Raw genomic sequence first — 269,928 nt, 5'->3', positions numbered from 1 at the left:
ATACGTGTTAGCGTAATCTACGCTGACCAGATGGCTGTAGAATTTCAGCTTTAACACAACACCTGTGTTTTGTGATATTGTGTTATATTGTTGCTATTTAAACATTAAACTGACAGCTTTAAGTGGTGTTTCAGCTGGACTGTGGATACTTGAAGCAGCTTGAGCTTCATTTGAAACGAAACGCATGTTTCCAGTGTTGTGCTTTGGATTATTGTCTTTAATAGTTTTTGATATGAGACTACTATTAATTATGCTACTGTTGAAGCCAATATCCTAAAGCATTGTCTAGGGTCATAGGCTAGGCCTCGCAGGCACAAAGTGAGTCAGGCCTTCAACTTCACCAACGGCCAAAGTGTTCAGATGAGATGACATGCAACTTTCTTAGTCCTGTGTCATCACCATTTAGAGAGTATTTTTGTATCTGTTTGAGGGCACTTTGCTCATGTCTATGATGCTCAATCCGAGGAATGGTGAAATTTTCATTTCAATGTCACCTTATGCCCTTCAGTTTTACTATCCACAAGATGATATTTGACATGAAGGAAGTGTCGTCACATCCATTGGAAACCTAACTACAGGTTTAGTAATATTCCATTCAGGTGAAGTAGAAATTTTGAATTAGTTAGACAAGACTGGATGTAATCATGCGAACATAGACCTTTTCATTGACGACTTATTAGCATCTGTTATTCTCCTTGAAGTTTCTATCAAACAGTCCTTCAGGCAGTCGTAACATCTTCACAGTTGTGAGGCATTTCAGTAAGGTTAAGGTCACCCTAAGGCTACATGTAGGCCTCGATGTCTGCTGCTGGCAGTTGCACTTAGCTGTTTTTGTGTTTTGTACTTTTTTTAGTTTTTGTGGTTTATTCTTTCCATAACCATCACCCAAAGCTCAGCCATTTACGGAGAGAGAAAAAAAGTGCCACCAAACCCTGTATCTGTGAGCTACAGTTGGCTACATTAAAATATCCGCAAGTTTGAACAGACTACAAGTTGCTTTCACTCGATGTGGAAAATTTTCAAAAAAGTTAACCTTATCGCTTGATTGATCCCAATCTGATGATGTACAGTCTTATTACTACCTTCCCAAGTAATGACCGATGATTAGAGCCATGATAGCTACTCCCACCTGACACCATTCTATTCAAACTTGTACCCCTGATAATCATGTTTGAAGGATAAATAATGTTAGCAGGGTACACGGTCTCCAGATCTGACATTTGATTACCAACACTGTTTTTCAGGCTTCAGTGTTCTGTTTGACACATTATTCCAATTTTTTTCTGGAATATAATACTTTGAATACTAGCAGGACCAATTTGTGCCTGCTCTCAATGATCCACAGATTGTACTGTTACACTTCCTCATGAATATGAAATATATCATATTTAATCTTATTGAAGTGAACACGAAACTTTCTGACTTTGTCACCGCAGATTTTAGAACCTAATAGACTCATCAATCTGTTCTATACACTCAAAAAATTAATCTGTTCAGTTAAACAGAAAGTATGTTTTGATGCTAGAATGTATTCTGTTATTGTTACATAATGTTCTTTTATTATGACAATATTGTGTCATATTGAACATAATATCCTGTTAATGTAATAGAATCTTTATGCTGAATTAATAGAATATGTGTGTTTTATTTAACAGAACAATCTGCTGCAATAACAGAATACATCCTGGCATCACTCAGACAACAAGGTTAATAAGGTTAATTTTTTAGGTGTAGGTTTTCAGAATTAGATATGGAAAAGTTATTTTTAAAGAGGCTTCATACGGAATTAATGCATATATATATATATTTACATGTAGATTGTCGCATACGATGTCCCCAAATTAATACTACCAAACACGATGGCAGTCAATATGGTTAGCTTCGAGCGTGTTACCGGTGAATTCGGGCTGGCGCTAAGCAGCCAGTGAAATGATTCGTGAGGGGGGTTGAATGGTTAAGCTGTACTTTCTTGCGAACTGTTTCTGACTGTATATTCGACGTTTGTGTTCTTCTGCGCAGCCACAGTTGTTCATCCGCCAAGTAAATCTCCAATGTATCTCGTACTCCTCTTCGTGGATCCAGCATGACAGCCCGATTTAGCGCAACATGTTGGCATCTGTATTAAATGTCCATTACTGTGCAACGTAGTGAAGGTCAGCATTTGAACAGTAATCAAAGTGTTGTGTTATATATCACATTGACTATTAGCATGCTATTATGTCCAGCGGGTGTATATACATTTGTAAATTTATTGTATAGCTCGGGATTTCCTCTGTAAATATCTTTGTATAAATTTGGTGCTCTTGATGTTTATATATATTAATAATAATAATAATAATAATATTACATTAAATATGTACATGTGACGTGTATTTTCCGCATGTTTGTGTGGTATGGTCTCGCCAATATTTAATAGTTGTATGTGACTACCTGCCATTTATCAACCCGGTTGCCGCTTTGGTTTGACCTGGGGTTTATGGTTACAGAAATTTCTTATTATTTACATGTGTGTAGTAAATTTGTTAACTTCGACCTGAAAAATGTATGTCCCCTAACTTTAGCGTGGCACCATGCCATACGACCACATGCAGCTTGCATTTTCTCTACAACATATCAAAAAATCAACCTAGCATGACCACCATTGATCGTAGTGAAGACAAAATTTTGTCACCTTGGTAACCTCCGGGGGGGGGGTAGTAACATTCGCCAAAAAGTTTTCAGTTTAAAAACTGGCAAAATATGAAATATTTTCAGTCTAAAATAGCAGTACAGAAATTTATAGTGTATCAACAACCTAAACTGTCTGTGGTAGTATTGTCCAATCAGTGCTCCTTCAGGTCGAAGGCAAATTATGTCTTGAATCCAATTGCACGAATTGAGCGTGTGTAACCTTATGCCAGTGGTAAGTCTTCTGTCTATATCCGGACAGATTTCTGAAGCGAAACTTTGTCTTTTCGAATTGGTACGCAACAATTAAATAGAACCCCAGTTATACTGTGTAGCTAAAACCCCGAATTGCCACAAGACGAGGAATGATTAGGTAGTGCACGTGTATTGCTAGAAGTCAGTGTCTACCTTACAAGTCTAATCGCTTGCGGCGGAGATTAGTTAGTACACGTGTATTACTAGAAACCAATGTCATCTTTAGTGGTCTAGTTGCATTGGGCCGAAATTGGGTAGTGCATGCGTATCTCAAGAAATCAATGTCAACCTTACAGGTCTTGTCACATGAGGCGGAGATTAGGTAGTACACGTGTATCACTAGAAATCAGTGTCAACTTGAGTGGTCTAGTCGCATGGGGCGGATGTTAGGTAGTACTCAATGTCATTCTTAGTGGTCTAGTGGCATGAGAAGGAATTTGGGTAGTAGACGTTATCGTTAGAATCCGTGCCATCCTTACAGGTCTAGTCACATGGTGCGGGGATTAGTTAGTGCACATGTACCGCTAGTAATCAGTGTCAACCTTGCGGGTATAGTCGCATGAGGCGGAGATTAGGTAGTATACGTGTATCGCTAGTAATCAGTGTCAACCTTGCGGGTATAGTCGCATGAGGCGGAGATTAGGTAGTATACGTGTATCGCTAGTAATCAGTGTCAACCTTGCGGGTATAGTCGCATGAGGCGGAGATTAGGTAGTATACGTGTATCGCTAGTAATCAGTGCCTTGCAGGTACAGTCGCATGAGGCGGAGATTAGGTGGTGGTATGTGTATCGCTAGAAATACTGTCAACCTTACAGGTCTAGTCGCATTAGAGGGAGAGTATATAGTACACATTAGTGGACAGAAATCAATGTCAACATTCCAGGTCTAGTCGCATGAGGCAGAGATTATTTAATACACTTGTATCGCTAGAGACCAATGTCACCCTCACTGGTCTGGTCGCACGAGACGGATATTAGCTAATAAACGTGTATTGTTAGAAATCAAATGAATGTAAGCCTCACTGGTCTAATTAGGTAGTTCATGTGTATCGCGAAAAATTAGTGTCAGCCTTACTCTTTGTGAGGGGTCCTAAGTATAGAGAAAAGACAAATGTCAACATTCGATCAAACAGAAAAAATATCATCTCGGCACTTGAGAAGTATGTTAAAAAATGGTCAAAACGGGAGAAAGTGGATTCTTCGGTACTTAACGATTGGCTCGAGATTGTCAAAAAGAAGGTTAGTTTAACTATACACCGTTTGTACATTGATGCCCTACCTAAAGTTAAACAGGTTCTGAAGGATCCCACTGTGCAAGAAACACTCGCTGACCTTCATAGTAAATTTGTCATCACTGTAGCAGACAGGGCTCCTAATAATGTCATCTTTATTTGCAAGAATTATTATTATCAAATTCTTGTTCAAGAGCTATGAAATCTACAAAGACATCCACGTATTCTGCTACTACATGTACTCTGGAGGAACTATTTAACAAACCCAAAACCTTTCTTAGAGAAAGGCGCATAAATATACCTACCCGTCATACACAAATACCACAACTTAACTGGATTCCTAAAATGCATAAATCCCCATGCAAGGCTCGATTTATTTTCAAGAAGCTGTACCACCAACCTCTTGTCAACCTTACTTACGAGAGCGTTACAGAAGTAAAGTCATTTTGGAATAAGTATTGTGCCATAACAAAAAATTCAGGTGTTAACTGCATGTGAATTCTTAACAACTCCAAACGTCTTACAGAAGAACTTGATGCTCATATGCATATACCGTTCAAAGACGTATACACATGGGATTTCTCTACTCTCTATACTACGATTACTCACAAAGATCTTATTGAAAGAATATCGTCGTTAATTGTCTCAGTATTTACTAAAACAGGTCACCGTTACATTAACGTCAGAAGCAATAAGGCTTTCTTTAGTTCTACTCTTTATAAAAGTTACCACTCCTGGGATGTTACATTATTTATTGAATTACTTGAATTTCTCATTGATAACATCTATCTGAAATTCGGAGATACCAACAGTGCATAGGTATTCCAATGGGTACCAATTGTGCGCCTCTTTTGGCAGACCATACCTGTTTTCATATGAATACGACTATATGCAGAAATTACTTAAAAGTAATATCTTTAAAGCTCGATCCTTTTCATTTACCAAGCGGTATATTGATGATCTACTGGCGTTAAATATTGCTGAAACAGTGAAGGAAATGTATCCGCCTTCATTGGATTTAAAGGAGACAACAGATAGTCCTGATGGTACATCTTATTTGGATCTATATTTGCAGTCCGCTTCGGGACCGGTAGATCCAGGATCAATCCTTGATCGAGTCACACCTAAGACTTTAAGAGAGGAAGTTGTAACTTCCTCGCTTGGCGTTCAGCATGAAGGAGAAAATGCAACGACTGGTTGACCCGTATCAGTATAATGGCTCGGGCGGGGCGGCTTACTTGCCTTCGGTAAGTCGTCGCAGTGAAGCAGCACTAAATAAAAGAGCGGTGGAAATCCGTCCTGCAACAAGGAGGTACATTACACGTACATGCACCCTAATGATTCCTTCGTCGTCACATGACTGAAAAATTGTTGAGTACGATGTTAAACCCCAAGCACTCACTCACTCTATATTTGCACAAAGACAAACAAGGACTCTTTTTCACGCCGCCTTTACGACAAAAGGGATCATTTCAATTTTGATATTGTAAATTATCCTTATTTAGATAGCAATATACCAAAGAGTCCTGCATATGGCGTATAGGGGGCCTACCCCGTACATATCTCGCCTTGTATTATTTGTCAGATCTTGCGTTAATTGTGATGACTTTAATCTGCGTCACAAGTCGCTAGTTCAAAAACTAGTTTGTCAAGGGTACTCCATCAAACGCCTTCTTTCTAAGTTTCTCAAATTTTACAATGAGTATAACACTCTCGTTGGCAGGTTGACAGAGCGTTCGGAATCTCTGGCGATCTGCATTGTGAACAACCACATAGACGGCGCTGTTATCCCTATGTACGTGTCTGTCACGTACATGGTATTTGACAACATAGATGGCGCTGGTTCCCAGTGTAACCGTCTATCTTGCATGTCGTGTAACATCTTGGATGGCGCCTCTTGTAGCATGAGATCTTTACATATTAACGGGAAAGACGTAATCGTCCGTTACTTTTGAATCACAATCTGATCGGTTAGGGTCTGTAACGCTCGTCATTTTCAAACTGTATCTAATACCGCTTAACCAGGGGCTAGGGGCCGTAAAGGTAGCCATGCTCATTACATCAGCATGATGGCTTTATGAACAGTTGCAATTAAAGCGCGACTGAGATACTTGTTTAATTGTTATTTGACCTGGAACTCATTCACGGACTACGAATTTGAACTTTGATATTGAATTCATGCCTGGAATATTCAGTGTCTGCCCGGTATAATTGAAAACTGATGACCGCTTCTCTCTTGTGTGTTACCGGCTTTATTTCTTATTTGTATAATTTCTTACATACCTTTGTCTTTGGGAGTTAGCGTTAAACGTTGTTTTGGAAATGGATCTTGCGATTATCGACTTGGAACGCCTTTTACGGACTACGAATGGTATATGAATGTCGGACTTGACGCTTATATTTACTGGTCTAGTCGCATGAGGTAGTAATTGTTAGGGATTACAAACTGAATGCCAGGTAGTAATGTAAGAGCGTGTCGTGCCGCCAACTTCGCATATCTAGTTTTATGTTCCAACAACTCCTAGACTTGTTCGTAAATAGGAAGTTAGATCCACATCATTTCATTTTTTTCAATCGTATTAAACATCAGTGTCTCGTAAATTGCAATCATTTATACGATGGCAGATTAGGTTTCAATTCTCAGTCAAGGTCTTGGCGGTGCGGCTGTGGGTAGCTTTTAGTCATAAGGTGTGTCAGATTTGCGTTTGGCAGTCAGATTTCCTCCAGTCTTCAACTTGACCACCTTCGTATATATTAAGTGAAACTTCTGAAACTGAGTATGACAATCAATTACCGGTCGGACTGACTCTTTATTGCAGAACTATGTACCAACCGCAATTTGTCCTTTCCTGTTGTGAGTTCGTCTTCTAACTTCTAACTTATGACATAAGAAAACACGAGCCCAATGTGTCTGAAGGAGCCCTCATGCACTGGCTCACTTCTCTAAAGCATCTACCCCTTACGGCCTCTGGCCAATAACGTCACATGCTCTCAAGGGTTTGGCTGTGGCTTGTAATCAGGAGGTTCACCGGGTGGCTGCAAAGGTCGATGGTTTCCATCTGGCACTGCCTGGTTTCTTTCACCCATCAGACCGCCATTTATAAGTGAAATATTCTTGATTAGAACATAAAACTCCAATCAAGTAAACAATATTCTTCGGAATCGACCAGCTGTGATTACCAGATAGCTGGAATATGTTGTTTTGTTTGGGGTTTTTTTTTGGGGGGGGGGGGGGTTGATGAAGGACAGTTTTTTTTCAGCTCAAGCGTCCTGGCATGTAACTTCTTCCATAACTAGTGTTCAAACTGAATGAAATCGTCCTTTGCGCACTTGTTTTACTGTAGTCACGATGTTTTTTCTCAGTTTTCTCTGCGGAGAGAGCCACGTATTTCAATTTGGTTCTCATTATCATATTTTTGAAAGTCTTATTTCTATTCGTGTACTTTTATTCCCAAGATATGTGACTTTCATTAAAATAAACGTAGCCTCCTGGCAAAGAATTCCAAGACGAGTTAAAACGGAACAGCGAATTATTCAGTCCAACAGTGAACCGTTGCATGCATTGGTTCTGTTTTAAGGAAATAAGAAAAGAAATACGAGCAAAGTATCGTGTGTTGCATAGAAATGGCTTCTTTTATTCCTGACTGGTCTTCCATTCAACATGGCCTTGGTATGTTTGAACCTTAAAGCACAGCAGAAACAATCCCGGTGCATGGATTTAACACTAAAGAATCGGTTTCCGCGGCGCTGTCCAATGAGGGATCTGGTACAAGGCAATTCTCTGATACACAATAAATACGAGTCAGCCCAAAAGGGGCTACAAAATAACGTATACTTATTTAAATTACAGTTCACAATATAACAACCTACGCCTCTCGGTATGTATCAAGAAGACGAAATGATATAAACTTTTGCACATAGTATAAGTTATAGATTGCATCATATTAGCACACTTCCAGCGGGAAAACATCGTGCGGCATTCCCGATATATGGCAATGTTCCTCTTGTTCTCCAATGGTTGCCAGAGCCTGAGGTTGGCTCTGATTGGTTCCGCCTTGCCATGACGTCATAAACAACACTGAATCACATACCACTCGAAACTTAAGACATGATCACCAATATTACACATTGACAAACATAATTACAGTTTTATTTCTCTCCTAGTTGTTCCTTTCCACGTTACATACCGAAGGTTTCTGATATTTTTCAATGAAAACGCATTTCAAGAAAACAAAAATCCATGAAAATGTAACAAGGTTTTTTTTTCAGTTCAACGGTGTGTGAAGAAACAATAGTTAACACAGAAGTAGTTCGCCATCTTGAAGATTCCTAAACAAAAAGGGTAAACGTCTAAGAAGCTAGAAGTAGCAAACATCACACCACCACCCGAGTTCTGGTAGGTTTGGGTTTCAGTATTCCTCCTCTCCCCCATTGGACGAGGTGGAGCGGAAAGATGAATTCAAGCCAGATCCTGATCCATAGTTATACGCCGTGTAACTTCCTGCGCGTTGAAACGATCGATCCTGAAACATGTATATCCGGTAGCAAAAGATGAATGACGGCACAACATATCGTGTCCTAGTTTCATTCCGTTTTAAATATTTGAAAATGAACGCATCTGAGTCAATCCTGTCTCAGTCTTGTTTTCATTTCAGCCAAAATTCCAACTCATTCACATGAAATTTCTTTCAAGTGTTTGCATTTCCTTATTCTGGATGGCACGATATATATTGCATCATCAACTTTCGTATTCCACTTGTATTAGGTCTTACATATTCGTATTTTACTTATATTACGTCTTCAACTTACGTATTCTAATTATATAAAGTCTTCAACGTTCATATTCTTTTTTTTTCTTTTATTCGCCTTGTTTAATTAGGCATTGTTACTGAAGGCAACATTGGTAATAACGCCCCCAAGTTAGGAATGTAATTATCACACATGTAGTTATAATTTTTCAGTTTTACCTCAACGTGTTTATATGTATAAATATTGTGTGTTTTATAGTTGTATATAACTCTGCATTAGTAAATTACAATCAAATTACAAGCAAATAATTAGGTCATGTAGAATGATGAAAACGATCATAAAACGAAGCACTCTTCTCGTGTGATAGAGTTTTATGGGGACTTCGTATTCAATAACGAGGAAAAGAATAATGCAGTGCAAACCAATATGAAGATATTGTTAAATGACATTAGTGTGGGAAATGGTGTGTATATTGTATCATTAATGTCAATGCCAGTATCTCGAAAATGTCAGTAATGAATTTAGCCAACAAAACGACTAAATGATTTGATCAAAGTTTAGATGTAATAGCTTTTTAATGGAAAATACCCGTCGACAAAACAAATATTCACACAATTTAATATTCAATACACGGATTTTCAAATACTTTCATGACAACAGCCGTTCACATTAAATTGTTGTTAATGAGCAGCGTCTTGAATGAGGATTATTTTATAATGTGAATGGCGAGGAATGATACAATGATGGCGATTTGTGATGAGAGCAATGGCTTTAAAACAAAAACACCAAGAAAAACACAAAATCCTGAAACATGAAAGCAAAAACACCAATAGTAACAATTAAAGTACAAGATAAACAATATCCATGCTCAAATAACAGTACTGGAAGTCATGTGGATTTTGATCATTCCGGAAGCCATGCAAGGGTTTTACACACTTACACTCCTACTCGGCAGCTTCCGTAAAACTCTCAGTTACCCTAGTCCGGGTTTGGAATCCAGCAGGCTAAACGTGGCAGAGGAATTGGAAATAACAGAGGTCAGGACAGTGTTGGAACAAGGTGAATCTCAACGGTCAACACACTAAACTGGGGTTTCTATTTCTAACAGCAAATCTTTGAAAAGTGTGACAGAATTGTTCAGGCGACTGGAGAACGGGGTCGACTAAAACTACACAGCTTTATCGCTGGAAGTGGGAAAAGCGAGTGGGTGTGCTAAAAGGTGGATCTAGAAACTGTCCGAAGATAACCACAGCAGTAAGCCACTCCTAAACACGCCATCAGAGGTGGCCAGGTTACCTCGAGGATTATGACGCTTGCTGTGAGCCAGCTCTTTCACGGCTCATTGCTCGTGGCACAGCGGAACTGGTAGACTGTTAAAATTCAATGGTATATTCACTCAAAGGGCTTGGAGGTTTGACATTCAGGCCACCCCCTTACAGTACCGATAACCAAATTCAGCCCAATCACAACAACATTATACTTAGCTTCTATGCTAGCAACATGGCGTCGCCATGATACTGAAGTCCCGTTTTATGGCAGTTTAAAGTAATAATAATTTTTACGATGCCAAAAACGCACTTCAGAAAATCCCATTTACTGGATTGCTAGTTAGCTTCTTTTTGTATATGATAAAATTTACCAAACATTTAATGTGTAGCTGTCTCGAATAAGGTATACTTACACCAGGGCTAGCACTAGACACGCGGGCGCTTGACACAGAGCTACGGTTCTTGGCGCGCAGTTTCTGCAGAGACGTCTCAGCCTGATCGGCTCGCTCCTCTGCGTCTTCCAACTCATGTTGAACTTTGCGGAATTTGGCCAGGTTAACGGCAGCAATTTCCTCCTGTGGAACAAGAACAATTAAATGACGTTTAGGAGTTGCGTAGAGTAATGCAGAGACACATTTCTTACAGATGACAACTTTTTGGTTCATCATAACTAAACATCAACGTTTGGAAAGCAAAGTGGCAGCAAAATTAATTGAATTGCCAGACCTGATACTAAGGCAACTGTTTCTATCATCAAACTCCGTTCTGTGTAAAAGACCGGAAAAAAGTTATAAATAATGCTGACTTTTACTGAACAATTAAGGTACTCGAGAAATTAACTACATCACAACCGTGAGATTGACTTACAGCCTCCTCGACTTGGCGTTTGTATGTCTTGATCTTCTGTTGTAGTTTGTCGATAAGGTCCTGTGTTCGCTCCTGGTTCTTCCTGTCTTCGTCAGACTGGAAGGCCAGTTCCTTCAGGCGACGGTCAGCCTTGCGCATGTTCTTCTGGGTGTCAGCATGGCGACGCTGTTCTGAATCCAGCTCAGACTCCAATTCACGAACCTAAAATATTAAAAAAAAAAATGACAGAGTAACAATTCATCAACCCATCTGTAAGCCAAAAAGAAATGTTGTAAATAATGACTAATCTATCAATAAAAGAGAATTACTTGGAGATGTTGTGTCACATATATATTTATTGGAATTGTTATAGCCTATAACTAGTTGATGTCGGTTGCTCAAAAGTGTATTAAAAATTAAGTCAGGCTTAAATATTAATACCAGTGTTGACAATATACAAAACCAAGAAGTCCAGCCTAAGGTTAATATCGGGCTTAACTGCGAATACACTTTTGAAGAACAGGGGCCAGAAGCTCAACTTACTCTCTGTTCCAGCTTGGCAATAATCTTGGCGCCTCCCTTAAGGGCCTGTGCCTCGGCCTCGTCTAACCTGACCTGCAGTTCCTTGACCTGGCTTTCCAGACCCTTGCGCATTTTCTCAATGGACAAGGCGTGGTCCTGTTCCTGGCGGAGTTCATCAGCCAAACGTGCAGCATCGGCCATGGCTTTCTTGGCACGGTCATCAGCGTTCCTGGCCTCATTGGACAGTTCATCCAGATCAGACTGAAGAAGGATCAACAGTTCTGGGTTATACATACCTGTGTATTGGTTAATTAATTGTTGCTTTCTGAAATATTTACACTTCTGAGAGAAAAAAACATTTCCCTTGATGACTCTTTATAGGAAAGAAATGGACAAAGACAGACACTACAAAAGTATGAAGTCTGAAAAGTCACAAACTAGTCCTATTATAAATCGTATTAACGATTTTGTTTAGGATGAAATAGGCGATTTACCTGCATAGCTGTAACATCTCCCTCCAACTTCCTCTTCTGACCAGACAGAGATGTGGTCTGGGCTTGGAGTTCGTTCACTCTGTCATTGGCCTCGGACAATTCCATCTCAGCGGCCTTTCTGGCTCTATCTGCAGATTCGAGCTGTGTCCTTAACTCCTCTACTTCACCAGCGATCATGTTGCAGCGTCTCTCGGCCATATTATACTGTTCACGAGCATCATCGCGCTGGCGCTGTTCATCCTCGATCTGAGATTGTTGCTCCTGTGCAAAGAATCCAGTGGTTATAGAGTAATCAAGCGCTTATGGAGTAAACCTTCCATAACCAGTACATAACTACATCTACAGTTTTCAAGAAGTTGACTTTTAAAAAAAGACGCTGTAGAACACCGTTTCGTTAAGCAGAATAATGTCAAAATATCAAATTTTGAATCCTTACCCTGATTTGTTGCTGGAATTTCTTGATGTTCTTGTCAAGTTCAGCCTTGCCTCTGTTGGCGGCATCCAGAGCGATTTCCAGCTCGTTTATGTCCTGTTCAAGCTTCTTCTTCACCTTCATGGCATCGATCTTACCCTTGGATTCGGCCTCCAAGCTAGCCTGCATGGATTCCATGGCACGTGCATGGTTGCGACTGAAAACAAGAACCGCAAGATTTCCCTAAAATATACGGTTAAACAACGATGAAACTGTGGCCACTGTTGTGGGACTCACTTAATTTTACGCTGGTTTGTTTCTTAGTGGGTTTATATGAACACTGTCCTGGTGTTGTTAACAATGCTTCACTCACCGAGTGTTTTCGAATTCCTCTTCCTTCTCCTGCAGTCTCCTGTCGATATCGGAACGGATCTGGGAGATCTCCAGCTGAGCTCTCATCACCTTGGCTTCCTCCTGTTCGAGAGCAGCCTCGGCCTCCTCGAGGGCGGACTGAAGCTCCTCTTTCTCCAGCTCAAGGCGTTTGCGGGCCTTCTCCACCTCATGTACGCTGCGACCACCTTCGCTGAGCTGCTCTGTGAGATCGTGGATTTCCTCGGACAGGTTCTTGTTCTCCCTTCTCAGGGCCTCAATGGTATCGTGAGACTCGTCGAACTGACCCTTCATACGGAAGAGTTCAGCGGAGTAGCTACGGGCCTCCTTCTGGGCGTTTTCCAATTCGCTTTGTAAGTCGTTGACCTTGGACTGCCACTCCTGGATCGTCTTATCGAAAGAGCGCTGTTTCTTTTCAAGAGCATTGGCGTTAGCATTTGCCCTCTCCACGTCAATGGTAGCATCCTCGAGTTCGCCTTGCAGACGAGCCTTGGCCTTCTCCAAGCCGCTCACCTTGGCATTGGCTGCCTCGACAAGTTGCTCCATCTCGCTGACACGGTTCTGAAGTTTGCGTCTGTAATATAAGAGATTTATTCATCAACAAATAGCCTTCTACTTCACAACTATGTTACTGAAAAGATTTTGGAAAAAAATTTCATGAATTAGTTAATGACAAACTTCAAAATTCTTTGGGAAATTGGTCTTGCGGTGTTTGACATGGAATGTCCGTTATGGTTGACGACTTGTATACAAATGTCTGTCTCCACGTCTTGGTTACTTACTTGGCCTCCTCAAGCTCTTCGGCTCTTGCAGTACCCTCGCCCTCGAACTTGGTCCTCCAGATCTGGACTTCGCTGTTGGCCTTGGAGAGTTGACGTTGAAGATCGGACTTGCCCTCCTGTTCTTCCTCAAGCTGCTCGCGTAGGGACTCGATGTCAGAGTTCAAGTTACGGATCTCACTCTGGGCCTTGCTTCTTGCCTGAGGGTCAACAAAGTAAAAAAATACCAATGTCAGTTTGTTGATTGATTTTTTTTTTATTGATTGGTGTTTTACGCCGTACTCAAGAATATTTCACTTATACGACGGCGGCCAGCATTATGGTGGGTGGAAACCGGGCACAGCTCGGGGGAAACCCACGACCATCCGCAGGTTGCTGAAAGACCTTCCCACTTACGGCCGGAGAGGAAGCCAGCATGAGCTGGACTTGAACTCGCAGAGACCGCATTGGTGAAAGGCTCCTGGGTCATTACGCTGCGCTAGCGTGCTAACCGACTGAGCCACGGAGGCCCCCAGTTTGTTGATATTGGGGAATCTGTGCTCCATTCATCATTTGCCTTCTATTTCCTCTTTTCTGTCGAGTTTTCACGGTGCATATTGTCAGACCAAACCAGAAACATCTCATATATCGTTGCAATCGAATGAGCATTGACAATGAACAGTTAGAATAAAGCTCTAAATGAGGTAAATTGAGAAGAGACCGGATTTTCCAGTTGCGTGTGACCTCTACGTAGTGTCCTACTGTCGTTACAGGTCTGGTTTACTGTTCATACTGTAGTTTTCTGTATTAGAATGCCATGTTAACATCTGAGATAGGTTCAACTTACTCTTGTCTCGTCCTCAAGACTGCGCTTAGCCTCTTCCAGTTGGTTCTGGATTTGTTGCCTCTGCTTCTGGAGCTGACCGATCTGGTGCTCAGCCTCCTCCAGCTGGCGGGACAAATCAGCAGCCTCGTTCTGGAGCTTGCCCTTCTGGTTGTTCAGGTCACTGATTGTCCTCTGCTGTTCTTCAATCTTGGCATTCAGTTCTGACATCTGACCCTCAACCTGTTTGCTCATTTTCTCAGACATACCCTAATTAGATGAAAAAAGAACCGTTGAAACAATTAATTACATAAATCTACGAAAAGATTAAAATTTGACATATACTTTGTGTATCACATGATTTAGAAGGTAGTTTCAACACAATTTGTGTAAACGGATTTGTAATCTCGGAAAGTAAATATATGAAGGCAGTTTTAATCACCGCAAATTGTTACGATAATTAATGTTTCAAATTTCACAAATATTTTATTCCTCATACTGCTTTATTGTCTTTTATAACAGAAGTTTATCACATAATGGAACAAAAGCATGCCGTATCTGCAAGAACGATCACGCCATACTGACGATAAACGAACACTTTGAAAAAACTCAAGAAAAACAATGAATGTTGCATGCATTACCCTCTGTTGTTCTAGAATTTCAAACTGATTCATTAACTCATCCATGTCAGCCTCTAACTCATAACGATCTCTCTCTAACCTGAAAAAATGCAGTCAAACATGCACAATGTAAACTCAAAGTATGATGTTAAAACCGTAATTTGTCCACAACCGGGGGTCAACGTCCTTCTGCACGCCTGCAATCACCTACCTATACATTAGGTACATAAACAACATGCGGTTTGTTAGGGTTCATATCTTTTTGTGAGTATTAATGGCCTGGTATTTTTTCTGAGCATATTTTTGCTTTCTTCGTGTAAAATTGTTCACATCAGGCAAACATGCATTACATACTTTTTAATCTATACCCTCAAAATGCTGACATTACAAATTTTGTATTATTTATGTCTGGAGTCAGACAACGGGGAGGAATTTCACATCAACCACAATAAAAAAAACCATGTCATAAAAACACAATAAAACATTCACAGAAAACGAAACTGAAATCACCACAATGGTAAAGTCAAACTGAAATTGTAACTGAGGTATGTACCCTGTTCTTTGAAACATGTTCAACCTGGGCGTGGAGGTCATCGACCTCAGCCTTCAGCTGAGATTTCTCCTTCTCCAACCTGTAGGTAAAATTGGCGTTCACGTTAACTGCAGAACTCGTTTTGGTTTATCTGTTTTTTATGACAGCATCTGCTTCAATTTAAATCCTTCAAAACATAAATGCTTCAGAAAAGCTCTTAACACTTTTTTATCAACAAATAAAAATTTTGCCAGTTCTGGAAATTTCATAGAGTTTACCAGAAAAGCAGAGAAAGTGATAATATTTTGTCCTAATTTCGTACTTCAAATACTTTCTTGTTCTTTGATGTTTGGGTATCGGCCTTGGGTTGACGGCTGGTAACCGAATGTCTGTTTCGACCCATGAATTCACCCATAACATGTGTCTTGTACAAGACTTATCCAGGAGTATATAGTATATGACTTTGCGAAACCTACCTGGATTTCACCTTCTGAAGCTGATCGATTTGGTCGGACATCTCGTTCTGAGCATCGGTCTGCTTCTTGCGCAGAGCGGCGACCTGGGCCTCATGCTGCAGTGTGCTCTCCTCCAAATCACGACGCAGTTTCAACAGTTCCTGTTCGCGTTTCTTGTTCAGATCCATCTATAAAGCAGATAGCATGAATTTCTAGACTCTAGGTCTTATTTCAGACTACTATTAATCTACTACAAGAAGGGAAAACATTTTGTGTAGTGGCATAATTGTTCAGGACCTGTATCATTTTAAACGCCATCAATTCTGTTGAAGCTGTTATGAGTGAAAATATTCCTTGACGAGTACAATGCGATATCGGTTGTTTTCTTTTCTTCAAGAAATATTTAATTACATAATAAGTGGGAAAGCGAAGAATAAATATATCAGCCGAAACAACTTTATATTCCTCTTTTAATCTTTGGAAGAATCATGCTTGCTTGTGTCTTTAACCCCCTACTTGGGGGAGTGTGAGCTGGTAAGACATGAGATCATACCTGAGCTGCAGTAGCACCGCCGGCCTCATCCAAGCGTTCGCCGAGCTCCTCCAGTTCACGGTTGGCTTCAGCTCGCTGTTTCTCAACCTACATTGTAAATAACAAAACAACCCATACAGAAACTGTGTGAGGCCTGTTCTCGTAGGTGTTAACAGTGTTAAGACAGTACAACAGAAAGGATAATTCACTAGGTATATGTTCAACATGCTCTATTGTTACTTGTATTCAGATAGAAAATACTTGGTTATGGCACTATTTATAAGTTACACGTGACCTAAAAAAACTTGTGACCAACGGTTCATAATGTAACTATCAACACATGTGGATATCCTAAAGAACTTTAATAAGAACAAAGGGATACAGGTACACGTATTGGCTTTGTCTCAAATCGTGACAGTATTTTGTGTCTAAATTCGCAGCCCAGCTTTTTGTAGACTAACGCGTAACGCAGTCTGACGCAATACATTCCCATTAATTCTTTGTGATAATAAAAACAACGAAAATTTCAATTCTTTCGTTAAACAAAAACTGAAGAAGAAAAAATGCTGACGTAGGCAGATATGGTACTGCTTAATGTGAGTAGTTAAACTGTACCGCGTTACGTTTATTTTAAGACACTTTTTTACATCACTTCTCCAGATGTCTACCCGTACAAGTAATGATTTAAAAATAACCAGCATGGGCACGTGGCGTACAACGAAAGACATACATGAGATAACGGTGCATATGTTGTCTGTCTTCAGGGCCATGTGTCATTTATCTACGAATGTGCCTGTCACTTCTGTCTGGTATACACCTCTCCTCTATGCCTCTACAGGCCGACCACAATTACCTAACTCACGAATGTTAGCAAACATGTAGTGGAAAGATAGATCTGGAAAAATGTGCTATCTCGTGTTTCATGTGTAAAAGCTGGAAACTGCACACATTACTGATTAGAATGCTTTCTGAATTTATTTCGTATTTATTCCCATAATAAACACCTCATGATCATATTTTATCTTATATTAATATATTACGTTATTGTAGTTTGTAAAATGAGATTTTATACTTCTATTTTATAGCATAGCACCTTGATATTGTGTAAAGCTATCTACCATACATAGTCTTTACGCTTTTAGGTTAACGGCAAGAACAGCCGAATGGCATTCGCCGTCTGCTAAAAGTTATGGTTTTGAAGCTGTCTATTTCTGGACACTGAAACCTGATCCGCCCCGGCTTCACGAAAATACTCGAGGCGCGTGCCAGAAAAACTGCCGGCTTAGTATGCAAAAAAGTCCACTCATGCAGCAAAATTCCACGAGGTAAATCACAGGGCCAGCATAAAGCCATTTTGCAGGCTCATCAAGGAAGTCCTGATAAATGACGAATCACAGTCGGGCACCACAAAATTACTTTTAAAGAGAATTTCGGTGTGTTTTTTTCACACATATTCCAGCTTTAAGGCATTCCAAGATTTGCCTCGTTTTATTTTTAAGCTGTTTGGAAATTTGGTTTGCCGATATAAATAGAAGCATTGTTTACATGAGTTTTCTAAAACAATGAGTTTGCATTTCAACCAGAAACCTACTAGTACATCTTACCTTTGATCTGGCAGCTCGCTCGGCTTCCAATTCCTCTTCAAGTTCTTCGATTCTGGCCTAATTATGAAAAATACACATATTAAAATTCAGCAACGGTACCGGTCCATACATTAAGGTATAATCCATTTAGGGGTAAATCCATAGAAAATTGATACCAGATCGGTCAAAGATCTTATCAAACACAGGTAACTTTAATCCATTGTTCTTGAAACTTTAAATCCATCCATTTGTAAGAAGAAGAAAAAAAGAAAATAAATGACAAGAACACATAAAATGATGAAATGCATGAACCATACTTCTAACAGAGCTCGTAATCCGGGTGAAGATGCCGTCATGTCCTGGGAATCTCTTATAACTTTCCGACTCCTGGCACTCATCTTACCGGAGAATTTAGTAGGCTGAAATCTCTGACTAAACAAAAGAGGGTGGGAGAGAATCCCCTCCACGACAGGGCTTCGACCCCGCGAGGATCGGTCATCGAAAGGGTCGCTGAGGTAATCCTTTTTGTAACTCCGAGATGTGTATGATGAATCTCCAGTCCGGCTGCTAGATGTTTTCGATGAACTCTTAGATGAAGTAGACTTGCTCGAACTAGTTTTTGTAGAAGATGAAGTCTTAGATGGCTTTGGTTCTGCTTTTTTCGCACTAGTTTTCGTTGTTGTTGTCGTTGTCTTGCTCGGTTCTTTCTTCGCTTCTTTCTTCACGGTAACCGTGGATTTGACCTGTGTCACCTGCTCCGATGGAGCTGGGGCCGAAACGGTCGGGGGTGCAGGGTTAACACTCACTGTCGGTGGAGGGGCAGGGCTTGGAGCTGGCTCCTGGGTGGGGACCGATTCACCGTCTGTCGCCATGGTAACACCGTATCAATAATTTAAAGTTATAATTTTGATATGCAGATAATATCCGGCGCCTCTACGCAGCGAGCCCAGCTCTCCACAAGTAGAATCCAGGAGGTGAACCAAGTCAAACCGATATTCCAAATGACTTCAAGCCCAGGCCTGCTAGGCTTTATAAAGAGGAGGAGTGTTCTACCAAGTATGTCCGAAGTGTAAAACTTAGTAAAACCCCTCCGCTTTGTCGAGGCTGACGAAAAGGAACTGACATCCGGGGACGAGGGCTTTGCCTTTAAAGCTCAGCTACTAGTCGAAAAGCAAGGCTTGTCTGACCCGAGAGCTTCTCTGAAGAGGTATGCTAATGATGTACTACAACACATCCCGGAGCCAACCAAAAGCCTTTCTTTCTGCCAAGAAAGTCCGCTGAGTCAACTGGCTGACATTCAACACCGGCCGTACCCTGCTTTCTCTTCACACTGTTTCAATGATAAATCACTTCAAGAGTACTATTTTTTCACTGCTGCTGAAGAGCAAATATGCGTGTGCCAGGGCACAAAACTGCACTTTATATTTAGACAAGCAGTGGGCCTGTGACGGCCCAAAGTATCGGTTGCTTTTGCTTAAATATTTTGGTTTGGATTTGCCAGACGCCATTGTGAGATGTGCCAGTGTTCTTGGAAGACATGTCCGTTAACTTGTTCCTGGAAGACGTGTGACCTGTAGCTGATCCTCTATACGTTCAAAAGCATATCATATCTACGAGGTCGTGAAGAATTTTCGAAAAATGTGATCAAAACTTGAAGAAACTCGATCGCATGCTAGACCGCGCCTTTTTAGAAACAGCAACGGAAGAGGATGTTCCGTAATTCCAAGGCTGCACTGGCAGTGCATTGGTGGTAGGCTGGTGTGTCTTGGGCAGGAAATTTAGTATGGAATGTTATTGTCAATAGGTTGATGGTTTGTATAGTCAGCTCTGGGCTATAAAGTCGATTAGTTAACAGCTTAACCTTTCTGTTCTCAGCTTTTATCCAAAGTTTAAATGGCCAGGGTATATTTCGGGTTGAACAGCAGCTGGCTTAGTGACTCAATGCCTAGATTCTTCCAGCAAGCTAAATACTGACTGCAGATATCCAAGACTTTGCCAAATTTAGTTAGAGACGAAACTTGATACTGTACTCTGCTGGAGAGCATGCATATGGATACTTCATTCGGCAGCTGTCTGGGCATTTTGCTGTGGTTTGCCGGTTTACCTTAAACTTTACCAGCGAGATGTACAGGCATTGTAGGTACAGAGAGTCATAGTAAAATCAGTAAGGTGTATCTTACCAACAGACAGGCTCTTGTTAACTAGCATCTTTGAGAGAAGTGGCAAAAAGGAAAAGGGTTACGGGTCAAACGTACAGCATGCCAGTTGCTTCGCCGTGTGGTACATAAAGACGACAAATGACGGATGATTTTGTTTTTTCAACAAAACAACTGTATATCCTCCTACAAGATCTATACACTGGATACCCCCCTCCCCCTCCACACACACACACACACAGAGAGACTTCTGGTCACTGTATGTATCCAACATACATAACATATAATATATAATAACATGTATAAATCGCAATAAATCAAGCTGTATCAGCGGATACGGGCAGAATTTTACGCTTAAGGATCGCTTAGTTTCACTTGATCCTAATTAGTTTATGAGCTTATGAAAATGCGATATTGAAATATTTTAAAACAAAATTACTTTGACACTAAACTTACCAACAATCTTTCCTCAGACATGGTGCTTCTTCCTCAATTATACATCAGTCTTATATCTGAAGCCGGTCAACGCCACTTTAAATTCACCACAAAGTCTAAAATATCGAATATTCTGCAGGAATGAAGGTGAACCATTACCGAAGTGAACCCTCTGCAGCGCTTGGAACTCATATCAACTCGTGCTAATTTCATCCATTCTACCCTCCGTTGGTAAATAGAACAAAAGCTTCCTTTGGTTCCTAAAATCTAATTGGCTGGTCCATTTTTAACATTTATGATGTCACTGAATCACGCGCTTCTTTGGAAAGAAGCCGATGGAAGGCTTCTAATAGGAATTCTCCTGGCAATTCCTAGTTCTTTTTCCAATCGCCACATCTGATTTTGCTGATAAAACCTGGTTGCACAGTCTGGTTTTCAACTATGTTTCATGTGAATAAACAATTTAATAGAACTGATGACTCTGATAGGTTTTACAGGAATACCAAAATAATATTTTTGATGATGAGATGATGACGGCGATGATGATGATAACAAACACGGTTCAGTATATGATATGGGGAGCTGGCTAAACAGTTACATGCATAAATTGACTTTATTTGGGAGAATGGTGTTTGCATTGTGAAGTTGAGAGAAAAGACTGAGCTGATTAATTTAACACGTTTATATTTTGCGGAATTATCTAAATAGGCCTGGATGATTTACTATAAACGGTACTCTAAACAGTATTCTTCCTTATACCGTTGGGTTTCTGGTATGTCCATGTAAAGAAATCTGCCCAGATTATTAGGAAATCTACCACACTTCTGTTAAATATAAATATGAGTCACTTCTGTTTATTGTCTAACAAAGTGTATAAAAATGAATCTCAGAGTTAACACATGATAGTATGATTAATCGCTGGACACAAGTGCACTTTTAGGTATCTCATGGTTACCAGCATGGAAGGCGTCTACTGTGGATTGAAGTGTTTATTTTGGAACATCAGTTGATGTTTGTACCGCTGTTGATATCTACATAAAATTCCTACCGTAAATAGAACCACATTTTACTGGTGTTGAAAACCAACATTGGTTCTACCGTGACATACACTGTTTCTGAACGAATGCACAGTACCGGCTGGAATCATCGCCGTAAAGTTCGTGTATCATCATTACTTGTATCAATATACAACTGAGCTCTGCTTAAAGAGATTCGTGTTTCAATCTTATAAACACAATATGTTCAGAATGGGACTATTGTTGAATTCAGTGCATAATGTTTTAACTGAACTATAAAAAACGACGCGTCGTAGGTGAATTTAAATTAATTTTCCTCTCTTTATCTGTGTTTATTCTTTCGCATATAAAATTGTATTGAAAAGTGTTTTTAACTTTCAGTTTGTTTAAGCTTTCAAGCCGGAACTAAATCCATAATCGACTGCCATTTTTAATAATCTGACAGACGTGAGATTAGAAATGTACACATATCCATTTTATGTTCTATTTTTATTCATTAATCCAGAAACTTACTACCGTATAATGTATCGTGGATTTAAGTTTCTATGACTAATACTTCACTCTAGAAAAAAAAGATCAGATCACAGGAAGACAAACAATGGTAAGGAGTTGCTGCATAACATTGGGGGTCACGCATCTGCTGAGATACACACTCTATCATATACACATATATGTACGTTCTAGAGGGTATTCTGTTCTGGGTTCTTGTTAGAAAAGGTGAAATAATGTGAAGGAAAACAAACACCACACACCAGATATGATTAAGTTTTATTCACTCCATTCTTTTACCTGTAACATCTCGCACCAGTTCTCAGCACGCCGTCTGTCGGTTATTTTGTTTCTTGGTCGCACAAGCGCGTAGCTTTCCAGCTATAGATGCCTTGAGTCAACCGGATAATGAGCTAGTCAAAAGTATGATTCAACATTTATCACAAGCATTTTTGATCGTGTCTATTCAATTCACTCCAAATTAGCCTTACCTGGAGCTCCTTGATCTTTCTCTGAAGTTGCGCAACAAGGTTCTGTTCATCTTCAAGTTTGGACTGGAGACCGTTGATTTCCATACCTTTCCTGTAAGAAACCAATCAAATATACAGTAACTTTTCGTTCGTTTTCTTTTTCTACTTCATATTACATTTACTGGTACAGAAAATAGTTGATTTTAATATAAAGTGAGGAACAACGCAAAAATTACACGCAAATTTCTTTCCAGTCCATGTTTTAAATCTTTTTGAATGAATGAATTATAAAGGCTTAACGCCACATCGGCAACTTACCAGCCATATCGTGGCGATAAATCTTTTTGTTCACTTCGAATGAGGATACATTTGCTTTTTGATTGCCATAGTATATCCCAAAAGAAATGCTATATTTGCCAGTAATGTGCGTTTCAGAACATGAATAAGTGTTGTACAAAAGAGCATACCTTCTGTTGTTCTCCTCTAGCTCACGCTTGGCTCTTTCCAAATCTTCAACATTTTCCTGAGTAGCTTTAAGGTCCTGTTCCAGCTTACGTTTAGCCTTCTCGACATCTCCTCTAACCTTCTTCTCTCTTTCTAAGTTATCTTCCAGCTGAAAGAGGAAAAACAATTCTGTCCATATAAAACTTAACACAATGGCCACAACCATTATTCGGAGAGATAGGCGAAAAGAAACAGTTTCTGGACACAGTTCATCAGTGTATAAGTGGTACAACACACAAAAGCCACCTACCTCATCAAGAGTCTGTTCAAGTTTATTTTTGAGTTTGTTTAAGTGGTTAACTTTGTCTTCCTCCGCCTGAAGATCGTCAAGAGTTTTCTTCTGGGCCTCCTCAAGTGCCTTCTTGTCTTTGGATAGTTTGGAGATTTGCTCATCTTGCTGTGCCATCTCATCTTGAAGAGTTTTGATTTGGTTATCTTTTGTAGTTTTCTCTTGTTCAGCCTGTATAATGAAAACATGAAAAGAAATTTACAACAAAGCCTCTGTACAACCGTTTCTTTGGTTAATTTTACAACCAGTTGTTATTTGGGTTCGTTATAGAAATCCGTTTGAACAATGAGTACGTTAAGAATCATTATCGACTTGGCAAAATTTCTTTACGTTCTACGGGCGGTATACTTACTTAGTACGAGCTTACCTTAGCAAGAGAAGATTCTAAGTCTTCAACGTCTTTCTTCAATTCGCTGTTCTCTGTTTCCATCTTCTTTTTAACTGCCTCCAATTCAGCCGTAGCATCTTCCTCGTCCATCAGACGTTCCTCCATCTCCTTCAACTGCTGCTCGAAGTCCGCCTTCTGTTTGATGAGTTTTTCAATCTTCTCTTCATGGTCGCCCAAGTTATCCAGCTCTGCCTGGAGCTGCAGGAAAAGATCGTTCTTCTGTTGCAGAAGGGTGACGTTCTGTTCCTCCAATTCTTTCTTCATCTTCTCGGATTTCTCCAGCTCTTCCTTAGTCTTGGCCAACTCCTCTTCCTTCTTCTTCATCTCATCTTCAGCACGAGCGATGTTCAACAAAGGCTTGACCTGTGAAACAATAATCTCCTCGTTAGCAATAAGTAATTTCACACAGTGGACAATCAGGGAGGGTGACATTCAAGAAAGCCTTCGTTTTGTTGCGGGAAAATCGTTAGACTAACACTCTTGACATGGCAAACAAGATATTCAACATACAAATTGGTATTTCTTGTAATGGGGGGCATGGACACTATACTTTCATATGCATCTTTTGCTTTCTGTTACGCTTTACAAGCATCTGCTGGGGATCACTTTCCACCCAACCAAGTCGGATTACAAGCAATGTAAAACACACCGTTCTCAGCTGTTCCGTTTCAGTGTTTGTGGACCATCTCTCTGCTTTACAAGCAGAACTGTACAGAAACAGTGTCATATTACAGAAAAAAATAACTAAAGGGTACTACGATTTGGTCACCGTAAGCGGGCAATGTTCTCATTAAAGTGATCAATGCATATTTAAGAACGCACCTTTGTGTACAGCCTCCACCAAAGCCAGTTGCGGAGTTGCAGCCATTTTCTGATGTTACGCTGAATAATGGACAGGCCAACTCTGTAAGGTAAGACATGTCACAGGTTGTCAGAATCGACAAAATAGAGTCAACCAGTTCATGACATTTCAACTGTATGCCTAATACTCGCAAAAGGGACTAAATAGCTTTACTTTGTAAGATTTGTATAAACGTATCGACCTCATGATCCCCAAGACGAAAGATTCACAACAGTCTAAAAAAACAGTGTATTTTTTAAGCACTGTTGTAACACCTGGTTTACAATATATACACTCAAAAAATTAATCTGTTAAATTTAACAGAAAGTCTGTTATCTGAGTAATGCTAGAATGTATTATGTTATTGAAGCAGATTATCTTGTTACAGATAACAGACATATTCTATTAATTCAAGATAAAGATTCTCTTAGACTAACATGATATTATGTTGAATAAGACACAATATTGTGTTATAATAACAGAATACCTTCTTAGCATCACTCAGATTTTCTGGGTTTTTTGTTTTGTTTTTTTTTTTTTTTTTTGAGTGTACAAGCAGTCTTACCTCTGGTCCTGGAGTTTCTTGTAGTTTCTCCTCATGATGTAACCACGGATCTGAGCCTGGAACATGGAGATAATTTTACCAAGACGTTCGTCACGCATATCCTCAAGCATACCCAGGACACCAGCCTTAAAGAAGACCTTGGTGATACCCAGACGGTATTCATTTTCGTCCATCTGAAGAGCCTCCAGAATCTTACCGGTCACAACTTTGCCATCGACGAATCCTTCCGGAATAGCATTGGGGGCCAAGATGGAGTATCTGTAAAGTAAGAACCATCAACATATTTACTCGGTTGTAAGATATAAAAGATATTAAGTTGTGTCAATACCGCCAAAGTATAAAGTAGGTTTTTAGTTTTAACATGTATTAATGGCGTCACATCTAAAATACTGAAAAGGTCAAACCTTTTGCAGTCTGCCTAAACCGTTAGCCAAATCGTTTCTTCAATGTCCATTAGATCTACCTCATCCACTGTTTGCACATATGACTATATACTTCTCCAGCACCTTATTCATCAATTAAATATTTTGCAAACAATAAATAGTTGTACCTCTGCTTGAACTCAGAGTAGATGATTCTGTTGGGGAATCCTTTACGACAGATACGGATACCTTCCAGTACACCGTTACAACGCAGCTGGTGCATAACCAAGTGGGCATCAATCTCCCCTGTGAAAGTCAAGTAAAGTTTGATATCACTATTAATCAATTCAAGTTTCCTTGCGGTTCCCTCTTTTTTTTCTTCTTCTTCTTCTTCTTTTTTTTTTTTTTTTTTGACTGACATTTTGCAACACTATGGGCAGGTACATGGATTATTGGAACCAGTCAAAAGCCTAGAACAAAATCACTAAACCTTAATATGTGCCAAAACAAATTTCCAGAGATATATCGTCGTGATCAAAAGATGTGACAAATTTCCATAGATATATCGTCGTGATCATAAGATGTGACAAATTTCCAAAGATATATCGTCGTGATCATAAGGTGTGACGTAATGACCGTGACAGGGACAACACGCTATAAAATCAACAACACTTGACGCACAGTCATCTGTATTTTTAAGTCTACACTGTAAAAGTAAAAATTAAAAGAATTTATGTTTCATTCTAAACAAAATATGCCTTCCCTCTTACAAAAATGACAATAAAAGAAATGCTGACGATAAACAAACGTAATGTAACTGTTAAAGAAATAAATACGACAGTCATATATTATTCCCACGAGTAGACACGAGCAGTCAGGAAAACGTTGAACGACAAGGTAAACATGGAGCCCGGATCATCCGGGGACACACATGCTTACCTGCCCTTTTGTTGTAATTGGGGTTGATGCAACGTATGAAGTGGGGGTTGGTCACACCAAGAGTTTTCGTCAGCTTGTTCAGAGACTCCTGAAGGGGGTATACAAGAGGCTGAGCAGTGACAAGCAGAGGATGAGAGGCAGGGAGAGCAGAGACGGGGTAGAGGGAAAGAAAACGAGATGGGTAGGGGGTGGGGGAACAGAGATGGCATGTTAGTAACACCTTTCCATGAAGTGTGAAAACGTGCTGACATTTTGGTGACGCGAAGCAAAATTTCAAATCGAAACACTTCCACACTGACCAAACAAAACCAGATTTGCTCCTCAACAAACCTGGTTTTAAGAAAACTCGATGAATATTTTACATTTTGGTATGAAAGGGTCAACTGAGATAATAAATAACATTTTGCCTGAAGATTCATGAAAGTCAACGAAAGTTTCTCTGAGAGCGTCTTGTCTTCGTGAGTCCAAAACAAAACACAAAACGCCCGAAAATTTGGTCACTAATATCTCCAAACTTTCCTGTAAACGATTTCTGTGAATGCTACACCACCATATGTGACACGGCAGAGTGCAGGGAAGTCCTCTACAAAGAAGTATATAGACTTCAGGATGTCCTCCATAGGGAAGATCTACAAAACCGTCCTTATCAAACATGAGCACGAAAATATCATTGACAGAATCGAATTTTTGTAAATTTGTTATAAACCTTTCATCAGTTTTCAGCCGAAATGAATTGACAAAATATTTTTTAATGTGCAGCTGTATTTACAAGGAACCGTTTAGTTGTGGTTGTAAACTAAAGCACGCAGTGGGCGGGAAAGGAGGGTTTCCACACATGCTAAGCTCTGAAGGCGCTGATGGGTGCTCACACTCTGGAATTCAGGGTAAAGGGAGAGCACTCATAGTTACCTGGTCGTTTGAACTCATTGGGAATGATACAACGCACAAAGTGAGGATGTGTGCTGTACAGATTTTTCATAAGCCTGTTGAGTGACTCCTGCAAGTGTGGATAAAACGTTTTTATATTATAACATATAACACACATAAGTGTTTTTACATAAATAAATGAAAAAAAAAACACATAAATGTATATATCTGTAACATAAACGTCTGGTAAGGCAGTTATCCGAAAAAACGAGAAGCAAAAAAAAAAAAAAAAACATACACGTTTTAAAAACTGAAAATACATTGAACACGTAACCAAGAAAAAACAAAATCAGAGATAATTACGAGTTCAGACGCCAAACTACACCAAGGGTCATCACAAAAAGTTACAAAACGTTAGACTTTAGCTTAAACAGACAATGAGCATTTCAAAGGTTCAGGTAAAAAACTGTTTGGTTGAACAACTTACCTTGTGGGTGGATGAGATAGTCTGGAAAGAGCTACTCTTCTTCTTCTTGACTGGCACGCCGGGGGTTTCTGAAAGTAGACATGTATAGTCCAGATGAATATCTGCACAGTTCTATAATACCCAGGAGAGTGTGCCAGCCAGGGATTACGTCGGTTAGAAAACCATGTTGCTATTTACATGTAGTTACTTCTGATTTTCATGTGCAAAAATAGAATTAAACATCAGCATTTAATTCCAAAATTTGTTATATCATTATTTAAAAAACCTTTCGATCAATACAAGTGTTTGACTTTAGCATTTGGAGTTGAAGGTTTCTTTAAATCATGCTGCTTGTGATTTTTATGTTCCAAAATGATATCATTTGTTGTATTACCATTAACGTTAAAAAAATTCAGTTTATAGTCAGTACACGTGTTTTAATTTCGCATTTAGGGTAGAATTTTATTTAATTCATACTTATGTTTTAGTGTTAAATTAGTTCTAAACGCCTACCCTCTGGTGGTGAGAAGAGGTAAGAGACCAAGTGCTCCTTGGAATTCTGCAGGATCTCAATGACAGTCTCGTTCAGGGGATCCTTGTTTTTGTCCAGCCAGCCGTTAATGCTGTAAGGTACCTATTCAACAACAACAGACAGCATGAAAATAAGTAACTATAAAAATGAGTAGTCAAAAACACAGCAACAAAATTAATAAATGAATAAACAACATTTCATTATAAGGAGTGTGGGAGCTTTAATAATGAATAATAAGCAAGTAAAAGGCATGACAATTTGCCTATATCGCCGAAAGAGTTCTCTGAGGTGAAGTTCTTGTTAGCTGTTACTTACAGATCCAGCATAGTGGTGAAGCTCGAAGTGGGCCTCCGCCTTTCCTTTGCTTGGCTTGGGTTTACCAAAGTTGGGGGATTTTCCCATGTGGTTGTCGTACAGTTTGTTCTTGAAGGTCAAGTCACTGGCCTTGGGGAACATGCACTCTTCTTCCAGAATGGAAAGGATACCCATGGGCTGATGGCGTAAAACAAATACATGATTAATAGCGTTCCTTTGAGTACTACTTTAGGCTATTGATGCATCAGTTCGTCATATTTTGGTCACAAATGTTACTCGAATTCGTCGATCTGCATAATGGACTGAGTGCACTGTAGACTAGCAGCACAATTGGTTACACAATAAACCATTACTAGGTCTTACGCTCCCTTCTTAGTGAATTGCCAGCCTAAAACGACTTCTATAAAACATTAAATTGTACAACCTTTCCTAATGACATAGATCCAAATCCCCACCCAATCCCCCGTTCACAGAACCCCTTCTTAACTTGTTTCAAAGTTTCAACAATGCATGTCTTCCATTCTTACCTTTTCAATGAGATCAATGCAGGCTTGCAAATCTAGACCGAAATCAATAAAAGTCCACTGAATGCCTTCTCGCTTGTACTCTTCTTGTTCCAGAATAAACATGTGATGGTTGAAGAACTGCTGCAACCTCTCGTTAGTGTAATTAATACACAACTGTTCGAAGCTGTTGTACTGTAATAGAAAATGAGTACTATGACTTCTTCTTCTGAAAGAATTTCCCTTATGATAACTTCAACATTTGTGTAAAGATCTCTTTGGACATTGGTTACAAAACCTCTCTCTGAAACTTCTTTCAATTTATCGGTCTTCAAAAGCACTTGTAACACAACTCAACGTGAACCCTCATAATCATGTTCCATTTTACTGTTTTTAAGTTGTACATCATCGAATTGTTTCGCTGCACATAGACCTACACGTTGACATAGTGTTGAAAACTTACGTCGAAGATCTCAAATCCGGCGATATCCAGTACGCCGATAAAGAACTGCCTCTTGTTCTTGGTGTCCAGAGTCTTGTTAACTCTCATGACGAGCCACTTGAACATACGATCGTAGGTGGCCTTGGCGAGAGCGGCCACGGAGTACACAACCTGGTCCTTGGTACGCCCTTGGGTGACGTACTCATTACCGACCTTGATCTTGGGCTTCAGCAAACCCTTCAGCAAGTCGCCAGCATTCACACCCATCAAGAAGGCAACTTTCTCGGCCTCTGAAGAAGAAGGAGGATTAATTATTGATTAAAAGAGAGTAAAATATACCTATAGGCATTGCTGAAAATGCTGCAGAAAGCGTGGAGCTGTTAAACCATTTGTAGGAAAAGAAACACAAAGCATAATTGCAACTCTCACTGATTTCGTGTCTCTGTTAGACAAAATCTATACTTTTTCTGGGCAAAACTACATTAAATTCGTTGCACAGTTATCTTTTTACTACACTGACAATGTTGACTTAATAATTCAAAATGTAAATTATCAGCTGGATTTCTGAACAAAGCCGATAAACCTCTTTGAATATCTGTTGCACCAATTCCTCAGAAGGGATGAGAGATAAGCTATGTCCCTTACCCGCAGTGCCGTCAGCTTCAGCCTGCTCCTCTCTGGGCCTCTGCTTGAACTTCATCTCACCAAAGTGAACAATGGCACCGGTACATTTGTACATACTGTTCTTCTCTTCCTCGGTAAAGCCCAGAACGTCGAAGGCATTCTGCAAATAGTAATGATTTATTTATTTGCTTAGGCTTTAACGGCGTATGTACGTGAGGTGATGCAAGTCAGGGAACTGGACACCTCTCGGGGGAAACAACAAACCTTCACCAGGTTTCCCACAAACTTCCTAACTTAATCATAGAATACATGAAAGGAACTCATAACTGACTTGCCGTGCTATACCAGCAGTTACCCAATCAACCATTTTATGCCTCAGGTTGCCTTCTTAGTGGATTATGGATATGGTTTAAGGGAAATGATGGAAAGTTGTGTTGTTGTTTTTTAGTCAAATTTTAGATCTGTTAATAACCCCACTGTTTATTGATATTTTCCTTCAGTGGTCGGACACTTTTGAAAATCATATATTTTTTTAATAAATTATAAGGGCTCCCAAATTGGGTCACCACCACACCACACCCTACACAGGGAATGTTCAGACCAGGCACCAAAGCCATGCGTTGTTACAGTCAGATGTGAACAGATGATGTATTGGGAAACAGACTGGCAACGAGCTGGGCAACTTACGTCGGTAGTCTTCATTTCCTCTTTGTCGTCCATATTGTCAACGACAATGCTACCCTGGTTGATGAAGAAATAAAGAGCTGGGTCGGCGCTCATCAGGACCTTCTCTGTAAAAATGAAAAACCGTGTAAATGATAACTTTCTGATCACTGCCGGCTGTGTCATTTGTTCAACAACTGGTCAAATATACATGTTACCTCAACAGAGCATCAGAGTACATGAAGGTTTAACCCTGAAATGAAGAAAGACAGGGCGCAGCATTCCATAATGACAAACAGAATACAGGAAAATCCAGGTAGGTAGATGTCATGATGAAATAGAAATGTAATTTAAAACAGCTTGTCCCTCATCCTAGGAAATACATGTGACTTACCAACAACAGCTGGGAAATACATGTGACTTACCAACAACAGCTACGAAATACATCTGACTTACCAACAACAGCTACGAAATACATCTGACTTACCAATAACAGCTAGGAAATACATCTGATTTACCAACAACAGCTAGAAAATACATCTGACTTACCAACAACAGCTGGAATCGCATTAGACAACATCTGGTAGAAGATGTGGTAGTTCCTCTCAGCAGGCTGCTGGAAAGTCACACGGGATTTCTCCAACAGATCTTAAACATACAACGCAGTAAAAGTCAACATCTGGAAATATCACAAAAGCTTAAGTCTGTTTGGATGTTTGGATCTATGTATGGTTGTCTGATGCCAATTCGTGGTGATAAAAACAGCAGTTCAGGAATCAACTGAAATAGCAGACGACATAATGTCAGAAAACTACAGTCTTCCTTTGCTTTAGAGTGGCAGCAATCAATCACATAAATGGCACATCAATTAATGACAAGAAATATATGAAGTTATCGTTTTGTTTTCAACTGTAAAAGAAGTACGTAAAACTGATGAAAACTTACATGTCTCAATGTCGGCACCGGCTATTTTACCTTGGGTACCGAAGTGGATACGGATGAACTTACCCTACAAAGTTAAATAGCGGTTAGTTACACTGCAAACAATCAAATACCATCTTCGATGTTTTTTCTTAATTTCGAACATTTTATTCTGTGTTTTCATTTTGATAAAATAGTAACAACTCAATTATTTTATTTTTATCTTTTGATTTTTGCAGATAATATATCAGTCTTTTAGCGAAACTCACGCAACATTTACAGATAGTACACAGCAGGCATTGTTCTCAAATGTTACCGTCGTAGTCTGGCTTGACTTCTTGTTCACCTAGGTCAGATGAACCAATGACCAACCGATGTCTTCCTGGTTGACATCTCTTGGAAGAAATTGGGAGCACAAACAAATCATCCTTTTAAGGATGACACACTGAAACAACGCTATCTTCATGCCCCGACACAGGTTTGGTAAAGGGTTGTCGTGGCATCATGCATTTTGTATCATGGAGTAACACACAGATATCGAAAGACTGAATCCCATCAAGGTGTTGCCAATAGTCGTAAATTTGGAATTGTTTAACAGTGCGAAGGAAAAGGCCGAAATAAGCGTACAAACGATACCCGTATTTACTGTCCTTACATTACACGAAAGTAAAAAGGGATTTGGGTTCGACAAGGTATGGAGAAGGTGCAAATCGCCTAATGTATGGACAGTAACGGTTGCATATCAGGATATATAGCACGTTTTCCAGTTTAGCGCCCTATACCAGCGTGATACTTACAAAACGAGATGAGTTGTTATTTCTGATAGTCTTGGCATTACCATATGCTTCCAGAACAGGGTTGGCTTGGATAATCTGGTCTTCCAGAGATCCCTGTTAGGCAACACACACATAGAGGGTAACACCAAACAAAATACAGCATCTGACTGGGAGAATAGTTGGCTTCATGCAAGTCCTGTAAAGGACGGTCATTTGAGGAGAACACGTAACACACTTCCATGTTGGCTTCAGTGTTATGGGTGTGGGAGAGACTGGGTAACATTTTGCCTACTGTCTTTTGAGGGAAATGGGAAAAGGTTTTTCGGGAGGAGGTTTTGGGAAGGATTATCCGACTGGGGAAATTATATGGACGGGGTATAGTGACAGATGACTATATGACTCCTTAAAGTTGCTCTTCCTACATTGTCATATGGCCATTTGCTCCTAACGGAAAAGGGATGGTGGGGGTTGTTTTTATCAGGGCTGTATGCAGAACGGGTGTTGAGGACGTTGTACTGATCAGTGGATTCATGGGGGGGGGGGGGGACATGATTCAGGTTGGTCACAGAACGAAGGCAGCATTCAGGGACACACTCATCAGTGACTGGCCATCACTCTACTTACAAATCGCGAAGAGTTGTTGTTTCTCGTAGTTTTGGCGTTACCATAGGCCTCCAGAACCGGGTTGGCCTGGATAATTTGATCCTCCAGTGAACCCTGTTAGCCAATTATCACACAGATTGTAACAAGCAACGATTACACTCGGTAAAACAAAACGTTTACTCATAACATGCACAACCTGTCGCTGGCAGACCACGAGGTGTGGATGCGTATAAGTGTTCGGGTGGTGGGGTTTAGTTGTCTTCTTGGGGTGACAAGTAGATTGGTGTGGGTGGGGCTTAAAAGGAAGTAGTTAGAGCACCTGGGGTTCACATGGGGGTTTTCAACATGATTTAATTGGGCACATGTCCGCGGTGTTTTGGGTTGATAAACAGGTCTCTTTGGTCCTAAGGGCCGAGGGCAGTGTGCAATGGATTTGGCAGGACCCAGTGGGGGCCGGGCACTTGCCAACAACATCAAGTCTGGGAGGGGCGGGGGTAGTACTTACGAATCTGGAAGAGTTGTTGTTCCTGGTGGTTTTGGCGTTACCGTACGCTTCCAATACAGGGTTAGCTTGAACAATTTGATCTTCAAGTGTACCTTTAGACTGATTTGGGTGATAGGTTGGGTGTGTCAAATAAAATCGTGGTGGGATAGGTTATCAGGATACCAAATTGTTTGGGAAAGGGAATTATTCAAATAATGGGATATTTGGATATTGGGGGGGGGGGGGGCATATTGTTTATCGTAAGGAAAATGTTGACCATAATCCATTGCGATAAATTCAAAATAAAAGGGTGGATAGTCCGTAAGGTTTATTTACAAGGGCAGACAAATTATTCAGGATTAAATAATGGGTTTAAAAGGTTGTATGTTTGGGGCATTGAAAAGTTGGGCAAGTTATTAATCGCATGGTTTATACGATTTAAGAGTTGGTATGAAATAATTGGTGGTAAAATAATATGAGGTTCATTCGATAGTGTAATGGGTCGTTTAGAGATAACAAGAAGGGTGGAATTATAAACAAAAGGAAAGAAAAAAGAAAAGAAAATATATTCACTTTAAATATGCCATTCGCCTCCATGGGCAAGAAGAGTGTGTACATGAGTTATATTAGATGTCTTAGCCAAGGAGTCGTATGCTATGAAGCCAATATAAAACAATTATCAAATTCGAAAGAATAATAATTAACATATCCATAAAATAATAACACAACAATGCTAATATAACTAACGTCTCATAAATTATATACCAGTAAATAAATTAAAAATTTAGCGACTTACATATATATACATATATAATTTAAATAATTGAACAGGATAACAAAAAACTTTAAACATTTTTTAAATATGACAATTTTACCGTTTACCACAAAGATGATACTGCGAACAAAGATAGTGTTAATCATCAAACCACAGCAAAATTAAAATGAACCATCGGGTACACGGTAGAAGAGGGTAGAGCGTAACTCGGGGGAGGGGGGGGGGTGAAGAGTCTGGCGTCTGGCTTCATCTGCACGTCAGAAGGTGTTACAGGTCCGGGGAAAACACAGAGTTGAGGAAGGGAAACAAGCGGGATTCACGGTACTACAGGTATATTTAAGAAGTGAAAATCAACCTTTCCACTCTAGGTGAGGTAGAATGACAACTGGCTCGAGAAAACAGGACTCGAAGGGAGAAGAAGTTAGGGTTCAGGCTGGGTCTGGGTATGACATGATTAGACTGACTACAATTGCGGCAACACTGCGTTGTAATTAAAATGTATGCTTGAAACTGATCTTTCCAGGTATCGTTCGGGTTATCCACACACCATTTTCAGCACATATCTATGAATACTTTTACACTTTTGTCCCAGTTATCGTCATGATCTTACGGAAATCTTGGTTATCACACTGTTACACCACGTCTATGTAATATAAAAAGAATGACAAAATATTTGAGCTTAGCACTTCACAAGCCCTTTTATCCTTCCTGAATCAATTAATAAAACCATCCAGGTTTAGTGACTTTTCTCAATGATTAGCAGGGGCACAGGAAACACCATACCGCTCTGCCCCTTATTCTTGCTATGCTTGTTGTCATGGAACGATACAGAGTCTGTATTGACCCGGGGGTAAGGGAAAACTGGGGTAACCACACGGGGAACTGGGGTCATGCTCTGGAGGGGTCAAACATGGCTACCTTCTTGCTCTGCTCTTGCTCATCCTCCTTTTTGCCACTTGACCCGGCAGCCACGCTGGCAAAATACTGGATTACCTTCTTCGTGTTTTCAGTCTTACCTGCTCCAGATTCGCCGCTGTATTAGCGTAAAAGATCAGAATTGTCGTTTCAAATACAATTTCTTTGAATGATAATCAGCCAACAGAGGTTAAGCAACTTGTCCATGCCAGGCTTCTTTTCTTAGATGCTTAAAGCAAAGAAGAACATCACCCGAAACATTTTGTTTTGCTTGACATGGACAACACACCAATTTCAAGCCAAGGTATTGGTTCGGCCATCACGCCATTATGCAAAAAATAAAAGTGCTTGAAACTGGGGTTTGTTGCTATATACCACAGATATTCCTGAAGATGAAATTCCGTGGTTTTGTTTAATGTGGGATACGCTAATGAGGCCAAGGCCTTCACTTACAACTTTCTGTGTGGCGTCACCCCTCTTTTCTTTAGTGCCAGCGACTTGGGCCAAGTACTGAATGACCTTCTTAGTATTCTCGGTTTTACCAGCTCCTGATTCCCCGCTAGCTTGACATAAACAAGGCAATGTACGTGTAGTTTAACTTATCAACAAAGATTATAGTTATGAATGAATACAGTATGGATTGCCTCTATACATAAAATACTTAGCAATTCTTCACGAACGTGTCTCCCACGGGGAAACAAAGATACAAAGATATGCATTCTTATGACGTCAATTTCAGAAGACATACATCAAAGGCTTGCCATCTGTTATAGCTTGTTGGTGGAACTGCCGAAAGTTGTGCTGAAGAAATTAAGCCTTTGGCTTATCAAAAGCTTCTAACATACATTGTAAACGATAGTTCCAAGACAATTCTATCTTTGTAATACAGTATTAATGACTAAAAATAGCTTAGCAACAGAATAGGCCACAAAGGGTTTGAAGTGGGGATTTTAATTAATACATCCCCAAAACAAATGAAAGAAGCTTAACGCCACATTGACAATATTTCGGCCATATCGTGGCGACATCTCCAAAACATGGAGTTCCTCTTTCTTTATGTACTTAAGGTAAAACAGAAGAAAATCGATGAGCACATGACTTTAAGGAAACAGTTCGGACTGATCTGGGTTTTTTTTAGCAGTATACCAGTTAATGCAATGTTTAAAATAAAGCAACAGAATAAAGTGGCAGACCTATTTAGGGAGCATTCTTACTATACAACAAAAAGAGAAATTTGACTCACGTAATCAACATAGACTGGTTTTCACGATCTGCAAAGAGACAAACAGAACACAACTTTGTTATATGCTTAAAAGAGTTAACAAACTAATTTAATCAATACATGTATAACCAACACCTTATGTTTAAAACGTTTAAAAACGAAACGAAGTTATAGTAAAACCATTCGTTAAACTCATTGAAAGTCTGGGTGATTATTACCGTGACCAAACATTAAAAGAGAACCATATTTGACTGAGCTATTCAACCTTGTTCAGTATAGTCAGCCTTTATTTTATTCAGTCTGCCATGTCGATGCCCGTCAGACAGTACCAAAGTCATGAATGCAATCAGGATATCTCATATAAATCTTTATTATAATGTAAGGGAGCTTATTTCACGACAATATAAATCATTTCAAAATCGCCAGTGTTTGTTATAAAGTGTTTTTAGACGGTTTGGAAGGATTTAAAGTATTTTGAATCATAGTGATCGCTACATGAAACAATACATCGGCTTTCTGGAATATGTTGTAGTTTGCAATTTAGTTTTGCGCTGACATGCCAGTTAAACGTGTGTTTAGCCGGGCAGATATTCTGGTAAGACAGTGGATTTCTGGCGACTTTTTACACGTGTCTGATTTACACGTACAAAGAGTCATAGAGGTACCGCAAGAAAAACGTTTGATGTCAGCTGGGTGTAGTGTACCGCCAGTCCGCCTTATATGGTTGCAAGGTTCAGTCTACCCACTCGTTTCTGAGAAACGTAAATGCCGGGCAGTCAGCCCACTCTAGGCTCTGCCAACCTAGCAATGTGGTGCAACAGCATTATCCATGCAAGATTATCATACTGAATTAAAACGATACACACACCCAGCACACATTCAGTTGTACAGGCGACTTTGTAAGATCACTGATTGTTTAATTAATGCGAAAAGTTTTTACACCAGAAAAATGAAAATAGAAATAAATATTTAGTCTAAAAATTTTATTACTAATTATAAAATAATCACTAAGATACGAATCCTAAAGAAATATATGCTTTAATTGGTTGTGTAAATTTGTGAAATATTCATAGTGTTATGATTTGTGGGTGGTACAAAGGATCTGAGCGGGCAGTTTGCCATTTCTGTGAGAGGCATATCAGTTTATGGATGTCTCCCAGCCGCCTTATAAGGCATCAGGCTGAAACCTAACACCAGTCAGCAGCAGCCCGCTAACAGAGGCCCGGACCTGCATTGATGCCGGCCGGCCTGCTCTGCAACATGCTCAGCCCACGGCAAGAGGCTACGATATCTAACCAAAATGCTGACGTCGATGAATATACAGCTGTAGCTCGCTTCAAGAGTGAAGACGGGATGACGACTGTAAACATACACCTACACAGAAGATTGAAGATTTCGTTGCAAAAGCATATAATTTGCTAATAATTGACTCTCGTAATATTATATAAAGATTGTTAATCGACTAGAAAAGTTTGGTGTATTTAGATGAAATACCAAAAATATCCATCATTAGAAAACAATGTTTATTTGACAAGGTTGTAGCAACACAGTCTTGATTTAGCGTCAGGTCGGCATTTTGTACAAATCGGAGAATCATTAATAGATTCAATTACATAATAGCAAAACTAACGAAAGATATTATGATTTAACATTGCCATCTTACTCTGTCTTAATACTGATTTGTCATCATGCGAGTTAAAGTTTGCCAGTCGGTAGTCAAAAAGCGATGTTATATGCTAGTTATGTATTTCACTGCCTACGTCTGGTTACTGAAGCCTCCAGATATCAGAACATAGACATCAAACAACTGTAGCTTATTTTATGCCTTAATTTAAACAATGAAGCAACCTTTGCATGCACTTATAAAAGTCCTATTCGCATGTTATCGACTGTCACCATATGTGCTCTTATTATGGGCTGTTCGCCAAAAGACAATACTAATGTTACATCTGATGATGTCCCGGTATCCACTCATGACAATAAATGGTGTCTTTGTATCATTTGACTAGGTCACGCCTTTTCGTTGTTAACCTTTAGTCGTATAGATTTGGGGAACAGTTATGTTCAACACATCTTTGTGTATTTGTGATGGTCACCATTTGATTTAGTAAGGAAATACATAAAAGTTAGGGACAGGTAAATGCCTACCTTGCAACATATACTGGTAAGCATTGTCAGAAATGGAGAACAAATGCGGGGGCATCTCGTTTCTTCTTTTGCCACGGTATTTTTCCACAATGCTTTTGGTGTAAATTGGCAACCATCTGTAGGGGTTGATAGCAACACAGAAAAGACCCGAGTATGTCTGGAATGAAAAGAAATTAAATTAAGGACATTTTGCACATATTAAATGAAAATTTGCATAATTAAGTTACCAATAAAAAATTCCTTAAATTGAAATCTCATATTGATCTTTTAATTAGATGCTTGTGTTGATGTGGACAATAAACCTGAAAATGAAGTCTTTTTTTCAATGCATTCAAATATTTAATCACTCCCGTAATAAAGAATCCGGTAAATCATGAATTATCTTCATGCTGACTATATACAGACTGTAAAAAGACAAGAACAACTAACAATACGGCACTGTATAAACAACTCATACCCTTCACTTACATATGCATAAAACGTTTTTAAATGTATAAAATTAAGTTTTTGTAAATAGATCAATAATTATCCTGTACATAGCATGATCCATTTGACTAGGCCGTAGATGTACAAGTGCCTAATCATAGACAAAGTATTTCTATATGTAATGAATTACAACAGGACATTTCATTTTATTATTATTATTCCTTAAGTACTTCTATAGCTTGCAAGTGTCAAAAACGGGTAGTTTTTGGTATGTATAAAATTGTTTTTGAGACTTAGGTTTGTGACATCCCCAACCCCCCCCCCCCCCCCCTAAACCCGCCCTCCCTCACCCACTACTGCCGCCACCCCCACCACTACTTCTTCACCCCATTATGCCACCTGCGATCAGTCCCGGAGAAAGTATCAAGTAAACTGCATCATATTACGTGGGATTATCTTAAATTTATTTAATGCCAAAATACTTCAGACAAAATGTTTGGCAAGCTTCTCAAAGCTGACTTTTGCGGCTCAAGTAACTCTGACAGAAATAGAAACTACCACCTAACAGCGATCTTAAGAGGAAACAACTTCTAATGCAGGTATGGGCAAGGGCGCCTTTGTGAGTCGATGAGATTGGAGTTCAACTAGGATCGGCGTGATAACACTGTCTTGTCTCCTTGATTTCCAGATCCATTGTAGTATATACAACGATTGTTTCACATATGTGAGTATACAACGACAGATTAACTCTAGCTGGTGTCCATGACTCTACACAACAAGCAACTTATTAGAAAATACTTGCTAATTACGAAGACTGAAAAACCCACTTTGAATACATTGTTTTACAAGAATCGATGAGATATAACTAAAAATTCCGATTACCCTAATAATATAGCGCTATAATTCAATAATTTACTAGAGCAAACATGTAAAAAAGTTACAGCCTAAAAACATCAAATACAAATGGTCAAACGAAAACGAGGTAAAACTAGAACTTACATAGATGTAACCGGCTTCGTAACGTGATCTCAAGTTGTTGAGGACACTAGCCTCGTTCAAGTATGTCAAGGAAGCCATGTCTTCGATCTTCTCATATTTGGGTGGGTTCATCTGCTCAACGAGGTCCTTCTTCACTGTCCTTGTCTGCAGATAAATTATTAAAAATTACAAAATTTCGTACTGCAGCTTAAAAAATAACGACAGATTGGCGAGTGACAATGAAATTGCATGTTTTTTGTAATTGTTATTTACTTCATTTTTATAGTACGCCTGAAAAGATAAATGCCCTAAGGTAAATCCATAAAAGATCTAGTTCTCTTCTTCAGGAGACGACTAATGATCTGTGAGTAGCACTCTGAACCAATCGGACAACTGTAATACTACATTAAATTAACTGCAGCCAAAATTGCGATCTTAATGTAGCACTCTAGGCCGATCGGACACCTGCATTACTACATTAACTTAACTGCATGCAGCCAAAATTGCGATCTTAATGTAGCACTCTAAGCCGATGGGACAGTTGCATTACTACATTAACTTAACTGCATCCAGCCAAAACTGCGATGGAGGTATACGTAAACACATGGAATCTCCAAATCTGCTAGTTTATTCCATATAATGTTGGAGACAGTTCACTAGGCGCATAAGTTAATTGTTGTTTTGCAATAATAGCACATATGTAACTTCCATACTCTACACATATTTTTATGTCATATTAACTCTGTGTTTATTCAAACATTAATCACTGAACATATTTTAAAAAATTCTGACCTAAACCACCTACATTTTATGCAAATCTGTGGTAATAAAAACAACAATTCCAAAATGCGCTGGCTTTCTAAAGTGCGTGGCTAAAATTCATCTGATTTGTGTAGCGTTACACTAAGGAATAGTTTTCATCCTACTTACGTCATTGTTCTTGATAATCTTTACTGTGACCTCTTCGCCTTTGGTGCTCTGGATTTCTCCGGCTAAGTATCCCTCTTTCTCATCTGGGATCCAGCACATTTTCTTACCATCGAAGGTCTGGGTCTGCTCCTTCATCAACTTCTTGCGGTCGACCGCAAGGTACTGAAAATCGGGGTCCTCCGGATCAAACATGGTTCTGGTTTGATTTTATACCCTTTTCCAATCAGCGAAAAACTGAAGCGAAATTCAGGGAGTCCTTAAGGCAGTTGATATCACCTTGGTTGCAAGTCCCGCACTTGAGCAGAACAGCTTTAGATCCCTCCTGAAGCAAAAAAAGATAACATGACTGACACGGGTGTACCTGTAAGGGCATAGAACAAGAGGGTAAACCGCACACACGCAATCACTGGGGGAATGGGTACGGGAAGAGGTAACCACTGAGAAGGACCGGCTCATGCACACAGGCCACCGCCCAAATCGGGTCAGCAAGAAAGGATAAGGTAAAAAGGTAAAACCTGGCGTATAGGACAGGAGGGTACTACCAAGGGCTCGTGTATAATTCCAGCATTGAGCAGACTTGAGAATGACCGTTGGGCGCTGTTCACGACAGTCCAAAAAAATGCAAACTTGTGCGATCGTGTAAGGATAATCCGCTGGCAGCGCTGCAGGTCTAATTGATCAATTTTGATCACTGATAGGCCAACAAAGGGTGACGCTAAGCAGGGAAGCAAAACCGCAGTGGGCAAGAACAGCACCAAAAATCCGGGCAATCTCTCATGTCCACGGTGGTAGATAAAAACCAGTTCATCGGTGACGGATAGATAGCTGCTAGATAACTTCGTATTCCAAATCCTTTAGGTTAGATCATGCAAACACACTGACACGCAGTACTTACGGACGAAAGCTGAACTGTGAAGCACTGCCTTAAACTACCAGTTATATACGTACATATGATACAGCGGAGCGACGGCTTATTAAACGAGCCCATCTCATTGGTCTCTATTTTTATCTCCCGTGCCGGTATCTTCTCGGTAAGCTGCAGATCGAAAGCCTTCTGACCTCCACCGAGGAATTGCCGGAATGTATGGAAATGGTACTAAACCAGGGTTAGAGCTATCCGAGCAGCGTCATTGTCTATCGTGTCATTAGTGAATATGTATTACATAACATTTTATATCATTCTTTTCTATAAGTACAGAACAGTTTATAGTCTTCTCAAGTTCGAATCTGCGTTATAGAATAGAACCAAAAGCATACCTTATATGAAAGGTTTCAAGGATACAAATCTCAAAACGGGAAGTTGTTAACATTACCCATCGTTTATGTGTACCATGCGTGACGACCACATGCACAAGCACTGGTTTCTACGATAGTTTGTTTTCTAAAGTTAGTGTTTTGTTTGGGGTAGAGCGGTGGGTGTGTTCGCACTCACGGTCGCTCTAGTCATACCTTATGATTGGGGGTGTTGTCAAAAGGGTTTTCTGACATCAAACAGCAAACAACGTTGCCATGACAACCGTTTTAACTGCATCTCTCTATACAGCTGGAAAGCTCACAGCAGTGTTTGAAACTTTTCTCTTTCCATTTTTTTTCCCGACTAGTTCCATGTCAGAGTATTTTGCACTGCATGTGCACGGGGGCATGAATTATAGTTCTGTTCAGTTAACCTGGAAGATCAAGTGTCAGAGTGTTTATCAGTTAACGGTACAGGCCACATGTGTATAAAGGTTATAGGATAGCCCAGCTGTGGAGGGCCCCAGCCCACATGTCGGGGAAGCTTCAAACTGATGTACACATCCACTCCCCAGTATAATTACTGATAGACGCACAACCTCGCCGGCTCTTCTATATATGGCAAGGAGAAATCTCCATTAGTAGGCTCGTAAGCCAGTGTTACCCTAGCCTAAGCCCTACTCCGTCTGTCTGTCACTCAACAGAACATAGGTACCCACGTGTTTATCCGTTAAACATACCTTTGTGGTAGCTAGTGCATCTTTCCAGCGGACATCGTCTTAGATACACGTGTGTAAGGAGAATTACTTCGTTTCATGCCTTTGTGCAACACGTATTAACACTGCACCACAACATGCCGCCACGGGATATTTTTTAAGTGCCTCGATCTGTTTTAACTTAGCTCCGTCTACCTTATCATTAAATCTCTTATGTCTGCACATGAGAACGTCGCTCCTCGTTAAGCCATTATGCATTTAACAGTTCGTTAGAGGAATGTATATATGACGAAGAATTCATTTTTTTTTTTTTTAAATTATACTTCGTTAAAAGGTAAAGCGGATAAACCCAAATGAAAACAGTGACAACAGCTTTGTTCGGATGAATAGGTTTCACTGAAATTAATCCGGTAAACTCACTAGCATAATGCAGAGACATATTAAAATATAGGCCTGTATGTTACCAAAGCACACCTGCGGGCCTACTCTCAAGATAGTCATGATACCATCGTTCAATTAAGTTCTGACCTCTCCAGTTAAGAAAAAAGTCTTTTCTTTTCCAAATTTATGAAAATCTAAAAATAGCCCACAGTTACAGTTATCAATTCACGGGACCACAATCCCCTGATGGCTGACTTATAAGTATGCTTTTGAAACGGAGTCGTGTATGGGTACAAGTCTTCTTAGATTCAAAGCAATTTAAGACTTTAAAACTGACAGTAGCCTGGTGATGGTGGACACAGTATGTATATATGCACACGTATTTCCCGCGAGTTTTCTCTTTTGAGTAAGCCCAACTAACCATAACACGCCTATAAGGCTATAACGATTGGTGATGGCATAATGGAGGAAAGCACAGTACAACAGGTAGTTCTTGCGGTGTCAGTGTACCGCCAATCTTGCTTGTTCGTGACTTTCAACTGTTGCTCCACTGAGGCAATATCGTGTATGGTCAGTAAAACTGGGGGTTATCCCCTTACAAGAGGAACTGTCATCGGAGATATGACAGAAATACCCGTAACACGGAAAGTGACTAGAAGCAGATCTAACCAAAAGAAAGAAAAAGTCAACGCCAAGATCTGAAAACCTAATTCGCTAGGACACACGAGGTGGGGGTTCGAGCTCTGCCTTGGACTTGACATTTGTAGGGGCCTACATTTGCATTCTCCCGCCCTCACTGCTTGTGTGGCTTTTGGTACAGTGTCAGGTTTGCCGGGCCGCTTGTTTTCACCAATATGATGTGCAGATCCTTCATGTACATTAATAGGAAAGTTCATCTGTAATTTGCCAAAGGTCGGTCACTCATCAGACATACTGACCACCATCGTACATGTGGAAAACTCTTCTCTATGGCGTTAAGCAAACAATCAAATAAATAAATAAATAAATAAATACATGAGGGTTGAAAAGTACCGGTACAGGTAACATTTCCAGACCAGCCATATTGCCGCTATCTCAGTCACGAAGTTGTTTCGCATGCCAATAAAGTGACACCGTCAAGTGAGTGTCTCAAAACCGAGTGACAGCAAGGCCAGATCGAGCTTACACACCAATGAAAGTCTGTATTTATGCCAAGGCCTACCTGTGTGGAATCATACGCTACAGCCATACTCTGCAATCTTTATTTTGCGAATCTCTTTAGTCTTAATGGACCACGATATGTCGATGTGAGTAGAAGCTCTTCAGTGATGGAGGGAAATAAAAGACACGCAAACAGAGGATGCTCTAGCAGTAAGTTTATGTTTATGAATAAACTATCCTCCTTGAGAAATCCAGATAATATGTAAAGTCTTAGGCTAAGTACGAGACATTAAAACAAACATAAGTGATGCTAAACAACTGTGTGGTTGCCTCTCGGAAATATCTCTTTGCTGTTGACTTACTTTGGTGATAAATCTAGTCTGAGATTGCTTGACGTTAGCCCGGTTAGGTTTTACAAAAATTTTGACAAGCTTAACGACAGTCGACAGTGAGGAATTGCAAACTGTGGTCAATCTTAAATAAAATTTTGGTTCGTATTTTAAAAATCTGAGTGAAGATAAAAATTGCTATCAACGTAAATTTAAAACTTACCAGACACTTGAGGATTTGTGTATGAGACAGACATGGTTTGGCCTATAACTTTCAAGGGAACGGGTGCCAGTACTAATCAAAGCTTCATCTACTTCAATCAAATTAACCGCTGAGGTCTGCTGTCAACAGCTAACCTTCATCTAGCAGTTGTCATATGAATGTTATATTGAGCGCTGCACTGATTTTTTTATATATAGGTTACCATTGAAAAAATGGAAGAACTGCTAGAGTGTAAAGATCATGGGTGCCACGACCAAAGGTGGTCGCTGATTTCACCAAACCACAGAGAACCAGTTTGCATTGCCTGTCTCCTTCAACTCCTTCAACAACCTCAGTTACTGCTCCTGAAAAAGAAGATTGTTTTATCAGAGTTCCTGGGACTTCTCTGTCAACAGTCTCCAGACATCTTGTGTTTAGTACAGGGAGATCTTCCAGTACAGTCTCATATCATCTTTATACTGCTTGGTAAAGTTCTTAAAATATATGGGAGCAACCGCTCTTAATATTTTTGTGACTATCAGCATCTTCAAGCACTGATGCAAGAGAAATTAATTATTTATGAGAGACCTATGTTAAAAACAATATATTCAGCCACTACATATGTTTGGATCAACAACTAAGCCTTGTTTGTATACCAAACATAGTGTCATATTAACTTCATTCACCTTAACATAAATATTAACATTAACATAACTTATGTACATCAACTGTATATCTAACATAAAATTGGTTTTATATTCTCAGATTTGACACATGCAGAGGACCAAACCTTTGTGTCAATGGCCATGGAAGGTAAAGACATGACATAATATAATGCTGAACTCAGTTATACATGTATATTTACAATTATGTTTAATATGGTTTACATTTACACATATCATGTATGGCATTTTTTTCTGTTCTCGTTTTGCCCTAACTTTTTTTCCATGTGGAAAGACATATGGTTTATGTTTGCATATTAAATTTTATGAAATACAGAACAATAATTAGCGAGTGTGTTGATGGAACATTAAATTATGATGGTTGTCAGATAGAATACAGTATAGCTTCTAAATGGTTAATGCACTGTCATCTCCATTTGAATTGCAGCTTGCCTTAAACTGGTTTTCCAGCTGAAGTCCGAAAACTTGTTGCAGTGTATAATGGATAGGATTAGCAAAGAGGTAGGATTTCTTGGATGAAGAAGTTCCTGATGCACTATACCTCAGGCTTTGACACTCACTAAAGTGTCACTGCTTGAGAGTAAAGGGATTGGTTATGTTGTTTGATAGACCTGTCAGTATGTATACATTTTGAGTGTTGGAAGAGATCATAGATTTTACCCGCCATCACTTTAGAAGCTGCACACCAGGTGTTCAGGTAGCAATTTGTATAATGCTTACTGGCCTCTTCTCCTTTCTTGAAATTTAGATGATATCTTGAAAATGTCACTTTCACTTTCTAATTTGTTTGTATTGCTTCATGATGAAATCCCATCTAATTACACTTAACCTCCAGAAAAGTAGATGATCTGAAAAAAAAATAAAAGTACCTGGGAGGATGTTAATTAAGTGTACCTGTTTTACTGGCAGTCCTGATGTTAAAGTGACACTGAGCTACACACACAGATGATACAGCAGAAAAAAAACTTGGTGATGTTGCCATCATAGCAGAATGAGAGCCACTCTAGGGGAAGAAAAAAATTATAAGCTATTAATATTCTCTCTGCCACAGTTAGTATGTACTGCTTATAGTGGTAGAGCGTCTGTATACAAGATTGTGACCTATCTCTCTGAGAGTGCAGAACCAAGTCTAGAGTTAAGTCCACCTACAGAGACAAAGTGAAAAACACAGCATCTTTGAGCCCTTTTCTGATGATTGACTGTCCTTCTAAGTACAAGGGTACAAAAGATTCACGCTATTAGGACTCATAAGTGTTCTTTTGTCACGACTCTCTTAATTACGATGCTTTAGCAGGTTATCTTGGCCTGAAGTATTCATCTGTGTGGAGTAGCATTCACATAGCTGTCCTGTGTAATTGTATTTCATCTAAAATTTAGCTTTTTTCAAGTCACACAGTTTGGTTGTCTGGATTCTCACCTTATAGGGTCACTTTCTGTTATCAAATTTGATTAATTTCTGATCAGAGAAGCACAAGTGTTGGATTTAAAAGCATCACTTGTATATATGCTTCTGAAGGTGGATCTGTACAGGCCAAACTTTAAAGTTCAGATACTTTGAACATAGTCTAGCAAAAAGAATCAAAGGTTCTAAAGGATGTAGACTCATCTTCAATTGACTGCTGTGTAAGATAGGTAAGCCTGGTATTGATACAGCTCATACTGTCGTAATATCAGAATCCACCATGTGGGAACACAGCTGTAAGGAAGACATCAATTTAGTGTTCCTTATGGCCTCATTGTTTTTCACACAGATGATTTTTCATTCAACTTGGCCCCCCAGTGCTTCAATTACATAAAAGTTCTGGATGCAAACGAAAATATACGAAAAATGTGCAATTTTCTTGTCTGCACTGCCCATACAAGCAAGTTTTCGACATTGACTACAATCCATCTGGAGTTCTCCTTTAACTCTTTGAAGGTATGAGAAATATTACAAAGAAGTAAAGATAAAAGACATGCCAATATATTTGGCCTGCCTACTATGTGATGAGTGTGAAATAGTTTCCCTCACCAATCATTTTTTCATTGTCTACTAGATATGGAGTGTAGCCAAAAGACCCTGAAACCCTGGCTCAATTTGATGGAAAGCCAATTGCCATGTGTAATTCACAAAACTCTGCTGTGAAATATCTTACTGCAGTATTCAGTTATAGCACTAGACCCAGAATGGTTAAACAAATTAACTTTTCTTTGTGATTAGGGGTGCAAACTTTGAATTTGATTATCTGAAAAGTGACCTTCACTAGCAGAGCTCAGTGTTTGCTCCTTGGCCATTGCTGTTCACTGTGTGTACCTGGCATTTACCAGGCCTGTAGTTTTCACAGAATGCTTGCCAAAAGGCCCATCTACTTCAGCTGGAATAACAGAAAACATGCATCTGGCCAAACTATGTTCTGGAGAGATCCCTGTGCAAAAGACGCAAAAGCTAGCTGACTGCGTCTTTAGATATAACATTGCAGGATAAGATTTATCTAAGGCTATATGGTAGCAGCGAAAATATTTTTTTCGGCGAAAACACTGTCTGAGTACATCATTAGCAGAGGCTGTCTCTCTTGTTCTTGGATCTATAAAAAGCTGTTGCTATGACAGACACCCCCCCTCCTCCCCCCCTCCTTCATGGCTTATGGTTATGATATGGCATATGCTGAACAATTCTGATCTTAAATTGTGATAATGATTCAAGTATTAACAATTCACTACACATGTAAACCCGATAAAAATCTCATTCACTCTTATCATGCATAGAGAATAGAGCAGGGGGGCTACAACAGGACAAAGCCATTTAAAGGTGTAACAAAGCCAGTTCAGCCTAGCTGAGGCTCTGCCAAGGCATACATTGGACATTTATGTGCATAATGAACAATGGTCTTAGCTGGTTGAAACCCTGTGAAACCATCTACCCTAATTTTTCACTCTTTTCAACCATCACTGTGATCAATATTTTGAAACATTCTGAGAGAGCTATGGCATATTGGGAAACAATTTGCACAATTTTATGAAGCTTGCATCTTACATCTAGGTGGCAGTAAGGAGGTGACTGTGGTTGTAGGTCGGTTGAAGTGCTTTTAGTGCATGAAGTGTGTTGGAGATCACTGAATTGCCTTCCAGAAACACAGCATACAGTTTTTTCCCCGGGGATGAAAATCTGTGTCACATGTAGTTAAGTTTGTCAGTTTCTTGCCAAAGGTTAATGGTTTACTGCATTCTGGTTTCCTGCACCAGTCAAAATTACAGGCCCAGTATAAGGTGAAATGTGTTTTTTTTTTTTTTTAGTATGGAAGTAGTAAAACCAAAAGAATCAACTCCGAAACAAAAGAACCATTCTGTTTTAATAACAGTACAGTGTTTCTTTCTTAGTCGTGCAAAACCATGTTTTGCAATGCATTACTTGCCAAAATTAACATGAACAGTGGTCTTTGTAACAAGTATTTTCAGTGTTGCCAGAAGAACAAGCTAGAGCAGTGTTTGTCTGTCCTAGTCCTCTTGGGAAGGCTGCTGAATGACATCCCAGGGCTGGCTGAAGTGCTGGTTCATCAGTACAGTAAGTCTTTGTTAACATGAATCACACCACAGCCTGCATTATCATAACATAATCTGGATAGAACTTTACTGTTATAGTGTCTGTAACATGTACTAAAATGTTATATCTAAACAATTCCACAACCCTCCCAACTAAAAACATCATAAAAGAAGTAATTGAGTTTATGCAAACATACATAGGGAGGTGTGGTTATACTGTAACAGAGATGTGTGTGCCACATATATGTAAAACATTTGTGACTAATGCACTTAGTGGGTCAGATCTAAGTATCACTAGGCTTGTACTGTTTTGGTGGACTTCTGGGTATGATTTTCCCTGTACTTTTGATGATAGGAGCATTGAAACCTTTAAAACTGTACAGATCAATTTCTTTTTTATTTTTAGACCACAAATTAATAAAAGCTGTGGTGAGCATATTGTAAAATGAGAAACCCACAATGTAAAATGTTAGAATCATCATCTCAGCACAGGCGGTAAGGTTGATCATATTTCAGAATGACTTGTTAACATTCATGCAGCTGTTCAAACATTGTAGTGTATTTAATATTTGGCATCAGAAATTCCTGCTATACCTATAACTGGAAATGAAAAAGAATGGCTGATGTTGCAGATAAATTTCAGTTAAATTTATTTCTGTAATTCAATTAAATTGTGGTAAAGACCAAATCAGATATTTGGTCTACAACATTAAGAGTTGCACCTTTGCATTATCGATGTTCTTCCTTCACATTTCAGATGGCTTACTGGGGGAATTGGGCAACAGGTTGTTGTGTCCAGAAGAAGCTGTTGTCTCAGCCGTGGTGTACATCATGATATTTGTGTTTATGTTCTCCTTCCAAATTTCAGATGGCTTACTGGTGGAATTGAGCTATTGGTTGGTGTATCTTGAAGATGCTGTTGTGTCAGCCCTGGTGTACATCATGATATTTGTGTTTATGTTCTCCTTCCACATATCAGATGGCTTACTGGGGGAATTGGGCAACAGGTTGTTGTGTCCAGAAGAAGCTTTTGTCTCAGCCGTGGTGTACATCATGATATTTGTGTTTATGTTCTCCTTCCACATTTCAGATGGCTTACTGGGGGAATTGGGCAACGGGTTGTTGTGTCCAGAAGAAGTTGTCTCAGCCCTGGTGTACATCATGATGTTTGTGTTTATGTTCTCCTTCCACATTTCAGATGGCTTACTGGGGGAATTGGGCAACGGGTTGTTGTATCCAGAAGAAGCTTTTGTCTCAGCCCTGGTGTACATCATGATATTTGTGTTTATGTTCTCCTTCCACATTTCAGATGGCTTACTGCGGGAATTGGGCAACGGGTTGTTGTGTCCAGAAGAAGTTGTTGTCTCAGCCCTGGTGTACATCATGATATTTGTGTTTATGTTCTCCTTCCAAATTTCAGATGGCTTACTGGTGGAATTGAGCTATTGGTTGGTGTATCTTGAAGATGCTGTTGTGTCAGCCCTGGTGTACATCATGATATTTGTGTTTATGTTCTCCTTCTACATATCAGATGGCTTACTGCGGGAATTGGGCAATGGGTTGTTGTGTCCAGAAGAAGCTGTTGTCTCAGCCCTGGTGTACATCATGATATTTGTGTTTATGTTCTCCTTCCACATATCAGATGGCTTACTGGGGGAATTGGGCAACGGGTTGTTGTATCCAGAAGAAGCTTTTGTCTCAGCCCTGGTGTACATCATGATATTTGTGTTTATGTTCTCCTTCCACATTTCAGATGGCTTACTGGGGGAATTGGGCAATGGGTTGGTGTATCTTGAAAATGCTGTTGTGTCAGCCGTGGTGTACATCATGATGTTTGTGTTTATGTTCTCCTTCCACATTTCAGATGGCTTACTGGTGGAATTGGGCAATGGGTTGGTGTATCTTGAAAATGCTGTTGTGTCAGCCCTGGTGTACATCATGATGTTTGTGTTTATGTTCTCCTTCCACATATCAGATGGCTTACTGGGGGAATTGGGCAATGGGTTGTTGTGTCCAGAAGAAGCTGTTGTGTCAGCCCTGGTGTACATCATGATGTTTGTGTTTATGTTCTCCTTCCACATTTCAGATGGCTTACTGGGGGAATTGGGCAATGGGTTGTTGTGTCCAGAAGAAGCTGTTGTGTCAGCCCTGGTGTACATCATGATGTTTGTGTTTATGTTCTCCTTCCACATATCAGATGGCTTACTGGGGGAATTGGGCAACAGGTTGTTGTGTCCAGAAGAAGCTTTTGTCTCAGCCGTGGTGTACATCATGATATTTGTATTTATGTTCTCCTTCCACATTTCAGATGGCTTACTGGGGGAATTGGGCAACGGGTTGTTGTGTCCAGAAGAAGTTGTCTCAGCCCTGGTGTACATCATGATATTTGTGTTTATGTTCTCCTTCCACATTTCAGATGGCTTACTGGGGGAATTGGGCAATGGGTTGGTTGTTGTGTCCAGAAGAAGTTGTCTCAGCCCTGGTGTACATCATGATATTTGTATTTATGTTCTCCTTCCACATTTCAGATGGCTTACTGGGGGAATTGGGCAATGGGTTGTTGTGTCCAGAAGAAGTTGTCTCAGCCCTGGTGTACATCATGATATTTGTGTTTATGTTCTCCTTCCACATTTCAGATGGCTTACTGCGGGAATTGGGCAACGGGTTGTTGTATCCAGAAGAAGCTGTTGTCTCAGCTCTTGTATACATCATGATATTTGTGTTCAGGGAAGATCTTCAGCCTCAGCTACCCATCAAGTTATGTCACCAGGTCCACCACTGCGTCATCATTCACCTGGCCAGGACTGAGACCCAGGAGCTGCAGATTAATCTGTTAGGTGAATGCATATTGACAGCTGGAACCTCACCTATGCAATCCAAGTACTTGTGCCAAATAATCAGTGCCTCAGTTTGCCCAAAAATAATTTTAGCATGTGGTGACCTACTTTGTCCCAGATTGTCTCATAGCCAGAAATTATAGGACACCTCATTCTGCCTCGCTCTAAGCCTTCATGTACCTGGTACATGATTGGAATTGATAGATGATAAGATGCTGGATTGAAAATTGCCCAATAGGAACCTCTCAGTAAATATGTTGACTCTAACCATTTGTCTGTTTACCAAGGTGGGCAGCTGTTTATCTTTGGGGACACTTAAAAAAAAAGAATTATTTACTGATTAAAGATATAAGTATATGTAATGTGCTTATAGAAGTTTACACATTTCCATGGGCCAAAAGATATTTGAAACACAAGACAGTTGGATGTATTGTGCATTTACCTGAATTAAATTGACTGGCTAGGTGTCATCAATATAGTTATGGATGGGGATAACTACCCTTTAGGCACCAGAGTTATGAGAATTTTGAAGAGGACTGGAATTTTCACGAATGTATCGGAGCCATGATGCAAAACATTAAATCATGCAAGCTGTACTCCAAATCCAGGTGGTGCAACTGTAAGCTATACTGTGTTCCATTTTTTTTATTAAATTTTAATCTCTGAAATAAATGATTTGCTCAGGATTAAATTGGGCAATTTTTTAGTCATCCAGTTTAAGTGTCTGGAAGCAGTCTAGTACAGTAGTCATCACAGAAAACTCATTGTGCTTGATTCTGTGGAGTTTCATGTGTGATTGAACAGTGGTGAGTGAATTATGCTGCTCAATTAAAATAATAACCTGTGTTTCTGCTTATAACTCTTACAAGGCTTGTTTTCTTGAAGAAAAGCTATTCTTCTGCAACTGGTACATGTATGTACACAACACATGTAAACAAGATGTATGTGTTTAATAATGAAAAAAAGGCAGAAGAAAAATAAATTATGTCTAGCTGTATGCATGGCGTGGATCAGCATCTGTCATGTAGAATTTGTAGAGTATCAGTCCTGTTTTCAGACAGCAACATGTTGAGAATGCCTTGATAACAGTTTTGTTTTTTTTTTACCTTTTTTTTGCAGGTTTATTACAGCGCAACTTACTGAATGAAACCTTCAGGACAGCCTTGCTGGAACTGTCACTAGAGGGCAGCACCTTACTGACCTGCTTGAAGAAGCTACTGATGAGCAGTAATGATGTGCTGCAGATGTCAGCAGTCCAGAGCTGCAGTTTAATCCTGGTTAAAGGCAGTCACAAGCAGCATGGCAAGCTTGTTCTGGAGGCTGATATTGCAGGCAGGTATCATATGTCAGCTGATACAGAAATAAACCATCCTCACCCCTCTACTGATACACACAGCAGCTAATGCCCCGCTGCTCTGGCATCACATGGGGGAGGGAGGGGGCAGGGCAAGGCAGAGCTTTTTGGTGGTAGCAGGAGGGTAGGCAGTTTGAACTAGTACTCCCTGGTCAAAATAACCAGGGCTGCTGCGCCAGTATGTGGGGCAACTTGCCAGTTCTTCTGCAAATCTTAAAACTTGACGGGTTTTCATGCCAATTCTTAACCTTTCCTACAGAACAAGAAATTAATCAAGCTTTAAGTCCACAATAAATCTTTTACGGTGTATGCATGTGCCACTGTACAGTGAATGAATCAATCAGAATCAGATAAAATGTGTGAGGTGAATAAGGCTAAACTGTGGATGAAGTACAGTTCACAAGCCTTTTTGGTTTCCAGATCTGCTAGTGTGAAACTTCATCATTCATAATGGTCATAATCCGAGAACCTTGTTAGTTTGTGTAAACCAGATATATCTGGTTTACACATACCTGCTACTCATACATGTCTGAGCCTTGTTAGGAAAAGACGTTACTCACCGTTATAATTTAACCTCTCTAATCAAAGGCAGTTTTTAGTAGATAGTAAATTATAATGTCTATTTGGGGGAACTTTACATGTACCTACATGTACATGGATTTACATCAAGGTTCCAAGTGCTGTCCCCCATCCTGAGTTATAATCCCCACCTCTTCCCTTCCTCATGGGGCCAAATTGGTCTAAATCACTGGCCTGATGTCAGATAAGACTGGCCAGTGTCAGATATCATGACTGTTAACTCAGACCAGATGGCTGGAGTTGTAGGCCAGAGTGTAAGCCACACTTGAAAGTAACACATAACTGTTGTATTTGTTAGTTGGGTGAAATTGTAAATGATCTCAAAATTAAAATTTTCATGTAACTCAAACTCCCTTTATTTTCTGAGATAAGTAATCTTTAAGTTTTTCTTTTTTTCTTAAATGAAAGTAACAAACATTTTTTTGATTTTATCCAGCTTTTCAAAGACTTCAGTGGAATCATTCTATTACCCATATTCAAAAACTAGATCCGTATCTCTGTTGTGGAAACCGTACTAGGTACAGGCTGTTCAGACTTTACTCGCACAGATCAATATGTTTTAGTCGTGCGATCCATTTTAACATTATTTTAGGCTAGATTAGTGATGAGATCCATTTTCACATTATCATAAGCTACATAAGGATAAGGAAAGTTTGTACATGGTGTAGTCTTAAATTGCCAGCACTCCTGGAAATTCATTTCCTTGGTATATTCGTTGCTGAGTAGTTATATCCTTAATAATTAGCAGAACTTCACTCTTGTACTGGAATATTTAGATAGTCTAACTGAAAGTAGGTTTGTGAAGTTTTCACTGATGAGGATGGCATGTGCATGTCTATGTATAATACAAGTGTGTAAAATATAACTTGTATAGTGGAGCTATGCCTGTTGATGAACTCTGCCTTCTCTGCTTAGGCTTACTACATGTACATCAGGCCATTTTCAGAGGGTAATGTGTTCCTGTGTCTAGATCACTTACCCTTAGCATTAGAAACCAACCTATTTTTGCTGCAGAAGCTAGGGTAAAGTTTCTACTTACCCTCATTTACAAGTGTTAGCTATACCTCCTCGCAGATACAAGCAACTGTTAGCAATTAGTGACCTTTGAAGGTAACGATTACACCCATCAGGAGAGGTAAAGTACAGCTCAAACAGTGTAAGATGGAATGTATGTTGATCACCCCTTGTCTTAAATGAAGATGATGTGCAAGTATGATGGTCATATGTTAAAAACAAATTGTCCATAACTTGTCAATGGTTTAATACTGGCATATTCCTTCACTCATAAAACTGATACCCATTGTATTGATGGAAACTCATTGAGCATGGCATTAAAATCAATCAGATAAAATATAAGCCGTGCATTTGTCAAAAACATTACTAGTCCTTTAGTTGAAGATTGAAATCTTTATTTGTCATATTGGTCAGCAGCAGTGGAAAAAAGCACATGATCGTGTGGGTTTAGTTTTAATACTGTATAGGTGGTTTGCATTGACAGCCATGTCTGATGTAAGATTGAGTATTGCCCACTGGGTGTCTATTGGTAGAAATGTCATAAGCTGGGCAGAGACCCTTGGCTGTGGTAAGAGCATACAATGGGCAATATACACAAATTTACCTGAAAGATGGCTGCCATTGCCAACCATCTATGAAACATTATGTACTGGTGTCACCTGTAAGTTAGAGGTTTTCATGTCTATCTTGTACATGTGTATACATCAAAATACAAATGATTTTGAGAACAATATGTATCCGTGCAAGTAATGTCTAAAATTTCAGTTGTATTAATTTTTACTTGATGTATTTTAAACAGGTGACTGCTCCAATCCGAAGGATTGAAGCATATGAGCATTTTTATGTGATGTTTATATCATATGTTTGTATATATCTCATTGTAGAAATACTTTTTGAACAATTAAACAGAAATGACGAAAAGCAAGTTGAGTAAGTCCATCCATATGAATTCCTTAAATAAAGGAAACAGAAATAAATAATTGTTTCCTTCAAATTTTCACTGAACTGACATACTGTATTTGACCTAAAGTTTCTTCCATGATTTAGTTACCCAGGACTCATTATGCCTGATTTGGGTGATTATGTATAGATGTTTTAGGGTTTATTTAGAATGTACCTGTAGAATGATATCGTACTGAAAAAATGCAAGTTTCGGCATAAAAAGTATTATTTTAAGAACTTTATTTGTCTCTAAACATCCACATTTTGGGCGAATTTATAGATCAAATACAGTACCAGTAAGTGTAGATTTTTTTTGCTTATGAGTTATTTCTTTCATATTCCTTTTTAGGTTTTAATTGATTAATGGAGCAATTGGTACTGTGTTCTTGTTTACTTTTTTTCATATGCAAACATGTAAGTATTGAAATCTTGTGAGTCAGTATACCTAGCACTGTGAAAAAAATATCATGCTTCTGCTGAACTGGTGATTTGAGTTACTGATTCTTTTGTTGTGTTTATGACATTAATGGTTGAGTGCCTTTTTATGTGTGGAAGGTTGATGCCGCACTATCACTTCTGGCATTTGTTCCTGACGACAGAAGATTCAACTTTTATCTTTGTCTTGAGGATAACTGTGATGGTACATAGTGTGAAAAAAAAAATAAAAAAACAAAAGGCTCTATGTTTTGTCGTTACATTAACATGTACTGTTGGGACTAATTGTGGAAGTAATGCAGTGGAATTTGTGATCTCAATAGCAGTGCACACCTATTTAAAAAAAAACTGTTGAATACTAAAGCAGATATGTGAAATGAACAACGATTATCAGAAGTAGGGAGTTAAGCAGGTATTACTCAGCCCCTATCTTAATTAGCAGCCTGTTGTTAATTAGTTGATATAAGGTTCAGCTATATTGTCTCTTGTTCTAGGAGTGTGTTCAAATGCTTGGCCATGTTAGCAGACATAGAGGATTTCTTCACCAGATGCCACTCAGTGTACGGTGAGCTAATAGATAGAGGAAGCAGACTTAAGATAAGTGTAGAAAACATTTGCCTTGTGATAAATTCAAACTTCTGGGATGTCAAAAACAAACTGGTCTTCCCAGTCAGTGTACATGATGTAATGTAGGAGTAGTATACAGCACATGCTTACAAAAATGGATGTTCTGTCATCTCATGTTACACGCTTTTTTGTCTGGAGGACAGCTCGTTTTTTGTTAAGGAGTTTTACATTCCACAGTAAATGTGCCAACATAACGTGGAACATAATCTCCTCTTTTATTACATGCAATGGTAGGAAATTCTGACTTTCTCTCAACTTTGAACTTAATCTTTTCCCTTTCAGATTTAAAAACTGCACATTTAAATTGTTACTATGGTGGTACATATGAAATTAATATAACTCGCAACCAGCTAATAAGTACAAGTACGTGTGACAGTATAGCTATAATACCAGTATATTTATTGATTTATTTAATTGGTGTTTTATGCCGTACTCAAGAATATTTCACTTATATGAGGGCGGCCAGCATTATGGTGGGAGCAAACCAGGAACAGTCTGGGGGAAACCCTTGACCTTCTGCTGGCTGCTGACAGACCTTCCCACATACAGCCGGAGAGGAAGCCAGCCTGAGCTGTAATACCAGTACATGTACATATGTGTGTTATTCAGATATGTTGTATGGTTCTGTAATGGACTTTGGTATACATGTGCTTGACAGACAAGTGAAATGTTTTTGAGCTTGAATTAAGGGAATGTGTTGGTCCTTCATACATAGGAAAACATTATCAATACAGCAAATCATCTATTATTAAAGTCACCAGAAACCAACCACATACATATTTGAAGAGGAAATGCATGAAACTGTGGCTGTGCATGCAGCTATGTTCCATTACCACATGACCTTGAACTGTATGTATTTGTGACCTTGATAAGTGTATTATTCCTCAGGTACTGGTGTGTTTCAGGAATAGGTTCTGTGTTAAGGGCCATTAATTGCATGAGCACGCAAAAGAACCCAGCACCTCTGAGAGAAGGGCTGCAACTCCTGACAATCATTCTGGAACGGTACTATCTCACATCACATCACATCATAGTACTAGCTCAGTCAGCAGAAGAAGCCATGTTCACAAGAATAAATCTGATAACCCACTGTTATAGAGGGAATTTTTGTACCTAAATACTGGTGTGCTGGAGATGCGCATGTGAATGGTTTCATTTCTACTAGTAGCAAGGCTTATGTGTTTCGCGCACCTACACTGTTCCAGCATTCGAAGTAATTTTGCCTACAGAAACACTTGGTAATCTCAGCCTATCTCTGTTTTTGTAACCCAATGCCGACTGTTGAGAGAGGGTTTCCTCCCCTTGGCACAGAATATGTTTGACAGACCTTGTCTGTAATTACTGATATTTGTGTATCTTCTCTGCAGTTGTTAAGTGACAAACCTATAGCCCTGGCTTGAAAGAAAGTGACTTTTGGTAACATATTTCATTTAGGATCGCTGAATTTTTGTAATCTTTCTCGCTTAATTTTATACATTCATTCACACCCTTGTAACCCCTATTCGGTGACTATCATGATTTCTTATCAGTTTATGTTTTCAAATCATAAAACTTATTGAGGGACATATGTGTCTTGAAAGAGTAGAGATTAAAAGAAATGTATATTTTTTGATAAATCATTTTTCTTTAAGGTTTGCAAAGTTATAGTTTTATGTATATTAATATTGAGGAGACTCAGTCTGCTCTGCAGAATTAAGTGTTTTAAGTTTTGACAAGATCATACACCAATAGTCATCTTGAAATAAATATTTGTATTATTGTCAAAATTCTCTTCCATTATTGTCTGAAAACTGTCTTAGATTGGACTGTACGTAAAGCTTTATGAAACATGTTTGTCAGTGACATTTAAGCAATGCAGGTATGTGATTTGGGCAGGGGCCCAAGTATTTCGCTAGGCTGTGGGATGCCTCCAAGAGGTAACTCCAGGCTCCCATATTACTCCTTTTTCTCTCTACCCTAGACAGCCCACATCAATCCCTCTCTTCAGCAGCCAGGCGGATGTCAAATCCTGCCTGGTCACCCTAGCAACAGAGTTGGAGAAATCGGCAGGCCAGGTGGCACAGCTCTCTCTTCAGGTTTTCAAAGCCTTCCTCAGGTACCTAGGTTACCATATATCAGCTACCCCAGTACATGCCCTGCAACTATATGTATACTGTCTACATGTCCATACTACATAACCCTGTAACACATCCACCCTCAAAGCATTGCCTCAACAAACTTTATCTGAGTGTAATAATGTGGTAAATAACTGAAAAACTTACCTCCTGGAAGTTTTTTATTCAATTTACTGAATACTGTAAAGAAGTAGACTTACAGAAGTTAACAAAATACTTGTAATACACCCAACAGATGCTATTTTTTTAATGATGAACTTTGAAACAGGAGGTCATCTCTTTGCCTATGAGATCAAAGCCATCCTCAAGGTTCATGATACCTCTCAATGTATTAATGAATTAAGACTTTCATCCTACATGTAAAAGGTATACATGCATATTTAGGAATGCCACATTGTAGAAAATAATGAGGATGGGAAGGCAACCTCTTAAATTGATATGATACTCTTCCTCACCCCCCGCAGCCCCCACCAACACACACAATTTGCAAGTGGTCCCTCTGACACTGATATTCATAAATCAGAATGCAAGCTATAAGTCTGTGTTTAATATTTTCCACATACATATATACAGATGAGAATAAATGTATTAATTTTTGTGAAAAAAATGTGAATTTTCTGCACAGTTAGAAAGAATTTAGAACAATAGATAATGCAAAAAGATAAATATATAAAAATATGCGAAAATGAGTTCGGCCGATATACCTCAAATTGAGCAAACATAATATTGTCGGGTTAAGCTGGACAAATGAGGACACTGTTGTACATATGCCCAGCTATTTCCCCTGCTGCTGTTTCCATAATCTGCTTTAGACTGGGATGGTTTATGTGTCATCCCTGTCTGCGGTGTTACACAATGATGAGCAAATGGAAGCCATACCAAATTCCACACTAGACCAGGCAACCCCCTAGGTGGATGGAATGAAAAGTAAATCCTACAGGGGCAGGAGTTAAACATCTGAACTTGCCTGGTAATAAATTACATTCTACCATGTTGTTGTTACATGTACTGCTAATTAATATTGAACTTTGGATAAAATGTGAAGGAATTGTATGCCAGCTCTTTTCATTTTGAATAGGCCCATATGTTTTGTTTATTTTTTTCAAATTTGATTTTTTTCATTTCATTCTTTCATTACTGGTACTGAAAAGGTAGCACTGAGGTTTTACATGAAACAGAAACCAAACATAGACAAGGAAAGCCACAGCACCTTACATTACTTTATTTATTTATTTATTTATTTATTTGATTGGTGTTTCACGCCATACTCAAGAATATTTCACTCATATGGTGGTGGCCAGCATTATTAATAAGTATTTACCTAGATTTTAATCTACATTAGACATGAAGATTCATGCCTGCAGAACTTCACCAAAGTTAATTCTCCTATCCTGATTGTAACATTAAGTAAAGCTAGCTTTTTACAATTTAAGAGGTTATTGTGTAAAAGTATTCAAGCATGCTGTTGTGTATATACATTGTATTTAATCACAATTTGTTTCAGAATTCCAAACAGTATCAAATGCTACATGTGGTGATATTTTCTTATGCTTATTGTAGGCGCAGGCATTTTTCACCAGTTAGCTGATTCCAGACTTTTGTGTTTAAAATTAGAAATGCCAGACTTTTTTGTTTAGAATTTGAAAAACAGTGAGCACCTGATATCATGAGAACAGGTGATTGTTACTATAATTTGGAGGTAGGGTAAGCTATTTTTAGTCTTTTTTGAGGAACTTTTTGCCAACCAGCAATTCCCATCCCTGTTTTCGCTTTATAGGATCAGTCACCTAGGATCCCCTGTCCCATTTGGTGAAATCGGTAAAACATTGGAATTGGCAGGAAAGAGAACTGCAGAGATTATCCGACATGGACATGGGTGTACTGAGCTCAGGCGAGGGTCCTCCAGACTGACAGCAGCAGACAGGGTGAAGGATGACTCTGTCCCTGCCATCAACACTCTGCTCCTCTGTCTGAGCCAGGCTGTCAAGTAAGTTCAGGATTGCAGACCCTTCATAAGAACATTCAGTTGTTGGAAGCAAGAGAAATATTTATACGTTTCAGTGTTATCATTTCTGTTTTTTAAATGATTAGAATTAGTTTTTGAAGAGCCTGACTTTTTCAGGCTAAGTGTGGAATCTTGTTTACACAGTACCATATATTCATGAGAAAAAATGATCTTTTTCTCTTTTTTTAGAATAGTTTGTGGATCAGGACTTTTTCAGGTTAGGTGTGGGCTAACATTAACACAGTACCAGATGTTCAAGAAAAGTCATTCTTCAGCCTTTTTGGCCTTTTTATATTCAAAACTGTACCTGCTGTAACACATGTTATCATCTTTGCTCTATCTATGCATAAGACAAAACTGATGCAATTTTTTCCTTGTGTCTTATGCATAAATACAAATTTCAGTCAACTTTATGTTTATACGTGTGCATTTGTTTGAAATATTATGCATTAATGAAGTGGCATATTCAACTTAAATGTGCTTTTTAGAGATGCAAGTTAAATTTTAATTGAACTTTTTTCCATTTTCTTCCATTTGCATGTGTAAAGTATAAGGACATGGTAGAATAGTAGAGATGTATGTTTATATGGTTTTGAAGAGAATGTGTTTGACAATAAATTTGCGTATAACGCATTTGGATCTCTATGTATCAGGGTGGTAGAGGAGTGTGTTAGCCAGCCCTCTGCCCGTGAAGAGACCTACTGCCCCCCACACCTCACCCCTCCCTCCACAGCCCTCTCCTCCTTTGTTCTGCACATCCTCAGGTGTTGTGATGAGTTCTGTATACCTTCTGTCATGGTAAGTTCACTTTCACCGTAACAGGTTCATTGAAGTTCAGTTGTTTTTTGGGGATCAGCAGTTTTCAGCTGAGGTCACAGTAGTTTCATAGTGGTGTTGTCTCCCACCTGTATATTTTATTCATATACCCTTGAGGTTACATTTTATGACCAACTGATAAAGAGAATGAAGGAACTGTTTTAGAAGTATTTTAAATTACTCATCATGTCATATGTTGGTGACAATTTTTCATCAAGGATGTTGTAAGCTTATGGTATAGCACTTACTAAATTATCATGCCTACATGTATCTTTGGACGACAGGTCATGATTGTTTGATTGTTATTTTGTAGGTAAAATGGGAGACAATGTCAAGATCAGATGACATTTTGGTTTATTTCTCCCTTTTACATCACCTCCATTGTGTCTGTCCAGAGAAAATGCTCCCTCTCAAGTACAAACTGGTCTCAGCTGGATTCTTCTCTTCTACCTTTGATGTGAAGACTTATTTTAGGTACAACATATTTTCTCAGCTACAGCAAAGAAAAACATATCTCAGTATCAGTATTAGCATTTGTTTCCAGGTTTGTTTGTTCACCCAAAATGCAATGAATTTTAAGCTGTTAAAATGAATGGGAATAATTTTTCAGATTGGCTGAAATTGTTGATTTTTTGTTTCCATGTTTTGTTACGCGAGTTTCATTGACAGGTCTTCTGAGAGGCATCAGGGTATCTTTGATGAAGTCTTGGTGGATTTCTTGACTAGTTTATCCCTGGATATGACAAAAGCACCTGTAGCCACCAAGCTCCTCTCTAATTCTGTGAGGGATGGACTGAAGCACCTACAATGTGAGTCTCAAAAATCAAATTCCTTAACATGAGAAAACAGTACATGTAATTACTTAAAGGAAAGTTGTGTATGCAAGTTGATAAATTTCTGTTACTGTGGAAAGAAGTATAAAATTCTAAAATCACACACTGTAATTTTTAATTACAAGTAATACTTGATTAGTAGAGGAAAACAGGTGCTTGATAAAACTGGGAGCAGTCAAGAGCTGGATTTTAGTGTTCTAATCATTCCAGGGACTTTTGTCAGAAGCTGTTAGACTACTTGGCTAGTGAGGGCCTGTAATCCTAAAACATTTTTATGAATAACATTATTGGTGTCATATGTCATTAGTTTCTTTGGCAGGACTTTGATCTGTTTATTCTCCTTGTCATGTTGCCAAATTGTTTCTTTCAGGCAAATTATCAGATGTTTCCAGTCACTTGTTAGATGGTAGTTCCACTATCAGTGTCCATTATGTATGCCTGAAGATTGCTTTTCTCTGCCTGTTGAATGATGATATGTGAGTTTTTTGAAATGGTGTCCTAAACACTGTCTTAGATACTATTGAATTGATATTTGAAAATATTATAACTATTTGTGCATAAAAAATACACTCATATTATGTTATTTGATTAACAGTTTTTCAGATTTCTTCCAAATTAGACAAAGCTTTGTCTAAACTTTGGCGGCTTGTATGTCATTCACTTGGATCAGTGAAGGAAGACAAACAATTTTGTTTGTTCCATATTTTAACTCGTGAGGTCTACTGTAAGCATTTAAATGGAATTTCATATTTTGACTTAAGTCAAAAGTTGCCTTGACGAATCAGCCAGTGTGACTTCTACCCTGATATGCAGTTATAGATTTACAAAATCTGTACAGTTCTAAACTTGTTTCACATGATATTTAAAACACAATGGAAGGTACTTAACAGGAAGGTCCATCATTGGTGTGTTTCAGCTGCCTTTCTGCAGAAGATATCCAGTCTAGCATTGTATCATCCCTGTATCATTTCCCGGAAATGTCAGAGTGGCCTCCCTTGACTGCAAAGTACTTAACATTCCTAGCAGCTGTAAGTCAGATGTTTTCCTGAAGGATATATTTGCAACATTGTTTCATTGATAGATCAGTTTAGCTATTTAAAAATATCTGTTAAAAATGTACAAAAAGTAAAAAAGTGACAGTATTGTCTAATATTTCTTTTTCAGTGGTGTTACAATGCAAGAGAGTTTGACTTAAGTCAGCACTGCAAACCAGGTATGCATTTTAGATCAGATGTTGAAAAAGTGCAATGAAAGAAAGTAAACAGGCTAAATTTATAATTGTTTGCATGTAAACCTATGACTTTTGCTGATTTGTATGACAGTACACAGGCTTAATAGATTCTATAGTGCATATTAAAGTAGTGATATCTTAATATCCAGCTGAATTACAAGGTATAATCTTCAACTCTCAGGAACCAGATTAAAGATTGTCATGCTGCCTTTAATTTCAAAAGGAAATGTTTTGTTTAAATATTACAAATCATAAGTGGTCATATCTCACTTTGTTTAAAAAGCTCAAAATCCTGAAAATTCTTTTGTTGTCTATCTGTGTGTTACTTTTCTCTGTGTTAGGTTTTCAGAGTTGCCTGCAGTGGTTATCCTGTAACCCATTATCCAGCTGGTATACTGACCATCCCTTACAGTTCGCTTGGGTGTATTCTAATCCTGAGTTGTCTGAGGTCATGGGGCCAGCAGTGGTGAGTTCTGTATTAAATGCTAGTTTCTGTACTGATTATTGGTTTCATTTGAACTTCTTATAACTGTAACCAGAAGGAGGCTATTGGCAGGATTATCGTTATTAGAAAGAATTATGATATAATGATATTTTTTAACCCAGCTCATTTCATTTTACTAGTAGAATGCATTTAGCTGACCACTTTATTGCTGTTTTCTAATATGAGAGGTGATCAAATGTGGATATAAATACAGGACTGACAGTTGTTGCATAATTCACCTATTTCTTCTGTACTGTATATTTTTACATGCAAGTCATAATTTTGCAGCTATTGCAGTTTTTTCTGATCTTGAACATTATTTTTGCCAAAAATGTATATCTATGTATGTTTCGGTGTAAGTGAAAAGGGATAGATTTTGATATATAGCCAATAAATATTTGTGTTTATTCAACAGCTTGAACAGTGGCTGACCAATCTCCCATCAAGCCCCTCACAGCATAGTGACAAGGCAGCTGATAGACAGACAACCATTACAATATCACCTACCCCTGACAGCAAATCAAATCAAGCCTTGCTTATTTTCAGCAAAATGATGAACAACACACTGTTTAGGAACTCTGTAAAAGTTTGTATTTAATAGTTCTTAGTGCTATTCGTGTTTTATGTTGTACCAGAACTATCATGTTTCATCTGTATGAATACATATATGTATGACTGAAATTCACCAAGAAACAATTTTTAGTATTTTTCCAAGCCAACTATGTTTTGTGAGCAAGCACCTATGGTGTAATACTTTCGTGTCATGCACTTTTTCTGCAAATTTTTACAAAGTTTTGTACTCTCTTTGGGAAATGATTTACATGATCGGTTGTGTATTTAACAGTTTTCAAGGAGCAAATGTCAATTTGTTTTTTAGTTTCTGTTGAATTGTGTCAGTTTTGTATAGAGTACATAACCATCAATTTCAGATGTTGTTGTTGAAATGCAGCAGTCAGGAGACCCTGGAGAAGTTGGCTCACCTCATAACAGCTGTCATCTATGGGGTAAGAAAGAGTGCATGACTTGTCACTTAACACCACTTCGGCAATATTATTGTGGCAAGCTATGCAGTGAGATGTACAGCAGAGTGTTCCAGTATGAATGCTGTGATGTTACAGGATGGCTCATTTTAGTATAGGCAATTTGACAAATCTACAGGAAAGGAGTCTGCGTTGTTAATACTGAACTCTTGACAGTGGTGGCACGAAAAAGGGAAAGTTTTGCTTGTTTTTTCTTTATGTTTTTTTTTTTTTTTAAATATGATTTCTGATTAAGTTTGGCCTGTAAAAATGCACTTAAAGGTTCATAAAGGCTTTGAAATAATGCTTTTCATGCCAGCATTTAACTTTTTTGTTTAAGAAATTAATAAAATTTGATAAACACACACAAAAAAAAAGAAAACTCTTCAGTGACCCAATGTTAGAGGTGGATGAATTTATGAGAATCAAACAAAATGTGCCACTTGAAAGAAGCTAACATTAGATGAAGAACAGTATTCAGTGTATTGTTTTTAACCTGTTGAAAATACTGCAGTAGTCCTTCAGGGGAGCATTGGTATCTGTAAAGGTTTCCCATATTGTCCAAGGTTTTAGCATTACATATTAACCCTTTTATAATACCATGATTTCATCACCAAATAACTCTCTTTGTTGGCATTTTAAATATACAGGTGGGCAGGGAGAGCACGGACATTCAGCACTGGGCATCAAACTGTCTTCCCCAGTCACTGCAGTCCATCTTTCTGAACAAGGAACATGTGAATGATAGTTGTGTTATCGCACTTCTCCACATTTTACTCAGCATCAAAGATACTATTCAAACCAAAGACTGCAAAGACATGAAGATTATCTTCCATTGTAGGTTTGTTTTTATTTTTGGTATTGCCGTCTATATGATTTCATGTTAAAATGGGAGCCATTTAATTTTGTTTTAGCGTGTTGAAAGTGAAAAGAGTTGTTAAGAGCTTTATACAGAGCATAAACCTGACAGCGATTCCAGTTACATCTTTTAAAGTTAAATCCATGACAATTTTTTTCATATTCCTTACCACAGAATGACTGAAATATTGCTCAGGTGGCATCAAGTCATCATCACTCATTCATTCAGTTCATTTCTGGCCCATTCAACATTGCGGTGTACATCAGGTGAAATTCATATGCCTGGTTTTTAAGCTGGGAACTCTTTGTTTCTAGATATATCCAGTACAATAGGATTCCTGTTCATATCAGATCTAGTCCCAGAGTATTAATGTTTTCTTGTCAGTGATCAATCTGGTGACAAAGGCATTGCCTATCTCCAGTCAAGTAAGAGAGATGTGTCTACAGTACATATCCAGTTCTCTGCTGGGAAATACTGATCAACCAGAAAAGACGGGTAAGGCTGCATGCTTAATGTGTCTGTTATCAGAACTGAATTTCGGATCCTTACATGTACCTTGTAACTCTCACTCGAACAGGGCTTCATTTAGTTGATGTGCACTAAGGGGAGATAATCAAGCAAGACTTTGAGGAGAACTGCTGTGAGCATGTGGGATGTTGTTTCAAGCTCTGTAAAAAACTCAGTAAGGAGATTTTAATTATTCCGCAGTATATATTTTACAAAATGGTCATTTGTGCCGAATTGTATAGTAATTTATGAGTAATGGTGTTTTATCTTGAAGTTTCCAGCATGCTTCTTCAGAGAGGTGATTTTCTGAAGGAGATTGAGGTATGCCTAGAGGGACCAGAAAACTCAGCACTTACAGATATTTCATTGCAGATTACAGCCAACCTGGTGCTTGCTTGTAGCAAAACTGTGGTGGTATGTATCAATCTCATATGTCACCCATGACTGAAAAATTGTTACAGTGAAAGACAGCACCTGGCTAATGTTAATGTCATCTGAAAGACTACCATTACTATCTTAAACCCGGCATTAAATACGTTTTCAGATTTTCTCATCCAAGTAAAAGTGAAGTGAAACTTCTTCTTGACACAGCCTCAGCATGTCTCCATTATCGAGGGCAAGGTGACGTAATGTTTACTCTAGCTCTCTAACGTCAAAGGTGTTTTCCATATAATAGTCTGAGAGTAGCCTGTGATAGATAAAAGTTGTGGAAGGCCCAAGTGATAAATAAGATTTTCTCAGAAATTGGACATACTGGAAGAATAATTCTTCCACTGCTTGAACTGTTGATATAGCGGGCCTTGTATCATTTACAAGGAAATCCAAAGACCCTGTTTCAAAAGCCTAGCTGCAGATGCACAGCCGGGGTATTCCTGGTTCAGGTCGTAGCCTCAGGAGTGGTTGTGCTGGTGATTTTGACTCCAGTTAAATGTTTACAATAGGATTGTTGTACAACTAGATTCATGCTCTATTCTGAAACAAACAGAATAAATCTAAGTATCACTGAGGCTGATCTATTTTGTAGTGGTGGCTTGAAAGATGAAAGCTGTGCTGACATAGTTGCGCAGACGTCAGAGAAAGCACCTCGGCTTGAACACATTTTAATACAGGTTTTAATAATTTTACTGTAGTTTATAAAAGAAAAAGAAAGAAAACCATCCCTTGTATGCAAGAAAGAAGAAGGAGCAAATTTTAAATTCCTCAGTTGCAATAAATTCAGAGAAAATAAAGATTATGACATAAGATTTTTAATCAGTTTGATTGGATAAAATTCTCAAGATGGCTGCCTGGGCTCACACCAGCCATTTGTGCAGTATTGTCATTTTGTTCTACATGTTAATCAGTTAAATATCATTAAAATAATGAAGTGTGCTACTTTTTAGAAAACTTCTGTATCCTGCTTTCGATTGAAATATGTTTTAACCAGGTGCTGTCTTGTCTCTTAAGTACGATATATAAAACCAAGCATACATCACCTCTGCATCCATTCTTTTCTGTTTTAGATATATGGCCTGTATCTGATACAAACTGCAAAAATGCGACATTTTATAAATGGGAACCAATTTCTTTCTTTATCCCATGTATTAATTGTCAGCCCCAGATTAAATTTATATATTTAAGAATGCGAAAAACTAAGGCCATGGCAATGTGAAGCAGTATTTACTGTTGTCTTGTCCAGCCTGCACAGGGCATCAAAGTGAACCTGAGAAAGGTGATCAGAAGGCTGCAGACTGACAGGTCAGCAAGCAGACTAGAGGCTATAAGGCTCCTGGCTGCCTACCTCTCTCGTTCCTGTCAAAGTAAGCTGCTCATCCTACATCCTAGCACCGCCACTGACCTCCCACACGACCAACCTCTCACCTTCAGACAGCTGAGGGTGATCTGGATCTACTGTCAGCAGTCCATCCTACAGGTAAGCCTTCACCTATTACTTGCTAATCACATGATTGGGCAAGGAAATTGTTTACGAGAATAACTTGTTCTTTATCATGCACTGTTTCAATAGTTACCAAGTCATTAACTTCAGTACAGAAAGCAATTACAGTTAAAAGTATCAACAAGGTATTTAAAAAGTGGGAAAATACCGGACCCGTACTCAGGAAATTGTTATCCTTAAGTTCAGTCATACAATGCCAACTCTTATTGCTGAGAAGTGAATAAGTTTCCTTTTCTTACAGGTAAGCTATCATAAAGATAATCTGTCTCTTTGGGCTGTACGAGCAGTGGTCAACTAGTATTGCATGAGTAGTGGCCAATGGACATTGTGTAAACAGTGTGAAAATACTGCATGAATGTCATGTTTAAATAAGACTAAATTAAGAATAAATTACACTTCTGATATTCTCAGGACTGTGGTGGGCTCCGAGATGTAGCCGTCAGCTGTATGTTGTACACAGTCCGATACCTTCTTGAAGTTGACAAGGCAAAAGGTAGTCAGGGGTAACCCTTCCAAATTTAATACCAGATCTTCTTGTATGACTGTACACATCTTATTTGATAGGTGCTTTATACCTTTATCAAAAATATTTCATATACATACGGTAGTTGGAGGCCAAGCCCTGGGGAAAACCACCACACATCGCCAGGTTCTGTGTCATCAATACTTTGACAGGGATGAAAGGCCAACATTGCTATTGTAATTACAATTTTGGTAATTATTGTCACACAAGTCGAATCCAGAAAATTTGCAACAAAATAATCCAAAACCAGTTTCAGGATCATTTAAATGCAATTAGCCCTTTCAAATTCAAAGTCTTACATGTCACGGAATGCAGGAAAATTGTACATTTATGTTAATATTCCGAGCCGGTTGCTGTGAGTTCAAGTCCAGCTCATGCTGGCTTCCTTTTCGACCGTAAGTGGGAAGGTCTGGCAGCAACCTACGGATGGTCTTGGGTTTCCCCCAGGTTTTGCCTAGTTTCCTCCCACCATAATACTGGCCGCCGTCATATAAGTGAAATGTTCTTGAGTATGGCGTAAAACACCAATCAAATAAATATATATTCCAAGAACGTAGTCATTTCATAATAAATATATAAATATCATGCGGACAGCATCTGAAAATTAAATGAAAGCATTCTTCCACTGTGAAATTTTATGTGCTACTACTTCACAACATTGGATTATAAACTTTTAATTAAATTTATTTGTTATCAAAGCTAGCTGTTGACCACTTGTCCTATTTTCTTAGCTTTGAAGATCCTAAGTCAACCTTGGAACAAACTGTTGGTGAATTCATTGATGAACGAGTTTGATGGGATACATGTTGATCAGAGAACAGTGCAGTTGCTGAGCTTGGTAGGTTGCTTCTTTTAACACTGAATCATGAAGTAAAGCAGCTTCAGGATGCAACTGGTCCATCATGATACATTCTTCTATCTTGTCTTTATAAGCTGCAAAATCCCGTCTCATAGCACATAATGCAGCAAGTAATTCTAGTGGAGTAAAGCCGACCTTATTGTGTGTTTGGTCATGATTAAATGATTTGACATTCCGTCCACAATATTTCAGCTGTGTTGTGTCAACTGAAGTCATAAATATAATGTGCCTGAATTTCTAACCTTTTCGTATATGGAAGAGCAACTTTCAGTGCAATTTATGCATGTTTTTAATTTGATTTTGGAGACAAAACTACATTGGCTGGATTGACCAATTCTAAGGCTTCACAATAAAGAGTAATTTTATCAGACTACACAGAATAATGTCCTCAGAATTTGCTTGAGTAACACCTTGTGAAAAGGTTGAAAAATTACAGTAATGGTTTTCTGAGGAACAAGCAGTACCTTACCATTGTAAAGTGACAAACTCACTTGAATGAAGATGATGTTATGTAAGTACCCTGGTATCCTGTGCCAGGGAGGTGAAGTTTGTCTTGTACCTACAAGATGAATTTTTCTTGTACCCAGGAGGTGAAGTTTGCCTTGTATCCAGGTGAAGTTTGTTCCTGGGAGGTGAAGTTTGTCTTTTATCTGGGACATGAGGTTTGTTTGTACCTGAGAGGTGAAACGGTTTCCTCCTGAATCTACCAAGTTTCCCCAATCAACATAACTGACCACTGTCATATATAAAAAGTGATTTTTGAGTAAAGCCTAAACTTCCATCAAATGTATTATATATGCGAATTTCCCATATCCAGTTTCTTCAGCATCCCCCTGGCCAGGAAATTGTCAGTGAACATCATCTAAACAGACTTCATGACCATCTCAAAACTGACTCTGCCAAGAGCAAGAACTTCCAACATCTCAAGTCCTTAATTACTAAGGTATGGGCAACATCAAGCAGTTGTTATAAAGTTTAAATTGAGCTTGTCAGGTATAAAGTTGACTTTAGTTATTAAACAGAAGCTGTTAGAATGAGTCAGCGAGTGCTTGGGGTTTAACATGAAGCTGTTAGATGTCAGTGAATTGCTTCAAAGTGATTTGAAAGTGGGAGAACCTTTTAATACATTATCTGTGACAAATGAACTCAATCCAACCATCCTAAATTTATTAAATGGGTGTGGAATCAGTTGTTGGAAGTCACTGTACAAACCTTGACAATGTACAGACGCATGGTGCTCGCATTTATACTGGGGTAGAACTCTCACTCTGCAACCCTTGACCATTTTGGTGTTACATGTCAAGATGGTGACCAAAGACTAATACTAGTATCAAGTTATACTCATTTATGACGCAAGTGGAATGGACCAGTCGATTTATAATACAGGATGTTCTTTGTGTTGACAAAAATCAATGGTTATAGATGCCTCATGCCATGTGTCACACAACAATTTTATAACAAAAGCTATTGTGATGTCATGGCATCATAGAAAGGTTAAAAGCAGGTGTTTAGAAGGTGATATGTACACGTTTGGCAGCAGTGTTCATTCCCGGTGAGAAACGCATCAGTGTCAAAGTTGACAAACAGATCAGTACGTTATGAAGGTTACACTGTTAAAACAGTTTGCTGATTCATTTCCTACAGCTGGATTTTTGAGCAATTTGATACTCGTTCCCCCTCTTGTTTAGGAGCAATGGTTTCGCCTGGTATATGTGTTGTTGTTGGCCACCTGCTATTTTGAATACATATGCTCGGATTTTCCAAGCCTACTTAGTATAGGTGTGAATTTGTTGATAGGACTCGATTTTCTGTCCTATTCAAGTACTTATTACCCAAATTAAATGTACTGTGGAAAAAATGTTCCTGCTGTGAATGTTAAATGGCAATTTTTACAGTCAACAAGGTGGATGAGGTTAAAAATTTGTAATCTCTTCCACCTTATTGACTGTAAAGCTGTTGCTAGTAACCATAGCAAGAATGTATTTCTTAAATGAAATATTGGTACATTTTACCAAAACTGGGACTATTGCATTGTCATTGTATAATCTTTAAGAATATTGCCCTTAATGGAAATATTTTCTGTATGGTATTTTCAGGTTATAGCCAAGAAGTAATCCAACACAAAGCCTGTCATAGAAAGACGATGTCACCATCACTTTACTTACAGGAATAATGTCTCATTCCTTGACATTATCTGTAAATTAAGTATATTTACAATAGAACTTTTAATGTTCAACATCACTTTCTCATACCCTCCAGATTTATTCATCTGCGAAAATGATGTGTTTTCCCTGTATGACATTAGCCTGGACTCGTTCTGCTCTCTCAATCAGCTGTAAATGATGGGAAAAAAAATCAGTCAGTCAAAATGCGGCTATGCTATTCATTAAAGAAGAATTGCAAAACTTGAAACTAACTTGCTTATTTTACTGAAAAGTTCATAGAGCAAACTGTTAATATCACTGTTCTCATTTGAAAAAGAAGAGTGAAGCATAGGCATTGTGATGCAAGTTTTGTAAATGAGAAATAGCCTGTACGTTAGCTAACTTTCTTGGATCTATGAGTTGCCCATCATGCCCATAGTACATGTACATAACAGAGAATCAGTGAATACAGGAATCAAAAAAGTTCGACAAATTTCTCTGCAGGCAGAAAATGTTATAATTTGTGAGTGTGTAAACCTGTCCATTGGATGTGATTGTTTACCTTGTCTGCACCTCTCTTCTTTGTCTTATTCTGTTGGTTGAACTTGCTAAGTCTATCAGATTTCAATTTCTCCCAGTACTGTGTTTCTTCTTCACCTTAAAAACATGAAAACAAAATGATCACAACAAATTTTCATGTCCCAATAAAATATTGTCATATTTTGCCATTTTACTTGTCATAAAACTGTTGAAATTCAAAATCATTAAGCAATTACATGAACATCCAAAAGCTCTAACTCTTTATAACAGAACAAACATCATAATTTACCTCAATTGTTTATAGGCTATGTAATAATGGTGTATCAATACAAGCAATTCAATTTTTACCTTGAAGCAGTTTAAATATACATCCTTCCACAGGAGCGTCTCGTATTTTACTGGCACTTTCTGCTGATGTGCATCGGATACGCCCACAGGTCATTCCATCCTTCACATCTAAGTAAGCAATTTCTCCATACTTAGCTAGCTGATCCTATAAGTATAAGGTTGATTAAGTAATCAAATAATGGCATGGAACCCAATTTGAGAATGTCAAACAAAAACGGGTACTGTTAGCATTATGGCTATATAGCAGCACAAGGAATGCACAAAGAAACAAGTTCTACTGAACACAACATACGCCCCAACATATGCATTTGTGTGAAATGTATAAAAGAATACCAGCAGTATTGTAATGAGTATAACCCCTGAGGGGAATCTTCATGAGTGTTGACGATAGGTATGTGGCTACCATGACAACTGCACAAGTGAACAAATGTGTTCACGAATACCAACAAAATCGCTGTAACCAACGAATACCAACAAAATCGCTGTAACATAATACGCTCCACCTACTGGCGGGGGTGTATTAAAAATGATCCTAAAAATCACATGCATGTTTATTCCAATCTTCTAATATTACACTTGTGAAAAAATGTCTTGACAAAAGTGTGTACTCAAAGGACCACAGTTTAAATCTGTTCAGAGTTTCTGTTATGATTACAATTTTGGGGCCTAGACAGCATTGCAAGCTTAATTTGGTGTCTGGGGTTGTGACCTACTTGATTATTTACACTTGGTTATTTAGGCTGGTCTGAAGAATATTTCAGTAATATGAGGATGGCCAACTTAATGAATACCTGTGCAGATATACCCTGAAACTTTCTGAATTTATTTATTCATCTGATTGGTGCTTTATGCCATAGTCAAGAATATTTCACTTATACAACGGTGGCCACCTTTATGGTGGGTGGAAATAGAGCCCAGTCCAGGAAAAACCTACAACCATCTGCAAATTGCTGTCAGACCTTCCCACATGCAACTGGATAGGAGGCCAGCAACCGTATTGGTGAGAGGCTTCTGGGTCATTGCGCCACGCTGGCATGCTAACCAATGAGGCCCCTTTGTAAATTAAAGTATTTATTTATTCGATTGGTGTTTTATGCCGCACTCAAGAATATTATACTTATTCGACGACGGCCAGCATCAGGTCCAGGGGAAACCCACAACCATCTGCAGGTGCCTGAAAGACCTTCCCACGTACGGCCAAAGAGGAAGCCAGCATGAGCTGGACTTGAACTCACAGCAACCGCATTGGTGGGAAGCTCCTGAGTCATTGTGCCATGCTTGAGTGCTAACCCCTCAGCCACCTAAAATTAAAGTAGGTTGAATATCTCCAGACATACAGTCTAATATTGTCTATGACCTTCGTAATCTCCAGCATCTTGGACCATGACAGTATCCAGGTCCATCCTGAAAAAGTTCTTTGTGGGTAGGAGTTTTTTTTTTTATTCTGGCCAATGAAAATGATATGGATTTTTAAAGAAAGTTAATGAAGAACAACTCTGAGTGGAGGAAACTGGTCTGGGCATAGCCTTAGGGACCCCATATAAGCAGCCAAGACTACTTGTCATTCAATGCTCCTATTTGACACTGGTTTCGGTTCAAATGGTTTAACCACCACTATCAGAATAACAACAAACGCACACAATGACATTAGACATACTCGCAGTTTTGTTCTCTTTAGAGGGTTCTCAGACTTCACATCCAGGATCACATCAGGAACAAACACTAGCTCAGTTTTGGGGAGCTTAGTCTGCTGTTCATTCGATGATTCTGCAAAACACATTTGTTTTCTAATACTGTACACACAAACTTTGATATAGAAATATAGGTTTCTAATACTGTACACACAAACTTTTATTTAGAAATATAAATTATATGTACTATACCCACATCCCCTGATATACGAGACAGCATCATGCGTGGCTGTAGAGTTATAAGGTTGGATGGTTATGGATTCAACACCAGATGTAAGATCAAATTATACCAACTTACTATACTTACCATGCTAGTTGTACGACAAAATATGGGTACAGATACAAGGTTTACATTTAAGAATGGTGAACAAAGGAGGAAATGTGTAGACTGTTACAATTATACCTCTTGTGAAGCCCTGAAATTGGCCAATCCACACAATGTAGTTTTGTCTCCGAAATCTTATTATAAATGTGAATAAATTGCTCTGAAAGTTGCTCTTTCATACATGAAAAGGTCGAGGAATCAAGTATATCAAAGCGGAGTGATTGGTACGAACTTACTTTGCTTCTCAGCTTCTTGTTTAGCTTTCAATGACTTCAGATCCTGTTTTAGTTTAGCCATGTTTGTTTTCTGAAGGGATATGTAATCACTCCGTAGTGCCAACCATTGGTGCCTATGTTATAATAAAAGTCAAACTGAATACAGTAGTCTTGATATGCTCAGGGTCTCATCAGCTGATTTCATTAAATGTTTCACTTATAATATAGTAGCTTTCAATGAAATTAACAGAGGTTTCTAGCATAAGTGATGGACAGGGAATTTACCAATTCCTGCTCTCCCACTGCTTGTGGGGACCATGGTGACAATCAGTTGTCAACAAAATGTGTGTGCCCCTTTGCACAGTCTATCATTGATTGTGTGCCTATCTGTAAGTCACATTTGGTGTTTTGTGGTGTGGGTAAAGTAAAGCATACTTTAGCATACTTGTCTATTTGTTCCAACATCCCAAAAGGTTTTGGTGATGAGAACTTTGTAGACCTGAAACCTACACAAGAAGATATATTTTAGTCCATTAATAAATTCAGAGTAAAGTGTTTTTCAGAAGTCCTTTATGACGTAAAGCAAGGAGCATTAAAACTGTTATAATCATTCTGTAAAATTATGATAGAATGCTTCCTGTGTTTAGGGTAATACCAGGATCAGAATCTTTGTCGATGTGCCAAAATTTAAAAATGTGGATTAACTGCAGATGTGTCACACTTACTTTGGAATAACTCTTAGTTCTGGAACTTCTTTTTCTGTATTTCTTCGTTTTCTTGTTCTATTTTTTTTCTTTCTTGATTTCTTTGACTCCTCGTTTGTTAAATCTTGTCTTGATTCTTTGCATGGTGGTGGCTGATCCAAACTTGTGTCTTGTGTCTTTCTCTTCTCTGTTTTCTGTTTACCATCACCTTCAGAACCCTCTTTTACCTTAGCAGCAGCCTCTTGGCCCTCATCTGTTTCGTGACGTTTTCGTTTTGCTCTTGGTTCTTTTACCTGTTCACCTGTGTCTTTTACCTGAGTTTCCCCCTCAAGTTTCACTACTGTTTCTGGAACCTCTGTGACTTTCTGTTTTTTCTTCACAGAACAGTCTTCACTACTCTCTGTGCTACACTCACTCAATTGTCGCTGTCTTTTTCTCTGCTTTTTACTAGGTTTTACTGCTGGTGTATCTGTGGCTTTGATCTCATCTGTCTTTAGAAATTCACCCCCTGCAAAACACCAAACACAGACCCAATCAATTGTCTACACAAGGCCACATGCAGAAAACCCTGAAAATGATAAATAGCATCATATCATAGATGGAATAAACTCACAGACATTTTAAGAATGTTTATATCTAAGTGTACATCACGAGATCAGGCAGATGAGGAGGAGGAGGATTTCATCACAAAAAGTCTTGTTATGAGGAAATACTGTTTCAGAGATTTAAAAATTAGCTAACACCTAATTAAATAGTGCTCTTGCAGATACTGGTAATTGCAAAACTGTTGCAGCTGTCGGTGCAGTTTCAGTACAAGGTGCCTGTTTTACAAATCAATTTTGGGCTTAGATTTTCACAGCTGATTCTTTGCAGTGGAAGTATAAGTTTGAACATCCAAGATCAAATATTTTGTTTTGAAGTACTGTTTTAGCCCGAAATGCCTTTGTGAGACATGAAGAACAAAATGCTAACAAGAATTATCACCCTTATCCCCATAAACTCTCAAGCTCCAAGACAGGAGTCCATTTTGTATACAAAACAGTAGTCCATAGTTAGTTCATTTTTAGCTCCTAAGGCCTTAAAACCGAAATGTCACTTGAATTCCAAATAAAGCCCTAAACTGCAAATGATCTCTTGTTTTACCTTCAGTTTGCTCTGAGATTTTATCACCAGCCTGATCTTCTAACTCTGGCAGCTGTTTTTCTAAGTGTGTTAATGTTTTGCTAGTTTTAGGAAATCGCCCAGCTTGGTCTCCAGCATATGCAGGTGGGTTGTTCAGAAGCTGAAGAAGAAAATTCTTTTTAAAAATTCCATCAACCTTTTAGCCATATCAGCCAAGGCCAAAGCTTTATTTTATTACAATATACAAAAAACAAGTGGTTCAAATAGAACATGTAGCTTTGATTTTTGATGTGCATACTGCTGGGAAATTTACAACACATTTATAAATAAAATTTTACTCACTAATTTATTTGCAAAAATATACCATATCTCCCAAAATATAACTTTCTTTAAATACAAGTATTTGCAAACGATCATATACTCACACTGCAAGCTTTCTGAGCACTTTCCACCGTGTCAAACTCAACAAAGGCAAACCCTTTTGGGTCTCCCGAGGACTGATATTTAGGAAGACTAACATAAAGAACTTTTCCACAGGACGAGAACACCATCTTCAACCAGTCGTGATCAACTCCTAATGGCAAACATTCCTGTAAATATATTGCTACATAAACAACTTTTCTACAGATTCATGGCATCAAAGTTACACATGCACAATTCAGTCAATTGGGTTCAAGATTTGGAGCCTGAGTGAAGACTGAAATAACAAGTAGAAGTGAGTGAGTGAGGTAGTGAGTGAGTGCTTGGGGTTTAACGTCGCACTTAACAATATTTCAGTCATATGACGACGAGGGAGTCCTTAGAGTGTATGTAATACGCCTCCTTGTTGCAGGACGGATTTCCACCGCTCTTTTAGTGCTGCTTCACTGAGACCATTTACCGAAGGCAAGTAAGCCGCCCAGCCCGAGCCAATATACTAAAACGAGTCAACCAGCTGTTGCACTATCCCCTTAATGCTAAACAGCAAGCAAGGATGTTACAACTTCCTCTTTCTTAAGGTCTTAGGTTTGACCAAACCCAGGATTGATCCTGAATCTACCACCCCTGAAGCGGTAGATTCGATTGTGCTATCAGGGTCGGTCAAGTAGAAGTCGGCAAAGCATATGAAAAAGTTTGATTGTGAATATGTATTCATTTGAAACACAAATGAAATTTTGCTTGAGTGAAAAAAAAAAGTGTTGGAGATTTTGACTGCTCACAAACCCCCATCCCCTAACCCGAACCCATAGTCACTAGACGCCATGATCTCATTCCCGCCAGCTGTAATTTAAAAAAAATGATGGTCAACCTATACTGACATTTTGATATGCTGTACCTACAAGGACCAGCTCCATGCACAGGTAAGTCACTATTCCAGGTGAAAGTTTGACAAGCTAGTTTTTTCACTCTTAACTTGGGCAAATTACTATATAATTAATAGAGCTAACCAATGCGCTCGTAAAACCTAAAGCCATGAGAACACAATCTTTAACCAGTCATAGACCGGCCTTGATAGCACAGCTCGTAGAACATCCACTTTGGGGCGGTAGATCCAAGGTCAATTCTGGGTACACCTAAGACCTTAAAAAGAGGAAGTTGTAACTTCCTCGCTTGGCGTTCAGCATTAAGGGGAAAGTGCAATGACTGGTTGACCCGTGTCAGTATAATGGCTTGGACGAAGCAGCTTACTTGCCTATGGTGAATCATCTCGGTGAAGCAGCACTAAATAAACGAGTGGTGGAAATCCGTCCTGCAACTAGGAGGCACATTACATACACTCTAAGGACTCCCTCCTCGTCATAGGACTGAAAAATTGTTAAGTACGACGTTAAACCCGAAGCACTCAACTCACTCACTCAACCAGTCATAATCAACTCCTGTAAATACACATATGCTCTGTAACTTATTGTGTTTGATAATTTATTTGATTGAACTTTCACTCCATGCTCACTTGTTTAATGCCATACTCAAGTACTTTTCATTCATACAAAACTAGTTGGAGGAACTCCCAAGTGTATATTCCAGGTCTAAGAAACATTTTAATACAGCCTTCACAGTGTGAAGTTAACGTTAATAACATTGGTAAGGATGTCTGATTGAGTTACATGTACATGTACATCGAGCAGATAAATACAAGGCATACACTCACCACATACACAGTTCTGTCATCCACGTCTTTGGCTTCTTTGAAAGGAATAGTTCTTTTAACCTTGGTCTTTGCTTCATTTAACTGTGATGAAGACATAAAATTAAGGCATTCTGATTCCTTCTTTAAAGGCAGAGATAGCACACAGTGGCTGATCTGGCCAAAACACTAAACAAAGAAAATAACCTTCCAATAATAGAACAATCAGCTGGTACAGACCAACAAGTGGGCTGTGTTTAAACAGCAACAAATCTGACTGAAATCTGTATGCACCATTTTAACACCACCAAATTATAAAATTTTCCTGGTTTGAATGCCATTCAAAGCTTCAATCTTTGCAGTGGCACTCCTTACCAAAATTAAAAGATTAAAGCTTCTGATAGCCAATCAGAGAACCCAATGTTAATTTATTTATTGATTCATGTATTTCATTCATATAGCTGCTGTCAGACTTGTGGATCTGATGGCACAAATGGAGCTACAAGAAACCACCATGCCCTGCCAACCACATTAGAGCATTCCCAAGACCTGATCATAGTATTGTATAACCTGTCAAAAGGGTTTGGGGATCAGAGCCCACTTTCACAAAACTTAGTAATATTTCCCTTATCTTTTTTTGTAATAAATGTTGTCCAAGTCATGGTGTCATAAGCCGAAATAATATATGAGAAAAATTATGAAAAAATTGAGTTACAAAGGTTTTGTGAATGTTCTCCCAGTAGTTTGGGATCCCAAATGATAAAATGTTTATACTCTTGTGCTATTTCAGTTGCACATTATATGAAAAGGACAAAACTGACAGGTTTGCAAATCAAAAGGTTGTCACAACTATTCAGTTCAATCAATCATTTCTTCCTGACCCACAGTGGCAGCCAATCCAAAACTGGCTACAACAGAATCTGCAGCAACACTGTTCAAAGTTTGTTTTGTGAATCCTACCTGAAGAAATGTTGACTTAGACAACGCCTTACGCAGGACATCCATCTCTGTGGTCAGGGCCAAAATACGGTTGAAGGTCAGGAAGATTTCCAGATCTATAACTGCAATTTAGGCATTTGAATGTGTTCACATTTAAAAATATAAAATGTTTTAAAGTGCATGCTGGGCAGCTAATGACAGTGACCACTTTCACAAACCTTTTTTTTCATAAAATATTTTCCCCTGCAACCTATGCCACCTTATAAAGCTAAAACACATACTATACTTTTGAAGAAACAAATCTATAGACATACAAGTTTGCTGAAACTGGTCCTGAGTTATCGTCCTAACCAAATGAATGGGAAGCTCAATTAACTCAATTATAAATTTCTATAAAACACATCTGCAACATTACTGAAACGAATCACTCTTCTCAAGATTCTCCTAGTAGGACTTACGTTTGTCATCACTTTCATCCATTTTTCGCTTCAAGAACCTGTCTTTCTGCAGGTTTGCATCACTAAAATAAAACTCCATCTGAAATTTAAAAAGGGTGCAAAGGTTACTGATCTACAATGTATATTACATGTATGTAATTTTAAGTTTGAAAGCAACTGGCAACATAATACAACTATCTCTTATTTTCTTGAAAACTGCTCCACTGTTAAGTGCTATCACCTTATAAATAAAACACTGAACAAAGACGATCCATAATTCTTTACCGAGTAGCCTACCAAGTGAAGTTGTACTAAGTTGTAGTGGTCAGGCTGTCTGTGAGTAAGTGACGAAGACTGAACAAAAACGATTTCTATTGCGAATCTGTCATTAAGTCAGAAATGCTGATATAGTTTATTCACCTGTCCCCTGATTTTAGTCAGAATAGCTTTCATTCGTTTCCTTGGTTTCTTGGTATCTTGAGTTTCGTGAAGGTTTTCTGACTGTTTTGGTCCTTCCATGTTGGTGGTTGTGTTGAATAATTCCCCGCCTTTCCTGTACAATAAGCCACAGTTCATTGGCTGTTTCACCGAACGTTCCATACATTATCCAATCAAAATATATGTACCATGCGCGTACTCTCCTCGATTCGGTATTGAAAGAGTATGTGATTGAGTAGGTATGAAGATTACAACAACAACATGATGTCATCTTCAGTGATCGTCCACCGGGTAGACCTACCGTAGAGTTTCGACATAATGTCGCATAAAATTAGTGTATAATATCAAACAATGGCTGATCAGCCTCTTGAACCAAGTGTTTCTGTTGAGTACCAGTATTTACTTCAAGCCATTACAACGTGCGCCGCTCCAGTTGTCCATCAACTTGTTCGACAGTTGCCGGGTCTTGTAAATCAAAAAGGTGTGGTAGCAGCGCTTGTAAATAATTTGCAGCCAAACTGGGCTGGAAACCATTTCTGTTATAGAGTTATGATGTTGCCGGTCATGTTTTTGAAATGGAGTGTAAAGCTGTATGTAGTTATCATTTTGACATTTCATGTTAACACAGTGTAAACCAAATCCAATGTGCATGATATGACAATTAAGTCTTGACACTGTCAGAGTCAAGAGGATGTACATGTATGTTACTAGTTCGCAACACTGCCATGATCAGTCTAGGCTATGAGGTTGTAGGTAATTTGCAATTGACACAGGTATATATATTTAATTTTCCGAATCAGTATATAATGTTCATTGTTGGCAGAAAATGTGATCAAATTCGGAAATTTTCATTTTACACCAGCCAAGTCATGTACCCAAGACATTCCGTTAACTGAGATCAAGTGAGCATTGATTTCAGGATTCGTCAGATTGAAGTATGGCAATATTATGTTGTGTTAGTTGCCATGCACCCTTTTGGAGTGAAAGTGTTAACACTGAGTGTGCTTTCATAGCGATTAAATGATAAAAATAGAAGTAGTAGGTTTTTGACATTTTGATACTTTTTTGTCTTCCAGTTAATATACATTGAACTATTCTTTAAGAGTGAAAGCAACATTAGTAAGGTAACACAATCTTTTGTTCTAAATTTCATTCTGTTCCTGTTTGAGTCGTAAATTTAATTATTCACTACTTTGATCTTCCAGGGTGGAGTGGTCATACACCGTTACATAAGGCATCACTGGGAGGGGACTGGACCATCAATTATCTCTTGTTAGAAGCTGGTGCTGATCCAAACTGCTGTAATGATAACCAGGAGACTCCATTACACTATGCTTGTAAGCGAGGTGATGTGTCAGTCGTTCACCTATTCGTGCAGCACAAAGGTGACCTGACGGCATTGGATAAGCAGGGCAATGGAATGATGCACTTTGCTGCCACAACCAGTAGTGTGTGAGTTGACTTAAGTATATTGAGTAGTTCTCTAGCTGAATTTGTGTTCTTACTGTAGCACTGGGTTGATCATTTAAAACACATCCCTTCAAAAGGTACAGTACCTTAAACACCTTCAAGCAACAGGGAACCTGTCCCAGAACTAGAGCACGTTAATAGCAGTCATTACCAGCTGGCCTTGGCCCCAACCTGTCAGAGTTTTCCAGCCAATTCATTGAGGACCAAATTTGTGGACTAAATGTGCCTTTTTTTCTGCTTTCACATTTGAGTACAATACTAGCCGTATCTTTTTTTAAATCACTCTGAATCTTCTTGCTTATATTTTCTTACTTTCTTTCCCCATCACTTAGATACGTATCTGAAATTTAGTTATCATGTATTTGTGACCATTTGTTTGTCAGTTTCATAACAAGATATTACATTTTTAGTTGTATTACTAAACTGAAGAAGGTGTTTTTTGTGTATGAAAGATGTAACAAATGTGAAAAATTCCTCAATATTTATTTTTGATGTGGCATTAAACCATAATGGTTCATTCAATCATTCATTCATTCAATATATTTTTGTGACAGGTACGTTTTTCATTATCTGCACTCCATCCATGGCTTATCGTTCCGAGAACTCAACCATGATCAGCAAACACCCCTCCATATTTGCTGTGATAGTGGAAGCTCAGATATTGCTGTGAAGTATTTGTTGCGGAAGGAAGTGAGTGAATATTCCAGATAGCTTCATTTTTGATCTAAAACCAGTAACTTTTCTTGAATTGAAAACCTATTGGTAAGCAACAAAAGACGAATTTAGTTATGTACGTGTACAAGCATGGTGTCCATATTTTTGTGGTATAGTTTCTGTAATTGTTGATGATATCAGTTTGAACATAGATACTGATAATTAACTAATGTGGTAAACTTGATCCTATAGACTCATGTCTATACACACTTGATATGTGTGTATAGTACAAAATAACAAGGGTCAGACTCCAGTGGACTTGGTGCTCATAAGGAATATAGTTATAGTAATGAATATAGTTTTAAAACTATTATTTATTTACAGAGAAGTGATCTGTTGAAGAAAGATAGATCAGGTAACACCCCTCTTCACATGGCAGCCAATCAGGGCCATGCATTCTTGTCATGGCTCCTCCTACTTGCAGGAGGTTTTCAACTATTACATGTCACAAACAACAAGGGTCAGACCCCAGGTGACTTGGCACAAGCAGGATCCAAGTTTACGTAAGTTTGCACTCATAATGAATATAGTTATAGTAATGAATGTAGTTGTACACCACATGTTATTAGAAGCTATGTCTTGCACAGCTCCTATTTATTTCTTTATTTATTTGATTGGTGTTGTGTTTCACTTATACAACGTCAGCCAGCATTGTGGTGGGAGGAAACCGGGAAAAGCAGGGGAGGGGGGGGGGGGGGGGGGTGGAGGTAACACACAACCATCCTCAGGTTGCTGACAGATCTTCCCACATATGGCCATAGAAGAAGTCGGCATTCTAGCCACCTCATCCATGGAGGCCTCACAGGACAGCACAGATAATATGTTGAAAAACATTGTTGTTTTTAAAATCAAAGATGGAAATATGAAAAGTGAACAGAGAAGTGCTTGGTGTGAAGGCTGTTGAAGCAAACCCCAGTCATCAGTCAAACTTTCAAAAAATCATATTTTATCAGCCCTGAGAATAGTACCACATTGCATTCCATGGTAACAGAATGTTTTATATTGTTTCTGTCTTTTTTATTTTTCAGACATAAAAATCTTGCACCGGTGTTGGCGAAGCTTGCTAAGCAACCAAGGACGGAGTTCCCCAAAGGACCAATATTGCTCTGGTATTGGTACCTCCTAATGCCATCCATACTGTACGCAGCCACTGTTGTCATTGCTCAAATAATTGATGCCCCTTACCAGGGTTATGTGATCCTGGTAGGTCTGGGCTGTATTGTATTCATGCTACGTAGTCACAGCCACAGGATTATGCACATCAGCAGGTGAGCTCATTTGGTTTTTGAATTCATTTTCTGAAAAAAAAAAATTTCTATAAAAGTGAAGTCAGTATTTTAAAACCTGTAAATGAACTTTTTAAGTGCGTCAATATACATTTTATCTACTTATAAATCTATGTTAGAAACTACTTTGTTCGAGCATTCCATGTCTTTGTCAGGGAGTTATTCGAATACTAGACAACACGCAGTTATTTCCCCTGGGTAATGTCCGGTTGCCTCCAACAGTCACATTCATGAAAGGATGTTGTGATTATTGTGTGAAATGAAAATGAAATCATATAAGTGAAATATTATTATGTACGGCACTACCAAATTATTAATGCCAATTAATAATGGTCGTAATTATTTGAAGCGGAAATTGCTCTAGATCATATTTTGGTGTTGCTACTTTACTCTTTTGTGTAAATCCCAACGGTTTAAGTTAAAAATTTATGTAACTTTTAATGTCCACCTATTTCTCCTTTAAGGTGGCCCAATCCAGTATATGCAGGAACATTTGGAGCTGGCCTCCTTCATACCTTCATCATTTACGTCTACCAAATACTCCCAGTTATCCTTTGTTGAGCTTAAACTGCAGTATGTCTGTGCATTGTACCTTGGTAGTAGTCTTTGATAAGTCTTTAAAATCTTTAATTTCTGTCACATCTGACAAGTGTATCTGGAATATCTGGAAAGAAATGAACACTCAGCTGACCTTGGAAAATTTATGCGCTTTAATCTTGGAGATTACCATATGCATAAATGTAATAAAAACTCCTTAAAGTTAAAAAAAAATACTTTTTTTTCTCCATATTTCATGGTTTTTCAACAGATTATTCTGTCGATGCACTATATTTTCCTTAGCACTGAACCAGAAATCTACCATTACCACGTACTGACACTCGTCTCGGCAGCTTTAGCGGCTACTACTCTATATCTTTATTTTAGATTGCTTCATGATAATCCAGGTGAGTGTTGTTGTCTCGGCTGTAAGTTAGAAGTAGGCTCAAGTATCTAGAAGTATTTAAGCTCAGGTAGCAGAAAGTTGTTTTGTGTATTGATTAAAACAATGATATTTATTTCACTCTTAAAATAAACTAGGTTTGCTTAAATATTCAGTGTTTTGCTTGCCAGTATTCTCCATTGTAAATCTATCATTCTAATGATAGATTTACAGTGTTTCTCAAAACAATACAGTTCTTACATTGTGTACAAGTATGGAGTTAGAATAGATAATAATAATATTCTGTCATAACTCTATGGTAAAAGTGACTTTGAAATATATGTAGCAGAAAAACATTTTTTTGTTGTTGATCATCTTTGTGTGACAGGTGTGACAAGAACATCAGCATTTAAAGATAACAGCAGAGAGCTGATGACAATGCTAGACATTGTGGGTCCACCACCCAAGCTGGGGCTCTTCTGCCCAGACTGTGAGGTGAGATGACTGACATTGTGCAGGGGTAAAATGACTCTTCTGCAACAGTGTTACAGCAGGCAGCAAACTAGGTGTTGCCATGTGCTTCCATTAAGTTTGTAGTATACCTTCTCTTGCTGTAATTCTTTTCCTATCGTATTGAAGTGGAGGTAAAGTATTTGACTGGTGTTTCACGCTTTACTCAAGAATATTTTGCTTATATGATGGCAGCCAGCATTATGGTGGGAGGAAATCCGACAGAACCTGGGGGAAACCCATGAACATCCACAGGTGGGTGACAGACCTTCCCACATAAGCTGTCACATAATAGGGAAGTGTCAAGTTTTCAGTCTCTTTTCACTGTAGGGGAAAGATGTCATACGGTATCACGTGGCTGTTAGGCAACTATTTCTGATTACATAGGCATCTCAAGAAAATCTCACAAAAAGTTATTCAGAGTAATCAAAAGATGGAGAAAATTAAGGAGCTGAGCTGAAGGAAAGGTGTGCAATTTGTGCCTGGGAAACGTGGTGACATAGGTGATTAGTAAAGTAACAAGTCACGTGACTTAGTAGGTCTATTTTTTCTTTTAACAATAAAAGAGTTTGAAATCCAAACTCCCTTGTTGTTGAAATGTGTTGAGCAGTGGTTATACTACTTCACTGCTTAATCTGACTTCACCAGTCCACTAAACTTTATAACCATCGAATGAACAATGAAAGAAGAAAGTAAAAGAAGTGTAAGTATTTAAGGCTTCTTTACACCGATTCACACATGGTCAGCCTGTATCACAGGAAGCCTTCATTTTAACTAAGATTGTGGTCTTTATATAAATGTAGTTATTTTGGAACATCCAAAATCACATGATATTCTTGAGAGGGCGTGATCAAACACCAATCAAATAAATCAAAGTCTTTTGGGAACATCCTATGCTACATCAATGCTAAATACAAAACCATTTTTCATTCCTCTTTTTCAGATAGTCCACTCTGTGCGCACTAAACACTGTCGTCTGTGTGAGCATTGCTTTGAGGAGATGGATCATCATTGCCTGTTTCTGCTGAACTGTGTGGCTAAGAACAACCACCTGATGTTTGTCTGGTTCCTCATTGTGCTCAGTGTTAGCATGCTTGTGTTTGTCATCAATGCTGTTGTCTACTGCTCAGAAATGTACAGATCACACGTAACAACCGACCTGTTTGGCGACCTTTTTAAGGCTGATGCATGGTTGCTCAGCTTGGTCGGACTGAATGTGGTCTCATCGTTTTGGAGTATCAACTTAGTAAGGTTTCAGTTGAATCTGGTGTCTCTGGGACTAACCACTTTCCTGAGGCCCTCCAATACAGACACTGTTCTCACCAGCACAGAGAGAGTCATTAATGCCATCTACTTTCTCCAAGGCAAACCTATATTTGTGAAAGATCCTCTGTTTGATGTTTAGATTTGTACCAGAACATCATGTGACTTACAGCAAAGTCAGATATTAAAAATGCAATTATTAAATGTTTTTGAGGATTTTATTTCCTGTATGACTGTCTATATATTCCAGTCACATACGTTTACAATGTAATCAACATATTTTTCATGGTCACTTATTCCAAGCTATTGTGCCAATACCCTAAGAAATCCTTTTATGAATGAATATTTGATCCTGTTTCCGATATGATACTTACAAGTGACAGGCGTAATTTTATGTTTATATCCTCGCACCTGAGAACTGAGTGTAATAACAGTGTCAAAGTGAACTCAAACAGCCATTTTTAGTGAAACTTCATGTAATCTCATACTGGCCTCTTCTGCAAGTAGAACCACCAAATGACACAGTTATGATATTATCCAAATTATGTCTGAACGCAGCTACTTAACATCTGTGGGGTCGTACGAAGTTACAAATGTAGACTATAATAAAGTTGCAATGATTTTGGATGGATATCTTAAGAGACTGTCAGACAAATGAATTACTGGCATATGTGATCACACTTGTCACATAGCATTATAGTGCATTTTACCAAATTATTACACTGTATACTGTTTTGCTGTTTGAAATATGAAGATCTTCCAAAATATTCATGAAATGTTTTTGTAAGTTGTTTAAAACAGAGTATGACAGGCAAGAACTTAAATGTACATAAAAGTCACATATCTTGTTTTAGATTTAATGTTTTATGATTATTTTTTTTATAGTAAATCACTTAATCTGTTGGCCTACGTAGGAGTTTTTCAGGCACTGTTTTTCTCCTTCCGTATATAGGTGAAATATTCTTGATTGAGTCATTTACCCCCAATCATGTAAACATGTGGGAGAAATTCATATTCCTTACAGCGCATTTGCCTCTTTCTAGGATTGCTTTACATCACTGCCACCACTAACAAATTTTGTACAGAAATCTGGAACAGCTGGGGTCATGGTGATGAAACAGGAAATAATATCAAATGATACAAGCATCTGTCTCAAAGTTTGATTCTAATAATACTTGACACAACTGCATTCTTTTGATATAACATAATTTGAATGGATACCTGAAATAATTTTATTGATGAATGCTCATTATTAGTTCAAGTGATGGGACTAAGCCTAAACCTGCCCACGTCATGTCATGCGTCACCCAGACTCCAAATGTCAAGCTTATCTAACGGTGTTAGTGATTCAAAGCATAGAGGGGCACGGGCGCAGTATGGGATGGTCTGAGGGGAGACAACCTTTGTACAGATGTCCCCATCGGACTGGCCGAAGACTCCCTTCTTCAGACAATTGCCTTGTGTTGAATTTTTATATTCAAACCCAGTATTCTATTCATGTATAGTGTTGAAATAGTTACATATATTGTAAATTTGCTGGTAAAAGTAAATGTTATTTATTTCATTGGTGCTTTTTGATATACTCAAGAATATTTCACTTACTGTGTATGACTGTGGCCAGCAAATCTCAAACTCATAAAGCTTGCTGGGGTTTTGTTTTGTGGACATCTGAGGATGTTTAAAACTAGAACGTCAGTCTGCTTGACATTCTTCTTACAGTATGCAAGAAATTGTAATGTGATGTACAGAGGCTTAGTTGATATTCCTTCAAACCACAATAGATGGGGGTGTCTTTGTTTTCATTATGCTTGTATCCAATACATGTATATGCAAATGACAATCATGATATTGGTGAATAGATACCATGTAGTACAGAACTATCTATTGGGAGGAATCAATGTCATAATGACATTTCTTTGTAACTGGAAATCAATTTCTAGAAGTAGTGAGCGAAATCACTTTACTATGCTCCGTCAGCAAATGTGTGTTTACCTGATGAAGGTTTTATATGGTCATTCAACAGATACATCAGCTGATATGTTATGTACCAAAAGAAATGATTTTCTACCAGTTGTGTCTGACTTCTATAGGTACAAATATAACTTACCTATGTGTAGGTGTGGCCAACAAAGGAATCCAGACATATCAATTCATTGGAGGCTAGGAACATTTGTGATCCATTAAAATGCATCTATTGAACATACACAATCAATTTCAAACTTCGAAATTGTAAACTTTTCTGATACACACATAAATTTATATTATCAGGGCTAGTATTCTTGACTTCTTCTTGATTTTATGATTACATATAAATACATATGCATGCATGAGCCGTCCTGTAAGTATAATTCTCCAGCTTACATATAGGGGTATATGTACCAGTGGATGAAATAAGTTGGCTTTGATATGTATGGTCTGTGGCCATCAGTTGTGCTCTGTCTGTCTGAATTGTGGTCTGGTGGTTATTCAGACTGTTTTTCATTCAGTAGGACACAGGAGGTATTAGTTCAATCAAAGCCTAGAACAGGGAGTCTTCTTAATTGCTTCATATCCACTATTCACAGTTTTGCTGTGATGTTATAACTGCTCTGAGCCAATCCTCAGCTCATTTTTTGGTCACATGGCTAAAGTGCTAGAGGTGAAAACAAGGCAAATTTAACACAGGTTAGATAGGCACGGAAGAAGATTTTAGCATAAAAAATGAAAAATATAGCTTTCAGGTAAGAAATTCTTTGTGGAAAAGTAATTCACATGTATCTAGCCTTCAGATATGCTAGTTTCAATGTCCAGTAAAACTTTAAACTAATCTAGAAATCTGCAAAAATTAGCATTTCGGCCATTTAGTGAGAGGAACCCGGGTGCTTAGGAGTGTCAATTTAATGTTCTGATGTGATGATATGTGATTGACGGTACTCAAAGGATCAACAGTTGTCTTACATGACGTCAAGTGGAGAACACAAGCTTTCCACCAATTTTGGGTTTACTAAGGATGAAAATTTGTCACAAGTTGGAGTCTATCAGTTATATAATTGCCAAAAGCTCAACAGCCTATTTTTTCCTTGTGAAAAAAAAATTTCTGCATGAATACCAGTGAAATAAAACAATACATCGTGTTTGGTTTATTGTTAATAACAAGTCTGTAATATACAAAGGGAGGTAGTTTCTCTAGGATGCAGCCAGTTTTTTTCCTACAATTACATTATATACGTCACAAAGTTGCTACTTAAGTGTTTGGACAGGACATCAAATAATTTGTCTGTCCATAGTCACAGCCATTTCAGCTATCATTTCCAGGTAGGTGTTCTCACGTGTCATCACTAGTAAATCCAGACAAGCATGAAACTATAGTGGAAATTGGATAAATTCAACTGCCATGTTTGAATGTATACTCCTCACAGTGAGGAGAATCATGTACACAATTAATACTGCCACTATTAGACAAGCTAGACCTTTTGACACTCATTCTGGCTAATTGATTAGGATAAGTCTCACCAGTAATGACCTAGAGGGAACGAAAATTAACACTGATAAGTAAAAACATTTCTCAAATAAATTATACAAAACTGAAGAAAAGTTTAAACAAGTACAAAATATGCTAGAATTGTTCGTAGTTATCTCCCTTGTATGGGCTGTGAGGAGTATGCATTCAAACATGGCGGTTGGAGTTGAAATTTAACCAATTTCCGGTTTCATGCTTGTGTGGATTTACAAGTCATGACACATGGGAACACCTACCTGGAATTATAGCTGAGACGACTGTGACTACAGACAGACAAATTATTTGGTGCCCAGCAGTAGTATACTAAAGCAAAGTACAGAGGTGTTCAATGTCAGCTCATGGAACAAGACAGGACTGTGACAGTAGCCTATACATGATCACAGCCCTACAGAGCTTGGGTAGACCATTCTCTGCACCACAAAAGGTTTTTATGTTATTGACAACTATTCTTATATTATTGTTCTTTTGATGTTGTGCCTTGAAAATGTTGTGTTGAAATAATAAGATTATGGTAATGTACTGCAATTGCCTCCTGTCATTCTTTTATTTCTCATGAGTTTTTAAGACTATTTTGTTTTTGGTACGCTGGTAAACTTAAAGAAGTAGGTGGACACAGTGGAAAAATCCATCAGTGTTTATGAAAGGATTTTTGGTAATTATTTATTTATTTCATTGTTGTTTAATGACATACTTGAGAATTTTTCACATATATAGATTTATGGGTAGAGTTTACCAGAGTGCTCGAGGTAAGCCTATAATATACACAGCTCTGAAGATAGAATGTACCGGTACTTTAATACAGAAATACTGGTATGCCAGTAAATCAGCAAATGTGAAAATAATTGGGTTATAAGCTTAGGAATGTTACACGTTTTGCCAGAGCCAAACACTGAAACCTTTCTGGATGTGCAGTTGTCCTGATGCTCTAAAGAGAGATAAGTGATGGACAGTGATTGAATAAATGTAGACTGTGATGATGTATAGAGGATATTATTTATGTTTTGACAATATCATGATTTTAGTCTTGTATGACATTGTTTCTTAATTGTTGCATGAGGTAAGAAATGTTAAAGTTAACTGAACTTGTATTATGATGTCATTCCACTGAGCTTGGAGTTGAACATCATAAATCAACATGTTTCTCTCTAGTGTTTGTAATAACAAAAGTGATATCTAACTCTAGACAGTGATATATCACTTTTATCAGTGAAAGAATCCTGACATTTCACCTTTATATAAATAATAAGTAATTATATTTTGTGTTAATTTTCATTTTCGTGCATTCTGATCAATTTAGACTGATTAATTAAATAAACACAAATTATCAACTCGTTTTTAGACACATATATATTTCACGTTGCAAATTCCTGAAACTGTCGTCCAGCAGTTGTTAATATTTCAGCATCTAGAAATGTCTTCATCAGCTCTAACTAAGCGGCCTGGTGTAGGCAATAACAATGCTGACCCAGTAGGATTCGTCACTTTTCTGCGCACAACAAGCGTAAGAACTTGAAAAGTGAAGAAGATTGCAAACACAGCTGCGGCACATACGTCATACGAGTAAAATACCGTCTACCAGGATAACACAATAGAATAATCGAAATCGTACTGTTGATGCCTTGGTTTGTTTTCATTGATACTGTCATCGTATTTTCTCATTGACGCAAGATGTCGCGGCAAAGACTTTCAGCCAATCAGTGATTAGAATAAAACCCCAAGCCTCGCTTTGGTTGAAAACATGTCACCGGAAAAAGCACAGAGGAGAAAATCACCGGTAAGAAATGTTTTCATTTTTGCATATTATTCTCCCCCATATTAACTTATTTCCCTGTTTTAGCGAACACAAACGTATACAAGACGTGTGTGACAAGATAGTTGTTGGCGCAGCCCCAAGATCTTGACGGAATTGCTGGTTGACCCAGTGACACGATGAGTGAAATACTGGCCTGATTTCTATGATTGTTCTGTCACACAGTTCCGATCAGTGTCTGACACTGCAACCAGTGATGGGTCTGCCTTTTATTGACCACTGCTGCATTTAGCTGGTGGCGTAACGGGAAACTGCTGTCTTCTACGTTGCTATTTCAATAACAAGAATTTTGTGTCAAGTTTTGGTTTAGAGGTGAAGTATTTTATTTCTCGGTATACAATTTTAAAATACCCAGGTTACGAGGTAGGTGCTTGCAAGTTGTATGTTGTCATTCATCCATTTATTTATATGTCTAAGTCATTATTGAAAGTTAAACCCATGGCATAGCTGTTACCAGTTGTAATTCATCTGATCTGGGAAGAGCAATGGATGCACTAAGGTGCGCTATTGCATACTGCAGCGCGTCGTTCTGAACTCTCTACACACTTTACTGGTCTAATATCGCCAACAAAGACTAGATAGAAAAAACATGGTTTCTTAATTCTTGCACATAATAATATTTATTTATTTTTGGTGGTTGACCCCGAACACAAGATGTGTGAGCATTACCAACAGTGGGAAATAACTACTAGTGAATTACTAGATGAATTACTAAACTTGGAATGATATTAGCAAATAAAACTGAAGCAAGCAAGTATCTCTGAAATCAAGAGAATAAAGTTACCTAACACAACCAAGGTTAGGTTGGTTTTTTCTGCTGTTTGACACAAAACTTGTGGATTTGATGCAAATCTTGTGCTGGCTTTTCAACTTCAGTCTACAGTCAGCCCACAAAAGCCCTACAATATTATGCTACAATAGAATTGTTCTTTCTATATAATTTCTCTATAATATTTAATATTATTTCTCTGTTCTTGTTTTATTCTACTTTTTTATTTACCTATGTGTAGCTTTCACCGACTGTTGCAGTTTAATGAAAGTATTTTTACCAACTCCACCTTTATTCATGCCAACATGGTGATGTGTGGTGTACATGTAAGTACATAATACATGGAAAGGCTCTTCGTTATCAGGTTCATTATCATCCACCTCCACCGTAGAGAAACATAAGTTTGATATATACATCATAAAGAAAATCCTAGATCACAGCTGAAAAACAATTCTGGGTGATTTAAATACATACTGTTTGAAAATTGTTCGCGCATGTACTTTAACCTATTATATCAGTGGACAAAGACGTATGAGCAGGAAGTGTAGCAATGCCTTGTTCCTGAATTAATACTAGATGATCTATTGTAATTGGAATTATTGTATTTCACTTTATGTTTAGCATTTTTCAAATGACATGCTTTGCTTGATTCTGATTGAATCCTCCACCTGATAGGGCCACTTAAGATTTTTTGTGAAGTTCGATTAATTTCTTAACAGAAAAAACTGAAATGTTGGCATCAAAAATATCTGTATGCACTTCTGAAAGTGCATTTTTAGAGGCCAAACTTTAGGTGAAATACAGTAAGTACCTGTTACTTAATGTTTCTCAACCATCTTAACAGTCTGATAAGATATAAAAGGACATACATATATAACATAAATTACATGATCAAATATTGGCTGGCCATCAATTCCTTACGTGTTTTGTGGAAGAGAGCAGTTGTCAGGTAATTACATCATATTATGATATGAACTAGACAAAGTGTGCAATAAATACTTCTTGCAGTTATGCTGGTGCAATCTTATATCCTAGTTCCTTGCCCTTAGAGGCAGCCTGACTTGTTGGAGAAGAGGATATCTTTAAACTCAGAAAACTGATCAACCTTTGTATATTCCCAGTTTTGTTTCTATTTAGTCTCTTGATGCAATGCATGGGAACATGGTGAAGCATAGAAATGAGGGATGGCTGCATAGAGTTCAGGTCTGCAGTAATAAAATAGCTGTTTGTATAGCCAAGAAAGCATAAGAGAGATTCTGCCAATAACTTACTACTCTAAAGATGAAGAGATGCACTGTCAATTTTGCTAGAAAATGGGTAAGAGAACATTCCTGAAAGCATGACACATTGATGATAAACACTAACATCTTTGCTTACTCCATAATTGCACATGTATACAGCAGTGTATTTATTAGGATAATTTCATTTTCATCTTCTGACTCTTTATGAGCTTTGTCTGTCAACTACATGTATGAGATTGTTTTTATACATCATATTTATTAAAGGCTCTCTCAGTGTTATTAATGTAGAAAAAGAGCAAAGCCATTTACATGTGCCAGAGAAAATAAATTAAGTCACTTTAAATGCTTTTAAGGGCATTTTCTTCTACATTGCTTTGAGCAGAATTAATGCAACCTGAGATGTGCCAAATTAGTTTATATACAATCCCTGCAGCACATTTATTTATTTATTTATTTATTTTTTAATTAAGAGGTAATTGTGTGTGTAAAGTGGTGGAAGGTGTTACATTTGCATAATTATTGCTGATAACATTATGATTACATGTTCTGCTTGTATCTGTGATATGCCTTATTTAATATGAAAGTTGTGCGATTACAGTTGCAGAACTGAAATATATGTACAAAAATGATACCAAAAATATGATCTGGCCATTGTACTTTTCATGGTTATTAATACTTATCATCGTCAGGTGACAGTTAACTTGTGTTGAAGGTCTTGTATCTCAGTGAATGTGTAATGTTTTCATCAAACATACAACCTCTAAAACAGATACAATGTTGTATGCATATCTGAGCAGCCTTTGTCCTGTCACAAAGTATCTTTGTTTCAGTAGGCAGCAAGGTTATCCTAAACTGAGTAGGTTGGCCTCATTAGAGAAAAAGTAGGGATAACACAATTATCTACATCTACTTATAAACGTATAAATATACACTCATAAGATATGCACTAACCTAAGTGCTTTGCTCATATTATATACATGTACAATTAGTCTGTATGAGTGCAAGAGGTACAGCCATACATACATGTACATATCTCATATGTAGATGTCCCAGGCTGCCCTTGGCAATTACTCCAGTGGCCTTAGAGAAATGATGGTCATTGGGTGGCAGTGTTTTTGATGTGTTAACTTCTGGGTCATGTGTAGCAAGGGACATTTCAAAGTCTATTACAGTACATTTGGATCTGTGTGAGGAGGGCTTCAGCCAGATGGTTTGTTTGTCTTCATTCTATGTCTTACTTAGACCAACCCTTCAGACAAAAAGATAAACTACATGCTTATTAGGGGAAGTTCTCAAAATAGCACTAGGTCATCTGAGCTGGATGTGGCCAATGTGCTTTTCATATTATGTCCCTTGAGTTTAGCCACTTATTTGACAAACTGAAGTATTCTCTGGTTTCCCAGTAGTATAATTAGGCAGGATCATAAGAACCCTCACCAGCCTGGCCCCCTGCTGTCAGACCAACAGCTCTCATTCAAAAACTGCCTTGGTTTTTCAGCTGGCCGATTAGTTTTCCATAGCTTCCCAAGCCCTCCCAGATGGATAGGGCATGGTGACTCAGTCCAGGCTACACTACTCACCCTTTCGCTCTTTCCACTATTCCACTGTCTCTCTACAATAGCTAGCCTGCTGTTATTTTTTTTCATCATCACTTTCTGGATGTTATTGCAGATGAGGCAAGAGAGATGAAGAGGCTGTGTTGGAGATAATGTGAGCTAGCGTGGACCCAGCAGTTGTGCTTACCAGCTTTACATGTGGTTCAGTGTATTACCTATGCACAGGCCCTGTGGGAGCATCAGCCAGATCATTTTGCTGGGACTTATTGCAAATCAGCATGTGTCTAAAATCACCCCTCAATTACCTTCCAATAGGTGGGCAAGTGTAAAAGCTGAAGTGGTGCTGTCCTGAAGGGGTGAGCAAACAATGGAGTGATCCAGGGAAGTAACTAGCCAACAGCCCTGCCATTGATCAGCATATCACTCAATTATCATACTCATAGACCAGACGCATCACTAACACTGTAGAAATGAGGAGGATTACCAGCTACTCTGGCAGAAAAAATTGGAAATTACGCGGCACGAGGAAAAAACAAGTGAAATCTTAAGGGAGCCACTAAACTTGTTTTCCCCTGGAGATTACTAGGAAGAATAATGGCTGTATATGGGGGCAGACAGTTTCTGGTTTGTCTCCAGAAACCATCAGAATTACGCACAACAAAGGTAAGTTATCTCCAGTGTCATTCAGATTGTTCCTGTCATGAATATAAATAGTCATCAACATAACAATTTCATGTAGATTAGTGGGGTTTTTTTTGTAAATGAGTATGAATTTTTATGTTGTATTTTGCAAGATAGAAAATTTGTATAATTTATCGCTTTACCATACATGGAGATTACTGTATTTACTTTATGTATTTTATTGGTTTTTAACATTTTGTTGTGCCAGCTTTACTTATGTGATCAATAATACCTGCATTAGGTTCATTGTTTACACGTGTTGATTGTTCATATAGCATTCTGCTAAGAAAGTTATGATTAGTGTACTAATTAAGTAATTATGGAACTCAGGACAATTCTAGCACTAGTTTCACAGTATATATTATAGTATATTTTATTTACATGTGTATGTGTTTAAGTAAAGTATATGTCCACATGTAGAAGTTCTGAATGCTGCAGAGGGGATTGACTTGATGTTTGACATACAGTACATACATGTATGCCATTTAGGCTCACATTTTCGAATTTCCATGTTAGAACTTGTGTGTGTGTGCATATACAGGGACATGAACACATACGAATTATGTTTTCAGTGTGAATTTTTTTGAATTGCAGATTTTTGTAAAACTTTTTAATATTATGCATTTACATTTAATCTACATGAATTACATGCTTTAGCTTGATGTCTAGACATGCATAATATTAAAAAATGCAATGTATGGAAATCTGTTATATCTTGTAATTGTATTCATATACATCTATTTCACAAAAAGTGTTCTTGTCAAAATGCCTAATAGATCTGCATACATGTACACATGTATCATGCACTAGGCAGTGTAAATCTTCATATTACTGTAGATGGATACATATACGAAATGGAGAGTTGTACATGAATGTGAGCATTTGTATCAGTAGGTGGTACATGTATTACTAGCAAGACTGAGTAGGTCAGCTTCTGGTATTGATTACCTGAGGTGAGCTGACCCATTGATGGCGAGAAAAACGACCTTGTTATCTATTAAACTGTGCACCCAGTGACAAACCTGCCCAGGAAGTACAGGCTTCCTGTTACAAGAATACAGATGAATATATACATTATCACAACAAGAAACCGGGAGAATGAGAGACCCTTTTTTGTTACATTGTACCTCTGGGAAGGTTTCAATTACCAGACACAGTTATAATCTGTTTTATTATACATATACATGTATACCTTTAGGGTTAAAGTTGGTTAAATATGCAGAACTTGAGGCCTTCAGAGCACAGTTATGACAATAGCATGACTCATACTTAGCTTGTATTGATTGCCACATAACGTTGCCTAGGGTTAGGCTGGAGCTCTATTTTAAGTCCATGGTTAATGCAATACCTGTGTATGGCACTGCTGCTCAGAATCTGTGTACTGGTACATAGTTTTAATGTAGGTGAAGGGAAGATGGGCACTCACAACCAGGCTGCAATTATCTTCCTGTTACATAGTGTAATGTACCATGCAAGATTTCATACATGAATAGATAAGATCAAAACATAGCAATGGGTTAAAAGCCAAAGTAAATTATGTTTAAATTGCACATTTTTGCAGTCACCTTTTATGCTGTCTTTTATGGCTTATATTGACATTAAAGACAAAAAAGAAGGAGGATTTCTACTGTATACACTTTCTGGTGCTACATGACATGGATATGACTAAGGAGCATGTTGTAAGATGGTCACAGTCTTGGTACACTATACATACCCAAATTTTTTAGAACAGAATTTTTGAAATAGTAAAGACATGAATATATTGTTCATTAGATGGACTAACCATGTGAATAAAATAAACTAAATATTGTTGCTACAATTACATGTATATCTGCCAAAAGAGCAGACCAGGTGTCCTAAAAATTAGATGAATTAGGGTATATACAGACATACAGGCAAACATGACAGATACATGCACAGTAGCAGTACATGTACAATATACATGCATGTACATCAGTAACATATGAAGTCTGTTTGAGCTTGATCAGATTAAAGGACATCATGCCAAAAAGCAATAATTTCTGACCAAAGACCTTACTAGTAGGTGCAAATATGCCCATGAACTAAACAGAGAGGTGTGTGAACATTAATCTGCGTTAAATATAGAAGTGAAAACTTGGTGGGTAATGAACCCTGATTTGTTTTAATTTGTTTCAGCCCAGTATATACAGCTGCAGAGGAGCCACCTCTAGTCAATGTACTGTACAGTTAGTTTGATTAGTATTAATTTGCCTCTCAGGGGATCATATCTGATCCTCAGTAATTCATCCCACTAAATTACATGTACACGTGGAAAACAGAATATTTAATAAGATTGACTTGTTTTATTGCGGCAGCATGCATTTCACGAGTGTATTCAAATATGCCATGACACAAATATGTATTTCTTTTTTTTTTTTACAGTAAACTAGCATGATACAGTAAGAGTATAAGTGTGCATATAGACATACACGAGGTTCCTATTCAAGTATGTTCTCAAGGCATTATTCTGTGTAGACTGATAAAAGAATACTTCTTTGAAGCCCTGAAACTGGCCAACCCAAACAATGTAGTTAATGTCTCTAAAATGAAATATAAAGTGTGCATAAATTGCACTGAAAGTTGCTCTTTCGTATGTGCAAAAAGGTTGAGGAATTATATGTAGGGTAAATAAGAAAATGTTGCACCTTGTTAGTATTTATAACCGAAACCATAAAGTAACTTATATGTATGGAGGAAATGTCAGAAAGTACATGTAGATGTTTGTCAATTGCCCATTCACTTCTTCAAATAAAGTGGTCATAGTGAAGTAGTAGATCCTGTATTTCCTTGTGTGAGGACACACCTGGGCTGACTAATCACCAGCGTGTACAGGTAAATACATGTAGGCGCTCGCTGCTTTTTATACAGAGTAGACAAAGTAGACCATTTACACCTGATTTGAATATGATCGTCTTTGATCATAAATAGAATACGGACTTGAGGTTATCATAAACAATACTGATAGCTACATTTTTGTTATATTTGCATCTAGTTAATTATGAGCAGTATGAAGAGAGCACTAATGTGTAAACAAATAAACCTGTTTCCACAGAGGGTGACACGGATGTTCTACTGTCAGTGAAAGGATCTTTGGAGAACAGTCTTAATGGAATGAATCACTTAAAAACAATGTAGAAAATGTGGTTTTTCTGAGGTCCCTAGTACCAGTCCATCTGAACTCTGCTTCGGCTCACCTTGAGTTAGTTAGATATAACAAGTCGAGAGCTAGTGTACCAGTCAGTGGTAGAGTGGTAGTGTAACAAACTGGACAGGTTTGTGTACAAGAACATGTGGATTAGTATGTAAACTTACGAAGTTTGTTATGGCTGGAGATAAATGTACATGTAGCAAAGTCAGTACAAGGCTGTGGTAAGAGCAGTTTGAGAATTACTAGGTACTGCTCTGTTACAGCCTGTGTCACATCAGGTTAGACATGGCATGATTCCTTAGTACTAACAGGGACGAGGAACAAGAAGAAGAATGACACCTTTAACAAAGATGGTGAGGAGCGGACAGTGTAGGGAAACAGTATTTATCTCCATCACGTTGTCTATCCAGAGCCACTTATTGTTCAGAGTGAAACTTTCAAAAGTTTCAGCTAAATATCATTGTATTTTAAATGGATATATATGTGGTAAAGAGGAGCAAGAAGAAAAGCAGCTTTGACAAGTATGGTGAGGGACTAGAAAGAGTAGCTAGTTCATTACCTGGCCCAAGTCCTCTTTTGTGAAGAAGCATAGGGGTCATTTTTACATTGTATGTGATACATGATGGCTCAGTGTAAAGGATGGCTTTGATGGATCTTTATAATGTTAAGAGTGCTTTCATTCACAGTGTCAGATCCAGTATGAATTTAATATGTTGTAGTAAACTATGGTACTGATAGAGGTGGTTTTTAAAGGCTTTTTATTTTTGTCTTAAACATTTTTGCATGCTTATGGAAATATACAGTAATTGTATGTAATTGCTAATCATGTTTGTTAAACATGGCAAAGAACTGTCTTAAGATTCATAAGTGAAAAATATTGTGTACTGCATAAAACGCCAATCAAATAAATAAAAAGTATGGTGATATGTTATTATTATAAAATTTATGGTAATGTGCTGTAATTTCATCGCTTTATGACATGACAGGGGTGAAGATACTGGATCTTTGGAGTGATGACTTCAACAAAAATTTTGTTCATCCATTATGATTGAAATGTGTGAAATGTATTGATTCCATTTAGAAACATTGTAACTCATGTTTAGACCTGGGCTCAGTTGAAGGCCATCATGTTTATTTTCATTGCTTTTTAAAACAACGGCTAAACATTCAATACAGATTCTCTAAAGTAAATATGAATTGGGGAAATAAAAGTCATCTGTTATGGATAATATTAAGTATTCACCCACCATGCCATAAAGTAACATCATCACAATAAAAACAAACGTCGCCATGACGTGGCAAGGTCAAAACTCCCCTATTATGCTTATGACCAAATGGTAGACCTGTTACCTCTAGTCAGTGGTGATTAGGAAAGTACATATCCTATACCAGTGAGTTATCTTACCATATGATCACAAGTATTGACGTGCTAAACTTTAATCATATGCACACATGACACAGGTTAGTGAACAGCTTTATTGTTGCTAAATACAGCTCCGGTACCAGTGCCCTATGGGAATGACAAGTTTAATAGTTTGATCTGCTCTTAATCAGTGCTTATATCTTTGCAGGACCTGGATGTTCTCTTCTCTTATCTTCATGGGATGGAGGCATTGGCCTCTCTGAGAGAGCCTGCTTTACGAGCTCTCTGTAGAACAGTGCGATATGAGTATCACGAAGCCAATGACATACTGTACTGGTGAGTTCTTCCCACTTATTTTTCATTGTTTGTTTGTGAAATGGTATATTAATGCTTCTGTTCTTAACATTATAAATTCCACAAGGTGTGGATTCAAACCCAGTCTTAGACAGGAAATTTGTATATTCTTCACTCTCACTGAGGCCTTGTTGACAATAACCAGTGGACGACACTCATGTGCCTGTTCTTCCAGGAACATAGTGTGCATATCTGAATGTCACTTATGTGGAAGTTTATTTAACTTGCCATAGGTTGGTAGTTTCAACCAACAATCAAATGAATAAACTGATTTTAAAAATTCAAGCATACAGCACATGTAGATGTCATTGTCCTACCTCACCCAGATTTTATTGTCTGAGTGGCCACCAGGAAACCCAACAAATTTCCTTATCTCACAGCACACTGCTATGCTATGTGAGTACTCAGTAAAGGAGCTAAGGATAGTGACCAACAAATGTTGTCTGATGTCAACTTTTTACTATAACACCTTACGACATTAAAACTGTTACAGATATCTCTGAGCTTCTATCCTACAACTACAGGCGAACATTCAGCTATTGGTGTGCAACATCCTGGAAAATTATTTTTAAGTTGGTGAACAACTCAATTGGCAAATTTTCAAGCTACCCATGTTATTAAAAAATCTACAACAGTTTTGCCATGTACCAAACAGTTGCACCTGTCAAAATACCATGTACTGGTAGTGCAGGGCATTGTTCTTGCCTGCAGCTTCTTTCCAGGCTTGGTAACATGAGGTCAGGAAAAAAAAATCAGCTGAAAGAAAACATTTATATGGCAAATGTGGAAGTAAATGGTGCTGTTCACTCAATTTTTACAGTAGTGCGCATGTAGTTAGTGTGCAATTCATAAAATGCATCTGTGTTATTGGCTCTGGGTTTTCCCTAGGTTATTCAGTTGAACCATTGTACTTGGTGCTTCCGATCTGCCCCTCGCCACTTAGGTCACAGGTTCAAATCCATTTCTGTGTGGTTCAACTGTGATTTACACATTGAAATCCAGGGGCTTATCAAGAGTGGCCATTTAAGCCTGGCACTCCACCCATAAACTTGATGACCATTGTTTAAGTGAGATATCTTGAGTAAGGCATTAAAACCATTCAGATTAATGAATTTTATTGGCTTCTGAATGCTTCTCTGTATGTATCAAGTGGGCTTGTATCAGTCTGCATAGATTGTCCAAGTACACTGAGTCATAGTAAAATGTATGTAGTGCAAAGTTAAAAAAACTTTTCAAAGCAGTCAAAAGGAGTCATGTCAGGCATAAAAGTCCTGCCAGGCAGCAATATGAAAACATTGTTGCAATTGATCTGCTAAAAGGACATTCTTTTGGGGTACAGCCAAAAGACATGCGCCAAATTACATGTATGATGGCAAAGAGTTGTAAGCATATTCTACATTCAGGAGATACATGTACATGTATGCACCAGTAGGTGTAAAACATGCATTATTGCTACAGAGACCCACATGTTCATCACTGAGGAAGTGATGACACAGTGTAGACTTCCTTGTTACATCATCTACACATGTACTTACTCACTTCACAATGAGATACATGAGGCACAGCTCTCATTCTAGGTGCATGTAGATTTTGATGTGATAAGCTGCACGTGTAACTTCAGACACAGATACATGTACAATGTAGTTTCTTACTGATGCATAGCATGTGTATACCACATGTATTTGTAGCCTAATATACATGTATGTGTACATGTTAGCAGCTGCCGATTTGCATGTCATCTGGCCATGATTAAGTTATGTACATGCACATGTACTTATGTGTGTTACGTGTATACAGTACCATTGTACATGTACATGTAGTTAAGATGTTTATTCCAGTGTTTACACCGTGTCACGTAGGCAGTATAGGGAATCTTAAATATCACGGGTTTATTTGAGGTCAGCCAAAAATAAAGTGGCACTGACAGTGTGTGGGTTTTTTTTAGCCACTGCACTGTTTCGTGATGTATTGCTCTGCTGTGTATGCTATACACTACCACTAGATTACTAACAGACGTGCTTTTTGGGGAATCCAATTAGTAAGTTTTCACCTGTTTTTCCAATTGTCAAACAGCCTATGTACATTCCTCAGAGCAACATGAATTTTCATTTTCTGGCAGGTTCAATCAATCCAGTAAGACTAATATAGTGTGGGAGAATTGTGAGCTTGACATTATCTTCCTATTCTGAGTGATATTAAGTAGTGACCCATCTCTCTTCTCCCAAAACCACCCCCCCCCCCCCCAGTCAATGTTTTAAGGAGAAGCCCTATAATTAGTGACACCTGATATTTCTGCCTGGAGGAGTTTTATTCAGACTGCTCTCATTACTGTTTGTGTCAACTGGGGGATTGTGGGAGGGTGTCTGTGTTTACCAAGTCCATGGCTGTTATGACAGTTATACCATCCAGAGACCTCTGTTGATACTTGGCCATGTCTTTATAACCAAGAGCTGGGAGCAGGGTGGGTTGAGGGAAAGCCGAAAGGATGTTAGTCAGGTTGGCCATGCCACACTATGCTACCATCAGTACCCTTACATGAAAGATGGAATAAAAACTTGGGTGATTTTTTCAATCCTGCAAGCATTTGTATTTTTTATGTTTGAGGCACTCTAATCATCTTAACTTTACTTGTATGTAATCTTTAAAAGATTAAAGATATAATCAGTAGTAAATTACATGCACATACATGCCAGCATATTTGGCGAACTTTTTTAAAGGCACACATATACTTTTATCTATATAAATTGACATTCATGTACATGTATGTTTCACCACAAGCAAACACTGGTCTTTCTTCCATACCATTCTTAGATTTGTTGCATTCCCAAATGCTAATGTCTCATAGACCTGCAGCTGTCCTGTCCATGGATGAGTGGCAAGTTCTGGTGTGCTGATGTATAAAGTTTCAGATGGTGGTGGTCGCCTGGCCTATTGGGTTTATGATCACCCATGTAAAGGAACATAGCAATGTAAAGAAACTCAACAGTGTGGAGATTAATGAATGGAGGCTGTCAGGGATCAGATTTCAGTCTCACCACCAATTTGATTTGTGGACAGAAAAACATTCCAAAAGAAACAACTTATTTTGCTTGTTGTCATTGAAGTTGAAACATCTGTTTTAAGTTATCATAAGAAGGTGTTTGTCTGCGCCATATATACAGGGTCAACACACATCTATACTGCACAGGGTCATGGACATTTTGCTGTTAGCAGTGCACCTTATGGATATACTGAAAATGTAAATTTTTAAATCAAATGTTTTCTAAATCCATGTACATGAATATATAAAAAGAAATGGGATATTTGTACAAGTGTGTGACTTTAGGCCTAGCATGTGGACTTACATTTTATGGTAATTATGTCAGATATCATTGAAGGAACAAGCATCATAAAACTGTTTTATTGCATATTATTTCTCTGCGCCCCAAAGCTCTCTCAGAATATTTCAAAGTATTGGTTACACAGGCAGTTGTGTGTAATTGTAGTGGATTGCTAATGATTGATGTATACATGTAGGCTGTGAAGACAGGTACACGTAAATAAATAGGCAAGTCATAAGCGTCATCTAAATGCATCATCTATTCCAAATGCCTGGACAGAAGATGTGAGTAATAATGAAATATCCAAGGTTAAGTGTTAAAGACACGAGGTACATGTATAAGTGTCCACTGTCATACCAGTTGTACACATTTCAGTTGTGGATCTGACCAGCATACACATCAACCTCATGTTACAAGTACAAGTAGGAATATTCGGGTCGCCAAACTAGTAGCGAGGCTCACCACAATGACTAATGTGTATGTTGACACCATGTACATTTTGGCCTTTGATACTGTAAACAATAAACAATGCTGATTTTCAGGTTAGTTAATATTACAGCGTAAAAAAAAAAATGAAAGCCCTTTTGTTTTTCTGACGGTTACTAAAGATATGAGTATCATGAATACAGAACCAGCTGAATAAATGACAGACAGAGACAGTTCCCACTCCCTTAATAATTACTCTATCCACTGGGATGAAGCCAATTGTGCTCATTAATAGTAATCTTCCTCATTTAACTTTTTAATTCACTAGGTCGTCTTCTGATTATCGCCTTAATAGAGGATTTTAAAAAAGTTAACTACAGTATTCAAAAAGTAGGGCATCATCCAATTATGTATATATCTACTGTAGAAATAGAGTTTAATTTTATTTGATTTATTTGATTGGTGTTTTACGCTATACTCAAGGATATTTCGCTTACATGATGGACCTATGACAGACCTCCGCACATAAATAGAGTTTTAAACACCTGTAAAATCCAATTGTTTTATACAGAGGACATGCTTTCTTATATGAAGGTAATTTCATACATGTACAGTATGTATCTGTCCTATATTTCCTCACTCTTGAGAGCATATTTGTAAAGTTAATGTTACTATTTTAGTGACTATTATTAACTTGTATGTAATTGACTGTGTTACAATTAACGTGTTGAACCAAGCCAAAAAGAATGAACCTGTTAGCATGCTTGGCTTGGCTATTTGTAGGAGAGAAATATTTTAATATCTGCATTAGTAAAAAATATTGTTTCGTCATGATTCTCAGTAATTAAATGTGTGTATATTTGCTTAAACTATTAAGGTCACGGCATGGGCTGTGATAGTGTAAAACATATTTTTTCATTTACAGGTAAGCCTACATGTATTTGTGGATCTGATGATGGGATCATTAGATTTTCTTGATGTAGATACTTATTTTAGAATGCACCTGTTGATTTTTTTTAAATCAAGGTTTTGGGGGTTTTCATTATCACAGCTGTGCATAATGTTGCTGCTTGCACTTTTAAGGACAGAATAACTATTATCCTTTTTTACCTACACGTAATTACGTCACAATGCACATGACACAGATTACTGAACCAGTACAGTCCACACTAGGCACCTACACAGGAGGGACATCACAGTTATAACAAGGAGCATAAAAGTACACATTGTACAATCCTCTAGGTGTTTTTATTCCGACAAGTTGTTCCCCTTGCATTATGAATGTGCCTGATTTTAAGGGATTTTAACATTATCTGCAGCATTGGAAAACATACATGAAAGATCTACATTGGTATTTCCTATGTTGGAAACGTCAGCATGAGGCTTTGTGATCCTATTCTGTGAAGGCACAGTCTATTGAATTTATGACAATACCCTGTCATACACTTTTTGTGCCTGTGAATGTGTTGAATAGAATGGCTCAAAACTCATGGAGGCCTGTGTGTAAATGTACATGGACATGTCACAGTGAAAGCTAAATTAGCATGTGGCATGAATTATGTGCTAACTTCTATTGTGACTTGATTACTAGAATCACAGCATTTTGGCTGTTAAAAGACATGGCAATTCAAGAACAAAGAGTAATGAATCACTTAAGTGGATTAATGAGCATGAGTTTAAGTCTTTTAACAGGGTGTTTGAATCTGAAATCCTTTTAAGAAACCTAGTATTCCTGGTTAGGACCATAACATCTGCTCTCTACAGAATGAAGGTCTCGTCAATTTATTATAGGTACATGTGCATGCTTACATGTATCATAGCCAGTTTGTCCAGTACAGTATTGATACATGTAGTTTTGGTTAGTCCTTAATCTGACAGCAGTGTATGTAAATGCACCATTGAACTTGGTGCTCTTTTCCTACAATACTAACAGGCATAACCCTACCAGGAATCATTTTTCATTTCTATTTTTAGTCTTCCTAATTCTATACATTTCTTCCTTTGTTGTTTGCAGTCAGGGGGAGTTGAGTACATGCTGGTACATTCTTCTGTCAGGCTCGGTCTTCATTGAGGGATCCATGTTTTTACCAAGAAGCAGGTAAGCTTATTATTAATGCATGCACGTTGTTATTTTGTCTCCTGGTGTGCAAGGAAAATATTACCTTAATGTTAATGTAATACTTAGGCTGCTAAGTTGGGCCTCACAGATTTCTTCACTTGAACGGATGCAGGCTGTTGATGAATGAAGCGAATAATTTGTTGTTCTGTGCACACTCTAACTAGACAGTAAAGAGGCTGTACCAGAGATTTTTTGAAAAAAAATTTACTCATCAAATCAAATTTCCTGTAGTTATCAAGGATAGTTGAAATTATTGCCTTTCAGTATGTGTCAGGATCGTACATGTACCTTTGCTGTTTATAGTGTTAAAATAATGTCTCGGGTCTCAAAAAGTTACGTAAATTTTAGGAACTTAATAACAGTATGCATTATTACCGTTCAACGGTTACTTGTACACAAACAAGGTTGATATTTTGTGAAAGGTAATTATTTTGGCGATTCTACAATAACAGCATAAATTCGATCGATTTTCCACTGATTGACTTTTTTGCCAAAAAGCTCTGATATAGACTCTTAAGGAGGACAGGATACATTTGTCATTGCCTGTCGAAGTTCCCATGCCATCCTTGTGCCCAACAGAAAAACAGTACATGTTGGATATTGTTACAAGTTTGATGACAGTCTTTTTAACATACCTTACATATGTATATAGAATATATAAGTGGAGAAATTTTATCAATTGAAGAAGATTTTCCTGAAGTGTCAAGCTATTTGACCTCACAATTTAAAATGGAACTGTGTCATGTGATCTTGTATACTGTAAATAACCAATTCACAAACATCTGCATGCAATTCTACAATAGGAACATGCCAAATATTGCATCTTGATTGTATTAGAAAGGGACAATGGATTAATACTTTGTTCCATAATATCTCATATGGTGGGAACAAGTAAGTGTGTGAACGTCTTGAAAGTGAGATGTGTTTTTTAAAAAAAGACGTTTATCCAAGGGAGGTAATTGGGGAATTTATATATGTGTTGTTTACTTGTCTCCCTTGAATTACATTCGCGTTTTTATGTGCATACAGACTATTTTGCTTATTCTCTGTAAGAAAATATGACAAACAACATTTATTAAATTGATCAGCATCTAGCTCAGATTCCTTGAACAGTTTGTTTTCATTGGTATTTTGATGTCCTGACATACAACATGTAGGACGTAAAAATTTGCCAGGCTCAACATTCAAGTTATACTGATTGTTAGTTATCCATATATCTTTTGAAAGTTGTTTTGTACTTGTTACGTGTATTTGGTTTGATCTATGTAGAAGGAAGTTAATCAGTATGTCTCATTGATACGAAAGGGCTTGTAGGACATATTCTTCACTTACACACACACACGTAGAGTTGATCTTGTTGAATTGGGGTATACTTTCAAAGTGTCCGAACTACATGTATATTGTGATGAAAAAGATCATCTTTTAATAGGTAACATCTGTTTAATATTAGCCGTTGGACTTCTGAAATGCATGTATACAAAAGGTGTAGGTACAATTTAAAAATGAATTATGTTTACGTTTCAAATTTTATAATGAATTGATAGCCAATTTGAAGCTTTCAACAGTAAATTTGTTATTTTACAAAGAATAATTTACCCAAGTGGAGAGATGGAGAATTAATGTAAGGGTGTGACAGAAATAGTGTGACAGAAATGTGGTAGCATATAACAATAACTGCCTCAGTGATGAAAACTAGGCAGAATTGTACTGAGGAAACTAGTATTCAAGCCTCATTTGTTGCAGTAAACTGTAGTGCTAGATTTGAGTAATTATGAAGTAAAGCTAAGTACAAAGGGAATTATACATATTGTACTCATGTACATGTGATTATTTATTATAAACCTGTGAATGTATGTATGATATCTTAGGGTATTAGAACCACATTTAACATATAGTGAAATACTGATGTGATTCAGGACTTACCGCGATAAAAAAGAAAATAATCACATGCACATGCGACACAGAACCACTTATTGGTTGCTAAAATTAGTCTTTTCCTTTGTGAAAGAAAAGAAATGCCTCATTGTCCAAACACCTCTATAGTGCAGGAATGTAATTATCTGAATATCCGTATATTTCATTGAAGAAATAAAAACAAATAAAAAAAATGATACATTTCTACAGGTAAAAATTCATCTACTCTACAAGCATATATATACATGTATATATATGTTACTGTTATTCTATTAATATGCGTTGATGATCTTTGACATATCATATATCATCGCTATGATATACATGTATGTATATTATAGTTGTAGATGTTGATAAGAATCATACTTCCTCTGTCTGCTCAATGTGAATCTCCAATTTGAAACTGTACCCAAAGCTCTCATTCTGCTGTATACACTAGGAGCTGTGATAGAGGGTCCTACATATCTTGTGTGGAGCTGAGGACAATTGTATACCTATCACCAGACTGAATTATCAGGGACTGTTTTACTCTGGGTTGAAAAATGTTGGCAACTAGCCAAATATTCCACATAGCTGTGATATGTTAGGACTGTTTGTATTGGCTGACAACATGGCCCTGAGGCCTATCCTGCCTGCTGTGGTGTATTGTGTCAGGGCCTGTGATTGGCTGGCATGCCGTAAGTGGCTGTGGCTGTCATGGTTGACCCTGTGCTGTGATCTGTGACAGAGGACTGACTGACAGGGTGGGCCAGCTAGGTTTTTTCTCCCCTACACTCTAAACACATGGGTAAGGCTGAGTGACCAGCCAGACAGAGGACATTACCACAGGGATTTGAACTACACACTATTTATATGTGAGTATGTTGATCAAATGTCACTGTCTTAGCCCATTACCAGGCATGTTCATGTCTACATGTGTCTGAAGTAAGAAAGCCTTAATTAAGGAAGTATGTGGATTCTTGGAGTGGCACATTTAACATACTGAGCTACCTGTTTGTGTATGGACAGTTTTACTGAGCCATGCTGAAGATCAATACTTTACCTGTCCCATGTACCTGTCCTGATGGTGACAATTATGAATTCCATGTCATCTGCCAATGACTCATTTAGGTCATATCATATCATAGGAAATATGAGCCATGTTAGTATTAAATTATGTATGTGTGTAGAAGAGGGGGCAGTGTAAAAGTTAACATGCTGGAGATATTAGGTTTGGTATGTGTGTGTACTGAAGGAGAGATGCTGAGGTGATATTGGGTATTTATCTTTGTGTGTCTGATCCCTGTCCCATGGCAGCAAGCCTCCCTGGCCTTGATACAGTATGGAGCTATCCCTCTATGTTATTGATTCACCAGACGTCTCTTCTGGCCTCGGCAAGGTTTCCATATAAATACCTGGAAAAAATATCGATAAAATGATAAAAGTGACAGCTCCCCATCCATTTGCCCGATAGTGTCTGCTAGAGAAAAAGCTCATCAGATACTTTGTCTGTGGATACACCAAAAATAGCACCCTAAAATCTTAGTAATTTAATAACAACCCACTGGCCTGTTGCTTGAGGAGTTGGCGTCTGACATTTTGGTTTGGCATTTTATTAATGTCAGCTCGGCGATAAGGAGACAGGACTAGCTTAGAAACGGCGAATGATCAAGTCGAAGGCTGATGAAGAAGCCGTGTTCAGGATCTGTCATAATGCAGCATCATGTTTTGTAATCTTCTTTCCACTTTGTGGATAATGTCAAGAGGAGTGTAAAATACTGCTACTTACAAAGTTGATGACATTCCTATTTCTGTTCTTAGATATTACATGTAGGTATATAATAACTGAGATACTTACATTTTTATTGTCAGTGACAAAATGAAGAAAAAAAAAAGAAGACAAAGTGAGCTTGGTGCTGTGTTAGCTGTTTTTACTTTGTAAGTCTAGCTATTGTGTTTCTACCTAAAGTGGGTTTTGTTCAAAATGGTTATTAAGGTGGGTTTTTTTCAAGTACACATAGGAGATTTTTTCAAATCTTTATTAGAAGGCTACATGCTGTAATGACAGTTAATAATAACATGACATACACCCACCTTAGGATAAGTGTGGGTGTTGCAAGTGCATTGTGTTTTCCTGTGAGGTGGGGTTCAGTGGGCGGGCTCTACCCAACTCCTGCTCGTAATTCTGCTCGCACTACAAATCCTTGATGTTTGTGAAGAAAATGGGGCCTTTGTTTATTTGTGTGCCTATTTTAAGGCTGTGCTGCTCCAGTGCTTCTTCTCTCTGCCAGATATTTGCAGTCCCTCTTATCCCTGTATTGGAAAGCTCTGGTCTAAGAGACATTGTAATACCTAATTCTGTAGGCGCCAGGCCTGTGTTACATAATGTGCTTGCCCTCTGCCCATTGGCCTATACTTTAGATTCTCTGTAAGCCTGCAAACATCTCCCAATATTAAGGGCCCTGCCAGACGATTGCCAACATTAAATTCTTACGCGACAAGGAAGTTGTTTGTGAATCTAAGATTATTTGTTCTGAAATGTAAAACCTTTCCATGTTTTCCTTTGCACAGAAAAATGTTGATCTGTCTCATTAAAAGCATTAGCCGACACTTCATTGCGCTGATTTACACCTTGTTGTTTATGTTCGGATTTATGGGAATTTATATAGTGTATCTGGTTACTGGTATTAGGCCATGCTGGTAGTGTGAAATCTGTATACATGTATACACCATGTGTATTAGATGTAGTAATCGGCTCAAGCTTCACTTCCTGGATGTGGCAAGTACAAGTGGTATCTGTATGGATTCAGTGTTATTTATTATGTGTGTACAAACCTGTCAAACCTCACCATATGCTCCAGGTTATTCGGAATTCATTTCCTTTATCAGCTTTTTGGCCAGTGAAAAAATATTGATATTTTAAGGAAATATTGAGAGGAGTATGGGGTTGCTTTTCTGGAGGGTTGATTGGGTTGCACCCAACATATCTTTAATAATGGCCTTGCTGTTCTGTACATGTGTAAGAAACTTAATACTTGCTTTGTGTAAGTTGTATCCTAAAGATGGTTTCATAGATACCTGTGTATATGTCTCAGCATTGTTTGGTATTCTTGACTTTAAACAAAATATATGTGTGATTATTTGCTGAGTAGCAGTATGCACATGCTTAAATAATTATTTCACAGTCATATTGAAAAGACATTGTTTAAAGAGCATATACTTGGGTATGGCATAAAACAAATTAAGTAAATAAATAAATAAATTTAAAATGCATAATTTGTATGCATGTAGATCGTTTCCTGTAAGAGATAAGATGTATGTGTCACATCACATTTTTCAGTGTGGTTATTCAGAAATTAGTTTTCATAAATGTGTGACTTGCAGCTATCATGGATAGTGTGTGGATGTGAGCTGTTGTTGAGAGTAATGACACATGCAGTCGTTAATGAACCATGTTACCTGCTAGGCAATCAGTTAGTCAATTCCCAGGAGACTCTCTGCCAAGCTTGCTCTTTGACTTCCATTGATAGCTTAGGCTCAGTGACGTCATTTGTTAAATCGATACTTCTCACAAATCAGTATGCAATTCACCTTTCTGCAGTTAAAATCAAAAGCAATCTTCAATACATCAGAAATTGATTACCTTCACAACAACAGAAACTTGGACGGATCTCGAATCCTGTGAATTCTGCAGTATTTGTACATGTACATGCTAAATGTTCTAGCTATTACATTTCTGTGCCGACTAGGCTTTCATATTATTCTCTTTGGTGACCAGTTCATGTTACCTGAATCAATATTCTTAACGTGCAGATTTATGCATGGGACAACATTTCATTATGTAATAACTTGGCCTATGTCAGTAAGGTCATGGGAACGCCTGCTCAGTATAGAATTAACTACATTTATTGACATGTAGAATCAGCCCTTAAGACTAGCACTGTTCCAGCACACAACACCTACATTATTTGGTAAATGTAAGTAAAGGTTGAAAATTAGTTTATATGTAGAACAGGTATAAATGATCAACATGACACAGGCCTGGATTACATAAAGTAATTTCTGACTTAAGTCAAAATTATTATGATTTTAGAGCTTAGTTCATAGAAATTAAAATTTTTAACAACCTCTTAAATATTGTCTTAAGATAAGTGTGTCAAAATTTCCAAGACTAAAATATATACATTGTGACAATTGACAAGTCAGAAATGTATGTGTAGAATGAACCCCAGGGGAGTTGTTGGTTGTCATCTTGTTCTGTACTACATCTTACGACATGCATGTTCAAATAAAGCCTTGAAATTCTAAATCTGAATAGTACCATAATTTACCTGTCTTATTATTGGTCCCATCCAACTGAATTATGCAGGTGTCCACTGAAGTAGTAGAGCCATATTATAGACATGTTAAATGGATGAGTTCTGCTCTAGTCCAGTTAAATTTTTCTGTATATAAGTAAACAAGTAATAAACAATTGTGTCTATGTTGCAAACACCCACTCATGTAGTATTAAGTAGCAAATAAGTAAACAGACATGTAGCTAAGAGGATAACATGTCGTTATGTCATATTATACAAAATTATCAGTTGTGAAGACTTGTTCCAAAGGTCATACAGATATTTTAACTGATACATATAACTGTATCGGTGGGTGACAGGAATAAAAATTATGTTATCATCAGAAACTGAACCAAAGTCTAGAGGAAGTTGTATTGATACCTGTACATTATATGTATACACTCAGTGTAAAGGGAAAAAATACAGGTCATGAAATGATGATTGGATCTGAGCTCACAAGTTATTATGTGTCTGACTATTTCAGGGAAGCTAGTAGGTAACGACCATAGGTAGTCTGGTGTACATATACATCCCATTGTTGAGAACCTGAAGATTTGACTGAGTATTGGTAGCCTTAGGGTGCTAATTATTGTCCTTGTCAATCTCGTCATTGTCTGAGGAGTGACATGCAGTTTGTCGGCTTTAAATATCAGACCTACCTTGAGGGAGTAGAGGAGACCAGGAATTTTATGAAGGCTGATGCCTTGTAAATGGCAACTTATTTTTACTGTGACCATTTGAAGCTATGATTTGAAAAGGTCACTGGTCTGTCATCACATTCGCACGTTTTAATCAATGAGCACCTGTCTGTATTTTGCACAACTTGTGGGATAAAGTTGGGAACCAATGTAGAGATCCATTGCATGAGTTTTTACATAAGTGCGTGTCGCGTTTAAATTTACACTTCTCTATAGTGTATTACATACACTGAACCCATTGTCATTAGGTGTTACAATACTAGGAAAGATTCTGTTACTGAAGCAAACCTTTTCATGTATACATGTACATTTAGATTACAGGTCACCTAAAGCTAAATTATTGATAATAGTTACTGACTCATGGGACTGAATAGAGAGATCAATTTTTACAATTCGATGGAAAAGGAAGTGAGGCTGTCCTGTTTTGATGCATGTCTATTCAATTTAGCTGTCCAGTGTCAATCTTTGGGACCTGTTGAACTGGAGTTGTAGTCTCACATATATGTGTTTATATATGTACTTGTATACCTATAGATAATAAAAACCATATTAACATGTGTATATATATATATATATATATATATGTATATGTGTGTGTGTGTGTGTATATATATATATATATATATATATATATATATTATATCCTGTAGTTACTTGAGCACCATAGGCCCAGTGAATCACTGAATACAGGTACAGATAGCTCTGTGTGATATTAACAAAGGGAAGTATGGTAGATTGTGTTTGGGATGGCCTCTCCTCTACCCCTACACATGCATTACCTGTCACATGCATGTATCAAATAACTTCACCTGAGGGCCTGTGAATACTACATGTACTTGTCCTGCTTTACAACAAATGGCATCTACAATCCCTTCAACTGGTCTACGGGGTCATATAATAGACTCAGCGCTGCTTTCAATAGGACGTGCTGTGCTCATTGAAATGAGGTCTTCCTAGTGTGGGATTTGCTAAGCAACACCCAGAATCTTCTGTTGACTAAAGCTTTTTTCTTGAAGCATATTTTTGAGGTTGGCTACAGGCTCAGTTTACTTTGAGCTTCTTTATCTGTTATACTGACTGTAAATCTAACCTCCACACCATAGACCTCCCTGGGATCGACAGCTAAAGATTAAACGAAACTCTATTGACATTATACTCAGTCTGTTTATGTCCTTCACTAAAACCATTGTTGTGGCTTGCAGGGCTCTGTTTGAACCCAAGTTTGTAAGCCTTTTCTTTTCTCTTAGATGGCAACATTGAAACTTATAAAGATTATTTGCCCATGTATAGCAGGGTATCTAAGGCCTTGTTCCCTTGCAGATCATGAAATTCATATCTATAGTTTAGTCATATTTATAGTTTGAAAAGCAAAGGGTGTTTTTTGTACAAGTTTGACTATTGCAATGTTTTTAAACTTAGGGGTATGTTCCCAGGCACTGCATTAGACTGGAGATGTAAGTATCTCACTGAGTGGCCTAGATTTACTAATTAATGAAGTCATAATGATGACAAATAACTTCTCACCATCTTTTTTGTAGTCACTGGTAGATACAATTTTAGATTTGAAGAATGATTCTAGTCCTTATTTGTTTGTAAACTAACAACAGTTGAAGATTGCCACTTAGTTCCACTTTTTGTTTTAGACACTGCTGTATATTGGCAAATACTAGTGTTCAGACAGTACATGTACAAATGATCAGGTCATATGCTGTTCACTTAAATAGTTGCCTTAAATATAAGTAACATGTTTGGTAGTTGATGTCATCAGAGACAGGAATGTGGATTACAGCCTGTAATTTTCCATCAGAATTTATTCAAGTGAGAGAATTCATTTCTAACTGCTCTTTACTGACTTTAGGTGAGCTAAGCTCGGCGTAATCCCTATGATTTAGACTTCACACATTCCAGGCAGTGTACAGTTGTTCTGTCATGTTATTTGCACCTATTTGCCATTGAAGTCAGCTGAATTAACTGCACTGTGTTGGCCTCGTGGTAGAGGCCTGTCAAGACACTGCTAATCTGACTGTATTACAACACTCCTGTACAGGTAATAGGTCATCGTCAACTCTGTGGCAGAACTGTGTGACGTCCAATACTCAGACACACAGGTACACTCTGGATCTTGATGCATCTCTGATTGCAAAAAAAAAGAGGTACCATGTGTCAAAGTCTGGTTATCTGTGTTGTGGAAATCGGTGTAGGAAAGGTGCTTTTAAATTTTCTACAATAAAACAATCATTTGTGAATGTATAGATATAGATATGCCCTTGCTTACAGTTTTTAGTGGCACCTATGTTCAATGTTTAGTGTTTATGTACATTTTTGAGACATGATGCACATGCATTATTCTTTAAACTCACTTGAATTACATACATGTATGTCTGATATGGGTTGGCTTGACTGAAAAAGGGTGGGTGGGGGGGGGGATGCTAGCACACATATGTATTTTGTTCATCATTTTGTTTTTAGTATATACATGTACATGTAAACACAAACAGAAGAACTCCTTCATTGACGGTGTTTGTGGATGTTCCGTTAATTATGTGATTGTTATCTCAGTATTTGACTATTTTCTCTGCATCAGTCTAATCTGTTACAGAATTTTTCTCCCATATTGTCTCACCACAAGGTGGTTCATAAATAATAATAAATGTGTGGGAACTTCTTGTACACTGAGTATGTTTTTACCTCCAATGTAAACTCGTTGATAAAAACTGAAGCTGACTGTGTGACTTTGCAGGGAGTCTGCTCAATGCACATGTCACTTTGCTGTCACATGGAAACAAATATGCTGGGTATAGCTTTTGACAGAAAAGGCAGAAAGGTGATAGCTCTAAACTAAACATTAAAATTGACTTTGTGCTTTCGGGCCAGCCTGGGCGGTTTTTGCCCTTGACTGCAATCACCTGAGAAGATGGCCAAGTACCTTGGCCAGTGTTTTGCTGCTGGACGATTTTGGTTTTCGTGTATGTTTGTTATCCCAGTCACTGATGCTCTCATAATTAGCTGTCCATTTGGGGGATGCCCTCAGTAAGCAGAGTTTCGTGCCGTTTGACATGTTTGGGAAGCAATGTGGATGTGTAAGTGTTGGAATGTGGTGATCTGATGGAGCAGACACGGCCTGTCCTCTATCCCTCTCAGGGCCTGTACCTAGGTCAGTCCCCCCACTCCAGGTGGTCTGTGGACTTGGCCAACCACATCAACCAAAAACTCAACTGCAGCCACAACTATAGAGACAACCAAAACACATCTCAGTGATGAAGGTATTTCAGACATAGGGCATCAAGGTAGTCTTCGATCTACAGCATGTGTCTGTAAGGCTTTGCCTGTTTGTTAACCCAGGCTGATCTGCCTAGCTCAGTACACCTAGTCTTTGAAGACTAAGCAAATAAGCTTCAAAGCTTGTAGAGGTCAGGATTTGTGGAGAAGGAGGCTGGGATTACCTGTAATTAGGAATGGTTGGGCCTGGGTGCTGGTTCCAAGGAGGTTGAGAGGTTGTCCTATAGCTGTTTCTCTCAGGCAGTAAGGCAATACCCATGTCACCTCCAGTTTGCTGGAACCACATGTGAAAACATGGCAGATTAAATCTCATTATCGTAGCCTACCAGTTTCCTGAATGGATTTTTGCTCTGTCCAGTTGTTTATAGAAGGAATTTTGAATTTTTGAGGTGAGTTCTTTTAAGCGTAACAACTCTTTTCCAAGTTCAATTCATGTACATGTAGTAGGTCTGGAGACCTTTGTTAAGCTTAACTTATGTGATTAAAAGCGAGGAAACACACATGTACATTCTCAATGTAAACCCACAAAATCACATTTGTGTGTGTGTGTGTGTGTGTGTGTGTTTGTGTGTGTGTGTGTGTGTGTGTGTGTAATTAAGATGATCAAAATATTTGTTTTCAACAAAACATCATGGGGTGGGCCTCCGTGGCTCAGTCGGTTAGCGCGCTAGCGCAGCGTAGTTACCCAGAAGCCTCTCACCAATGCGGTCGCTGTGAGTTCAAGACCAGCTCATGCTGGCTTCCTCTCCGGCCGTACGTGGGAAGGTCTGCCAGCAACCTGCGGATGGTCGTGGGTTTCTGCCGGGCTCTGCCCGGTTTCCACCAACCATAATGCTGGCCGCCGTCGTATAAGTGAAATATTCTTGAGTACGGCGTAAAACACCAATCAAAAAAAAAAAAAAAAAATCAAAACATCATGGCCTGTTATGAATTTTTCATATGCCTGTAAAGACATTCCCTGATGCAAGCAAGGAAGTATTTTTCTACACTCACCTGACATTGAACATTGCATTTTGCAAGCCTTTTTATTGGTCAACATTTGCTCAACAAGTTTTTAATGTCAGAAGTCAACAATGGTTTAGTTGAAATAGGTGTATGACCTTCCGTATTAGAGTGCAATTTGCTATAACTATTTTGTATCAATAGGCAAAAACTGGAAGGCAAATAGAGGTGTTTATTCAGTTAGCTAATGTGTGCTGATGATCAACAGTTGGGTTCTGATGCAGAAAACCAACTCATTAGGTAAATCTAGCTGCGACTGGACAGCAGGTACATCGTTCCAGCTAGCCTGAAGCTGGAGGCACACTAGTTATGAGGAATTGAGGACCAAATTATTTGTGTCTGAAATCCTGTCAGTGTCATTTTCTGCAAACATTGATATTCGGTCAAGCCATTGCTCCATTGTAAGACAGAATCTTACAGGGTCACATTGTGATAACACATGAATGTCATAAGACATTGAGTCAGTGATGCCCCGCTGGAATGCTAGAAGATATTGCACGAGGGACTTGAAACTTCAGGAGCTGTGTATCAGGTGAAGTGTGCTTGAATTGTCATTAGAGAATTCTGTTATGTGGTCATTTGCATTGTAATCCCTGTTAAGAATGAATGTTATGTATTGTTGTGTATATTTATAGTTGAAGATACTCTAACCCATTATTTGTGTCACTGCAGGAAATGTGTTTGGTCTATTCCATTTTGTTGTTTTGATAGGTATGTGTAGTAAGCATCAAGATCACTGTTGTAACCTTTTCACCCGCAATGTGATCTGTGTTATTGACTTAATAGGGCAAGGCTATTGCCATCAAGCAGACCTATCTGGTCTGGTCGTTCCACCCCAGGGGTTTTCTCTGTGCCAACCCTCAGAGTGTGGGGTGGAGAATTTGTCATGAGTCAGTATGTAGTGTGCAGCCCTTAACAGGGTAACAATGCAGTTCGCGTTGTTAGAACTCAGCAGGCTTTGAGAAGTCATTGTGGTGAAGATTAATTTTTGTGATCACTAATTGGTGTCATTTCAAGGCCCACTTAGCGCAGCATGTCTTAATGTATTGACTGTGAGTGTGTGACTCTGTGAACACATAGAAAAACTCACAGGTAAGCCTGTGTAATGTATACATGTATGTAAATGTGGCCAGTTTATCTACTCTGGACGACAGCATTGTGACAGGCTGACATCAGACATTTGATCACCATCCAAAATTTGCATGCTTGGCAAGCTTCGATCACCTGTCATTTACATAAAGAATTTGTGTTCATGCACTTCAATATCATTCCCACATTACATTAGAAAAAATGTCGCTGAACTTTGTTGTCATCTTTCAATCTGTTGATAGATGTACATGTAGGTGGCATTCAAGACTAAAGCCAAACCAAATTTGTGCATTTCTGTTTTAAGAACACATGCATTATGTGTAAGATGCTCTTTGCCATGTGTGTGTTCAATTCATTGTTTTGTATAAGATGACATCAGCTTGTTTGAGTCTTAGTTCTTGGCCTTTATCTTTGATCTCTGGTGTCATTGGAATTTAAACCCTATCTCTTTGTGCTATGGGCATAGTTTATGTTATGTCCAAAGGTAATGTACTTTACACATATTTCTCATGGTCTGGTTACAATGTTAAACTCCATGTAGCTTTGCAAATTAGCTGTTGTCTTTTGACGTTATTGAAGAATTGAGATTGTGATGGATCTGAGACCTCTGAGATAATAATGTCTGCCAGATTCTGTAAATGACATAAGCCCATGGACTGTCTTTGAGGAAGCTATCTGTAACTTAATTTCAAAGGATTTTCCTAAATACTATTCCTTTTTGTCAGACAGTGGATCTCTAAATTACAATATGCATGTCTTTGTCTCTGTGGGTAATATAGTATCCATGCTTTAGTCTTGTGGTCAGATCAGTGAAGATGTACCTTCTAACATACCAGCTAGCTATACTTCAGATTAGAAGCAGTGTCTATGTGTTATTAATTTCATTCTGAGAAATAAAATTGGAAAAGCTGTCCATCGATGAAAGAGCTGCCAAATGTTGTTCAATGATGTTCAAATGTAAAATATCACCCCTGCAGCGATTAGGATTTTCTGTGGACTGGTCCCATTAACATGGAGCCTAGATAAATTTGTTTGATTCTGGGAGTAGCACCCATCACATATACATGGACATGTTAAGTTCTGAATGTGAATAGCACCTCGTTTTTTTGTGGTGTTTGATAGTGGTAAAAAGTTACACATAGACGGGAAACACATATGAGAAATTTTTGGACAACCCTACAAACTTTTGGGTGTTTCTTCCCATGACATAGTTTCACATCAGTTTCCACAGGGCTTGTCCCATTTGATGCTCAATCTAAATTGAAAATCTTCACCTTCCGACTCCATTTTCTGTTTTTCATTCATTTTCTGTTAATAGAGCTGTGTTTTTTTAACTGCCCTAGGCTACTGTGATAAGTCATGTTCATAAAAAGCCTGACCCTGTGTATTTTTCCATGTTAGATGTTATACGTAACCATGATGTAAAAGCATAAATGGTTGACTGCACTTCATCCTTCTGCTTGCATGAGTGTTACAAGCTACTTTAGTGCACAGGTTTTTCTGAGTAATCTAATAAAAAGCTGGACCTTGCATTTGCTCTGAAGCTGATAATTCAAGACAGGATTTAGTGAGCTCTTATTTTAGAAAGATCCTATGCTGCAGGGGAAAGTTAAAGGTGCTTTTAAGTGATTAAGCTTTGCTGTAATTCCCTGTGAGTTGACATTCCGTAAAGTTAATGATGCGTGACTGAGAAAGTGTTTGTGGGTTGGTAACTGCAATGAGTGCAATCAACCATGGTCTTGGAAATGGCTGAATCACCTCATGTTAAGAAAGATTGTTTGTTGATAAGAAACTCCCCTTGATTTATTATTCCAATGCTGTACAGTTTATTTTGATGCTTTTTGGAGATGAGAACTTGACCTGGGTGCATTTTGCACACATTGTTCCCCATGTGGTTTGAAGACATAGTTGAAAGTCTGCTAACAAGAAACATCTGTTGGTGGAGGTGGTGGTCTCTGCAATGGCTAGCAGAGTAAAGCACCACTTGTCAGTGTCACTGAACCATGTCATTGTGGCTTGTGCTTTAAATCAACTAAATGGAATTTAGCCATTGTACACTCTTGGTATGAATTGTTACATGTTTTATCCACCTTGATGGTTTTCTTGGTAAATAGTTGCCCTGTTTGTTTTGATAAATTATTTGTTGATCTTTGGTCTTTTTTTTTTTTTCTTGGTCTTTATGAGTGTGCTTTAGCATATTCAACAACAAAAAAACTTTAATCCTACAGTAATTCTGACTTCATATCGTTTAGTTATTCATGAATAATAACGACTTTAACATCACAATTAACATAGATGTGCCTGTCACATCAAAAGGAAGCCAGACTTTGCTAACTACCATTTGCGATAAAAGTTGGTTGCTCTCAGCATTATGTGGAAAAAAAGTAAATTATTTCATGCATAGTTTTAAGTGGTCTATTAAGTGATGCCTTCTTCAATTTTTGGAGGTCTTTTCCTTTAACCTGGGAACATGGCCAACAGATCTCAGAGCTAAGTTTACATGAACATTAGCGTGGTCAGCTATTGTAGGCAGACTATACCTGTAGGCTGACTGCGACACTTTTGGCTAGCCAACACCAGAAAGTCTGGTGGTAATTGGCAAGTACTGGATTACAAGTATGGCCAGACCCTTTGATGGAGAGCCTCAGGGGCAAGGCATTAAGCTAGCTTCATTCACCCAGGACAAGTGTGTGGCTGTGGCCTGGCCTGGTAAGACATACTCCCATAACTCAGCTTCATCTAGTAGTTCATTGGAACAAAACTAGGTTAGCAGCACAGAACACCTCAATCATTTCCATTGATCTAAGGGTAATTAAGCTGGCCAGTACTACGCACTCTGGCTTGTAACAATCTTAAGACCTGTCATAGTAACCACTTAATGAATCTGCAGGCCTATTGTACCTTTGTTAGATGGAGAAGATTATCAACATTTTATTTTTAGAGACTAAAGTTCTTTCGGTTGTGTGTTCGCAGAAAAGTCTGAAAGTGTGCTTGGTTTCCCTCTTGGAGAGCTTTCAGTGTAAGGAATTAGTGTAAGAAGTGTCCAAACATCCTTTCAGGCAGCACATTGGTAAACCTGTACAGTATGGGTGTAAATATTTGCCAGTAGTGAATATTATTTTCCCGAAGATAACTCATTTCAGCTCCATGGGTTCATTCTAAGTTGCTGGTTTTACTGTTATCCCTTTTGTTGAACTTTTTTTTTTTTCATAAGCAGACTAATCTCCTAGCACCTGTTTTTCATTTGTTGAGGTATGTGTTTTTTCTGGCTCCATTATTCTGGTTTGGCCAGTTTTCAGGATATGATTTCAGCCAGGTGTGCAGGACATGATTTCTGCCAGACAACCCTGGATTGCCTCCCCTTCTGTAGTTAAGAGGAGATTGTTCACATTCCATTCATGCTCCCTGAAATAAATATGCGTACTACATCCATTGTTCATCAAAATCCATATGAATTAAATTATTATCTGTAAAATACTCCAAATTCTGTTTAAAATATTTAAAGGATGTTCGCTCCAACAGTTTGTGTGAGGCCGGCAATATGAAGGTTTAGGTGTCTGCACGTAGATCAGTTTTTGTGGATGGTTGTGCAAGGAGCTGCTCTGGTCTTTTGTTCTTTGAAGTCTTGCCGAGACTTTCATTTGATGGCATGGAGTATTTTTGAAGAACTTATTAAAGATGTGGGGGTTTTGAGAAGTGTACCAGGGTGTATGTATCTGGCTCCAAGTTGACAGAGGGATGTCTTGGTGGTCAGGTTACTCCAGCTTTACATTGCTATTTCCATTATCGCAGATCATATCAGGCTTTTTCGGCATGTCACTCTTGAGTCTATACAACTTCAACAGCTGTTGGGTTTCCATGGCAATCTGAAGTCCCACACAGCTGTGAAACATAATCAGAAGGTTTAATATTTTGCAAAAATAAAAGGCAAGAAAAAAATATGTATCAAACAAAACTGGACCAAAATTCAGGTTTTTAGAATGGTGCTCTGTGTATATGAAACTCAAATATGTATGCATGTTTTTTCTGCTGTCACTGGTATTGGAGTTGTCATGTGTAAATATATCCCCACTGATGTAGTCTGTGGGGTCCAGGGCTTGCCCTTGGGCCGGTAGTATAGGAAATCCTATCCAGTCTCTTTAATCCATGTGGTGTATGGGAATAGTTGATGCCTGACTCAGCCCTAAACCTCTCCTCCAGCTGAGGGCAGCATGCTGTAGCTTCATCTATCTGCAGTACCAGGACCAGGGACAAAAACCATGAATGAATGTGCAGACCTCGTGTGAAGGACAGACACACACAGATGTGGATGTGTACATCAGTGTACAGACCAGCAGTCTGCCAGTGTACATGCATTAGAGATATACATTGCCTGGAATACCAGCAGTAACATTCTTTGAGATCATAAAGGTGTACATGTAAGTATAAGTAGTAAAAGTGAATCCTAATAGTTCAGTCAGTATTAATTTTGTAAGTCGATGACCTATTGTACTAAATCACAAAAATAAATCTGGTGTACATTTGTATTTGGTCAGCAATAATCATTGTTAGATTCTCATTACTGAGGAGAGATTTCTTAAAGTTGAGTGAACCTTGCTTTATGTTTTAAAGCACTCTTGAGCAAACTAATAGGCAATACTTCTTGATTCTCTGTGCTAGTTAAATTGAAATGCATGTGTTTAACATTTGTATACATGTACATACATGTCATCCTTGTAGAGGTCTTGATTCTTCCTTTCTCAAAATCATTTCCTTTGGATTAGAGTTCATCATTACGCTTATATTGCAAAGTCTTAGCACATATGGATTCAGTCATTCCAAGATGGACCTGTCATCCTAGCTAATCCCAGAAAATCAATGTTCTTCAGAGTGTTGGACTGTGAAATATGAATGAATTCCTGACACACTGCCCCTTGTCATACCTACTGCATAACTAAACCACGGCAGTTTGAATGTAGATTATTTTCTCCAGGAGAGGTAAACCTGTGTTTGATTGATTGGACATGTGGTTGATAATCATTCTGTCGTAGCCCTAATGAATGGTCTTAGCAGGGCTGTTTTCTGGAGAGACAATTAGCCGATCAATAGATTGGTGGTAAGAATTACTAACTAGCGTTGAAGTTTGTGCTCTGTTATACACCGGCATGCCTGGTCATAGAGTGGAATTGTATTAGGATCAATACCGTGAATTGAACATGAGCCCGTACAGTCTGGGATGGCTAAAGGTGATAACATATGGGAGTCTTGGGAATGACCTGCTCTTATAACCAGGTTTGGCAGAGAGTTGCTGGACTGTCCCCATGGGGAATTACCTCAGATTGAAGCAGAGAATGATTAGTCTGCTGGCCTCTGTCATAATGTCTCTGCTACTCATAGAGTGTGAGGAGTGGAGGAAAGCTGAAAGTACATCATGTACTTGTGTGTATGCCAGTACTGACCAGGACCTGAGCATGAGAAGTTGTGTAGCCATGTAAGGATGTGAGAACGAAAGCTTTTGTGGACGAATACTACATATGATGGCACTTTATGAAATGAAGCCACATGTGCAGTGTTAGTTCTTAGGAGGGCTTTTGTATACTGGGTACACATGAATTGGTCAACTAGTCTATATGAACAGTTTGAAGGATGAAGTGTTAACACTTGGGAAATAAAACTTTTATTGAGAAAGGTCAAGACTGGGAGAAAAACAGGGTGAGACAGAAGACCTGTGCAGCCCTGTGTGACACATCTGTGTTCTCTACATATGGAGATGATTACTCAAAGTCTCACATAGCCAGCCCATCCAGCCTGCCCTGCTCAGCCCAGGCTGTGTTCACCTCCACCCCCCCCCCCCCACCCGAGGGGGCTAAATTCTGAGGCCCAAACAAGTCTGTTCAAGGAATATCAGTTTTGTTCAAATTTCAACAAAACCATGAAGTTATGCACAGGAAAGGTATTTTTGGTGAAATGAATGTCACTTTTGCCTTGGCTAAATGATAAATTTATATATATACATTAAAATAAAATATACAAAGCACTATGCCTGGTTTCTAAGAGTTTATACCAAGGGAGATAACCATTGTAGACCATTACATGTATAAGTTGGATGATAAATGTGCATATTGGTGACATTGTGAGCTTAAAATTGACAGAAAAAAGAAGTAATTTCTTTAAGTGCTCAGACTGAGGCTCTAAAACCTTCAGGGACCGCTTAATTGACCAAGCTGACATATCCCAAGAACCTACAGCTGTTGCCATTTAACTACATGTGGAACTTTCAATACATTTTTCTGTAGTAAAAGTAACCCTGAGACATACATGTTATTTAAAGATTTATCATGAATTTGTTCAGAGGCTCAAAATTACATAAGCTTAAACAGGAATATAGTAACACTCAGCTTCCTTTTTACAGCTGTCTATGCTGAAGATCTCTTAGATGTGTAGGAATAAATATTCCTATATATTATATCTATAAATATCACTTATATATATTATATATAATAAATATCATTTTGGTAACTGTGTTACCAAAATAATTGAAAATTTTTACAGAAGAGCCTCTGCTTTTCCACTGCTGTGTTTCAGGACATTGTGAATAACAGTACTTGGCATTAATAAATGAGTTCAATTCCCTCTAAAGTTCTTAATTAATAATTTCCAAAATATATTTCTGCACTTGGTAAAGGTGTGGGTGGGGTGCAGATGTGGAAGAATGTTTGCCATAATTCCTTCTTTTAGGATCAGACAAAAGCCAATGAATGTGGTAATGAGTAATAAGTGTGTGACTCTGGTGTGATATCATCATGAATTTAGATGAACTATCTGAGGGTGTTAGACCTGTGGGTTAGTGTGCCAGTTACTAGCCAGATAGCCATGCTAAATGCCAAAGTTGAGATTATTACGACTATAAATATAGCCATGTTAAAATTTTCTAAATGTCCATGTACAAAATTGTAAGACCATTATTATTATACCAATACAGAAGCAATTAATAGTCACAGAGTAAAGCCATGCAGAGCACCCGCATGATTTAACTAATTGGTAAAGGACCCACTAGGTGTATGACGTGGAACAAGCCTGCAGGCTTTCACTCAATTAGCAAAAAGGAATGTGATTCATTTATTTCATTGTGATTTGTAAACCTGGCTTTTCTGCTTTCACCTCCCTTTTATCTGTGATATGCTGAAGTGGTTGCGTGCATGTATTTGACATTACATTGTATTGTCCCGTGCCAGAACAGCCTGAAGGGCCAAATGCTGAACGATTAATAGACAAGCTGTGGGATAAGTCAATAGAGTGTCTAATGCTGTAACTCACATATTCACAAGGGAATTTCAGGCAACATGTACTGATGAGGTTTTGTCACATCATATTTCCAAGGTTGTCATTTTTCAGTATGGGTGTTGTCACAATATCGTGTTCTGTAGCACTTCATGTTTGGTCAGACATTAAGCCATCAACTTTATCAAGACACAAGTCATTGTTTACTGTCACTCTATGTTCCTGACACCTGGGGCCATGAACTAGTGCTGATGGGATATTTGTGCTTATGCCTCTGTTCTGTGGAATGAGAACTGTATCCTAGTCCTGTCCTCTGATGTGAAGGCTAAGGTCCGGTTGTTTTAATGTTTAACCTTTGTCAGTGATGCAGGTACAGTGTACCACTATCACCCAAACCAGACATCACAGCACACTTACACATACCTGTGTAGAGAAGAAAACCTGCTATACCAAATGTGTGAGATGATTTATGATTTGACATGTGGGCTATTGTCTGCATCCCATACTTTGCATATCCAAGGTGACACTAAGGAAAAAGAAAAAAAAAGAAAAAATTTCATCCTTTATCAACACATGGTATTAAAATGTGAATGGGATTCATTGTGACCCTCTTATGATAAGGTTTTACCTTTGTGTTTACTTTTTATCTGTTTAATGTCAAAGAATTAGCCTGTTCTGTGTCGGTTACTGCCTTTTGTGTGTTATTCAGGCCTTTTAGCAGTATTGGTGCACATATGTGTATGGACAGGTACATGCATAGTGAAGCCTTAAGTGAACCTGTACATGTGCTCAGTCAACATTGCTCAGGTATGCATGGGGTTCAGGACACCAGATATGGCATAGGTATAGACTAAGGGGTTAGCAAGGAGGGGGTTGTGAATTCATTGAAGATCAGTACAAAATCCACTCACATATATAAAACCAAGTCTCAGGTGCACACGTGAGTGCCATAGTTAAGCAACTCAATTAAAACTGAATGGAGATTAAGACATCAACATCAAAGAGCATTCTGCTTTTATTCCGAAGCACTCCCATAAGCAGAGAGCCTCGGCTAGTCCTGTGCTAAATTATTCATGAGTTAATTATAAATAACCTGGTCTATCAGTTTAATGTAGATGATTAGAGATTAGTACAGGTGCGGAGTGTACATACAGAGACCGCCATAAACTAAGGTTATCTGTGTATCTCTACATTTTGGCGGATGGATAAGGGAAGTGATCATAACGTTAATAAGAAACATGTCTATGAAAAAGTTTGCACACATAGTTCGCCCCATCTGATTGTTTATCTCTGCATGTCATATCTTCTATCTCCTGACCATCAAAGAACTCTGCTTCTGTGGCATTCCAGTAGAACGCTTGAAATTTTCTGGTTTAGTTCTGAGTATCCCATATTTGTATACCCTCTCCTTTAGAACCTCATTGAGTGAACATTTAACTGTTGTTATACCTTAAGGCTTTACTTAATCTTGACACTGAAAACAGTTTTTTAACTTCTGGAAAATAAAAAGCCTTTCCTTGCCAGCTCATACATTGCACGTACAAATGAGTAAACTGTTGACTGACACCCATGTTCCCTGCTGCTGGCAGTTGGAATATAACCTTGGATGTTTTAAGACCATGTATTCTGTTCTCTAAGAATTCTAAGGCTGTATCATTTGCTGAACTGGTATTGTGTATTTTAAAGCATAAAATGCAAAGTTTGGAGAATTTTGTACTGTTGTATGTTATGTAGACATCAGGCATAAAGGCAGGGTGTCCATATTTATGATCATAGCCATTATAAGCTGGGATCCATGTCCCAGGATCACAAAGCAATCTTTGACTAAAGTCAAAATTTAAAATCATTTTATAATTGTTATTTCTTACATAACAGTGTCAAAATATTTTGGGTAAGTTATTGTGAAACAATTCTGTGTAAGTTATGGTAAAACAAATTCCCGCTAAAATAAGGAACATGCCAAGTTTAATAATTGAAGTCCCAGCCGAGTCTAAGATTGCTTTGTGATACCCTGGCCATGGCCGCCTAGGCCCCTGAAATCCTGTGTTATCGGGACAAGTCTTTTTCAGAAGACATTGGAACAGTGCTAATATCTTACTCAGTCAAAGCCTGGGGGAAGGTAGAATGTGTTTTGATGGAACATTTAGTCCATTATTTACTGTTTACCAGCTGTCAAATTGTCGCTTAGAACTAAGCTTAAGGTGAAATATTAGCCTACATGGCCATTGATAAACATCTTTCATCAGCCTCCTATAATAAGGAAAAACCGGTTTGATTGCACTAAATGTGTTTCACATTATATGGGTTAACTTTGTGAACAGCACATTTTATACATATTAATACATTGTGAACTTTAATATACACCACCAAAGATGTTGAACAGAGCCCAGATAAATTAGCATAAAAATAATTGTAGGATAATGTAATGGTTTGATAGCGGGTGTTGATAAAGGTTTGACCAGGGTCAGTGGATAAAGATAGGCAGGTGGGTCAGTGGGCTAGGGCCAGGTGATAAAGGGATGCTCATGAGGAGTGTGACCAGCACAGTCGTCTTTCCAAAGGGCATGTGGAGGAGCCTTTACCTGGGTGGATTGCTTTACACACACATCTATGGTTTTAGTTCGTCTCAGGTTCTGTTAACAGATGGCATTCGTTGGTCAGTCATGTAAAGGGACAGTACAGGTTCACCACTAGATATGGTACACCCCCGTATTCATTCTGTTGACATAGAAAAGGTTTTGAGCCTTAGGGTTCGTGTTCGTCAGTGTGACGTGTACTGTCAGGACAATGAGATGCATTTGTCGCACGCAGGTTGAGTTTTAATTGTTGTCAGGTAAAAACAAGTGTGTGTGAGTGACTCATTTTAATCAGCTTTGTCCGGGGGCTATTTATCAGATGTTGACGGTGTGTGAAGAGGCTGTAGATCTAGTCTTCGTGCAGATCTGTCTTTGTTCAGACTTAGCTCTCCTGCACTACCTGTCCCAGGTAGAAGAGATGGACTCGAGGGATATGTAACTAACATGCAGACATTGATGTCAAGTGTAATGGGGGAATATTTACCTGGGCTTCTGTCCTGGATGCTGGATTAAGTGTCCTTTGTGGAGTATTGTGGTTGATGTGATGGTGTGAGTGTGGTCAGGATCTCATCATGTTGGTGTACCTTGTGGGTAATTCACCAGGTAATCATGACCCTGACCCAGGGGGAGAGGATACCGTTTCACAGGCTTGTGCAGGCGATCAGCAGGCTGAGCAAGAACTGTCCCAAACACCTTCAGACCACCAAGAAACTGGTGATCAAAGAGTTGTTAACAGGTACATTGTACTCTTCTCGTCATTGGGTTAAGGTGTACATGTAGTAGCAAAAGAGAAGTACCTCACCTGTCATAGGTGATGTGGATTGATGCGCTTCTCAGGAACTGTTAGTCCTTAGTGTTATCTTGACTTGTAATGTCATTCTTGTCATGGGAGAAGATTCTCACCCTTACTATCTCACAGAGTTTTGACATTTGCTGTTTATAGAATAACTGAGTTTATATGTAATAAATCACTAATCAGATAATCATGAAACCTTATACTGTAACTCACAAGCTAAATACATCAGCATATTTCAGGATGAGGGGGAGGGGATTCCCTTTCTTTTTAAAAAACAGTAACGATACATGAAAATTGACCTGGTTTCAGATAATAGAGATCTGATAAATACATGTAAGCCCCAGTCATTAGTTGGTGGAGGTGGGGGACATCTAATCCTATTTTCTTCTTATTCTTGGCCAAATATAAAACCACTTATTGTGTATGTTAAATGTAATTAACATTAAATTACATGTATAGTCTAAAGACAGTTACATGTAGTTTTCAACAGTCCAAGAATATTTCACTTATACGACAGCTGCCAGATTTATGGTGTGAGGAAACAAGGCACTGAAATGTAATAAATAATACTATATGTGTGTGTTTTGCCTGATTTCCAAAGGAATGACGCCCCAAGTAACTAAATAAACTGATGAACTGATTTATGCAGAAATAGTCAAATAAATAGTTGCAAAATAAACAAAAAACATCCCCATAGCCTGATTCCACTTGTATCATATACCATCATACATGTATGTAGGACACCTGAATTTCCATGGGTGGACTATCGATGGGTATCAATATTTGATGTACCTGGCTTCAACTGTGTCAGCTGTCATTAATTAATAGTATGGTTTTATTTATCCATTTGTCTTGGCTGAATTTGCAAGTACATTTATATTTGTATGTACATGTAAGCCCCTCCAAGCTGTATGGAAATGCCTCACCTGCAGTAATTAGAGTATGACAAATTTACAATCTATCGGTATCACTACAAGATTTTCTGCTTGGCAGCTGTGTTCTGGGCCTGAGGTTAGTGTGGCCTGGAGGTGAGGTGGCCTGGGAATAAGGCACTTGGGATAGGGAATATGATATAGATAATGCCCCAGCAAAAACAGCTTGCCACCCACACTTCCTTTGAAACACATCTGGCTCATTTGCTGCCATTCACATTGATGTATTGTGTTTTATTGTTAGATCAAAATGAGGCTGACAGCATTAGGACGTGTGCTCAATAATTTGCTGGATATAGAGGAAATCTGATGCACTTGTCCTGAAACATTTTGTGTTCTTTTCATCTGTTTTGCTATAAGAGTATACAGACAAAAATCACTGCTTTTGTTTAAAGTTGGCCCTTGTATCTTGTGAACATGTAGACAAGACAGAGTAATCTAATGACTTTGTCTAGCCTCTTATATTATTAGTTGGCAGACATTTCATGTCTCAATTTTCTGCTGTAGTGATCCATTAAATGTATTATGTTCTGCTATGAGCTTTTCCTGGGAAATCCGTCCTGTTTTATCACCCATGCCCAGCCATGTGTTCAGTATCCAGACTTGGCTGATCACAAAACAGTTATCTGTGATTTTCCCACTGAATTTTTTTCTAACATGAAGAATTGATTAGTCTTCTCTTGCCCGTATTCCCGTGTTTATCTTGGCAGTGTGAATACTGCATGTATGAACATTGTACTAATTGAAGTGAAATCATTCTTCGTGACCTCTGGATTCAGTCATGTCAGTGACTTGTAAAAAGTTACTTTGATTTGTTGTTGGGTTCAGATGGTTAGTGAGCTAGCGCAACGTAATGACCCTGGAACCTCTCACCAATGCGGTTGCCGTGAGTTCAAGTCCAGCTCATGCTGGCTTCCTCTCCATCCATATGTGGGAAGGTCTACCAGCAACTTGCGGATGGTTGTGAGTTTCCTGTGCACTCTGCCCGTTTTCCTCCCACCGTAATGCCGGCCGCCATTGTATAAGTGAAATATTCTTGAGTACGGCGTAAAACGCCAATCAAATAAATAAATAAATGGATTCATTTATTTGGTAAGGAGTGTGCATTTTTTTTTTTTAACAAATGACTAGTTTTTTCCTGTCCTTATATTTTCTGTGTTCAGATATGACACAATTAGACATTACCCACGATTGATTGTATTCATTGTAGATATTTTCAGTATGTGAAGTTAACCCTTTGGCTGTTTTCTCCATCTAATGATTTTCTGCAGCCTGGTTTATCAAGAATACATACATTGCCATATCAGGAGTAATATATTGAGGGATTCGAAATAAAGTTGAGCTAAAGATATGCAGAAGATTGTGGAATGTTTGAAGAAGTGTTCCCTTATCCACTTCCCCTCTCATGTAATCATATTGCCCTCTCTGGGAAGGCTTAAATTATTGATCATGCCAGCCAGTGTTATTTGTGCCTAGCTCGTGGCCATCAGAGCTGATTTTTCGCTTGTATTCTTTAAGCTGAGATCTTCCTGCAGGAATTTATACAGACGGACAGTGCAACATAGAGATTTCTTGACTTGGCAGCTCATGTAATCATTAGTCTGTAATGACCCAACAGTCGAGGCGTAGTGCTCAGTTTCCCACTGTCTGTGCTGGCTGTCAGCAGCCCACACCATCTGAGCCCAGTCCAGAGATCGGCAGATGAACATGTTTCAGCCATGGTTATTTCTATCTATCTTTTCTTAGCTATCATGTCTTGAAAACTCATCTGCCAATCATGTTCAGATACCTTTTTTCTCGCTCACCACACTGAACTTAATGAAATGGATGTTTTGATTTTAGCCAAACACGGAGGTTAAATATGTTTTGGCCTTAGAACGCGGAACAGAAAGGGTCCTCCTCCAATATTTAGACCTCACTCCAAACAAAACCGTTAGCCAAATGTGTCGGCTGGTATTTGGTGTTGACTCTCTGTTTTTTCTCTCCCTCAGTTTTGGCAAACGAACAGCAGGATGTGCACGCCGGCCCAGCGAGTGCCTTATCCTGGAACCTTCAGAAATGATGGTGGTAAGTGGACTTGACTTTCCCTTATAAATCCAAATCAATGGGCCTTGTATGATTGTCTTAGTTTAGAGGACACTGTCATGTGAAGGGTAATCTATTGGGCCAACATCTGTATCTCGTGTCCCTCGCACATGCTGATCAAAATGTGCTCGCACAGCTTAACCCAGGGATGACTGACCACGGGAGTTTTCTGCAAGAGGCCTCTGATGTTGTCTCAGGATTTGGAAGTTAAATCTTTAGTGCATGCTTTGGTATAAATACTGGCTTACATTAATTTACTATACTTTTGATTATGTACAGTATGTCTGTGTGTACTATCTGTTCAGACTATTCCTATCTGCTGACATGGCGTCAACAGTTTTGTTTCTTTCGTGGAAGGAACTCTTCTAATATTTTAAAGGAGTACATGTAATGTCTGAAGATATCAGATCATTGATTGATCACAGAGTAAACTGATATGCTGAACTTAGGAATTGCAAAATGAAGGCTTCTTCTTAAATATCAAAGGTGGATAGCTGGGGGAAGTGCTGTGTGTGTTAAATGGTGCCAGGAGAAATGCTCCAGTTGAGGTTATATGTTCATGTATATGCACTCAGCACTTGAACCTGATTATACCTGTATGTACATGTGAATTTAACAGACCTCATCAGATACAGTTGTAGCCCGTGTATGATTTGGATGTGGACAATGGAGTAGAAGAGGACTAAATGCGGACAGGAAGAATTCTGTGTGGCAGGATTGAAACAGTCTGGTGGGGAAGGTTGTGGGGGTTTGGTACATGGTGAAAAGGAGATTGTCACCTTGGTGATAGGTGATGAGCAAATGTGGGGTGCAGAGGTGGGTAGAGCTCATCACATAAGGCAGTTTCCCTGGACAGCCTGAGACAGTTGAAATGGCCAGACAGTATATGGCTGTTCTCAGTCACCCACGCAGTTGGTTTGTCACTACCACCCCCACCTAACTCTGTGGCACACACCATGTAAGTCATGTGTTTGTCTAGAATGTGCAGAAAAGCAGGTTTTGGCACCATCAGGTCACATTTATTGTTTTGAAATGTCTAACTGTGTGTTTGTAGTTCCTGTCAATGTTGGGATAGGCGATGTGTGAACGCACAAGATGCAAACCTGCTGCTAATGGATCCTGTCAGAAAAGTTCAGATTTTAATTTAGTGCCTGTCAAACATGCCTTCAAAACACTGCCACTCTCAGAAGTGCTCTCATGCCTTTCTTCATATTCAGGAGGATTAGAGTTAAGAAAACATATGGTTTCTGACCATCCTGTTGAACTGCAGGCTGCTTCCGTGTGGATGCAGATTCCTGACCATGCTAATGCTGGATCTAACAGGCCTGGACCCTCAAGGGACAATGGCTGCCCTTACATGGAATGTTGCCCAGTAGGGATTTCTAAATCTCTGTCACAGGTGTCGGTATGTGTGTGTTGGGAGATAAACCGACTTTACAGCTATTCATGAGGATATCTGAAAGTCTCCTTTACTTTATGTGGATAACAAACAGGACCAGGGTGTGCATGAAGAAACAGGAATTCTTGTCAGAGTGTGACTTCCTGTGTCAGACAGCATTGCTGGACATGGCGTTAAGACATGCATGGTTTTTCTATTTCTTCTTCCCCTTTTAATTTTTTTTTCTACCCGGAGTTTCAATTTTAGAATTGCTTATTCCATTAATTGAAATTAAATTACCAGGTGTATATTTAACTATTCGGAACTTTGCCAGTGTGAAATTTTCTGTGATTTGTCACCCAGGGCTTGCATAAACATTTCAGCATTGCATGTGTTTTGTGAATTTCCATGTATGGAGTATTGCTTAGCAATAGCTTATACATATACCTATTTTTATGTCCTTTTTAATTGAACAAAATTTAGTTGCATTTATGTTCGTAAAAGCGCATTACCTGATGTATTGCTCTTATCATATTATTTGTAGACTTGCTGTAAGAGGCACTAACATATTTGTTTAAGCATTAAATTTCATTGAATCTTACTTATGCTTTTGGTAATTTTCGCTATTCATGATAGTATCCTTATTGCCTTTAAATATACACAAGAATAAGCTGAACATGGCCTGCTATAGATCTGATACAGTGTCAGTGTAAATGAATCACAGTGAGGATGTTCAGTGTTAATGTGGTCTAACCTTATAACCAGTTAGTTAAGTGGCCTTGTACAATAGACTTACAATCTGCTCCATTATTGGCTTGATTGATATCTCTAAACTGCCTCAGGTTCCCCACACAACCTGTGGCTATTTTCTCCTCTGAAGAGAATGCCCTAGTTAAAAACCATTGACCTGGATAAACAACTGAGCTCAGCAGAACCAAGGAAATTTTTCCTCTGCATTTTTTTAATGTTCCCTGACTGCTTAGTTTTCTCAAAGTTGATTGTTTACTTTCATACCTGTCTAATTTACCCAGGCAAATCAGACTCTGTTAGCATTTATGTACGCATTCAGTGCTAATGAAAGTCTCAGATCTGGCTGACAAGAGGTTGGTGAAAACACACAGAATAAATATAACTGTTCTTCTGTGCAGATCTAATTGACTTGCTGTGGCCATCAGACCGTGACCGACCATAAGCATGTGCAAATATTCCCCATATTTCTTACTGCTGATGATAATGTTTCAGGTAAATGAGAGTAAGCAATTACAGAATTGTTCTAACTAGTTTGACCTTCAGCCAAATTTAATCATTGCCCTGTATGTTCCAAAAATTTTTTATGTATGTCATTTTACACAAAGTTATATATGTTACCTTCTTAACCCAGCTGGTTGAGTATTCCGATACTGGTACCTAAGTGACTGAAAATTATCGAGCAATTTCCCGCATTCCTTAATGCCCCGAAATACTTGTAAATGTGTGAGGTGTTCAATTAATGTAGAATTGTGAGCTTACAGATTGCTTGTGAATTTCTACACATTTCCCTAATCCTCAGACACACATGTAAGGTACATGGTTTCTTTTATTCATGTACAATTGTGTGCTTATAGATGGCTGATAAATTTTTGCAGCGGAAATGTTTAATTATGACCATTGTCTGTTTCCTTTCTGATGTACACGTACTATATCTGGGTAATACATTTTAGTCTCTTTGTCTGTAGTCAAATTTGCTATACTTTCCATCTAAGAGAATACCTTCTGTGGTAAGGGTAGACTGTAGTTTGAACACACTATAAATATATTAGTTGGGGTGATTTATTAGTATTATTTGGTAGGACCATCCATCAAGACTGTAGGTGTAAAGCTAGAGGTGTACACTCTGAATTTGAGGTGTGATGATTGAAAATCAGGTAATCAGTTTGCACTGTCACTGGGTTTGCTCCTGCCTCAGGGGAGTCATCTAATTTTAGCCATGAATTCATATCGTCTCATCTCTAATATTTATGATCCAATTAAGGTACAAAGGCTCCGTTTCTAACTAATTTGTTTTGGATTAATTAAGTAATGCTGATTTGTTGGTCAAGTTCATTGAAAGACAGATCTGAACTTTGTGTTAAATCAAGTGTTCTTGGTCAGCTGTAAATCAATTAGGATGGATTAACCCCACCCTCTCCCTCCCTGGTCCCTCATTAACAAAAGAATTGTTACATCCAGACAAATGCACATTCCGGGTTACTTTGGGAATGGTATTTATTTGTTTACACTTAATACTTGGCATAATAGAACCATTGATAGGCATGTATGCTCGAGTGAAATACACATACATATTTGTGAGCGTCATTTTAGTATTGCCTGTGGCCCATTTTTCTTTTTCTTTCTTAACCTTTTTTCTGTTTTTGCAATTCCCTGGTGATTTGTTTTTCATAAGCTCAGTAAATGTGAATACATACATGTATGTACCTATATACATGGCATTCACGTGGTGGCTGGACAAGGGACTTTTTATGGCTGGTGTCTTAAGGTCATCATTCAGACATGAAAGCCATTATGTGGACAGTAATTCAATGCACTCTCCCTCATGAATATACAGCCATGTATTTTAAGGCCGGCTTGTCGTGGTTAAACAGTATACCATTAAAGTCTCCACCAGGTCCATCAAACATGAGTGGTCTTTGCAAAGTTGGGGTACTTCAGGGTCGAGGCAAGTAGTTTGCAGGAAACTGTCTGTGTTTTCCACTCTACTTGGGTGTCGGTCACTGCTGGTTTCCAGGGACCCTGATTCCATCAGAGTGTCGGAACTGCTGAATGATTCTGTCGGAGACAATGTTAAAAAAAAGCCCTGATTGGTTGTTATTGATCAGTGACAGGCTGAGATACTCCTGCCTGGCTGTTTTGTGTAGAGTTTAGCCAGAGTCCTTAAATCATCCACACTGAACTCTACTGAGGAATTTCTCATAAACTACATGTATATGCTGTGGTCTGAATAGTAGAGAGAATCCGCTATGAAAAAGGAGAGAAGGAAATGAAGTCAGCATCTGCCTGAGTAGAGGACAGCCCCCCTGACCTCTATCTTCCTGTTCTTGGTATATCACTGGACCAACCCAGATCAACTCATAATTCAGGCTTGGCTACATTGAACTGAATGATACAGAGAAATGAACTACAATGAGAGTGATGACAGAAAGGATATTCATGAACATGTCAAGTTCCACATCATTCTGTGACCAACAGAAAAGCCTCGGAATTACCCAGAGCTGAGCAAAAGTGACCCAACCTAGCGGCTTTCTGTTTAGTGGTAATAACTGTAAGTGGAAGTGATATTGAAGTATTGGATGTTGCTTGTTTGTCTAAAGTGCTATGCGGCAGAGTTTGTGGTGTTGTGCCAGAGAGATTGATTGTGGATTTTATTTCACCTGTTTCAGATTGATTATCCTGATGTCCATGTGATGAAATCGGGAGCACGCCATCCCAATGCGGCCACAATGGACCGGTTGATCATGCTGGAGCAGGAGGACACCAACATGCGAGTACGCAGGATGCACTCTGATGGCTGCACTGATCAACTACAGGTACGTAACACCACAGCGGACATCCGCTCAGACCCACTCCTCATCCATCCCACGATGTAGTAATAAATAGACTCATTTTTAATTTATCAACACCTTTCCTCTAATTTTGATAGATTGTGGTGTTAACAATGATACAGAACATGTACATAAGCCTTCATTCTCATGAAAGACTGGGCTCCAAGGGACACTTCTCCTTTTCTTGTAAAGTACGCTAATTTCAGTATTGTGAAAACTCAGATGACAGTCTAATTGACATATATATGTTGTCCGAGTCCCCATTTACACAAAATAAACAAATGAACATCTGGTGGGTGAAAAAGAGGAAAAAGAAGAGACCTGGCATAAAATGGTTAAGAATTACAACAGTAAAAGAAGACTGTTTTAGTGTTTGTGTGTATATCTGAACGCCTATGAACTGTGTCCTGATTCTGAAGACACTTGCGGTTTGGGGACTGGTTAATGATTTGGCAAATGTACAAGTGTTACAGGGCATCTGAGTACTACACCCTTACTGTGTCACAGCTCTCTGTAGAAATGCCTATGTTTAAACATGCGACCTTGGGTTTTATTAAAAATATGGAGCTGAGATGTCTTTTAAACCACTTGACCAGTCTGACTGTATTTTATTTAAGTAAATTATCTTGAAGCCAATTAAAAGTTGTGTACTCGTGTACATTGTGTTCTCCGTGTAATTTGTGCTCCAACTATACCTAAGCAAGTCTTCGTGTGAATCTTAAAGTTAAAACAAAATCACACGTTTGAAATTTATACAGTCATGTTAGGGAGAAATTCGACGTGATTTTTTCTTTGGAAAAGAATTGAGATACATGGACATGTAAAGAGGATCCATTTCATTAACTTTTTATGCTGTAATAAGAACGTGTTAACTGAGCTGTGCTGTTGAAAATTTTTTTTTTATTGAAGATTTTGTTGGAATTCTTGTTTACTTTCAGTACCCACAGGATGTAGCAGGGATGTTCCCTAGAGACCCTTTTTTACGAAACGAACAATATTTTAAGCGTAGTTCTCGAGCAAGTGACACTTCCAGTGCTTATTCTGGTTCTGACATGATGCAGTCTTCAATAGATGATCAAGACAATGGTGATATAGATCTCAGTGGATTGATGGAGAGTGTGGTGGACTCGGATGAAGAAGAAGGATATGCTGAATCTACAGAGGTGAGTTCTTAAGTATTGGTGATATACACACACAGAATTTTTGCCTATCTGCATCTTGTTCACAGAAGGAAATGGAACTCGTTTTTGTTAAAAACTTTCATTAAATCGATTAAACGTTGAGGTGCTAATGAATGTAACCTGTTTAATTGACCAGATTTTACACCATACATGTAAATGCCATCTCTTACACCATGGATGTTACCTCCACTCGATCTATAGCGAGTGGCACCCTATATTGAGCTTCAAAGTGATCAAACTGATAGAAGGATGGTGGAATTCTAAAATCTATATACTGTTTGGGCAGAGTCAATAGGAAAGGTTGTTCATTTCCTCTGTGCAACACATCCCATCTCAGCTATATTGACATTAGATGGTAAGACAAACAGTATCACGGGGCATAAGTACTCCCTGTCAATAGCCGTCGCCTGATCTCAGTCTGTGCAGATATCACAACTGAATTGATTAGGTGTTTAGCGATGAACTTTTATCCTGTTACACGTGAACGCTGAAATCATTAATTTTCCTGAACCATCCATGCTTAGAGGTAATTTTAAGAGTGTGAATCTGGGAAGTTAAAATTTTTTGGTGTAAAAAAAATGTAGTATTCTGACTTGTAAAATGCTTCTGCCATATGCTGTTATAATATTTGTTTTAAAGGGACGGATACACAATGTACTGTATGTTTTAGTGAGAAAGTATGATGTTGTGGAACTCATGTGTGTATATGTACAGCAGATCAGGGACCCATTGTTATTGATATTAAACCTATTAAATGTTAGCTGAAGGAATATTCTGACTATCTCTGACATCCTGTATGCTCAAGTACTCTGCCCACCCCCTAGTGAATCATGCGCTCCTGTAATACTAGAATAGCTCTCAAACATTCTACGGAGGAGGAGGAGAAAGTGTGCCTCTATTCTGTACTTTGAGCTTCCCAAGTGTATACAATTTAGCAAAACCTCACTAAAAGTGTTTCTGAAAGACAAAATTTAGTTCAAATATTTTAATTGTAATTTTCAAGGTACTGAAGATGCAATTGCATGTGTTGGAATGTTTAGGAAACCTCAGTGTAACTTAAAGTGTACTAGTGTTTCAACATGATACAGCAGTTTTATACCATTGGTTGATACTGAATAGATGTATTGTTGTTATGCTGATTATTTTTTTATATTTGTGATCTCATATATAAAGTGCATTTTAGAGGCAAATAAATGTCACCAGATATTATTTTTGGTGCTGAGACATACATTTTCCCAGAAGAATATCCTACTAAAGTTCCAAGCATCCCTCAAAACATCTTTTTCAAAATGAATCTCAGAATCAGGGGAAATGGGCAACTTAGTCATGGAAGAAATTTGTGGTCATTTAGGATCTGCTAAACCCTTGATTGCAACTACATGGGTATAACCCTACCCATTTATACAGAATGTTAATGTGTTCACCATAGTTACAGAAAAATGTCGTGGTATTAAAAGCAACTCCGTACATACCGTGCATGTACACTAACTCTTCAAGCTTTTCAGCATATGAAAGAGCAACTTTCAGTGCAATTTATGCACATTTTTAATTTTATTCTGGAGACAAAACTACATTGGTTGGATTGGCCAGTTTCAGGGCTTCACAAAAAGTATAATTTTATTATTCAGCTCAAAAAAATGCCTTCAGAATATGCTTAAACAAACACCTTGCAAACATGCAAAAATTTTGAAGAACTAAAGTAACACAGTTGCTAAGCTGATATTCTCACAATCATTAAGAGACCTTGAAGGTTTTATAGCCTGCATAATAATGCATCTTGATGTCATACCAGCAGAGCCATTTACATGCTGAGGTTTAATTGCATGCATATCTCATGTAGTTGTGTATTGATAGGTCCCAAGAAGACTGGGGATAACAAACCCAATGGATTAGTGAAAAGACACTAAATATTCATGATAAATTATGGAAAAATGCATTTATATGATTTTCACCATGTGTTGAGAATATAATTATAGTATCTGGAAACAATGCTGGTTAATACTAAAACACTTGAATCTTCAAGAGTATTGGAAAAGTCATTTGTTGTGTGTAACACAAGTAGTATTATATGCATAAAGTGACACACCCCATTGTAATGAGTGCAACGTGTTGATCATACAGATAGGGGTTGTGACATGTGGTAATTAATGCAAGCTGGGCTGCAATTTCATGTCTTACACTGCTTGATTGTTGTCTTGTTTACTTCCTATTGTCATAAACATTATAATGAGGTGAGAAAATGTGGCATCTGTTTGCGAAGTATGTTTACTTGATTGGATGTAGCTCATCCTGAAGGTTATCCCAGGATTTGTATGCAGGTCACATAGACCTGTACCTGTCCCTATAGTGACATAGTTTTATCAGACCATCAAATATGCTATGGCTAAGTTATGATGGATGAGTCATTTTGTAACAGTCCAGCGCTGTTAGCCTTGTCCATTACTGTTAGCCTTGTGTGTTTCTTGTCTCTTGGTGAGTGCATAGATGTAAAAAGGATTATTGTTGTTGAGCTTTATACACATGTGCCAGTAGTTAACTGTATATTGTACCTGTTTTTGTGTTTCAGTCTGTGCGTGATGGGGTACGAGAGTGTTTGGAGAAAGATGCAGCAGAGCGCACTGAGGATGATATCGAGATACTGCTGGAATTCATGCAACATTTTCCTGTAAGTGCCAGTCTTTGTTGGTACATGTACAGTAAGGCCAACAAACCTGTGGATTCTAGCAAATGGATAAGTAGTGTATTTGACCTAAAATTCACCCCAAAAATTACATTTCTGGAGGCAAATAAAAATTACTTTTGGAACTGTCATCTGGACATCTGTCCAGTCAGATATCATGTACGTTCCAAACTAAAGCTCATAAAACCTTTTCAAGATCGATAGATTTATTTATTATTTGATTGGTGTTTTACGCCATACTCAAGAATATTTCACTTATACAACAACCGCCAGCATTATGGTGGGTGGAAACCGGGCAGAGTCTGGCGGAAACCCACAACCATCTGCAAATTACTGACAGACCTTCCAAGACGGATAGAACTCTAAGATACAGGCAAAATGAGTAACTTCATCTTGGATGAAGTGTTGGTTGAGTAGAGTAATGATAAATGTTAATGACAGATATTTGTTTGTATGTGTTACCAGGCTTTTGCTAACATGACCCTGGCCACGCGGCGTGCCCTCTGTGCAGTGATGGTATACGCTGTCGTGGAGAAGGAGGGAACTATTGTGATGAATGATGGAGAAGAGCTGGACTCATGGTCTGTCGTTCTGAATGGTCTAGTGCAAATTACACGGCCAGACTCATCCATAGAACAGCTACATATGGGGGACAGGTAAGACCTTGGTCTTTTCAGAAAATAATAGAACTTGACATATATTCACACCTCATTAGTCAAATGTAGGCTGTTTGTTGCCAGGGTAATATACACGCCTGAAGTAAACAGAGGGGTGGCTATTACATCATCACCTTGGCAGAACAATAGCCAGTTAGCCATATTGGAATCCGGTTAACATCAGGGCTGGTATTGCCATATTACTCCAATATGGCTGTAAAAGTAGGTCATGCAACCCCTTTATGGCTGCCTTCACATATTACAGCTCGTCATATTTGATTTGACAAACAAAAAAGCAGGTCAAATGTTACTTTGTAAAATTTGTAGAAATTGACTGATAAGAGTGTTTGCCCTAGTTTAGTGGGCTTCCGGAATTAGATGAGTAAGTACAGTATGGGAGTGTGACAGCAGCGTAAGGCAAAATAGGAAATTTTGACATCGCAATATTGTCTTCAGACATCTGGTTCAAAAACATTATGAATTCATTTATTTAAGTGTTTCTTAATGCTACACTCAAAAATTTATCACTTATACTATGACAGACAGCTTTATGGATGGAAGAAACCAGAGTGCCTTTTGTAAACCACCAACCTTTGACAAGTTACTGTCAAACAAAAGCATCATTAAAGTCAAAGCTTTTAAAGTATTAAATCATGTAGCGCTTGTATAAGGTGATTGAATTGTTCAGGCTGGAACTTCCTGTACATTAATTTGAAACTTTGGTGCTTTCCTCCTCTTCCACCTAATGAGCTGTCATTGTTCGTTAACCTGTCCACCCACTCTTCCTTGTGTCTTCTGGGGACCCCTGTAGGGATGTTCAAGTCCCCATTACAAGCTCATCTTTGGATCATCAGCTTTAAGTACCTGGGAAGTCACTGCATTGTTTTTAGCCACCCCTCATTGTCAGCCATGACACATAGCCTTTTAGCACAGTGTGGTTGCAGTAGATTTGTGTCTTGATCCAGCCTGGGGTTGACAAGAGGAGTGGGGGGGGGTCTATTTACCGGTCACAAGTGGGCTGGCCTTACTGATTACTGTCCATACTGACCACAGTCTTGTCCATAATATCACTGACCTGTAACCACCCAGGTGGTCAGCTTGTCTGAAGGCTTAGCCAAAGCCAAGTGTGACCAAATATGTATTAGACTGGTGGTGCCAGGTCAGTGAATGTGTGGCACTGGGGGTATTCATGTGACTTGTAACATGTAGACCTAACCACCTGACAATCCTGTGGAGATTTACCAAAACACACCCATAAAACAGATCATAAGATGTTTGTTCATGTAACTTTATTATCCTGATATTTTCCAAACAGCCAGGTTGATGTCCTGTAATTGTTCCACAGCTCCGGAGTGGCTGTGTTATTGTGTATAGTATATTGCTGGAGTTAAGGAGTGCCATATTTTATCACCTGTGGATTTATGTTCTACGACAGCGACGGTTGGTGACTGGTTGTTTTACATCAGCAATCTGATGCTGATTGCACCCAGATACAGGTGTTTGATGACTTAACTGTGCAGTGTGCCTACTCACCTGTGCTACCATGGTGGGGAACTTCTCCCCGTTCAGTATCCACGGTGGTACATGTTCTGTTTTACCTCTGCTTTTGCCTAGTTTTGGTATCACCCCCACGATGGAGAAGCTATATCATCGGGGTGTGATGAGGACGATGGTGGACGACTGTCAGTTTGTCTGTATTGCTCAATCAGACTACTACCGCATACTTCACCAGGTAAGACTTAAACACATCTGTCTGTAGTACGTTCATGTAACCACATCTCCCATTTCAATATAAAATTTACATGATCTGTGTTTTTATTTTGTTACATCTTATTTTTTGTTTTTGCTGTTACCTTTATGTGGTAAAAGAAAACAACATTTAAATAATTACATTGTACAGTGTAATACAATGCATGTATAAATAATTATTGATAGTATATGATATACATGCACTTTTAAGTCATAGTGTCATGTTAGTCTCAAAGTGTATAATTTTTTGTGTTAGTGATTAGGTGGATGTTATTTCCTTGGTAATCTTGAAGAAACCTCCTGGAATGGTGTTAATTACAAATGCACTGGTGGTAGACTCCAGTATAAAACAGTTCAGGCTTTTTGCCTGACCACCATTTTTCAAATTGTGTGCTGATAGAGATTATCAGAAAAGAGTGCATTTTCCTACGATTGTGAAGAAAAAAGGTTCCATACTGTCAAAGTTTCATGTAGTTGATGTTTGACAAGCAAAAAACCCTTAAGGGCATGGAGAAAGTGGAAAGTTCAGTTTTCCTTGTATAAGGTGATGTTTTAATTTCCAAATGACTCGACAGAATTTTTAGCAAGTATGGCATGCTGGCACTTGTATTAATATGATTGAGAATGTATTGATTCATGAATATTCAGTGAATTTTTCCTTCAAATGGATTTATTTTATCAAAAGATCTCACTTGATGTTGAGTAAACATCCGTTTTTGTGCGTTACAAACAAATTGATTTTTCTCTCAGTGAAATTGAGAATGTTTCATGTAAACTGTTAATTTAGGCCAGTAGGTTGGTCATTCAGGATATCTTCTCAAGAATTCCCATGTGTCCTTAATTAATTAGTGATGAATAATTACTCTGTGTGGTAACATACATGCTAATATCTTAAGTGCTTTACATCCATTCATTGTGTCCAAATTAAGTGGAAAGCCGAGCCAAAAACGCCATTCAACATTATTCTGTGTTTGATGATTGATCTGCCCTTTTAATAAGCACAGGTATGTTTTTTTACCTGTGTCATTGTGCACGCAATTGTGCAATAGAAAATTCTCATTATGTTATTGCCATACAGCCAAAGAATGTTCCTGTTGATGATGATGTGAGAAAAATACCAGCCATGTTTGTCTGAACTGTCTGTGCTTGTGTATTTAATTTTTCTGTTGAATTTTGCAATGCCTATAGGGGGAAGAGAATACAAAAAAGCACGAGGAGGATGGTAAGGTTGTCATGGTAACAGAGCACAGAGTATTGGATGGAGGAAATAGGAGGGGACATATTGTTATCAGGGTAATTTTTCTGTATTGTTTCTTTTGAAAATCTCATGTAATGTGCATTCAGAACAGTTTACTGTCAGCTGATCATGCATGCATCATAAATTGTCAACAAATTGCTACATATATATCTATCTTGACATTTACATATGCCTTACCGTCACAAGTTCTAAAGTTGCTTTCATGCTAATGATTTTTGAGAAGTTTACCTTTGGAAAAGGTTTTTTAACATTAATTACATTTTTACATATGAAAAAATTTAAGTGGAAAAGAGGTTATCAGGTCAACATGGACTTGAAGATGGTGTTAGGTGTATTTAGTTTAGATCTTGGCAATATATGTTTTAGGTTTTCTATTCCACAAAATATGTAATTTTTTCTGTTCTCGAAAAAAGTGTTGTAGTTGTTACCTTAATATTTCTGTATGTTACTGAAAAATATCAGCTTCATGTCTTTATGGTAGACCATCATATTACGTGTAGTTGTCTAGACCAGATTACACTGTGTAAATAGGGCGTGCTGTTTATCTAACCCTGGTCGTCGTTGTTTTGTCTATCACAGGGCACCCCAGAGCGCTTGATGCAGCACCTAGTGGAAGACCACTCTGTGATTGACCCCACCTATGTGGAGGACTTTTTACTGTCATATCGCACATTTCTCGCCTCCCCACAGGAGCTGGCCTCAAAACTACTGCTCTGGTTCCAAGACCCCATGCTTAGATCAAAGGTAACTATTAGGGGTGCGCAGAATCAGTACACACTGTATTTGATTGTAAAATTCACCCTAACAAAATACATTTTGAGGGACAATAATTGTGGTAAAATACTTCTTTGGTCCTGAAACTTGCATATTTCTGGAAACACCCAGAATCAGGTAAAACTGAGTAGCTTAGTCATGGACACAATTGTAGGTGATATGCTTACTCTGGTACAGTCTGCTTGTCTGACATGGCTACAGCTTCACGGCCGTGGATTTGTCCAGTTTCTGGTAACACATGATTGTTTCCTCTTACCTCTGGTTCACCATCAGAAATGTTGTCTCCTGCATGTAAGTGAAACAGTCCAAAAAATACAATATTAAAATTTAAGAAACTTGCCATATTGAAACTTTACTGAACACATCCCCTGAAGGTGTTGCCTTACTCAGTTGACTTCCTAAAATCTGCTTTCACTGGAAGTGAAAAATAAATGTTTCCAAAATTATAATTTTATGTGCATCCAGCCATTAAACTGGTCACAGTGACTGACATTAAGTTAGAGTGAAAAGCTTCCTAAGGAAGATCATTTTAAACTGTCACAAACATTGGTGTTATGCAGATCTTTTGTGTAATGTTTATGCTGCGTACAAATTTACACATCTTTTTAAAATGTTTATTTCAGACAGGAATATCCTTGTTGTGCGAAGTACTATATGAATCTAGCTATGAGTCATTTGCTCTTTGCAGCTGTTAATTTTAATAACTTTCTAATGGGTATGCAAATATAAGCACAGGAAGGCAAAATTGAGACGTATGTCGAAACTCCCGGTTGCTAGATTGTATACTTTATGTACAGGACATGTGATCACAGTTTGTTTTAGTTTCATACTGAATAAAGATCACAACTTAACATGCGTCATTAATTTTAATGCAGGTATTTAATGGCCATAATAGTGGACTTATGGGTGTACATTAGCTGTGTATGTGTAAATAGATTAGTGTATTAAATGTGGATGTGCATGTACATGTGAGCTCAACCAATCAGAACTGTTCATGTGTCATTGTTACAGGTAACCCGAGTAGTATTATTGTGGGTGAACAACCACTTTAATGACTTTGAAACAGATGCTGGTATGTGTGATTTCCTGGAGAAGTTTGAAGAGCTTCTAGAAGGGGAGGTAAGCATATTTCTTGCAGAATGTTCTTTGTTCATATGCTAATTATTTTCATCTTCTGTTTTGTCTCAATTTTACTGTAGGCCAAATATAAAGTACAGGCTAATACATTAGGTATGGTAAACTTCTGATTATTATAGGAGCAGATAAATGGTCTTGAATTCATTATTAAGTGAGGGATAATGGAAAGCAATGTGTGTGCTGTTACAGAAAATGGAGCTTTTTTGAACAACTAAATGAACAAGTATCTGACAGCCAGTTGGACAATAATTTACAATAGTGAAGCATGCCTGTAGGTTGTGACTATAGGGTATGGTTAGGTAAGTATCTGTTTTACACAGAGTAACGTATTGCTGACTCAGCATTACAGTGGATTCCTGTGTATTGTTACAGAGGATGGGAGGACAGCTGAGACTGCTGAACATTGCCTGCGCTGCCAAAGCCCGCCCCAGAACAGTTACGCTTACCAGGGCCACCAGGGAGGAAATCATGCATTTCTCAATCCTGGGGGGTTTGGAGAGAGGCTGTGGAATATTTGTGACAAAGGTGGAGAGAGGATCTAAAGCGTATGAGGCTGGCCTCAAGCGGGGAGATCAGGTGAGATAGCAGAGATAGTTGTGCATAGCGTCTGGGTAGGGTTATAACAGAGGCCAGCTGTCTGAGATAAACACAGAAACAGGGTGGAGTACTCTTCATACAGGTCACCTACACCTGGCTAAACAGCCACTGGCTGCACATGGGCTGGCGGGAGCAGCTTGCCATGTGGCCCCATCCACTATTAACACTGTCTGATGTTTTGACTTAGTGATCTTCATTATAAAACTAAAAAGCATGAATGTAACAGAAAAACAATGATAAATTAAATTATCACCAGTATACTTAACTACCATACGGTCTCTGTTAATTTAAGCTACTTTATCATTTTATGATTGTGTTATCTTTTCTGAACATATATCAAGTACAGTTTAAAATATAGTAAGTAGTGTGTGATGTTCTTATGAGTTATTAATGAGACAACTTGAATTTTTCCTTTCAGATTCTAGAAGTTAATGGGGTTAATTTTGAAACAATATCACACACACGGGCACTAGAGGTGTTGAGAGGAACAACACATTTGAGTGTAACAGTGAAGTCAAACTTATTAGGTAAGTGAAAGAACTTATAGCTATCATATAATGCAATGCCAATTATCTTCAATTAAACCTCATTTACTTTTAAGATAAAGTAAGGAAGGAAGAAATCAGGACAGATATTTTTCATTGTAATAAAATAAATATATTTGAATATTTGATAATTATTTTCAGCATTTAAAGAAATGCTACAAGTCCCTGACAGATCCTCACGGAAAGGGAAGAAAGACGAGATAGCCAAGCTGCAGACAGATCCCAAACAGAGGCTTTCTGCCCCTGATCTGGAAGCAGCAGCTGTACCACCTGTCATTACCATCACCAAGGACAAGAAGTCTGACAAAAAGGACACGAAAAGCTTCATGGCTTTCGGAAACAAAACAAAGTTACGAAAAGCCCTGATGAAAATGAATATCATCCCAAGAAATATGAGCAGGTTAGGAAATTTTGCCTGAGATATGTAGTCATTTGTCATTAGGTGTCCATGTACAGACAAGCATGTTGTGATTTGATGTGAACTGATCTCTGTTACTCTTGTAAATTGTGTATGTATAACTCTTCATGTATATACTACTCTTGAGCACTGGACATGTTATGTGAGGATGTAACTTGAAATGGACATGCTGTGTGAATATGTAACTTGACATGAACATGCTGTGTGAAGATGTAATTTGAAAATGTCAGTCAAAGTTTTATCAACCTTTGGTGTCACAGTCTTGCTTTGTTAGGAGCCTTTTTTTTTTTTTTTTTTTTTTGCAGTACATGTGTTAGAAGCTGCCTTATAAAGATATTTCTGTAGATAGTTATATGAATCAGTATTTGTTGATACTCTACCTGTAAATTTGTTCTTCTGCAATGCTCTATTTATTGTTACCATCTATTATATTCAGCCAGGTATTTATACTCTTTACATTTGGTATTCATGTTTTTTTGTATAAATTCCATGCTTGAAGTTGCACTTACTCTAGTACAGTATGTAGACTCGTTAGTTACCTCTTATTTGTTGTATGATAATACACACATGTAGTTCACAGTTGTCTTGTAACAGTAGTTCTGCCATGTCACGTTTGCTGTGCTTGTGTTATACCTGGCATGTTTGTTGTTTTGTTCTGCAGTGACAGCCCACATAACAATTCTGACGAAAATTTGTATGTTCGTCCATCAAGGAAGTCGTCAACGTCATCGGCCTCGTCTGGCCAGACCATGTCCAACCATCTGAGTGCTAGTAACCCGGATTTGTCCACATCAGGTCTGGGGGTGGACGACCTCAGGTCAGAATTCCATGAGCATGTACTGAAGATTTACCGGGCTGACCAGTCATTTAAATACCTGCTGGTCCATAAGGTAAGTCAGGTTTGAAGACCCCTCACCCTCACATCCTTGTTTACCTGTATATTCTTAGAATCCGTTTCCTGTTTTAATATATCAAATGTTCAGTAGTATTTGTTAGTAACCACCGAAGGGATAAAAGGCATCTCCGACACAACACTTTCATTATGTGAACAAAAGTAAACAGGCTAGGATAAAACAAACTGAATATTAAGTAAGCAGATGTCTTTGTGACTTGAAAATAATTCATAAATGTGCATTTATGACTTTGTTTACAGGAAACAACTGCCCGGGAAGTGGTCATGTTAGCTCTGAGGGAATTTGGTATCACAGATCCAAGCAAGTGAGTTCAGTTTGTCAAATTTTAGCGCGCAAATCTCAAATAGAGTGCTCTGGATTGTTACCAATGGCCCAATTTCTATGTTTTTAATGTTTATGTGAACAGAGAAAAAGGTCTGAAGAGTCAGACCTGATTTCTGTTGTCAAGTTGGCTGTTGTAAGGGAGGCAACTTAATGCTTTATCACTTTTTTGTGTTTTAGTAACTATTCCCTGTGTGAGGTGACAGTAGAGAATGAGAGTATAATCAAACAGAAGCGACTTCCAGATCAGTTGGCCAACCTCCCTGACCGAGTCAGTCTCAATGGCAGGTATGTTCTCCTCAGTTGTAATTAAGATTATACCTGTCATTGGACAGGGATGTAAACATTTACAACTCTGTGTCAAAAGCCTTGGTATTAGTAACTGCCTCCAGTACATTTTTGGGACTTGCAGATATATGACTGAAGAAATATGCGCATTCAGTTTAATTCACTATAAGTGCTCATTTGGCTAAAATGTTTCCATAGGGTACAGGCCTGTAACTAGCTCTCCGTGAAATTCTTGTGGGTGGGGGATGGGGATGTTGGAAAGATGTTTGTGTAGAGCTGAATGTTCTCTGAGCCAATAGAAGTCTGAGCTGATAGATGTTTTTGTGTGGTTTCAGATATTGCCTGAAGAACAACATGTGTACAGAGACTCTTGTTCCAGACGAGGTGATGGGTGACCTGATCAAAGACAGTCAGATCAGCTTGTTACAGCTGAACACTGCTGAACTGGCCTCTCAGCTAACTTTAGAGGATTTCAAGGTCTTCCGAGACATAGAACAAACAGAATATATTGATGATCTGTTTGACCTCAAGTCCAAGTTTTCATGTCCCAATCTTGTCAAGTTTGCTGAGGTAAGGGAAGCAACTCTTCATGACATGTCAAATGTCTTTTCTTTTGTTTCTTTTGTATGGAATGCAAAGTCTCAAATTTGTGGTGTCTTATCCATAGAATGTTTAAATCATTTGCTGATTTAATCATGAAATTAAGTAGCAGTCATTTTGACCATTTTTTTTGTAAAAACTTTTTAAAATTCTTTAATAGATATATGCTAAATTCTTGATTTCTCATGCTCTGTATTTTTCAGTTGGTAAATAGGGAGATGTGGTGGGTGGTGACAGAGGTCTGCAATGAATCCAACATTGTCAAGCGAATGAAGCTTATTAAACATTTCATTAAAATAGCAAGTACGTATTGACTTCTTGTTGTTTGACCACTAAAAGATTGAGCTATCAGTGGGCTAATGGATCGTCAGTGATGACCAATGATCTTTGTATGTGACATTGTTTGTAAACTTCATGGCCTTATTTCATCTGTGCAGGTAACTGTAGAATTAATCCTATAATTAACACTTCTTTTTCTCCAGATATACATACCAAAAACTTGTAAAACTATGTACATAATTTGTATGATGACGTTTCTTGAATATTTTTGTCCACAGGGCATTGTAAGGACTGTAAGAACTTTAATTCCATGTTTGCCATATTGAGTGGGCTAGGGCACGGGTCTGTGTCCAGGTTACGCAATACTTGGGAGAAACTGCCGGGCAAATACATGAAAATGTTTGAGGTAAGAAACATGCCTTACTGTAACCGATGGGGATTTTGTCATGGCAATCTTTATCATCAACTGGCAAACCTAAGGTGAATACTCTTTAATATGTAAAAAAAAAGGAACACAAAAAATCCTTAAAATAGCACTTTTGATGCCAATACTTAAATTTTTTTGATAAGAAATCAGTGAAATTTCACCATAAACTCTGAAGTGGTACTATAAGGTGAATGAGTAAAGCAGAATCAAGCAAAATGTGTTCATTTTGGGTGAAATGGAGTATTTTTTTTTTTTCTTATTTGAAAGTTAAGGGCTATATTTAAGGGAATAAGTGTTCACTGTGTTGCAAAGTGGATGTAAATTTGTCATTTTGCTTAAACAGTTATGTTGTTCGTCTGATGGAATGTTGGTGATCTCAGAAGCATGATCTTCTGTTGTAGGATTTACAAGATTACATGGACCCTTCCAGAAACATGTCCAAGTACAGGAATTTAATAGCAAGTGAACACGCACAACCTCCAATGGTAAGTGCAGCAATCCCATTCACAGTCTTTGTGTTGTTAATTTTTCTCATAATTCTACATTACGTCTTCCGATATTAACTGCGCAACAAGAAGCTTAGAGAGAGGGAAAAAAAGCAGCATGTTTTATGTATCGCTCATGAGCATGGGATTAATATTTTCATATGAATTTTATCCTTTTTTTTCAGCTTCCATTTTTCCCAGTGGTTAAAAAGGATCTGACTTTCATTCACTTAGGAAATGATTCCTTTGTAGACAGTCTAGTCAACTTTGAAAAGTTACGCATGATTGCCAAGGAGATCCGACACATCTGTAATATGTGTTCTGCTAGATATGTGAGTAGTGTCCAGTTAAATAAATGAAAATTCCTTGTGCTAAATGTTTAGTACTGTGAGATACGCAGCTCGGGCTTTGTTCATTGTTTGATAATGTACAGTTTAAAGACTTGAAATAGCTAGAGTTCTGTGAAGTTTAGGAAAAGTTTGTATTTTGAAATTCCACAATTTATGGGAATGCTACCTTAAATGTTCCACACCAGCAATGTTAAATGGCAACTGTGAGGGTAATCAAGGGATATTTTTCAACAGTAAAATATTTAATCTTTATCCAGTGTTTATGATTATACCCATGGCAGAGGTCATTAGTGCATTATAGTGGATATGCGTATCATGATCATTATACATAGGTAGATGATCATTATCTTCCAAGAACTTTTTTTCTCTATTTCATCGAGGTGGAATGTGCCCCAAGAAATGTATGTGTATACTAGAATAACACCGTCAAGCTTGTAATTGATGATGATTTGGTTCTATGTCTTAGGATGTGTCCACAATGTATCTGGGTACACCTAGCTTTTATGAGAGCTCCACAGTGTCAGGGGTGGCCACTATGAAGCGCTCAAAGAACAGGCGGGGTTCCACTCTGCCGAATGCCAAGAAAATGTATGAAGAGGTAAGAGTTCATAACTTTCATCATCTTCTAAGCATTAATATGTAGTGTACTGCTAAAATACAGTGTACTACCAGGCAGCAGTTGTTATTCTATTAACAGTTTTGTTGGGAAATGAGCTCCATTCTTACATAATAATTCTTAGGAATAGCAGTGAAACCCACACCATGCTTATGAGGCACTTTCAGGTCAGATCTTTCAACTTTATCTGTGGTATTTTGCAGGCTTTGATGGTGCGACGAGTGAAGTCGTATCTCACTAACATACCAGTGATAGCTGATGAGGAGGAGCTGAAGGAAATGTCCTCCAAATGTGAACCATCAGGTAAGGATAGTGCCCAAGTGTAGTGAAGTCTGTAATGATAAAATAGAGTAACTCCAAGATTTCTGCTTACAGCCTGAATAATGTGGGTAAATTGTGAGGAACCAGCACTCTAAGATGTCAAATGGGTAATCTAGGGCTAAGAAAAAAGACCTTTAAGTGTGCTGCTTTTTGTTGTTATCTGGCTTATATTGTATACCATGCATGATCTTGAATAATACTCCCAATTCATAAAATACAGATATGGTTCCATTTTGGATATGGCTCCTTAGTGTTTGTTTCTTATATAGATGTGTGGAGAAACTTTGAAGTTATTTCCTTTCTGAATTTTCTGAATCATAAACTCTGACATGTTTATGATTTTTATTTTTGTTCATCAGCAACAAGGAAGCGTGATCCTTCACCTGTGGTGAACACCAATCACGTAGCTGAAAAGCAAACCTCCCTGGGGCCAAAGTTCGGTAAGTACTGCATGCGAAATGTTGTGCTAACTCCACCAACATATTAAACCTATAATCAATATATCACACACTGCAACATCTGTAACTTTGTATTACATGCATCCCAGTGGCTTATCAGTTAATGTAAAAAAAAAAAATGGAATAACCTTTAATGTTTTGTACTTTGCTGGTTGTGTTATGGCTTGTAAAAAATAGCATGTTGCAAGAAACTAAGCTTGTGATACAAGAATTAAGTTTTATTTTTTGTTATTTTTGTATTTCTTTTGCGGAATGCTATGAATGGCTATTCTATTGTATAATATTTGGATATCATTTTTGAGTTTTTGGAATCATTATTACATTCTCATTCTTGAGCTCGTGTAAATGCACGGTGTTCATCAGTGTTGTTATTTCTGATTTCTTTCCCCATGCTAGGTGCCGCTTCCCCTGAAGCCGTTCGAAAACTCATGTCTCTCACTGATAAAGTTCGTCCACACAACCCTAAACACCCCATGCCACCTGTTGGCAGCCCTTTCCAAGGGCGGCGACCCACCTCGCCGCGCTACAGTAATTCACGTCCGCTTGCCGTCCACCTTTCCCCCGAAAGCTCCTCTGTGGTTAGCTTGAGTAACCTGGGCTTCAGAAAACCCAGTCGAACGGGTAAGCAATCATGTGGGCATTGTCTTGTCTTTCTGGCCTGGGTGTTGGTGGATGTGGGGATCAGTTTTGTGTTGTCTCTGTGCTGTTACTTTAAACCCAAACCTCATATTTGTGCATGCAGATTTATCCACCCCTAAACCAACATATCTGTTCTCATTTAACAGTAACATTTGTTTTATGTGATAATCAGTGATATCAGATTCGTAATTGTTTTGCATATGATTAATTTTGTTTTGTGGATTATCTAATTGAAATGTCTGCATTTTGTCCGTTAAAATTTCAGTTTTGCACCTTTTTTATTTAATAATTTTAATCATCTGTGATGTGACTTGTGTGCATATTTGATGTATTGGTGTTTAGTCATATCCAGATTTTTGATAGTTTGCTGTGTGTTGTGGGCTGCATACTGGATGAACTTTGTGTTTTCTGCTTACATTTCTGTGCAGGTTTTTATGTTGTCTCTGTCCGGCTTTTTCAGCTTCCATGGGTTCGTCTGAGTCAGCCAGTCCTACGAGTAGTGTCAGTAATTATCCTCAGCATTACGAGACGGACTCGGGCCACGCTAGTATTGGCTCATCAAATTTCGACAGTCGGAGCACAAGTTCTATAGGATCAGCTAACTCTCCCCCATCATCACGTCGTCCTTACCACCCTCCTCACCCTGGTGAGTTCTCCTCAGAAGGGAGACAACTTATGAATATAGTAAATGTTTAAAGCAAGCATAGGAGCTCAAACTTGTATATACATGTATATTTCTTCAGTAGAAAGTTACACTCACACATCTGTTTGTTTTTATCATAAAATCCTTTACCACTTATTTGGCTGTATAATTTGTGAAGAACCTATCAACTCGTTCTGTAATACATTCTTTATATGTAAGTCTTGCTGCACAACTATACGTGGACATAAGTTTTCATGTCATGCACAAACACATACTTGTAGCACATTCTAACACAAGACTGGTTGATAGGTAGTAGGATGTAATGGACTGACTATTGCAGTAGTCTGTGTTTGTCTCCACACACCACACACAGGTTACTATGTGCTGCTTCCATGTTTTCTGTTTAATGACACACATGTTAGGCCATACCGACTCTTCACAAATTTGGTTCAGCACCTGCAATGAAGACCAAGGCACAGGCAAAGAGATAACAACAAGGGAACAACTCAACTCACTAACAATGCAACTCACTAGATACATTTATGTCAGTGTTAATGGGTGGAGATGGTGTGAGAACCAGCCTGGTAGTCTGGTTTGTGGAGAGCTGACCTTTGTTTTTAACCCAGATCACTCACGGCAAATTAGAAACCCTGCCACTGTTTGTAAGGAGTGGTTTGTTGGATTATCTACATGTAGTATGTGGCACAGACAGTCATACCTGTATTAACTGGTAGATTTCTACATAAATACTAGCATACTTGTTTATGTGATGTCTTTGTGACCCGTGGCCACCACTCTTACTCTGTTGCAGCATATAACAATGCGTACTGTCTCCCGGCACCACTCCCTCATCCACAAGTCCGGCCACCCTTGCCTCCGTACCATGTAGTTGTTCAAAACATGCCAGGTGAGAAAACCATCAGCACACCCCTTTATGCCCAAATCTCCGGTTAGTGCTGGAAGCAGGCTGTGCTAAAGATTTAAAATCTGGAAAACTCAAAAGTTATTAGCTACATGAAAACCTCAGTTATGTTGAACCTAATTTTATCCCGAACACAGCTTAGGTTACACTTAAGTCATGGAAATTAAGTAAGTATTAACATTGTTAAACTGAAATAATAAGTGAACCTTGCATTATTTTAAATCTGTTTAAAATCTGACACTTTTGACAATTAGGATGAAGAAAGAAATTGTTGGAAAATTCAAGTGACTAATGATAAGAACCATTCTGCATTGCTTTTGGTTCCCCTGCCATGCCTCTCACCCAAGGCTCATGATATATCAATCATATCACCTGTCACCCATGGTAGATATTACAAGAACACCAAGCACTTGTTGAACCATTCCACCTTAATGTCACATGGTTGACTTCTAATCCCCATCACCCATGACATAATTAACCCATCACACCATTAGCCATAGGCTTCTTGCGACTGGTGCTGTTGATTTCACAGACCACATGTTCATGTTTTTCACATGTCCCTCATCCCAGTCCTTCATTCCCTTCCCCTGCCTAATTGCCTAGAAGTGGCTGGTATCCACTTATCTACTTCCTCACCACGGTGTTTGGTCTCTACAATGATCTTCACACAGGCTGTATATAACACAAGGTGTATGTCTGTCTGTCTAAATATTGTATGTACAAGGCTCTTTGGGTCATGATAAGGCTACCTCTGAATACCTCACTTTTCTTTAATATGCAAGTTTCTACAGTAACACATACAGCTGTATTTAAAATTATCCTGACATTGGGGCAAAAGAAAACATGCTAGCACTTTGGCAGGGTCTTGTAGCATAGCCGTGGTACGGATAAGGAGGTGGTGCCTACGTTCAGTGTATCAGAATAGGGTAATGGTGACGCGGATTTTCACTCTTATGAACGTAGATAAACAGTATTATTACTAATTCAATCCTACATAAGTTACATGTAATTAGCTAAATGTGCTTGAGCATGCATACATCTTAACTAGCAACAAAATCTTTTTTGATAGATCTTTTCTACTGACTGCATATAAATATATAATCAGACCTGGGTTTCGTACATATCAACAGTTAACATCCTCTTGCCATGTCCGTATCCACGTTAGTGACAGTGTGTACGGAGGACTGTTATTCAGCACTTTTTATCTCTTTTTCACAAGCAGCTCATTTTGATCACACATTTTATCTCTCACACCCTGCCTTGCACCCCTCTCAATGTATCATGCATGTTTGACATCATTTTTGATTTTCCCGTATTTTCTATCTGGCATGCTGATCTTTGTCTAGAGACTCCTCTGTGATTTCCTTGAAAGTTACCGATGTCGTATATTACTGTTCCTCCCTTGACAGCTCATAGCCAGTATTCTCAGCAAGCCCATACAAACACACGGCGGCCTCCACTACCCGACTACCACTCTGCCACTCAAATGGCACAGCTGGCCAGGCAGAAACATGGCTGGCAGATGGAACGAGCCCATTCACATGAAGGGGTGATAGGTTATTACCAGGGCGTTGATGATGAGGAATACGATGTGGCTGAGGAAGATGGTATGTGGCTGAGTGTGTCCTGCTAGACGATTGCATGTGAATGATTTGTCATCTAGACCTGTGTAGTTTTGATTATGATTTAAGTGAGTTTTATTAGGAGACTTGGATCTGTGCTCAGGCCACCTTCTCCTCCCCCTGTCTCAACCCTAGTGTCACCCTGCTTCCATTCAGGCTTATTTGTTTCTATTGGATGCTCCTTGCTTCTTGCCATTGAACAGCTTGAATTAACGTCAGAAAACTCTGGAAAAAAAAAATGTTAACTTCTAATCTCGTGATGATGACTATGAATTGTTGATGAGTATATATATGGTATATGTTTTACATGTATTCTGTGTGCAGCTTAAGGCTGAGAAGACACTAATATAGAGGGTTTACTGACAGCATGTTAAACGTGCCACAGGCATGGTATGTACTGTATGAGTGCTCTGATTTAGGAACACTGTCTAATCACATCTGGTTTGTTTGCAGAGGTGGACGAGGAGCAAGTGTCTGCAGTGTGATGCCACATGGGATATAATAATGATGGACAGAGTGACTTCCCCTGACAGACATTATCAGGCTCTGTGCTCAACATTGAGCTGTGGACTGAATACTATCAGTCTGGGCCCTAGTCTGAATACTCTCAATCTGGGCTGTGGACTGAATGCTATGTGTCTGGGCTCTGGGCTGAATACTTTCAGTCTGGGCTATGAGCTGAAAACTGTCAGTCCGGGTCATGGTCTGAAATAATCAGTTTAGACTGTGGGCTGAATATTATGAAGTCAGGGCTGTGAGCTACATAGACATTCTCAACTGAGAAGGCTGTAAGCTCCATGACAAGCTTGGGCTATCCCAAGTGCAGATCCAAGAAAGACGATTCAGGGATGTGCGTGGGGAAACCCTAGGGTCTCGCCATGCCAAGGGTGTCTGATGATCATTCTGTGCAGACTATGTGCCCCTCCTTCCTCAGATGTGAAGACCCCATTACTGTGTGTGGACCCAGAGAGTTTCTCTGTGCTGCTGACTCCCTAGACATGCCCAGTCTAGTGAGACACACCGAGTAGGATACTTGCTGTGGGCAGAGTGCAGTACTTTAACTTCCGTGTACATTTGTATCATAGAAAACATGTATATCACTTGTATATTATATTATCATTATAAACACACCACCTTGCTTATTATTCAGTAAGGGAGATAAATCATGTTTACGCATACCTGGCCGGTACTGATGGTACTGGTTACAATCTGTGTGCTGTCTTACATTGTGTCGAGTTGTGGGTTTTGAACTGCATTAGCACCATATCAGATCATTAACATCGCCATCAAAAAGTCATCAGCCATTTTCGCTTTTTAACATTCAATCTCTGTCTTAAGAGAAGACAAAACTTAAATTTTAGTGCTATTATACTCTCTTAATTCTTTCAGTGTGCTTTATTTAGTTGTGGTAAAATGGTCCAATTTCATTGGTCCCATTTGGTGGAGTACTAAATAACTCAAGTTCTAGTAAACTGATCACTCTTAAGAGTGTAATGATCTGATAATGAGGTACAATACATTACCCTGCAGGAGACTTTTGAAAACAGCATTTTCTTTGTGTTTTGCTAATATGTGGGACAGTTCCTATGAGGCTGTTTCTGAAGAATTATCTGTGATTGTAAAATATGTTTCAAAATGTCTAGTCATTTAATAGAAGGAAATAAGATTCGATATTATCGATGTTGGTCACAACATTGTGTCTAAATGTTACATGAATATAAAAATACTCTGCCAGTGTCTGGCAAACAAGTCAACTGGTGATAAACTGTATTTGTCAGTCAGCTATTTAAGGTGGCTCAGTAGGTTACAAGATGTCTCTTCTATCAGTAGTTTCGCCTTCATGTTAATGTGAAGAACCATTGTAGAATTTTTGTGAAGTCTTATTTGTACAAGTTGATATTGTAAGAGGTCCTTAGTGCTATCTGGAATAGCTGGATTATTACACAGGTTTATGTTAACATTTGCCATAACTTTTGAAAGTTTATTTTGTGTCACTTGAAGAAACGAACAAAGAAATTTTCATCTTTCTTTTTTTTTTTTGTTATTTTTTGGTGGGAAAGGTGGGATTAGCACCAAACTGAGTATTCAAATTGTAAGGAATGTCAGCTGGGCTGATACTTCGATTTTGATCAGTGCTGAAGAAGATGGAATTTAACCTTCTAGTACACTTTGGAAGAGTGTGTCTTACAAGTATCTCCTCTGCCTGAAATAGGTCACAATTGCTGTCTTGCCATAGGAGAAATTTAACAGAATACTTCAGATTTCAATATCTTCTCTCTCTATGATACATTCAGGCATTAAGGAAACTTCATAAATTCTGCAATCATCAAAACATAGTCATATTTGTGCTATCATACATTTGTATTATGCCAAATTTCATGTCCCGTAAGAGTGAAATGGTTTGGTGTAGTCTTAGGGATCAAGTCTCATTACTTCATGATGACTACCGTGTGTGTATCTGTACTAAGTGTACCAGACATATCCAAGTAACCATACAGATCTCAATCGTGTTTGCCATAGGGAGAAATCACGAACAATAAAATATCAGATTTTTATTAAGTTCCACTATGCTGCCGAAAATATGACTTTCGTATGGAATATGACATCAAATTTGGATAAGCCAGTAGTGCGAATAAAGCAGCAATATTTATACAGTGGTGTATATTGTGTCCAGGGGGAGATAACTGTTTATCTCCTTACATGTGTGTACAACATGTCAGAGAAGGCAGCGACTCGGTCTGTATTTTAAATCAGTATGAAACTGCTAGGTTTTGTAAATAAGCTTTTAACAGTATAAATCTTATATGAATAAAATAACATATAAACAGTCAAGCGTTATTGTCGTGATTTTACGATCGTTTTGTCCGCATTAGAAAGCCAATCTTTATTTTTTAACGTTTTTACTTTGTGTTATTTCAATACATTACGTTGATTGCAAACACAAAAATGAACGTAAGTTTAAGCTGCAGGAAGAAAAGAGATGTTGCATTAGTGTACTGTCGAAAACATAGTCAATGGCAACTTTGTTACATAATACATAAGTTGGCGGTATCGTGTCTTGACACAAAGAGACGATGAAAGTACACGCTGTTTTACGTGGAGATTGCAGCCTTCCACCAGTACTGCATATACACATTAAGCTCGACGTCTCGCATGTCGAAATGTAAAGGCCGTTTAATAGGGTGTCCTTAATCCCGCGGGAAGGCCACGTGATCCTAAGACGAATTGACCATTATTCTTCGTTAAGGCCTTTTCTCACGATGCGATATGTAGTACCGACTTCTATTGTTGGACAAAAATCCCATGCGACTTACCTCGGACATCGCGTTTTTCTCGTTCAGCTCCGTTGCTGAGATCTAGTGTTGTTGAGGTCACATTTGTCGTGGTGAGTTCTTGGAGCGATGAAGATTTATTGAAATTAAGAATGGTGTACATACAGGTTGCGCCCCTTCAAGTAAGAAAAAACGAAAAGCTCGATTTTAGTGAGGGTCAAAACCAGTGGGGTGTTTCGGGTACTTCTCGTAGTGAAAAAATTTGAAGCGATTTGACTGGCCAGTGCACGCGATTTGTACCACGCGATAAAAATTGAAACGATTCCGGTGTTTTGATGGTTCGACTAGGTTGGATGCTACAGGTTGGTACTACAAATCGCAGCATGAGAACGAGCCTTTACCAACTTGTCCAAAAGTCATCATAGTTAAGGTTGCAATAAACAACAGGGTACGTAGCTTTGGCACGAATTTTGTAGGCGGGAAATGTTGGCTTTGGCCTACTCCGGTTTCCATCCAATAACAGTGTGAAAAAGTGAAATATTCGGAGAAGAGCGTTCAACACACATCAATCAGTTTTCAAATCAACGTAGACCTGCTTGCCGACATCCAGCCCATATTATGCCGCAGACACCAAACGTGACACCCCACCCAGTCACATTATATTGAAACCTAGTCAAGTAGTTCTATTTCCTTTCTCTAACCTCTCAGTGCTGAGCGCCAAGCGAATCAGCAACAAGTATCATTTTTGAATGGTATGGCACGACCTGGGTGTGATCGCGGGTTTCCACTAAATTTAACTACACTAAATTTAATGTTACTTTGTCAGGTACTCGCTGTCCCAACCGGTAAAACGGGTTCATCTTCCCTCGAGTCAAATTGCACTTCGCGTGTACTTTACTGGACGTTTCTTGTCCATACTAAAAGTGGAAGAAAGCTGAGAAATGAAGTGATATGAAATGAAAGCTCATTAGACAGATAGTTGATAACTTTTCATTTAGTTTCATTTATGTATTTATTTATTTATATATTTCAAGATACTGAAATGAATTCAAATGTTTCAATTCTGTGGTGTGCTTGATCAACCACACTAGTGTTTCCAAACTTTGACATCGTAGGATGTTTTTCTTACTCTAAATACAGCTTTTATTCTTTTGAATAGCTCTCATACGAGTAAAGTTTTTCTTAGATGATGTTCTCAAAACATTTCTATTTAGGTGAATATAAGGTAAAAAGATGAGGTAGGAGTGCCTGCCAATAGCAGTGAAGTCCATAAAGCCCACTTTACAATTCGAACATCTGACAGCATATAGCTCAATGAAACACGTCCGTGGGAAGGCCTTCAGCAAACTGCGGATGGTCATGGGTTTCGCCCGGGCTCAGCCCGGTTTCCTCCCACCGTAATGTTGGCCGCCGTGGTATAAATGAAATATTCTTGAATACGACATAAAACACCAGTTAAATAAATGAATTAAGAAAAAAATAGTGAATATATTTTCTAGAAACCGTTTTCAATGGCCTTTCTACAGATGCTAACTTCATTTGCATTTCCTCTAACTCTTGTCTCTGCTCTTTACGAGAAACGATCTTTAAGCTTGCCATCCCGTCCCACAGAGCCGAACGGAATGCTCAGAGTATCTACATTAATGCAACATATAGTAGTGCAACTACATGCGAAGAACTTGCTTGACGCCATGCTTAGGCACAGCATTTTGCCATCAAGGGAGTTCTCCCTTGGCTTTTGTGATGATGACGAAGTCTGTCACTCCAATTAGAGACTTTTAGTCAGTTAGAGGTACAAGTTCTAACTTGTAACTTCAGATTCGAATTAGTGTACCTATTCTAGTTACTAGCTGAACTTTTTGCTACTAACCAAAGGCCTCTACCGATGGAATATCTGTTGTGCACCGTGTTGAAGTGTTCAGTGGATCTGCGCGATACAGAACATGTATAATCACTTTACCCGATGCCTTTGTATATTCGTTCTGATCTCTTACACTATGTATTAGCAGCGTACATTATTCAGTAATATAGATAAATATAAGCTGGAAACTTTTCTTAGTTTGCACTGTGAAAGCATTTTCACACATTACCGGTACAGAATATATGAAGCCCTGGGACAATACGCTTTACGTTGAGTATTAGTATAGCTATAAACATCACTGTTACAGGGCTATATGTATAGCCATAGATTCTGCTTTGTTATTATTCCATCATATCCGTTGTAAGACATCATTGTATTGCTGTCAGTTCGGAAATACACCTACAGACAATTCTTACGTACAGAAAGTACACTTTGATGGATGGGCACTCCCTGTATAGAATCGGGTTTCGCACCGGCATTGGGTTTCACTCCTGACTTATCTGTGTAGTATTGTTGCTGAGGGTACTATAGGTGAACAGTTTAACGTGAAATGTAGAAGCACACTGTTGATGTCAGTTACCGACAGTTCTCTCTGCAAATTCCCACATGCAGATGGGCCTCAATGGACACCTAACTGCATGTAAAGAAATATTTGTAAGGCTGCATGTTCCTTATCCCCGAAGAATTTCGCATGTACATGAAATGTGGATGCATTTTTTTAATTTGTTTTTTCTTGTGAATTGGCATTACGTGTATTGACAATATGCATACTTGAATCAGTAAACGAATCACACACAGTAAGATGGAGGAATTTTCATATTTTTGTCACATTTAACCGGTTTACATACCCTATACAACATGCGTTTTGAATGTTTCTATTGCCTATGCCTAGAATAACAAAAAGATTTTAAAATTAAAAATATTGATAAAAAAATATAAATTTATAAATTAAGTGATATAACTGTTAAAGAAATAAGTTCAAGAAATTAGCAGATCATAAACGCTCGGCATGTGCCAGTTATCTAATACGTATTACATATTTACATGTATATAGAGCTGAGCTAAGCTGAGCTAAGCTGAGCTAAGCTGAGCTGATCAACGCAGCCTAGAACTCCTATATATAAAAAAAACATAAGTTTACATGGCTGAACCGTCTGTGCCTTATTGCCTCGTATGAGCTGAACATTTGAGTCATTATAATTAGCCTAAGTCCGCTCACTGAGTACGTTCGGAGAGGCTCTAATCTAACGAAGCAGTCGCCAGTTGCGCCTGATGTAACTTTCATGACAACATATATAGTAAAGAGATAGAACACTATGGAAAATGCGCTGGATGTAGTGTTGAAAAGACGGACTCCTAGATTGTTGTGCCACTTGTTTGCATGCACACGTAGATTTTATAGGCCTACACAAGATATTTTTTAGCAGGCTAGTATGTGCATGTTATCCCCCGCCCAGTGCACCATCTGTTTTCACTGTGTATAAAACTGGGTGGAGCATGTGCAGGAACTCGTGAATAAAATATTTATTTGTTCACACTGTCGAGGTCCTCTTTCACGGCAGATTTAAAAATTCAAATTTTACCAAAAGCTTTCTCCATTCTAAATATAAATACATATACCAATGTATCCCTTCTGTCTACAATGTCATTGAAGAGATACTGAAACGTTTTTCAACACTTAGACCAACGAGCACCAGTAACTGTTAACAGTTCAGACACCTAGTATTGGTGCATATGTATGTACAATGTATGCTTTATTTGATTTTAACTATAAATGTAATAGGTGTGGAAATTTATTTCCCATTTTATGTCTAGCTGCATTTGGACAGGCATCTTTCATATGTCAGAGCTTTTATACATACAATGCAAGGCAGGTTAACTTTTGAATTCGTCTGCACGCACGCTATACACGCCTATATGGGTCAGAAATACCTGTTCATATAATAGTACAAGCATTTGAAGAATACATTGAAAAGAAATCTAATGTTTCTAGTGTTCCTTCAAGTTAAAAAAAAATACATCTTCACAATATTCAAAATGGTTACACTAAACGTTATGAAAATATAACAATATATTGTAGTGTAGTACAATGTAGTAATGTAGAGAACTACGCATCAGTATTGTTAAGCTGGAGCATCGCCATTATCAGATTACCAGCTGATAAATATATCAGACTGTGTATAGGACGGAATTTTGGATCCAACAGCTGAAGATGCTTTAAAGTTTCTAAAATATTGCCCTGTTTCACTGACTAACAAACAAATTTGACCTTATATACATATATACATTTCTCCGCTAGGAATGTACTGGTTAAGAAAAACACACACGCACAAAACCTTTCATCTTAAACTGCTCCCCAGGACTTGGTCAGCCTTGTCCCCAACCTCCCAATATTAAATGATATGATGTGGTATACACAGTCTTTTATGTGTGCACTTAAAGCACAGTTGATTTGTTACCAGTACATCTGACCTATATAAATAGACCTGCACACCTATGCGAATGTGTGACTAAAATGATAAGGAGGCATAGATTGCTTATGTCATGTTTTAGACACAGTAATCAGAGATAATTTGTACTGCTTTTCTGTATACGTATATATATACTCATTGGGCATTTCGTTTAATAGCTGCATGCTCTATTACTGGTGTCATGCATAGAATGGTTAGAGTGTCAGCTTCGAGTGGCGGTAGATTCAGGGTCAGTCCTGGGTCGATTCACACCTAAGACCTTAAAAGAGGAAGTCGCTTGGCGTTCAGCATGAAGGGGATAGTGCAACGACTGTATAATAATTGTATTGCGTGTTTTATAAACTGTTTCTTAAAAAAATACTTTTTTGTATGTATGTATGTATGTATGTATGTATGTATATACACATGGTCACGAAGTTTGCCATATGGGTGTACCATGTGGACCGTGGGTACATACAGGAGGTAAACCATGAGCAGTGTTCTCGATACCACTATTGTCTCTCAGAGGTATGACGTTTTTCTGGGCACCATTTTCTGCAACATAGTAATAGGCTTTTAGAGAAACTAACTAAAATTGTTGTCAGGAAACGTTAATATAGGCATTGTTGTTTTAAATGTCATATACATGTAATAGAATTCAAAACCCTGAGCTCATTCCAGTATATATCGCCGAAGGGTGGGCGAAGGGTGTGTGGTTTTTGGCCAGTTCTTGGCGATCTGTCCTCAAACTGGAACAGTTGATCCTGTAGAGCATTCAGTTCATGATTCACCTCTGCGGCCAATTCAGATAATGGAAACTCGTTGTGAAGAATATAATATACTAAATATGAGTCACTCCAAAATTCATGCTAATATCGTAGATGGTTTTCGTGTATATCAGCGATTTGTGTCAATCTGACAACAGCTGGCAGATACAGCTGGTATCGCAAATAGAAGGTTTCGAGGTGGTGCTTGTGGTCTTTGGTGTAAAGCAATCAGAGGCAGTTTATAGGCAGACTGCATAATTATCTCTACATTGGGACGAAGTTTTTCCTCATCTGAAATCTCTGGTTGTTGTGTAACTCAGCCATAACCCTTGGCACAGGCAAGCTCAATTTCCTGCCCGATCCAGGTCTTTGGTTCTGATACACAGGTCCAGTACAGGGCGGTGGGCCTTCATCAGGGGAGAATGGAGCCTCTGTAAGGCTGATGTTGGGTAACGATGGGCGCTTCGTTGGACGGTGCCCTATTGAAGGCGGGCCGTTATCCTGAGGGTCACTGATCACGTCTTTCCGGTGTATTGTCACGGGCGGGGTACGCTTGAGTTTGCTTGGTTTAGGGAGATCCGGTGGACTGCTTGGCTGAAAATCGAGAAGTGGTTGTTAATATGTGAGAAACCATTATCGGTAAAGTTAATATATGAGAAACCAGTATTACTAAGGTTAATAAACGTTGACTAGTCACTTTTACCAACAGGCAAGGGTATATTGGTCTGGTCAGCTCAGTATTGATCAATATGAAAGGGTGTATATAAGGACTGTGTATATAAGGAACTTATTACTTTTTTCATCAATACTATTTTTATAAAAGAGAAAGAGAAAGTTTGTATGTATACATACACCGTTTGCAAAACCAACTGGCGGCAAACTGTCACCTGATGCATGAGAATCTGTAACAGAAGGCAAAAGATCAGATTCAATTAAACCTGTTTGTTCTTCCAATTCTTCTATGTTTAAGTGCAGTGCTCTCCAGGAGAGACAATATTAGGCTGATTCAGGCCTATATCATAGTTGTAACATCTAAACTATATATATATATATATATATATATATATATATATATATATATATATATATATATATATATATATATATATATATATATATATATATATATATATATATATATATATATATATATAGTGCAAAAAGGCATATTAACTCTGTAACACCGTTAAGAAAGTTAAAACGAAATAATAGTAGCAGAACCAGGGCCACCGTCATCTTACCCACAGACATACACAGTACACTATCAGTATACCAAATGTTTGAATTGATGAAATGTCAATCAGTATAGTAACGTAAATACATCAGACATTGAAACTGATGGCCTGAAAATTCAATGACGAAGTTTGCCATATGGGTGTACTATGTGGACCGTGAGGAAAATACCTCACTCTACCTCCAAATTACATTAGCAATCACCTGCTCTGACAAAATGAGCAGCTTTTGTTTTTTTTAATTCTTAAAAAAAGTCTGAAATCAGCCAGGAGGAAAATTCCCTTGTATGATACATTTAATTCAGTAAGAAGGTGCCCTCAATCGTTCTCTAGGTAGACCAATGTCTTCAGGGTGCATGTAAGATATTTTCGTATACAGTGATCATTACTACGGATACTCCGGTGTAACCCGTCATATAAAGTGATAAATTCTTGAGCACGACATTAAATACCAACCAAATAAAAAAAACCTAAACAAACATACAGTAATGATTATCTCACCGGTACTGATGTTGCTGTCCCGGGTGCCTTCAAATACTCCAGAGTCCTACAGAATAACGGAATGCGGAATTTTATGAGGAGGAAATTCAAAATCTCACCAAGCTCTTGTCAACAGATTTATTAGTAAGTGGTCTACGAGAATGATCTGTTTAACAGATCTGAGTTGGTTATTGGAGACTGTCGCGTTTCTTTGAGCGACATGTAAAGTAATCGCTTATGACGCCTCAACGGGAGTGTGCGCTGGCGTATATAACTGAGGAAATGCATGTATGGAGACGTTAGCAGAAGGCGCCAGGAAAGCATGTGTCGTGTTGCTAATTGGGTAAGGTCTATATAGTGCCACAACAATGTATTCGGTATATGTTAAGTCTAACCTCTTTGTGACTTGGCATTGAGGCATCTAGACTTGTGGAGCGTACCCTGAGTTCTGGAGATGGTTCAACTTCCTGAATGCTCTGAAGAGGACCTATACTGTTCGTCCGGGGACGTTGGGGCGGGGGTTTACTGGGAAGGCGAGGTCCCGTGGTTACTTGTCCGAGCACAGACCAGCGGTTATCTGTGGAGAAGAAGAGAGAGGTGAGGGACGGAAACCATTCTGTAATAAAGGTAACAGATGGCAGAAATGTCACTGATATAAACGAGACATATGTTTAGACTATTCAACCTCAAATATATCAGCATGATGTTTAGGGAAACCATTGCTCTGACTTACACCCTGGCAAAAACTGTAGCCCACGAAGGTGTAGAGAGTGGATTAGCCCGTTATATAAGAAATATTTATGGGACCGCAGTATATAGTGTATACCTCGACCAATACATTTATACATTTATGTTTCTCTTCTTACAATGGACAGAACACATTTCACATTTAAGACTTCGTGTTTTTATGAGAGTATAACCACAATCGCTAACAGTTGCTAAATATGCCAAGTGTCGGTTATTTTATAGTATCCATGCACTTACCATCACTTCGAACAGACTGCATGTCCATGTAGGTACCTTGAACGTCTTCTGTCTTTTCTGGAATATGTTTGAACTATTTTTCAGCATTTGTGTCGATTGTTTAACTGGCTAACATTTGTTACTCATTGGGAATTGTATTCATTAGTGACAACAAACAATTTTCAAATAGATGGAGTTGTGGTAAGAGGCATTCGTCCACTGACCATCCGGCGAGAGAAAGAATTTCTGCTTACAGTACAGACGACAACGAAAATTTCCAAAGTAATGTTTGACACAAATCGACAAAGGGATTCACTTGCTAAACTAATAACTGAAATTATCTTTATAAGTAAATTGTTTAAATGCTGCACCCTTATATTTTAATAATTCCTTGGAGATTTGGTTTTTGTTTGTAATATACTAAACGTCTGTGACAAAAAGTTCATGGCAAGATAATTTGAAAGCAGATTTTATCTGAGTGTCACATATTTTTTGAGAAGGAGAAAGTAATGGGGAACACTGACGGGCGACACAAAGGCATCCACAATGCAGGGGAAAAAACAATTTCTGCTGTAATGCTACAGTAGTGGTATACTGCCTGCAGGTAGGTGGTTTTATATGAGAACACAAACACCTCAAAGTGTAGCGTACCACAGGAAAGAACAAAAGGGTATGTATATGGGATAGAGCAAGCTCTGCGGAGCTTTATTCACGCCAATATCTACTTCTCTGTATAAGGTATACTGGTGAATGAATAAGTTAACTCTAATCAAATATGTAGCTTTGGGCCAGTCAATTGTCAATGTCGAAAAAAGAGTCTTTACCATTTCTCCAATGACAGTGGGATGATGTTTACAGATGTTAGCAGCTGAAATGCTTCAATATATCTGTATTTATTGAAACTGTTTCACAGCTCACAGCACGCACGGAGCTAATCACAGGTTCGAGCAGAGCATGTATAATGCCCACTGCATACAAATGTATTGTTCCCGTGGGTCGTATACAACCGGTTTCATGAATAGAAGTGTTTTCTTACGTGTAAAATGAGCGACTTGTAAAGCTTATAGATACGTGCATGTTTGGATTTTTCACATTTTCACATGCTGTGGCTCATGGATAGGGAAACGATGAGTCAATCACTTGATGTGAAGATTCCAGGAAGAAAGTACATCCAGGTACCACGTCAAAACACAAATGTTCATGTCACACTCTTTGTGCGAATATGTACCAACATTACTGCATGGTAGTGAGAATAAAAACATTCCCATGTTCGCTGTACAGTCGGTTACAAAAGATATCTAAGTCAGGCTAGTAATACAGATACAACTCACTCTAAAATGTATAAGCGCCACTAACTGAGCATCTTGTGACATTCTTGAATGTAGAATGCGAGAACCTCTTTATATAATCAAATTTTACAATCTGTGCAAAAAATAATCACGCGCATTGCTTGTTTAACTAATTGGATATATGTATATGGTGTCAATTAAGTTACAATTAAATGCAAATAATAGAGAAACAGTGGCCGTAAGTTACAAAGAACAGGTTCTAGAGATTTCTAAAGGGCAGTTCAAGTTACCTTCTCCGAGAACGTCCGGTACGCTTTCATAATACTCGTCATGCTCCGTCTGGAAGAAAGACCAGGATGTCAGCAGTTTGTTAGTGCAATTCTCTAACCTGTAGGTTTCACAACAGTGCAAAAGACCTATTATAAGTCTAAATTTCAAACGTCGTTTAAATACTTAATTCTGGATCTATGTATAGGTGTAGGTCATACGTGTAGATTCCTACACAAAAAGACAAAAAATTGAATTTCCAGGTTAACCATGCACTGTCTGTGAAAACGATTTCAGAGGCGACAAAACTGACTTAATATTATCGTTTCACTTTTTAGGCAATCGCTGCTCTGGAATCGACTTATTTCTCAGTTAATCCTATCACAGACGCCATAGATACTGGCTTTCTAACAGATACTGAAAACATACCAAGGAACGGAATTGTGGATACCTAAGCTTTTTATTTAAAAACTTACAGCTTTTTTGTCCATGAGTTTAAGAATCTGCTGGTGACCTTTGTTGGCGGCTATATCCCGGGGCGTCTGCCCCTCGCTGTTGACCACCATGAGTGCAGCCTTTGCCCCATAACAGTACATCAAGGTCTCAGTTAGTTTGGTAAATCCATAGTGAGCAGCAAAATGCAGGGCCGTAGGGAAACGGTCCTTTGAAGGTATCTCTAAGAAAAACACGAGTAACGGTATCCAGTTGTACAGGGATAAAATGCATCTACTTTACGAAAAGCACGTGTTTATCAAGAGAAACTAAAAGTGGTTATTTTTGTGTTAAAGTGCTTAACTTATTACTGAATGTGGATCTGAACAGTCGCTTTGCTAGTCGAAAAAATACTTAGGACTAGAGTTTAAAGAAGAAGAAAATTTAAATAACAAATACCATTCAAAAGAGTATGCATTTCCTCGCAGGTGCATGCCATAAAAAATTTTAATATGTACTTCAAGTTGATAAATTATAAATAAAGTCAGCTTCAACATCCGCTGTGGCCGACTTAGGTTCCGAGTTTACAGGGATAAGCAGGCAGTTTTACTCACTGGTTGAAAGGCAACACACCCCCAGCATAAATTACCGGGTGTGAAAGATGGAGGACGCGATGAACTCAGCCACTTATGCCAGCTTTGCCCCTTTTAGGCTTTGAGTGAATGGTGAGGAAAAATCGCAAAATTATGTAGCAGGCACCACCAGATAGAAAAAAAATTTGCTCTTTTCAGCCTATAGTGTCATTTTTTAAAAATTTTCTTCTCATTTAAACAAAAGTAGTGGATGGTCACAGTTTGTTTTTTAGGGTACGCTTCACGCTGAGCAAGTTCTCATCTTATATTGCATGTTGGAAAGAAAAGATTGAAGATGTAGTCTTAAAATGTATAGCATTGGTTTGCCGGAGTTTCTGTAGTTTTTTTTTACCCCACTACAAATGTTTAATAAAACATCATTACAAGGCTTAAATAAAACGACTCCAACAGTGAGATAAATCTGGGGGATTGGCATTGCGTTTACGAATCCACTCGGCATCCTCTTACCTGCTGATGTAGGAGTTGCTTTATCGTAACTTTTGAACAATACAGCGAGTTGATCTGCGGGAATGTTTTTGGTCACGACGTTGGCGAGATCGAGGTCCAGAAGGTTGAGATCGACTTCGGAGCCACATTTCAGCCCTAGAGCGCTTATCATCAGCTGTACTGGATCGAGGGTCTTCTCCAGCAATCTAGCTAACTGTTCACATGGCTTCTCCACACACAGCCTCTCACAGCCGATCAGCGTGTCTTGGTACTGCACATACACCATGATCTTCTCGTGCTTCAGAACTGTGGACAGACAAAGACGGAAAGCATGTATATAACAATATGAAGAAAATGAAGAGATTTCTTTGAATAACCTGGACGAACTGCGCCTGCAGAAAAAATTGCCTTGATATTTTGGTAAGGTGTCTAAAAAGCTCGTGTGGCCCGTCTGCACAATAAAACGGTCGTTGAAGACCCGCCTGTCTTCTACTAATAAGGTGTGAATATATGTGCACGTCACATGTTGGACAGTTTGTCAGTGACTTGCCAAAAGTCTGTGGTTTTCCCCGGGCATTCCACTTTCCTCCAATTATAATACTGACCGCCAAGGTGTGAGTGAAAAATTCTTGAGAATGGCGTTAAACAATTAACAATTTAAAAAATCATGATTTGGGGAAGCCAAGAAAGGTTACAACGTTATACTTGTCGATCGCATGGAAAGACCGAACCAAAGATATGACTTGTGGTACTTGTTATAAAGTGAAGATTATAATATGTTAATTACCATGTTTCGATTTAGCGACCTCACACATTTCTACCTGGTCGCAGGTTCAAAACCCGAAGTGATCCTAGCCAATTTTCATTCACGGAATCTGTATTATATATCTAAAAGGAGGTATCACAAATAGCGATAATACTGTCGCTGAGTAGGAGGGAGATTTTGAAGGGTTTGTGAAAAAAAAAACGACAACAACAACAAAAACAATTTAAAGACGGAAAAATTAGCATGCTGTAAGGACATAAACCAGCTCAACAAAAAGTGAAATCTCTTTGTTACACGATGTCACTTAATTAGGTCTTTTGATTTGTCGTTTGTAACCAATGAAATATCGATGGCTGTTTATATTTTATGAAATGATCATCTACAATCGGACTGTCAGCCTTAGGATTTATGTATTTTTTTGTTTTTAAGCTATTTGCATTTTAAAAAATCTGAAGAATTTGGCCTTGATGTCACACCAGAAGTCATGTTGAAAACCAATGATTGCTGACAGATTTGCAAATAGGGTATACTTTTGTGCTCAAATCTCGGTTACGCGTGCCCCTTTGTCATTTGCTCAGCGTCGAGTGAAATATTTATCCGGGGTCTCTTGCACAATGCAACCGTAGCTTAAGTTAATTGTAATTACCATGGCAGCATATGCTTTTAATATGTGTCGCCATGGTAGTTACCGTCAACTTAGCCAACCATCGCTTTATGCAAGTCGACCCTGGGAATGAGTCTGTGCAGGTAAGCTTTTTTTATGTACAAATGACTACCTTAGGTTTCAGATGGTAAACGAATCTTCTCTTCTTTTTCTTGAAGTTTGCCTTCTGACCACATATAGGCCTACATGTTTAAATCAGAACTTTGGACTAAGCCTAATCTATATTTTTCTGGTATCGCGTATTTGTGTATATACTCACAATCTTCAGGGATTGAAATGAGGAAGGTTCGGGAATCTTTGACCACCAGTTCTATTTTAGTCGCCTGTTGTCCCATTATTTGTAGACTCACACAGACGTCTTTCTCTTGTACCGGCTCAGATATCAATAGCAGACATTCGTTTTTGTCCTGAAAGCAAAATTCAGATCACAGTTGTGCGAAATTTATTCCTGACCTGGAGAGAATGCTTGACTTTGCATAGAAATTTGATGTGAATGGGTTTTTAATACCTTCCTAGTGCCATAATGACTAGTACCACCATTTCTTGAAGCGATCTTGTAATACACATTTTAGTTGGTTAGCGCGCTAGCGCGGCGTAATCACCTAGGAGACTCTCACCAATGCGGTCGCTGTGAGTTCAAGTCCAGCTCATACTGGCTTCCTCTCCGTCCTAAGGTGGGAATGTCTTCCAGCAACCTGCGAATGGTCATGGATTTCCCCCGGACTGTGCCCGGTTTCCTCCCACCGTATTGCTGGCAGTGAAATATTCTTGAGTACGGCGTAAAATACCAATCAAATAAATAAAATAATAATAAATAATACACATCTTATCCCCATTTAATTTTACAGGAAACTGACCATCCACGAATAATATATTATATGCCTGTTTGGCAAATAGCGCCATTCATTACATTGGCGGCTGTCATATATGTCAAACAGTTTGGAGTATTGCATTTAAACAGCGATCAAACAGAAAATAATCCAGTAAAGATTGGCTTTAAAATATGAAAGATCCGATAGAATGCAGATGCGCCCCAAGAGTATATAATTATATGGACATACTGAAGGCAACTCTTATGTTAATCAATAGTTGCATACACACTCAGTCACATACAAAGGCCTATACTCTTTGGCTTATACAACAGTGGCCAAGCGATAAAAAGTGCAGCGTTCAAAAACATTAGTTCTTCATTGACGAAATCGCCTGTTGGATGTCAAGTTTTCTAGTGATAAAAATAGTACGAGGTGAAGTGGTGCCGCCTAGACGTTTTACCCAAATATATGTGAACTAATAGACAGCCAGAGCTCCTTTTTACAAGCCGATTTTGGTGAAATAATATTGTATACTTGTATGAGTTTATGGTAACCTAAATGATGTGTACAATTGTCCATCTATAAGTAAAAAGATCTATATGTCATTAGACATTATGGCGACAAAAAGAAATTGTTATGAATTTGCTGTTTTAATGTGACGAATAAAGCCCACAGCAAGATTATTAATTTTCGTGAATAAATATCTGAAAAAAGTACACAAAGGTATATCCATGCATAGTTTGAACTTAATAAGACGCGTCGCTTTCCGCAAAACAAGAATACTTTCTTCGGATAATTTTTTTACCAAAGTGAATACAATATGCAAATATTGTAAATTCATGTTTAAGTTGGTTCGCATTTCTTTCACACCTTCATATTACATACACCTCAGTATAGTTAGATGCTTTCAGTTCGTATAAGTAACACGCTTTCGAACTTTCGAAGTTAACTTTTACTTTCCGCGCTTTTATTTGAATATATAACAAACAAACGTGTATATGAGCAGGCAAATGTTCGACCACCTCAACCCACTCGTTAATTTCACGATACCCTTTAACGGGTGAAGTTAGTTTTACTTCATATATGCGTCGTGCACTTTCTCCGCAGAATGTACCCAGTGTTATATTTGCGGTGGATGGATCTCGCCATGTTACCATTTTTGTGCTTTTTTCTGTATCGTTTCCATTACTCCTCTTGCAAAGCACACTGATAATAATATAACTAGCCATAGATTGATGGTTTGCTCTGGGCACTCCGTCATGTGCCAGTCATAATATACTGGCCGCGTCATTGTACATATGTATTTATTTATTTATTTATTTATTTGACTAGTGTTTTACGCCGTATACTCAAGAATATTTCACTTATACGACGGCGGCCAGCATTATGGTGGGAGAAAACCGGGCAGTGTCCGGGGGAAACCAACGACCATCAGCAGGTTGCTACTAGACCTTCCCCGTCATACATATAAAAACATCTTGACTATCTATATGCCGTTAAATAACTATCAAAAAGATTCATTGCATTAAGAGACTGTGCTAATCAATGAACATCCATTGTCATCAGTTATCTTCTTACACGTAATGAGAAAATAAGACGCTTCTATGCGTGTTGTTTTAGTAGATCGTGTTTCTGTGCTGCCAAAGTGTGGATTGTCTCCTCTGGGCATCAGTAGATCCACATTTCCTTTCATATTTTGCCGTGCAGTTTATATCTGTACCCAGAAGGGCCACATATCTAAACCATTCTGAAGATAACAAGTTAACCGTACAGGCATTATAGGGTCCTTGCCGCCATATAAACACTACCTATATAATATTCCATTTTGTCGGGTCGCTCATCTATTACTGTCAGCATGGGATAATTAGGTATATAGGCGGTAACAAATGGATGGTTAACAGTCAGTTATAAAAACTGGCTTCATACAATCACTGAAAGATGATACTCGGTAGACATGTATGACCCCTGGGTTTTTCGCGCAACAAATGTCATTGGTTGGTATAGACATGTTATCCTTGTACGATCCGGAAAGAGAGTTCACGCAATGGGAATTCTAGGGTAATAATAGCCTACCTTTACTTTGTTAAAGGAAGGGAAACTGTTAAAATCAAGCATTTATCAGACCCTTGACCATTAAACACTGTCCAGGAAAAAGATTTCATTTATTTTTTTAAGAATATTTCTAACCGAATACAATGCTTTTAAAACATAGGAATCTATTGTCTGTTGGGTCCAGAGAGTATCAGTGACCCCACAGCCGTGCTTTTGGCATGGAATAGTTCGTTTCGGGGAATGCATTCGTTGCGATAAATGCAGATGCATTTTGAACGATGAAATCTTGCAATCTGTGCGTGGCAAGTGGCAACGAGCTGATGTGACGTCACTGGGTCCAGTATGATCCGAAAAGGCCTTTTACCAGGTCGAAAAACTGTTTTCCTAGATAGTATTTATTGGACTTACATCTGACATATATTTCATGCTTGTGTTTTCTTTGCCTTTAAATACCTCTCTACACTTCTGTCCCTTCTCAGGGCGAATTCACATCATTAAATGTACATGACGTATGCATGGATGTAGTCGCTGTCGCATGTTGTACCTCCATGTATATGAAATACTTAATTGAATCCGTTAGCCAACCAAGGTGTGATTCAATGATTGAGTGAATACATAAATGAGTGAATCGGCCAGATTTCAAGGTTTATTCGAGATTGGTCTGTCATAAGCATTTTAATGGTTCTGTAACTGTACTTCACAGTTGTTGAGAAAAATGTCCATACACAATAAATTTAAGAATAAAAATTTATTTAAGCACCATGTTTGCATAAGAAAGTTGTTAAGACCCATTTACCCATAAACGCTGAATTTATTTGAGTGAAAGTGTAGACAAGTTAAGACGGAAGTGAACGTAGTCTTCATACTTCCTTGTCGCAGTCCATTAGTAGCCGTTAAGCACTGATCTTAAGTCTTGGATAAATAAAAGGCAGCACTATACAGTCGTCTTATCGCCATGCCACTGACACCCGAGGCGCCGATTGAATTGAAGGGAAATTGTCTCTCACAAATATGTCATTGTAGGTATATGTCAAATGTTGCCAAGTTCGCCAGTAACATGGCAAAAGTCGGTGGTTTACCCCGAGTAATTCGGTTTTCTTCATCCACAAAATTCACCGCAACCGTAAAAGTGAAGAATTCTTCAGTACCATTATAGCTTTAAGCAACAATGAAATAAATAAATAATAAATAAATAAATACACATGTAGATAAATCTGCACAGACAACTGAAATAGCGAGTAATATTTAAAATATAGTTTGGACTTATTCGTGATTATTTCAGGTTTTCAGTTTGTCTCTATGTCAGGAGAAGGATACCGACTGCCCACGAATGTGACGAACATCAATACGGAACGACGCAGTTTGTTATGCAAACGCTGGATTCGAATATGTGGCCTTACATGAGACAAATTTTAGTAGACTTTACCTTTAACTTAGGATTCACAGCGAAGGGCCATGGATTATCTTTGAACTTGCAAGGGACTGCATGGCCAAGGGAGGTTGTTAGTGGTGTTTCTACAGTCTGTGTTCATCCTAGCTCACACGTGAGTTAGTACACTCAAAAAAATAATCTGTTAATTTTAACAGAAAGTCAGTTGTCTGAATGATGCTAGAAGGTGTTCTGTTATTAAAACACAATATTCTGGCATATTTAACATAATAGTATGTTAGTCTAATAGAATCGTTATGTTGGATTAATAGAATATGCGTGTTATGTTTAACAGACTAACATACTGTAACGGCAGAATGCATTTTAGCATCACTTAAGACAACCGACATTCTGTTAAATTTTTGGGGATTGCATTGTACGAAAACTCTTCTAAATGGGTGACGCGCAGGGTGCATTTCATGTTAGTGATTAGTTAGGCGCATGACGAGGAGGAGGACGTGTCGGAATTTGAGTGACGTGCGAGATAGTGGCAGAAGTGAGCGCTATCATACTGCAGTAACAAAGGAACCGGGATGTTCGTGGGCGTTCGTGTATCCTTATTGGAGACCTTCTGTTACAAGGTACAAGTTGTAATTAGTAACTTGTAACTTCAACTTACAACAGATTTACCTATTCCAGTTTGAAGTTTTCTACTATGCTAATGTTTGAGTTCCTTGACGCTCTTTGCGTGGTTTAAATAAACACAACAATTTACAACAAGTCTGATAATTTTGCAAAAAGGAAGTTTATTTACGACACAGGTTCCGGTTATGTTATCCGGCAACCGGAACTCTGTTCAGAGAAGTTTAATTTTGACAGCACATCTGCTACTGTTCATAGCACTCATTTTTAACATGTAATGACCCAGAAAGTCTTTACACGTGTTATAGCCAAACATCGAACAGTATGCAGTCATAGACCACCATGGCTCTTAATCCGTGTAGCCTATATAATATGTTATAGCCTACGTTGTTAATTTGTGCAATTGAAAAAGACATAAATATACAACTGCCCAGTTCAAAACCGTAGAAAACCGGCGAATACGTATTTTGTATTCAAAGCCTTTAGTACATTCTTCGTTCGAAGGCTATTGAGGCTAGTCTATTACTTGCTCTCTTCTTTGTTCATAACATGGTCGAACAATTTTAACAGGCTATTAGAAATTAGGAACAGACCTATGCTGTTAGGCCTATGTGAATTTTATTCATTGTTGGATGTAAGTTTGGTCATTTAACTTGCTTTAAATATATTTAAGTACAACGTAAGCTACCTATAATGTGTGAGTTAATGAAAACTGTATTTTTTTTACAGTTCAGTGATTCAGCTCAAAACCCCATAAATTTCATAATTCAGTGGTTTGATGTACACAAGAAACAAATTTTTAATTGAAAAATCACAAAATGTACAAACTTAGTGTAAAGCTTACCATACAAATACTCTCCGGGTAAACCTGGAATGTAGGTAACATCGCCATGATAACTGAATCCGGGGAGGGAGGCAGCTGTCGTCTGCTCCTTTCAATCGTGGCTCGGTATGAGAATCTCGCGTACTTCAGCTCTTACAGTTTTTTGAAGACTGTTGGGCGGACTTCAGCTTTTGAAGCCTCTTGAAGAGCAGAAAAACATCGGAATATTGTCAAACAAACCCTGGGGTTGATGTACAACAAGATGTTAAGCCATAAATCTCAAGTTTTTGTTATTAGGAATTCATCATGTGCAGGCTAGTTCTCAGTTGGAAAACATGCGCTCGGGAAAGCGTCTGCAGTCCACTGTGGAGATGGTTAAAATGTAGGGCCTTAAAAATGCCTGTGCAAGTTGAAGACGAAAACTTCCTGGTTGGTCCCACTTCGTCACCCAAGGTAGGAAAATGACATCCAATAGTTAAACAAGAAGCACAAAAGAATCTCTTGGCCACCGAGATCACATTTCAGCCTCGACACCATTCAGGCCTGTGGTTAACATTACAGCCCGGAAAGGTCTGTGGCTGTGCTGAGATAGCAGTCATATAGGCAGGTTATGGATTAGTCTACCATAGTGTGGATGTAATAAAGACTCTCTACCTTACAAGACGGTGTCTATCTTCTTTCAAAGATGTTAGTTAGATGAAACCGTGCATGTCTCTCATTCCCAAATATTTGTACAGAGTGTCACTCGGTAGATTTTTAGAGAGGACGGGCTGTGCATATCTGGTAACCTAAATAAACGTGACATCAGACGCGTACATCGTGCAATAACTAAAGCCCAGGACCCTGGTTAAACGTGCAATCTTTGTGCAGGTTACAACAATCACAATACATATCTCAACTGGGTATTTATTTGAAACTCTTTGTATTCAACTTTGCCGTTTTATTCGATGCACATAGGCTATGGCCCCTAGTCCCAAGTTAGCAGGATAATACACACCAGAGATTCTGGACACTCCGTCCATATTTACTTACACGTACAAGAGAGCTGTACTCAGTGTAAACTAAAAACACATTGATCCGGTAATATAGCAATGCAATACAAGTCCTCATACGGTGAGATAATGGCAGAGAAAGGATCATAAATGGGATAAAATTGAAATAAAAATTGATACAGTCCCATTGGGTTCTATGCCAATTCACACGTTTCCTGAACACATAAAATGTCAAAATATATTAATTTAAGCCTATTTATTACACTAGAAAACTAATTTGCCAACTTCAGTGAAACTGGAAAGACATGAAATAAATGTTCAAAAATCCTTGTTTTCGAGTTTTTCTTTGTCTTAGTGTATGCTCATATTCGTGAATTAATCGTTTCCATGAATATTCTGATAACTTTTTCTAGAGGATATGTATACAGGACTTTGCTCTGGACAAAACTAAAGGAGAGATAACTGCGAACGAACTTCATGGATTTTTATATCAAAGAAAAAGGTTGCATATATATAAAAGTTGCACGTATACAGCATATAAACATTGTCGGCACAAACTGATTTAACATATATAAAGCCACTCTTACAACATAGTCATGCGGACGGCCTGCTTAGGATATGATGAATCTTGTTAATCGAGCTAGTGCCATGCAGTCCTCCAAATTTTCTCGCCAGTTTTAACATCTACGGTTTTCTGAAACAGCGATAGACGTGAACAAATTTCTTCAGTTATATTAGAAAAGTCAAGCTATTCAAAGGCCTGCTTATGGATATGACGGTTCATGATAAGCACGATAACAAAATCACCAGGGCTCCAAAAATTCTTCAAGTTTTAACACTTACAGTTTGTTTTCGTTTTAATTTAAAACGCCAGTACAATGGTGACTAGCAGGAGCAGAGGAGTCAGGAAGAGATGATCCCCAGCGCTGGAACTGGTCCTTAGTACAATCCGCCCACCATTCACGTAGTAAGACACCATGTTGGAGCAGTTTGCACTGATGTCGAAAGGCCCGTAATTCATGTAGGAGTGGACGAATCTCAAGCTGTAGTGTCGATGGACGTCGGGGTTAAAGGTGACTATCTGCTGTGTGCCGTCCCCAGGTTCCAAGATACACATCACGTACTCCGGTGATACGTCCTTCCTCAGGTGAATAGTGAAGGATATGAAGATTGGAAGGTTCCAAGTCTCCTGATCTAAGCCTATATCAAATCTCTTCACCATATCCTGCACCACGAAGGCTCCTTCATTCACAACCTCTTCGACAAAGCCTCGACTCCACGCCAGAACCCTGGGCCGATATACTCCTGAACCTTCATAGACCTTTGAGAACGTGACAGAGTCTTTCTCCTGTACGTTCATTTTGTGCACAGAAACGTTTGTCCCCTCGCCAAAGTCTACAACATAGTAGACCTTGTCACCGAAGGCTCCTGAAACTGTTAAGTTGAAGACATCTTCTTTGACACGTCCTACAGACCGACCTGATTCCAGTGTGAGGACTCCAATGCGTATTGGCAAAGTGACTGTTGTTTCGTGTTGGTCTGCCGAGACTTGATGAAGACTCGAACATCATATGAGCCTCGCTCTCTGAACGTGTGCTCGATTTCCCAGTCGATCGTTTCTTCATTCCTCACATCAGAGTCGGGTTCAAAGATCCAAGCAATATGGGCGTCAGAGGTGAGTAACTCTAGACCACAGATGTTATACTTAAAACGGACTGTCACGGATTGAGCGGAGGAGTTCAACGGAACTATCTTGGGATAATCAAACCGGAAACCTTCAGCATTGAACTCGCACAGGTCAACATATCGTATCTGCCGGCGTTTACTTACACGGTTCTGGCAAAGCATTGACGTATTGAAAACACCGCTCTCGTGAAATGTATGATTAATCGTTATCATGTAATTCCAGGTCAATATGTCTTTCTGGCCGTCACCGTAACACACAGTACACGTGGCATTCGTTGGCATCGGTTCATCAAGCTGGGTTTCCATCGAGTACTCCACTACACCATCAGGAATGGTGACAACATCGTCGGCAGTGAAAGTGAAAAATGGCACAGGATTTTGTGTGATGAGAGCTCCAACGATTTCCATGCTATCGACAGGTGACGCAACCACTGCCTTAATTGAGTATTCGTCTGGAATCCATAGGCTAGACGTAATCTGAATGTCGAATTCAGGCTCAAGAGACTGCATGACCCGAGAGCCTAAAACTTCACTGTCCTTGAAAAGTTGTACTGTAATGGGTCCCATGGGGAAAAATTCCCTGCCTGGGGAACGGACAACCAATTCAACATCCCCTAAGCTACTGACTACAGTGGGTTTTATATTGAGCTTAAAACCCCGGACATTATTTACCACAAATGTTACGCCCGAAGCCCTGGCTTGACTCACATCATTTGTGGCTGTTACCGTAACCGTCGTTTGTCCTGTGCGCTTGAAAGTATGAATAAAAGTCCACAGAGTGTCCTGAAGTTTGTCGACAATTTCTTTCGTAAAATCATCTCCAACCGACAATAGGTACGTAACTTGACTTCCTCTTTCTATGGAGATCTCGAAGTCGATAGCAGAATTAACCAGGGAAATTTCGGGAATGGTTAGTCTGAGTCCTTGAATGTCTACAGCGCGATCGTGGACTGTGACAAGGAAGCTGGTGGAATTAGCACTCACTGCGTTCTCACAGAACACATTTACTTTATAATGACCCACGGATTTGTAGTTGTGGGATGCGGGGAATCCAGTCGTCCAGTCAACGTTCAAAACAGGCATGGTCCCATCTCCGTAATCGATGGAACAAGAAGCTTTTGTAGGTGTCACTTCTGTCGCCTTCATTTCGAACGTGGCCCATCCGTTCGGGATTGAAATAACTGGGGAATATTGTATGTCCAAGGAGGACACAGGATGCATTATTGTTACTTGATCACGAAGAGTCTGTTCATGTACGAAGTTCCGTGCCTCGAAAACAATCATGAACGTTTTGTCTTCGGAATACGTGTGGTTGAAAACCAGAGTATCTTCAAATGTTTTGTTGAATGCGTTAGGTGGAGACACGATGCTTTCTCCGTCACCAAACTGCAAATCGTAATCGAACCCCCACCCCGCAACATTTGAGATGTTAACAATCAGAGGATGATCTGAGCGCCATAGTTGCCCTGACGTTGACATGAACCCGTTAATATGGTCCCCCACGCGAACTGTCACATGTAGATCCTGAGAGGAGTATACAGAGCCTATAATGACATTAACATCAGTAATTCCTGGTGTACTCAGGGTGGTGTTAACGAATTGGGATCCTTCAGGCTCAGTAATTAAGTTCTGGGGTTCCTGGAGCGTCTGTCCGTTTACAGTGTACAGCAGCATCAGCTCTCCCATGGGGAAGTGGCTGCTGTTTGGTGCCCGGAGTTCGAAGCGGACATCATCAGTCGTAGAAGCCGTCTTCGGACTGTTCAGAGTGAATCCTTCCACAGGGTAGACTATCTGCATTGCACTTTCTTTCTTCTTCACACTCACTGCGTTCTTGGCAGTAAGAGTCACCGTTGCGCTTCCAGCTGTTCTAAACGTGTAATTTAAAACTGGAGGATCGTCCACCATGCTGCAGTTGTCCACGCCCGGTAACACGGTTGGCTCATCCACACAGAACGTGTACTCGACGTTTGATCCTTGGCTACCACCTGTGAGTAGAACGGGTGAATTTATCAGTACCCCTTCAGGATGATTCACGTACAAGAACTTCACCGGCTCCTCCACTGTCACGTTAACTAATTTAACCTCAGACGACAGGTGGTTGTAGAATGTTATGTTAAGCTGATTCTTTCCCAGTTTGGAGATAGCAATTTGACCCGTGTTTGACGTCATGTTTACGCTGATGAGCTTCTCGTCCAGTAGTTGGTCGTTTAGGGTCGCCTTAACCATAATTGGCCATCCCGTTTCAACAGTGAAGTTCAACATGACCATACCTTTATCTTGAGCTGCAAGGACGAGATCAGTTTCCTCACCATCCATAGTGATATCTTTCAAGGGGATAACAGACGGTATCTCCCGTTCAACAACGTAAGAGTCGTTGTCACCACTACAGTTAACGACAACCGGAAAGTAGCCTTTCTCGTCGTACACCAAGGACTTGACGAAGAGGGGCTCTGACGTCACGACCCACGTGTCTTGCGCTGATCTATCGCCTGAGTGCTGGAGGTGACACACTGATTTTTGTCTCTCAGTACTGTTCACTTCAAATTTCACACATATTGACTCACCAGGCTGGACGGCTGGTTTGTCCGTGTCACTTGTGACTGTGTACGACGCAACAAGTGAAGCTGAAAAACAATGGTACAATGAATGGTGTGAACACATTACTTAATCAAGTAATGAACGAAAATAACCAAAACGAAAATAAATCTATTAAAATCTCTTTAGCAAGTTAAATTGCTTTACAAAATAAAATCGAGAGTAAGACCTGGGTTACAAGCAGGACCTTATTTTGCCTGCGGAAAGTACTGCATAAGTTGTTGGTTAAAGTGTTCATATGAAAAATAGTGATGATTTGGGATATTTTCAAGTCAGATACATACATGGATATGGCATATCCATACACACAAATATATGCAGAAAACGTGCAGAAGTTGTACAACCTCCTTCCTCTATACGACAATGTGAACTTACGCGAAAGGCAAAACAGGATTTTCCCAAGCGAGTACAAGATGGAGAGCCCCATGGTGACTCCTGTGTTCCGACGATCTTCTCTTGTATTTCTGTTTCTTATATTGGTGGCAAAACCTATGTGTATAGCCCAACGCATATATCGACCGATTATCGTACATTATAGGGCCTTCATAAATAAGTAACATCTCGTTTTGCAGCACCAGAGATAGAATGTTTGTGGATGAATTATTACTTGAAGAACTTGGCCCAGTATATAGTTTGTACCAGGCTGTCAGAGAAGACTTATGAATCAAGATGTATGCTTGTCAAATGTAGCCTTTGCAAGAGAGAGCATTACACATTAGTAAAAGGACTTTAGGCTTTCGTTAAGCTAACTTTACTTGTAATTATTCACAAGAGAACACACTGGGAGAAATTGGGATAAAGGCGTCCTTTTTGAAACCGAGAATTCCAGGTACAATCTCCTTCCTGGAAAGATGGTACGGTGGGGCTGTTATATAGGCAAAAATATCAAAGCATACTTCAGGACGTGCAAAAAAAAAAAAAATACAATTTTCTGCCAAATTCATAAATTCAAGCAACTAGCATCACAAACACTGTGATATTAACAAAACTGGCTAAATTAAATGCCAGGTTTCAAACCCGCCATTGGACAGGCAATTTGCAGATTCTCCGGTCTCAGTACTTTTGGGACCTTATTGATCGTCTATTATTCGTTGAAAACCGCTTGTCTTCAATATGGTGTTTATATCTGTACGTCATATGTGATGGGAAGTTCGTCAGTATCTGGCCAAAGGTCCCAGGTTTCCCTGAGCTCTCCGATTTCCTCCACCCCGAGGTAAATACACGTAAATAAAACCTAGTCAACTGTTTCAAAAATGTAAACAGGAACATGTTGACATCAATGAATCAAAAATTCATTTCCTCATTCAAAACAAGATGTGACTATATGGAAGATTTAAAATAATTTTTTATCGTATAGATTCATATTCATGTAAAGTGGATTTAAACCAGATTCACTCGTTGGTGACCTCTGCGATCACACTGGAAATAGATAGGGGCTCAAGCCATAAGCTTTCCCATTCATGATCTGTGCCAAAGCTGAAGATTCCGGTAGCTTGGGGACATTCTGTGAGAAACTATGGATTTAAGATGTGGCAAGATATTGAACAGAGAATTTCTACAACAATGCTGTTGTTAACTGTCTGCTGAAGTTGTCTGTATTCGTACATAGGCCGTGAATGTCTAGGTTATATTGTGTTCACATTGGCTGGATCGGGTGTAGTTGGCCGATAGTAGAAGTGAGTGTTGTGATACAGGCCTTTCATCAACTTTGATCATTCAGCGAGCTAAATGACCCCCCTCTGTATTTTCTATTTTGACATTGTCAGAAATATATGTTATGGAGGTAGTGCATTTAACGTTGTTGAATGACCGTACTTTGATGATTCAGCGAACTAAATGATCTCCCTCCTATTTTAACATTCTGACACTAACCTTGTCGGACGACCGAATGAATGTCAGAACTATAAAACATAGTGGACATTTAACGTTGTCGACTTACTACTTTGACTGAGAGGGGTGTACCATTGTGAAGCAGGATCTCAGTACACTAATATACATGCATGCGTTCTCGTCAAATTAAAATTACCTCTCCATATTTCCCCATTTTGTTTGTATAGTAATATACCACATGTATGCGTCTGAATTTTATTGGGAATAATTTGCAATATTTAATGAGCAAGTGTAAAGTTTCTTTTGCCCTTCAGCATATGTTTGACAACAGAGTAATTCACCTACATGCATAGAACTCTTGGTTTGATCTTTACGACTAAAACCCTGGATAACAGTATCCATTATGGAAAACATTTTGAACAATATATGAAGGACAATGTTAAGAATAAACATTATTGGGGAAACTGTTCTCCTGGGATTCAAACACCAGGTTCAAGCATTTAATTTATTACATTGTTAAACATGTTTAACTCTCAGAAATTCACAAGTTATTAAGGTTGCAAAAGATTACAAGTTTTGGCTATGTGGTGCAAAGGTGAAGTCTTCATTAAATTAACCTCTGGTTGGTTGCAGCTAAAAGTAACGGGATTGATTCAACAAAGTATAAAGTAACATTATTTGCGGGGTAACACGTTTTTTTCCTATTTTCTGATTTAGTATGCGTGTTTGTTTCTTTGGGGTTAACTTGGCTTTCAACATTATTCTGTTGCATGCTACATGACGGCCTTGGGTGATACGACGAAAACCATAAATTACTGAAAGGGAGGTAATTTTTTCCTCGTCTACCGCTCTAACACATACATGGTTGTCCCCCTTCGTCCTCACTGACAGTTTGCTCCGGGGTTGTTGTGTTATGTGTAAGTACAGTTCGCTGCCTGTGGTTCGCACTGCATCAACGTTCTTGACTTTGAATTTTGGTAAACCAATAGCATTTTGCGTCAATTTTTTTTTAATGTTTTGAGTGGATTAGTTCTTTATTTCGTTCTAGAGGAGTCGCATGGCAACACACTGTAATTCATCGACAGGTCACAGTTACAACAACAACAGTAACACTAGCCTTTTGTGAGTCGGTTGATAAGTGTCTCACTTATACTATTATACTTATGTATTATATTTGATCGCATCTCCAAGAGCAATTTCAGTCTTCTTAGTTCAATCCAAAAAGGCATAAAAATAACTTATATTTTTAGTACTGGAAAGTTTGGGTGCCGTGAGCACGTACCTTATTGAGATCGGCTCCATCGAGTTGGAGTGAGCAGATATGCGGCGAGTTGTTTGAGTCAGTGGACTCATAGTTACGGTGAATGTCAGAATTTTAAAATAGCACACTGAGTTCATCTAGATGGACTGAAGTTTGCCTAATGAGAAATAAACTGCTTAAAAATTGATTACAGAAGTAGCATACGCCATTTCAGATTTTTTCAGACCTATTAAGATGCTGTATGAGCCATTTTCTGTATTTGCAGTCCTTTACAGATAAACTGGAGCCGATGTCTGTGACGTATTACTTGATGTTACTCCCATCTACTCTCATTGTTACTGTCTTCTTCCTCTTCTTGGCGTGGCTTGGGCTGAAGTTTTTCCGGCATAACTGACTGTAGCGAGATCAATCCCTTCAATCTTGCTTGGTTACCAGTACACACTACAGCAGGAAAAATACAGCATGTGTTAAAATGTTGTTTAATGGCTTGTGTCATCATCTCTTTCCAAGTGGTAAAGTTCTGCACTCCTTTCCCGGCAACAAAATTAGCAGAGCTGGCAATTCTGATGATAGAAGTGGAAAGCTGTGGACTTGTTACCAGTCCCTTAAAACATTTGTGCGAAGAGCATTTTTTGGAAGAACTTTGTGGTCTATCACTCAGCACAGTATTAACAACTGACTGTTCTAATAGCATCTCACCCCAACAACTCTGTTACAAACTGATTTTGTGGTTGACCCACCTTTATTCAAACATTGTCCAGTGTTATCTGCAGGATTTAAGTCGTACTAGCCCATTAGCTAGAAGTCTGCACCTTAAAGGTGAAGGAAGAACTACAGATGATGTCACATGAAAAGTCTGAAAAGTTAATCGTAATATATTTTGTACATTTCTTTAATGAGAAAACGATATTTGAACATAATTTTTGTATGGTGGGTCTTTTGGGCTACCCCTTGGTATATATTGTCTTTGTGTAATAATGTTTTAAGTGAGGATGTAAAGTCTGTTTAATACGCTAGAATTTGGGTTTTTTTTTCAGGTAACAAATGTGTTCAGCCTGAATTTTAATCGTATGTGTATTTAAATTTTATATACATATAGGGGTATATTCATAGTATTATTATAATTCAGATTAAACGCATGAGTTTTGATATAAATAACTCAGTTATATCCAAATAATGGTATTAGACTGACATGCGTCACATTATTATTGAGAACATTATGTAAAGAAGATACATATGAAGAGGTGGTTCCAAAAACCCATCATTATGCAAAAATATTTAAATATTAAATTCCATAATTGCAGGTGACTTTTCCCACTCTTTTATCTAATATTTGGATTATTTTTATGTTGTCTCATCCTTTAAAACTTAAACCTAGCTAAATGGCTTTGGAGACAGAAACCATCTCTTAACCCTTGACCAGCTATTAGGTTACTGTGAAATGCAGAGTAATGGCCACCACTATTACACGGTTAAAATTCTAGATTTTAAAATGTTGGCTTTTTAGGCATGAAATACATGTAAAGCGAGGTTGTTCTGTAGAGCCAAATTTGCATGTTACCATGTAGACTCGCATTCAAAAGTCATTCTGAAGAAATATACAGAAGCGAGATTTCACATTACATAAACTGCAGGGCCCATTTGTTCGTAAATGTATTAGCAGTTAAGCCTTGTATTAACTTTAGTCATTAGTTTGGTATTAGGCTAAGTCTTGTATTAAGATTTAAGCCTGCCTTTACTTTTACTACACCTTTCAACAACCAACCCGTTGTTTGGATGCATCTATTTGATGGGGAAGACAATTAAGCGTCCTGGTCATGCTTGTGTGGTCACTTGGAAGTTTGTTTCCTGTATGATCATATCATACATGATAAGATGTCTTCAGGTTCCGGTTCCAAGTTAGTATTCTTTGGGGCAACATGCATGTAGTTTTTGTTGAAAAACAACTTTTAGTGAAATAGTGGGTATTGATAGATACTGATGTTACTTAAGCAAAACCAATGAAAGAATATGCATGGCTCATGTTTCTAGGAGAGAAAACAAAATGAAATTTGTTGGAACTGGTCCCTTATGCCCAGTGTCATGGTGAAATTGATATAATTGATATGTTGCTTAACTCCATCCTCAAAAATATTTTATTTATATGGTGAAAGCCATCATATGAGTGGACCTGGGTAAACCGCCAACCCTTGGCAAGTTACTGACATCTTTTCTCACATTTGATGTAGCTATATGGACACTATATTGGTGAAAGACAAGTGGTCTATAATGAACATTAGACTGTAAATGGCCAAAAGTGGGTTGCTGACCCCCACAACCAGTCTGTCCAAGGTCGGTTTTGAACCAGCTCCTCGTGTGTTCAGGTAACTGAAAGATCATAAACTTGTTCAACATACAAAGTCAAACAAACACTGTTTCCTGTGATCATCAAATCAATTTATTTTCATAATGTTGGTTAACAGTGTCACATGAAGGCAGATTGCACCAAGTATAACAAGTGAAGTGACAGCTTCTGTGTTACTCAAACAAGGTTTACATCATGACATGGCTACATGTACATGTTTTATTTAGATAAATGAATAAATTATTAAATAATAGAAGAAATGTATGACATAAATTAAATATTCCTTGCAGCAAGTTGTCGTTTCGAACTGGAATAGGCCATTCCTAATGTACAGCCATAGACACATTCACAAGCAGTTTATATTAATATACATGTAACTAATAACCAGTACCGTAGATTTTCCACAACTACCATTTATTTCATGATTTACAAAAGCTCATCTGTTTACAAGACAAGTGACAGATTTCAGCTTCCTGTCGCATCTGGACACTTGCTTCTGATTGGACTGGCTACATTAGTTTTGTATTAAAGACATTAACTATTCACTTGTTAATAAATTGGAAAACTGAATATTTTCTTGCATGAAAAAGAGATTACTTGCTATAAAATTGCCATTTACATTAATGACAATTTGTAAATAAGTGAAGTTTTTAAAGGTTTTGTGTAATTTTTTTACTTCGTAGCTTTGTCTTTTGATGATGTGTAAAACTGACAAAGCTGAATGTTACTTTAACAATCCACAACTCTACAGTGCCCATATCATCACATCCCTGATGATATCCATGGACATGATGGAAACAAGCCTGTGGCAAAACTTTCAAGTAATCTATTTCCATGCTGGCTGATAAATCTAAACCAATGGTTCACATCTGGATTTTAAATATTTTGCAAAATTTGTGTGCACAAGTCACTTGAGAAAGAGGCCTGTGGTTCCTTTCTGGTCAGTATGGAACATGGACATTAATCTGACCACAACCACGAAGTTTTGATTATGAGGCAAAATGTGTTCCACAGATGTCATTTAACTGGACGCAACACTTCAATTCTGAGCAACTTGACAGAGTTCACAAAATTTTAACAGGTCAACATTAATACAATGATGGATAATCCAAAATGTTAATAGAAATTTTGCTGCAGATGACAAGTGGACATGGAATCTGTCCAGAAATTAAATTTGTGCTCTTAGTTGAGTAAGAAAGTGTGCCTTGTTTAAAATCTTACAGCTGCTAGTGAGTGCACAACTGTGTTTTATACTGTAACTGAAGTTAGAAAATGTGTATGATAATACAAGATATACAGCAAGCGCAATACAAATACTAAAATGTACAAGTTCTTGCAAAAATCTTGGCAGAACAAGCATTAAATAAGGAAGACTGGATTGTTCTAACAATAGCTATATGTGCTTGTATCTACATGTCTAACATGTACATATATATAACTTTCTACTTAATAATATTACCACTTTAAAACACGACATTTCAAACAATGAAATTGTTTCACTGAACTACACAGCTGAAACAAACTGAGAAAAGTAACCTCATCTCATGAGATTATACAGAATACAGAATCTACTGATTTTCAGTACATGTTTTTCAAAGAAGCCGCAACTTCTATGACAACATATAGCAAGGCAGCGTTGTGAGCCCTGTGGGTAGTACATCTACTAGTATTTCTTTCATGCTGTAATGTCTAACTAGTGGTGAACAGAACATTATTTTTAAGCAATGAGACACTATAAACACAAATTCTAGAGACATAATAATAATAATAATCATAATAATACACGTATAAGATCAAAATAGAATGTCGCGGAAAAAAAATAACAGAAAAAAGTCAAAATAACACAGAAAATGCTTGTTGCAGCTTGAATATAGACAATAGCAAAATAGGTTGGCAGCTTCAACACTGCAGGGGGCCTCCGTGGCTCAGTCGGTTAAAGCGCTAGCGCAGCGTAATGACCCAGGAGTCTCTCACCAATGCGGTCGCTGTGAGTTCAAGTCCAGCTCATGCTGGCTTCCTCTCCGGCCGTACGTGAGAAGGTCTGTCAGCAACCTGCGGATGGTCGTGGGTTTCCACCGCCGTCGTATAAGTGAAATATTCTTGAGTACGGCGTAAAAACACCAATCAAAAAAAAAAAAAAAAAAAAAAATCAACACTGCAGCACAATCTACAATTTCAAGGATTAAGTTCAGTAATTGATCACTGTCAGCTCAGAAAAAAATATTTGGACCCTTTAACTAAAAATGAATTATTTTATCACAATGATTGATTTTCATGCCCTAAAATATGTTAGAGAGAGAGTATAAGACATGCATAAGAAAGCACAATGATTTTACTAATTACAGTAAAAGCAAGCATTACAAATATGCTTTAGTTATAATAACACTTAACAATTGCACATGGATGAAAAATGAAATGACTAAATTCAAATTAAAGTAAATGTACATGCAAATTAGGTTACAAATTGAACACAAACTTCTTTAGTACTATCCACACACTGTATCTTGTATTACCTAATGTATGTATATGTTACACTATAGAATAAATACTTCCAGCTAGTTCTTCGACATTTACCAGGTTATGGTGATATACAAGTTATATACCTTAACATATATTTGGATTTGGCATTATCTTTATTGGTAACATTTACATGCATTTCACAGAATAATGTACAATGTGCTTCATAGAGAGCTTCGTTTTTAACCAGGTGAAAGACAGAAGACTGTAAATTGTCAGAACGCATTCGAAAAAAGCTTACCCTTTTCATTCTATAATTTACATATGTTCATTACACATCCATACTTTGGCAGGCTTCAAAAATTTGTCACGTGCAATTACAGCTAGTACAATAAGGATAATTTTACAAGGAATCGATCGTCCTAAGTGGTGATTTCTTTAAGAAAACTACTAAAGCATCGTTGCAATGCCAGATGAGGTTCCAAACATCTGAAGGGAGAATTTAGGTCTGGCAGTCAGGAAAAAAAAAGATTTTTTTCAGAAGGATTACTCGGACTGATTTAATTGGCACGGTTTGCCCTTGTCAGCAGTATGTCAGCGTTATCACAGACTCTGTCCAATGACACGTCAGAGGAACAAAACTGAGCCTATGACAACATGCATGGCAAGACAGAGGCCCTTGTCAATAAGGCACACCTACACTAACTAGACGTCTGCTCCCAGCAGTACATGTACCCCGCTTTGTTTTATTTTTTTCCATCTCTAGAATGAATGAAAAATATGTCAGACATCTCAATTCATTTGGCATTTCACTTATGATTTGAAGGTGTTCAGTTCCATCTACTTATTGTAAGAAAGCTAATCAGGTCAGTTCTTCTGAAACAGGAGGTAGAAAAGCTTATTTTTGTTTTCTATAAATTTATAACAGTTGGTTATATGGTTATGAAACATTTTTTTGTCTATTTATGACTCTTCTGAATATACTTCTAATTCAGAAGAGCTAAAGCTCTGCAACCCGACGAAGGATATATGAAATGAGTGCCAAGACAAAGCTGACAGGTGCCATACCAAGGCTATTCACTGCAAACATATTTAGTGTTGACCTTCAGTTTCATGATTTCACTATTAGTACTATTCAAGCCTACCAATATCTACATGAACATAATTGCATCATATATTTGTGTCTTATTCAGAAATTGTTTTAAAACATAATTAATATTTTAATTTTAATGCCCATTATAATTCAGAAGTGTGTGTTTCCAACCTAATAAATGTTTGATGCAACGAAAAGTTTATAATTTAAACTACGTGATGGAACAGCTTGGATAGGTATAAATCAATAAACATGCAGTTTGCAAAATGTATTATGAATATGCAACTTTGGATGGGAGTAAAGAGCAGTGTGATATATGTAGAAAGAAGTTGATAAAATTCAAGCTTCATAGCTTAATCAACAGTTGACCATATCACATGAACCATACAACACATATCACAGCTACATGCTAAGACATGTTGCTTCTATACATTATCTGACTGGTCTGAATGACAGGATTGGGTAGACTAGTTTAGAAGATGCAGACAAGCAAATGCAATTATTAAACGGTTCCATCTGCTTATGACACACTGTATATTGGCTGAATATTTGGCACGTCTACATATTTTTTTTTTTTTTAAATTTACACAGCATTTTTACAAAACAATGATTACCTGCTATCCACTGTAAGAAGTGTTGTTTTCTTGCTAATAAATGCCCAGTAATTTATATTCTATAAATTGTTTACCTCATGGAAGGCCACTGTGATGAATATTTCTGCTTATGAGTAGTGAGTAACCAATGGAAAACAATACTGAGTTATGGCCCACCACCAAGATAGGCACAGTGCTGTTGTGATGTTATCCAAGAGAAGATAACTCAGTGATATAGCCCATTGACTTACATCACTGAGTTACCCACCCTTTTGACAACATGCAGTTGGCATTTGAATGTTTCACAGAAACAAGATTCACTGTTGTTTTGTATGGATTTTAGATTCTAAAGGTTTCACACATGCAGCTGAAAAGCTGCTACTGGTATTTATTATAGCATGTTAAGCTGAGATCAGTAGGGGACATACCACATGCTTACCAGCTATCCTACCACATCTGGAACGGGTACAACTTCAGAATTGTATTTCACCAATTTATCAATCATTAGTAATATTCACTGATTTTCCATCAAATTGTATCAAGCCTATATTTAAAGTTTAAACGTTTAGTGAAAGACCATTTCAAGTTTATATCATAGTGTAATACAATAGTGACATCTAAATCAATGAAATAATATTAAATTTCACCAAGTCTCAGCAATGTAGACGTACCTGGGACCAGATTAATACCAAAATAATGACATTCTATTGCACTCAGGTTTTTTAATATTTTACTAAGTCAACATACTACATGTATATTCTGTGGAAACTGATTATAAATAATTGAAGTGTGGCCTTAATACTGCTGTTAAATGAGGTAAGAGAAACAATACACTTACAGCTGTCAGCATTTTGAGAAAATGCCTCTTAATAACTTATATTCTTAAACTCTTGTTGGTTTTGGTGACTAATTTTTGTGCAATCCATGATGTACTGAAATGGTAAAAAACATATTTGATCCAAAAAGCATTGTGAAAATGTTTCTACTTTGAATTCTTATTTGATTATAGAAGCATTGTGAAAATGTTTCTACCTTGAATTCTATTTTCAGTTCCTACGTCTTATTATTCTTCGTGTTGTGTTACATGCAGACCTATGAACGCTGAACAGTTTACAAGGGAACAAATATATTAAAATGTAACTTGTTGAAAATCCATGAAAAACAAATCCATGTTGAGTGAATGCAGGTAAAGCTTACAGGGTACACAGATGTGCAGTGTTGTAAAAGCTAAGTGCACAGCTGTTTGTATGTGATACTGTACAATGGCTACCAGCATTACTATTACCCTACCATTCTCTTTAATATCTCTTTAACGACAATGAAAAGATTCCAACAGCTTAATTACAATGGTGTACCACACTTGTACATGAAATGTACAAATCTAAATACATTAATGCCAAAATACATAACCAATGTATACATGAAGTGTGTGGGTCTAAGTAAGTACCGGTACATGTATGTATATAGTCTAACATCAATACTGCATCAGCTTTAGCCAAAACTAATGCTAAATTGTTGTCTCCTTTCCACGAGCAATCTTAATACAGACTACATGTACATACACTTAGTGTAACAGGTAGGATCCAAAAACAGGGGAGAAAAATTCTTTGTAATAGCACCAAGAAACAAACTGTCAATAACACAGTGGGCAGGTTACACCTTTCTTTGGTCAGAATGCATGCTTTTACCATGTACGCATAACAGTACATATATTATATACAACTTCAAGTGAACTAAGTTACATTTAAGACAATACATCAATGTATTTTGTATCATGTTTATGCACTGCAACAATTCTACCCCAACAAAACATACAAGCACCGTATTATGCAGGCATTTCTGAGCAATGCTCAAAACAAGTAATCACAGAGTTCTCTCCCCTTGCCCAACCTAACTTTACCGTAATTCCTAAACCTTTTCGCATATGACAAAGCAACTTTCAATGCAATTTATACAAATGTTAAATTGACAACAATTTACCGTGCTACGAAGACATGGGGTTGGTATAAAAGACATTGCCCTATTTAATATGAATTTAAACTCCTATAACATGACTGCTTAAGCAATGACAAACTATCATGAAATGTTAATAAATATGATACCTCATGCCAGTACATGCATTTATATGTGAATGGCAGACACATCACTTACTAGTTTTGTATTACAAGTACACAGATTCCAGTCTATTAGCTTATATGTAATGGGTACACCCTGTCAAGTATCTGCACATAAATAGATGTACTTATGTGTAGGTGTTAAATTAGCCTATGCATCAGATGTACATTTCAATGACGTACTGCATATATGTTCATGAACTAATGTCTAAATATTAAAGGAATTTTGGTATGCATTTTGCTATACTGTTCGTATACATAGATATGTATACATTTACATGTATGTATGTATGTATGATATGATATATATATATATATATATATATATGGTATTAAATATGGAAAGATTGCACAAATATCTGCTCAGAAACAAAAGTATAAACATAACTAATGCACAAATATATTAATGTTGTCCAAAACTAGTATACTGGGCCATTACAGTTTTCATGCAACAAGATTTGAAGTAGAACTAAATCACATTTGTCCTTTTGTGTGATACTGACTCCCTCCACTCAATGGTATTTGATTTATTTATCTGATTGGTGTCTTACACTGTACTAAGAATATTTCACTTATACTGGGGCGGCCAGCATTATGGTGGGAGGAAACCGGGCATAGCCCGGGGTCCACTCAATGGTAAATTTGTCACACAACATCAACAATCAGGAATACACAGTGATGTAATGAACATCCATTTCACCACGGCTATTCTTCAACTGATATGGTCAGTGTAGATACCAAATGCAGGATTACATATGCGTAAGAAAATGAAAGCTTTGACATAGTTCCTAATCAATATGTAAACAAGAAAACTTCTTATCAGGCTTCATAATTATGTATGCACAATGTGTTGAAGAGAGCTCAATATTAATGACTAGGATTTACATATAAATGAATATCAATAAGTTAATAGCACTTTGAAAGAACATTGGATTAAAAATTTGCAGCAGTTCAAAATATAATAAGTCCATCTGCTCTGGAGTAAAGTATGCTCCACACAAAATGAGCAAGTCCATGTCTTAGAAAAAATTTGTCCTCATTCTCGTTTTGAAAAAATATGGAGTTTTACAAAAAACTAGAGACTGTTATTAGATAATGTTTGTGGGAATTCCGTGGTGCCCAAGAGCTCATGGAAAGCTGCCTAGGTGTGTGGTTTTAGGCAAACTCTGGTTTGAAGTATAAGTAGTGGATCATTCGGTGGGGGAGGGGTAGTTTGGGAAGGTTGGCCATCCCGAACTGCTGGAGTATGGTAATGCGACACAGATTCTGTAGCGTGTTCTCTACAGGTAGCTTGTACACCTGGACGTGGTCAAGCTGTGGAGAATCCTGGTCATTCAACACTAATGCCATCCGACTGCCACAGAAGGAAAATGCAGGCATGTAGTTACGCAGGCAAGAGTGCTGGCCGCAGATATAGCGACGAAACTGGATACAGTGCAGGGTGTCTCCTGTATCGGCGCTGAACACATAGATACTGCAGTCCAGCGGCTGCTGGCGTCGCGATTTCTTCTCACGACATTGACACGTTGCTGACTGTGAGACCAAGATGGCAAAGATAATGAATCCATCCTTAGAGTAGAACAGATCTCTGACCAGCATCTGAAGACTGGCATAACTGGACTCCACCACGCCAGGTGTAGTCGCAATGGCCTCCCAAGTGTCCGTTCTCACCAGACTTAGACTCTGCTCCTCCCCGGCTTTGTAACTCGTCACTGCCAAACGCTTGGAACTGAACCGAGGGTCAAAGGCAAAATGAGTCTCCTGATAGGCCAGATCAATTTCCCTTATCAAAGCCTTGGATTTGAGATCGTAAAGTTGGAAGACGAAAGGGTTACCACGAGACTTCAGCTGCGGAAGTTTAATCAAGCATTTTGACTCGTCTGGACTGATTTTCCCCAACAGCGCTTCATTGACGAACTCTGCAGGCTGCTTGCCAAAGATTCCCATGAACTTATTGGTCTCCAAGTTTATGACTCCAAACTGTGTCATGAGATTGCGCACAAGATGTAGCACTACAATGCTGTTATGGTAACAAAGCACACTTTTCACGTGAAAGTTTTGAATTGAGGATAACTGGGCAGGAATATGATTGTACTCAAAATGTTCTGCCATCTTGGTGAACTTGCTCTTCCTTCTGAAGCTAAACACAGAACTTGACTTGTTGATATTAATGATGCCCTGTCTAGAGGTACAAAATGCAGGGCTACAGTCTTTATAAATAATGCCATTGCAAACAGAAAAGTTCTCAGAGAATCCAGCTGCATCTGGAACATAGCAGGACAAACTTTATACATACAAAAAACCCCCCAAAAAACAGATAAATTCACATCTTTTGATCTGCATACTAAGTAAGTGAGATACAATTATTTATCTCTTATATTCTTTATTAGATGCTTTAAAAGTACAGCTAGATCTGACAGCAGAAATGGCAGAAAAAAATCAAAATGCTTGGTTGTGTACCCATCCTGATATGTACATCTCTTCTAAGGTTGTTCCTATTAAACAGATTCACTTACCTGAATGGCCAACTCTCCACTGATCAAGAGAACACTGGTGTAACAGAGACCAAGGCCTGGCCAATAAGGCTCTTCTGTTCACATTGGCGACGATTGCACTTGTTCCCATCAAACTGTAGCTGCCAGGTTTGCTCTCTTCTGCACCCATTCTTACATCAACATAAGATTTACCTGCAAGTAAAGATATACTTACATTTATTATTAATGATACATATTGCCAAATAAAGTTCATAATAGTTCAAAATATATACATTTACATTCCTATATAATGTACCTGACTAAAATCACGACAGGAATATGTGGTTGTTACCAACCATCTAAAAACAATCTTAACAAAGATAGTTTCTCAGTCTGATATTAAGAAGTGCAACAGTGTGTAAACTTTATCTTACAGACAGTTCTCCTATTACACACAAAAGCACCAAATACAAGAAAATATCTTATTTCAACACTCTTTAATACATATTTGTAGTCACATGTATGTTACATATTATTTCCTTTGACACTATTGTTCAATGTACAGAACAAACTTGCACTTTGTTTTGATTGCATATGCACGTATATTAAATGAAGATGTATGTGCGATGTGGCAGATGAAAAAGCTCAGGCTGTAACTAGAAATCCTAATACACTTTGTTTGGTGTCAATTAGCAAAAGAGTAGTCATTTATTTATTTATTTATTTGATTGGTGTTTTACGCCGTACTCAAGAATATTTCACTTATATGACGGCTGCCAGCATTATGGTGGGTGGAAAACGGGCAGAGCCCAGGGGAAACCCATGACCATCCGCAGGTTGCAGGCAGACCTTCCCACGTACGTCCAGAGAGGAAGCCAGCATGAGCTGGACTTGAACTCACACCGACCGCATTGGTGAGAGGTTCTTGGGTCATTACGCTGTGCTAGTGTGCTAACAACTGAGCCACAGAGGCCCCGAATAGTCATTTAGTTCAGGTCAGTTCAGTAGACAGAGGAGGTACATGCCATCTATCCCTTCAGTATCCGTGGAGATATAGTTTTATAGAGACATATTATGCCGACAGATGTAGTATACCAGTATATAGACTTGTATGTAAATATCACATCACAGGTATACCATAACTGTCAAGCTTGCAAAGTCATCATTTTAATTCACAGTTATATGTTGTTTGTATAGGAGTGATCCTACTGACCCTACAAGAGCAAATCTGAGGTTTGTACTCCTGGTAATGTTTCCTGGTATTTTTAATTTCAGCTTATCTTCACATCAGTTTGTAATTTAAAAAAATGCACTGTTCCTAAGCCTGCAGCCATTTTCTCTTATAACTCACCCTAAGGCTTTTATGTCATGTTACATCTTACAAAGAGTACCTTCAGGACTGTCTATTAATTGGAAATTTCGATGGGATGTTCCGAAGTTACTTCCCAGGATAAATACGGGCCAGTGGGTACAGGCTGATTAGACACATAAAATTTCTACACAACATCAGTATACTCTCAACAAAGCTTTGTTTTCATTACAGGGTAGAAATAAAAGAAAATATTTTGAATAAACACATTACTAATTAGGTTGCAGTAAATTTGGCTGTTTTAAAGAATGACTTCCCCTTCACATGGCCATGCTGTTGACACCATACAGAGAACTATAAACACTCTGTGCTCTAATTCAAAACATCAAAACCATCAAGAAAAAAAAATCATGCTTCCTGCCTGAGTCTTAAAATAATCCTGCAGCTCTATATAGTGTCCTTGAATGATTTTTCCTGATAACATTTCTGCCAGTATCAAATCAACTGAATTCTATTCATCCATACTACAGTCACAGTAAAAGTCACACAGATGAAGGAATGAGTGAGTGAGTACTTGGGATTTAACGTCGTACTTAACAATTTTTCAGTCATATGACGACGAAGGAGTCCTTAGAGTGTGTGTAATGTGCCTCCTTGCTGCAGGGCAGATTTCCACCACTCTTTTATCTAGTGCTGCTTCACTGAGACGACTTAACGAAGGCAAGTAAGCCACCCCACCCGAGCCATTATACTGATACCGGTTAACCAGTCGTCACACTATCCCCTTCATGCTGAACACCCAGCGAGGAAGCTGCAACTTCCTCTTTCAAAATCTTAGGTGTGACTCGACCCAGATTTGACCGTGGATCTACCACTCCCAAAGCAGAAGCTCTACCAACTGTGCAAATGGGGCCAGCACCATACAGATGAAGGTTGCTTGTTTGATGTTTGAATGATGAGTTGGCTGGACTGAGTAATTCACTTTCCCCATGAGTAGATAATATCAAAGATATGCTTAGATTCTTTCATGGCAAATCTGGAGTGTACAAATCAACCGTATGCTTCTCCAAGCGATAAACTTTCATTCTGGTTTTGGATTAGTAAATGTGCACATGTAGCTTGATGTTAACTGAATGTTTTTGTTTGCTTTGTTTTGTTTGTAACAAAGTGATCAGCTCTGTACACAGCATGTACTATTCCTGATTATGGGTAACATTACACCTGTTGTCATGCTTTACCGAGTCAAAACCTGCTGAAAAATAACATCTCTTTATCTAAGCCCTTTTATGTCTTCATTTGAGTAGCCTGACTGTGTTACTTCCAAGAAATAAGGAATGCACTGCAGGAAAATATTTTTTAGACATCTCTATCACTTCTGCATGTACACAGCATACAACATGAACTACTGATCAAAGCTCTTACTTAACTAGACTGAAGAGCATGAACATCAGTGTGCTTTTATCTGCCAACTCAGAATAGAGAGCTCTTGAAAACCATACACTATTGGCAGATGATCATGCGTATTGTATATCAGCAACATGTCCACTGATCTACATTGGTAGAAGCCTCTGTGGCATGACTTTGGTAATCTCTCAGGAAAACGATCTGGCATCTTTTAACACTGTCAGTGTACAGCCTGACAAATTAATCCGCTGAATGTTTCAGTATTTCTGAAGTTTCTTTAAAAGAAAAAAAAAAGATTATTTATTCTTTCTGTGTTTTAATTCCTCAGCAATATTTGAAATGACCTCTCTTTTAATGACCAAAAACATGTACATGTAGGCATAAAGTTATTTGTGAAACATGATCTTGCTATTAAAATCTACCATTGTTATGGTAATGTCATGTTGACAAATTCTTCTGCCAAAATGACCAGTATGAAGTTCTTTTGTTGTGTTTAACTGAATCTAAAAAACATTATCCACATAAGTGTACATGCAACTAACCAAAAAATGACAGGTATGACTTAGGGCTGCTAACAATCACTGATACCGTCTTCAATACGCAATGATCATGACTTACAGACTGTTGATATGCTAGGATATTAAACACATTGCCAAATGTCTGTAGGGGACCCCCACCAGACTGAAGTACTGGTAAATATTAGGCAATCATCAAAAAAAAGTTCATTGGGCATAACCTGCAAGACCAACCCTTCAAACATGTGCCTACTTTCAAGTTTTAACTGGGATTTATATTTTCTTCTCAAACTGTTATTTCTATAAATTACATATCATAGGCTAGATTTAAAAAAAAAAAACAAGCAAAGAGTTCCCTACTAACCTCAGAATCCGGGTATGTTCTTCAAAAGCTTTTTAAGAATGGCCTTGTTACTGTAATTTCCAGAAAAGAAAAAAAATAGACTCTTCACTTTTATGACAGATTTCCTGCAGCTAGCTGGCCTGGCAGTATACACATGTACTGGATCTAGTGCCTGAAGGCATGTCTTGGAAAGGTAGCTCACATTCTGCTATGTTATGTTTAAGTAGAGGGAAGGCAATACACCAGCTGGCACAGCTCCATCAGTAAGGTGCTGCTAACACTTCCCACTATCTCCTCATCTGTCACCAGTATCACCTTTTTTGTCGCCACACCAATTAAGATTCTTCTTTTATTGATTTACCAGAACGCCCGACGAACCAATATTAAGCCCTGCCGTCAGGACATATGTAGATCTGCTTGTCCACCTGAGGTTGACAAAATCCTATTCCTACAACAGATTCCTTTCTCCATCCTTCTCATCATGCGAGTCTAGACATCAGCATTTCTACTTATATCATGATTTATTAAAGACGCAAGCAAACCCCTATATCTTTATATCTGTAACAGCTAGCAACACAGTATACACAAATGAAAAAGACAACTGCTTCCCATACCCTTGCCCTCACAGCCAAGTAAAATGTCAGACTTGACTAGAATAAATGTCAGTGCACAAGGACCCAACTCACACTTCTAAGAAAGCCAGACTGTGAGTGGTAATCTGTTTAACCTAGAGCTAACAAACAGCACACTTCAATACTAACTCAATTTCGCTCTGTCCTGTCAAGGTGCAGAGAATTCAAGGCTCCCCCACCCCCCTGCAAACGGGAAGGTTACATGAATTCTTATACGATGCTCTATACATGGTAATAAGAAACTGCGGATTGATATACTGTACATATAATTACATCAAAAGCTATTAGGGAAACATTGTGTTCAATGTGTTTTGTATTTATTTATCTGAAGGAGATTTAATGCCATACACAAAACACAATTCATTTATACACTTAAGTGGACAAAAGATTTAAACCACAACATTTTGTCCACAACATCTTTGGTAAGTGACAAACTGCTTGACTTAAAGCCGCAGCTCATCCAGTAGTAGCTGGAGTTGAAGACACAACCTCACTAACCAAGGATCTACAGGCTTCAGATATAGAGGAATGAGTACCGTAAAAACATAAAATTTATTCAATATTATTCACGCCTGATTAGAAAACAAACCATATTTTCTATGTAATTGTATTCCAACTGAACCTAGTGTCAAAACAATACTGGCAAAATACAACAGGAATGTTTCGGATTGAGGACAACTGGACAGAAATTTGAACTAAACTTGTGTGTAAACTGTATGTACCACCACTGAGTTACATAACCTTGGATTCTTTCTGATCGTCTTGTGCTGGTAGTAGGTACACATATGGGCATTACACAATGGTTCCCTGTTGCATGCATAAAACACGACAGGCAAATCTGACAAGCTTCTCTCAATAGAGACGTCAATATTCACAATTACATGCCAAGGCCCAAAATCTTTAATATAGCTTTATAGAGCCTTTGATCAAGGCATCACAGGCAACGCAGGTATGTGACATAAAAGCCTCTAACATATATAATACGGGACAAAACACACGTAAACTTGAAGCAGACACTGGCATAATGACTCAGCCATTGCAGCTTTCAACCCAGTTTCCATGGAGATGAAGTATATTGATGTTGTGAAGTAGCAGTAAATTTCTGTTTTTGTCTTTTGACCAGTCTGCTTCCTGTCCATGGGGAAATATGACCAGCTGCAGTGACTGGGCTATGATAGTACGCAAGATACAGTTCCAAATCTAAACCCCAATCAGCGTTCCTATAAACAAGAGCTAACGGTACATATGGCAATATACGAGTTGATGCACAAACTCTTCAGTTTCCTTCATCATGATCTATGGCCGCTTACACTTAAGACAGTGAACATTAATTACAGCACTGTTACAGGATACTGTTTCTTGCCACACTGAACAATGGTCCCTGAAAATCTTCTTACACTCAAATGTATGAAGTTCACAAATCAACAGAGAAAATAATTGTAAAATGAGAAGAAAAAAATAACGTATCAACCAAACTACTAAACAGTTTCTGAGGGGGAACTCTTAGCTGGAATATTATTTTCACATGATATAACCTCACCACTTAAAATTCACAAATTTGTTTGAGAAAACCTGTACAATAGTCTGTACAATCTCTTTTAGCCTTTACATTGTTAACATACAATATTTCCATGTTATATGCCACCGTATATATAGTTATCACAGAGGTTAAACTATGTATGTATTTCATTTTCCACTGGTGTTTTATGCTGCTCTCAACAACCAGGCCATCAAGAATGTAAATTTTGTATTTACATGTATTGGGTGGGCATAAAAATATAGGCCATACTTTGACACTCAATATCTCCGAAACCCTCTTACATCAGCTTCTAAAAATTTACACACTCAAAAGCCATCATACTTTCATCCTTTAAGATTTCTGTTCATGGGACCAAAATCAAAACAGAGTCAAAAACGCATGTTTCAGACATTTGAAAAATCTCGTTCTACTTGAAAAGGTGATCAACTGGTCCTCCATCATCTTGTTAGACGACGCTCAAACGTTTCTTCCATGAACTGATTGGGTCCCGAATCTCCTTAAGAGTAATTTATTTTCAGCAGTCCTTGATGCATGCTTTTATTTCATCCTCAGTGAATTTTTTTGTGCGACCCTCATAGGTCGATGATAGGTGATGCATTGGTGGTCACCGGAACATGCGTTTTTGAGGCTATGTTTTCATTTTAACCCTGTGCGCAGACTATTCAAGCTCTGACCTTGAAAAGTGGTCAGTATATTAACAAAATCATGCCATTTGAATGTCTAAATCATGAAAGGGTTTGAACAAAGGATAATGGAACAATGCAGCATCAAAGTAGGGTCCATTTTTTTTTTAATGCCAACCTAATAAATTATTGAACTGTCCAAGAATATTATTACTAACAGAATCCTGGCAAATATTTATAAAAGCAAATTATGTTTAAGAAAGAAACCAAACATTTTTAGAACTAAATAATGTTAAAATCTATGCAAAACTGTGCACATGTACATGTAGGTGGAATGATTATACAGGTTTCATCACTATTTAATATACATACTTCTACCTGGGATCTTAATTTAGTCATAAATGAAACATTTCACGTGTATCAATGACCCACATGAAAGACCAGTATATTGGCTTGATTAGTACCAAAGACCCCCCTCCCCCTCCAACCCTTGGACGTTTAGACACTTGTACTTGATAGACAGTTGTACAATTATTTACATAGGTGCTATAAATGAGGTGTGAGCTTGTATGTTTATCTCCAGCTTATCAGAGGCTGTTAGAGAAGCTGAGACATATATGTACAGGTATGAACTCAGTTAATCCCCATCTGGGCTATTAACATATCACATTCATCCAGTACCTGTCAGGTTCAAGGCAATACCTCTGGGACAACATTCACACAACACAGTCGCTCACCGCAAAACTTCATTAACCCGCTGAACACTTTTATATCTAACTAGACAAGATTTATGTTATTATTTCATGATGCATGCCATTTTGATAGCATCGACAAGCAAGGATTCCTGTTAGAGGCATGAGAACATCTGCCCCAAATGATCCACAGGTATCTCATACGACTTACTTGTATTAAAAACACCTGCATCATGTATTTTCTGTTTTGACCTTATATGCATCTAATAAAAATAATACTTCATTTATATAATGTCAACCATTATATAAACACCGTTATAAAATTTACAAATCTCAGTATGCAAAGCTAATTTGAAATCATCAGGAGCTAAATTCAAGCATAATAAATGACAGCAACAACCTGAAGTCTTCTCTCAATGCAAAGGCAGCTGTCCTTAATAATACGACATAATGTGTCACATGGACATGGCTCATACACCAAAGATACATGTATAATTCTATAAGATCTCAAGAATATAACCAACTTTAGGCACAACGGTATAATGCCTCTGAAGTTTGCATGATACACTACTAGCCATTTCACTGTACCTGTGTATTGTTGGATTCTAATACACATACATGCACATCAGCTCTTGTGGAATGTCTGATACTTCACTTCATCTAATCCTGACATGTACATGGCCAACACTGACCGAGTGTTTTTATGTACAGAGATATGAGTATAAAATCCTTTCAAATGGCCCCAGAATTCTGACATCACCACGTCACATATACAACAAGACTACATGTATACACCATGATGTACATCATTCCATTCCATAGATACATGATGTACATGTACATGGAGGCACACGTCAAGCAGACTGTTAGTTCTACACCAATAACCATGTCATGATATTCTGTTCCATGGGACAGGGTGTAACAATATATGTCATAAAAGCGTCAACAACTGCACACACTCTACATTATTACATAATCATCGGACACTGCGCTGTGCGTACGTGAATGACGACCAGGATCGCCAATGCTGGATATCAGCCCTAACATGTCAAACCTGTGCACCAGCATTATTTACATGTATCTGACATACCCATAATTATTGGCAACAACAGCGCAGAAACTCGTAACAGTACTAAAAGGTGATATAAAGTTAAACAGACTGGTATTATTTTTACAAGGACACCTCCCCAAGCTATTGACTATTTTCAGTTAAAGATACATGTATATATAGATGAAAGCAATAATGGGTATTCACGGATAATAAGTAACCAACTTCAACCCACTACAATGAATTATATTTACATGCATAAATATATGTTTTAATCAAAACATTATAGATCATGATGTCAGAATAAACGGCTGTTTGTGACTGGTTAGAAAATTCCACAACATTTATGCATCTACATGTTAGTTTAATTTGTGCTGAATGGTTGATTAACTGAGTGGAACATCATCATTTCCAACCATTTTTCACCTATATGACAGCATTCAGGTTTATTGGTGGAGGAAACTGGAGCACTTGGAGTGGACTATAAAACTGCTGCTCTTTGCTAGCTACCTGACAAAATTCTTGACCTAAAACCACTGTGAAACCACTGTGAAACCAGTGAGGGCTGGAATGGAAGACATCGGTCATGGGCCTGATAGTTGCAGCAAGTTGGCACTTTAACCATCTGAGTCTACAAGATCTCACTATCTATTCTTCGCGGAAAAATCCAATGTAACAAAATAATTCACAAATCGACAGAAATTTTTCTTCAGGATACTGTTGTTTCTCTTTTGTAACATAGATATACAATATATGTAATAGCAATACCTACCATGTGAAACTGACGGTTATTATGACCCATTTAAGTCTGGCAGCCCGTCTGACACAGAACACTGCATGTATCCGTGCTAAACACACCAACTAATTTGTACAGCTTACCCCTCTCTCAGCCCACATACCTCTGCATGGTAGACAACTCTAGCTTTAATTCAGAGCACCTGCTCATCACAGACATTCATTGTACTTGCCATCAAAAACCATCATCTGCACTAGATATCAGCTTCATCCCTCGCAGACTCCACATGTTTATCTGCTGTAGGCACATTTATGTCATCATTTAATTCTCCACTGACAGGCGTCTCTGTTCAACACAACCAACACCTTTCCTCAACATGTCAAATACTTAAAATGTTAACATTCCTTTGAAAAATGTGGCTGGAATTGTTCATTTTAACCTACATCATCAGACATCACAAGGACAACCAACAGAAAATCAACAACAGCGTACATATTTATATTTGACAGCTTGAGGGGCATTCTGCATTTAAGTCAACCCAGTAAAAATCTACCACTACTGGACCTCAAAAATAATAGGGGCAGGAGAGTTACACGACTCAGGTTCAAAACCTACCTTACCTTTTTGATAAGTGACCAGGCTTGCAACCAGCAATGTCCACCATTTTTCAGAGAAAAATCAAACTTTTTTTAGAATTTGCTGATTTTCAAATTATGTATCACTTGGGAAATTCATGTTACCCTTCATAAATATAGTTTCTTTACAGACTTTCAAGTCAGCTACTTGTTGACATTCAGCATTCACTGGTTAATTTGTTTGACATTTCTTAATAGGACTTTAGCAACATTTCTTAGTCTAGAGAGAAAAAGATTTTACAATTCATTGTTTGATTTATTTATTTATTTATTTGATTGGTGTTTATTACCGTATTCAAGAATATTTCACTTATACAACAACAGCTATCATTATAGTGGGAGGAAACCCGTCACAGTCCGGGGGAAACCCATGACCATCCACAGGTTGGTGTCCGACCTTCCCACATATGGACAGTTCACTGAAGGACGCTATTTGAGGTTTTATATCTATATGCAACATTCTATGGTGTTCTGTATGTGAAGATATACCTTCTATAACTGACATTTCAAGCATCCAAACAACAACTGTATCCTTCAACTTCACGGGCTCTAACACCTTCAACCGTCACCTTTTTCGGCCAATATGTTTGCTGTTATACTAAAATTTCATAATTCTGGCTATCGTTGTATAGGTGAAATATTCTTGAGTTTTAGTGCTTCAAATGATCTCCAAATTTTTACATTCCTGAATATTCTGGTCCTTCAAGCTTTTCAATCTTTCAAGTGGTAGATTAAAAAAAAACAAAACAAAACACAGTTTTATTTTAAATGAGGTGCCTGATGCAATAATGGTTTCTCCATCTATTTTGTTTGGTTTCCTCCACCCATAAATCAAAAACATATCTGTAATCTACATACACTGTATGTATACATGAACATGGAGTGAGCTAGCAAATCAAGACTGGCATTATTTATAAAAGACACTGGACAAAGACATCATCTTTTCAGGCAAAAGTCAGTTGTTTTAATTCTGTTTGATGTCAGCTGAATTATAGATTAGGATACCTGTGTAATACAGGTTCATAACACACATGTGTATGCATGTCTCAATTACGCTGACAAGACATCCCTTCTCGCAGTCTAAAATACTGCACACCGACTCAATAATTCAGCAAGTCCAACCTGACAGATGAAACTGAGAATGGTTAGCTAACAGCGACAGGGATATCAGGATACCTACAGCAGAGGACTTCATAGAGACACATGATGGGACTGGGGCTCAATGTGTCTCTGAACCACACTGACTTGCACATCAGTTCAAGTCTATATGGGATAATAATCAATGTCATTAGACTATGCATCAGGGAACAGGGTTTTCATATGCATGCTGTGGGGGAAACCTATACTGATGTATTGATGACATGTGAATTGTGTTTGTCTTGAAATGGATATGGTTGTCTCTATACCATATTCTTTAACTTCCTAGCTCACCATCAGAGCATCAGTTTTCAGGAATGTGATGGCTGTCAGAAAAGGTTAAATCTGCTAACCCTGACTCAGTAAGCCATATTGGTATATTCCATACAATCTGATAGTCAGGTATTTAAGATGGTGGATTCATCAAAACATTTTGAACTTTTCCTCAAACCAGAACCTACCAAATAGGAACATCCCAGTGTTGAGTGGCGAAAATAACTACGTGGGTAGAAATATGGTCATATTTGATGGGCCATGAATCAAGGAAAAGGGTAGAATGTTTCTCCAAAACTTCTATCTTGCTAGCCTATCTGGAATGGTAACATAGCTCACACAGGTAATTACATGCATCCTTTCATGAAACAAGCGTGATGCAAGCAACATGATTACCTGTCTGCAAGTTTTGCCAAAATATAACATGCCAGAATTGACATCAAATTACAGGGACAGAGTTGGGAAACCGCCATATATAACAAGTAGTACACGTTCAGATTTAATAGAATAGCACTCTTTAAATATGCCTAAATGGCCACCTGTAAACACTCAAATGGTTGAATGATTCATTTGTTCATTCAGTACTGAGACAGGAATATGACAACAGTGCCTAGGGCATATCAATAACTTGTCTGTCTGATAGTATCAATCCTGGGTTATTACAGCTATTACTATGGCTGTTGTAGCTGTTTCTGTGGAATACATCATTGATGTCGCAATTAAAAACTACTTAAATTTTTAACTGATCCCTTGGGCCTGAGGGAGATTATAATTTAAAGCCATTTTCACCACCTAAAGACAAGACTGAGATCTTTCTGTACTTTTACATGTTACAGTACATCCTACAGTGTATATTAAGAAATACAAAGTATTTGTTCCATGTATCTTTTACATATTGGCATCATTATTTAGAAATTTATTTATTTCATTTGGTATTTTATACCATACTCAAGATTATTTCTCTTATATGATGGCAGTTTGCTTTACGAGTGGAGGAAACTGGAGGTCCTGTGGTAAACCACTGACTTCTGGCAACCTGCTGACCAATTTTCCTACATGTTTAAAATTCAGAGAAAGAACATACGACTTGCATGAAATGAGAACATATTTCGTTTATCATTCACCACGTAATCAAGTTTAACTCTATGCAATGAGCAATATCAATATTTTATTTAAGTACACCATTATGTATAAATGCGCATGTTACCTGAGCATAAACTGGGTCAACTACAAGATGTGGTTACAGGGTGCATGTCACATAAATCACACTACTGTTCATACTGACAGTAATTATACACATCTGTATTAAGGGCAGGTCATGCCACCAAGCATAACAGGTATGTGCATATACAATATCTGTGTACATATACACATGTGCTTACCATGCAATATATTATGTTTATCTTGAGAAAAGGTTCAGCATTTTGAAAGGAGCTGGGCTTGTACATTTCTCTGGTCACGTACATGTATTTCACAATCAACGTGTGGGTGTATCAGAACCTCTTCACAGATCTAGTGGATGGCACTGTATTACCCAGGGAAAAACAAAACATCAACTAAGTATAAAATGACTACATACATGAGTAAAAAAAGCAGGAAATTGCATTAATTCATGAACAGACTTTCCTATATTATCCCCATTAACAAAATGGATCACTTCCCACTGATGTTCACACACATGTAATCCTTCCACAGCATATAATCTCCTGGTTATAATCCTGAAGAGGATCTATTTAGGTATTACACACTGCTGATGAAATATTTACAAATCCTGGTTCAATGTAAATTACACCTGTAGGATTAAGCCCACGCAAAACTGCCACAGTTTTTTGGCTGATATCCACATGACGTTAGCTGAGCATGCCTTTGGTTGCATTTACTGAGCTAGTAAAAGTCACAACTGTCATGACTAGTACTAAAACACCCTCAAATAAGGTCAACATAATAGGTAACATCCTTTATTATCCTCATGCCTCCGCTGAAGAGATCTATTCAGGTAAACTGGCCTATCAGTTGCGCACTTTCCACACCCACAGTCCTCGAGAGTCCGCTGTTTATTCAACTGGGAATTAACAGGAAGTAAGCTTTTACTTACCATTTTATTCACAGCAAATGACTTTACATTATATACCTTTCTAACTGTAGTGATATGTCACTGTGACTTACTTAAGGAACCTTTCTACAGTATCTCCACCTGTACAACCTCATACCACCAAACATATAAGCCGGTAATAATAACATAATAATAACGATTCTTCTCAAGTAACATGTTACAGAAATAATATAAATAACCCTACACATACTACTTACACAATTAAGAACAGAAAAATGTACCAAACCAAACCCATGCATCATAAAAAAGAATTACTGAACCTATACAGTACCCTGACTTGTGGCTGAGTCTTTGCAGACAGACAGTCTTTGCTATGTCTGGAAACCTGATATTCGTAGGCAGTGTGAAACTTACCTGAACATAACTGCTCTAATTGACCTTAGAAATCAAACAGGACTTAATTTACTTATTTTACCTGATTCTTACAGTTCTAATACTTTTAGAAAGATGTTTACTAGAAAGAAAAAAGTTTGAGTTTCAGAACTAGAAGTGATATTTTATGACATTCATTTGCTTTGGTTTAGATCATATCTGCCATAGGAAAAATTATCAATGAATTCACTTGGCGAATAGCTATATATGCTATATGGTCTAGAAAACGGAATTACAACCACTTGATGCCATTAAGCCTTGGTAACAATGTAACAAGTTTTTAAGCAAATATCCTCAACCATTCCAATTTTCCACAAAAGTACACCTATCTATGTACATATATGTCGGTGTGTATGTGAAGTGTTTCCCATACCTTTCGGTATGGGAATACCTCCTCAGGAAGACATAAAGACTGTCATCTTCATGAAGGTTCTGTCATCCCAATAATGAGCTATACATGTAAATTTACACCTGTGGGTAAACCTGGGTTACTTTTCATCAGCCAACCTCCTTTCAGATTGATCACAAGCCATGACTTTTTACTTAGCGTCATCAGCCCATACATCATTGCCTTGGCCCAGGTGATTTTACACAGGCTTTAGGAGCATACACTGCTTTCATATCACATTCCCTCCCACATGGTGCCCATCAGGTTGACAAAGGTTTGCAGTCACTCAAAGATCTGTGTCATGGAGACAGGACACATTAGGGAAAGTTTCAGTCTTTTAGGCCAGATTTCACCGGAACTCACCAGCTGTCATAGCAATTCATGTATAAAAGGTGAAGTTAAGGTCAGCACAACAAAACATCCGCTCTTCCCTAAGGCGTTCACTGGAACTTGCGTTAAGCAGAAAAAGCTCTGCTTAAAAACACATTTAGCTAATTTTTTTCTTAAGGCACACAACTTTCATTTTCAATTTAAAATTTTTTTTTGACCCATTAAGTCCAATGGGCCATCACTCAATCCCCATGAATTTATTTCAATGACATCTTCATCCACAGGGATGCCTCCATTGAGAAAGAGAAACAAGTTTTCCATCCTATTCAAGTCCGCTGGCATCTCAACTGACAGGTAGAAGTTCAAATCTACCTCATGCAAGTTTGTCTTTAGGTTTATATTATGATGTGATTCAGGTACATTCAGAAGTGAAAATGTTCTTCTTATGGTACTCATAAGTGTGCTTGACATCTTATGCGTCACTGTATCAGAATGTAAAACAATGATTATTCTGCATGATCATGGACAGTGCATGTGAACTAACACAGTTAACTATTCCACTAAAGGTTACCACTGTTCTGTTTTATTTATTTATCTGATTGGTGTTTTACGTTGTACTCAAGAATATTTCACTTATACCACGGCGGCCAGCATTATGGTGGGTGGAACAAGGGGAAACCCACGGCCATCCGCAGGTTGCTGGCAGACCTTGCCACATATGGCCGCAGAGGAACTGTACGTACTGTGCTGTACGTTCAATACTTAACTGCAATCAGTGTATTGCATAACACAGGTTTCCACTAATTTTAAACTTTCTGTGATTACCTGTTGACATGTGATTACCTGTTGACCTTACAAGGGAGCTATTTGCTGTTGGCTAATGTCTGAACTATCCACAATGATCACCTTGATACGAAACAGCTGAAACAAAGAGAGGATTTGAAGTGCCACACCTTAGATATGACACGAACCAAAAGGCATGACCTAATCTCATATGTGAATCGCACTATAGTACTACTGCACCAAAATCTGAGAGCCTTTACTGATGTGTCAAATAAACAGAAACATACAACCTAAAACTGACAGGTCAGTTTTGACACAACTCTACAACTGACTTGAAACAAAAAATAAGCTCTATCAAAGAGACAAATATGGTACAAGTATAACACTGAATAAAGTTTTATTGGTGTAAACCAATTAATGTAGCAGTGCCTGGTTGAGAGATAGAGAATTCAAGCATTATACAAACTAAGTCACAAGACTAATGACATTTTGTTTGGGCAAGGTTGTGGACTACAATTAATATGTAGGGGTTTTACTGAAATCAAAGAATTTAATGGTGAACTTGGTCTGCCTGAAACAAGTGAGTCCAAGCAGTGTCTTCTTTTCTGTACTAAATCATTGTTTCTGTACAGCTGTGTCCATAAAGCAAAGAGGTAGCATGATCACAATCACAAGCATTACAGCATAACAGCTGAGAATGATGCGTTTTCACACAGACAGGAACTGAGAAGAGAACGAATGCATTTATACACAGCAAGGAACTCAGCAGAGAATGATGCGTTTTTACACAGCCAGGAACTGAGCAGAGAATATTATGTCTTTACACAGCAAGGAACTGAGCAGAGAATATTATGTCTTTACACAGCAAGGAACTGAGCAGAGAATATTGTGTTTTTTCACAGCCAGAAATTGAACAGAGAATGATGTGTTTTTACACAGCAAGGAACTGTGAAGAGAATGATGTGTTTTTACACAGCCTGGAACTGAGCAGAGAATGATGTGCTTTTACACACCAAGGAACTCAGCAGGGAATATTATGTCTTTACACAGCCAGAAATTGAACAGAGAATGATGTGTTTTTACACAGCAAGGAACTGTGAAGAGAATGATGTGTTTTTACACAGCAAGGAATTGAGCAGAGAATAATGTATTTTTACACAGCCAGGAATTGAAGACAGAATGATGTGTTTTTACACAGCAAAGAACTGAGCAGAGAACATTGTGTTTTTACACAGCCAGGAATTGAACAGAGAATGATGCGTTTTTACACAGCAAAGGAACTGAGATGAGAATGATGTGTTTTTACACAGCAAGGAACTGAGAAGAGAATGATGTGCTTTTACACAGCAAAGGAACTGAGATGAGAATGATGTGTTTTTACACAGCAAGGAACTGAGAAGAGAATGATGTGCTTTTACACAGCAAAGGAACTGAGCAGAGAATTTTGTGTTTTTACACAGCCAGGAACTGAACAGAGAATGATGTGTTCTTAAACAATAAGGAACTAAGCAGAGAATAATGTATTTTTTTTTACACAATAACAAACTGGCCTGTGTAGGTGGGAATTGTTCACACAAATTCCCACATAAATTCCCAAACAGAACAAGTTAAAGCTTATGAAAGTCATCTAACTGGCCTTAAAACTCTCATTCCTGTGAGTTGAATTGTTTGAGCAGTAAGTCACACTTGCTCCTTCCTGGCAGTAGTCTCCCTCTTTAACCTCACTAAAATATGGCCATTCCTCTGCAGCTGGCATGACAGGGCTTGCCAAAGGCTCACAGAACCTTTCACAGAATGGAGAAATTATAGTGTAAGCCAACCCTTCAAGTCACAGCTACAATTTCACAAAGTAGACTTGTCGACTTTCTAATTGAATTGTTGGAAGTGGAACTTCTTTTACAGAATGCCAACCTCACCAAATTGCTGTCAATTTAAGGGCATTTACACCTTTCTCCCGCATAGTGCGCCACATTCAACAGAATCGTGTGTGAGTCTGACAGCTGACTAGATTGCATAAGGTATTTTTGGAGGTAATGGAACATTATTTGGTGTCCATGGTGACAGCAAATCAGTACTCTCACACATTCACTCTCAGCCAAGCCGTCCACAAGGCCCAACTACTTCCGTACTGCAAAACCTAATTACAGGCATTCGGACAAATCACATCGGGGCTGGGGCAGAAAACCAGTTGGACAAGATACTAGGTCAGGCCTATCCATACAGACAATGTCCTCATGCAACCAGACATCTTGATTCACCCTCAACACGCAGTCATTATCACATATTCATAAACAAGGAGCACAGGCTCATGGTAGGCCGGGTGTACGGAGGCGATAAGACAGTCGTTAATTTTGCAGGCATAATGACTGTTGGCACACAGTAGATCTCTGCTCTGGCCAAATGACGTCACAGCCACAGAACACATCATGCTCAATAATGGCTCAACACAACCATATATATCCCTTATCGTGTCAACATAATCACATCTGTCCAGCTGTCGGTCATTACATAAACACTTCCTTATGCAAAACACATCCATAGTCCTTCATATTGCATTGAAAAATGGCAACATTTATTGTACCAATCAGGTTTTATGCTATTTTCAAGCTATTTTCATGCCAGTTCATGTGGAGAAAGAAACCAAATTTGTCTTCATTTATACTGGTGAACAGGGTAAGTGGGTCTGTACTGTCTAACCTTGGGAAAATTGATATCATTAGTGAATGCCCTAAGTCTAATGTTCACGGGTGTTCACATCTCATAAAAAAGGCCTTGTGTCACAACATACATGTACATGTATCTCCACAGTGTAATGATGACAATTCCACAAATGTAACTCCACTGGTTGACTGGCTCATGTATATGCATGAAGTAATTATAATTACTTATAACGTATGAAGTACATGTAACTGTGCATGAAAAACAGTATGACGTAAAATGCCAATTAAATCAAATAAATAAATATAACCGTATATGATTAACATGATTAACTACCTATACATGACATGCCTGCTCTTACCCCTGTTATTTAATAAAACTTACAAATGAAAATTGGAATTGTGCTTTAACTGCTTGAAGGGGTAAAATTCCTGGGGTAAGTGGTTGTGTTATCTAGCTTTTAAATACACAGGCATGGGAAATGATTGTCAGAAATAAGTCTGAAGCATCTCAAGAAAGTCTGAAAATACCTTCTCCTACCTTCAAATTTAGGAACCACCGGGTCTGATGAAGTCTGTTGCTTTTTGTTGTTCACATTTTAAACAAAAAAAGTCTGAAGAAAGCCACTGGAGGAAAATTCTACAGCCTGAATACATGCAGATTTTACTAGCGCTTCCGGGTGAAATGATACCAAAGTAGTACGATGAAAGTTGAGAGTTTGGTATACAAGCAGTGGCTGGTGTATGGTACTACCTTAAAATGACTATCCATGATACGAAGCAATACAAACAGATGTGGCCAAATTAAAAAGCATCTAATTTCAATGACTGACTTTTCAAATGAGTAATTGCTTGCAGACTAAATGTAATTTGGTGTCCGAACACAAGCAGAAAGGCATCAAAGATGTACTTGATAAAGCAGACTCGACAGAGGGATAAGAACGATGTATTTTGATAATACTATGAGCACTCTACTGTTATTCCATCAATGGTGGACACAATGCCCTCTTGGCTGTAGCAGGCCTAAATGACCATAAATGTCAGCCATGAATAACTTGTCCATATTTCCTGATTCTGAGAGATCGACTGATCTTAGAAAGGTGTTTTGAGGTTTGCTTGGAACATGGGATGATATTCTACTGGAAAATTGTAAGTTTCAGCACCAAAAATAATATTTTGTGACATTTATTTTCCTCCAAAAATGCACTTTTGTGGGCAAAAGTTTAGGTCATTTAGAGTATATTAAGCTTGCATTGTTTAAAACAGTAAACCTGAAGTTCAACTTCTGATAAATTTCTTTTCAAGTACACAGACCCAAATATGGGATTGTGCGATTACGACAGCCAAAGTTTGTCTGAAGATTAGCAAGACGTAAAGGAATTTGCAAGTTATTTTTCTTTTACATCCATGTATATACATGCACTCCTACAACACACATACACTGGGTGCTCGGCCTTACCTAACTGACACGTATGACGACCACTCTCTTTGACAGGGGCTTGTCCCTGTTGTTACTGCATCAATTGTCGGCATGCATGTTTACCTCATTGGGGTTGCTATGCTTACAGAAATTAATTACTTAACTCCAGGCCTATTTCAGCCAATATCCCTCCACTCCCCAGTAAACCCGATATGAATTTGTAAGACAAGTGTTAAAAGTTATAATGTCTATTGTTCTTGTATGCATGTGGGTGCTTGTATACGTGCCTCTCTACACATCACCAGGATACTATAGCAGCAGTCCTCTATCCTTTATCCTTTGGCAATTCATTTTTTATCTTGCTAAACAATTTCTGATTCAACAACAATGAAATCGTGACTCATTAAAAATCACAGTAATCACTCAGCTCAGATTCTTAAGCAGTAATTTGAATATTTGGCAACTATTGAAGTATTTCTGGACTGAACCTAATACCAGTCAAACTATGCAGAGACCAGTGTACCTGAGCAATTATATACATGCAGTGTAGCTTCTCTAGAAGACGCCTCAATACACAGCGCAATTGGATATAACGTTACCCAAATCTTGTCCTCCAAAAACCTGTGGTGTACATTCATGTGGAAACAGCTAAAGCTGCAAACGAATAAAGATTTTTTTATCAAGAAGTCACATAAGGTGTGGGACCCTTATGTTATTTAATATTTTAGGCTTAAGCTTTTAAATATTATGCGAGTACAAGCAAAAAGAAATGGATTTTTCTATGAATAATGGAAGGAGTTGTAACTGTTTACATTTTCTTTGTGAGCCAGTTTGATTTCAAATGCATGTGTGATGTTGTTGTGGAAGCATTATTTCCGCGTGTGTCTGGCTTCGTCAGCAATACAAAACACATTTTGCTCACTGTGACAGGCATACCTCACAAAGGGATTAATATTTGCACACGTTCAGTAAATGCTGATAACTTTAATCAGACTATTGAATGACTATAAAGCAAACTGTGAAACTGCTGGGAGTGAGATTTGTCTTCCTGGCTTGCTGACGTGTGAGAGTGGAGATAAACTCACTCAACCATTTAGGAATTGCCTCATAATATGTTTCCTCTTTCCTTCATTTCATACACTAATTTATTTTTATTCAGTAGCTATAACACATCACGTGATCGGGTTCACAGTCGTCAGCACTGCGCCATTTTGAATCTGAGGCATCTAAGTTCCATGAGTTATTTCTGATACGATCAGACATGAACGAACGGGATACCAAATGCATTGTAGCTGTTTTTTTTTATAAATAAAGTGGATGAAACTACGTTACTTGAATTCAGCTTGTGGAAATGCTTAACAAGCACCGAGTTCTGTAGACTAGCTCATGTGATTACACGATACGAGGCTAGCTTCGCGGGATATGACTCGTAGGACGGGGCTGAAATGCTGGAATACTTAGGCACTTATAGTAAACTAACAGTAAAAAAGCTTTTAACATAACACATTTTGCATCGATAAAATTTCGTTCAATGTCAAACCCTGACCTTTACGATAGACTGTAGTCCCAAGGTCATTTCATTATAGTGCGAGGTATCCTATAACGCGCTCAGGAACATATCCCCAAAGCAGCACGCTATAGCGAGACTACACTGTATATACTGTTAAGATTGATCCAGTTGTAAGGCGTGTATGTCTATAGTTTTAATACAGGTACAGGGAGCAGACAAAAAGTAATACCGAATTATTCAACCTTTTTGCACATAAAAGAGCAAAATTTAGTGCAATTTTTGCACATTTTTAAACCTGATTTTAGAGACAAAGCTGCATTGGTTGGATTGACCAATTTCTGGGCTTCACAAAAAGTATAATTTTATCAGTCAACTAAGAACATGTTTTGTAATAAACAAACAACTTGCAAACTTGTCAAAAGGTTGAAATATTACAGTACGCAGGTATGTACACATACTTTTCTTCTTTAACATGGCACACACCATAGATTACTATATATTCTCAGCTGAACTTTACCTGGAAAAGCATAACACATTTACATTTGAAAAGTTTGAGCTTCAGGGCAGTTACAAAACTGGTTTAGGGCCATTATGTCACCATGAAATGGACATAAATATATAGATATTTTAGAGATGTCTAACTCAGAGAAACACTGACAGTTTTTTGTCTTCCACTGAATGTGCATAACTACTTGGCTTATACAAATTCTTCAGCCCACTTTACATACCTGTATTACATGCACATTTACCATGAGAAATGTGCACTAACTGGACACTACTGTAAATAATTACCTTGTGTTTAAAAATACATGCATGTTTAAAATGACAATTGGCAAAGTCTTTTTTTCGTTTGAAGTTTAAACCGGTGATAATCATGAAAATAATGATTATCTATGTCAATTCCTTTTGGCAAGTGCAAAAATCACAACAAAAGAGAAAATGAGAGGTCAACATACCAGACAGATAGAGTGATAAATTAACCTGTCATGCAGTTACTAAAAACTCTGAATAAACTTACCAAGTCTAGTAAACAGCTGTTTTATAAGATCTGACATATATAAATCTGTATAAACAAGTTTTACAATATCTTGTCTGATGTCATAGTCAGATCCTGTCACAAATCTTGATACAGGACTTCAATTTTTTTAGTACTTGTCTCTTATTAAAATCAGTATATTAAAGGACAACTATCCAGATTCTACTCAGTACTGAGTCATGTTATACAAACAATTTAAAAGTTACAGGTAACCACTGTATGAAATATATCAGAAAACAAGCAAAACAGAATTCAAAAACACTACATGCAGAAATCAGAGCAAGAGTTTTAAAACAATGCTTGTACAACTTTAAGCTGACAAATATGTCGCCCTGCTAAGCTTATGTGTCGGTCATGTTAAACAGGTGCATTAAAGAGATGAAAACACGCAGAGGAGTGATTTATTTGACTCAGAATGCGGTAAAAAGAGATGACCGAAATACTTTCACCACAACACGCAATTGAATTCAGGGATTTTAACTGATAATGGTTTATCATGCGAAGAGATTGTGTGAATGTAGGCTTGCTCATGTAGATTAGGACACATGTCAGATCATATGCATGCAGATGAGGCCTCACGTGTACCTGTAAAAAAGTGCTGCTTAAAAATAATGGACAATTGCTATTTATTATGCAACTTCCTAGACTTAATAATGAAATGACTAAAAAAATAACGGACAACTGCTATTTATTATGCAACTTCCTAGACTTAATAATGAAATGACTAACTAATTATATATAATATATATGTACAAACACCTTCAGTGAACTATCTGGGTCCAAACCACAACCAGTATCTTAAAATGTCTTTGATAAAGAATGTTCATGTACATATCCAAGAACACACATGTAGTTTAATAGCATTTTTTATGCATGTTATAAAATAAACAGTGTGACAAACTTCACAGAAAAATGGCACCAGCAAATTGTTCCTAAATGGATACACCAATATTTATTACTATCTTTGCCAGGTCATGAACTAGCTAGACTGGCCCAATGCCAGTACCTAATCTTCATAAATATTTATTTTCATAGAGATGATAGCATTAATCACGATATGTTCAACATAGTTACAGACAGAGTAATACAACAGTGCATTTACCTTAAATACAGGTGTACCCTCTGTTTACTCCATGCTTGATAATGCCACAGCCAGCTATTGGGGGAATCGCTTCGCCTGAACAGAGGCTTGCATGCATGTGCCACCATGGAGTCTCATGTACAAGTGATCGGGTTGTTGTTTATCTTTCCCAATGCCTACGCAGTCCAAATTTCAGGCAGTTCTATCTACAAATATAATTACAAACACCTCTTATCAGTTATCTGTTATCTGGTGGAGATAAACAGTTTATGGCTGTAACTTGCCATAAACACTGTACCTGAGAGAGGAGAAAAAACAAAAAAAGCATGTATTAAAAGATCTTCACAAATTCCAACAATTTCATGAATTTTGGAAAAATGCACATGCTTCAGCCTGTAAGACTGATTTCTAGTAAATAACCTATTCATATAAGAAGCACCAATTGCATGTCCCCAGGTCATCTGAATCAGGTACGTGTTCGTTCACAAGTGCATGACTACGGAATGAAAACCACACACATTATGACATGAAATACCTCACAGCTGTCTATTTTGTGGAGACAAAGTTCAGTTACGCCAGCTGGGTCCCTACATGGAGGCTCAATTAAAGTCACAATGAGCCGAGCTGCTCGTCGACAGATTTAAGTTTAATGGCTTCGTTCATTTACCCAAAACCCCTCTATCACGATAATTACCTCCATGTGTTTATCCTCATCAAAACCTAATCACCATAGACTGAGGTGGCCTTATCAAAGTTCAAACTTAAGTGGTATATCATAGCACATATCTGGTGAAACATATCATCTGGGTTTCATGTGCATGCATTCTATAGGAAAAAGATAGGTGCAGATTCCACAGACATGTTTCTTATAAAATTGGATATAAATATTCCATAAATTCTATAATCCATTAAAGATATGTACTTGCGAGGAATTTTGCTAAGAGGTAACATGATGCATATATCGTAAAGACTTCAAAGCTGGTCAAACGGGTATATATTTCGCATCTCATGAATTTGGCTCAACACAAACACTCGCACACACGCATACACATTATACATGTAGTACAGTAAGTAAATGTAAAGACAAGCTATTTATAGAAAGCAGGTCAACTGTGCAACTACATGATAATATTTAAGAAAAATAAACACAGCAGGATACTACAGTATTTACATCCTCATAGTCATAACAATAATTCTGTCCACATTTCCGCCACAAAATGTGTGAACTCAGACAGGACGTAGAAGATGCTGCTATATACACACTGATACGAATTTCCCAGTATCCACACACTTGTCTTCAGGGCTTACTTTTCATATCTTTCTGTCAGTTTGGCAACCTTACAGATGTGACTAACTTGTCTATTTGACTAAGGTGTCACCACCTGTACATAATTAAATATCATCTATACTAACACTAAACAAATCACAGAAGCATTTTGTCTAATGTATAAACTTGCATGTGAAATTATGTGTACCTAGGTTAAAAATAAACATGTCAGCCGACATAACATCATTATGTTTGTAAACAAAGTAGCCTGATTATTTTTTCTGACAAAAACCCTCCAGGTAAGGAGATAAAAAGTTGAAATGTAGGCCTTGGCAATCCATGGATTCAGGACAGACATTACAAATACTCTTACTATTATACATACCGACATATAGATCAAAGCTGTCATGGTAATATCGTAAAGAAAATGACCACGTATCACTCTAACTTTTTTTTTAATGATAAGCTTTTATGTTAAGTTTAACATTCTCAATCCCTTCAGAATTTACATATAAAGTGAAGTGTATTGCTCTACAAAGGTAAAGTACTGTATACTGTGATGTAAGCAAGTATATGATAATACACATGTAAATTGTATAGCTAGTTCAAATCGACCAAAGGCATCTCTACTCATTGCCTTGTTTGTATTCCTCTACAAAGGTACATGTACAAGTACCAGATGCGAGTAAGTAAATGATATATCTGCATTGTACCACGGATTGATATCAATGTCAACTCATTACCGTGACAGTAATTCTCTACAAATGTACATATACAAGTACAGTTTGTTAAGAGATACACAAGTAATTGATATATCTACCACAGGTTCAAATCAAAGCCCCCCTCATTACCTGGTCACCTGGGAATCCTGGTGTTCACTGACCTCACCAGGGTTAATTAAACGGGGAGGCCGAGTAAATCACATCACTGCTCTTGTCATTAATTTGGCTAACTGGTACCCTGAAGGTTGGGTCAACAGTCAAAAATAGTATCTTCATGACCTCCAGGGTGCGAGGTCTACCATTCCTCTGTAGGTCACTACTTAGTTCTGACATGAATACCAGTATTCCACAGACAGTGTCTAGTCTTTCTACAGTTTATAGTGTGTGGAGACATAAATTTTCTGTGATGTACCAGACTTTATAGATCTATGTACACATATTTGTGCCATATATATAAGTTAACAACCATTTAACCTGGCACGCTGCCAAAAGCTGGCAGATTTCATTTGAGGGCATATAACCAGCCTTTCGCCTAAATCAGCAAACTGTGAAATTAAGTAGAGTAGTTCAAGGGCGTAATATCTTGAACTGCTTAAACAAAAATGAGGTTACACACTTCAAGAAATAAAATGTGGTAAAGACTGAATGTCAACAATAGTCAAGCAAGTACAGTCCATATCTCAACGTACATATACTTCATTATACAATATCAAATGTGGTATCTATTAATTTTTTTTAATGCTAATTATAATTATTAAATCTGAACATTTGTGATGTAACCGATATCATCATCACTATTAATATGAGCTAAAACAGATTCCCCAGTACAAGCCAAATGTAAGTATGATAGGTGTCATTTGTCTTCATGAACATTATATCTTGAATAATAAACAGCACCAACCCAATTGGTTGTAGTCAATGTGTACTATGTACTATCTGCCACATTTTTCATCACATAACCATAAAATTTTAAACTAAAATTCAACTGTGTAAATTAAATGAAGATCAAAACAACTAATACAATTTGCAAGCCAAAAAACTTTAATACTGATCATAACAAAATCCACTCTTTTGTTTAATTGGTATTCAAGAATTCTTCACTGACATGATGGCAGTCAGGTTTAGGGTTGAAGTTACTTGAGTAACCACCAACCTTCATTAGGTACCTGACAAATTTTCTGACTTAGAACCACAGCCAAAGCAGCAAGATATGGGTTAAAACGTGCAACCTGATTGGTCAAGGGCTTGACACAAGCAACAGGCCATGGGTTCACCAATCTTGCCGACCCAATCCTGGGAATAACCTCCAACCTAACAACATACTCTACACTGATATCTATAAGTGCATCTGCATGACAAACACATCCACCACAACCCTAGGCTGCTGAAGAACAATGGTGTCCTGATGATTTGGGGCCATTTTCCACTGAGCAATCAGATTTTAAAATAGTACAATAGTTCATCTACATGGAGCATCTTATCTTTTAACCATAACATTTCAGTCATGATGGCAAAAGTCAGTACAATCTATTTACATGTAACAATCAACCTGCTAAATCACTTGTTTAATCACAAACCTTAAACAGGTCTTTTTAAAATATTGTAGCCAACTTTCACAATTTTGGTAGATTTGGTTTTCCGTATGGTTTTTAATATATAATGTTTTTTGTAAAACACTTTAATACCGTTCACAAATAGAGCATAGACTTTAAGAATGCTCTGCAGGTAAAAACCTGTGTATCACCTGTTGTGAAGTCAGGTAAATGTACTTTCAAAAAGGTAATGGGTTAATCATGAAATTCCAGTTTCCTCCACTGCTGCCTTTTCAGTGAAAACTTTCTTGAGAAAAATACAAATCCCACAATATCAGAGATAACAATCTGAACACAAACATTAGATTATGAACATAAAAAGTCAATGAGTGTTTACAAATTGGAGGGTCTGGTACTTTCATGACCATTCCCTTTATTGAACTTAAGTCTTATGGCTAAGATGACTTTAAAGTTCAGAGCCAAAAGGTCTGTTGATAATAAAACAGTTTTAGCGTGTAAAAAATGAGGCCATAAATTTCATGTGTTGGCATATTACCTGGGTGAAGTTGTTACAGAGATTGAAATAATACTCTATGAGCAGGCTGTGGAGAAGTTATGTGTGATGAAACAGCAGCCCAGCTACAGGCTTGACAGGTGGTCTCCATGAAATATCAGCTGTGCCCAGGCTGCCTTGCTGATTCACCTTAATAACAGGAAGGCCATTTTCACTGTTCAAAATGTAACTGATTAGCTAAATTGTTGGCAGTCTTTTCCTCATGCACGTATATGTAGTCATTAAATCACCTTTTAGGCGTTGATAGACAGGGTTCAAGATGTTCAATATTTCCAGTTCTTCAGGTTGATGGTCCCAGAGATGACGAAATTAAGGTCACATAATGTGACTTAAAAGTTTTAAGATTTATTAGATTCCATTTATATCAGCATTAAACAACAGGACGATGTTTAAGTGTTTTAAATTATGAATCAAAATTAATGTGCACAGGTCATGAAAACAATTTATGAACACAGACCTAATTAACTCCATGATCAATTTGACAAGCAGATCTGAATAATTTGAAATAACTTCCCTGTTAAGGCAACTGACCAGGTCAATTTACAACTGGGATGTTGTGTGTTTTGTACATGTACACAAACTTTGACAATGATTGGCTCAAAAGTGGACCTTAATAAGAAGGTCAACTCGAAACGGACACAAATTCCTCATTATGATAATTAATATGCAACTCTTTTGAAATTACAGTATTATATATCCCTTCAGTGATATGGTGAGTAAGTCAGATAATGGTTGGGCTAGTATATCGTAACAAATCTTGACCTTAACACAAAGGCTATCAGACAGGCATGAGGGCAAGTTTTTACATGTACAGTATATCCCCGCCACAAGCTACATGTGCCTTGGAAAGGGACCATAGCCCCTGACACAAAATTTCAAGCCAATATGCAACAAATCCATCACGATAGTCACTAACACTGTACAATGAATGTCACCACAGAATAGATACAGATATTAACATATTTTTTATACCAAATTATCAGATGGTGTTCACAAAAACACCTTATGAACATTTACAGAGAGATATTAGCAATGATACCGACAACAAAGGTAATACCAATTATTTGTATTGGTAATGATATCAGCCAGTGGTAATTGCAATGATTTGCTTAAAAAGGTATTAAAGATTCCAATTAAAAGATTTCACTTATTCCTGTGCACATATTTACATTGGTTCATTGTTGTAGTGAGGCATAAATGAGTTTACCTTGGAATTTTTTCGGTTGAAATCACGTCTGCTGTTGAACTATAAACATGAGTCAAACGCTTCATGGACATGGAGTTTTCAAGATACCCATGATCAAAGTGTAAAGAGCGGTTAGCAGGGCTTATAGGACCGTTTAGGTTGTCTTACATGAAGTTTGATGTACATCAATACAGCATACATTAATGATGATGACACACATCCAGAGATGAACTCTGTTTCACATGTGGTAAAGTTCATCAGTTACCTGCCCAAGGCCACTGGTTTCATTTTCCTCTATCCACAGAATGGACTGCCATCATACAGTCATATAACAAAAATATTCTTCAGTGCAACGTTAAAACACCTAGCAAATGAAATCTATTCCAGAGTGAGGTTCCAAAATAACAAAATTATGAGTGTGGTTCTTCATAAGATTTCTATAGGTTACAGTGTTGATTTGACCACTCTGATTGTAACAGAACCCCTGCACAGTAATTGTGAAACCTACCTTTAGTGGATAGGGAAATGTTATGTAGTGATCAAATGCATCTAGCTAGCCAACTCATTGTGATAACATCAAAGCAGATAATTTAGCATCAGTTTTTTTTATTCATGAGATAGAACTTTGCAAATGAATTTCTATTTCTGGAACTGAAAGTCCAGGATCAGTTTACTTGACGTAGTCCTGAATCTAAAGAATTTAGTTCCTACACACCTCATTTTTCATACACGATATCAGAGCTAGCATTGAAAACATATATAACCACTACATAGTCCCAATAAACATCAATCATAAACAAGCCGGTTTTGGGCTTGATCCAATGTTGTCATGATCAAGGTAAAATATAGAAAAGGTACATGTAATAACAAATTTCTGAACAAAAGCCACCATGTACATGTATGAAGTATCTTTCAGTTTAATCAGTTTAAAGTACAGAATATGGAAGTGGATAAAATATCACAAACAATCACTAATATTTCTGACATTATGCGTATTGTTTTATGATATAAAATTATCTCTGTGGTTCAATGAGGTCATTTTTATTTTGAGCTCTTCAAAAACTGTGGTAAGTCCTTGTGGCATAGTGGTTAGTATGCTAGCACAGAACAATGACTGAGGATTTATACATACCTTTATAATGATTAGTGAGATGATTAACACACTACAAGCATTCAACTACATGGAAATAAAAGTAACAGTCTGTTGGTTTAACGCAAAACTGAATATTTGTAGTTGAAAGCAAACGTGAAAATCCTTTTGTGAATAGTTATTTTTAATAATCGCAATAAAATATTGATGTTACTGTTTTAGCTTCAGATGACAACTTTGACAGCAGAGCAACATACTGGAATTTCTTGTGATAAAATGTCAGTTGCACGCCTCACACAATAAATATTTATGAAGTTTACGAATTCAATTCAATCTTGTTTGGCTCTTGAGATCCTGGCCAATAAAAGCTGAGGCAAAGTTTACTAAATTTAATAATATATGACTACTTCCTCAAATAAATCTCTAAAAACAAGACACACTGAGGACTATACATTTAGATTTTTCTACGACATGTGCTTTAAAGGCATTTTTAATGAAATATGGGAATGAAATGTATTACAATTTTAAGGGTTGTGTATTGAGAAGTGAAGTGGTTCTAAGCCATTTACAAAACCAGTATACCATTAGAACATTAATAAAAAAAAACAAGGCAGACATAGTCGTATTTCTGTTAATAGGAACCCATCCAGGATTTTTTTGTAACCCACCTGGCAAAGCTGGCCCGTAACAGAACAGTTAAAGCTCTTATGCAGTAGGAAGTGAATTGCGTCTTCGTATGTGTGTACACAAACTAATCTGTGAAGAGAAATGCTGATATTATGAGTCATGCAACTTAGTCAACATTCAAAATTCAATAAACAGTCCATTCTGCCAATGTGCTTGCGCCACTAAAGTATCATGCCAAAGATACCAGACATGGCACCCGACCCTGCCACATTATACTGATGCCAGGTCAACCAGTCTTGTTTCCTCGCTCTAACCTCCAGTGCTGAGTGCCAAGTGAGGCAGCAACAAGTACCGTTTTAATGTCGTGGGTAGGACTTGGTTTTCAATGCTGTAATATATACGCTTACAACAATAAGAAAAGGTAAAACATACAAGTAACATTTTGGTAAACTCTAAAGCTAAGGACACACTAGATGGTCATACTTGCTTCTGCAGGCAAACTACAAAGGTCAGTATTGAGTAAAGTGTGTCATATGACCTAGTAAATCATTTGACATACATAAAATGACACAGGCCAGCACAATACCATACTGATTGATTGGCCATCTTGGTAATCTCCATGGCTGAAATTCACTGGGGCAGACAGAGTGGAACTGCCCGCAGAGTTCGCTGGCATCTTACACGTGCTCGAAGTAAACTGGCACACTTAGCCTGGAACCAGATAATCTTGCTCACTTAAAGGCGCAGCTTAACAAGTGAGAGCTGCATCAGAGCCTATTTATGGCTTCATTGATCATGAACTAGTCCGTCATGGAGAAATTAACATTTTAGCCCACTTATATAGTGAAGGGCATGATTTATAAATCTATATGATAGTGTTAGTACATTTCTTGCATTTTTTAAATACAACAATATATATGATCAACCAGTGCACATAGATATTAATATAGATGTTTAATATAAAAACCAATCACACAGAGCTTTCACATATTTGTATCAACAAAAACGTTATGTAATAAAAAGAAAGACAACAAGACAAAAAGAAAACTCAGAAAAACTGTACAGAATAAGTGAATGCATCACAAATCTTGACCTTGTTTGATCCATATGTACATAGTATACGAGTACAATAAACTACTTGTGCTACATTCTGAAAATTCATTCCTATATGGCTAAATACAGAACAGCCATTTAGTAATAATACCTTAGCCAAGTCACTTAAAAAAATGTACTAAAACAATAAGCAATTATTACGACATAATCAAGACAAAAATAATCTTAAAACTGAAAATACAAGTTGTGTTAATAATAAAACAAGTTTAGTGAAAACAAAGTGCAGGTTTACCAAAAAAAAAAAAACCAAAAAAAACAGATCAAAACAGGTTTTGGAGCTAATCAAATGAAGTCCTTCTGGGCCAAGGAATGTTGGGTGGGTCTCTTCCCCAAGGTAAATACGAAAACCCATCCTATGTTACATATGTTTACTTGGCAAAGTAGATTAAAAGAATACAATCATGTTCACCGAATAAGAAACTTACTGGTTCTCCAAAAGAAATCTTAACAGAAACTCAGTAAATCCTAGGCCAAAATCTCAGTATAAAGATTGCTTACATATACTGATAAGCGAGGACCGCTGGCTACTCTTAGACTGAGAGCTATGCGGACCCGCTTCCGGTGTACTGCTTACCAAGAGCTGCCACTTCACTAAATTCTGATGCAGGTGCGTTCGTCCAGAGTAAGCATAAAGCACGGCAATTCTGAAAGCTGAAATATTTACGCACATTTTGCCACAATTGGTATTTGCCTTTACATCACTATTACCCTGTAAATTTAGCTGAACCTGATTTATTTGGCCCCGATATAGACATGGCATGTGGGCGCAAGTCACAACTGTAAAATATCTTGGATTTACTGGTAGCAAAAGCTATAGAATACGGAAAAAATTGGCAGAGAGAAAATGTCTTGGTGAACATACTTCATTGGAGTTTTGCCTGGTTAATGCATGTATTGGTTCATTTTGCACTGAATTTTCTTGCACGGAGTTTCTCCGCGTTAAGCTGTTCTTAAATATCACTACTTTAACCTGGATGACACCTCGGTTATGATCTACGCCCAACCTCATATTAAAAGATCACAGCTGAGATCCTTGGCTCCACCCTGCCAGTCATAAAAATATATATATACTTTATGAATGAATAAATAAATAAATATCGGTAAATAAAATTAAGAATAAAAACTGAAATAAGTTGAAAAATATATAGATGTATATTCCTACTAATAGACATACAGGTTGCTACACAAGCAAACAGTAATACCAGAAACATGCAGTCTGCTGTAGTTAACCATTTACTTTTAATTATTGCCATGACAACATCATGAACATGTCATAGTTAATACAAATTGATATATGGGCCGAATCAAGAAAAAGAAAAGAAAAAACAAAAAAACAAAAAAGCACTGAACATATTTACGGAACAAAAGTTAATAAAAAATCTGACGCACAATCATTAATGAGATGGATATTGGATTATTCGACTATACACACAACATTTACACATCACATGTATGCTGTAAACAAAATCAATATTCTCAACCAGACAATATAAATAAACAGTCATGTGGTGATGTACGTGTTGTGAAGGCGTAAAACTGAACAAAAAAACTTTCGACAGAGGGAGTTTAGATAGCAACAACATTCTCACCTATTCTGGTGTGTAGAGATCGGTGTAATAAAAGATTATTGTCAGACAACTGTCTTCATTCAATCATTGGCCAGTCTGAAACCGTTCATTCATTCCTTCGTCAGCTGACGAAATTTCTCAATGAATCGCGATAACTCCCCTGCTACACCTTGTGGCTGATGCTCTCGTTGTGTCTCACGGGATTTACATCCCCCCACGTGCGTCTGTCTCTACGGTTTTCCACTCCTGGAACCTCTAGACATAGAAGGCCTTTGTTTGAACTTTAAATATAATCCTTTAGCTGTCATCTCGCATCAGACAGTGCGGAGGAAGTGGCGATTTCCCTCGCTTTTCTCGCTAACTCTGTCAACCACCGCCAGGGGGCGTTAAGAAACGTGTACTCGCCTGTCATTGATATTTTTAGAAGTTTTTCTTTGACAGATTCTTATTTCACTGAAGATGGTTTGATTTATGAAGCGTGTGCATTCTAGGTAATGCTATATAGTAAGACAAGAATTTTCAGGCAAAACGCAAAGCAGAGTGAAGTTGTTGAGTAAAGTAATAAATTTGCCGAACAACTTCTTTCACTTGTGGATAGAAATCAAGGGGAAGTAACTCCGTACGAATTGGTTACGTGATCAAAAGCATAAGCAAGCCGTCGCATGTAGGTTAATTTTTGTTTGTGGACGAAATACTTTAACTTAGCCGTATTAGCACTGCATACAATTGACCCACTAGTATACTTTTTGGATATACATCGTTCCGTTAACATTGTTGCCTTGTACAAATACATGTGTCAAAGTTAGTGGGTACATACGTCATTAGGTTTAGTTCGAACCACTCCGTCTCTGTCATAAGTCAAGTGACAGAATTATTCTGGAGTAGTTAACCAGAAGTTTGGCCTGTCTCGGTAATGGTTCAAGGATTTAGTCTGCAGTTGATAATGTGAGGGATTTGAACTCAAATTTCCAGATGTGAAGACCAGCATGCGAGTACTGAGAATTCCAGCTCTGTCGAGCTGTGGTTATGCATACTGTTAGCCCAAACAGAGCTGTGGGAATTCCCACTTGTGTAGCTAAAGAATTTCCTTTACTGCGAGTATAATATATGAGCTGCTCCAGAACTTTACACATGTATACATTAAGCAGTAGTCATTTCCCATGGCTTTTCTTATAATAAGTCGATGGATATAGCACCATCTTGTTAGTTTGATCTATGGACTGTTTTCATGAGTTAACTGATAACAAAGTCACACAGGCTTACTGGTACCGTACTCATGCATTGTCCTTACCTCAGCATGGTTTGTGATTTTACCCAGCTTATTGGGAGAATTTTCTCTGTAAATGCTGTTGTGGCCTGTAAATATATCGGGACCAACGTCTAGATGCGTAATATTAGGTATGTAACTCCCATTCATAAAGTGAGGTAAGGCTTACAGTGCTGGCAACCAATTTTAGCTCTTGTCAGGAAGATGAAGTGGGCCATGGCCAGTGGTTGCTAAATGTCTATCAGTCCTTGGGACACTCAAGAGGTGTGACTGATTCATTACAAGCTTTGGAGAGGGAATCTGTAGATTCCACTACAGTTATTGTTAATGGGGCTTTGGTGACGGTTAAATAGTCAATGTGGCACTTGGCCTCCATAAATATGGAATATGAAAAGCTCATCTTGCAAAGTTGGTCATTGGTTTACCACTGGTGATTCTATTTCCTCAATCCATAAAGATGACCACCACCAGAAATGTGAAACATTCTTGAATATGATAATAAACAATAATTAAATGAATAAGTACTTGTGTAGAAGTAACGACACATGCTTTGCATAAAACGGTTGGCAACTACTAACATGAGTGATGTAGAATACATGTAGGTGTTGATGTTTTGTGCTGTACACAAGAATATTTCACTTATACGATGGCGGCCAGCATTATAAATGGGGAAGGAAACCGGGCTCACAGAATCCCATAGCCCTCCGCGGGTTGCTGACAGATCTTGCCATGTACGATCTGAGAAGCCTGACCCATCAAAATAGTAGTATTTATATATGTGTCTCACAGGAAGCATCATCATACTACTGTTGTGGTTAAATGCTTATAGATGATAGGAGGAGGGATCTTAATTCAGTTTTGTCATTCATTTCATTTCAGATTAGAGCGGATGCAAGATGTTCTCGAATCTCTGCAGAAGAAGCCGTCAAGTAGGGAGAGTGAAGACACTTCAGGATGTATGCTGTGTGGCTTGTAGGGCAATATCATCGAATCAAACGGCCAAGTATAGGAGAACTAAGGCTCTATTGGACAAGATCATCCGTGTGGACCACGCTGGGGAACTTGGTGCTGATCGTATTTATGAAGGGCAGATCGCTGTGTTGGGGAGGACAGCTGTAGGGCCGTTAATAAAGGTAAGCTGTGCAGGAAATGATGTTTTGCAAGGAAGGTAATGTCTGCATGAGAAAAATTGTGATATCAGAACATTTATAGCAAGTTTAATTTTTCTCATGCAGACCTTAAGGAAATGTTTGGCAAATGACATCAGAATATATGTAGCAAGACTTTGTCTTAAATGTCTTCAAATATATGTCATATATTTGAAGACATTTAAGAAATATATGACATATATTTGAATATATGACAAGGCTTAACATATTCTGTATGTTGTTTTATGAAATTGAATGTAACTTTGCTTGATACCCAGACCTTTTATGCATGCATAATGAAAAATAGTGACATTTGTTTGATTGTGAAGAAATCTGTAAATACTGATGTTCTGAATGTGTGACAGAATTACTTAACGTAGCCTTGTCTATTGTGATATGAATAACATATAGCCTCTGGTACAAACGTGTGTAAATGAATGGATAAATAGGGGCCGTTCAAGGCTGTAGGCTATGTATATGAATAGAGTGATTTGGTAAGCTGGAAGATGGAAATCCTATTATTGTATAAATTAGGCTACAAGGGAATATTCATTGCAAGTGTGAAAGTGTGAAACAAATAAAATAGATAAAATACTTTGGGTGGTCAGAAGGTGCTGTGGGATTGTGTATAAGTTTTCATTATGTCATCACAAGAAACATATTTGACCCAGATATTTTAAATACAGAGTGTGTAACTCTGCAATGTATAAATGTTTTATTCCAACAGGAAATGCAAGCTCAGGAAAAAGAGCACAGAGAGACATTTGAGAAGTTGATGGTTAAACACAGAGTCCGACCCACTGCCCTGTTACCTCTCTGGCACATAGCAGGATATGTCTTAGGTAACTAACTTTTTTTAATTCGGTTTATTCAGTGATGAAATTCTCCCCAATTTTACATGAGTCAGAGTTATACCCCTTAGTGTGGCTTCGTGGAGTTATTCCCCCTATTTCGATCAAATCTGACTTTTAAATATCTTTTTCCCCTCAGGAGCAGGCTCGGCCTTGTTAGGTAAGGAGGGAGCAATGGCCTGTACAGTGGCTGTGGAAGATGTGATTGGAGAACATTATAACAAGTAAGATGATTTAAGATAGTCATTCCATCTTCAGTTCTGATGCAGGTCTTGCTTCTTCAGATTAAGCTGTAGGAGCCCTATTATTTCTGTATTATTTATGCCATGACAAGATTTAATGATATTTGTTTATCTTTTTGTTTGTAGGACATTTCTTTGATATATATCAGTGGATTTTCTAGCAAGCACTCTGTAACTGTATTTTTTTATTTGTTTATTTATTTATTTGTAGTCAAATTCGAGAACTTGTTGAGTTGGACCCAGAAGAACACAGGGAACTGCTTAAGGTAACATTTGTTTTTATGCTCATTCAGTTAGTCATGTTTATAACTTATTACTATTGTAGTATAGAAGTACTAAATCAACATTAGCCTTGTTTAAACCAAAGACAAGAAGAGGACATAGTGTGAGTAATTTTACTTGGTACCTTACATGTACGTATCATTGTTTTTTTTTTTAAAACAAGTTTTTGTATTTAATTTGTGATAAATTACAGTTAATCGCAATCAGAAAAACTGCCTTAAATGAGATTACACTTGCAGATTGTCTTTCATTCGTGCTTTCCATGAACCTTGAAATACAAATCACTCTTATTCTTAATCACACTCAGTCTTAATCAAAACGTTATTTTCTATTGCAGACATTGAAAAAGTTTCGAGATGATGAGCTGCATCATCATGATACTGGATTAGAACATGATGCTGAGAAGGTATCAAGACACTGGCTATTTCTTCATCATCTGCAAACATGGCGTTCTCAAATGATTTAATGCGTGGTGTGTTTGTCTTTTCCGTCTGGTATGTCAGACCGGCCCCGATAGCACATTTGGTAGAGCGTCTGCTTCTGGAGCGGTAGATCCAGGGTCAGTCCTGAGTCGAGTCACACCTAAGACTTTAAAAGTGGAAGTTATAACTTCCTTGCTTGTCGTTCAGCCTGAAGGGGATAGTCCAACAACTGGTTGACCCATATCAGTATAATGGCTCGGGCGGGGTGTCTTACTTGCCTTCGGTAAGCCGTCTCAGTGAAGCAGCACTAGATAAAAGAGCGGTGGAAATCTGTCCTGTAACAAGTAGGCACATTACATGCAGGATTCCTTCATCGTCATATGACTGAAAAACTGTTAAGTACGACATTAAACCCCAAGCACTCATTCACTCACTCACTCTGGTTTGTCAGTCATCTTGCACAGATCATACATCAGTTAATTTGGGAAAACATATAATCTGTAATATTTGTGAAAATGTCATAACTAGTTTCACAACTTGATATCTGTGAAAATCTTTATTAAACCACCTTCTAAAAAACTGATTACCTTATCTTAGTTATGGCATCTATATTTATTGGAGGTCACTTTGAAGAGGTTTTGATAATATTTAATATGTTTGTACATCAAATTGATGAGAATACAGCAGTTTGCGTACTTCTAGACTAATGACATTGCAATTACCATCACTGGGTATTTTATGTACTTAATTCAGCTTTAATAAAGCATGGTGATATAGGGGGTGCCAGTTGCAACTATTTAAAAATATATATGAACAGTGAGAATAAGGCCTTAACTGAAGTTATTTGACAAGAGGCTGTGTTTCACTGGTTTTATGTGACCGTTTGCCAAGTATTACACTGTCGTCACTGCTCTGGTTTACTCTCTGAGCGGTAATCCTCTATTATTACTTCATGCTGAGGAACAGCTCACTGGGTACTGATTTGAATAAGTAAGTTGATATTTTTCTTTTTGTTTTCTACAGGCCCCATTTTACACAGCTCTGACACAGGTGATAAAGGTGGGCTGTAGAGGTGCGGTCTGGATTTCAGAGAAAGTGTGACAGAGAGAAACCTCAAGTGACAATACATGAACAACATAATACCTCTGATTTTACACAGCCTCACACACTAACACCTGTATTCAAAGAAAGATGGTTGTGAAGTGCAGGTTGAGTGCTGTGTGTGTTTGCACTTCTTGAAAATCAGAAACTCATGATTGGACACAGGTGAATTTGTCATGGAAAAAGCTGTGTGCAGATGTGAATTACGAAAAAGTGTGTGATTTTTTTGGTTATTAAATAACTGTGGCTTTATATTGCCCTTGTTGTCACTGAATGTGGCAGCATGAAAGGACTTCAACAAGCTTGTGAGAGACAGACTACAGATCATACAGTATGTTAAGGAGTCAGGGTTTCAGTTTGAGAGATTTTCCAACATTTGCAAGGTAATTCTTTAAGAACGCAAATGCTGTTCAAGACACAGGGGATTTAAATAAATAACAATACAGAATTTGCTTATTTGTATGTCATTTGTTATGGATATTTTGTATGGTATATTTTCACATCAACTGAATGAAAAACTCTTAAACAGGAAGGCTCTTAGCCCTGTATTGTTGGTCAATCTTTGGTTAATTGCATTAAATCAGTTTTTGAAAAACTCAAGTGTAAGTGCGCTAGATAGGGCTTCACATCATTACAGTCATCAGTCTGGTTGTAGTTATGAATGAATGAATGAATGAATGAACTCCTGTTGTAACTGTCTTAGACAAAGCAGTATGCCTTCACTGTACTGTGTGGAATAGCCTGCAAACCTTTAAACTTCTGAGGGTATGATAAAAGAAGCAAGGATTGTGTTCTGTAAACAGATGTACAATGAGCTTTATTCAAGAAAAAAAGAGAATGAGTTCGCTGTGTAGTATTTCTGTGCATTCAGGAATGGCTGCCTTGTAGACGACTGTTCAAAAGGAAATTTCTAGACTAGGCTACACCTATCTAGTTCATTGTTTTGAAAATCTGTAAATTAAAATAAATATATAAAAAGGTACATGTCCTATACAAGACATAGACCACATTGTTCTTCCTTACTAACCTCCTCTTTGATGCAAGTGTTAAAATGTCCTGTCAAAAAGATATATTCCCAACCATGACAAAATTACATTTTGTTTTGTGTACCTGAATTCCTTGTGTGATTACCTAGAGAGGAAATTCAATACATGCATCTTGGACTGTAAGATTTTCTAACACCTACTCATAGAGTATTTCACTTTAATATATGACACTCAGGTTTAAAAACTTAATCAGACACTAGACACACCTCTGAAGTCGGAGTTAAATTCAAAACAGCACCCTTATTGCTCAAAGACTAGTGGCTTTGGACATTATATAACACTGGGCTATGCAATGTTTAAAACCAAATACACTAGCCCATAGGTCACAGCCAGCACACAAAGATCACCGGCTCTCCCACCCAGAACTTAATGGTCTCAGACCACCAACCCATCCAGAACATAATGATCATGAGCCCACCCACCCAACACAAAACGCTCAAAGGCCCAACCACCCACCACACAAAGCTCACCAGCCCAACCACCCAGCATACAAAGCTCACCAGTACACCCACCCACCACACAAAGTTCACCAGAATCCAACACACAGAGGTCACTCACCTAATACAGAAAGATCACTAGCCCACACACAAAGGCCACCAGCCCCCCACCCAACCAAAACACAAAGATCACCAGCCCACCCACCAAGAACATAAAGCTTGCTAGCCACCCAGCCATTTAAGGTGCTCAGCTCAACCATGCAACACATACAGCAACTGGTGAACGGGTGAGCTGCCAGGTTCAGTCAAGCTCCATCTGCTTTAATACTTAGCAGTTACTTTGGGTGACGTCTTTACTGTGAACACCATCATACACATATAGCAGACCTGAGTGCCTCTCAACAAGATATATGAAAAAACACAGAAGAAACATAGGAATTCTTTCATGGAAAGAAAGGAAACTCCAGATCTATTTCTGAGACTTATGGATGATATTTTATTTGATGGCTTTTAAAATTCCATACTGACGAATTTTCCCACTATACAACTGGTCAGTTTTATGGGTAAACGAACTGATAAATCACAGACCTTTGGCAATTGTGCAATGCCGGTGGTAGACAAGTAGCTGTCGATAAATGTGCAATCCGTTACACGATCCCATGAACAGTGAGAGTGCAGAAATTGAGAAAGTGGGAGAAATGAAAAATTCCCTAAGGCCAGGGTTGAACCCACTGGATGATGTAAAACAACAATGCATTATCAATATCACAACCATAACCAGAATGCGCCTATCCTAAAATGAGAATGGCTCGCATACAGTTCATAGCTATGATGTGTTATTGCTGAACTGGCGCATGACCAAAATCATCCAAGACTAAATGATCACTTGAGATGATAATGGTGTAACATTAAAGTGTGATGAAATGTGCACTAGATATAGATAAAAGATCTTAACCTTCATACATCAGGTACTTTTTAGATCCCACTGCTGTTTTTACCTTTCTGTCAATGTTAACTTCTTTAAAATCTCTATCTTTTTCATTTTGATACCACAATAAAAAGAAAAATTTTTTTTATCAACCTACCCTATTTTTCTGATAAAGTTGGGATACTCCCAACAATGATTTTTTTTAAGGGTGGTCTCGAATAATTAAAAAATGAATGAGTATGCCCAAGGCATCAGGAACAGAATATCCACCTTGTAGCTCTTGTGGCTTACACGTATGCAAAACTTAGCTTAGTACATGAAAAATCGGAATATGCATGTAGTTGAACATAGAATACATATTAACCAATTATCTTATTACTTTTGTAAATTAAAAGGCATGCAAATCATCATCGATGGAACATCTTGGTGTCATTGTGGGTTACATGTATGTAAAACCTGTATCTGCACACGTAGTAATTTTTGAGACATTACCCTAGCCATTTATATGCTCCTTAACATTGATCCTTAATATTTTCAGTAATTAACACACAACTATGGAGTCGCCGAGGGAATATCTCCCTCCTGACACTGTGCTTTATATGTATGAGATTTCCTTTAACATTTACTTTAACACTGAATAGATAGGAACATTGAAAAATCCAGTGATAAATTTGGGTTTAAATTTATTGCGTAATCATAATAATACACATTAATAAAAATGAAACCGTTACATCCAGATTAAATTAGAACAGTACTGATGTAGTAGAAGTACCCATTTCATTTCCATTAATTCTTATGTGATGTAGATGTCACAGGTACATGTACTTTGCACAGGCAAGTTAAAAAGCAGCAAAAAGTTTGGATTGAGCTGGTTTTTGGTAGAAATATAGGAAGTTTATGCAAATACAGGAAATTATAGGAGAATGTGAAAAAATAGGAAATAGAAACACTCTGAGGGCTGACATATTGCTTTCTGGTCTTATCAAAATAAACTGCCATTGCCTTGAGAGATCATTTGGGTTAAGCACTTATATGAAACTAATCCATGTATTAAGCAGAACACATGCAGATAGCTTGGCGATTGTGGATGTAATATTATTCCCTGGTGCTGTCTGATTACGATTTAAGTATTGCTTCAGCAGCACTAAGTTCACACCAATGACATTTTTAGTTCACATTTTACTGTGTGCACAATGTGTCAACAGTTTCAGCCCGATACACATGGCTGGTTTGTTTTGAATTTAATACATATAATACCACGTAGTATTACCCATGCACTAGTTTTGACGAAAAGGAAACTATGAAATATTTAGTCCCCGCTAAAAAAAAACCCCCCAAAAACCAAACACTATTAAACTGCTTTAAATTGTGTATATATAATTTTAATTTTTTAATACTCAAACAAAGATAACAAAAGACATCTTTTATACCACAATAATTTGAGCAGATCTTCATGTTGCTGATGTCATGCATATTACAACTTAGATTACCTTAAATAACCCTTTATGTAGCTTATACTACAGTTCATAAATGAGGCTAATTACATTTTGATTTTTTTAAAATGTGCCAACGGCTATAAAAGAATAAAAATTCGGCAATCAAATATTCTTGATTTCAATAGATTATTACACAAAGCAACGTTAGAGGAAAGAGTTGTCAAGTGAATGTCTTAAACATAAACACACAGTTACTGGGTTCACATAAAGAAGCAACTTCATGTAATATTAATAGCATTATTTGGCACAAAAAACATCATGTGATGTTTAATGATTCCCACAGGAAATCGTTTTCTTTCAAGTAAAGCATATAGTTATACCAACTGATATCTCACAGCTAATGGTTGCTATGGTAACCTAATAAAAAAAATGTTGAAAGTATTCGAAAGAAAACTGACACTTTACACCATTACTAAACAGTAAAAGATGTATAGCTATAAACTTAAGAGAGCAGAAGTAAGGTACACATAAAGGAACGGCAAGATGATGCTTATTTGCATACCTATTTTGAATTGCACTGCTTCATAGCTTCAATAAAATGATGAATCAAAAGCCATGTGATGTATAGACCTGATGTAGTTAACTCTGTTTTTGTCTAGTCTGTAGGGTCCAAGGTGATGACTTAAACAAAAAAAAAAATGCACACACACAGTAAAAGAAACACTAAGCCCTTGGTACCAAGAGACAAAAATCATAGTAACAGTTGTACTTGTCATTTAGCTGCCTTGATTAAATATAAAAAAATTATGACCACGAAATTATAGTCTTGTCAGTGAATGTATATAAATACATTACTTTACATACCGGTATCCAGTTTTCAGTAAGTTTTCAAAAACAGGTGTGTCAAACACATAACACAAAAAAGAAATGGCACAAGTTCCCCACAAAAAAGCTCACAGTAATAACAAACCACATTTCTGTTTTTGCAAATGAGATGACATTTACACAAAGCATTTTGCTATAAACTGAAGAAAAAAAATAATAGCAAAAATAGTAAAAAAAAAAATAGTAAAATAAAGAAATTACTTTTGCACATATGGGGAAAGAAAGTGTAGTACACGTACATTAAGGCTGCTGCACTGATTCAGTTTCAACCTCAGCTGCACTGATTCAGTTTCAGCCTCTGCTGCACTGGTTCAGTTTCAGCCTCTAAACTGTTGATGACCTTGTTAGGTTGTAGCTTAAATGCCTAGGATCATAAAACAAGAATTGATCTAAAATCATATATTATGTAAATCAATATCCCTATTGAGGAATGAACCTTTGCTTACTAAAGCTACCTATAAACATGATGCTGTTCGTTGCTTGCATGGACAAGAAGGCCGTGTGTTGAAAGGTGCTCACAGAAAAGTTTGTCCAGCTTGATTAACCTGAAACCCCCTTTGTATTAGTCTAGAGCAAATGACCTCATTAAATGAGTTTATGTTTCAAGTGTCAAAACCTGAACAAACACAAGTTACATGCTGTCATGACTGAGCAAATGGTGTTGCAGAGTTCAAACTGGGGAAAGTATGACACTGTTAGCCAAAAACCAAGACTTAAAACAGGGACAGCAGTAACATTTTATTTATTTATTTGACTACTGTCTGTAAATCAGCGTACAAGTACAACCGCATGCCAATTACAGATGTAGTCAGTAATTTGTACTTACCTTAGCATTCAAAGAATTGAATGGATGAAAAAAATGATTATGTCCACATACAACCTAAAGTTTAGATCAATAATCAACACGTCTTATTATCTGTTACACACAAAACCAGTCAACTTCCTTTAAAGCAGTCCTGATATAATTTAATTACTTATTAATTCTGTACTTGTAATGAGCACACATAGATCCATCACATAATTCTGAAACTAGGTCAGAGACATATGTAACTATGTTTATCTTTGAAAAAGTTTTATGTTTTAACTCTTTTATCGATGAAGGTAGAAAAAGCCCAGCTGTATCGTGCCCTGCCAAAATGTTAAGTAACTATTTCTGATCACATTCACTATAACATTGGGCATCTGAAAAAAGTGTCATAAAAAGTAATTTAAGAGTAAACGAAAAATGAATCAGTAAAAAATGTGAATGTGTGATAACTTAAGAAGTTCCCAAAATAAAGAACTGTCATTTGTGCCCCTGGAAAAGGGCAAGAGAGGTGATCAGTAAATTCTTGTGCAAGAAAGGTTGCCTAACATTTTTCACAAGTCACATGACACAGTAGGACTGTTTTCACCTTTGACGACAAAAGAGTTCCAATTCAAAACTCCCCATATTGATGAAGACTACAATGGCTGTGCATACAGATCTCAGCTACAGTACACAACTATCCCAAATAATCCCAGTAAAAGCAGGATAACAACATAAGCTGTATTGAGAGATACAAAAGCTGCTGAAAAACGAGTATGTATTTGGTACATTTGTACAAATCAGTCTTTCATATTTGGCATATAGTGTATCACAGAATACAAAGAATAATTGAATGCTATTCAATTAAAACCAATAAGAAAAAAAACACATGAATAAAAACATACAGCCTAATAGAGAAAATAGGCTGGTTTAAATACCCTCTTACGCGCATGCTTACACAAAAAAAAAAAATGCTCAAGACGTTCCCGCATAGATGCTATATATTTTACCTTGTTAAGCCTTGTATTTCTATCCACACTCAAATACAAACCTAAAACATAGCCTTCTAAATAACCATTAATAATTGGCAAAATAAAAAGTTAAAACAACATGCTGATCTGAATGTATTTAAAAATGTTAAAAGGCATAAATATGAAAATCCACAAATTTAAAATCTTTACAGTAAATCTCTGATAAAAATTTCATGTATTACCTTATCATGAATGACTTTGGTGAAAAATACCATTCAACTCCCTCAAGTTAAGATATACTGTAGTCTGACTGACTCTTCATCTGATCTGGATAATGTTCCTCTTTATGTAATCAGGCACTTTCCCATTATGCATTTCCTCTGAGACACAACAACACAGCTTAAAAACTCCAACTGCTGCATTATTCTACCTCGTAGACTTCCTTTTCTTTCATGGCCTGAAAAATCTTAGCTTCTTTTGCCTCCTTCTTTTTATTTCTTGCTTCATATTGCAGCCTGAAAAAGAAATACTGCAGCTGTGAGAAAATTAAAGATTTAGCCAGCCAGATAACAGATTAATCAAGATACACCTCCGGCCCATGCTGAACAATTTTTCAGTCATATGAGGACAAAGGAATCCTTAGGGTGTATGTAATGTACATCCTTGTTGCAGGACGGATTTCCACCGCTCTTTGATCTAGCGCTGCTTCACTGAGACGACTTACCGAAGGCAAGTTAGCTGCCCCGCCCGAGCCATTTTACTGATATGGGTCAACCAGTCGTTGCACTATCCCCTTCATGCTGAACGCCAGCAAGGAAGTTACAACTTCCTCTTTTGAAGTCTTAGGTGTGACTCAACCCAGGATTGATCTTGGATCTACCGCTCCCGAAGCGGACGCTCTACCAACTGTGCTATCTGGGCCGGTCATATACCAAGAAAGACATCATCAAGAGCCATCCATGAAGCACATGACAAAAATCCATATTCTACTAGCTTCAGTAGTTTGGTTAAATAGGTAAAGTAAACTGGGAGTCTCATTGCAAAAAGTATATGCCACAATTTACGTAGCCCTGTGTATTCTTTATAACAGACTTAGTATAGTGATATTTTGTTTTGTGTAGGACTTAAACATGAACTCAGAGAAGACTTTTTGAGAAGGAAATTGTACTAAAGAATTAATATAATCTGCCATGAACTCCTGATTAGACCAGCCCCACAAAGCAGCTTAATAAACACACACACACAAGTGTAAATACTTAATGAACGGCCTCTCACATCCCTCTTCATCTTGCCTCTTGACGGAGACTAACATGTAACTACTGGTAGTTGGTTATCACAATATGTGCACAGACCACTCCAGAACATCCAAATCAAACCAACAATTGCATCAGTTGCTAACTATTTTCCATTTTTGTAAAGCGCCTCACCTATGAGCAATGATGCGCTCTAACATTGTGTGTGTTGTAAGATCAGTTCCACTGTTAACAGTCTTGAATTTGTCTCGCTTCTTAGGCTCCTGAAAAACGCAAGACAGTTACATATGCATTGTATTGCCTTCTAGTACATCTGTATTTCACTGACTACACATAAACAATTTTTATTTGATTGATACTGTTATTTTTTTTTTCTGGACCACAGAAAAAATATTCATGAATATGCCATATTTATTTAACCATGATAAATAAATATGGTTAGAAGGTGAAAAGTGCTTAATTAACAGACCTACATTTCTTCTCATTTTCATTCTTCATGCTGAATACTATTTAAACATAATTACGATTTAAAAACCCTGAAGTTATTTCCATTAATAGCTGTCAAATTGTGCTGAGAGTTGATGAAGTGTTATCTTTTAAACCATTTTTACACTCTAAAAAGATGGCTGAGAAATTTGTAGTTGTACTCCTACATGTTTGGATACGCCAATAGTTAAAAAACATTACACTCCATAAATGTTTTAGGACAACAAAATGTGTACTCACAGCATAGGCATCTGAGCCATCCTCATCAGGTTGTATTGGAGTCATGCCATGAATAACAATGTCAACCTGACCCAAAAAACATCATAATACAATCCTAGACTGGTCAGTAAGGTGTAAAAGTAAATTAAGCTAGTTCTCAAAATATTTACATGTTCCCATGACTGTCCATACATTGTAATGATATAAGCACTGCACAATAAATCTACTGTATTTCACCTAAAGATGAACGATTTTTAAGTCACACATTTTGCTTGCTTCTGACTGATTCATCCACCTCCTAGTGGCACTTATTTAAGAGTTCCTTATGAAGTCTGATTCATTTATTATCTGAAACTCTTAAGTGTTTGAATCCAAAATGTCATTCATGGCCTTTAACCGCTTCTGAAAGTGCATTTTTACATAGCAAACTTTAGGTGGAATATAGTATTCAAAGTTAACCACACAGAACTGCAGACTGTGCGGAGGAGCAATGCATACTAGGTTATGCAGTACCTGATCTCCACTGACGCCTCATACTATATCAAGTATTCCTTGCCAATTACCATCCAGCCTATACTTAAAGGACTTTGATTTAGAATTTGGCATAGTAGTCCATCAGAAAATCCTAAATGTATCCGTGTTCTCTATGATTTATAGTACCTTGAAATGGTCCATAAGATCAGCAGTTACAGCATAGGGAGCACCAATCACAACCTCTGATACATACTGCAACAAAATGAATGGATTATTACATGTACAGTGTTGTCACTATTATTAAATAGCAGTTTATATTTATAATACTGTTCATATCAATGAACCACTGCCAGTGAAATTATTTCCATTCACAGAAGAACCTTTCAGAATATTCTCCACAAAACAAAATTAAAAAGTCCAATATCTGTTGTAACAATGAAAAAATTCAGTGAATAAAGTCACACTGGTTACAACAGTTGCACTAAGTATCAAACATAATGTTGTGTTCACAGTAGGAACTATGGCAGGTGTTTGGCACACATTGTTATAAAGGTAGTAGATTTCTGCAGATTTGACATTTCTAAGAAATTTTAAAATTTCCAACATCATGAAAATATTCTTTAAACACATATCGAAGAGAGCGAAGATGAGATCTATAAACAGCAAATAGGTGGACTGAAGTGTATTTTCCACAGATGGTAGTAAGTGATGTGTATTTTCCTTGGATGTTAAACAATGTGTATTTCCATCAATATTAAGTACACTTACTCGACAGGCGAGGACACTGAGCAGCCTCTCATTGAGGTTCATTATTGGATAGTTTGAGCCCTTGTATCTGTTCACCACCTGGACATGTCACAAAAGAACTGACATGATGAAGTTTAATCTTTATTTATTTGATTTCGTTATGCTATTTACCTCTAGACTTAAGATGACAAAACTGAGGTACATATAATTATTTCATAAATTATTTGCATAACTAATTTATTTTATTATTTGTTTAATTGATTACTAACACCATTCTCAAGAATTTTTCATTTGGATGACGGCAGTTAGTATCATGGGTGGAAGAAACTGGAAACATCTGAGGGGTAAAATCTCCCGATACGAGAGACTGGAGATATATGTGCACCACACTAATGGAAGACAAGTGTTATCGGTCACCGTTTGTCATCAAAGATCAATGAACAGCCAGAGCTAGGGAATCTCCACATTTCCCTACTCAGGGACCATTTACACGGCATAATGTACCCAACTGTGTTGAGTTCAGACATCAACATCATACAACATACCTCCAGTCTTACTGAACATTATGTTTATTTTATCATTTACTCCTTTCCGATTTTCAGCACAACATCTGAAGAAAGTTCATGAATTATAGATATAAAATAAAAACCATTCTCACCACATCTGTGTGCAGACCAACTATCAAGAAGTCCCCTTCCTTGTGTGCCTTCTTCAAAAACTCCAAATGTCCCAAATATATGCATGGTTAGGGAAACTTTGTGCCAAATCTCGTCAAAAAGAATTGTTTCCTCATTTCAACTAATATTCAGATTGCTAAAGTCTTGTTACCATAGTAGGGGTTACCCCCTAAATTCTTTAAACAAAGTACCATTTTTCAGAAGTTACATTTTTCTGACATATACATATAGTAATATATACACATGAAACCAGGCCAAATATATAGACAGGAAAAATTTTGATTTCACAGAAACAATGTGAATTATATGTCAGATATGTGAGAAAAGCCAAACTAATATCAATATGCAGATCTACAATACAATTGTTTATGCAACTGCCAGTATAAAGACATATATGTAGTTTAACATGAGGCAATTCAAACACACACTGGTTAGGGAAACTATATACAGGCTGGCCTAAGTAAAGGATAAGATAAAATTTTATCTTGTTGTCATATGCACCAAAAATAACAATTTGTACAAAATTATTTCAAGAAAAAGAAGTTTTCAAAAGTTACATTATGAAGGAATATATACACAGTACAGATTTATGATGTGAGTTTAGGAAAGCAGTCCACTGAGATCTGAAACAATGCAGGTATAGTAATTGATCATGTATATGTACAAGAAAGAATCCAAAGCACCACACAGCTACATGTAAATACCGAACACGAACAACAATAGTGAGAAAATCACATTATTAAGAGATTAGAAAAAAATCCCTTAGAATTGGTAGAAAGGCTCCCAAAAAAGCTAGCCTGTATGAGACACATAAACGCATAACTTCATGCACAAAGCTCAAAAGCATAAAGAACTGAAATCGTGAAGATGGTAATTTACAGTAATTAACATGCTTACAGAGCATCACTGACGGAACATCCCCTTGGCGCCATTGCGCTTTATATGCATGTAAAACTTCAGGTCAATACGAACAATACTTTTTAAGATACCAACCCTAACATTTTGTTTAACGGTGATTCTTATACGCAATACACTAATTTATTTATTCATCTGATTGGTGGTTTGCGCCGTATTTAAGAATATTTCACTTATATGACAGCGGCCAGCATTTTGGTGGGCAGAGCTGGGGAGAAACCCATGACCAACCGCAGGTTGCTGGCAGACCTTCCCACTTACGGCTGGAGAGGAAGCCATGATGCTGGACTTGAACTCACAGCAACCGCATTGGTGAAAGGCTCCTGGGTCATTACGCTGCGCTAGCGCACTAACCAAATGAGTCACGGAGGCCCCCACAACACACTAAGTCAGGGATTCAGTAATTTACAGTACTTAATATGTACACATCCAATCAATAATGAAATATCCTCCTCTTGCTATTGTGCTCTACATGTGTGTAAACACCTGCAGCACTTTTTAAAATATCACTCACACTGCTTTTTCTATTATTGGATGCCGACATTGACGCTCAGGGTACAACATAAGCTATGCCTGTACTTTGTACGAGCAAGATGATGATCATATACAAAGTGCTGCATGTCATGTTGCTTACAACAAACATTGTGAAACCCTTCTACACCCGTATCTACTTAAAAATGTCCTCAGTGAAAGGATATGAAAGCAGTCAAATGCTCCTGCAACATACACGATCCTGTCCCCTTGCTTAGGCTCTTTCCCCTCTGAGAACTGGATAATCTTCTTGGAGGTGGCGAGGAACTGTGAGACCCCAGTCCAAGGACTGGATGCACTTGGGGCCTGTCGGTTAGACATTAAAGATGACCTGCCAGAGCCAACCAGCTATCACAGACACAAAGCAGTTCAATGTACAAAGCTATAGGCAACAGACATGCAAACAGCCACAAACAAGCAAAATGAGTATCAGGTGAACGTAAACTATGCTAACAGCCTGTTATATTCCATGCAGAAAGTCTTCATGTATGTGAAACAAATGATTTGTTTCATGTTTACAGTTTCTTTTCATATATGTTTTAATTTGCATGATACACATGTTTGTCTACGTCTGGATTTGGGTAGACCTCGGGCCTGTTTCTCAAAATTATCTTAACTTATTGACAGTGTGGGGTATTTACGACGGACTAACTTTTTTCGCTATGTCTATTTCTCAAAACATATCCTAAATCTCTCAGATGAGCATAACCTCTACCGCCTATCAGCGACCTGGTTTTGGACAAGAACTGGAACTCTTTAATGAAAAAAGGTAAAAAATCTACACTCAATGACGCAGAGACAAAAGAAAAAAACATAAGCTTCAATGCAAGGCGATTACACGCTCTAATACTTCCCTAGTCCATTTTCTGTAGAGGGTTATTGAAACATACATAATGTTTTGCCAGGTGCTTATTATAGTGTCTGTGGGTCACATTTGCTGACATATTTGCCCGTTTTTCATTATTACTACCGACCTACGACACCCCATTGTGGCTGCAATATTTGCAAGCTGTCAAGGAAGTAAATTCATTTTGAGAAACGGTGACGTAACTCTGATGACTTAGATGGGCGTAACTCTATGACCATCCTGAGCCCCTTTTGAGAAACAGACCCCTGGGTACACAGGTGTAAAATTCGAAATTTATTTTCCTTATTTGATGTTGTTTGACAGCAAAATGTTCACTCACACAGTGGTCAGTTAACCAACGACCTTGAAACTCTCCAATGTGTGACATATAGACATGCACACAGTACTGGTGGAGGAGAAGGAGTCCACAAATTACCCGTCAAAAGCCGGGTTTGAACCCAGCCCTTGTGACTGACACACATGCATCTTATACAACGCAAAAGGGCAGCAATACATGTACAGAACAGTGAACATACAGATAATACAAAAAGGGCAACAACATGTATAAAGGCTGGTGAATTTACAGACCAAATAAAAGGGCACCAATATGTGTAAAGGCTGGTGAAGTTACAGACCATACAAAAGGGCACCCATATGTGTAAAGTCATCATTAAGTCTGGCGAATTAGGTGTAAAGGCATCAACAAGTGTAAAGGCTGGTGAACTAGGTTAATTTACAGACCGTACAAAAGGGCACCAATATGTGTAAAGGCATACATAGGTGTAAAGGGTGATGAACCACAAACAGCACATAGTTATGTGTATGTCTGTAAACAGAAGCCTTGTAAGTACTGTGCACTACAGCCTGGTCAGTAGAGCAATGTTAGCTGGTGAAAAGCCACATGCACAGACATGGCACAAAATTTTGTCCCTAAAGAGAAGCTTTGTATTTATTTATTTATTTATTTGATTGGTGTTTTTTTACACCGTACTCAAGGATATTTCACTTATACAACGGCGGCCAACATTATGGTGGGAGAAAACCAGGCATAGTCCGGAGGAAACCCACGATCATCCGCAGGTTGCTGCCAGACCTTCCCGCGTACGGCAAGAAGCTTTGTAAGTAATGAGCACTACAGCCTGGTTAGTAGAGCAATGTTAGCTGGCCAACAGCTTTTGCAGATTAGGTACATAGAGCCTAAGTATTTACAGCCAGAGTAAATAAACCAGTGTTTATAGTAAAGTTATGTAGTCAAATATTTGTACTTGTAGACATAGTACAAGAAACATGACCTACATGACATTATATGCAGAGAAGCTATGTATAAAGCACTGAACACTATGATGAGATCAGGAGAACATATTTACCTGGCCAATAGCACCCACGCTCTGCTTGTCCATTTCTTTATCCTCTATTTGGTGATGGGAGCGGGTCAACAACAACATTCTACAAAACGCAGGCAAACAATCAAAATGACTTCACATACTTTTCCGTTATAATTTTTCTTAGAGATGATTAGTGGCATAGATCAAGGGATATGGCAGTTTATGAGAAAACGGTTTGAGTGTGGAAAGGTAAATTGTTCAATTTATCCGAACTATAGACATACCTGCCTACCAAATCTGTTGTGGACACACCCTCAGTTCTTTTACATTCTCTGAAAAAAAAAAGAAAAAAGAAACATACAACAGTAAGTACATAAGTAGACCAAAGGTGACTTGTAAAATGGTAATCCGGGTGTGGATGTTGCAATTAAATTATATCCATGTAGCTATATGAAGTTTTAGTTAAATTAATGTTAATACAATGCACAACAATGTATTAATTAACAAACTAGGTAGCCTACAAAATCCTCCTGGGCTACAGAGCTGATCATAGTTATTGGCATGGGTTTCAACCACACACTAAACACATCACTGGTGTAGATCCAGACATTATTCCATGCTGAACTATCAGTAAATCAATACACTCTGTTTTTACATCTACAAGAGATCAACATTTAGCAAACACTGGTACATATGTGTATATGCAGGTGAAACGACCATTAAGTCGTGACTGGGGCGCAAATGCACAAATACAATTCTCAGTTGATTACTGTGCATGATTACCTCCCTTTACAACAACATACCCTAATTCTTCTAAGTTTAGGGACAGTTATTAGTAGTGTTGAAGGTAGAATATTACATTTCTTTACCAGCCTTTTGGAAAAGTAAAGATATGAGTATGTTGTTCATAAGATAGCCCATCCAGGTGAGAAAAAAGAAACTCAACATTCCTGCTACAATTACATATAAATCAGCGGAGATGAGCAGATGTCCCAAAAATTAGAAGAAATAGGGTAACATGATGTATGCAAGGCATTTACTGTGCCATTCATTTAGGCATAGACAAGAAAAGTAATGATAAAAAAGATGTAACTGTTCACTTGGCCATCGGACAATAACAAATGCAAAAAACTTTATACTTGTTAATTTATAATGATTTATTTAACCCAATAAAAACAGACTTGAAAAATCAGAAATCCCACTAAACAACAACTTACTACATGTATGTTTAATCCATAACCTTTACCATTTTCCAATATTTCCACAGGGTTATTAAAAAAATAAAGCACCAGGTTAAAGACTTTAAATATACAAAAATTTCCCTGCGTTATAAAATTAATCAACAGAAATCTGTACTGGTAATTAGAATTCAGAAAATTCGAACAACTAGTTCAGCCTTTAGCAACTCAACACCAACACACAGTGCAATGCAATTAAGACAAAGTAAGTGGGTACAGTAACATAGAAAGAAGCTTGTGACAAAGTCAGAATTATCAGGCATATCTTACTTGTATTTGCCTGCCTTCTTGACAAGGTGATAAGTGTCTGTGCCATCAGCAGTTGTGGTGATATCATCTGTGAAATGAGATCATGTTCAGTAAAATACCAAGTGTGGTACAACACGCAATGTATGATACCAACCTATACCAAGATATACAAACACACAATGTATGATACCAGCCCACACAAAGATATACAAACACACAATGTATGATACCAACCCACACAAAGACATACAAACACACAATGTATGATACCAACCTATACCAAGATATACAAACACACAATGTATGATACCAGCCTATACCAAGATATACAAACACACAATGTATGATACCAACCTATACCAAGATATACAAACACACAATGTATGATACCAACCTATACCAAGATATACAAACACACAATGTATGATACCAACCTATACCAAGATATACAAACACACAATGTATGATACCAACCTATACCAAGATATACAAACACACAATGTATGATACCAACCTATACCAAGATATACAAACACACAATGTATGATACCAACCTATACCAAGATATACAAACACACAATGTATGATACCAACCCACACAAAGACATACAAACACACAATGTATGATACCAACCTATACTAAGATATACAAACACACAATGTATGATACCAGCCCACACAAAGATATACAAACACACAATGTATGATACCAACCCACACAAAGACATACAAACACACAATGTATGATACCAACCTATACCAAGATATACAAACACACAATGTATGATGCAGACCCACACCAACATATACAAACACGTGATTGATGATATCATCTAATACCAGGATATACAAACACACAATGTATGATGCCGACCTATACCAAGATATACAAACACACAATGTATGATACCAGCCCACACAAAGATATACAAACACACAATGTATGATGCAGACCCACACCAAGATATACAAACACGTGATTGATGATATCATCTAATACCAAGATATACAAACACACAATGTATGATGCCGACCTATACCAAGATATAGAAACACACAATGTATGATACAACCTATACCAAGATATACAAACACACAATGTATGATACCAACCTATACCAAGATATACAAACACACCATGTATGATACCGACCTATGACAAGATATAGAAACACACAATGTATGATACAACCTATACCAAGATATACAAACACACAATGTATGATACCAACCTATACCAAGATATACAAACACACAATGTATGATACCAACCTATATCAAGATACACAAACACACAATGTATGATACCAACCTATGACAAGATATACAAATGATATCAACCCAGAAGAAATACACAGACAGCTAAAATACATCAGACACTGGAATATTCTGAGACATAAATATATTACTGAATACTTATCGTAATTAACTTAACTTTGATGCATATACACGTATAAACATCTAGTCATCAGACTAAAGTCATTAGATGTGTAGTGAAAGTAGAAAAGGAATATACATGCATGCAGGACTGTCAGAGACAGACTGAAAATGACAACCGATAAGTTTACTATACCTCCATGTACACAAAAGTCACAGTTATATTTGTCCAGAGTTTCCAAAGTTGTCACATAGGGGGCATCTTCAACAACCTGAAAAATAACAAGCCCCTGAAGAAACTGTTTTCATGCTGACTTACATAATTTCTTTTTCATTATACTGTACTTGTTAGAAATATAGTGGTTCTAGTTTTAGCAGTTTGACTCATGGAAGATACTTGGTTGGTGAGTAATGGCCATTAACATGAGGTACATGTAGATTTACAGTATTCATGCTGTTATTCATAAGCAAACAAAAATTATGTGTGTCTCGTATACACGCTCAGGTAAGTAGGTAGATGTTAATTATAGTTTTCACTAAAAACGAATCAGGGAGGGCTTTAAAGTGTTACCTTTTCTTAAAAATATACCACTGGTACATGTACCTACATTTAAGCTGCATGACACTAAAGTTTTTTAAGATCTTGTCCACTATGACATGTGGTACTGATCACATCATGAACAGTTAACAATACAAAGTAACAAATAAGTGGCAAACATAAGTGACATATACATCTTCAGCTTACATGATGCATATGTATGCATGTGTTTATGAAATTATATGAAATACACAACCTAAATTCTGATACAACAATGTTTTAACTTTCCTCATTATGAAGGTTATTAATTAATTCTAGATAAAATGCTAAATCATGTTTGTCAACTACCTCATCAACCCATTTGATAGCTCGGACCATTTCATATCTTTCCTTGTCTGTGAACACTGGGGGGCCCTTATGTTTGGCTACTTCCTCTGAGAAAACAAAAGCACAAGGGTATAATATCTTCAGTTAACACATGCATGCAAGGTATGTATCCATAACAAGACAAACAAAACATTTCACACTGTTTGATAATGAATGTTGACTCCAAATATTTATTAATTGTGTCATAATGATGTTTCCCTTAATCATATTTACATCTATACCATTTCTGGGTTGAAACAACAACAAAATCAGTCTGAGTTTGGTTCCATGTAAACTTCAAATGTTTCAGGCATTGGTTCGATCTGGTTTTGAACAGCCACAACCTGCATGGAACTCACTGGCCAAGTCAATCACAATGCCTCAGTAAAAACCAGACTTAACTTGCATGGAGCTCGCTGGCTAAATTGTTCACAATGCCTCAGTACAAACAACACTTTATCAGCACGGACCTCACGTGCCAAGTTGTTCACAATGCCTCAGTGCAAACCACACCTAACCTGCATGGAACTCGCTGGCCAAGTCGTTCACAATGCTTCAGTAAAAACCAGACTTAACCAGCATGGTCCTCACTAGCCAAGTCAATCACAATGCCTCAGTGAAAACCAGACTTAACCTGCATGAAACTCACTGGCCAAGTTGTTCACAATGTCTCGGTACAAACCAGACTTAACCAGCATAGTCCTCAATGGCCACGTCGATCACAATGCCTCAGTAAAAACCAGACTTAACTTGCATGAAACTCACTGGCTAAATTGTTCACAATGCCTCAGTACAAATCAGACTTAACCAGCATGTTCCTCACGGGCCAACTTGTTCACAGTGCATCAGTACAAACAAGATTTAACCTGCTTGGAACTCGCTGGACAAGTCATTCACAATGTCTCACTACAAACCAGACTTAACCTGCATGACCTTCACTGGCCAAGTTATGCATAATGCTTCAGTATAAACCAGACTTAACCTGCATGACCTTCAACAGCCACGTCGTTCCCAATGCTTCAATACAAACCACACTTAACTTGTATGGCCTATGCTGACCAAGTTGTTCATAATGCCTCATTACAGACCTTACTTAATCTGCATGACCTTCACTGGCCAAATTGTTCATATTGTCTCAGTACAAACCATCCATAGCCCCCATGACCTTCACTGGCCAAACTGTTCATAATGCCTCAGCACAAATCAGACTTTACCTGCATGGCCCCCACTGACCAAATTGTTCACTGGCCAGAGCTGCAAACAGGAAATCCTCATCAATTTGCCACACTGGCCATCTGAATTAACTCAATCAACTAATCCTACATTTGTTTATCAGTATTCATCATCTGAATTTACTCCTCAACTCATGGAATCCCAATCTGTTTGTTACTTCTCATCCTTTGAATTTACTCCCACACTAAACGTACATGTAATCCCAGACTACTCACCATCAGAATGTACTCCTCAACTCATGGAATCCTAATCTGTTTGTTACTTCTCATCCTTTGAATTTACTCCCACACTAAACGTACATGTAATCCCAGACTACTCACCATCAGAATGTACTCCAACAATCAGGTAATCCCCCATCTGCTTAGCCTAACACAGAAAAAAGAAACATACAATACAAACTAATAATTTTACCCTTTGCAGAGGCATTTAACTGAAGAGAAAAAAGCCTGATAATGACTCTTTTTTTTCACTGTCATAACAATGTTCTGCTCATCAGAGTCAGTCTTGAAGTTAAAAAAAAAAGGCGAGGTTTTATTTGGTTAACATGATGTGAATGTCACTTGAATCATGTCTTAAGGACTGAATGTTAACTTCTTTATTAATTATTTCTAATAATTGTAACTACAATTTGCGAAAATTGATTGCTATTTAGAGGTTTGTGTGGAGAATCAAAAGTAATATTTCATGACATTTGTTTCCCTGTAAAATTGCTAAAGTCTTGTACTGTATTACATATTTCCTGGGGCCAGTTTCATGAAGCATACTTAGTGTTAAGTTGCCCTTTCAGTGCACTTCATATCTCCACAACATACGTTGTCATGATAGTTAATGGCAAACTTAACTAAGTGAGCTTCATGAAATCGTCCCCTGGCTCTGCTGATACAGGTTATTGAGTTTATTTATTGTGTATGAAGGAAATTTTTACCTGTCTGATCGCATTGGCATGACCAAAATGCACCATGTCAAAACTGCAAGGAGATAAATAAAGCAATTATGTCTTTGTAGTATCAAAGAAACATTCAACTCGACAGTACATTACAGTTACAGTTACAGTTTTAGTATGTCCTATACTGACAGTTATACCTGGGTCAAATAACAATGGTGGTAGATAAATAATACTCTCTGGTCTCATGTAAGAGTCTTCAGTAATACTAGATAATCTTAACTGAAAGCAACACTAGGTAAAATAGGCTATACACATGTAATTCAAGTGTAATGTAGATAGAAATTCAATAACCTTAAGACTACATTGATTACAGAGCTGGGAGGGTCCTCTCAGCTTTCTCCCACTGCACAATAACATTACAATTCAGGTCAAGAGAGTTTCGAAATATAACCAGAAAAACATTCAGGCCTCTTTCATACCTATCCACAGGCCTAGCAACAACAAAAAAAAAGCTCTGAGAGACCTGAAATTGTGCTACATGCTTGGTCCATGTATGAAACAAGTATCAGGAAAAGCAAGAAGTATAAAGGGACCCTGCCAAGCTTGCTAACTCAGCCATGACTGCTCGGTTCACACAAACAAGCATGCAAGCTATAACCAGGACCCTTGAAGTTGCTGGGCATTTGGTTGTTGCAGCTAGATATTTTTAATTCATTAGAGCAGCTGGGCTTATTCTATTAAACAAGCTGGAAAAGACCATGTATAATTAACTTAATTTTTCTTAACAAATTTCTTACTTCCCTGCTATCACAACAATATATATAATCACCATGCACAATGGAGTGTAATCGTTTGCAAATCAAGTATAGTTGGACATGTGTCATTATTCATTTATTTTGATTGATTTTTAATGTCATAATAAATAATATATCACTAAATTGAAAACTGTGCTGAGCCTGGAGAAAACCATCAGCCTACGCTGGGGAACTACCAATCCCCTGTCACAGCCACTTTGGCTTATGTTTTTATACCATTAATGACGTTCCACTGATAACATGTCATATAGACTGCCGGTCCATGTCAACTGAGTACATACAATGTGAAGACCACAAACCCTTGTAATTACTGCAAATCTACTAGTTCCCGTTGTACAGCAACAAAGTATTAATGAACTAAGAATATCTACACTATATCTGCAGTCAAGCATTCTGTTAAATTCATTTACATACATATGTTTTTCTCTCTTGCCTTGTCCTTTGCAACAGTTTGTTTGATCACATAAATCTGTTCATTTTGAGATTTGCACATGTGTTACAGCCAGTATGTGACTGATTCAATGATGCAGAGAATGCTACACAGATAGTTTAGAAATAGCAGGGCATGACTGTGACAGCAGAGAACTAGCTGACCAGGATTCATTAATAATGTAGAAGATGATTTTCTGGGTTTCTTGGGGTTTTTTTTATCTGATTTTGTGTTTTTTTAGTTTTGACTTGACAAAGAATCAACTTACCTTTGCTATGAGAAACCAATGTAGGGAAGACATAGCAAGATATTTCACACTGGCCTGGAAAAGAGATTTTTCACCATGTGGAGAGAAGTGATCCACCGCCGAGGGATGAATGCCCAGGATACTTGCATTCACTCCTGCACCAAATTTATGGTGCTTCTGGTTATATTCTAGGCGCATGTAGTTGTTGTTCTGATAGATAGCTTTCGCTCAGTTACCAAAATCGCAGTATGATTCTATATGAGTGTGTCAAGTCAGAACTAAGAAGGCAAGGGTCAGTACAAGACCAGGAATCGATACGGCTCAGGCGTATTCATTTCGAGGCATATTATACATACCATGTTCGGGCGATGAAAGTAAACAAATAATGACATCTCAATAATCTTATAGGTATGCAAACATGCATAATCATAATGTCAGAGGGTTCAGACCGCAGCTAAGCAATTCGTCAGAACAGTTCTTCACTCTCCGCATCATTCACGGGCCAGTTTCCGCAACCGAAACATCAATGCAAACTTACCATCCATCCACCCAAACCCTAACTTGCTTCTTCTTCTTATTCTGTTGGTCTACGGGAGAAGCCATTTCACTCTGTCTCTTAACAGACATTACCGTTCACCAGTCAACTTAAATGGAGCAACATACAAGTTTGTGCTTGCCTCATTCAAACGTCACTTTACACGTTGTTGGCAGTCGACGCCCACTGAGCTGCCATAAAGGTACGAGTTCATGGCGTGATTGCAATATTATTATTTCAAGCTGAGACATAATAAATCAATATGAGGCAAGCCAGCTGTTCCATCGAACTAGTTAACAAAACAAAAGGAGGAAAATGTGAATAAGGTTAGCTACGGTATCATTTTTTTCTTTAAACGCCAACTTTCTAAGTTCAGAGGTAAATGGAGTGTTTTCTTTCCTTCGAAAGAACAACAAAGATCTCCCTCAAACAGCCATTTAATGAGCAAGTTCTTATAAATACAAAACGTATTTAAATTCATGCTGTTCAACACTGGAACAATCTTGTTCAATGCTGACATCAATATCCAAAATCATTATCTGCATTTTTCGTTCAGAGTTTCAAAGAGATTGATAAAATTTACATACAACTGATGTTCTTTTAATTGTACGTCTTGTACGTGTACATGTTTTCATACTCCTTCTTTCTAACATAAATTTAACGGTTTGCATAACACCTCAGTTATCGTCCAAGATTTATTATAAGAAAGTTACGAGTGTGCCGCAGAGGTTATGTTTTTTCAAGGGAGATAACTATCCTTGAAGATTAGAAGGAAAGATGGCAGATGACGGCGCGGATTTTAAGCCGGTAAACCTTTCTGTTGTAAATACAAGATATATATGCCATACTGAATACTGTATAATACTGCAAGCAGTCTTGAAATAAAACATTGAAATTAACTGAATTCCAAAAGATAGGATGTAGTAAAACAAATACAGAAATGCCAAGTTGTATAACACTAAACAGCCTGTTTCCACACAGTAGTCATACACCGTTAACGCTTTCTAATATTGTGCTGGCATCAGTCATACATCAGAAAGTGTTGACGGCGCACTGTGTGAACACTACAGTTTGGCTTGGCTAACTACTCTTCCAGTAACATTGCACAGGGTATCTGTTACTAACGCTCAGTTTTACTCCTCTTATTTTTTAGGAAACTGTGCAGAAAATTTCTCCAACTCAATTTCAAAGATGACAAGACAAAGGGTGAGTGTCAGCATTATGCGAATAGAGATAGGTGGTTAATGATTCAAGATTGCTCCAATGTTATAGACTCAGTTTTAGGTTTGGCTAAATTTTGTCCAGCCATAGACCAATGTAATGTCAATCACTCCTTGTTAAAAACTGATGCAGTTGCCATAGGCCGCAATATATGGACTTCTTTTTGATAACTTATGCTGAAAGTGGCCTGCTGTACCTCAACATATTTGGCATTAGGCAGCTAACAGCATTTTAGGATTTGAAATGGAGTGTTCCTCTTAGGTTGGCCTAGGGGCCATCCTTGGCCACAGGTAACATCGTAGCATGCAGTCTTGGATGAAAGTGTAGTTGGATTTGACCCAAAGTTTGAAACTCAACCCCATGTAGTCCGGTCATCCTCAAGTCACTATTTTCCAGTAGTTCTACTTTGATTTGTAGTAGTATTCCAAAAATGCTATGTGTTACATTGGTTATTGGTCTTCCTGCATGTCCTGGGGTGAGTGAGCTAATGTCTATGCAAATTTAACAGATCATTGTACAGTACCGTACCAGTTCATCCCTGACTCACTTTAGCTACCTATTGCGAGGATGAGATCTTGTCTACAGCCTAAATTAATAGCTCCTGACCTGGCCAGTAGTAATGGATAATGGGAGAAACATTTATTGCCATTTTGGCCACGTGGTTGCCTGTGTGAAGCAGAGAATCTGTTACGATGGTGTTTATGAGAAAGGGTCATTGACACACAAATGACAACACCCTAAGCTATACTGCTCCTGTTTGGTACAATTACTATGAATGTGTAAATTATTGATGCAAAGCTTCTAATAAAGCAATGAACTGTTACAGATATATTGTGCATCCCAGAGCATGCACTGTGTGTTTTATTATACCCAATAAAATGGAACAAAGAGGAAGAACCTGCCCAGTTAAAACTTTATTGCTGTACTTTGTTGCTGGTTGAGCAAGTCATCGTCTTCATATCCTACAAACAAGCAGATGATAGAGAGCGTGACAAATGGAGATAACTATAGAATAAAAACACAAGATCATTGCATATAGCTTGTGAACATCAGATGCTACTTGTTGCTTAATGTAGCTCCCAGCACGTTACGGTTTTATATTAAGTTTTGTGGAATATCAGGTGACCATGTTTTTACCAATGGAAACCAATTATGCGTAATAATGAACAGGTCTATTGTATACCAGATGATTATTTAAGTATTTTGGTACTTATGACCTTAATTTGTCTGTCTTAACTTGTTTCAGTTAGTTCCACAGCATTGGTTCTTATGACAGAAGTGTTGCGTGTGTTTGTCTCTGGTAAGTTGATAGTTTCCAAGCCCTACCTTACACCTGTCTATCACACACCTGTCAACTGAATGGCCATTAAAACTACACGAGTGTAATAGGGTTTGAGACAAAAAAGTGTAGTGCAAGAGAACAGGATAACTGGTTACTACCAGATATCCTGTTCTCTTGCACTACATGTGTGTCACGCCTTGTCTGCCTGTACCCTTGGACTTTTGTCTGGTTCCCTTAAGCTTGCTTCTGTCGCCACAAGTGGGCGAATAATTATTCTTTTATTTCCTCAGTAAATGGTTCCCACATGTAACTGTTTATTAAATTTTCGCTGTACTGCGGGTTTAATACTGAGGTGTGGCTTCTGTAATTTATCTTTTTAAACAGGCCTAATCATGTTAAATCATTTGACCAAAATTTTTGCAACATTATAATTTTTGGCTGCCATGAGCTAATTCTCATGTCATTCTCATATCTCATTCTCATATCTCATGATTGCGGGAAACCTTTCATGCTGGACAGCTTAAGGCCGACCAGGCCTTGTCTAAGACCCCTGTTAATCCATTTCACTTACACTTTTCTGTTGCACATGTTCAGACTCATTCCATGACATGAATCTTGCAGGCTCACCCCAGACATCTGTCTGTTTATGACTCCTATTCACACATCTGTCTCTTGCACACTGTCTAATTCATCCCGGACACCAGTCTCATGCATACTTTCAAACTCATCTGCTGACCCCTGTCTCTTGCACAATTTCTGACTATTTTATAGACATCTGTCTCTTGCACACTTTCAGCCTCCTACCCAGACCCCTGTTGCACACTGATAAATTCATTCTGTGACCCAGTCTCAAACCCTATTACACTCATTCCACATCACCTGTCAGTCACGTCTTTGAACTGTCATCTTCATCAATATGATTGATGTGTGCTGATGCGAAGTGTAGAAACACAAGTTTGTGGGAAACCTTTCCCGAACAGTTTCACTGTTTTGGTGGCCTAATGGTTAGAGCGTCCACCTCAAAGTCCGGAGACTCATGATCAAACCAGGGCCAGGTCATACCAAAAAAATGGAACTTATTGCTGCCTTGCTTTGGGCTCAGCACTGAGGGGTTTGAACAAGGAAACAGAATTGGTTGGCACGATGTCAGTGTAATATGACTGGGTGGGGTGTCATGTCTGGTATCTTAGGCATGATACTTCAGCAGTGGCAGCACTTTGGCGGCATGGACTCACCCTACCACAAGAAGACACAATGTATGTACACACACCTGATGGCTCTTCATCGTCATATGACTAAAAAATTCATAAGTACAACTAAAACCCCAAGCATTCATTCATTCACCATACTCGAACTGCTGGCACACAAGGTATGGTGTCAGTAATGGTCTTAAGCAATGATTTTCTGGATTTTCATTGTTTGTGGGGCTTTTTGTGGCAATAAACTGTGGTTAGATAGCTGCTTTGTTCACAGGCATTCCTTTGCTGATGATTACTTACCTTCTAATATGGTGTGCAAGTCTGTACCTCAATACACTATTCATAGTCAGTCACTTGTATATCAACGTTTGTGGCTTACCCTGCGCACTCCACTTTCATCCAACCGCAAAACCAACATCTTTTCCATCTAAGAAGTAAAGCATATTGAGTGTTGAACAGTAATCTAATGTATAAAGTCAATCAATGGCTGTCTTTCTGCAGATACCTGAAGGCAGGGGTTTCCCCTCGGCTCTGCCCAGTTTTCTCAAACCTTAATGCAGGTCACCATGGTATAAGTGAAATATTCTAGAATGGCATAAAACACCTATCAAATAAATAAATTCTGTGGTTAGCCTTATCTGAAATATTATTTAAATGAGTAAATATGAACTATTTTCATTTCCTTTTGTTTATCTTGCCCACAGAGGCAACTGGTAGGTCTGCCAAACAAGCAAAGGTATGTATGACATTAAGGTAGATGCATATGTGTCTGTATAATTGTGAAATCTGGCTATAAATGAAGAAGGTCTGTCAGCAACCTGCAGATGGTTGTGAGTTTCCACCAGGCTGTGCCCGGTTCCCACCCACCATAATGCTGGCTGCCGTCATATAAGTAAAATATTTTTGAGTACGGTGTAAAACACCAATCAGATACATTAATAAATAAATAAATTGTGCAATCTTGCACAGATCATGTGTCAGAGAAATGGAAAGCTTCACATGCATGCATAAGAGTTTGTGGTTTGAATGCATCTTTTGATAATAAGAATGATAATAAGACAAGGTAGGAGAAGGTCATCAATCCTACATTCATATGGAATAATAATAATTTAGAATAAGCACAATTAATTAATAGTAATATGATCTGCTACGTTAGGGTACATTTATTTGGATCGAGTTTTTGACTAAGTTCATTTTTGTTATTTGAAAGAGAGAGGTTAGCTTTCTCATGTACTTTGCTGGAATGGTGTGATGGTTTCTATAAGGTTGTGCCATTTGTATACTTATACTGTGCCAGTAAGTGAAGTATTATTAGATAAGAATGAATTTGAAATACAATGAACACAATTTCTCAACATTTTGCATATGACAGAACAACTTTCAGTACAATTTATGCACATTTTAAATTAGATTTCGGCGCCTCCGTGGCTCAGTTGGTTAGCGCACTAGCGCAGCGTAATGACCCAGGAGTCTCTCACCAATGCGATCGCTGTGAGTTCAAGTCCAGCTCATGCTGGCTTCCTCTCCCGCCATACGTGGGAAGGTCTGCCAGCAACCTGTGGATGGTCGTGGGTTTCCCCCGGGCTCTGCCCGGTTTCCACCCACCATAATGCTGGCCGCCGTCGTATAAGTGAAATATTCTTGGGTACGGCGTAAAACACCAATCAAATAAATAAACAAATAAATTAGATTTCAGAGACAAAACTACATTCATTGGATTGATAATTTTCCGTGCTTCACAAAAAGTTTAATTTCATCAGTCTACACAGAATAATGCCTTCAGAATATGCTTGAATGTACACATTGCAAACTTGCATAAAGGTTGAAGAATTACACTACATACTTCAAAGTTCATCTTAAAGAAAAAGACAGGATAGTTTATTTAATATCCTGCTTTGCCATTAACGTCCATTTTCATGTGTAAACATGATGACTATACAAGTTAGAATCATAAATGTAATATTTGTTAAAATCCCGTGTGATTTACCTCAGCTTTTGAACTGAAGCTATTTTATTTATGTAGGATGAAGAAACAAATTGGGTGACCATTGAGCATTTGGAGAAGATTTTGCCACAACTGGTGGGTACTTGATACTTGTGTTCACACTAGTTTATACAGATCAACATCTTCTGATAAACTGAACTTATTTTCTACAGTTGTACGGATTTCCAATGTTCATGTAACACTTTTTCAAGAGGTAAGTAAAATGATGGACATTGTTGCTCAAGTGTTAATCTCTGATAATATATTTACATGAATGCTATTAAGCGAAAGGTATAAGCTTTTAGGGCCTGATGTAACTGAATGATTTGGGTATCCTTTTGATTTGCTGTCAGTTTACCATTTGTATATATAAACATAACACAAAAGTTTAATTTTGTCATTTTGGATCATTCACTTCCAGACACTTTTGATGGGTTCAAGAATGGCCTGGATTAGGGCCTGGTTTTAGACCGATTATTTTTCATTCAATTTATTGGGTTTCTTGCATAGATCTACAGGTACATGAGCCTTGACATTGCAGTCTGTTTTCAAACTTTTATAACTCCAATTAATAATAGACTAGTGTTTATGTGTTGTGATTTAATATTTGAATTCATTATTATGATTAGATTTATAGATTTATATTTTGTTGATAGGCCAGTGTTCATTCATGGTGTGATTGATTGATTCATTGATTTATTAGTGTTTAGTACTGAGGTTGTGTCAGAAATTAACTTATAACTGGACGTGTCCTGTTTCTTTTGCAGCTGTTGGATGTTTGATGGCAGGAGATGATGACAGACATGAATAATGGTTTATGGATCAGTGTGCACTTTAATGTGCGATATACCAGCTCTTAAGTCTATTTCATCAGCTGCTTTGTGTGTCAAATTGACATACAAATGGATAATCACTCTATTTTGTTTACTTCTCACATTTAAAAGCCTTTGAGAATAACTTTCTATACAATCAAAATGCACCTTTTGATACCTTTATGAGATGATGTATGATGTAAAGCTTCAGGCAAAGTGTAATATTAGCCGTTTAACTGTTTATGTGGATCAGTGCTTTCAAGACATTCCTGAATAAACATCATGTGAACATATGAAAATTACAGTATTCTAATTTCTTCTACATGCACCTGGTTAGTGGGATACCATGTAAAGTAAATTACTGCCGGATACAAGACAGCATCTGATCTCACAGTCACATAAAGCTGTGAATCAAGACAGCATCTGATCTCACAGTCACATAAAGCTGTGAATCAAGACAGCATCTGATCTCACAGTCACATAAAGCTGTGAATCAAGACAGCATCTGATCTCACAGTCACATAAAGCTGTGAATCTCCACAGACGTGTATGATATTCCAGTCAGGACCAGTGGTGGGAAGATTTACCTCTATTCTACACTAAGTTTTATTTTATGTACATTAGAATGAAATTTTACATAATTTTGTACTATGCATTTTTTTCTTTTGCCTCTTTGTACTTTCTATTTTACTGCCACTTACAATCTAGCAAGGCCACCACTGAACCATTCACAGCAGGTGCTCACACCAGCTCCATCAGGACCACCAGCCTCATGTATGGGCTGATGCTGAATGATAGAGAACTGCTCATCATTCCAGTCTAATCTGCCACTGATATGTCATTTGACATGTCTGTCTGTGACTGTGCAAGCTTTCCCTGTAACTGTCCCCCAAATCTGAACAAAACTATGAAAGAGCATACACTGTCCATGAACAAACTCCTGCCCAACACATCCGGTAAAGCTGCTTTGGAATTTCACTTCAAGAAGTAAACAATGTGGTCAGCCTTGAGACCTCAGTATTTTTCTTGATGTTTGGTACTCAAGTCCCTTTGCCCTGTCTTCTCCGAACTTAAACAAGGCTGCAAGTCTGTTTGGAAGAACACCCAGCCTCAGTACTGCCAGAGGAAAAACCTGATGATTAATCAGATCTTAAAGGCCAGTTTTAGTTCTGACAATGTATACATCTATTAATCGTCTTCACTGTTAAGGAAAAAGACAATAATATATTCCCAGTGATTCAGGAGGGGTAGAAACAGACCTGAACGGCCACAGCCATTTTTGGGGGGTTTTTTTATGTGCTTGGTAGCTCAATAAATCAGTTGATTCTTAGGAGCCCTATATTACATACCAGAGGTGATTAAAACAATTTTAGCCCGACCCAGAAAATGTAGGGCATGGTTCCTTATCTCTCATATTCTGAGAAAGCAACTTTTCTTGTGTGAAATTTTGACTCACTAGGTTCATTGTTGCAGACACAGTATTTTGAGTAAAGTGAAAAAGTAAAACTCTAAAAAGGGAATTCTTCTAAAGGAGATCCAAGAGGGCACGGTAAAGACATTTGGAGATGATGCCCCACCTTACAGGTAAATGGTGGTCAACCAAATTTAAGAGAGGCAGAACAAGCTTTAAAGATCAATCACGGGTAGGAAGACCCAGAACTTCCACCTTGACTGATAAGATCCATGAAAAGGTCATTGCTGACGGAAGATCTGGGAATGAAGAAACTTTCAGCATGATTGGTCACAAGGCTTCTCACGGCTGATCAGAAATGCACGAGACCTGGGTTCATCACTTTAAACCATAGTCCAAACAACAGTCAAAGCAATGGAAACATGTGGGCCCCCCCGGCTGAAGAAGGCCAAAGCTCTGTCCTCTGCTGGGCCATGGCCTCTGTCTAGGGCACCATAATGATGGACTATCTCCAGAAGGGATGGACCATTAATGGGGCCTCTTATGCTTCCTTTAGGCAACAAATTCTGGAGGAAATAAAACGGAAGAGGCGTGGAATGTTCCAACGAAGAGTTCTGTTTCATAAAGACAGTACTCTGGCCCAGATGTCGCTCGCAATGGCTTCCATTCAGGAGTGTGAACTTGTTCAGCCCCGACCGTATTCCCCTGAATACGGCTCCTTTGGATCCTTCACTGAACTTCAGGATAAGACCTGCTATGAGAACAGTGTTACGGCACTGCAACGATGCTGGAAAAAGTGTGCGGACTTAAATGGGGATTATGTTGAAAAATAAAGCTTTACATTAACTAAGCTGTGGTTTCTTCTTCAAAATCGTCTCAAAATCCTCATATGGTTAAAAAGGAAACCAAAAGTTAAAAGAGATAACTCCCGAACATGGCAACTTTGCTTACTTTTATCTGAAATATTTTAATTAAGCAACATGAAAGACACGAAAATGTACACATTTAGTCTGGGGTTGTCTTCTTTAATCTTACCTCATTCACAAACCGTGATATGTCTTCATAATGGCATGGATCGAACGTCTAGTGTGTCAGAAATATTTCCCTGTTTGGAAACCTTTTCATAAGTGGCTTACAATTTTTCTCAAATCTTATCCCTGGCTTTTTAGCCAAGATCTGCCAACCATAACTAACAAGGAAATTTAAAGTACATGAGGACCGCCATGGTCAGAAAACTACCTCTTTGCCAAGGACTTCACATCAGCCAAGTGAAATATTACCCACATATGTATTTAGTCGTGTGGATATTACAGTACCTAAATTCCTCAACCTTTTCGCATATGAAACCAGAACTTTCAATGCAATTTATGCATGTTTAGGGATCCCGTTCGGGAAGAACGGGATCCCTATTGTAATCGTTCTTTTTTTTCTTATTATTATTATTTTTTTTTTTTTCACCGACCTTGTTAGCAAGGAAACTTCTACACCGTTCAACATAGAAGTCCCAAATTTTGCTCATATATTCTGGCAGTGAATATCTCAGGACAAATTCTCCATTTTTTGGCTATGTCACGTGGTTCGGCCGCCATATTGAATTTTGTGTAAAACTTTTAAAAATCTTCTTCTCAAGAACCACTGAACCGATTCTTTTCAAATTTGACATGCAGCTAGAAGGTCACGAGTTACAAAAAGTTTGCAAAAATGGTTGACTTCCGGTCAGAACTCTGGAAACTCGCCATTGGTCGAATTTGTGAAGTCACAAAAGCTGCTGATTCCGAATCTGCTTTTATCTTTTGCATATCTGTGTAACTTTTTGAGATATAAGCAAAAAACTGAAAAAAGCTACGTAATTTCAATGACCTGTAACTCGAGAACTATGGGAGCTAGAAATGTGCAAACTGCACCAAATGGTAGCCCAAGACATGCTCTTTTGGGCATTCGCCAACGGATTTGAGCTATGATCAATGGTTTTCTCGCTAGAAGCGTTTAAATAACAACACCGTTTTTTGTGCAGAAAAAGATGGGAATCCTATAGCTTTAACATGGAGTTAGATGGGGACTGGACTGGGTTTATAGTATTTGACCTGATGCTTTCGGCTACACTGTCCGTGATCTCCCGAAACGGTTGTAGGAAGACATTCAGCTGTACAGTACTCTATTAGATGGCGTAGAATTCCAACTACAACAGCAAACGACGTGGACCTGTAAAAGTTAGCTTTGTTTTGCGCAGGCCTTGTCTTCTTTACTATTTGCTAACCAGGCCAGGGTGATTGACAGACATCACCATGTGCCCTGGTCCAGGTGTTGACTTTCTAACAACGGCCTAGATATCAGTAGAGCAGTGAGTCTGTTCATGGCAGGTCGTGGATTGAGACATGAAAGGACAAACTTTGATTTTTATGCTTTCTTTTTCTCTTACCGCTGACGCCTGTCAGTCATGTCAGAGTTCGATCCCAGCTTAGCCAATCTGGCAGGCGATGAAAATGTTGTGAATTTCAGGGTTTTAAGTAGGCTGCTAGGTGTAGTTGGATGTTCTGATGACAAATCTGGTGGTTTTTTCCTTTCTCCGACGCACGGTTTCGTCGCCAATAGCTATGAAAGTGCGAAAAAATGCAATTTTCGCCCATATTTGGAAGTCACCTGGCGCAAAACTGCTGCAGCTGTGTAGCTGAAAATGACTGAGTATAAAGGGCTATATGGGTGCTCTAGGCGTGCGGAAAATCATGGAAGTGTGTCAACAAATGTGGGAGTTGCAGTGCTTCAAATATTGTCCAAAGGCCGATTTGCTGTATTTGGCACTTTGACGTCCCCATGTTATATGATGCATTTTAAATGCATTTTAAATGCATTTGCGACTAGGATGAAGGCACGAACATTGTAAGCATGCTACCCGATGTAGTTTGACGTCCTGATCATGAATCTGGACTTATTTCTTGATGGCGACGTATAGTTTTGCCGCAAATTGTGATCAAAACGCGAAAAAGCGCTAATCCCACCTTATTTGGAGGTCTGGTGAGAGAAAACCGTTACAGCTGTAAAGCTGAACATCACTGAGTGGAAAGCGCTACACACGTACTCTGTGTGCACAGGACATGAAGGGGAACACATTATTGATCCGATCCGGGATCCCGGCCTAGGATCTGCTGTTTGCAGATCCATTCTAGTTTTAACTTGATTTTAGATGGTTGAATTTGCCAGTTTTAGGTATAGTTTTATCTGTCTACACAGAATAATACCGTCAGAATATGCCCAAATAAACACCTGGTGAACATGCGAAACTGTTGAAGAATTACA

The 269,928-nt window shown here is 38.0% G+C and overlaps 9 protein-coding genes and 1 long non-coding RNA gene across 27 annotated transcripts; 5 read left to right on the top strand and 5 right to left on the bottom strand.

Moving 5' to 3' along the window:
- Window positions 1–7,760: 7,760 nt before the first annotated feature.
- Window positions 7,761–41,499, bottom strand: LOC135468541 (myosin heavy chain, striated muscle-like). Of its 4 annotated transcripts, none has more exons than XM_064746851.1 (37): window positions 41,184–41,499; window positions 40,275–40,418; window positions 38,850–39,006; window positions 36,723–36,750; window positions 35,483–35,597; window positions 33,811–33,909; window positions 31,951–32,014; window positions 31,555–31,653; window positions 31,030–31,133; window positions 30,364–30,502; window positions 29,740–30,008; window positions 29,301–29,471; window positions 28,774–28,950; window positions 28,440–28,560; window positions 27,948–28,015; window positions 27,503–27,590; window positions 25,843–25,960; window positions 25,293–25,550; window positions 24,709–24,790; window positions 23,866–24,249; window positions 23,460–23,669; window positions 23,173–23,318; window positions 22,727–22,817; window positions 18,161–18,217; window positions 16,578–16,664; window positions 16,046–16,212; window positions 15,591–15,669; window positions 14,442–14,687; window positions 13,619–13,815; window positions 12,820–13,410; window positions 12,471–12,663; window positions 12,035–12,295; window positions 11,562–11,801; window positions 11,040–11,240; window positions 10,586–10,747; window positions 10,201–10,274; window positions 7,761–8,678 (listed from the first exon to the last, which is right to left on the bottom strand). In XM_064746851.1, the coding sequence occupies exons 1-36, from the start codon at window positions 41,373–41,375 to the stop codon at window positions 10,209–10,211; spliced, it is 5,871 nt and encodes a 1,956-aa protein (XP_064602921.1). In that variant the 5' UTR covers window positions 41,376–41,499; the 3' UTR covers window positions 7,761–8,678; window positions 10,201–10,208. The 4 variants fall into 4 exon arrangements, with proteins under 4 accessions (XP_064602921.1, XP_064602945.1, XP_064602930.1 ...); XM_064746875.1 differs by lacking the exon at window positions 10,201–10,274 and adding an exon at window positions 9,845–9,908; XM_064746860.1 differs by lacking the exon at window positions 33,811–33,909 and adding an exon at window positions 33,327–33,419.
- A 3,272-nt stretch (window positions 41,500–44,771) lies between these two features.
- Window positions 44,772–72,608, top strand: LOC135479534 (meiosis inhibitor protein 1-like). 3 transcript variants are annotated; one of them, XM_064759411.1, is made up of 29 exons: window positions 44,772–44,863; window positions 45,403–45,670; window positions 45,950–45,997; window positions 46,295–46,368; window positions 49,294–49,408; window positions 52,023–52,223; window positions 53,343–53,555; window positions 56,055–56,100; window positions 57,042–57,112; window positions 58,080–58,179; window positions 59,135–59,269; window positions 61,066–61,275; window positions 61,947–62,091; window positions 62,423–62,583; window positions 62,779–62,918; window positions 63,313–63,418; window positions 63,859–63,970; window positions 64,107–64,155; window positions 64,515–64,639; window positions 65,073–65,243; window positions 65,587–65,661; window positions 66,327–66,513; window positions 66,920–67,030; window positions 67,317–67,456; window positions 68,721–68,954; window positions 69,390–69,471; window positions 70,233–70,339; window positions 71,178–71,303; window positions 72,457–72,608. In XM_064759411.1, exons 2-29 carry the CDS (start codon window positions 45,418–45,420, stop codon window positions 72,472–72,474), a joined length of 3,555 nt encoding a protein of 1,184 aa, XP_064615481.1. In that variant the 5' UTR covers window positions 44,772–44,863; window positions 45,403–45,417; the 3' UTR covers window positions 72,475–72,608. The 3 variants fall into 3 exon arrangements, with proteins under 3 accessions (XP_064615481.1, XP_064615489.1, XP_064615497.1); XM_064759419.1 differs by lacking the exon at window positions 44,772–44,863 and having other exon boundaries at window positions 45,401–45,670; XM_064759427.1 differs by lacking the exons at window positions 44,772–44,863; window positions 45,403–45,670; window positions 45,950–45,997 and adding an exon at window positions 47,619–47,785 and having other exon boundaries at window positions 46,312–46,368.
- On the bottom strand, window positions 72,472–81,464 carry LOC135479552 (la-related protein 7-like). The gene is made up of 12 exons (XM_064759441.1): window positions 81,350–81,464; window positions 80,951–81,029; window positions 80,514–80,614; window positions 79,578–79,658; window positions 77,875–78,039; window positions 77,471–77,609; window positions 76,349–76,835; window positions 75,645–75,757; window positions 75,050–75,159; window positions 73,393–73,537; window positions 73,067–73,161; window positions 72,472–72,693 (listed from the first exon to the last, which is right to left on the bottom strand). Exons 1-12 carry the CDS (start codon window positions 81,446–81,448, stop codon window positions 72,622–72,624), a joined length of 1,686 nt encoding a protein of 561 aa, XP_064615511.1. The 5' UTR covers window positions 81,449–81,464; the 3' UTR covers window positions 72,472–72,621.
- Window positions 81,465–81,621: 157 nt separating this feature from the next.
- Window positions 81,622–89,927, top strand: LOC135470632 (putative ZDHHC-type palmitoyltransferase 6). The gene is made up of 9 exons (XM_064749671.1): window positions 81,622–81,848; window positions 82,573–82,819; window positions 83,392–83,527; window positions 83,876–84,054; window positions 84,580–84,819; window positions 85,302–85,384; window positions 85,689–85,781; window positions 86,145–86,251; window positions 87,210–89,927. The coding sequence occupies exons 1-9, from the start codon at window positions 81,719–81,721 to the stop codon at window positions 87,669–87,671; spliced, it is 1,677 nt and encodes a 558-aa protein (XP_064605741.1). The 5' UTR covers window positions 81,622–81,718; the 3' UTR covers window positions 87,672–89,927.
- Window positions 89,928–92,237: 2,310 nt separating this feature from the next.
- LOC135461469 (rap guanine nucleotide exchange factor 2-like) lies at window positions 92,238–161,446 on the top strand. Of its 8 annotated transcripts, none has more exons than XM_064738584.1 (32): window positions 92,238–92,802; window positions 96,520–97,067; window positions 101,826–101,953; window positions 107,732–107,815; window positions 133,690–133,765; window positions 138,578–138,724; window positions 139,678–139,902; window positions 142,487–142,585; window positions 143,066–143,256; window positions 144,871–144,988; window positions 146,194–146,298; window positions 146,843–147,007; window positions 148,049–148,156; window positions 148,547–148,750; window positions 149,190–149,298; window positions 149,458–149,716; window positions 150,447–150,624; window positions 150,888–150,952; window positions 151,150–151,257; window positions 151,593–151,827; window positions 152,061–152,160; window positions 152,415–152,542; window positions 152,965–153,048; window positions 153,234–153,380; window positions 153,865–153,996; window positions 154,218–154,317; window positions 154,695–154,775; window positions 155,190–155,414; window positions 155,893–156,078; window positions 156,887–156,982; window positions 158,407–158,604; window positions 159,073–161,446. In XM_064738584.1, the coding sequence occupies exons 2-32, from the start codon at window positions 96,999–97,001 to the stop codon at window positions 159,102–159,104; spliced, it is 4,182 nt and encodes a 1,393-aa protein (XP_064594654.1). In that variant the 5' UTR covers window positions 92,238–92,802; window positions 96,520–96,998; the 3' UTR covers window positions 159,105–161,446. The 8 variants fall into 8 exon arrangements, with proteins under 8 accessions (XP_064594654.1, XP_064594657.1, XP_064594655.1 ...); XM_064738582.1 differs by having other exon boundaries at window positions 92,240–92,802; window positions 150,396–150,624; XM_064738583.1 differs by lacking the exon at window positions 92,238–92,802 and adding an exon at window positions 92,975–94,924 and having other exon boundaries at window positions 150,396–150,624.
- Window positions 161,447–166,604: 5,158 nt separating this feature from the next.
- On the bottom strand, window positions 166,605–180,505 carry LOC135478444 (phosphoinositide 3-kinase adapter protein 1-like). Of its 2 annotated transcripts, none has more exons than XM_064758623.1 (10): window positions 179,861–180,505; window positions 174,401–174,548; window positions 172,733–173,017; window positions 171,677–171,876; window positions 171,224–171,272; window positions 169,666–169,722; window positions 169,077–169,258; window positions 168,703–168,748; window positions 167,822–167,871; window positions 166,605–167,563 (listed from the first exon to the last, which is right to left on the bottom strand). In XM_064758623.1, exons 1-10 carry the CDS (start codon window positions 179,906–179,908, stop codon window positions 167,234–167,236), a joined length of 1,395 nt encoding a protein of 464 aa, XP_064614693.1. In that variant the 5' UTR covers window positions 179,909–180,505; the 3' UTR covers window positions 166,605–167,233. The 2 variants fall into 2 exon arrangements, with proteins under 2 accessions (XP_064614693.1, XP_064614694.1); XM_064758624.1 differs by having other exon boundaries at window positions 169,122–169,258.
- Window positions 180,506–197,120: 16,615 nt separating this feature from the next.
- LOC135482167 (uncharacterized) lies at window positions 197,121–231,867 on the bottom strand. 4 transcript variants are annotated; one of them, XM_064762026.1, is made up of 4 exons: window positions 231,556–231,867; window positions 221,877–222,061; window positions 199,321–199,491; window positions 197,121–199,068 (listed from the first exon to the last, which is right to left on the bottom strand). In XM_064762026.1, exons 3-4 carry the CDS (start codon window positions 199,466–199,468, stop codon window positions 197,960–197,962), a joined length of 1,257 nt encoding a protein of 418 aa, XP_064618096.1. In that variant the 5' UTR covers window positions 199,469–199,491; window positions 221,877–222,061; window positions 231,556–231,867; the 3' UTR covers window positions 197,121–197,959. The 4 variants fall into 4 exon arrangements, with proteins under 4 accessions (XP_064618096.1, XP_064618097.1, XP_064618095.1 ...); XM_064762027.1 differs by lacking the exon at window positions 231,556–231,867 and adding an exon at window positions 228,895–229,838; XM_064762025.1 differs by lacking the exons at window positions 221,877–222,061; window positions 231,556–231,867 and adding an exon at window positions 206,925–207,047.
- Window positions 231,868–231,931: 64 nt separating this feature from the next.
- Window positions 231,932–237,840, top strand: LOC135466379 (5-demethoxyubiquinone hydroxylase, mitochondrial-like). 2 transcript variants are annotated; one of them, XM_064743827.1, is made up of 7 exons: window positions 231,932–232,025; window positions 233,681–233,934; window positions 234,677–234,791; window positions 234,940–235,024; window positions 235,254–235,308; window positions 235,662–235,730; window positions 236,770–237,840. In XM_064743827.1, exons 2-7 carry the CDS (start codon window positions 233,698–233,700, stop codon window positions 236,845–236,847), a joined length of 639 nt encoding a protein of 212 aa, XP_064599897.1. In that variant the 5' UTR covers window positions 231,932–232,025; window positions 233,681–233,697; the 3' UTR covers window positions 236,848–237,840. The 2 variants fall into 2 exon arrangements, with proteins under 2 accessions (XP_064599897.1, XP_064599905.1); XM_064743835.1 differs by lacking the exon at window positions 231,932–232,025 and adding an exon at window positions 232,095–232,198.
- Window positions 237,841–240,618: 2,778 nt separating this feature from the next.
- Window positions 240,619–258,895, bottom strand: LOC135466394 (ethanolamine-phosphate cytidylyltransferase-like). Its single transcript, XM_064743845.1, has 15 exons — window positions 258,729–258,895; window positions 256,738–256,780; window positions 256,133–256,178; window positions 254,562–254,647; window positions 253,872–253,947; window positions 252,320–252,386; window positions 251,096–251,143; window positions 250,854–250,932; window positions 248,807–248,987; window positions 247,175–247,251; window positions 246,538–246,615; window positions 245,956–246,021; window positions 245,317–245,382; window positions 244,765–244,853; window positions 240,619–243,852 (listed from the first exon to the last, which is right to left on the bottom strand). The coding sequence occupies exons 1-15, from the start codon at window positions 258,815–258,817 to the stop codon at window positions 243,759–243,761; spliced, it is 1,185 nt and encodes a 394-aa protein (XP_064599915.1). The 5' UTR covers window positions 258,818–258,895; the 3' UTR covers window positions 240,619–243,758.
- Window positions 258,896–261,192: 2,297 nt separating this feature from the next.
- LOC135466404 (uncharacterized) lies at window positions 261,193–266,833 on the top strand. Its single transcript, XR_010444113.1, has 4 exons — window positions 261,193–261,246; window positions 263,132–263,163; window positions 264,451–264,507; window positions 265,179–266,833. It is a non-coding gene; the product is annotated as an uncharacterized LOC135466404 (long non-coding RNA).
- The last annotated feature ends 3,095 nt before the right edge of the window (window positions 266,834–269,928 follow it).

Source organism: Liolophura sinensis, chromosome 1 (assembly GCF_032854445.1).
Source record: "Liolophura sinensis isolate JHLJ2023 chromosome 1, CUHK_Ljap_v2, whole genome shotgun sequence".
NCBI lineage: Eukaryota > Metazoa > Mollusca > Polyplacophora > Chitonida > Chitonidae > Liolophura > Liolophura sinensis.
The sequence above is the reverse complement of the archived record's forward strand: the minus strand, read 5'-3'. Positions and strand labels throughout refer to the sequence as shown.

Coding starts and splice junctions, on each gene's coding strand:
- LOC135482167 (XM_064762025.1), bottom strand. CDS start 206,952: ATGTGTATTAGAATCCAACAATACACAG. Junction 199,492..206,924: donor TAGAATCCAACAATACACAG/GTACAGTGAAAT, acceptor CTTTACTTGCAG/GTAAATCTTATGTTGATGTA. Junction 199,069..199,320: donor GTGGAGAGTTGGCCATTCAG/GTAAGTGAATCT, acceptor GCTATGTTCCAG/ATGCAGCTGGATTCTCTGAG.
- LOC135468541 (XM_064746851.1), bottom strand. CDS start 41,375: ATGTTTGATCCGGAGGACCCCGATTTTCAGTACCTTGCGGTCGACCGC. Junction 36,751..38,849: donor TTACCAGTATATGTTGCAAG/GTAGGCATTTAC, acceptor GTCTCTTTGCAG/ATCGTGAAAACCAGTCTATG. Junction 15,670..16,045: donor CTTCAGAAGGTGAAATCCAG/GTAGGTTTCGCA, acceptor TTTTACCTACAG/GTTGGAGAAGGAGAAATCTC.
- LOC135466394 (XM_064743845.1), bottom strand. CDS start 258,817: ATGTCTGTTAAGAGACAGAGTGAAATGGCTTCTCCCGTAGACCAACAG. Junction 254,648..256,132: donor TGTTGGAGTACATTCTGATG/GTGAGTAGTCTG, acceptor TTGTTTTCTCAG/AGGAAGTAGCCAAACATAAG. Junction 251,144..252,319: donor AAGAAGGCAGGCAAATACAA/GTAAGATATGCC, acceptor TTTTTTTTTCAG/AGAATGTAAAAGAACTGAGG.
- LOC135466379 (XM_064743827.1), top strand. CDS start 233,698: ATGTTCTCGAATCTCTGCAGAAGAAGCCGTCAAGTAGGGAGAGTGAAG. Junction 233,935..234,676: donor CTGTAGGGCCGTTAATAAAG/GTAAGCTGTGCA, acceptor TTATTCCAACAG/GAAATGCAAGCTCAGGAAAA. Junction 235,025..235,253: donor ATTGGAGAACATTATAACAA/GTAAGATGATTT, acceptor ATTTATTTGTAG/TCAAATTCGAGAACTTGTTG.
- LOC135470632 (XM_064749671.1), top strand. CDS start 81,719: ATGGCTGATCAGCCTCTTGAACCAAGTGTTTCTGTTGAGTACCAGTAT. Junction 84,820..85,301: donor AGGATTATGCACATCAGCAG/GTGAGCTCATTT, acceptor TTCTCCTTTAAG/GTGGCCCAATCCAGTATATG. Junction 85,385..85,688: donor CGTCTACCAAATACTCCCAG/TTATCCTTTGTT, acceptor GCACTGAACCAG/AAATCTACCATTACCACGTA.
- LOC135479534 (XM_064759411.1), top strand. CDS start 45,418: ATGGAAGAACTGCTAGAGTGTAAAGATCATGGGTGCCACGACCAAAGG. Junction 63,971..64,106: donor ACTTAACATTCCTAGCAGCT/GTAAGTCAGATG, acceptor TTTCTTTTTCAG/TGGTGTTACAATGCAAGAGA. Junction 68,955..69,389: donor GTCAGCAGTCCATCCTACAG/GTAAGCCTTCAC, acceptor TGATATTCTCAG/GACTGTGGTGGGCTCCGAGA.
- LOC135478444 (XM_064758623.1), bottom strand. CDS start 179,908: ATGGCGATGTTACCTACATTCCAGGTTTACCCGGAGAGTATTTGTATG. Junction 174,549..179,860: donor ACCCGGAGAGTATTTGTATG/GTAAGCTTTACA, acceptor TTTTGCTTTCAG/GACAAAAACGAATGTCTGCT. Junction 169,259..169,665: donor GCAGTCTGTTCGAAGTGATG/GTAAGTGCATGG, acceptor TCTTCTCCACAG/ATAACCGCTGGTCTGTGCTC.
- LOC135461469 (XM_064738582.1), top strand. CDS start 96,999: ATGGCTGTATATGGGGGCAGACAGTTTCTGGTTTGTCTCCAGAAACCA. Junction 101,954..107,731: donor GCCAATGACATACTGTACTG/GTGAGTTCTTCC, acceptor TGTTGTTTGCAG/TCAGGGGGAGTTGAGTACAT. Junction 158,605..159,072: donor CGATGTGGCTGAGGAAGATG/GTATGTGGCTGA, acceptor GTTTGTTTGCAG/AGGTGGACGAGGAGCAAGTG.
- LOC135479552 (XM_064759441.1), bottom strand. CDS start 81,448: ATGGAAGGACCAAAACAGTCAGAAAACCTTCACGAAACTCAAGATACC. Junction 80,615..80,950: donor GGATGAAAGTGATGACAAAC/GTAAGTCCTACT, acceptor CCTAAATTGCAG/TTATAGATCTGGAAATCTTC. Junction 78,040..79,577: donor ATGACAGAACTGTGTATGTG/GTGAGTGTATGC, acceptor ATATATTTACAG/GAATGTTTGCCATTAGGAGT.